Below are 258,480 nucleotides of genomic sequence, written 5' to 3' on the forward strand. Positions count from 1 at the left end.
AATTAAAAATAATCTATTCTCCACCAGATCTAAATTCCAGCTGCGGTGGTTCCAGGATCAGACTCTTGTCAGCAGGAAATGTTGCTGTCCCATAGACAATATTAGCAGTAGACTGTTCATGAATGTACATGTTAGGAGATTAAATTTTCTTGGCAAGCAAGGTAGCCCAGGGGTTAAAAACATCAGAACATCTGCATGCTGGTGTCCTTCAAGTTTTAGCATGCTATCTTCAGCATTATGCCACAGATTAAAGAGTTTTATTTTACCATCAAAGTTCTAAAACTAGAATCTCTTGGAACAGGAAACCTGATCTTTTCTGCTGACTGCTCTGGGGGGTTTCTTCGTCTTTTCAGGAGTTTGAAAACTAATGTTCTTTGACATTCACTTTAAATTGACGCTCGATATCCAGTAAATCAAAATAAAAATATAGATTTGATCTATGGAAATCGAGATTAGTTTAATGTTTACTATCCTCATGCAAATTACATTTCTCTTCCTGTCTGCAAGGGCCAGTTTTGGAGGCATTACTGAGGTGTGTGTTGACGTCCTACAAACTGGAACAAGATTTTGGCTAACAAGAGACTCTTTATTTAATGCTTGTCAGTTCATACATATAGCAAATCTTCTATGCATTATTAGTTTAATTTGCCTTCTGTTTTCACATGTGAAACCATAAGATTTATATTTTCATGGCAAAGCTTTTCCCTGCAGTGAGAAAAACACAATGTATGTTGATGTATCTGATACATTTCTTCAGTTAATGATTTCATAACTTTTTAAATTTTCAGCGTAGCCAGAAGCAAAATTTTAAGACTCTATGATATATATATATATGTGTGTGTATATATATATATATGTTTATATATATATATATTTGTTTTTTTAAATAAGCTTAAGTATCTAGATTGTGAATTGAAAAAGTGTCAGAAATTTCCACAAGCAAACTGTGGAGATCTTGGCAAACTGGTGCACCTCTTCTCTGTATCTTCAAATGCCACTCATCTCTCCTCCCTACCTGCAGTCCTCCCTCTGCAGCCTGACTGTCCAGCTTGCAGGCAGGTGGAATCACAGCTACTGAGCTGCTCCAACCAGCTCTGAACAAATCCTTCCCCAGAAGGGCCTGTTAGCTCAGGCTCTGTGTGATGTGCAGACACCCCGATCCTGCTGTCAGCTCAGATCTCTGCTCGTGGGAGGCTGCTCCCAAGCTAACAAACCTGCTCAGATATTATTTAGGTGTGCCTGTGCCGTGCATCTGGAACCAGGAGCTTTGGGGAGCTCACTGTAGATAAATCTGAGCTGTCTTTGTGCATTGATGTGGCTCTGTGCCCAAAATTGAAACCTTTCCTGGAAGCAGTCCTGTCAGGGAGCTGTGTACACCCAGGCTGGGCTCCTCAGAACTCACTGGCTCTGGAGGCAGCACTGTACTCATATTTCCAGTACCTGGAGTATCATAACCACTCATTGCTCTCAAAAGCTAAATTTTGTTTAGCTTGCAGACCTCTCTGAACTGAGACTTACTGTTTATTCTGGTGGTGCATAATAAAGTCGTAATACAGCAGGTCCCGAACATGCAGTGGGCCACTGTGCTGTTGTAAGAGAGCTGGTGTTCTAGAAAAGTGCTTTTCATATGTTTGCACTACAATTAAAATGATGAAAATAATGGTAAGAGCGGGATTCCTTGAGGGTGAACAAGTAAAATGGGATTTGCCTTGTTATTAAGTTAAATAAATAAAAAAAAAACACCCAAGTGAACTCAAACCAAAAGCAAAAACACACACACACACACAAAATAAAAAGAAACCCCAAAAAACCAACCCACCCAAAAACAAGAAAAGAAAGGAGAAAATACTGTGTGGTAAAAACTTCGGCATCTTGTTCTGCTATGAAAAAGCATGCTTGGAAATACGTTTGTTTAAAAGCAAGCATATAAATCTCACTTCTGTGATGCACAGAGATATGCGAGTTCGCACAGGACATTTTGACATATTGCTGTTTTCTGTGCTGGCACCGAAAAGACCATTTGCTGATCCAGATCTCTGACTATTTTAGAAAATGTGCAATTAAAAAGGGTGTGTGTGGAGGTAGAATTGCTGGAGTGGAATCACTCTTTTTCAGGTTGCTAACCTACTTTGTTTTGAAAGGTGCAGTAATTTGCTGCTGTACCACGGCCATCAGCTCATTAATGAAACTGGAAGAAAGAGCTATAAAGACTTAAAAAAAGATAACTTGGTAGAGTTCCTTCCCTGTTACCATGAACTGAGAAGGAACTCTTTACAGTGTATAAAGAGTAAATGTGCAGCCCTGTGAGTCCTGTGATATACATGAGATTCATCAGTACCTTGTCCCCAGTGAGGGCTGTTAGACACACACAGGATTGGCCTTATCTTCTTTGGACTATACACACCACAATATTCAGTTATTGCTGGGAGTTGTGCCCCAGTACACAGACCATTGTCTCATTTAAATATCTCAGTCCTTTCCTGAGAATTGCCTGTACTGTTATAAAGCACAGTAAGGAAGGTTTAATATGGTGAAATAATTTTGCCTTGGGTACCAGGTGCACGCTGTTAAGCAGAGGGCTCTGTGAATCAGGTGTAAGCAGTTTCTAGTTTATGAGCTGGACCTTCAGGGAGAGTGTTGAAGTCAGTGGAGTTGGGACAGTTTGTACCAGGTGAGGGTTTGGTTCTGGACATTAATAAGAGACACAGAAGTGATTCCTGATATATTCAAGCTACAAGAGGACTATCTGCTTGCCTAAGGGGTCTGTTTTATTGTAAAAGTCAGAGAGGAAAATTATCAAGTAGTACTGAATATTGACAACAGGAAATCTTTTGTGGTACAGGAATGCAGTGAACACAAAAGTGAGTACAACACCCACTGGTTGTTATGGATAAATTACTGTCTAACTGGAAAATCGTGTACCAGTCTGTTAGTGAAAATGGTAATTTAAGTGATACTTAAGAAAACTGAAAAGTAAATACATAGAAACTTCTGGTAGCTGAATTGGTTTAAGTGAATAGACCCACCTGAAAACATTCCCCGTCACTCCCTATTTCATTCATCAAATACAAGTTCTGTTGATAAAATTCTATACAGAACAATTTAGCACCAGAAAGACACACAAAATGATGTAAGAGCTCTTTCCCTGATTTATTTTTAACTTGAGCCAAAAGCAGAGGTTTGATTCTGTGTGTTGATATCAGGTGGGTGTGTGTTACCTTCAGGCAGGTCGAGTGACATTCGTAGAGGCTGCAAGTACAAATGGGGTGTCTGAGCCCAGCAAAGCCAGGGGTGCAACAGTCAGACATGTGGGGACATGCAGGATGCTCCACCTGACGAGCAAAGGTGCTTCTTGAAGCAAAACCAACACCCTGAGGACACCCAGCAGGGAGGGAACCCATAACAGAATGGGGACAGGTAGGGGTTCATCAATGCACCCCACTCCACCAACAGAGTAAGGGTAAATTAAAGCATGGACACTCAGGGGCAGAGGAAAGTATATGTTCAGAGATGGACAGGTACAATTTATTGGTTTATTTTTAAGTTGTTGTAGTACGAGTAATTTTGTGTTCCCAAGGATCTCTAAGATTTTAGAAGAGTGAGGATAAAAGTATCCATTATTATGCACTGCCAGAATATACAGTATTTTAGCACCTTTTAGCTTCTTACACTTTCCTTTGACTGTGATGTGACTTAAGGACAATAAATACACACAAATTTTTCTTCCGTTTACAAAAAAGCAAAAGACACAGAGAGATGCTAATTTTTTATATTGTGTGTGTGTGTTCTCATAGGCTTTATTTTCTAAAATGCAGCTTTCCAGGCACTGTTTGCTTTAAACCCTCAGTTTGTGGATGGGCAATTTTGGGGGTTATCACCTTTCCTTTTCTTGCTGTCCCCTAAGTGGGGCTTTCTTTGCTGTGGGCAGCACAACAGCTCAGCTCTGCTCTACTTGTCGTGTCCCATTTGCTGCCACCCAAATCAAAAGCGAGTGGTTTGGCACATCTCTGAGACAGCTTTTTTTTAAAAAAAACAACCTTCCAAGGACATAACTAGACACAGTGCCATTCCCAGGAACCGGGCTGCGTTTCTAAGCCCATTTGCTTTACTTTATGTGCTGCTTCCTGTTCTTTTCACATTCTCCTCTCTTTTGTCTTTTAAGCCCTGAACTGCAGAGATTCTCAGGGCCAGATTAGAGCTTTCCTTCCAGGTGAGATCAAAGAGGGTCTGTTAGAGGCCTGGTTGTCTCTTTTTTCAGTTAAAAGAAATATAAAAAAAGCAAACTTTCCAACATCTGCTGGAGCCAGCACAGATGTACATCCATCGTAGTATGTTAGAGGGTTTAAGGTAACTTTCTGAAGCTGTTTTCAACACCTTTCCCTGCCCTTGGTAGTTTATTTTAAAGGGTCTGAATGCTGAATCTGTTTGTGGATTGTGACAGAAGAATCAATGAAGTAGGCTCTTGAATTTCTTATTTCCAGCTGCTGTGTTCCTGTTGAGATACTGAAGTGTGCCAGCAAACTGAGATCTGATTCATTATAAAATAAGCACTGCAATGTAACTTCTAAAAACTGTTCACTGATTATGGAAATTCCACTGTTAAATTCAGAGTGATACCTCAGGATCTCATGCTGTTATCCAGGAAAAAACACCAGTTTATAATAGCTTTCCTGAAAGTGTTATCCCATTTTCCCCTTTCCATCACTTTATATTTCAAAATTTAAAGATTTTCAGTGTCAGGGTCAGCTCTTTTAGGAGTAGATAATGGATGTAGGATCTGCTCATTATCAGAACCTCCATACAAAATTGATCCATTTCTCCTATTTAGTATTTCTCACCATTTTCCCACTGCCATTTTCCTTTTTTTTTTTCTTTCCTTTCCTCTCAGCATTCTGGATTTGTGTGATTTATTTTGGTTCCATATGGGATAATTTCCTCCTCAGCAACCAGCTCTGAGCCACTGTTGCACAAATGTCACAGACCAGTGTGACTGAATTAGTGGTTTCTAGTTCCTGCTGTAGTAATCAGAACCAGGGAGTTGTTTGTGCTGAAATAGCTTTGTGTCACTGAAGACACAGATTATGACAACTCTGCCAGTAGTTAAAAGGAGGGGGAAATATGGTCACTGCATATGGAGATCACTGCAGAGTCTGTAGGTTGTTTTTGTACAGGAAAGAAGAACAGGAGATGGCCAAACTCTGACCTTACTGTCAATGTAAGAACTTAGCAGGAGAGAAGGCAGGGACACTGAGTTAAGGGAACCTTCAAGAGAGAGGTTGGAGAAGCAAAGAAAAAAGTGAAGTAAGGGATGTAATTCTGCCCTCACCTCCACAGAGCCTTGAACAAGTATTTGATTGTAGTGCAGACAAAAATGCAACTGAATGAAAGGATTGGAGAAGGTGGGAAAAGACACGGTCAGAACAGCAGGAGCTTATGAAAGCAAGAAAGTCTCCAGGTGGTTTGAGTTGAGGAGGGCAGAGGAGGTGGCTGAGGTGCTATATTTATTCCTTCCCTGTCATTAGAGGTCATGTGTGTGCATGTAATGTCATTTCTCTTCAAGCATTTTCAAGCCATCATCCTTGGCTGGTAGCATTTGTACAACTTCCACATAAGATCAATAACAAAACCAAGTTCCTGCTGGACTTCATAACATCTCAGGAATGTCTCCTTTGGAAGGGTCAAAACTCTGCTGGGAAAAGACAGGACAGGAGTTTGGTTTAGGAGGTTTTTTGTGGTCTCTTGTTGCTCTGTAGGAGTGCTGCAGCATGAAGGGTGTTAGTTTGGTGACTGAAATGCTGGAGTTCTTCCTCCTGTGTATGCCATTCATCTGATAAATTGGTAATTTTTATTAGCATTTCCTTGGTTGCCCACTTCCAGAAGGGCAAAGCAGAGACAGGGCCAGAAAAACTGACAGAAATTCTAAGGAAATTCTTCTAATTCTGGAGAAAATTGTTATAGCAGCTGACAGTACCACTGATGTGGTGGTCACTGGGGGGTGTACTGTGTTACCTAAAATGTTCTGCAAAACCCTTTTCATCATGCTGGAGGCTTTGTCCAGGGCAACAGGCTCCATCCACACTGACAGACACAATCAATGCAGCAAAACATGGCAGCTCTGATCCATCCTGAATACTGGTGGTTTTCCACTATATTACCAAAATGTTTATGACAAAACTGCAAACTGCAGCTGCAAGGCTTGCAAATGTACGTGATGCTTTGAAGGAAAATGTGCTGTGTGAATGCCCTGCCCCAATTTATACTCCCTCCTTTCCCCTTCAGGTACAGACTCCTGCAATGCTTCATTTGAGACTTCTTTAGCACATTGGGCCTCAGACTGCATAAAAAAGTTACTTCAAAGTTTTCTTTTGTGCACTGCACTAGATTTGTTTGTTTGTTTGTTCTGCAGCCAAATGCAAAACCTTCTCCAGCTGAGGCAAGTTCAGCTGAGGCTCATCCTTCTGAACCTGCTGCTGAGACTCTGAAATTGTACCCTTCTGTACAAGGGGATAAGAGGTGAGAGAGCAGGAGATGTTGTTATATACTGGGTTTGGCATCTGACAAAAATAGGGTATTATTTTATTCAATATTGAGTCACTTCATCAGTGTATCCTGTCAGTCTCAAATGGCAGAGGATTGTGCTGTGCAGGTCCCCCAAAGCTGCCCTGCACAATACTTGTGGTAACTACCTAAATATATTTCTGGGGACTCTGCCAGTCGGTTGGGCAGGAATCACCACTGTATAAATTCTGGGAGAGAATGCAGAAAAGCCAGTTTCACTTGTCTTCTGGATGAAGCTGACGGGATACAACTGAATTTTTCTCTGTTTCTGAATTTCTCTGAATTCTTACCCGAATAAGCAAGATTTACCCAGTGTGTGCCTGAGAATAGAATTTGGATTCATAACTTTTCAGACATACCTCTAGACCTCTTCCCTCAATATTAGCTTGTGGGATTGCTTGACCACCTCAGGCAGTTCTCCTCACATTAGGTCTCTGTATGGCTGGTTATTAGTGAGATGAGGGTTCACAAGGAAGATGTCCCCGGGGAGCCCGAGATTTCTGAGTGGGTGGTCTCACAAGTAGCCAGGAGAAACCAACTATTTATTACCTGTATGTCCTCCTGGTGTGTTTCTACTCCTGGGAACATCATCATTCAAGCCCAGAAAGACATTTCAGCACAGTTTCCTTGAGTTTGGGGCGCTGCCCTGGGACTGAGCATGTTTGCAGATCAGCTTCTGTAGCCAACAGCCAACGTGGGAATAGTGCAGCCACTGCTGCTATTTCCCTTTGGTCTCTTGGACCAGGAGAGCAGGTACTCCATTACAGCTGGAATGACTAGAAAGTAGCATTTGGCACAAGTCCAGGGTTGTTCGTGCTGCCCTGCAAAAGCATGTGTTGCTGCAGCATCTATTCGTAATAAAATGAAAATGTATATTTATGCAAAATGTTGGATGTTCGAGGCAGAATAAAAGAAATCTGGATGAGAATGTAAGTAAGGGAAAGGCACTTATCAAAAGAAGCTCAGTATGAAAGGAACTGTAATTTCAGTTGCCATTGATACTCATTACTAAAGTGGTGATAAACTCATCTGTTCAGGAAATAAATGTCAATGTACTTTTGTAATTTAAATGAGAACTTGTAATATGGAAAATATGCTTCCTGTTCAGATCCTTGAAGGTTTGCTTTGAAATGGGAGTCCCCTGTGATGCCTATTTCATTTTCTTTTATTGTTAAAGTGTTGTGTCACTGATGACATTTCTGCTGAATGCTGCCCAATTATAACATTGAACATCTGCACAGGGACATTATATCTTCCCAGGGGGATTATGGGAAACAAGCACATTGGTAAACAAAAGAGTAACTGAAATTATTTGTAGGAAATTTAGTCACTTTGTTGGCTGCCAAAGGTTGAGCCTTACTAACAAAAACATTTTTGCCTTTTATGGATAGATCAAACATTAAGGAAAAGAAAGCTTTTACAATAAATACAAGGAAAAAAGATGTGGTTTGTACCGTACTTTTAAAAATAATTTTCATGGGTGAGTGGGTGTTGGGGTGGGCAATTTGCTTTGATTTAAAATATGTGTTTGTAATATCCTTACTACCCACCATTTAGGGCAACTTTTAATTTATTCTTTCTGTGCAGTAAACAAAAATCTACTAAAACGCCCAGGATCACATACAATAATATATAGATGCAAATGTCATGTATTCAGCCCAAAGTTAAACCATATTATCTTGGTGCCAAGGTTCTGGATTTTTAAAAATTCACTTGATGTTTTAATTCCAATTATGGTTTTTGTGGTCAGACACTGAAATGATTATGCACAAAATTCCCATCCAAGTCGGTGGGAATCTCATGTGTGCAAGTTTTGCAGGCTTGGGGGCATAACCACAGGCAGGCTATTTCCAGTACAGCTTTCACCAGAATCCTTTACATTCAGACCTTTGCAAGGGGGGAAACGAGGAAGCAGGTGGAGCCTCTCTGTCTCCCACTGCTGTTTGTCCCTGGGGTGAGACAATGGAGAGAAGACAAGCAAATAATCCAGCCAGTCCATGCTGCAGGGACCTGGGAATATTCTGAAAGGCTTCTGCCATCCTGGCAGGGGTTTGTCTGTCTGGCAGTGACTGTCTGTCTGTCTGTCTGTTCTCTCCTCAGCTCTGCTCCTTCTCTGGTTTGTGACTTGAGCTTCAGTCACCTCCCACAACCTTCCTTCTGCTCTACCACTTTCCTCTGCTTTCCTTTGTCCTTCCTCCCAGTTTACTCCCCATAAATTGAGCACACCAGAAAACCTTGAAAATCTAACTTGCTGTCTGCTCCATCCCAGTGAAGTGCATTGAAATGTGTTTTCCTGATCCACGTGTGGTGTCTGTCTTGACTATAACACTGGAAGATCAGGAGCTGCTGACCACTGCTTATGGATCAGCTGTTTCCTTGAGAAACTCAAATCATACTTGCCTGTGGTAAAAGCATGATACTTCCAAGAATTAATGTGTCTCCATTCCTGGTTTGATTTTATCTTGATATCTTGGTTTAAACAATACCTTGTTCCAACCCTGGCAGTATTTTAAATTTTTAATTAATCTGATTTATTTCTTTGAATGGCAGCTGAAATGACCTGCAACAATTGTCTAAAATGCTACAATTGAAGTGTTACTGTAATGTTTAGGACAGTTGCTGCGGAGTGTTGTTCCTTAATCTTTACCTGCTAATTTTTATGAGGAATATAGCTGTCAAAAATGGGTGGGAGGGATTCTGTCACACAGGAAGTATTCTGTTTTTTCCTAAATGGATAAATATCAAATGTCTCTTTTATTTTGATTTATCTGAACAATATATCTGTCTGCAGTTCCCCCTCCCTTCCTGCCCCGGAATGAATAGTCCTGCTGTTGAAATGAGAGAGAGAGTATGTTTCTAGGTCTTCAAAATAGGACTAAAAATACCTGCTTGACCTGTGGGTTTTAAGGCAGCTTGCAGTTGTGGTTTAACACGAGCCCCCCTGCCGAGATCAAAGCCTGGCCCCATCCTGCTTGGAACACCGCTGTCAGTACCTTGTTGTTAGGCAAAAATTAAGAGTGTTCCCCTCTGCTGTGGAAAAGCAATGTTTATTTGATCTTGGCCCTCTTCTGAATAATTTTGCTAAATCTAATTGCTCTTGATGTCTTACCCAGTACATCGTGGGCTTTTTCAGAAGTAGCTCTTTATGCGATGGGTGAAGCTTCAGAATACAGTAAGGACCACTTCAAATATCTCTCATCAAGGCAAAGAACTCTAGATAGATTACTGCAGATCAATCTGTGTAAACCCTGCATAAACACTCAGGCTCTTTTAACTTAAAATGTACTTTACAAACCCCTCATGTTATGAAAGGTGAAATACTCTGCAACTATTAAGAGAGTTATCATGTGAAAAGAGGTAGAGAGGGCTTTTAATTCACTGGTTCCTTTCAATTTATGATGAAACAAAACATATTATTAAATCCTTTCTCGTATATTTATTACCATACATTAAGATTTTATGTTACCACAATGGGAACTTCCTGCATGTCAAATGCCAGCCCTGGTTCTAGTAGGAGTGATGCTGTTCCTGCCATGTGTTGCTTGAGTGACATCAAGAAACTTGACTTTTACTGACAGTCACTGTGGAGGCCTTTGCAGGGGGCTGTGACATTTTGTTACTGCTCACACTTCTGCTGGCATGTGAACGACTCCCAGACTTAGCTGCACATCTGTAAGGAGTTTCAGAGTGGACCCATAAATGAGAATGGCAACTGGCTGTTGTTTTTCAAGTAGAAGTCTCCTCTGAAAACAGAAAATGCATGTGAGCTTCCCTGATGGGTCTCATGTTGTGTGATCACACAGCAGGTGACAAGCGAGGGTGATGGGCAGTGCCTCCCTCAGCTGTGAGACTGGAGTGCTGGGGAAGTTCATTGCTGGTTTGATGGATGGCATAACCTCTGTATTTATTGTCATACAGTTATTTAGAAGCTCTCCTTCATAACACTTAAGACACCAGGCTGGTATCAAATATCCCTGAATCACAGTCTAAGTGGAGGAGGGTGCTTTAAGCAGATCCAGAACACAGAGTGGTGGCTGACAGATTATCTCCCTTGGGCAGTAGGACACCAGCTGCTCAAGCACCATTTGTTTCCTCCTTTCCATGACTTCTGCTGCAACCAAAAGCGCTGCTAAGTTAGATGGATGTAGAGGAGTTGGTATTGTTTGGGGAGCAGAGTGGTCAGGAGGCAATCTCTGCAGCATTAGCAGCAGTTGTCAGTCCCATTTTTAGCAGCTGCAGGAGTAAAACCACCACTAGGTAAGAGCTTTTGGTTCCACCTCACACAGCCTCCCTCCTTGAGACAGAAGTGGGCTCATCCCCTTCCTTTATTTTTGTTTCCCTGCAAGGTATTAGATGGAAGAAAGAGTGGAGGCTACTTTGAGGTCACGTTCAGTTCTCTCATCATTCACCTGCACAAAACCATTTGAAACACATTTGGCCCTTGAGCCTTCTTGCTTAACTTTTCCAAAATTCCACTTCCCACCTCTAGCTTTATTTTTTTACCCACTTTCTCTCATTTTACTTCATAGAGCTGCCTCCTTTGGCCCCTTTCTCCAGCTCTCAGCTGGTTTATTACCTGGTGAACCTTCCCATCTTCTCCTGAAGATATTTCTACTATAACTGTGGGTTGCTTCATTAATAATGGGATGTTCTTTACCTCTGGACCACAGATTTCTGGTTTGTTTGCTTAACAGATCTGCCTGGCTTGCAGATCAGCCTCTGTCTGTGCCTGCTGTTCCTGTGTCTGGGGAGAGGGAGTATTTAGTGAGTGGGGTCCTGGTGTAGCTGGGACTGAGCCCTGAACCAGTGCAGCTGCCTGGGCTTTGTGCTGCATTCAGAGGTCACAGCAGAAGTAGATCTGTTGCTGCTTTGTGAGCTGTGGGGAAAACTCTCCCCTACACTAAGCCTGTCTTCTTAATGAGTAAAGGAATTCTGATCAATAAAAGGAAGTAGCAGCAGATCTGGAGGGATTCCTGAGGGCCAGAGGCACCATCTCACAGTCCCTGTACAGTAACTTGCTTCTGTGCAGTCCAAGAAGAGCTTTTCCATTGGTACTGGAGACTGGACTAGGTTCTCACCTGGTTTGTTTGTTTTTTCAAAGGCTAATTTTAGCTTGGAAGATTTGGGTTCCTCCACTCCTTCCATAATCACTGGTGGAAAATAGTCTGCTCTCAGCTGGGAGTCAGAGCAGGAGCTTCTTAGGCTGAAGTTCACTGTCCATCTCCACTGCTCAGTGCACAAGCTCTGGACTTCCCCTCTCTACAGGATTGAATTTTGTCCTGAGGCAATGAAGTCATCCCTCCTGGTGCACTCCTGTGACTTTCCCTTTTGATTTGTTGGGAGTTGTATAAAGACAGAGCTCTTCTAGTCATCATCCTTGGCATTTATTTCAACATTAGATAGAATTTGTGACTAAAATCATGACTCTGACACATTAAACCAAAGTTCAATGTGGAAAAAAAAAAGCTTCATCTTATAAGTGTTATGATGAGTTCCTTTATTTCTTGTTTTTTTCAAAGCTCCTCCCCCCAAAAAACTTCTTAGTTTAAAGACTTTAAATTCAAAACATTTATTAATAATGTAGAGGGCTGCCTGTCACTCAAAAGCTATAAAGAAACTCTGAAATCAAAGTGAAATAGTTTCTTCATCAAAGCAAAAAAACCCCAACTATAACTCTGGTGGTGCCTTGCTGTGTTTACAAGTCCACTTAATAAATCCATCTCACAATCATTCCTCAACACACAAATTTGCAGTCTGTCCAAGCTGGTCACTACTAACCTGTAGTAAATTTTAAAATTTCTGGATTCTACTTCTAGTTATATTATTGATTTGTGTGTGATTTTCAAGAAATCAATTGTGTACGACTTTTTTTTTTTTAAAAGCCCGCAGGTGCTGATGCTTTAAAATACGAGTCATCCGGGGAGAAACATCTTCACTCACTGCAAACCTGCAGGGTTCTTAAAGACTGAAACACTTTGCCGGTTTTGAAACTGGATGCTTTTGAAAAAAACCCCATCACTTTTGATCCACACGCGGCCAAAAAAAAAGCAGTGAAATGTATCTAACTCGGTATTTATTGAGTCGTTGGAGGGTCTTGGAGCAAGGTGAGCACTGAAGGGCAGCGCATCAGTCAGTCTCGTTAGCACGCGTGCTGATCACTCCTTCCCCCGGGAGTCATTAGGGGAGTTACTGCCAGGGCTTGCGAGGATCAGGTTGCAAGAAAACAACGTCGAGGCAACCTCAAAAAAAAAAAAGAAAAAAAAAAAAAAGAAAAAAAAGGTGGCTGACAAAATGTTTTCCCTTGGTGGAAATGAGCATCAAATTACATTTCACTACTATTTGTTTGCTTTGGAAAGGGGGGCTAGGGATTTTCACCTTGTCCTTAGGGCAGCAATTTGCTCACCTGACACTTTCTAGTACTGAAAACATTTGTTCAGATTACCGTGTTCCCATTTGATTTGTTCTCTTGTTTATACAGAGGTTGCTTTCACGTAAAATCCAATATAATTATTGACGTGATTTGTTCTCTGTAGATTATGTCAAACCGGCTGGGACATACGGTAGAAAATTGGATTTCTTAGTTGCTTTATGTCCCTGAAGCCCTATCCAAAGTCAGGTAATCAGCAGACATACCAGGAGCACGAAATAGATGTCTCATGTGATGGCAGAAGCTCCAAACACAGTCTTTGGAGGTGGACCTGAGTGAATCTCACTGAGCTGAGTGCTGGGGAACTGCTCAAACCTCTGCTGCTGCTGCTCTGATATTGATGCTGATTCTCTTTTGCACCACTGTCTTCTAAGAGCCTGGAAATTTCACTAAACGTAGAAGAAAGCAAATAATAATAATGTTTATATGTATCTGAAGACCAATTTTCAAGCAATTCAATGCAGTACTGGACAGTGTATTGAAAAGATGTTAACTTTTTAGAGGGATTATTGAATTATAAGGTTCTTTTTTTTTTCTTGTAGTTAGTTCTGCAGTGACATCTTCCTTGCTGACATCAGTACGAGCTGCGTCCTTGTTCCCTTCCAAATGCCACAGAATGCACTGGGTGGAATCTGCAGCTTTAAATTTCTACCCTTCTGCTGTGGGTTTCAAATGTTTCTTGACCAAGTAGAAATGTTTGGTCTTAGATGATGTCATGGGAGTTTTCAGAAGGTTACTTTAAATAGTTTTGTTCCCAGGAACTTCTTGGGATAAACCAAAACAGCAAAGAAAGAAAGAAAGCCCCAAACCTGCAAGCACATAGCATTTTACAATACTGCGTATAGAGTCAGAATTCGAGATTTAGATTCTCCTATTTTTTTTTTTCCAGAATATCCTTATTATAGAAGGGTTTAGGGTGCATTCTTAGTCTGCTGCATAAACTGGGTAGTGGAGAGGAATCTTGTGGCAACATTTCAGTCCCACAATCACTTCACTCTGAAGTAATGAAAATATAGAACCAAGATTTTTATGCATATAGCCACATTCAAGGAAGTGCTGATGATTTTGAAGTATTTTTTTACTATTTATTTGTATTTGCACATTATGCCAGAAATATCACTGGGACTTTATTATGCAATAACTAAATTAAAATGCTGTGATGCTTTTCACGTAGTTCTGTTGCGAGCAGTGACATAAAATCTCTTTAAAAACTGCTAAAAACCTCTGTTCTTTCGGTCCAGCAATAGTTAAACTCCAAGCTGGCACTTTGCAAAGACATTTTTTAATTTGCCACTCTCTTTGTGACCTGGATCACTGAAACATTATCTGCAAGAACAGTGGAAATCATCAAAATGAATTTCCAGCAGCAGGCTTCCTGTTTACATTGTTCAGGGGTAGTTAGGGATTGTTAACATGCACTCGCTGTTCATGGTTAATGATACAATTGAGTCATCTCTGTGCAGTTCTCAGCCATTTAAAACTGTCGTAAAATAACCCAAATAATGGGATGATCAAAGCAATACAGCCGACTCTGCATGGTACTGTGACTGCAGCATTTGCAACCATTACTGTGGAGTACTATAAATATATTCAGAATAGTACAAAAGAGATATTCAGGTTACAAAAACCATAGTTCAGACCAGGATAGAATCATAAAATAAATATTCAGCTACGCTTGAGGCCCTTGAATGTTCCCATAAACATCTCTGGATGCCTACTATGATATGCCTAATTCCCAGTAAACAGGTACCCAGCACTTTTTTGGAGAATCAGGATTCATTAAAGCATTGCAAATCAAGCACACAAAAAGGGAGATACAAAGAATGATTAGAGGCCTTTGTTGGGTTTTGTTGGGGGTTTTTTGTGGGTTTTTTTGTTGTTTTTTTTTTTCCTCCTTCCAGTTGGATACTTAAAACAGGTGATTTCTGATTTCTTTGTGAGAGCCATGATACATATGCTTTGCTGGGGCTGGGTGATTTCAGAAAGTGTTTTATTGTCCATGGAAAGCTTTTAGTTGCCATTACCCCGAGTGTTGCATAAGTCAATGATAAATCAAACTAATATATTTTAAAAACTAAGCGTTAGGAGGTTTTGTAGTTTAAAAGAAATCACAACAAAGCACGAGTGCTGACTTTTTATCACCTCTCCTTTGAGACCCAGTTTATTTCATCCCTGATGTGAAGCATGTAGTACAAAACAAGATGACCTGTTTTCATCCTTGGTATAATTCCACTAAAGTAAAAAGCCTTATGCCAGGAATGAATTTGTCCCTATGTAAAAAAGGTCTTTTCTCCTCCCAAGAGGAGACTGAAACCGGGTTCTGTCTGTTTTCATCAACTCTCTTTATCTCACATCAAGGGTAGCTGATTGAACACAAGGAATTCCTAATATGAGTCACTTGTCATTCAGGCTCTTCTGGTTGAGGATACAGCGTTTCCAGCTTTGTTTGGCAAAGTGAAAATTACCTTGTTTAGCAAGCCCAGCAACTGAGGGGAAAGCTGGCAAATGATCCACGTGGGCTCAGTTTCTGTATGTGACAAATGATCCTGAAGCGCTTCTGAGATGTGAATATAAATAAATCTTAATTGTGGTGTTGTTTTCTAAATATATTCGAGGTATGGGGATGAATCTTCCATGTTTCATTCAGGAAGCACTCCAAACTTGACTGCAATAGCACACCAGGAGTAAAAGAAACGAGAGCACAGCTTTTGGATTTTAGTGATCATTTGGCTGGAGGAATTTTTGATTGGCATGTACTCCAGACCACTGTTCAATGCATAGATCTGTCACCAATTATAAATTATAGCTAATTATAGTTATAAATTATAAATTATAGCTATTTTCTAGACACTAAAGTGATGGGTACTAAAATGCTCCCTCACTGGCTCCCATGTGTATATATGTATTTTATAGCTATTTTACGTTACAGGAGAGTTTGCTTCTCAAGACAGGTGGAGTTCTTGTAGCTCTCTCTGGATCTTGTCACAGAGATTCTTTGAGTGTAACTTACAGGTAGACTTTTAGTTCCATTTCTAGCTGTCAGTAGTGGAAATATTCAGTAGAGGCAGAGAGTGCACTTTTTTTTTTTTTTAAATGATAATACAAGAGAACCAAGAGCCAGAAAATATCTAATATAATGGTTACAGTCATTTTCCTTGTCACTTTTCCATCATTTTCATTTCTTGGTGCAGTGAGGACTCTTCCAAAACCCTCTGAGAAAAGCTACCACTGCTGCTTGCTGGAATCAGTGAGAGTCTGAAAGGGACATTGCTTAAAGTTAGTGAGTAAGAAAAACTATCACAATGTTCAGTACTGTAATTTCAAGCCAAGTTCAGGAATTTGGGGGGGGGAAATATATTATATAAACCAACCTGGGGTGATAAACCCTGAAAGTTTGTAACAGATCTGAATAATTTTTATGTTTTCCTTGAGAACAAGGTTTGAAAGAGTAGATGTGAGGGTCGTTATCTTAATGACACTGCAGAAGTCTGGGCAGTCACAAAAGCTTTCTCACATAGTCAAACTGTCTTGGGAGAATCTAATTTGCTGTTGAGGTATAATACCAAACAAATGCTTTTCATTAAGGAGCTGCATGAAACAGTATCAGTCTAACAAGGGGACTGGGCCTTTGAAATGTAAACAAAGTGGCTCCTCAAGGTAACATCCATTGCCTTTAATTGAATCTGCCTTGAAAACAGCAGTTTCCTTGGCAGAAGAAAACAAACTTTTACTGGCACGCTGCTTCACCCCTCCAGCTCTTACCTCACCAGATTTGGTATCAGGGGAGTTTGTAAGAAAACGAATACTTTTTTTTCTAAGTGTTGTAAAGCTTTCTGCTGCTGTCACAACACTGGAGTTTAGCTGAAAGGAGACAAGGTGTTAATGTGAGGGGCTGAACTGCAGCAGTGTTACCACATCCACTGTGGGCCTCTGCACATCACCTGCTAGGGGAGAGAGAGGTGAGCACATCTTGGACCTTGCACAGCAGGCACTGGGAACCAACTCCAAACTTCTGCCATGTTTATTTTGGAAAATTATGGTTTTATAACCCATGCATGTACCTCCAGCACAGCCCTGAGGTTATTCCACCAAGAAAGACATTGCAGGACTGCTGTGATTTTTCTTCTCTGTGACGGTCTGAGGCTTGATTATCAACAGGTGTGTAACCCCTGATACAGGAACCCAGATTTAGGAGGATTTTTCTGTACAATCCCAGTTGTACAGATGTAAAAATAACCCAGCCCAAGTACCTGTACAACATTATTTTACAGGATCCTGTCAGTACGTTATGACACAGAAATACAGACGCTAAAAGAGAGGATGAATTCAATATCATTCTGAACTCATGGTTTCCCACATTGTTGTGCATATTTTGTGGGCAGTGTGTTTCCTTGGCTCTGAGACACGCAGAAACCAAGTCAGCTTCTAAAAACATGTAAATTGTCTCACTGACTGCCCTAACTTGTGCCTCAGCAAAACTGTTGCCTTTGTGTCTGTGGCCACCACTATCCATGATCTCGGGACTGCTTCTGAGAGGTCACACATGTCTGGATCTCCTCAGAAATACTCTTTTTGGGTCCTTATGGCACTGTGCTGCTTATGGAAAACCACAGCTAAGCCCACTGTTATAGGGCAACATGACATTAACTGTTTCTGCAAACTGGAATGTAATGGATGAGCCATAAAAGTAGACAGAAATAAGAACAAACACTCAAGCTCGACCAACTGAACAAGTGAATGGGCTCCCATTCAGGTAGAATAAAGCATCCAGCACAGGAAATAGCATGTGTTAACTTCAAATAACATAAATCCTAAAGGATGTGATACAGTGAGTGTGTTTATACTTTTATTTTTGTATATATGCAACTAATTGTGCAAAGGTGATACTGTTGCTCTTTGCAGAGGTAACATTAGTTCTGTATTTACCATCACCCTTGTATCACAGTTGACTTCTAGATATTCTCTCTTCTCTCTTGCTTTGGGTGTCTTGAATCATGAAGCGAAAATGCATCTGCTGCAATGAAATTAAACAACTTGGAAATTTACAGGAAAAGAAAAGGCATTTTTTTGGATCTGGGGACATGGTTGATGATTTTTGAAGTCTTATCTGTGTTGACGTTGTTAAACGGATGGAAAGAGGATTTTATTCAATTAAAGTCAATTAAAGAGGAGTTAATTACTCCACTTCTCTGCACTGTACAACAGGGTTGGTTGGGAGTCTCCACTCCTTTCCTTCCCAAGTTCTGCTGGCTTCTCATTTTTTGCCTCTTTCAAGCTTTGATTTTCTATTGCACATTTCCAGCATCATAACACAAGTTTCAGTGGAAATATAAACATCTGGCTTGGCAGACATGTTCCTTCACTAATGCAGTCATCAAAGAAACACACAGTTTTTTGCAGAAGGAATTAGAAACAACTGGAGGTAAAAGATCCCATAATGTTTGCATTAATTTCTCTTAGAAACGAAAGTCTGCTAAATTTACAAGTCATGAAATGCAAAGCTTTACACACTAGGAAAGCAGCTATAGTGTATAAAGGACACCACATGAGAGATTTAGCATCTCATAGCAAAATGTCCTTTATGGTTGGGATGTATTGGAGAGGGTGTTTTCCTAGACATTGGGAAGAAATGTTCAGCTAAGTGGAAGTGGCCCAGTATTAGTGAATGCTTTCACTACATATCCTAGTAAATGTATTTGTCAGCCCTGCTGTTTTAATGAGCAGCAACACCCTAAAAAACTCCCTTTTTTTTCCCCCTCTTTGTTCTGAATACTGTTATTTTCTGTGGGGTTTTTTTGTGGGGTAAAAGCTTGTTTACCTTTTAGAGAATAATTGCTGAAGTCAGCTAAGATCCTCCGAAGTGCATTAAATAAGATTTAAACCTGCAGTGGGGATATTTCAGGAATAAGATTTCTAAGTTTAGTCTCAGTGACTGGAGCTTCTTTTGTGGGGACTTTTATTCAGTGTGCAGTAAATGCAGCTCCAAGCCTCGGTGAAGACTGTGTTTTGACTAATTTTAGTTTTATGGGTGTCAGTTAAGAATCCCATGTGTCTCGATGGCAGAAGCTGCTTCTTTGCACTTTGTGGCCTTGTGGTTAGCAGCTTGTCAAACCAGGGGTGGTTTTCTCTGTTTGAGCTATGTCTAATGTTTATTGGAGATTTTACACCTGGCCCATGAAAGCTCCCTGACAAACGTGGGGCTCATTTCAAGTGCAGCATCCTCAGAATTTCTGTTTGATTCTTAAAGCTCCTGTGTAAGCCATGTAAGGGCACATGCCAAACCTGACAATGAATTCAAAATGCAAACTACCTAGAACTAAACCCAAATCCCCACACATGTAATGGAAAGGGATTTCCCCAGCATTTTCTTTCTGCTCACTGATATGGTTTACATCGTGTTATGTGTGTGAACGTGCTTTCACTTTCCTTTATGCAAAGTCCTGGTACCAATTTGCTACTTTTTGGTAGCCTCATACTAAAACCAAGAGCTATCCTGAACAGAATGGGAAAAGAGTTTAAGGGGTGTGATTTACAGTTGAAATTTAAACTCGGAGTGAAGAAAAATGCTTGCTGTGTGTGTCTTGGAGTTGGACTCAAAGGGACTTCCTTGGCCCACTGCCTGTGTTCTGATGTCCATCTTTGTTTGGGAATCTAAACAGTCAAAGTTTAGGTCCTTAGAGGAAAGAAAGAGATAAAATTACTGAACATTCACAGCACTGTGGGAAGTACCACCCAGGCATCTCTGCCCAGCTGGGAGAGCAAAAGCAGATCGAACCAGGATTCTGCGCTGAGAGCTGCAGTGTCTTGGAGGGCAAACTGAACTGCTGCAGGTCCACACCTTTTCTACACGAGCAGCTTAGATTGTCTCTGGTGAGGAAGTACTTGCATCATCTGTGTTTCCTCCTCATGCTTGCACTGCTTGTTGATGGCCTGTTTGCTGAGCAGGAAGGCAGCACAGGGCAGCTTCTGCTGCAGATGTGTGTGCTCAGCAAGTCCCAGGCCAGTGTTGGGCACTGGCAACGCCACAGCCAAAAGAATAATCCCACAGGAAAGGCTCATAATGTGGCAATCCCAGTGTACTTTCAAATACTGGGTGAATTTGGGTGTAGTATTCCTGGAAGTGCTCTGTGGAACTCCAGTGATGAACCCAGGATACCTCCATGGCACACTCTGCGTACGCGGTGGGGGAAGGGGGAGATGATCAAAGGAGAGGATGATCAAGGATCTTATTTCCCTGCCTTATCTAGTTCTTGTTGCTACATAAATAATGCAAATATAAGTGCAGTCACAAGGATCCCAGTCTTCCCTCAGCTGTGAATATATTCAAACAGATTTAGTCAATTATAACAAAGATACAAAAACGACAGAAGTCTTTATTTATTACAGCAGAGCTTCTACAACAATTAAACAACCCCAATAAACCTCAGTTCTTCTTTGAAAGGTTTTTTGTATGAATACTAAGCTTGTAGCATTGTGGGACCTGAATTAAAACCATCCGTTGGGCAGGAGCATTGCTGGATAGAAATGGGAAGGTGGGCAGCTTGAAAAGAAAGAACAAAGTCATAGTTCCAATGGCTTTAATTTGTTAAAGATCTTGTTAGGGCCATAAAACTTTACCAGGTACTGTAGTTGCTTAGTTTAAGGAGGGAGGTCTGGTCTGGTCATTCATACCAAGCTGTTGTTTCAGTTCCCAGCCCTGAGGTTTATAGGCTGTCGTGTATGGAGCTAGTCCTGAACCATGAGTTTATTGAATATTTTGAGAGTTTGAGGTTGTCTTTCCTCTCCTTCCTACCCTGGATTATTAGTAACTACTTGAACCTGAAACAGTTCCATCAAATCTGTAGCAGCATTTTGTGTATTCTCTTTGGAAGAGAGAAAAGGTTTTGTTTTCTTTTTCTACAGTGTAATAATTCAAAAGAACAAAGCAGTCAGGAAGCAGAGCATTTCTTCCTTCTTCTAAGCACCATCTCCTTCTAATAACACGCTTAATATCTCTGGCATTCATCAAAGGATTATTTAAAAGAAACAGAGCCTGTAGGTGTGATACTAATTACATATGTGAAGATGGATGTGATGCCAGGGCTAAGTGTCTGGCTTACTGGTGATGAATGTGAGAGGGAAAGGCAAAGCCAAGGCCACACCAGGAAAACTTCTCTTTTCCCTCTCAACTTGCTCTTTGGCAATTCCACTCCCAGGGTTCACAAAAACAGACATTTGTCATTTTCTGAAAGGGATATATATATATAGATATATATATATATAGATATATATATAGGGGCTGAATTATAGGCAGGTCAAGGAAATTAAGAGACCATCATTTCAGCACAATTTGGATAAAGCCCAGAAGCACAATTCATTGCAGAGACAGGTAAAGGTCTGAGCCAAAGGTGATCCTTCTAATTCATTAAAATACAGACATTTGCACAAGGACTGATGCAGAAAAACAGGCTGACAGGGCTACCTCCATAGCAATTTACCTTTTTTTGGATGAATGTCTCCATGAAATGTCTCAAAAAAAGCATTTTCCCAGGAGCAATGATCAAAAGTGTCAATGGTCTGACTTAGGTCTGCCCAGTGAAGCAGGTCTGTGTGTTGGGGTGCATGGACAAGGAGACCTGCAGTGAGAATGCAAAATACAGCAAGTGCATTTAGCCAGAATCAGTGTCCTTTGGTTGCAAAAATGAAAGAGCTTGCAAAATGCTTCTCACTCCTGAGGAAAAAAAAAAACAACATTTTTGGAGTTTTTCCAGGACCTCTTACAAGTTTTTTGAAATCAGTTCACAGTGAATCAGAGCAAATAGAAAGAAACATCTCAGAAAATCGATTAAAAAAAATTAGCAACTTCAGAGAAGTTCATATCTGGCCTTTGGAGAGCACTGACTGGATGAGTTTTCCTAAATGCATGCCTTCTGCAACTACATTGGCTTCAGAGAGTCTACAGGAAAAGTGAGTTTGAGCCATTGTTTAGTACATCTTGCACTGGCATCTTAAGCTGCCACTCTGGCTCCCTTATCACCTGTGTGTAAAGAATCTGGCAGTCTATTTAAAAGTATTATTAATAGGATTTTTAAATTACACTTGTGCTTGAATGAACCAAATGCTTCCACATGACAAATTGATATGAATGCTTTTAATAAACAGAAAAGGAGAAGTAGGTTCATCTGTCCCTGGGGGCTTAGCTGGCTCCATTCATCCTTCTTATTAAATCTTGTCTGTATGGCACTGTTGTTTGCATTGATGGATTGCTTGCCTTAGCCCATAAACTTGGGTTTCTCCTGTGCTCCCATCTCATATGGCAATGAGATCCCAGGCTCAAAGAAGTACCTCCACTAATAAGGAAGATTAATAGATGTTCCATGGACCAAAACTTTCCTTGGCTGCAGTAAACTCAAGGGGGACTGGACAGCAACAGATGAGTCAGAACTGGCTTAGACTATATTTTGTCAGTATAAAATGCTTCTAGCTAATTCATTTGGCAAGAGATTAGAAGTTAAACAAAATTAAGTCCACACTTTTTTCTTTCCCTCTTAAAAAAAAACAAAAACAAAAAAACCAACCCAAACACTGCAATATAACAGTAATAAAATCAAACTGAACTATAGAAACAAGGACAAGCATTCCTCTTCTTGTTCTCCTGTCCTGGATAACCCCCACTACACAATAGCAGGCTTTTGTTTGGAATAAATGCTAGAAAGTTTATGGACTATGTCAGCAAGTATTCATCGTAAGAGTGAAGAAGGGATGTGTCCATCCTCTGCTTTACCTTTGACAGAGTATTTTTATAAACATGTGTTCTAGAATGGGAAGAAAGATTCTGCAGGAATACCTGGGATGAGTAGAAATGGGGAGACTATGGTAACTGTTATTTCAGTGTTTTGACATGGCAGAGCAAAACTGAAAGTAAGTTACCAATCTGATGATAAAACTGTATTTACTCCAATAACATAAACTATCTTCTAATTGAATTTCAAGCTGAATTTTTAATAAAGCTGAAGCCAAGGACAGTGAAAACATTAAAAGCAAACTCTAGAGTGTGTAACCAAACAAAATTAAGAGTAGCTGGAGCAACTTCCCACTTATGTCATGGACTTTGAATCACTGCTGACTTTTTAATATATTCTCTTTTAGAGACAGAATACAAGAGGGCCCCCATTTCTTATGGTGAAATTCTCCACTGTGCATCACTTTGGCATTACTTAAAAAGCAGAAGATACACTGTAATGACCTCAGATTGTCTAAATATTGATCAGATTAACGCTCTGTGACTGCTGGTGACTAGAGTGCAACAAGGCATCTCTTTAGATTCTTTAAACCTTATCCATAGCTTAACGACACCACTCTTCCTACAGTTCATCAAAGATAATCATCCACCCTAAACCAGGTACCATAAACAGAAATTCTACTTTCTGTGTAACACAACTCCTCTGCAGCCTGTAAGGGCAGCTGAACGCTCTGCTTTTTTTGGGTCTGTCACTCACCCTTGAGGTGTGGTCTCCCTGTAGGCTCCAAAGTTGCATTTGAACGTGATCTCTCCAGCTACAGAAACCTGACTCCCTGTAAGCCAGCAGGAGTTTTGATGTTCATTTCCATGGCAGCAGATTGGGCCTTTTTCGTCTGAAAGGCATCCCAGTTTCTCAGAAGGCTCCTTCTCATGGAGCTTTACAGTCCTCAGCTAAACACTTCCCTTGGGTCTGCTCCTTTATTAGCCTTGGACAAAGAAAACATCAAATGCTAGGAAATCAGAAATTTAGTATTTTACACTCGTAACATACTCGTTACATTTGAGGACACTTAACTAAGCAAGGGGCAAAAAAATGACTATCAGGCAGACTGATAATAAGTAGCTTGAAATCATAATCATTAGGAGGGTGTACTTTGATATTTGAGTGGTAAATTGCCAACCCATGCAGTGGAATGGTAGGATGGAAAAGATGACAACATCAAGATTGTTGTGACAATGTCTGATTGTTATTTGTGTGTAATTTAAGGAGTAACCTAATCTTCTGTGCTAACACACATCAAAGAAACAAGAAATCAGTATTGCTAAAGAGAGGGCAGTTTTATAATTTCCAGACTGCCCTCCTTATAGCACAGTTCTCATACGAGCTATCATTAATTTTGTGTATAAAGTACATGTTTAATGTACATTTGCCTTCTCTTCATGACTTTTCTCCACTAGCCTTCTTTATATCCATTAGTTTCACGTTCTTTATCTTTGTATCACCTATAGTTGAAGGATGTCATGTGACATAATTGCATTAAACATGCGTAAAGAAATGTACTTCAGTTAATACATGGCAAGATAAACGAGACTGTACTTTAAGAGTTATGTCTGTGCAAGATAAGGCAGTGACCAACTATTTTCAAAACATTGTCCTGCCCTTTTAAAATTATATTTACCAGTTTAAAGCTGCAAACCACTTTAATAAGCACGACCTAATCAATCCCAGAACCAGCAGGAACTTACAAGTGTCTACAAGTAGTTCACCCTCACCAAAAGACCCCGTAGGCATTTCAGTGCCCAATCCATGTGCACATAGGTATTCATTTATAAAACACACATGCTTGTACATATGTTCTGTGCATCTACATTATAGTGTTTAGGTAAACAGTTAATTCAGTTAGCCTCTTTACTATGGATGTTATAAATAAATCTGTGTCTAGGAACAGGCTTTCCACGGATAAAGGCTGAGCAACTTGCTTACAGAGTTAAAAAAGGACTTACAGAACTGAAGAGGTCCAGCCTTGGTTTTAAAAGGATGTGTTGTATGAGTGTCTGCAGTAATGTGTATCTACACAGACACTGAAAAATATTGCTGTCTTACAAACACATACAAACAAGAGCACACATGTATACATGTATATCCATCCACACTGTGTCATGGATTCACACAGACCACCCATTTGAGAATGTGATGATTCCAGAAGCAACACCAACTTCTTGTTATGCCCTGTTTTGCTCTAAGAATCTGCAAGTAGTGTTAGGGCTGATCTTTCAGACGGCTCCATTTCCTGATCCAGTTCACAGCAGGACCCCAGGAACAGCTGTGGGAGCGAAACTGGTGGAACTGCTCCCAGCCCGGGAGCAGCAGCACAGCAAAGGCTCCTGTGGAGGGAAGGCAGGGACGTGTTAAGTCAGCCCTGCTACTGGAGACAGAGTTTCCTCAAACCACAGCCTTGGAGATACGCACAGATGCTTTAAAGTACAACCTTTCCTTTGCATATAATAAGGGAATTCTGACAGCCTGTTGGCACACCCACCAGGAACAAAGCTCCAACAGGCACTGTCAGCTGCCCCAGGGCATTACATAAGAATAAAAGATTGAAAGGTGTGCTGTGGGGATGATTCATATACCTGAGGCTTAGACCAGGTGCTCTGCAATTAACTGCATTAACCTGCAGCTGGAGTGAGTTCAGAGCGAAGGTTACCTGTTCTCAGTTCAATTGCTTTCAAACCTGTACTGGGGATTATATTCAGTTATTTATACGGCTGGGTTGGTTTTTTCTGTTGTTGTTTTTTTGGCTTCTTTTTCTGTCTGGTTCTGCTGAGAGGTTTAAAAAAAAAAACCCAGGGAGTGCTGTCTGTATGTTGAGCTCTAATAATATTTAATGCAGAGTATACAGCAATTCTCGTTCTAAAGTTAGAGGGAGGAACCACAAAAAGACGTTTCAAGTTAGGATGACATTTATTTGGAATATCCACTGACTTGGGGTAGGTGGAGGGAGAGAGATGGCTTTGAAAAGCAGAATGCTTACAGGGATAACCCTTTTTCAGTTTTACAGAACATGGCAGGGCTTAAAAAATGTGCCTGCCTTAGCACATGGACAGACTACATGATCTCTTTTGAAATCTGCACAGGATCTTTTTACCCGCTGGGTTTAATTTCAGAATCCAGTACAGTCATTAAAGAAAATAAAATTATGTTTGTTCTTTCATCTGGAGCACAGAGCAGTATCAATTTTTCATTCCCTCCTCCTTTGCATTCCCCCTTCCAAAAAAAAAAAAATAAAAAAAAATGTATAGATGGAGGAATTCACCCTATAGCTCCCCTAAAATTTCTGATCTTCAACAGCTGCTTTGAATTGATTCTGTATACATGGTTGCCTAATGTGTGCAGCATGTAACACTGTTTCTGGGCTCTTGAACATGAGCTTGCCAAAACTCTAATATTTTATGTACTGAACTTGCAATTGATCTAGAAGGGTCTGTCTCTATCTTCCTAAATGTCTGAATTTTCTGATCACTCTCCAATGGAATAATGGAATATTCCAACACCAAGTCTGAGCACTTCCCATTCACTAACATGAAGTAGAATAGTCTTCATTTAAAGACAGGGGAAACACAAAGTCAGACAATGGGCTGGAGTACCCAGGGACATTTCCCAGCAATGCTATCTCATTATACTTGAGCCATGCTGTTGTCTGTGCTCTTCCCCATGCAGATACAAGTATTCCTCCCACTGTGTTATAATCATTTCCAAGTAATAATAATAACAACAATAATAATAATTCAATAATAATAATAATTCAGTAGGGAAAAAAAAATCTGGGCATCTGAGAGTGATCTAAATGTAACATTTCCTCACCATATTTCACCCTGGGGTAACTCCACTGTGCAGGGAAGTTTTATGTGTCTTACCCTGTACCACGCTGGCAGCTTGTGGGTTTGAGCCAGGTTGATTCCCAGTGCTTTAACATTTCTATCAAATTCCTGCTTTGGCATGGGAAATGCAGCCTTGTCAGGTTATGTACGATGAGGATAAAAGAAGAGATTGGATTTTGTAACATTAGGATGGATTGTGGTTTAGGCTCAAATAGCCAGCAGACACCCTGGCCCAAAACACAGCCTAAGTCTGTCTCATCCTGCAGCCTGACAGCCTAGATCAGACATCCTGCCAACCAACTAGAGATAGATTTTAGTGTCATCAGATGTCATCAGATGAGGGAAAGAATGTACTAGAAACACACCAGTCGTGACTTTTAGACAGAATCAACTTTCATACGTGACCTTTATGCTCCTTTTGTTAAATCTGACATGCCTGCCTTAACTACTGGATCAGTCTCTCCCGTGCCACTTGCATGCAAGACACACAAAGCATCTCTTCTTTGTGATCTGGAAATAATAAATAGCATTCCAAACAGTGGGATTTAAATTTCTCACTTTTCATGCTTCCTTCACAGAACGTGTGATGGCCATCCCACTCTTAAAATTCAAATGCCAGATGGAGAATGTCCAAGAGCAACTTCCAGCAGTGATTAAACCCATATCATACAATTCTGGCACCTAGGAATGTAAAATGGATAAGCAGGTCATGCCAAAAGTCCATCTAGCATGATACCTTGTCTCTGCCAGAGCCTTTAGCAGATGCCCAGTGTAAGAATGGGTAAAAGAGAAAGCTCTGGTGGAATTGGTACTTCCTCAGAAAATCATTATATATACTGGGGGAGTAACATGTACCTGTGGGGAATATCATGTGTGTATGGGAATGTTTGAATTATTGGATTTTAGGTCAGATCTGAACTGGGTCAAGGATTGCTAAAGGTTAAAATTGATATTATTATTAAATCATGCAAATAAAAATTACTTTAAGACAACAGTGTAAGTTAGAGTGAGTGAGAAGACATGCATGTTCACATAGAGAGGTGTGGAATTTTAGCTTACATCCCAAACTAGCAAATCATCTTAAACCCATTGGGAGAACGTGATGAACTCAGAGGTCTTTTCCAACCTTAACAATTCCACAATTCTAATAGATTATAATGCATGTTAGTTTTCCCTGCATGACAGCTTAGAGTTACTGATAACACTCTAAAATTGTTCTTTTCTTCTTGCAGGGGACAAAACTACAGGCTTTATGAAGGGGGGCACTGTAAAGGTATAAACCAGTTTTCTGAAGTGAGAAACACCATAGAAATAAGACCAAAATAATGAATGAATTTGGAAGATATAAGATAGGGAGAACTGACTGGTCTGTTGCATCCCAGCTCTCAGGTGCTGAACAGTTGATGAAAGACAATGCCATCTTCTTATGGAATAGGGATATTACAAAAAGCATATGAGAGAATTAAAGACTGCAGCTGTCACTGATTTTCAGTGAGGGAGATTTTTCAAGTTTTGTAGGTCAAATCTTCTTTTTTTTTTAAATTATTATACCAAGCCTGAGAAGTTTAGGAGTCTGAGAATGTGCTGATTTACAGGTTCTTTTGTTTGTTTCTCAACAACTGCATTATCCTCACGGTTTTTTGAATCTGGCCAGTTATGGAAGTACCAAAAAATATGTAATCTTATTTATTGCCTTCAATAGAACATGAGTGGTAGACCCAGAACAACACTTTATGGCAACTTTGAGGGTCTGCAGCTGGAAGCTGCAGGCACTGAGGATACCTTTCAGCATCTTCCAGAAGAACAAAACCAAGTTTTATAGTTCTCTGCAAGCTAGATGCTTCAAATATTTGTACCAGAATTTTATTGGAAAGATGCTTTACAAAATAACATAGAATCATAAAATCACTTAGGTTGGGAAAGACCTTTAAGATCAAGTCCAACTGTTCCTCCACCGCTAAACCACGTCCCCAAGCACCACATCTACAAGTCTTTAAAATACCTCCAGGGGCAGTGACTGCACCACTGCCCTGGGCAGCCTCTTCCAGTGCTTGACAGCACTTTCCAGGAAAAAATTTTTCCTAATATCCAATCTAAACCTCTGCTGGTGCAATTGGAGACCGTTTCCTCTCCTTCTGCCCCTTGTTCCCTGGGAGCAGAGCCCGACCCCACCTGGCTCCCCCCTCCTGTCAGGGAGTTGCAGAGAGCAAGAAGGTCTCCCCTGAGCCCCTTTTTCTCCAGGCTGAGCTCCCCCAGCTCCCTCAGCTGCTCCTGCTGCTCCAGCCCCTTCCCAGCTCCGTTCCTTTCCCTGGACACGCCCCAACACTTCAATGCCTTTCTTGTCGTCAGGGCCCCAAAACTGACCCCAGGCTTTGGGGTGGGACCTCACCAGTGCCCAGTACAGAGGCCCAGTCACTGCCCTGGTCCTCCTGCCCACACTATTCCCAACCCAAACCAGGTGCCATTGGCCTTCTTGCCCACCTGGGCACTCACAAACACAAGGAGCAGAGATCCTCCTGCACCAGAGTTCATTTCTTCTTAAACCAGAGAACGTTAAGGGCCAGATATCACTTTTCTCCTTTTGCACCATCCAGGTGGTACACAAGTGCTGTAGGTTATATAAACTGGTGCCCAGGAGTGGGAGTTCCTGGGAAGTGGTTCCTGTGCCTGCAATACCTGCCCCCTGTGAGTGCAGTGAGAGCCACGAGGAGCCCCAGAAGACAGTTTGCTTGGGGTCTTACTGCTCCTGTCCATTGTCACCTGCTTTCATTTGTATTTGTGAAGAGGTGCAGACTCATACCTGAATGAGAGAGAGATTCTAAAAGGCTGCTTTCACCTTGAAAAGTAAGAGAGGACAAGTTATGGTTGGAAATGAGGGAGGCAATGACAAGAAAACTAATTAATCCTCACTATCATATGCAGTTTTCATGATGTTTATGCCTTTATAAGCCTAGATTTTGCTGCAAGATGTGTAAAGAGTGCATGCAAAAAGACTGATGAATAAAGTTTATTGAGTGGTGTATATAAGAAAAGAAAATGTGCGTGCATTTTCTTTTTTCTTTTTTTTTTTTACTGGACCTGTCCTTGATTTTAGTGTAGGTAGAACTTTCTGCTGTGACCTGTGCTTTAAAATTATAACATCCTTGTAATATTAGAGTACAAACAAAAAGGATATTCTCCTACCCTTATGTAATTTTAGAATTATCAGGTTTATTTCTGACCAGAAATCTTTTTTTTTTCCTTTTTCTTGTCTTTTTTTTTTTTTCCCTCTGCTTTGCCTTTAGTTTTGTTTGTTGTTTTCGTTCCTGAGAGGAGAAAAATACTGCATCTTTAAATTAGGAGTAGCTGAATAATGAATCTTGGGCAGTGAAAAGGCTAATGTGCTGTGGAAGAGAAGGAGTTTAATCTAATTTAGTTGGAGGGTGTCTGTCTGTGGTGTTGTTTTCTGGACTGTGGGAATAGAGGAGGGAAGCTGCCCCAGTGAATGGTTCCTCCTGAGCCAGAATCAGTGGGGAGTCCCTTAGATGCCACTGATCCGAAGCCAGGCCATGAAAAGGGGATTAAAGAAATGTTCTGATTTGCAATTCACACTAATGCACCCCGTGGAACCTTTGGTAATATTTCAAACCACATTTCAAGGGAAGTGCCCTTAAAATAGCCAGCTAAATTGTATTAGAGCAATACTATACGACCCACTCATCCATTTATGATTTGGTTTTGTTTTTAATTCTTTTAACTCTTGGTGGTGGTGGCTTTCTAAGGCAATTAAAACTTTTGTGCATTGTGAATATTCGCACTTGCATGGGAATATTTCTCAGTGTGCCTGTCCTATTAGGCAGGCATGTTTACTTCAATTTTGGAGGAAAACTGCTACAAAGATACTGGGACTAGGAAAAAATAAGCCCATTTGGTTTAAAAAGGAATCATTTCTCTGCATGCCATTTAATTTTATTAATATCTAGTGGAAATTCAGTCAGAAATACGGGCTTACAAAGTTGCTAAAATAGTTATCAGCTTTCTTTTTGTGTGTGTGATCTTTTTACTTTACAGTTGTTATCTTCCGCCTGGCTAACATTTTATTTTTTAATATATATGTTAGAATTTGTTACTAGAATGGAATGTGTAGCAGATGTAAGGAGTTAAAAAGTATCTGAATAAATGCATACAAATATAAATGAGGGTAGGGTTATTGAATGGAAATAACATAAATCTGATCTCTATTTTTTTGTGTAATAAACAGCTGGCCAGAAATATTAAACCTGAATAACAGTTAAAGCTACAGACCTCTTAAACATAGGATTGCCAACATCAGTTCACGTTCTGCCATAACACACTATTGTTAATCATAAGTAATTTAGACTATTGAACTGAAAATCTTTAATGTACTAATTAACTCTTCAACTCCCCAAGCTGATCGTTTCATTTCTCTTTACTGCTGAAGTGTCAGAACATTTTATCTCAAATGGGTTATTTGGCTCTTCTTTAATCCCATTTCAGAAAACCTGGCCTGGCACTGTAATTTCCATTGACTCCAACACGGGTAGAATAGATGCAACTTTGATTTTCACCCTTCCCCATATCAAAGTATTTTATTACACTGGCACTGTAATAGATTATACAGCATTAAACTTTGCCACTGCAGGGATGAGGGGTGGTGGTGTGTCTTTTTTCTTGGCTTGTTTATGGTTTGCTTTACCTACAAAATATTTAGTCATGGTTTGAATTATCACATGCCTTATTAAATATTCGGGTTTTTTAATCTTTTCCTTACGGGACAGAAGAAGAGCTGGACTTTAAGATACAGATTATTCCTCTGCACATTTTTGGGAGGTGGGGAGATGGATAGCTTGAGGGAGAAATGCATCCTTCCTGTGAGTTGGCACATTATTTGAAATCATGTTTAATTATAAAGTTTCATTAAAAATCTTTTGCTTAAAATTTTAGAAGCCTAATAAGATTTCCATTAATTTAAACATATCACTATTCCCACAACGGCCCAAATGCTTTCTTTTTCCTCTTTCATCCATGGTTAAATATGTAAATAAAATGTCTAAAGTCATTCTTCAAAGAAGACAAAAGAAAAAAGAGCTGAGGGAAAAGACAGCCATAAAATTCCTCCCAATTCTCCATAACATTTGCCAGAGGGGGGCCAACTCCTAGCCAGGGCCTAGCAGCAGGGGTGCCTGGCTGCTCCATAGAATCACACATCTCAAATCCCACACACAGGAGAAAAAAAAATAAAATAAAATATCTTTTCAGCTGGAGCCATCAAAAGGCTCTTTTCATTTATTAGTTACAGAGGTATCTTCCAGTTGCTGATTTCTCAGCGCTCTCATTTTTTCTGTAATAATGTTCTATTTGTTACTTTCACTGACTCAGGCTCAGTTGAATGGCTGATACTCCCAGATAGCTCTTTAAAAATATAGAAAGTAAAATAAAACGATCTAAAGAGGGATGCACTGGCTAAAATAATGGCTAGAAAAACAAGGCTGATTTAAATTGGCACATGAAAGATCAATTAAGAGAGACACAACTACAAAGGTTGGAGGTTTCCCCCTGCTTTTTTTTTTTTTCTCACTTTCATTTATGTTTCTTTTTGCCTCTTAAGAGAAAAAGGTTGTTATCAGTGTTGTAGAAGAAACAGGCCATGTTTTATTTCATGTATTTTTTTCTAGATTACTTTAATAGCAATGGCGATAGAATATCTTTACAAAAATACTTGTTGAAAAAAAGAAATAAAAACAAGCTCCCAAACAATCAAGTTGAGCAAAGCAAACATTGAGTATGTTCGTTCTACGCATTATTTAAGTTCTACTCTTTATTATTATTTAAATTATACTTTTTAAAGTATTCTACTTTCTGAAGTAGAATTTACTTATCCCTTGTAAAAGCTTTCCCCACACTTCCCTACTACCCCCAACTGAGCTCTCTAGAAGAGGAATCAGGATGAATACAAATACTAAGAAAACAGGCTTAGATTAATGAAGAATGGAAATGCCCCAACACACACTCTCTCACACACATACACACACACAGAGACACACTAAAATAAATAAAGCTCTTTTTTTTTTTTGCACGTAACACTGCCTGCTTTTGTAACATTCCCTAAGGAATCTAAAAGTGCCCAAGGAAAGGTCAGTCCCTAAGTCCAGGACTTTATAAATATAAATCCACTGAAAAACCACAAAAAGGACTACTGTTTTAAAACCTTTTTATAGTGGCTTTTACTCCTAGGCAAAAACTAGCCACATCTTCAGGGGTTTCGGAGGCAAACATCAGCCCTGGTTTGTTGTCCTTGCTTGGATCCATTTCACCCTTATCACAATTGAGGAAGCCAACAGTTTCCTTTCTAGAGCCTGGTGGGGTATTAACTCTGACCCTGCGGGATTTGGGAGTTTCCAGGAGAATCCGTGTTCTTTTCGATAAGAAACAGGCCCTAATGGAGAGGAGCCCGGGTTTGTGTGGGTGAGCATGAATGAAGAGAAAGAGAGATTTGCCTTCTTCATTAATATGTTCGCTAAAACTAGGCTCGAAGGAGGGGGGAAAGGGGGGCTGAGTAGAGCTAATCTTTGACTTCTGATCACAAAGTGCTCCTTTTCCCTCTGTACAATTGCGAATTATAGTTTGGCTTAGGATTTAACTTCCTCCTTCTGGCTCTCATAGACCAATAAGCAAAATAAATCTCAAAGCCTAACTTTGAAAGCGAACGCAACTCACTTTAGAAGGATTCCCATCTCCCAAATCTGTAAGTGTCTTTTCTATAGTGGATGAACCAACTTCCCCAGGGGTACGTCTCTAGTTAGGGTTTCTTATTTAAGGAAGAGGAAAAAAAAAAAAAAAAAGGCAAGCTACTTTTCGAGTGATGCCATACCTTGATTAAAACCATAATCAGGTACTTTTTCAGCAACCCTGCCTGTCCTGTTCGTTTAGGAATTCGAGACAAAGCACGACATTTGAAAACAGCTGAGATTCCAGGCTGAAAGCAACCATATTTTATGACCCTGGCAGCGGAGAGTTTATAGCACTCGTCATAAAATGCATCCTCCTACCCACATCCTCCCTGCTAAAGCTTTGCCCCCCCTCCAATAAAGGCAGTCAAGGAGGCACCACCTTCAACCCTCTTATTAGGAGACACGAAGTCTGAAGCCTTCGCTCTCCCTGGCTTCCTACCTGAGCGAGGGAGGGCAGGCTGACGCCTTCTACAGAAAAAATCTTGTTAAACTTTCAAGGGAGGGCAACGGGAGGTAAAGGAGAAAGGAAGGAAAAGACAGAAGGAGAGAGAAACAAATGGGGCTTTTTCTAATCTGTGCCGATCAAGGAGAACCTGTAGGGGTCCTTAAGGAGGTTTCAAGGCGTTCCGAGTGATTGGAAAGTAATCACCGTGTCAGCTTCACCTTTCTCATGCAAAGTGGATGTCGTATGCGAGGCGGATCCTGCACAGGTCTTTTTTTTTTTTTTTCCCTTGGTGCCTTTTTTTTTTTTTTTTTTTTTTTTACTTTATTTTATCCTCGGACTCAGCCACCCCCCAAAAGCCCCAGCTGCTCCGGCCCCGGGAGTTCCTGCCAGGCGGGAGGAGCGGAGCCGGCACAGACAACACGCACACGCCAAGCCCAGCTCGGCAAAGCGCAGCCGAGCCGACCTATTGCAAACCCAGACCAGAGGGCGGCGAGGAGGGAGCGGGGGGGATTTTTCAGGCCCCCCTCTTCAATGGCTTAGATATTTCCTCCTCCTCCTTTATTCTGCACTCGGATAAACCAATCCCCACCTCTCGGCGCGAAAGTGCGGAGCCGTGACCCGTTCTAGGGAAAGGAAAAAAAAAATCCCTGGAGAGCCCCGCTGCACCAAAAAGCCTCCCGGGACATGTGCGAATGGAAGCGGTGATCGCTCGGATCTGATCTGCCCGGACCCAAAACTATCCCGGCATCGCTCTGCCGGGAAGGAGGAAGAGCAGGAGGAGGAGGAGGAGGAAGGGTGGTCGGGAAGACGCATCGCGAAAGTGGAAGCCCGGGGACAAGAAAGTTGCCGGGCTGCCCGCAGTAAGTTCCGCGCATCCGTGGGCTGGGGGGACCGTCCCTTCTTCCCCCGCTCCCCGCGGGGCCCGGGCGATGCTGCCCCGCACCGCCGCCCCCCGCCCCGCGCCCTCGCCCGGCTCGGGGGCGATGCTGTGCCGGGCAGGGGCCGGGAGGCCGCTGCTGTGACCCCCGAGCAGCCCCCAGCGCCGCTCTCGGGCCCCACGGGAACCGCCGCGATGGGGCCGGCGGCCGGGAGCGCCGGCAGGACCGTCCTGCTGCTCTGCTGCCTCAGCCGCTTCTGCGCCGGCATCAGCTCCATGGACATCGACCGCCCCGGCGACGGGAGGTGCCAGCCCATAGAGATCCCCATGTGCAAGGATATCGGGTACAACATGACGAGGATGCCGAACCTGATGGGGCACGAAAACCAGAGGGAAGCTGCCATCCAGCTGCACGAGTTTGCCCCCTTGGTGGAGTACGGCTGCCACAGCCATCTGAAATTTTTCCTCTGCTCCCTCTACGCCCCGATGTGCACGGAGCAGGTTTCTACCCCGATCCCAGCCTGCAGGGTGATGTGCGAGCAGGCGAGGCTGAAGTGCTCCCCTATTATGGAGCAGTTCAATTTTAAGTGGCCGGACTCCCTGGACTGCAGCAAACTGCCCAACAAGAACGACCCCAATTACCTGTGCATGGAAGCCCCCAACAACGGGTCCGACGAGCCACCCAGAGGGTCCAGCATGCTGCCACCCATGTTTCGTCCCCAGCGGCCCAGCAGTGGCCACGATCTGCAGCAGCACAAGGACAGCCTCAGCAGAACCTCCTGCGAAAACCCCGGCAAGTTCCACCATGTGGAAAAGAGCGCTTCCTGCGCGCCGCTCTGCACTCCGGGGGTCGATGTTTACTGGAGCAGGGATGACAAACAGTTCGCTGTCATTTGGATTGCCATCTGGTCCATTCTGTGCTTCTTCTCCAGCGCTTTCACTGTACTCACTTTTCTGATAGATCCTCAGCGTTTCAAGTACCCCGAGAGGCCCATTATCTTCCTCTCCATGTGCTACTGTGTCTACTCGGTGGGGTACATCATTCGCCTCTTTTCAGGTGCTGAAAGCATCGCCTGTGACAGGGACAGTGGCCAGCTCTATGTCATCCAGGAAGGGCTGGAGAGCACTGGCTGCACCATTGTCTTCCTGGTGCTGTATTACTTTGGTATGGCGAGTTCCTTGTGGTGGGTGATCTTGACTTTAACCTGGTTTCTAGCAGCTGGGAAAAAGTGGGGGCACGAAGCAATCGAAGCAAACAGTAGCTACTTTCATTTGGCAGCCTGGGCCATCCCGGCCGTGAAGACCATAATGATCCTAGTTATGAGAAGGGTGGCTGGTGACGAGCTGACAGGGTTGTGCTATGTTGGCAGCATGGATGTGAATGCCCTGACAGGGTTTGTACTCATTCCTTTGGCTTGTTACCTGATCATTGGCACTTCTTTTATTCTTTCTGGCTTTGTGGCCCTTTTTCATATCAGGAGGGTGATGAAAACAGGTGGAGAAAACACCGACAAGCTGGAGAAACTTATGGTCAGGATTGGTGTCTTCTCAGTCTTGTATACAGTGCCTGCAACCTGTGTGATAGCTTGCTATTTTTATGAAAGACTGAACATGGATTATTGGAAAATTGTGGCAACTCAACAGAAATGCAAGATGAACAATCAGACTAAAAATTTAGACTGCACGATGAATAACTCTATCCCAGCAGTAGAAATCTTTATGGTCAAAATTTTTATGTTATTAGTTGTGGGCATTACTAGTGGCATGTGGATCTGGACTTCCAAGACTCTTCAATCCTGGCAAAATGTCTGTAGTCGGAGATTAAAGAAGCGAAGTAGGAGAAAACCTGCGAGTGTCATTACGAGTAGTGGAATCTACAAAAAACCTCAGCATCCACAGAAAACTCACCCTGCAAAATACGAGTCGACATTACAACCACCCACTTGTGTGTGAGCAGGTTTTAGAGAAGACTGTATCTCACCTTACAGACTTACACACGTCCACAGTAGCAGTCAGAATTTAAAAAAAAAAAAAAGAATGGTGCTTATTTTGTCAGAGCAGCTTGATATCTCAAGGCACAAAAAGTGTATCATGCTTAATTCAGGACCTGTTGAAAAACTGAAGGGAAACGTACTTATGGAAAGGTTTTCAGTGAAAGAAATATTGTGAATTAAAACAGTCTGTTCTGTTACTAATTTGTAGTTAAGTATTGCATCCAGCCCTCAGATTAAAAAAAAAATGGAATTTAAAAAATAAAAAACAACATAAAAGCAAAACCAAACACAACAACAAACAATTAACTTTTCTGTGCAGCTGAGCTGGATTTCCTACAGGTTTCTGAGTAACAAGGTGTAACCAAGATTTGTGGAGCAACGATCTGGTTTTAAAAGTGCCCGAGTGAGCATTGTCTCTTCAGGGACTCTAAGGTCCCAAGGAGGCCTATCCTCAGAAAGGATTCTATCCAGGAAAGCAACTTCCGTGCTAACTTTAAAGTCCTTTACAACCCAGCCTTGTGGGTTTGGAGTGCCTAAAAATAGGTTCAATCTATAATGCTCACCAATATTCTTTCACCGAAAGAGAAACTTCCTGCACCAGACACAAACTTTGTGAATAAGAATAATGTGCAATACATTTTTTTTTTTCTTACCAGGACATGAAAAGAGAAACAAGTATTTTGCTGTACATAAAGACAACAAAAGAAATCTCTTAACAAAAGAACTAAGAGGTCTAGTCCTCAGAAACCCTTTAGTGTTACATTTTGTGGCTTTTTAATGGAAATCAAGCCAATGTTATACACGTTTGGACTGATTTGTGCAAAAAAAAAAGGGGGGGATCAATTCAAAGAGACCCAAAGGGCTTATTGACTCTTTCTATTGTTAAACAAATTCTCACTATGAATAGATCAAGAAGCACTAGATTCTGCAAAGGGAAGCTTTGTATAGAGTGATGCTCTTTACTGTGCTGGGGGTGCACAGTTTTGTGCTGTATATATTTGTAATATACAATTATTTTTCATGCTCCACTATTTTATTAAAAATAAAATATGTTCTTTAGTTTGATAATTTTGTGTGTTCTAAACTTTCTCTGATGTGCTTTGCGGTTAATAAACTTTTTTTTCCCTCGATTATTTGATAAAAGCACACTTCGAATACAATAGTTAAGCAGAGAGAACACTCGTTTGCTCGAAATCGCAAGTTGGAATTAAATAAACGGATTTTGAAGTTGCATCTTTCCGTGAGCCTCTACAGCTGAGAAAACAGAATGGGAAGAAGCTTTAGTGATGTAAAAAGCTGCAGTGCTGTAGAGTAGTACCATGTTTACAAAGCACTGAGATTACAACAATGATCCTCGGTTAACACCCCTTTAAAATTTGCATAGGGTATGTTCAGCATGTTAAAGATAGCTGGCTCGCTTCACACAGCTTGAATACAATTCAGCCCGGGGAATTTTTTCCCCCCCTCCTTCCAACACTACTGAAAGTATCACTGTTATTTGTGAAAAGACTCGGGGAAGATCGGGAAATAACAAACGCAGGATTCGAACACCACTTTAGGAAAGTTATCTGATAAGGTTGAAATCGTAAATACAGTTTCAAGAAGTTTTTAGTGGAGCATGATTCTGTGTGAACCTGAAATTGTCCCTGCAGGTGACTGACCGGGCTGTGTGCTCACCTGGTGAGACAGGAATAGAACCTCACTTTCTCACAGTGGCTCTTCTAGAAAACCCTTGGTCAGGTTTTTGGGCAGAAGAGAGGTCTTGATGGACTTGGGGAGAGTGAGGATCCCTGTGACAGTCATCTCGTGGCTGGAAACTCTACAACAAAAGGTTCTGCGTTAGTGGTCTCTTTTTTCAACTTACCTGTGTAGTGTGACAGATAATTTTTTTGCCTTCTTGTAGTCTTTTCAAATATTTCCAGCAATGACTAGAAACTCAAATGACCAAAATTGTATTGGAAGTATTATTGATCAACTTTACTAAAAATGCACATATGCAAAGCAGCTTTCAATCTAAAATTTATCTTTTGGGGGAAGAGAAAATATATTTTTGCCACAGTTTAATACACAGCTTTTAGGTGCCCTGGAAGTTAATCCTGTCAGAGGACACCCTGCAGGAGCCAAAGTAGGACACTGCACTAAACAAATCCACTTCTGAAGCTACTGAATTAATGCCTGGGCATCTGTGTGTGTTCTGATGAAGATCAATTGCATTAGATCCTAAGAAATACAAAGATTTAAAATAACCTGTGTGTTGCAAATTGCTACAGGAACCCTTCAAACCTGTGTTTTGTGGTGCGTGTCACCTTGCCAGGAACGTGTTTAATCTCCCATGTAAAGGTTAGTGCTGGTTTTAATAGTGACAGGTTTGTTCAGAGAATGGTTCCAGGCTTCACTCTAGAATACGTCAGTCACTGAACTAAACATCTCGCTGCTTTTGTAGCCTATAGAAAATTATTTGCTTTCATTGCTGATGGTGAATTCTTACAGCCTGCCACTGGGATCCTGGAGGAGGGAAAACTGCAGAAGGATGGTCAGCAGTGGCTGGATTCCTGCTGCCTTCCTGAGTTTAATCAGTTGTCAGCTGAGGCCCTTCATTGTCACCAGAGCAGAACTGCAGGTTCCATGAAAATGCCAAATATGAAAGCTCAGCTCGGTGCATTGTGTTACAAATAGATCCTTGCTAAGCTGTAAGCTAAATATTCAGGTTTTATTTCATGTTTGCAGTTATCCAGGAGTTGTTATTTGGGGAGGAGTTACTGGTAAGCAAATGAGATTCTTCAAGTGTATAATGGTGGTAATTTCTTTCCATCAGGACTAGTACACTGTAAATGCAGCTGAGTGTAATGGTTGTCTTTAAGGACCTCTTAAGAACTAGTTGTTTCAGAAATTGTACTTCTCACTGTCCCCATAACTCCTAACAGTATTAACAGTTTAATACTGAAGTTGCTACTTAAGGAATTGGAAGCTCATGACTGTTAATGGAAAGTGATATACTTATTTTCACAACATTTCATTAATTTAACATAGCATTATTAGTAATTAACAAAGAATTTATTCTTGTCTTAGAAGGCTGCATATTAGTTAAATGATAATAACAAAACAAAAAATTAAGACAATATCTCAAAAAATATTCTTTATTGAAACTTCTTTAGTTTTCACAGTGATTTTAAATCGTAGTGAAATCGTGTCAGTGTTTTTATTCGTTGAGTTTTATAGGATGTTTCTTCAGGTGCTGTCAAGGCATTTATCAGATAAAAATTCTAAAAGAAATGCATTCTGTTAGTGTTTACATACACTGGAAATCAAGAATCAGGTGTCTGCCACAGGCCTGTGTGCAGGTGCTCTGTTCTCTCCTGTGTGAGCAGTACATTACTCTCAAGGGGTAGAAATTGTCCCAAACTGTGTTGTCGTGTCTCAGCATTCAGGGGGAGATTTGTATCTTAGGGCCAGGTAGAAGAAAGGCAAAAAGTTCCTTTTTCTGGCAAGGGTAGCTTGGTAGAATAGTTTTGTTTACTGAAGAGAGATTGATGAGGTAGGAGTGTGAGATCAGCAGGGAAAAATGGGATTCAGGGAAAAAACCCCCACAAAATTCTAATTACAATAGTAAAAGTCTTGTGTCTCTGTGAAATACTGATGCTTCTTATAAACAGAAATATAATTAGACTCAGTAGTTTCAGGGTTTAGGTTGAGATGTGACATGTTAGCACACTTTGAACAGTACAGTGCAAGCACCATGGTTGAAAGGATGTGAGGAGCTCGGTCAAGGAATGTTCAGATCTCTTATCAGATTTTTCCCAAAGTAACATTTCATATGTATGTTATTATACAGCCATTATTCACATATGGCTGTCATCCCGTGGCTTCAAACTCCGTGAACAGCCCAGTAACAACAGGGTCTGTAACACACCCTCTTCTTCTTCTAACCCTTAAAATCCATGGCTTCAAGGGGATAGTTCTGTAATGATGGGATATTATGTGCTCAGGTGGTCGTTTGATGACAGGTGGTCTCCAACAACAGATGGCCTCAAAGGATGAACTTCAGTGCATTTTAGTTTGAAACATTTACACATTTCTTAAAAAAAAAAAAAAAGAAATTTTTGAAATGTTATCCTTGTGTAATGTCCTTAAGTATTTTAGACAGAGTAGCTAAGTTATTAACAGTGACAGATGATAAATCAGGGCATCCTTTAAAAGGTGGGTGATGGTGATTATGTGGTCTTGGAGCTTGCTTTGATCAGAAGTGACAGGCCTGTAAGGTCTGTGCCACTCAATCCCCCCTGAAGGGAGATCAGCACCTGTTTGCACTTTGAGGCTCCTCTACCTCCCACTGCCTTCCAGCACTATTTCATCTTTTTTAACACACTTGATGTTGATTAGCTTTAAGCAAAGTCATTATTCATTTACAAAACACTCCTTGATGGAGCTTACTCCAAACTGTGTTTCAGTAGCAGTGTTTGTGCTGTTACAGTTAAGGTTGTAACAACATCCCCATTACAAAAGCTTTGTTTTCAGTGAGCCACAAGTTAAAATCAGCTTGGGTGCTCATATTAACCCGATTTCAGTTTTTTTTTGGTCCAAACAATAGTACATATTGCCCATGAGTCTGTTCAGCTTCAGCTTTCTGTGTCTTTACATGTTTATCCAGAAGAGAACATGATCAGATTTGTGAAACAAACAGGTCCTGGTTTGGCAGGTCTAATTTTAGCTCAATAAAGACTGTCCCAAATAGCTTTAAATTTTACTTATGAAATGTAATGGATATTTCTGGAAAACAGCACCAACAAGGCTTTGACTTCACCCAGGGCTGTAGGACAAGTCACAGAAATGAGGGCCCATAATTATTTCATGTTGTATTTGCAGGAGTTTGGTGCAGACTTGCCAGTCCAGATGCAAACACCCAGCATCAGTATCTCATTAGTTAATTCCAGTGTGTCTGAGAACAGATGTGGTTCGTGCCTGTCTGGTTTGGGAGCCCAATTCTGCTTTTCCTGTAGTAGCAAAGTTAAAGCTTTGGGGAGCTGTACATCAAAGGCAGGACCGAGGGATCATTGTGTACATTTGTAAGGCATTGTTTAAAGAGGAATTCCTTCGATTTGTTGTCACTAATTTCTTCCTTCTATTCTTCAAGATCTCCTCATAGATCTGCTCCACTGAAGTCCAACTAATTTCAGGGTATGCTTTGAATCAAACTTCCTATCTCAGGGAAAGCATGTGCTACAGGAAAAGTCATTATTTTGACTCTTTTTTTCCCCACATCAGAGCATTTTTTAAATGTCCTGATGTGACATAAATTCATGATACAGGAAAAAAATATCAGCGAATGAAAATATTTCAATCATATTTTCAAAACCTGCTGCTGTGTTAAAGTGAACAAAGCACAGTATGTTGCAAAAAAACAAAGCGCCGTTTCAAAATGAAATTCAAAAATTCTGGATGTTGATAAGGTTGGAATGGAGATTTATTTTTGTTTGGTTGGGTTTTTTTAGTATACTTCGAGAACTACACTTGTACTTATTGCAAAACGCTCAGCAGCAATAAATCTGCATTTCCTGCTGGCGAGACAGCTCGTCAAAAATCCTTCAGCCATTCCCATGTTTTGCTCGTGACTCTGCCTTTTCCGAGGGGCTCAGACCTCCAGCAGCCAGGGGAGCTAACGATGAGCGGCAACATTTTGAGCGGAGCCCACAACGTGCCCCTTGTTTCCTCCTTTTCTTCCCTGATCAGCACCTCTGCTCCCCTTCCCCTCTCTTCCACTGCTCATCAGTCTTTCATCATCTGCATGTGACTGGCTCCTCTTACCCTCCTCTCAAGTGATCCCATCCTTTCAGTCTCTAATCTGCCCACACACAGCTTTCTGTGGTACTGGTCGGGTACCTGGGACTGCTTTGAGCTTTTTTTTTTTTTTTTTTTTTTTTTTCTGTTCCACATAAACGAAAAAGATATTTCAAAACTTGTGTTTTATCTTTTCTTTTTTGGATAAAGACCGTGGTAAGAAACGGGAGGTTCAAAGTTCCGAGCTACCAAAGGTGCTGATGAACACAGGAGACTGTCAAGAAGAGACTGCCAGTTCTGAGCAGGTGCCTTCAACTTAAAAATACTCCTTTGTCGAAGGCAAGCATTGTTTGGTTCTGTCTTATATGTTTGTTATTTTATATTTCTTTTATCTGAGGCTAATGCCTGTCCGTGTGAAGTAATAAACAGGAAAGGGAGAAAGAGCATTTGATCAGTTGATAAAACAGGGGGGAAAAAAAGCCCCCACCTTTCCCTCAAAAGCTTTTAGCCTGAGGAGAGGTTTGTATGCCTCAAAGCTTGCAAGTTTTTTCCCAGTTATACCCAGCTGGTCTAATAGAAACGTTCTACCTGCCCTCAGCCTGTCTTTCTCATATCCTGAGTTGCTCCCAGCTACAGCAATGCTGCACTGACAACTACCTTACAAACAGCAGTGATGAGACTCCTTTTGACCTTCGTGGTTCTATAAACAAATTTTAAAACTGGACTATGATCACTACAGTAACTTGATAACATCTGGTTCATGGTATTGAAATCTGGACCTGTGATATTCTTTCAGTTACACCATTTTTCTTCTTTTTAAGATTTTAGTGAATCTGGTCAAAATATTTTTATTTTGTTTTGTAAATGGATTTTTAAAGGCCAGAATTCTATTGAGGTTTTATACTTTTAGTTACTGTAGGTGTTGAGGCTTTTTTTAATCATGTCATCTTTTTTCTTCTTTAAATTACATAAAAGAACCACTTTTGTTCTTTAGGATCCTGATTTTGGTAATAAGATATGACAGTTTCCTTAGACATCTCATACTTTTGCAACAACCTCAATGCAGCCTTTTAGTTTCTTCAATGAGCCTTTCTTGTTTGACATAAGACATGGAAGTAACATTTTCATAAGTTATTCACTGACAATTAGTAGGGAATAAAAACCAAGCTACATATCTACATAGGATTTTTATGCTAAATTAACTTGATCAACTTGAAACCAGATAAAAAAAGCTATTTAATTAAGTTGATGCAGTTCCCAGTGTAGGTATGGTGATAACTATAAAGGTAATTTTAAGGACAGGGCACTGGACCGAGTAAATCTGAATTGTGGCATTTGGAAGATCAAGTCTCACTTTAGATTGTTTTGGGCTTGCAAATCCCTTTAGGTGTTTTTAGTAATTTCCCTGTTAGAAATTTTTGCAGTTGAATTGAAGCACAATATGAGGCCCATAAGCAGAGGGCAACAGTACCATTCTCCTGTATCTTCATGACAATTTAAGGCCAGAGCTGCTGCCCATTTATGGAACAGCACTTCTGCTGAGTTTGGATGTTCATTCCCAAACTCAGCTTCCAGATCCTCTCAGTTTTATGCCTTTTTTATGGTGGTGGTAAAGTTACTCGGCACACGAGTGGCTCTTACAAACACTGCCATGGTTAAGAAAGGACTGCCAGAACCTTTTCCTACAACTCTAAATTAACTCCAGTCAGGAGATTTTGAGGGGTTATACAAAACTTAGATTGTTCTTTCCCCTGTCCTCTGACATATCCTTATATAAAGATATTCAGAGCAGAGCTCTGCATTCCAGGTGGCATGGAACAGACAGCAGATATATTTTGTTATTTCTAGGCCTGTCATAACCAAAGAATCATCCAGAAAATATAGTAAGGAAGGGTGAGCCTGTGTTTCAGCTGACAGAAAGATGGAAATCTTAGCTAGTCTGAAGCACTTGAAGTGCTTGAAATCTCAGCTGAATCACATTTCCAAACTTTTAAAGTGTTCTGACTGGCACTTGTAACACCATCCACAGACAGTGCCAACTCTACTGCTACCCAGCATTTGGGAAGTGTCTTACAAGGAAGCAGCTGTAGTATTTTAGGGGAGGATGTAGTATTTTAGGGTAGGATTTTTTGGCTTTATTTAGGTCTTGGTGCTGAAAGAGTGGACCAAATTCTATGTTTCTTTTCACACTCTGTAATAGCTCTTCAAGGACCTCCTTTGCATATCTAACAAGGAAAACTTGTGTGAAAGAGTCTTCTAGTGCTGTAGGGTTGTCTTTGATAGCAAATTTCACGAGAAAGTAAACACTCCCTGAGTGTTTCTGTATGGAGTGAGCTGGAATTTTGCAAATTGTGAGCTCCTCCAGAAAAAGACAGGAGAAAGAAAACTGAGCATAGGTAGTAAGTAGGCTAAAGATACTGAAAACAGAACTGTAGGAGGAGAGGAAGGGGAAAACTGCCTGAAGGGAGTTGTCCTAGTGTAAGTCCTAAAGGCAGAGATACACAAACTCAACTCCTTGGTTTTGGCACATTAATGTAATCTGGTTCCCAGGAGCTTTGGTTTCTGCTGTGCTGCTCTGACCCACTACTCTTCTCACAGGTACTGAAAGACATTCACAGGTTTTGATTCCGTGCCTCCCTGGGTGTTGTGCACAAGTGTATCCATATTTACAGGGGAATCAGATTATTTAATTTTATGCACAGTCTCCTACACAATTAGAAGAGAAGAGTATTACAGGGTTACAGCTTTTGATAAAGTGAAGTTGCCAATGTAAGGTTTTTACAACAAATTATAACACAGTGGCAAGAGAAGGTTAGAAGAACAATGGAATTCAGAACTCCAGCCATTACTGGTTTTGTTAATTAACTTATCTGGGGCAACAGGTTCTTCTGCATGTTTCTTTGAAAATTCCACCCTTGGAGCCCACATAGTTTGGACTGTGAAGGGATGTATTACACAGCTCTTTGATCAGATTTGAAAATTTCTCAAAGCCCTTCATTTGCAGGATATGATAAAACCATATTTAAGGCAGAAGGTGGCTTGTCCTTTACTCCTTTCTTTAACATCCCAATTTGGCTTCATGAAGACTGCTGATGGTTAGTGACCTCTGAACAAGGCACTTAATGAACCAGATTCTACATTTATTAAGTGCTACAGGAGACACCAGTGAGACTGGGGGATTGCCACATTTAAAGAATAAAGTGGAGAACAGCCCAGGGCTGGGCTGGGTCCCGGTGGTTGTTTATCTGAGCCTCTGATAACCAGAAGCCGCCCTCTCCTGTGTGGGCACAGATTGGAAACATGATGAAATGGAACAATGGTGAGGTTGTGTTCCCCTCCCCAGGCTGCTGCTGTCCCCAGGGTTTCAGGTGTGACACATAACACCAAAGAAGAATCACAGCCAGAGTGAATGAATACTCGGTGGATCATATACCCTCTGATAAAAAAAAGAGATTTAATTTATCTATAAATATTAGGTGTTTCCTAGAAAATCAAAATTCTGAAAATAATAATTCAACAGTGATTTTGAGAACTCAAGCTGCTGTTTCTATTTGAAAAATTCTGCACTCCAGTCTCCACCTGCTGAAACTTCCACGTGTCTCTGGAGCCCAGAAAGCACACTAATGATTTTCTTTTTAACTTGGAAACAATAGGGCTGAAAAAGTCTTAGTGACCCTTTAGTGAAACTCGTGCAGTGTTGTGCCATGGCTTTGCACTTCCAGCTCTGCACTGTGACTGCACAGGTTGCCTGTCCCACCATCCAGGAGCACAGCTCAGATCCCGTGATTTCCCATCCTTGGTGAAGCCACAGTCCACATCCACGGAAGAATTCCTTTCCCCCGTTGTAGGGAACCAGAACTGTATTTTCCCGTTTACCACTCACAGTAACAATGAAGGTTTTAAATATCAACACTGGCAGTGACAGTTTTTGCTTTTGCCTGTGCTTTTTTACTGAAGTAATTTTGAGGTAGAAGCTATTTCAGTTTGGCAACCCCTGTTAATGTCCCTCTCCTGCCAGTAATCTCCATTTGACTCCGTGTTCCCACCTTCTTGTGTTAATGGTGACTGTTCAGCCAGGCATTTAAAGCATCAAAGAGCTGCTGTTTGAAATGCAACCTTAAGCAAACTATCCATGTCCACAGCAGAACTCAGAATGCAGGAGGCCGCTGTCCTGGTTCCTTGTTTGATGTGTTTAACACAACACGCATATCTACAACTTGGCATTTAAAAACATCAACAAAAAACAAACAAGCGAGTTGCATTTACATAACAAAAAGTTCCTTGGCCTTGCAGGGGAGGTGCCTTTGAAATGTGCGACTGTTTCTGTCACTGATGGGAGGGGGTAGTCTGGAGCTCAGACTCTTGTTTCATACGCACGACAAAAGGCAAAGTTTCAGTAAATGAGACCTGTTCCTTCCACGTGCATTTAGAAAACCAAACCAAACCACAGCCCACACTGCAGGGGCTCTATCGTTATCTGTTTTCCCTAGAGTGATCTTTCTGAAGCACTAGTGCCAGCTTTGCAACTGATTTTAACAAGTACAGAATCTGCTTGTGACTGATGGAGAAGTGTAGAATTCACAATACAGTTTCAATAATAACCCTGGGTCACTGCAATGAGTGATGCATGGCTTGTTTTTTCCATTTTATCTCTTCAAAACCACACACTACCCAAATAGTTGCAGTCTCTGTGTAGTTTAGTAAATGTAAATGACAAAATATCCTTTTCTGTCATCACAATCTGGCAATACATAAAACTCTCACCATGCAAATATTGAGCACGTTCATATTTCAAGCCAGTAAATCGTATTTCAAGACAGATTTAATCTTTTGGATTTGTACTTCAAATCTATAAGCTCGCTATGTAGTGAGGCTTTTTCTTTTCCTTTTTTTTTTTTTTACAAAGAAGGTGTCTCTGAATTCTCTCCTTTTCGTTCAGATTATTTGCAGAAGTAGTTTTGGAAAACAACAGAAACAACCAGCAAAACAAATTCTCATGCTAATGAGAGCTGCCCATGTTAGGAAAGGAATGGTTGGTTTCCATTTGTTTCCTGAGTTACCTGGGATGAGTGACACGTGATTAATGTGTTACTGGTATATCTCAGACCTCTGATGAAAAATAAATCTGGTCCAGTAAAAGTGACAGTAGAGCAATCCCTTCAAATATATCATGGCACTGTATAGTGAAGAACACACCAAGCTGGGCCCTTGAGTAGGGCCCAGAACCATGAAGCAGTGAGTAAAATAGATGATCTGAGTCTGCTCTCTTAGGTCTTTATACGGCTGCAGTTCGTGTAATATCTGATCACCTCAAAATATAACGTTTGTTAACACAAATACTGGTATCAAAGCTGTATCTACCTGTTACAGACAGTGAACTGAAAGGCACTGGGATCATTCCCAGCTGGTGAGGCACCAATGTGCTGGAGGAAGGCTCAGCTGAGCCTCACCCCGGGCTGGAGGGCAAATCACCCCCAGCCAGCTGAGCTGGGAGCCGCAGTTTTTGGATACATTGCCAAGAACATCTTCCATGGGCACCAAGCAGTGGTTCCCACAGGTGCTTTGGGAGCCCAGCAGGAGCAGTGTCACTGTCTTTCAGGAACAAGTTGGAGCTGACTGATGATATCTGGCCGGTTCCAGAAGATTCCTGAAGCTGTGAGACTTGTTGTCTCTCGTGGGGCGAGCTGATGTCTTGGCTGGGCTCCTATATCCTCCTGGATTCCTGTGGGGAATGAGGAACCAGCTCTTTTTGTATGAGGGTAAGACTGATACCTTGCCTCTGTGCTGGCTCTTTCATCTTCATAATTTTGGTGGGAGCAAACCCTTGAATTACCAGTCTAAAACACAGGAGTAAAGCTAAGGCAGAGCAAGAGAAGGGATATGGCTTTGGAAGGGGAGGTTGAATGGTGGGAACTTGGAAGAGGTTGGAGCTCGGGATATTGAAGATATGTGAATGCCTGGTGACTTACTGAGTTCTCATGTTTTACAAAACAGAGCATGTCACTGGGTGACTAAAATTTTTTTTTCTTATTTTATAATCATTCATAAAATTGTGCCTATGAGAGGTTTGTGAGCAATCAAAATTTCATGTCATGGGTATTGTGGGCAATAAAGATAACATAGTTCTGTCTGTGACAATATGATTGCAATTACTGCACTACATCCCCAGTTTAGCACTTCGTGGAGTAATTACTGCACCTCAGCTTTAGATGTTACAGTACAACTTTTTTTATCAATCATTTATTCTGCTAGTGTATGGTTACTCTGTAATCAAGAGAATCTGCATTACAGTCACACCTTTTTGCTAGAGAAGTTTGATTCATCTGCCAAAATCTAACATTTTCCATAGATTTTCTAAGAAATCTCCCTCAGGAATTAAAGGCTATGCTCTGCCCAGCTCCTAAAAATCAGATAACTATAAAAAGAGATTTGAGGCAGCTGATACCATGAGCACAGTAAATCATTGTTGTGAAGAAAAGAATAAATTATAAGACAACTTTCCAATTTTTATTCTAGCTCTTGTTTCCCAAATAGGAATCTTTAAAACATGTTGAAAGGGAGGTGACCACACAGTTTATTTTATTGCAGTGCCTGTAAAAATGCTGTGTGTTATTTGAGGTTTTCCTAAAAAACTGAGTTCTTTTTGTTCAAATCCTGGCACAGTCAGTGATTGGTCACTGAGCTTTGGAAGTGCCTGTGCCAGCCAGAAACAGGGCTGATGCCATTACTGGAAAACCATCTTTTCCTGTCAGTTAGGAATTTTGTCAGTGAGAAAAAAGAAGGGAAATGGGCCCATGTTTCTATTTTTCCTTTTAACTGCTCCACCTCTTAATTAGGCCACACACCCCCAGTGAGCATGGTATGGACAAGAAAGACTGGCCTCAGTGAGCTCAATAACTGCAAAAACCAGTATGTCTGTCATGCTTTGGCTTCAGCAGATGAATAACATTCATGGACACAGGAAGTGTTGAACACCTCGAGAAAGCTCAAATCAAATTTAGGAGGGATTAATAAGTCAAAGGGCCTTATCTCCAGGGATTTACCAGTTATTACTGTGGTTGGAATTGCACAAGGGTAGGAGGAGAACGGTGCCCCTTTCCACCCATCAGCCTCCACCCATGGCAGCCTGGTGCTAAAGGAATGTCAGGCATGAGGGATAATTAATAACTTGTAATAACTGTGCAGGATGTGTCACCCTTGCCTGCAGCTTCACCACCATCCCAATTCACACCCTGCCCCTTTCTTTTTGCTCCACCCAAGCTTTGGTTTCCTTCACCCACTCATGACTTTTGTGCTGTCTTTCCAGCCTCCCACTTCATGTTGCCTTTCCTCTGGAATAATAACTGACTGGTCTGTTCATCCTTGCAGTGCTGGATACATCATGGCTCAATTCATGGAGTTACCAAACACCAATTAAATCAGGTTCAGCTGTAATCAATATTCTGCTCTATCAACAATGACCATGCACAGGTGGGATAAAAGGCAGGCCACAAGTACACCCTACAAGATGAGCAAACCCAAAAGAAATGGGCATGTTTTTAATGAGGGAACGTGGGTCCAGCTGCTCTGTCTCCTGTGCTGAGTTCATGCTGATGTTGTTACAGAGGACAGGAGGGATGTGACTGGTTTGTGACATCAGATGTGACTTGAAGCCACTGAAATCAATTCCCGTGGCACCACCATTTGCTCAGTGACACCCCACTCCTCTGCCTGACTAACAAATGAACAGCTTAAAAACCCCAGAGTGCCACAGAAGACACAAGGCTGGATTTTTAGGAACTCAGCTGCCGAAGGGGCCTCTGGTGAGGCTTTAAGAGAGCACTTCCACCTTCAGGTGAACCACGTTACTGATCAGAAACCAGTGAAGGGTTGTACTTGGGACACCCAGTTTTTGAGATGATGTGCATCAGCTGGAGTAAATCAAGACCCATCAGCTCTTGGCAAAGCTTCACTCAGTAGGGGGCCACACAGAATATTTTTACATTTTCAAGCTGCCAGGACAGATTCCCTTCTTTCTGAGAGCAGTGTCACTGGGAAGTAATCCCATCAGCTTCAACGAGGCTAATGGATGTCCTCTGATAGCTGAGAGTGGCCCTGCAAAGCATTCTCACAAACTATGTGGGTGCCTTTCCCTGGAACTGCTTTTCCCAGGGAGATGCTGTTATAAGCTGGAAGTGTTTTCCATCGTGAGGCTCCGAAGCTGAAGAAGAGGTAAAATGAAACGAGCTCAGTGAGTGAACAGCAGAGATCACAGATCAGGAGGGAAGCTCGAGGTAGGTGTTTCACCTGGTGTTTTAAGTCATGAGTGTTTGATTCACAGCTATCCCCGATGGGTTTGAAAAGCTGCTTGAGCTCTGCTTCGTTTCATGTTTATTTTTTACAAACACCACGGTGTGTGGATTCTCACGAGGTAACTGTACCAGACAAAAGGATGCTTTCCATTTTGATGTGTATTTGGAGTACTTTTTTTTTTCCTCAGGGGTAATCAAAACTCACTGAAAAACATACTATTTGGTTATTATTACTTTTAAATTTGGGCTGTACTGACTATTTTAAACCCATGAGTATTAATTTTTTTTTTGTCTTGCTGATTTGGGTGGGTTTTTTAGCTCTTACAAAAGACATTCCCTTCCTATCCAAACTAGAATCTCATCACATTTCTCTGCAGTTTGCCTAAAAGCTCTGGTCCTTTCTTTTTTCTGAAAAGAGAATGGAGTGCAAATATTGTTGTCCTCAGGGTGTACAATGTGAACTGGATTTTTTACTTTTTTTATCTGTCTAGTTCATCACAACTGAGCCCTCTGGAAAGCCCAAAATTTCTTTTTGCATCTTTCTAAACCCTCTTTTCTATCGTTTTCTGAAGCACTGGAGGTTGGCCACAGCTTGAGGGTGGATTTGGCAAGTGGTATTAAACTCTCACACATGCCTGGCTGATGAGTCTTGCTCCCACACCCAGACTTAGGCTGATTGCCTGATTTGGGGTCAGGAAAGAAGGAATTTTCTCTCTGGTTGGACTGGCAGAGATCATTGGGGCTTTTAATTTTTTTCCCTCCTCTATGTGCAACACACTCTTGCTGGAGTCATTTAACAAACATATTTGTTCTCAGCAGAGGAGCAGAGCATTGTAACACACTTCACCTTTTCTATCCCCTTTCTAATGGCAATTATTGTGTCCCTTGGGCTTTTACTTGAGGCCTAAACTTCTCTGTGTGAGGGTGGGAAGTGTCTGTGAAATGTAGGGAGTAGCAATTTTGTGGACTTTTCTGGAGCAGCATCTATTGCAAGGTTGTCTCTGCTCCTGAACTCGATGATTCCAACGCTTTTCTAGTAATTTTCTCCTGTGGGAAAGAACTGTTGGAAACAAATGCTGGAATGAGACTAAACAATTGATCTGATTCTCTTTGGATTAAAAAGAGGCATTTTGCAGCTATGTTGGTTTTAAACTCGATGCAGAATTTAACAGAGCAGGGTGCAGGTTCTGAAAAACCTTCAGAAGCTCATCCTTTCTGCTGCCTGGAAACGTGGCAATATCTGTTCCTGCAGTCATTCCCACGTGGCAATGACTAATTCTGTGACACAACAGACTCAACAGGTGACTCAGCTACATCAGGACCCAGGAACCTCTGGGCCCTCAGTCCTTTGATCTCCCGGGTGGATCGCAGTGAAAGTCGGGGACACCGCCAGCAAGGCTGTCCTACCACAGAAATGCAAGTTCAACTACAAGATTGCCCAATTCCATATGCAGGCAGGTAATTTAGTTGGTAACTGCCCCAATTACAAATTCAGATTCGAGCTTCTGTAGGTGCAGGAAGAAGGTTTATATTTCTTTTCTTTGAAAATACTGAACTCTGGGTACAACCCCCACAGACACCCCAAGAGCTGCCGAGACCTTGGCACGTGTTCTGTCTTCTGTGAGAGGTTGTTTTTTTTCCTGCTTCTGCAATTTTATAGAACATTTCCCACACTTAATTATGTGCTTCAAAGTGAGTTTTCTGGATCTCCAGGAATGAACATTGACCTCGTTCTAGGGAATATAACTTGGGTTTTTCTATTCCCTTTCTCTAGGACATAAATTCCTTTTGGGCTTTGATGGATTAAGAGAGCGATGTCTCTTCTTTTCATCATTCTTAATAATGAATAATAAAAAATTCTCAACATCCTCTGTGTTCTGAGGAGCTGAGCACTTCACCCAAGTATTTGTTAAACAAGATTTTTCTAGCAGTTAATTTTGTGTTGGTTTTATCCACATTAACTGAGAAATCACAGATGAAATAATAATGTGGCATTATGGAGTCTACAAAAATAATACTGGTTTTCAACTATATTAAGAAAAAAAAGACACAGGTGCAGAGGTGACCAAAGCATATTCAACTGATGCAAACTTAATTGATTTTGTAGGAGATTTCCCAATATTCATCACCTGAACATTTCACTCCAAAATATTTAAATGAAATTTTCATGTGGTTTACTTTGAAAGCAGACACTTACAAATTCCATAGAATCTTCTGGTTTGTTTTTTTTTTTTCCCCTTGGCTTATTGATTTCCATAGTAAATGCCCCAGTGGCACAGTTAAACAATGCTTTTTTAACTTTTAATGCCAGTCCTCCCCATGCAGCTTGGACTGGGAGAAGTAAGCAGGATTCTCTCCATGTCATGCATCATCACTGTAATTAAAGCCTCACATGCAAGGTTATACTTTCAGTAATAGCCCTGTGTTACATCGATCTCATCAGCACTTGAAAGGTTCTTTTGCAATTAATGATTTTGCACAAGTGTAAACAATTGTTCTGTGATGGAGAGAAAGATGGCAACTGGCATTGCTAAGGCTGAGTGGCCAAACCAGAAATGATCACCATGATCCCCCAACCGATTCCATTTTCTTTTTCTTTTAAAAACTGATGTATTGCTTTGGGGTTTTTTTAAACAGAATGCTAATTTTTGGCCTTGTTTTTCTTTTTAGCTTTTACAAAGGAAACTCCCCTCCTATCCAAGTAGAAATCTCCACAGTGATTTCTGATGATAGATTGCCTGGAAACTTTTTTCTTCTTTTTTTTTTTCTTCATCCTAACCAACCTTTGGGTAAACAACCTGAACTCTATTTTTACCTTTTTTTTTTTTTCTCTGTAGATCACCACATCCAAGCTGTAGGTAAAGGCTTAAATCTTCTGCTTGCAAAGCACATGTGACCCCCTTTTTTTCTCCCCTATATACGAGTGAAATGCAGATTTCTCATACTGTATCTTACAAGGTAGAACCTCCTTCTGCCAACACCAAGGAATTCCATCTTATCTCCACTTTACCATCAACACGTTGCTGCAGAGATTATCTTCTCAGTTTCTTGGCTGGATTATGTTGTGGCATGATCTACCTGTGTCTTGCTTTTACAAGGTGCCCCTTCTCCACCACCTCAAATACTCACAAGGCTCTTTGTGGCTTTTGTTGCCCAACCTCTCTCACGCACTGGCTGGGTGTCATATCCACAACTGCTCCCTTTGATGTCACCCCTATCACTTAATTATTATTTTTTCAGTTAAGCCCCTTTGCTTTGTTTGTGTTGCCTCTGTGTACAGGTGGAGCATCTCTGAAACATCTCCTAAGTATTTGCACTGTAATCCCTGTAATACCCTTTAAAATGCCTCCTCTGCTGTGATGTCTATACAAGAGTAGCAGTGGTTAAACACCTGGTGTGATAGGATTGTTTCTTGTTGTGCTGACCAGTATCAGTGGTCAGGTTGTGTGTGTTTTTCCTGCCCATTATCTTCCATAAACTCTCTGGGGAAAGAACCCCTGAGTTTTTTGTACGTGCTGAGTCACTGCAAAGTGGATTCTGATTCATCATCAAGGCTCTTGACCATAACTGCAATGAAAATAATACGTTATTATAATGATTTAGGGTAATTGTGTGACAAGTGGCATTGTGTTTTCTAAGCTGGGCAATCAAATCTTCTGGTTCAGGATATCAGCTGATTGCCACTTTGGTTGTGAAAGAATTATTGTATCACTTGTAACCAGCCTTTACAAAACCAGTCAGGTGCATCCTTTTCTTTTTGCCTCCCTCTAAAGCATTCAGTGTGTTTCTGAGTCATATTCACACTCCATCACACTAAATGTTTTTTCAGAATTGACAGCCTGTAATAGCTCTTCCCCCTCTATTGCCCCAACCTGGGCCCCATTTATGTCTATGACAGTTTTAAAAATGCTTTGAAAATCCCACCCTTTTCCACCTGACTTTAATCCTGTTCATCTGTATGGTGACAAACCCTTAGATAGGATTCAAATATAAACTATGAAAATTTGTAAGAAACGCTCACAGCTGCATGAGTCCTAAGGTTTTGTTCCCTCTTGATTAAATATTTGGGGGTTTTACTTAACATTCATTAATGCCAAAAAAGCCTTTGATCTTTCTTCCACTAGGGCGTGGAATCTGCCTTTTGTTAGCCAGCACCAAGGCTAAACAGGTACTGAATTACTTTTGATTACACAGCTAAACCTCTTGAACAGAAGAAAGATATTTTGTTTACTTACCTATATCTGTAATAACAGTCAGGTGCATTTTGTTTATCAAGGTATAAACTTTTTTTCAAAGAATGGTCAATCCAGCCTCAAAGGTGGCAGGCCAGGAAGTCTGAATAAAGAGCTCCATAGGCAAGGGAGAGCCACTGATTTACTATGAGCATAAAACAGCTCAAGAAAACAATTCCTGGGAAGTTTTTCCTGCCTTTGTGGAGCCACAGATGTGAGCAGGAAGGTTCTGAGTCAAGCTCTGTTAAAACAAGCTCTTTCTCAAGTGCCACAGATAAGAAATGCCTCTTTTTACTGCCTGGTTTAATAAGAGAAGGGTAAAAATAGAGGAAAAGAGCAGAAAAATATAGAAATGGGACAGGGGAAAAAAAGGAGAAGGAGGAGGGGAGCAAGAAACCAAACCCAGGAGCTGATCTGGTTACCTTTACAGTTTTGCTCTTCAGCATGAATTTGGCACAGCAGACAGGGCTGCTCTCTGGGAGATGGTGGCTGCAGCACAAGGTTTTACCTTAAAAACACGAGCTTTAAGCTTTTAAAGCACAAGGTTTTAAGATTTTACAGGTAGTGAAGTGCTACAGTGCTGTGTGTTGCAATGCAGATGCCCCTTTGCTTAGACCTTCCTTTCTACACTAAGGACTTAGTCTGTCTCTGGCCCAATTCCTGCATTTAAAATTGGGCTGACAGTTCATCTTCACTGGAGGGAGACGGGGGAATCACATCCCTAAAAGGATGCGAGGATGCTCCTGTGATGGTAATGGAGACCATGTAAATACAGAGGAGAAACAGAACAGATATTATATGGGAAGAAGTTAGCCATTCTAACTGTAAGCCTTAAAGGGTTGGCAAAACTGTACATGAGGCTTCAGACCCATTTTTAACTTGTTAGGAAATAAATCTTAGATGTTCACAGTGCTAATCTGTTCCCTCCTTATACTTCTGCTCGCCCTATCAGCTCATTTCCACTGAACTTAAAAGAGGGGTGAAGATCTGAAGAACTTATATTCTGACATGTCTGAGGAGTTCAGCAGCCAGGGAGGGAAGGCAGGGCAGGCTCTGCTCTCACACGCTCAGCCTGGTAGCACAGGCATAGCTCACGGCCTGGCAGCACATACCTGTTGGTAACCAGTGCCAATTCAAGCCTGTCAAAGCTTTTCCTATTCCTTGCTCATCCAGGAGGGCAAGCCAAAGTAGCTGGGGAAAGTGGGAGAAAGCTGTTGGGAGGAATCATAAAGCTAATGAGAGAAAATAAGGTGTATTATGGAAAAGGATTTAAGGTGTGGCTTGGTTTGGTAGTGGGAGGTACTGCAAGGGTTGGAGTTGGTTTTACCTCGAGGTGTTGATGCTGGTGATGAGGGAGGCAATATGGAGACAGGGACAGGGCTTGGTTTTTGCTCATTCTGGGAAAAAAGGGGAAAACACAAGGCAGAAAACTGGAAGTTTCAAGGTTTTGGTTCTGGGTTTTTTTCCCTGAGAATATTAGTACCAGAAAAAAATATCAAGAAAGATAACCAAAAAACCTGTGAGAGACAAATACTGTAGATCTCTACAGTGATTTGATAATTCATCTGTACTTTTCAGCATTCAGCAATTTCCGAGCTCTTATTAACTCTGAATTCAGCATAGTTACCAAAGAGCAGCTGTTGCAATGTAAACACACCTGCTCCTGTGTTAGCCCCTCCATAGTATAAATTAAAAAATTAGAAGGAATCCCACAAAAATGGGAACGTGGCCATCTCTTACTGAGAGCTACACATGAACTTCAAAATCTAATTAAAACAATTTAAATACGAACCTGATGAACACAAGTGATTTCACTTCATTTTTTTCCCCTTTAGTTAAAACGAGGTTATTAATGCAAAAGTATTTCATTAGTTCATCCTTTGAGTTAAAATCAGAAGAAGTTAGCAAATCCTTATTGTAGTTTAAGCTGTGAACTCTAGCTTTGCTTTTTGGGATATCTCTCTTCTTGTGCAATTCTGCTGGAGACGGGGTAGTTCCAGCTGTTTACAGGCAAAATATGTTTCTGTTTGTGGAAGAAATTGTATTATTAACCACCACTGTCTCTGCTCAGCTGTGCATCTGGAGAGACAAGTGCAAGCAAGTACAGTGAGACACCACTGCAGGCAAATGTATTTGAGCCCTACCTCCTCCTGCTGCCCAGGAAGAGAAGCTGCACATCTGGGCTATGCCTGGGAGGAGGGGGATTAAGTTTCTGGAGTGTTTGGAGAGAAGTGGAAATCGGATGGAGTCAGACAGTGAATGGCAGAGGCTCAAAGTGGCTGTTCTTATGGGTGGTTTAACAGGCTTCTGATCCTTATTGGCAAACATCACTTTAAATTGCTTTGATTAATCTGTTTCCTAAATCATTCTAATAATAGTCAGCAAGGTACACGTTATGGTAGGTGTGATATATCTGCCAAAAAGTCCTTGCTGTCATGCACAAGCCTGTATTTCACACATGCAGCCTGGGTGAAAGAATAAGTGAACGGACCATTCTGAGAGCAGAGGTTCAAAAGGTTTTCTCCATATAACACTGCAAAGTACTTGGAAAGTAATTAATGACTTACCCACTCTGGCACAGACAGTCTGAGTCCCCAGGGGGATTAATCTGAGGTTTTCTGATCACACCCTGAAATGGGGACAGATCTATTCTCTCCTTGCAAATATTCTGAAAGTGCTGAGTGCCTGTCCTGTCCACCCCATTTCAGACATGAATCAGATGTTTTTCAGATATATGAGCCCTAAGGATTAAATGTTCCTTTGTCCAAAATAATTTAGCACAGAGAAGTGATGCCAATGGAGACAAATGTCTCTTTCCAACCCTCCCTGCATTGCTTGTCAGCATTTTCACATTGGTCCCCTGCAACACTCAACAGTTACGATGCCAGGAATGATTAATATTTGTGTTTATTTATTCTTGCATTGTTTGTGCTACATAGAGGCTCCGACAGAATAAATGAAATCAGCCTGTAAGGGATGATTAGCCCATACAATTAAAGCCACTCAAGAAGCTGAGATCATCCATTCTGACACAGTCACTCAGGCTCACACACACACACACTCAAACAGAGAAAAGGGTCTTTAGCTTACCAGGGAACAAAGCTCAGTGTCACATCCAGCAGGCCCCACTGAGAATCCAAAAAGAGGATGCTATCTAAATTTCTGAGACTTTCAAACTAGTTTGTTGGATGCTATGGATGCAAAAAGCCCTTTGATGATACAGTCACTCGACTGAGGGGAACCACAGCTCTTTAGTTACTTGAAAGTTCTTCGGACAAGGCTTCCTTTTTTTTGCCTCCACATTCTGTTAGCCTGTGGTTCTGTATTCTGTTAGATTGCAGAAATTCTCATTCCTGCTTATTCTTGGCCCCTTTATTATTTTCTTCTGAATCACTGCTTTATTTTGGTTGTGTCCCGAAGCAGAACCGTGACATTTTCTGGTTTAAAAATAGAAACCGAGGAAAAAGTAGATGCAAGGTTTGTTTTTCGTTGGTTTTGCTTTCAAAGTTGATACAAGGTCTGGTATAGAGCACAACCATCCAAACACTGAATCAGCAAAAGGGAACAGATGGTAATTTATGACAAACACTCAGAAATTAGTGGCTTTTTGGAAGGGAAACCAGGAATCTCTTCTGCTGGATTTGTGGCCGGGGGAACAGAAAAACAGACTCATGCATGGCCTCACGCTGCCATGTTTGGGAATTGTCCTCTTTAGGCTGCTTTGGAACACTTGAATTTTCAGGTAACAATTTTAAGAGTTTTTTCAATGGATCATTACCATTGTTACCTTCTGCCACGGTGAGTAGCTGTGAACAATACACCAATAACTCAGGAGCAAAAATATCAAGGGTATAAAAAGGTTGAGGACAGGGGTTATAGAAGTGCAAGTAAGGAAGTAGGTGACCTCTGAAAAAATAAAGGGGAGTAGGGTCATTATGGATCAGAAATAAAGTGAATAAACAGAGAGCTTCCATTCACATTCTAGATGCATTTACCTTCCCCTCTCTCTATCCATTACAGAGGTGTGGATATAGGTATTTTGGCTCTCCTGCTAAACTTCACATTGTGGAAGTACCTCTGAGTTTCAGTTCTGTCTCAAGACGTCTGTGTGCTAACATTGACCAAACAGACTGTCCTTGCCCTAAATATTTTTTTTTCTGACTAGTACAATGTGATATTAGCAGGGCTTTGCAGCTGCAAGAATCAGCTGTAAAAGGATGTTAAATCTAGGCCACTGCAAAAGAATCTAGTGAAATAAGGGAAGGGATGGAAAAGGAAGGAAAGAAAAGTGAAACAGTGAAGATTAGCACTAGGAAAATATGTCACACTTTTCAGGGTTTTTTTTCCTTGCACTCCATTCAGAAAAGGGCACAGGTGAAGATGAAAGGGAAAAATCACATCACAAAAAATGGCAACATGACAACATGAAAAGACCCAGCCAAATGGTTTGTGAAACAATCACTGTGGCAATACTGGGAGACATCAGCACTCCAGACATAAATGTTCACTGAGATTAGGGTATGATTAAAGGCAGAATTTGTCCTACCTGACAGAGGGAATAAAGGAAGTGTTCCAAAACCTGCTGTCCTACACTCCGATGGAAGGACGAAACAAAATTTGGCACCAACAGTCTCTGATGTTTGAAAACTACTCAAAGTGTGATGATATGAACAAATGTTAATGCTAAACAGTTTGACTGAGGGGTGTGATATATCTCATTATGAAATGGTAGATAATGACTTAATCCAAGCACTCTTTGCAATCAGTTATGGATCTGTTACTTGGACTTGAGCACTGAGAGGTTTCATGGAAAAGCCCAAGTGCAGATTTCAGAGAGGTGTAAGAGTTTTGCTTGCACAGCTCAGCCAGGTAGAGCAATGTATTAGCTGCAGTAATTTTGTCTAGGCTAGAACACATTCAAGGAGATAGTGTAATATACCATGGTAATGATATAATTTGTCTAAGGGATTAGAAAGATAATTAGGACAAGGTTGAAACCCTCACTGCCAGGTGGCATGCCTGCCCAGGACCCAGCCCTGCACAGTCAGGACGGTGTGACACAGGTCTCCAGATGTTGGATCACTGCCTGGTACAGCCACACCACAGTACTGGTGCCACCACAGGGCCTGGACTGGAGTGTCCCCTGTCCCTGATGGGAGCTGCCGAATTCCCGCACTGCAGAAGAGGCAATCATCCAGATCAGTCATTGCACGTGGCTGGGAAATAAAAATATTCATTACTTTTCTAGCTCAGATCCAGCTCCTGTCTGCTGGGAAAACTCAGTGCAGCTTAATTAAGTGAGTGGGGTGGTATCAGTAAGGACTGAAGGTTTGATAACTTAGTTGAAACAGAACACTTTTATCCACCAGATTTTTCACCACTGCAGCAGTGTGACGTGGAGTTTTCAGGTGACCTAAAGAAGAGCTGATTGGTTTAAGAGCATATCCTTGTTTTCCCTTCAGCTGTCCTGAAGGCTCCAACAGTATGAGATCATATCTCTTCCCACAGACCAGGTCTCTCCACACCAAGGGCCCTGCAGAGCTCTGTTGCACCGAGGGTGAGCAGATGCTGCTGTAAGTTATTAACTGTGACTTTCAATTCAGCCTGACAAGAAGGAGTTAATGGAGGAGCCCCATTACAATGGTAGACAGGAAAATAAAAGCCACACTGAATCTACTTTTCTTGTCTCCCTTGTTTTCAAAGACAGTGCTACTGGCATAACACAGAATGCCCTGTTCATTCATTTGCTGATAATGCTGCTCCCTTTGGGGGTGAGACACAGCTACTTCGTGGGTATAGAGTAACTTATTCAACCACAAAGAGAAACCTCTTCCTTCCTTTAAACTGTTCTCAGACTACCAAAGCAGCTACTGATGATGACCTACATATTGCTGGCTACTTTTCTCACTAGTAGCAATCGAAAGCCGGAGATAACAATCTTGTTTTTTCAAGTGCTTAAGATCTTACTGCTTTTATTCTTGTTTCTGTTACATTTGCCAACTAAAACTAAGGGTTATATTGTACCGTGTGAGTCTACACCAGAGAATTTTAGAAAATGCTTAACCTGGGGTATGATCTCTATATTTATAGTTATAAGTAGAGATTAACAGGTTTAATAAGCCAGACAGAGAGCATCAGACAAAGCTGGTCTCCAGTTTCATCAATGGAAATGTAGAAATCTTGCATTCAGAGCAAGAAGTTCACTACAAAATGGAATAACTAAGAGTAGGCTTTTGTCTACTAGTTAAGCTTGAATGAAATTGTAGGGTTTTTCTTCTGCTACCATGGGGTTTTGCGTGTTAAAGTGAGAGTTTAGTCAACATTTCTACAGATACTTAGATTTTACTATAATTGCAGTATGACAAATGGCACAGCAATATAATGCAGGAACGAGTATGTCTTGTTGTGGAAGTTTTCTTCATACCTCTTCCTCCAAGTGTTTCTTTTGAAAGACCATTTCTTTGATGGCTTCTACTTCCACAAAACTGCTAGTAAAGGGTTGGGAATGCACAGTTGGGCACTAAACAGGATCAGACACAACATGTTTCCACATCTTCATGCTCTCTGTCCTGTATGTTGTAAGAACAGTTGCTGATCCCAAATCTTCCTCCGTTGCTACAACACTGGAGCACTTTGACACCAGCTTTTCTTCCCTGATATTTAACAGATCAAGCAAAACCCTTGGAAGATCTCCATCCTCTTTGACATTTCCCTGATAATGTCTTGTACTTTTAGCTGACATCCATAAATAGTGTATTTATGTCTTTGAACCTTTCTGAAGAAGTTACACCCATGCACATCTGCTGAGCCATTGAGTCAGCATCATGCATAGTGTTACAAGTACCACCTACACCAGTTGCTGCAGGTGGTTCTTAAATTTCAAAGACTGTCTGACAGGACTTCTTAACAACTGCCCTTCAGTTTTCCAGTTAAAACTCGTTTTCTTCTCGCAGTTAATTTTGAGGTTCAACCCAGTGGAGTTTTTTTACTGGGATGATGTGCATTGAAAAGCCTGAAAAGGTGTGAATTCTTTTGAAAGCAGCAACACCCCTCATCCCCTTTAGCAGTAAGTACATATAGATCCAAAGCCATGTGCTTTTAAAACTCCCTTTAGTCCCGTTTTTTTCCTTCCGAGTTGCCCTTGATTTTGCCTCTTTGCTGCCGGTTCCTCCCCTCTCCCTTTAGCAGCGTCCCTGATTTATATGTCAGTGCTGAGTGCATCTGATCAAAACATGGCAAAGTTGCTGGTTCAGCACTCGCAGCAGGGGATGGGAGAAATGGGCTATGTCTAATCCTACTTTGTAATTGCTGTCACAACGCTGTGGCGCTGCCAGTTGGCAAGAGGAGCAACAGCGGAATTTGGAGGAGATAATGACAGGTGCTCACAGCACATCTAGGGCAGCACGTGCTGGAAAACAAGGGGTTTGGGGTGTTTTTTTTTTAACCAGCCTGCTTAGACTTTAAAATAAAAAGCACATTGGTTTCAGAAACAACAACCTACATTAAAGAGTGTGCGAGGTGCTGCAGGAAAACCGAGCAGGCTCCAGAGCAACGTCTGGCTATGTGATTGTACTAAATTATATCTATATTCAGCTCTGCTTAGAATGAAGTAGCTCTAAGAAGCTCAGCTAGGTAGGGTGGTGGTTTTTTTTTTTTTTTAACTTCAGCCCAAGAAAATTTTGTGGGAGGAGTCACTTTGGAAAGGTGGGAAAGCCTTTACCCTCAGGTTGCCTCAGTAAGAAGCTCCTGCTGTGATACTTGAAAGCCCAATAGACATGTCTGAATTTATAATACACTCTTGAAGTATTCATTCATAATCCTGTAGGGATTTTCAAAGCCACAAAGAGGATGTATTTCTTTTAACTGGCTACAGGGAAAATATTAGTTCCTGCTGTAATAAACAAATAGTCTATTTTGGTGCAAGAGGAGAAATTTGAAGAGTCAGAGCAAAGAAAGGGGAACAGTTCTGACACCCTTGGAAGTGTCTGTGTTTCTAAAATATGTGATACACCATGAACTACTTCTATTTTCTCCTCTTTCTTTACTCCTTGAAACTTCCCTGTTGTAACCTGGTGCTCCATCAGTGTGAACCAAAATCACTGCATTCATACCAGGTGAACTCTTCATCCAGATGACTGTACAATTAAAAGAAAGGGAATACTAAGATACATTAAAAAGAATGAAACAGAAGGACTATTTTTCCCTTGTATCATTTGCCCACCAATCTCTGGGCATAGCACAAAGGAGGATAAGTGGCATTGCACCTCTGCTTCATGCAGCCACTTGTGTCTGCCTCCACAGCTTGTATGGGCTTGTGCAGACAAACAATTATGGTCAGCAAACACAGGCCTTCAAGAATATGGGCCAGAATGGTGAGGAGTAGAGGCTGGGAACAGCAGGTCCCTTATACAACGGGATTCTGTCGCCCTCAGGTTAAAACTGAGTTTGTGTCGCTAAAAAAATAAATAAAAAATTAGCCATTTCTAATCAGTCATTGAACTCCTAACCCCTCTCTGCAAAATACTCCTGCAGACATTTACCTCTTTTGCAGCAGGTTGGGACAAGCCCTTAATGTACATCATGGAATTTAAGCAGCATGTATCCTTTGTGCCTCATGTGCACATAAGGTGAATTCCACAACTAAGCACAGTCCCTTGCCAGCAGGTGAGGTGGTTGCACACACCTTCACCCCCAACTCACACCATCATTCTGAAAGAAGGGGTCTATCCCATTCTTTTTGTTGTTGTTGTTGTGAGAGATGTGATTTGCTTTTAGAAACAGAGGAGACAAATTTCAATTTGTTCTTATACTTCTCTTAGTTGTCTATTCTAGACCATCTCATATACTTCTTAATCTCTACTTTAGATGAGGCACAATGGCTGCATAAATTTAGCAGCCCAGGATAGGAAATGGGAAAGAACAGTTAATATAAGGGAAGCTACAAAGAAGCTTAAAGCAGGCACAGTGTAACTTCATCCATTTTGACGAAGAGGATCCAAAAAGATCCACTCAGAAGAGAGTGTGTGGCACCCTGTTCCTACTGAAAGTACCAAGGAATTCTCTGATGCCTGGATGTGATCAGGACCAAGTTGAACCTGTTATGTCACCCACCACATTTCCTGTAGCACAAGTTGTTTTTGCTAGAAGTCTGTTAATTCAGTATGGAGTGAATCCAGCTTTGTTAAGCTTGTGAAATCAGAGCCTGAGGTGGAATAGATGCAGATCATACTATGTGCCCACATCAGAGATCCTTCCCAAGATACCTATCTAAGAGAAGATACTGGAGAGAGAATTAACCTACTTGAATAACTAGTGGTTTTAACTGCTCTGAATTACAAAAGGTTTCCCTGAAGAGGGGAACTCAAGTTTCCCTGGATGACCATGCTTTAATTATACATCAGTACAGGGACTACATTCTTACTGTTGTGTTGTAATTTTACATTCTGTCAGGCTTCAGGAATTAACAGGCACTGCTGCCCAGCATGAGGGCTTACAAACAAATATATTGTAGCCTGCCAAAATAAATGTGACATTATAAAAGCCAAGGGAAATGGGTGGACTAAGCTGAGCACTAAAACTCCTTATCAACAGAGGACAAGGTTTGTTAAATTTCCAGTAAATAAGAAAGCCCCAGAAACCAGGTGAACGGCTGAACTGCAAGGTAAGCACTCGGAATTCTCCACGGCAAATTCCCTTCGCCATCTGAACCCCCATGGCCCAATCTCCTCTTCCCTTATTTAGAAGCTGAGTAACAGCAGGGTCTTATCTTGGGAAGTCACTCTCAGCTCAGCTGGGGAACAGTGTACTGGAAGCAGCATTTTCCTCTATAAACACATTAATTGGAGCCCATTTCCCCCCTCTACATGTGCATAACTTGCACTATTAATGGGAGCTCTGCAGGCTTGTCAGCCTGCTGGAAACATCCTTTCTTGGGGTCACTGCAAGCTCAGCTGTCTTTCATTACCTCCACATTCGTCACCTTTTTTTTTTTTTTCCTCCTTGAAAATAATTTTCTTACTTCTCCCATATTACTACAGGGATTGAAATGAAACCTGGTGTGTGAGGTCTGGATTCAAAATGTCACGTAAATTCAAAATGTTGTAAATGGCTGTTACAAAAGGCAGAACAGGGCACTTGGCTGTTGAGAGAGTCGTGTTTGCAGCACTGAACTTTAGGAATGAGAGTGGTCAATGAGGAAAATAAGATTTCTGTTAGAAGACATTAGAGGTCAGGACATATTTCTTGTACTGCAGAAATCAGTCCATTTGTATCGACTTTCTAAACTAATGTACTGTTTAGTACATCATTCTGGATTTTACAGTATATTTGGACTACTAGCAGGTTGAAAGGGTTCACAAAAATACAGATACAGGAAATCTACAGCAAAATATGCTGGCAATTATTCTGCTGCAGATTTTGCTTCCAAATCCCACTGAAAGAGAAGCTGGTTATTATGTAGAGTCCAAGCCAAGACTGCAAATGCCAACCTAGCTTTATTTTAGGAGATTCATAGACATTCTACTGCTGTGAAGTTCATCCTGAGAACAGAACTTGGCCTGTTTCTCTGGTCTTTGTAAACTGGCTCCTTTCCTGATACCCAGACATTTAAACTCTTTCTTAACTGCTGAGATTTGAAAAGTTACCAGTAAACTGTCCTTGTTTGTGAGCAACTTCAATTTTCTTTCATATTTCATGCAATGATTTTCCATCTTGGTGAACTTAAGTCCACACTGAAATCCCTTAATGTGCTATTAAGTCTTCATTAGGGAGTCTTTTTTTCTCTCCCCTTTAAACCACTTTGGATTAAAATAATTACTTTTGTTTAATATGGGATCAGAGGCTCACCTGACCTGTCTCTGCAAGAGATTTGACAACGCCCAGGTCAGTATTTTCCCCCGGTGAGAAAGCTCTTTTTGTGCAGCTCACCCTGGGAAGCTGCTGCAAAGCCTGTGCTTCAGCTAATAACCAGATTAGTTGTCCCATTTGTCACTTCCAACTTCCGTGGTGCTTGAATGGTGCAGGAAATTACTGCCAGCGGAAAAAGGAGCAAAGCAGAAAGGATGGACACTTCAAAAGACAAAGATTCTCTCTGTCACAGCTGCCATGAGCTAATCAGACCTCATTGATAAAGCGGGGAAATATCACTCGGGGATGTTAGAGCCAGATTGCAAAGTTAAGTGAAAGCAAAGTGCAATCCTGACTTCAATTTGAAAGGGAGAAAAAAAAAAACCCAAAAGTCTTTAGATGCATAGATGTGGCAGGCACAGATGTAGATAAAAGCTGCAGATTTGCTTCCAGGAACACAACTTACATGGAATTGAGGGCTTGCATCATAGGCAGGGCAAGAATTGCAACCCATTATTAAAGGTGATCAACATCAGCCCTGATATGATCCCGTGCTGAGAAATCTGAGAATGTTTACTTTGAAACGCTCCAGAGACTTTGGACTTCGGAGAGAGGACTTGAAATGTGGCAGGAGGATGTTCTTTGCATCGTGCAGGGGCTTTTTGCAGTGCCTTTGAAAACTCGGCAGCCAATTACCCAAGACAAAGGCACCGGGGCTACTGCAGTTCACACGCAGGTGGGGCAGAAACTTGCTAGAGTTTGTCATCCAAAACCTCCAAAGATTTAGGAGCAGTGGGAATATCTGAATCTCTCACCAAGTTTGGATTTGATTAAACTGTCCTTTCACCCACTGCATCTCTGAGGCTGACTGGACAAAGAGAATACTGCAAACTGGAGGAGAGAAAAGAACTGAGTGTCAGGAGAAAGCAGAAGTGTCAATGAGAGAGGGAGACATGAAGAGCCTGGATCCTGGACATAAAGATCTTGATAAGACTGGAATTATCAGGATAAGGGGACCAGCACTTGCAGTGAGCGGGACAAAGAATTCATGAAGAATTCAAAGTGGCTTTTAATCATAAGATTGCAGAAAGAGGGAAGATGGTTTCTTGGTTAAGGAAGCTGTCCTGGGAACATGAATTCAGCTGCAGAATATAATGCAAAGGCAAACATTTAAACCATATTTTTCAGAAAAGGTAATTAATTTATGTTGTGCCTGGTCCACATCTAACTGGAGACACTAAAGTCTGATTCGCACAAGTGCAGAGCAATTTACTCTTTAGAATAAAAACTACTCTGAAAAAAATCAGGCCTTCCATGTCTAAAAGCTTAACTTAATTAATACTTCTAGACTTAGTATCTCTGTGCAATTCTGCATCTATTAAAAGGGATAATATTCTCTCCTCTCAAAAACATATTGTAAAAAGAATTCATCCTATGTACTGACTGACAAAGATCACAGAAAAAATAAGATATGCAAGGAAAAATAGGCCTCACCTTGCAACAACTGCTATTAATGGTGCAGTGAGGGCTCTGTCAAAGTCCCTTTTGGTTCCCCAGGGATGATCCTGTTGCAATAGGAGAGCACACACCTGCAGACACACCCCAGTGCAGTGCTGGTGGCAGCATGGCTGGGCTAATCTTCCATCTCCTGAGCACTATTGCTCAAGGCTGGACTCACCATTGCTATAGCAATGGTCCACAATACTGTGTCATCACTTCAGAGAGACTGCAGGACTGGATCCAAATGTGCTGATAATGAGACTGCATTGTTAGTTGAGAAATTAATGACTTAAAGACTTGACAAGTCCTCCTGGGTTTCCTTCTTCGTTCCTCAGCCAGAGAGATTCTCCTCAGTTCACCCATCTCTGGGGATGCTGTAACACCTCCTCGAGTGGCTCCATTTCTTCACGCCTTGAGAAGCACGACAGTCACAGACCCAATCTCCCTGTCCTCCTCCAACCCCAAAAGATTTGAAAATCAGGAAGCAGAACTTTAAACCAGAAAAATGTGAAATTCATTGGGACAGACATTGGAAATGTGAGAGCCATGGCCTAAGGGTGAGGGCTCAGAGTTATGAGCAGCCTGCCATACCCACCCTCACAGGGGAGAAGGCTGTGTGGTCATAGTGGAAAAAAAGGCTTTAGAGCCACAGCAGTGCGAGAAGCTAACCAACCAGTAAACCAGACATTAGATGGGTAAAACAAGAGCACTAACCTGTTTGTAACGTATTTGTCTAGTCCTTTTGTTCTTCTATTTTGCATTATCAGCTCTTACAACTTTTGCTTGCCTTTTCTAAAACCTCTGTAAAAACCAGCCAGCACATCCTGGCTGTGTACCCTTGGAAAGAGTTTTGCTTCAGGATTATGAGATCCCATCTTACCCTCATTGAAAGAACAGCCTGGAACATGTGCATGTCCAAGTTAGCAAACGGGATTGTGTGTGTGAGTCATCGTGGCAGTGCCCCAGCACAAGGGGAAACTACCTCAAGTGATAAAACCAACCAAAGGGTGCCTGTCAGGGATTGCTGACACTTCATGCACAGATTGCTTTATGCTCCTTGTGGCTGGAATCCCCCATTAATGCAGGGCATGAATCAAGGGTGACTGTGGAGGGCCAGATGGTGCTGAATCTGACTGCGATTTAAATGAGACATCCATGGTACATGAGTCTTTTTGCTGTTTCTTTATAACCAGGGTAAATTACAGTCTCCCAGGCATAACGTGGAAATTGCATTTTGGACTAACTGCTCCTGTCCTTTTCTGATTTCCAGGTGTTCACTGTCAGATTAGTGTCAGAGGTAGGCTGCAGGTTAGGTCTTGTATACGTGTGATTTTGTATCACAGTATGGGAGTTTGAAACTATGATGAAGTAGTTTTACAGATTAAGGTATCCATATCACATCTATGACTCCTGGAAGTTTAGTGATAAGTGCAAGGTACTTTTATGCTGAGATAACTGTGCTATGCTAAGAAGGCTGACATACCAGTAAGCAGAAAGAAACCCCAAAATCACAGATAAAGCGACTCCCCAGTAGATGCAAACCAGTATTTACCATAGGCTTATGCTTACCCTGCAGAGATGTTCCATAAAATGTTAATGTTTCATTTGATAAAAGAACAGGAGTGTAAGTGCTGACTCGTTCTGAGTTTTGGCTTCTGTTATCCTTTCTGTCTTGCCCCTAATGAACATTTAATTGGCTAAAGCAATGTTTATCCCTACAGTGAGCTGGCAAGCCCAGATAACTGTCTAGATTCTTAATGATATAAATGGGCACAGTTCCAGTGAGTTTAAGGCAGAAATGCTGATTAACCCAGCTGAAAGGTTGGCCTGTTACATTTAATGTTTTTATGTTTTATTCTTCTTTCCACATGGAATTGTGTCTACCAACTGTGTGCAGATGCTTCCTAACCATGAGCTTTAGGATGGCAGGCTGCACCTAGCTCATGTATCTCCTTCCATCCTGCAGCACTATAGAAGACAAAAGGGAAGAGGATTTCTTCTAGTCAGATATTTTCTAATAATCTCGTGTCAATGGGAAATCCCTATAGCTGGAAGTGTGATCTCCATGTATATAAACTTCTAGGGAACAGATGAGAGAGCAGCAAATGCTATTCAAAAATAAATACTCTAATTCCTGGGGATTGAATATCAGTAGAACTAGTTGTACACTGGAAGCAGCTTTTCCTGATAGCACTCAAACACCCAGGTAATCACATGCTTCCTGCCAAAGACAGAGTCTTTGGTGAAAGATTTTTCAGGGGTACCAACTTATATCCAAAAGTCTCTGCATGCATTGACTAGTATTAGAAATTACTGACTGGGCTGTGAATACACGTGGATGCATGTAAGAAGAATTTGACTCTCTTGATTTTTTGCCTCCAAACTTTTCAGTTGAAAAAAAATATGTCCATATCAAAGAGACAAAACCCAGTGTCTGTTACTCTTGTTTTTCCTTGCACAGGGCTGTGTAATAACAACATCATGCCTGCCTGAGCAGATGAGCTGCAGGGAGACAGTAATAGAGTAGGAAAAAACCAAGATGCTTTAACTTCATTGGAGAAAATAAATCCAAGGAGAGGATTCTTGGTGATGGGAACCCAAAGCTTTTTGGGGGGGCCATAAGCAGTTCAGTGTTATTACTGTGCATGAAGGAGGATTTTAGCTACTACACCAGGATGGAGCCTGAAATACTTGGAGGTGTTTGGGGAAAGGTACAGAAAGGCTGCCCCATGCTGAGCAGGGACCTTTTGTACTCTGTGCCTGTCAGATCTGAGGGAATGGAAGGCACTGAACAGCTCTGTCCCAGCTGAGGTAATGATTCTTGTTGACTGTTTCCCTGTTGCTGCAAAGATAGGAAGAGTCACACTGTGCCCGACATCTGAGGAGATTCCAGGAGCAATCCTCCTGAGTCAGCAGGCCCTGTGCTGCTGCCTGCAGACAGAAAGCATGAGCCAGGGCTGGGCTGTCTCCAGCAAGTGATGGAGGCTCTGCATCTGCCTAGAAAAGGGACCAGCTTTCATTAGCCAGCTTAAATACCGAATAAATTTGGGTAGCACAGTGTAGTTGTTTTCAGTCCTGATCAGCTTTCAGAATCCCACTTTTTCCTAACTGCAGCCTGTCACTTCCTTGACTAATCCCCTCCTTAGCTGCCTTAAGTTAACACCTCTTTATTTCAGAAATTGCCTTTTTTAGATTTATACTCCACTAATTGGCTTTTTCACCCTCTGAACCTTTTCTGCTTCCTCCCGCATGCACCCCAGCCCCTTTCACCACCTAATCCCCTCTTTCCACACTTGGATTCCACCATTCTCTTTTCCCTTCTTTTTTATTTCCTCCCAAAATGAGCTCGTACTCTTTTGCTACAATCCCCCGAGGCTCTTGTGTTAAAAATCTCTGACTTATGTCGTGGTGTTAAAAATTTCTGACTTTCCCTGACTTTCGTTATCTGACACTTGTAAAATAGGCTCTGATCCTACAGACACGCATGGACATGCCAAGCTTAGGTTTGAGTGCAGTGAGACTGGTGCCTGTGTTGCCAGTTTTTATGGTTTTATCACAAGTTGCAGGATATTTATGTTTCTGTTTCTGAAAAATCCAGATTTAAGGAGTCCATGATAGAAAGGGTCTCCTTCGTGGAGGAAGAAAACAAGAGAAGAAATAACTTCTAGTCCTCCTAGTTGTACAAGCAGATAGGAAGTGTAAATCATATAAACCTGAGAGTTGGAGGGAAAATAAAAATAACTCAATTGCCTCTCTCTATATTTCAAATCTCTTCGCTGTAATCTCATAATCTTATTGAGGCTGATCCAAATTTTGAATACCTGCAGTTGGCAACGCTGAGCATGCAGTGTAAACATATTTGCAATTATTTGCACTCACTCATTAAGTTATCACTGGCTTTTTTCTAAACAGAAACCAAATAAGTCAGAAAGATGGATTGCCTATACAGTAACAGAACAATGCTGCTCCCAATGCAGACAAAAGATTCAAAGAAAGGAAAACAGAGAACCAAAGCTGTGCTGTTCCAAAGGGATATTTTAGGAACATCTGGTCTCTACTGGAAGAAACATTTCTCCAAAAATGGGGGGGGAAAAAAAAAAATCAAACAAAAAAGTAAAATCTTTACATGTATTCAAAAGCAAAACTTTAACGAACAGGCTTTGATCTGCAAATGTAATTAGCATTAGAATTAGAGATGGAATGGAGATTTGTCTAAAAGCATTAATTCAAATCCCACGCCTGATATTTTCTTATCACTGCTGTAATTCTAACAGTGCCTGTGGCAGATTCAGAAATCAGAAGAAAGGGACAAGGGCAGTAGGTCTCCCACTAGCAAAAAAAAAAAAAAGGAGGGGGCGGTGGGAGTGAGGAAAAAGAGTGTGAGATGGAATTAATCCATAATATCCCCAACCCAACTCTATTTTCAATGTATGAATTATTTATCTTCCAATCTCCAAACGCCAATATATCTGTATGCACCATTACTTTGATCTCACGTCGCTACCCAGCACTGCAACGCCTAAAATGAGATGGCTCTGGAAACCTATAGGCTTCAGGTATATTTAATTTTAATGGTAGACCCAAACATCAACTACGGGTTGCCTTTGAAAAGTCTGGAATAACCTATTTTCTTGAAGCTGTTCTTCCTTTCATCCTTCTGGGACTGTGTGCCCGGGGCTGCTGTGTGCTCACAGCCACACCTGGGCCCCCCTCAGGTGCAGTGCCAGTAACAGGGATCAGACTGGCCTGGTTGTTTTGGGGAGACCATCAACTTAGGAAGGTTAAAATGGCCCCCTTTGTGATGTGTGGTCCTTTGTACAAAGATAGCTAATCGGTGTTTGGAGGGATGTTTGAGTTTAGGATTAACCTCTTTCCTGAGTCCCCGTGAGCATCAGAGCATACACTGGGTCAGACAAAGCTTTTTGTTTGGCCAACAGTAATACCTTCTGTGCCCTTTCAGTGGGGAAGGCAGGGCAGAGATGTGCTTTGATTCCGATATCATCGGGCCCCCCACTTTATTCACACTTGTTTCTAAATAAACTGGTTTCTCAATACTCTCCAACACGGCTGCAAAGACTTTTAAACCTCTGCCATCCACTAAATATTGCAGATTGTATTCACTCTACACCAGGTGGCCAGGCCACTGCTTTCAGACAGGAGTCAGAGATCATATTCAGACACCTCTCAAACTCCTTTCTGGCCAATTCTTTTTGTAAATTGTGCTCTCTCTCAAACTAGAAGTAGACACAGGATGATTATGCACATACCAGAGGGATTTGAACCAAGCATTTATAGTTTTCAAGTCAATATTTTAATTGTTATAACTATTATTAAAATTGCAGTTTTGCTTGATCTTGTTACAGTTTTTTACCTTTTTTTTTTTTTCATTCCCTAAGAAAGAAAACAACTTCAGCAGGAACAAAGGCTGAGAGGCTGAGCAAAAGGCAGCCATAAGAGTCTTATCAAAGCCCCAACAGAGTGGGAATAATTATTCACACTCTGTTGGGGGTTCTAGAAAGACCATCTGAGGAAAAGGATCACTCAGTCTTTTCAACATGTGAAATTAAAGAAAACCACTAGAAATTCAGTACAGGGTTGGGAGGGGAAAGTTAAAACAGGGGCAGCTGAGAAAAAGATGTGGCTGCTCCTCTCACACTCGATTCACACCATTAGCTGACCACTGGCCGAGCAGGCTGTGCTGGGCAGTGTCACAACAGCAGTTTCATAACAAATCTCTGTTAATAACTTTAATGAAAGGGTAATAGCAGAGCTGAACACGTGGCTGTTGTTCTGTTTGCTGTCTCCCACTGGTGTGCTTGTTGTTTATTCTGCAGACCTCTGGAAAAGTATCTAAGCTTTACCTAATCGACTTAATTGTTCCATTCCAAACACCTTAGTGTTTGTCTCCCACACTGGCCCTTCATGCTTGAAAGGGGTATCTCTTAAATATTCATGGTACAGCCTTACATTGCACTGCTGAAAACTTTCACTTTTAACTATTTGGCTGCTGGTTTTTGAACGTTAAAACCTGCCACAATTATTAATATTGTTTCATTATTATCTGGACCCTCCCATCTGTCTGTATCCATTTCTGATTTCAAATGGATGTTCTCTGAGATGAAGTCCCTCATTTTCCTACGTTTTGTGTAAAACTTCCCCCTGGGCAATCCTGACAACACATCTTCATAGACTTGGCATATACAGTCACAGACATAGATTTAGAGTTAGGAAACTAATTTTATCTCCATTACACAAATGGGAAACTGAGGCAGAGAGGTGTGAAATGACTTTCCCAGGGACACACAAGAGGTCTGGGCAGAGTAGAATTGGAGTATAGCTTTTAGGAGTCCAGAGCTAATATATTGACCACTATGTCAACTTTGGTTTTATTTTTTAAAAAAGTTAATTTATATCTATAAAAATAATGAAACAAATTCAAACCCTGCAATTAGGGTTGAAATTTATAATTATAACATTCATTGAATCAGCTCTGCTCTCTTGAAAAGTAGAGTCTACCTATCTAAATGGAGATAGCCCTTGGCATATCAGAGCCCTACTCAAACAGCTGGGGAGTATTTCTCCTCCTAAATTACCTCTCTGAAGTTCACCTCAGGCTAAAGTAACAAAATGCCACATTGGGCAAAGCCTGTGATTTTTCTGTGAGCTCTCCCACAGTGTTTCATGCTGAAGAGCCACCCCTGCCTGTAGCTCCCTTCCATTCTGTCAGAGCCCCTGCAAAGAGAGATGTGATTGCAGCAATATATCAAAATGATCATTGAAATGATTAGGTTTTATGATCTTCTGAAGAAAACTGCTCATACAGGCTGGGCTGAATGCTCCACACCAGCCATTCCAGCAGCTCACAGTTTGCTAGCTCAGCATTTTAGTTCACTCAGTGTTATGTTTAGGAATTATTAATGAGGGGCTTGTAAGGCACAATTCAAGTCAACACTGGCAGGACTAAAATCTCCATTTCGAATGAAAACCTGTAATTGGTTCTTAGTTGCTTGGGAGTAGTTTTTACAGTAGCTTTGCAGCTGGCTTTGCCTTAGAGATCAGGTTGGTCCGTGCTCAGTGGCACCTCACCTGCAACTACAACCACACTGAATGCTGCTCCTACTGAAAAACCTTTCCTTCTGACTGAAGAGGCCTTTAAATAAGCAGATGTAAAATTAAAGGTGATCCCTCTGTCCTTTGGGTCTCCACTATGAAGCTGCTTCTTGAGTGTGTTAAACCAAAGACACTGCACAGTTTTCTGGCCTGGAGTTTTCAAAGATTTGCTGAGAAACAAGTTAATAAAGTGCAGGCTGAGTTCATAGGTAAAGTAGCAACCAGGTCTCTGAGTCACTGCTTTGTCTCTGACCAGCTCCTGGAGATAAAGGATATTAGTTATTCTTAAGAAGTAACAGGACTTCATCTCCCCAGTGAGCCCTGGGAGCTCTGCTCAGAGCTAAAAGGGTTTTCCAAAACGTTGCCATCTTGTTGCCAAGTGAAAAGCCCTTTTTCATCTTCTTTTCAAAAATCCCGGGGCATGAGTATAATTTGCATTCACCAGACCATTTCTTACAGCACTGTAAGGGCTGCTGTCTGTCTGCCCTTTGATAAAATGGCAGGGAATTTGACTGCCACACTTGGGATCCCTGGCCAGGAACAACAGAGCACTCCAGCCTCTGAGGAGAGAGTGGTCCAGACAGCCCACTGATCTTAGCCCTGGGATTCCGTGGGCTGGCAGCTGTGGAGAAGGGTTTGTTAGCTAAGGTAGAACGCTAAGCTCAAGACTTATTTTATATGGGGCTGGGGGGGAAAGTTTCCAGTCTGAATTCATACAAAGGAAACCAGACCAGAGCCTGAAAACAGTCCTACACTGGCCAAAAAAATGATCTGGGTGATGTAATCAAGTTACCTGCCTGGCTGAATGTTGCAATCCTAAGAACAAACAGTTTAAACTGTTCACTGATTTGTGCCTCGTGTTACATAATATTTTACTATTTCACTGGGTGCATTTTGCTGGTGTCTGGCTGCTATGCCATGCTGTGCCAAGGCAGTGACAAATGGCAGGAGACAAAGCAAAACCAGGGATCTGGGAGGTGTTTGCTAGAGGTGGAGGCTGGAGGCAGAGCCCAGCGTGCCTCACTGGCTAAATGTCAACTGGCTGGTGCCTTTTCCACTGTATGGACTAAATCTCGTTGGGTTTGTGTCAGTAAAATTGCACATGCCCAGCACAAAATTTTACCCGCAGGGCTAGCTGAGCTGTGTTATAAATGTGCTGTATACCAAGGGAAAAAGTATTCTCTGGTGTCAAAAAATTGTTGGTGTTGCTTTGATTATTTTCTTTTAGAAAAAATACTTTCAAAGCGCAAAAGAGGATTTCTTTTTTTTTTTTTTTTTTATCTTAAAGGGATAAAAAGCAGCAGGGAGTTGCTTTCCTTAGTCTATACGCCCTTTAAAATCCAGCACAGAATACCCTATTAATTTATTTTCCCCCTTTCCCAGCATCACGAGTCGAAAAATGCCCGTCCCATTGCGGGTCTGGGGCTGACTTATTATTAGACCCAAAGAAATGATGGAGGAATTAGGAACAGGGTTTTTTTTCCCCCCTGCAGCAGCCACGGGTGACCACATGGCAAAAGCCCTGCTGGTTTTTCCTCCGGAGCGAACCAAAGCAGCTCAGGTCTGTCTCCCTCCACTGACACACAATGTGGGGATGTGCCGCTGTTATAACCCCTGTGCCACAGCCATTGTGAGCAGGTCAAAGCACTGAATATCAATAGACTAATTCCTTCACCCCTTCCAACCCGTTCTCTGACTGGAATGTACACTTCTATTGCACGGCTTTCACCTTTGGCCCTTCACCATCTTCATGGCTCCGCACTTCAAAAGGATTCTGCTCGTGTAGAAAATGCCTGATTGAAGGAACGGTCAGAGCCGCACAATTATTTCGAAAAAACTCCACATTGTGTTTTCAGCTGAGGACAGGAGAACTGGCGAAAGTCTGAACCACTTTCAAGATTCAGATCTAAATCCCGAGGTTTAGAAATATGAAAGTCAAAACTACAATGGTCCAAACACACAGAGCCTATTCTTTGCGCCTTGAAATGTGGGAAATTAAAGAGCTGCTCTCAGTTTGACTACTCACCTTTCCATTTTCTGAGGCACCCAACAAAGTTCCCTCTGCTAATGAATACAGGTTTTGATTGTTGGATTACACAGATTATTTTCTGTCATCTTCGAGTCCTTTAAACAATTGCTTCCTTTGAAATCCCTTATGCAAGAAGCATATGACCTTACAACACTCCTATTTCTCTTTTGTGTTTAACATCACAGCCCTCTCTGTGGTTATATACAATGTGGGGAAAGCTATAGGTCAGGGCTGTGAGGTGGTAGCTAAAAACGCAGGGCGCCCAACTATTGAAGCTCACACAAAATACACAGAAGAAAAGAGGCTACATGGAAGATGATTTAAAGGTAAACATTATTTTTTTATATCACATTTTGTTACAGCTCCAAAAAACCAAGGAGCAGGTGGTTGTACACGGGGCAGGATATAAATCAAGGGACAACAGAAAATTAAATGGGATGTAAACTCAAGTGCTGAAACAATCTCAAATTAAAACTTGTTTGAAGTGTGGTCAAGAATATCCATACTGGTTGGAATTTATCCTGGAAGACCATTCCTGCCCCCACAATCTTTCTTTTTCCCTCTCTTTCTCTCTTTTCTCTGTTCCCTGCCATGTTCTCCTGCGAGTGCACTGATACCAATCTCTCATGAATTTTCCATAAGCATCTTCCCTTAACCTGCCTTTCTCCCCCAGCATCCTTCTCTCTTCCACACAGGTATCCAGCTGCCCCTCCAACTCTGACACTTTTGCTCTGGGTGGACAAGGGGGACCAGATCACCCAAGCCAGAACAGCAGAGACACACCTGAGTCTAACAGACAAAATTCTCCCAGAATCTACTGCTCAAAATGCTTCACATATCCACAGTCTCTTCCATTTTAGCACAGTACTGAACTTCACAAATAGAATTATCTGATTTTGGATGTCTTTAGGGAGCAACTAGGTAACATTTAGAGAAACTGAGGCATTACTGTTACCCACCAAGGAATGTTAAGTGCCAGTGAAGAGCTGAGGAGTATTTTCAATTCCCTGTGAAGCCACAGACATGGTTTAAACACAGGGAAACTTTCACATATATTGGTGGATGGTGAATCTTTTCTTTGCAAATGCTTATTGTGAGATTTGTTGTGCAGCACAACTCCTAGATTGGAATTTGAATGCAGGAGAATGCTGTGGGCACAACAGGCTTGAAACAATAAATTGAACCTAACTTTGTCTAACTCAGCATTTAGAAATTTTATTGGCAGAGACTTGCAGAAAGAAACGAGAAATCATAATTCAGCAAATTCCTTCTATCACTGCTCAACTTTCTGTCCTCATAGTAAATTATTCACCTCAGCAATGACTCAGTTAGCAAAAGATTAAAGGCTGCATTCTGGCACCCTTGCTGTTATTGGGGAGCATTATGGAGCATCCTGTTGAATGCTACAAAGACGTTGCTGAGGGTAGTACAGCTCTGTGTGAAGAAAGGTGTCAGTGCTTGTGTTCACAGTCACAACACAAAAACTCCCCAAAAACTCATTTGTCAGTCAGCTCCCGGGTTTGTGTCCCAGTGAGAGCTGTGGAGCATCACCCACTCTGCAGAGCATCCCACAGCCACATTCCAGGCACTGCAAAACCACACCTGGCCCTTGAATTTCTCAACCCAATACCCTGGGATTGCTGCTCCTTATAAGGAGCAATCTCAACCACCACGCTCTGTCTTCCCATTTTCAGTTTCTGCACAGGTAAATATAAATACCTGTCATTTTACAGTAGTGTCTGTGGATTCCACACTATTGGAACCTTTGTCTTCTGAGGTGGTTTGGGTTGGGATGACTTAGGAAATGTATTTGTGCCCTGTCGTGACAGCAGTTTTTGGGTTTGTTTCCTGAGTCTTATAAGCAAAACCTCTTTAGTGAACAGCATTATTTTGCCCTGTTACTCACAGGATCAAAGTGGTCTGACCCTTCCCATGTCAATACAAGGGTAACAAAAAATGAAATTTCACTATAATCAGCCATGTGCAAGTCTCCTAAATAAATAAACCTCGTGAAACTACAGTTATTAAACTAAGTGTATTTGACTCCACAAGCCTTTCGTGAACCTGATCCAAATTTAAACTGATCACTCTCTGCATGGAAAATTGCAGGAATAAATACCTTTTTTTTTTTCTCTCTGTAACAAGTCCTAAAAAAATAGCATGAAACTAACATTCTGTGACTGTATCTGAATCTGCAAAATTCAACAGGTGAAAATTTTTATTTGGGTTTTTTATTTGCTTTGTGTTCATTCCCCAGCTGTCCTCTAGAGCTTTGTAAAAGGTACAGAACCTTCTCAAACGGCTCAAAAAATCCACGTAGTGCAGAAGTATTTTATCCTAAGGCCTTCTAGTAAAATTTTAGACGAAAATAGTTGCTTAGGTAGCATTTGGCTACTTGTAGCATCACAGGTGATTGTCCTTTGCTTTGTGCCCTGTGTAATCACTGTGGAGCAAACTAGTTGTTAGATACTTCCATCCTGATCATTGTAAGCATTTTGTATGAACTGTGTCCTGCTGGGCAGAAAGGAAGAAGCAATGAGGGGGTCACATGTCAGATGTTCAAGGTGAGCAACCAGATTCAATAAATTTAAGGTCCACCACCTTCCTTCATAAGAGAAGTGAAAGCACAGCAGGGGTAACTCACAGGTACTCCCAGGATACTGCACTGGGAGTATTTTTGGCTGGCAGTAATCCCTAAGAAACGCCAGTGTTTCCATTTCTTTGTTGAAAGTTAAAGTGATAAAATTCCCAGAGCGGATTTTGGAATTCAGAACTGTTTGGCAACTCACAGGAAACAACCCATACGCTGTGTAGGCACCGGTGTTTCATCTCTCACTGCTCTCAGCTATCCTGAGCTCAGAGTTATCATTTCAGCTTACTGGAAAGCACTTGATGCAGCCAGTTCCTTCAAAAATATATTTTGTTGGAAGCTGTTAGAAAATTCAATAAAGAGACTTTGATCGTGATCCATTCATTGACTTTCTTGGACTAACTTTTATATGGGATTTAAAGTGGATTTGAAGCTTCTGTTTCAAAAGCAAAGCATATTTTCCAAATTCCTGCAGTGCCTCGTGGCATCAGCTTTGCTTTTGAAATAGAGAATGAGGATGCAGAGATATTAAAGCTAAGCTCAGAGAAACATGATTTTTCACCCCCTCTAGAAAAACAGGAACATCCTTACTCTTCCTTTGAATACATAATTAGTGCTAATTGAAGCCACATGTCAGAAATTTATGCAGCAGGACAGGATATAGAATGCAAAAGTGTTTTTCCTATCAATGCTAGGGACAAGCAAACGAAGACCTGAAGTTTTTCCTCTCTTTGTGGATCCTCCTGTCAAATGCAAGACCTACAAGTCATAAGTGGTCCTGTAGCCATACACAGTCCTCATAAATAGTTCCCTGATACAACTGTATTGGTCCAAATCATCTTTTCTCCCCTGTCCTGCTACATGGAATTCAGGCAGGCTTCTCAAGGTTACAGAAAATATTGTTTCCATGTTGATTCCTAGTTCCTGCCACCACAGTGCTCCTACTAACTAGGAGAGCTTAGTCCCAAAAAATTCTCCCCACTTTCTCTGATAATGTAATGTAGGTATCTCATAAGCTCTAGAGAGATTTAAATTTCCAAGTTAAATATATGCACATACAGGCTTTTTGGACAGTTACCACTCAGCAAAATTTCCATGGAATTGTCCAATTTGTGTTCTTAAAGAAGAAGGATGTCCTGTCTACGAAAATCATAATCCTTTCTTCAAAGTTTTATCATCAACCTGAAGTAACACGAGCTTCTCAGAGAAAAAAAAAAGACAAAACAAAAAAAAACTAGCTCAGTTTTTAGTTTTTTCTTTTGAGCAAAACATCTTTTTTCCTTAAGTGCATCCTTATAAAAGACTAAAACATCTCATCTCCCATAATGGCCATAATGAGATCCCAGCAATGACAACTTAGCTCAAACAACAGTTAGCAGAAGAGGCAGTTAAAGCAGCTTTGTTAAGTGTTGCTACCCGAATTGACTGCAATAAACAGCTTCTGCTTAATCCTGCTGATGACTACATTAAATGTGGGTTTAAAAATCCCAGACTGTGTGATGTGACTTCATGCCAGCACTGCACTCCTTAGTGCTCTTTGTGGCATCCCCAGAGACAACAGGCTCAGGCCAGCACACAGCAAGGGCTGGAGGGTGTTCTCCTTCCCACACACACCAGTACAAGAGTGACTCCCACCAGTGCTAACCCAAGTCACATATCTGACTCCCCCATTCAGCAAGAGGAGAAAAATAGTTTGCACAAAATTCCCATTCAATCTTTAAAGTTTTCCAGCTGTTAAGCAATTCCCTGGACCCAAATCAAAGCCTGCAGATGCTCTGGGGGTAAAATCTCTGCTGAACGAAGAGAACGAATTCCATCCAGTCTGGATGGAATTGGGTTATTAAGAACATTCATGATGGCTCCATGAATTTGCCTGGATGTGGATCAGCTGCTCCTGATTCAATCACATGCTACATAGTTATGCCCTTATGTGCTTGCTGTCACTGTTTTTTTCTGATATATTGTGTTCTTACTGCTTGCTTCAAAATTCTTACATGTCCTTCCCTCCCCCACAATCTGGCAGTAAAAAATAACCCCACTGAAGAGGGTTATCCTGTCCAGACTAATGAGACATGGAAATGGAACCCAATGCTATTGCCAGCTTTGGGAATATATATCTACAGGGCAGCCCTACATTTGTTAAACTAACAAAAACCCCAACAACTTCCCAGTTCTCTGGCTTTTCCATTTATAGATGTTTGCTGTAGGTCCAAATGAGTATATCCTTTACTCTGGAACTGGAATAGTAAAGCACTGCATTTGTACAATGAGACTGAATGGAAAAGAGGTTTAGAATGTGATCTACCCTTACTCATTTGGGGCCCAATTCAGCAAAGTGCAAATCAAATGCCTAATTTTCAAATAAAATCAAATGTTTTTAACTGCATTGCACGTGCTGGGTGAAATTCATCCTAACAGTGAGTCAGCCCATAAAGGCATCACACAGCAGCACTGGTGGGTATTTCATTCACAGAATAACTACAGCTACTAGAAAATCTTCCAATTCCAGGCAGACACTGGCTCAGGCTTTATGGAAATCATTTAACTTCTCTGCCTCTGTTTGCCCATCTGTAAAATGGGGATATCAATGCTGAAAGGGCATTAACCCTTTGCAAAGAAATAAACCTTTGCATTAACCAGGCAACTTTTGTTACTGGTTTTAACTGGTTTAAACTACCCATGACTTCACACAGGGCACTAAGGACAAAAAAAAACCACTGCAGAAAGAAACTGCAGAGTTAAATGTCATCTCTGATAGAAGGAGACCAAAAACTAGGGAGGGGTTGTGGCCTGAAGGGGCAGGAGGGCCAGCAGAAGTGGCTCCTCCTTGCAGCCTCCAGGCAGCTTTTATGAGCTGTGTCATGGATTAAAGCTGGGCCCAGGCTTTCAGCAGGAAAATCTGGTAAATCACTTGCACCTCAGTGTGCCAACTGAATGTCTGAAAACCATTTTAAGCTCGGGAAATTTGGTGTGAGTCTTGCTTACTATTCCGATTAGTATTTTTACATTTAGGTTTTATAGAATCAATTATCGAAAACTGAACGCAACCTTAAATTCCGGCTGGCATGGGGAAAGTGGTGTTACAGTCCTTGCAGAGGTGTTTGTGAAGGACATTGAGGTCCTGGAGCAGGTCCAGAGGAGAGTAACAAGGCTGGGGAAGGGACCAGAGCACAAGTCCTATGAGGAGAGGCTGAGGGAGCTGGGGCTGTTCAGCCTGGAGAAGAGAAGGCTCAGGGGAGACCTCCTCACTCTCTACAACTCCCTGACAGGAGGAGGGAGCCAGGTGGGGCTTGGTCTCTTTTTCCAGGCAACCATCAGCAAGACAAGAAGGCTGGGTCTTCAGCTGTGCCAGAGGAGGTTTAGGTTAGATATTAGAAAGAATTTCTTTACAGGGAGAGTGATCAGACATTGGAATGTGTCTGAACACGACAAAAACTGGAACCAGCATTCAATTAATTCTCAATTGCAGGAGATCCTTAACAGGAAGGCTTCCTTGAACATCTGGGTCTTCCTGAGGGTTTTCTATGGAGCCTTTCACTCAAGTCACTCAGAAATCATTGGACACTGAAATTTATGGTAGAAAGATCCAAGAAATTTCGAAAAATTTGCCTGGGAACTGGAAGCCGACTGGCTCTGGCAGCACTGGGCTCCACCTGGGTTAATTTGTCCTGCTGCAAAGCAGTGAAAATTCACTTGCCCTCAGTTTTTTTGTGAGGGTTTTTTTGATACATTTTAAACTTAGAACTGAAATGGAAAATTGGTGAAATTTGGTGTAATGAAGTGTGATGAGCTTTATGACGGGTTTTGCTTCATGCACGTGCACACGTAAATTCTACAATAAAAAAATACCTCTTCTACATCAGTTCGACCATTTAAAATGGTTGTTCTGAAATCGAATCACTTCATTTTTCTGTACAAAACCTGCTCAATATAAAGATTTTTGTTCAGAAGCAGATAAAGAAAATCCAAGAAACAAGCAAAGTAAAACCTTCAATAAAGTCACATGCCAAGAAAGACTCGAGGAGAAACTGTTCAGCTGTTCAAAAGTAATCACGTTACGTAGTGGCAGCAGTTTGGTGCAAAGCAGTGCTGAAAAGTTGAATTAATAGGAGGTTTTGGACAGAGGCTGCAAATGAAACTACAGAAATATTTCTGAGATTCGGAGTTTCATTCTCTGGCAAATTGTTCCTTTTTCAAAGATAAATCTTTTCAAAGGGTAAAAATGGACATAAATGAGTCTTTTTATTTTTTTTTTTATGATTATGAAGACTTTAGTGCTAGGTTTTCACTCCTTAAAATATTTTAATTCATTTTTGGGGCATAATATAACGTACAAATATTAGATTTGCATTACATGGTTTGGTGAGGGCAAAACAGAATTTCTACTGTATTGGACAGAGAAGGAAACACTTTGCTATAGTGCAAGAACTATACATTAATGACACTAAAAACTTTGAGGGAAGAGAGCAAAAATCTCTAATGTTCTGCTTAATAGGTTGAAATAAAAAGTCCTAAAAAGTGTTTGTTTCATGATACATGCATGAAGTTGGAAATATTCTATCAGCAGCTAACACTGTGGTTTTTTTTCAACATATGATTTCTTGTATTTTCCAGGAAACATCTGCCCTTGGCTTCAGCCAGAAGCAGAAACATCACAGATGATCCTTCTGTAAGGTGAGTCCCATTGACTTCAATATGTTCTAAGTAAAATTCTGGAGCCTTTATAGAATCCCTGTTTATATAGACATATATAGATATGTAGATACAGATATAGATATACAACCCCTGTACCCCTTTCTAGGTTCCTTCAAAAGCCCAACAAGAAAGTGTGAAATATAAACTCAAATATTTATTCCCATTTACGTATGTTTAACCCCAGCTTTGCCTTGTATGTTTAATCTGATTAATTTAGTAATGACTCCTGTCATTTAAAAAATACACCACTATAATAATTATGCCACGCTGTCGGAAGATGTCAGGAATAAAGCATGGATGAAAAAATCCCAGTGGATTTTGCTGGGGTTGGTGTTTCGTTTTGGGAATGGTCTCCCTTGGAACTGCTCCTGCTGGAGTCAGTACTTGCAGGGGTTGTTCTGCTTCCCAGGCAGAACTGGGGGCTCTGCAAATCCCTGCAACTCCAACGGCTGTGCAGTGTTGGTAATGAGAGGAGTTATGTCCTATATATTGCAATGCCCAAGAGTCTTTCGAGTTTTTCAGTGTGTTTTATAACTGTTTGTGCTGCCCAGCTTAAAAAAATAATAACAAAACCAAACAAAAAGCTGGTAAAAGAGACAATTAAATGACTTAGGTTGAAATGTTCCATAATTTATTGCAGATCTATGAGAGAACACTTGTAGAACCCATTTAATTCATTTAATAGTAATGCAAACATTGATATAAATTAAAACTCCAGAACGCTCTCTCTCACATCTTTTCTCTCCCCATGAGAGGTGAATGAAAATGATTTATTACCCATAGATTATAATTGCTTAAAATAGGTTATGATGTAAGGAAAAAAAAATTCTAATCCCTTCTACGAGGCAGGAGCAAAATTCTACAGACAGAGAAATTACATCTAACGCCAGCGTGTTAAGGAAGAAACATTCTTCTTCTCCCTTTGGGGAAACTCTAAGAACATCTTTTTAGAACTGTCAAAATTCACAAGCTGTAATAAATTATTCTTTTTCATTACCCATTTATTAAGCAGGCTGTTTGGTATAATAGCAGAAAAATTCTGTCTAATTTTTACAGTATTACACGACTGTGATTTCTCATTTGAAGCAGACAAGTTATCAAGAGCAGCGATGTGTTTTATTTTGTACGTTGGGACCATCTTTCCTCTGAATTCTGATGAAGACAACTTTTGAAGCATGTAACACTCTGCCTGTCAGGGGGGTTATGTGGCAGGGAGCTGGGCTGGCTCCTGGATCTGCCAACCTTGGGGCTCAGCCACGGGAAGGACTTGGGTTGCAAACTGAGCTGGGTTGTGCTCGATACCCACGAGTGCACCTCTGCAATCCCACACTGCTCAGTGCTTCTCCCCATCCCTTTTCTCTTTAGGGACACTTCACGATGAAAGGAGTTCACCCACTACTTCTAGTAGTTATATTAATGTATTTGACTTTCTTTTTTTTTTTTTTTGGCGTTTACCTGAAGAATTAAAGTGGATGTCAGATGCGAAATTTAGTAGGAGGTTAAACAGAAAATCTGAAGAAAAACAGACCACCAAAAGATGATGACAAAATTTAGGAACGTTGTAAATATTGGCTATAAGACGCTGCAGGGATCTCATTAACTGTGAGGCTAATGTGAAATTCTGAATGAAACTTTATGCTGGATAAACGGATAAAACCCGGGTTTAAGAGATGAGAAATCTGGAATAAGGTCCTGGCTCCATCACAAAGCTCTGTATGATTCTGAGAGAGTAATTTATTGACTATGGTAATTTAATATATCATAAACATTCATTATACTTATATGACTATAATTTATGTTGTATTACATACATATTCCAGTAAAGATGTACTCAGGGTAAATGTGCTTCAGCCTCGGTGGTAAAAGGGAAACACCAGTGACTTTGCTTTCATAAAATGAAAGTCAAAATACATATTCTTCTTTTTGCTTGAGCTCTAGTGAAAGTGCACGCTCTACCCAAGTTTATTATTTGTAAAGGGATCCAAAGTTATAAACCACATTGTGAGCAGTGATTACCATGGCTTTATTCAGAGCACTATTGGGGGTCTCCCTCACTTGTCATGGGCCACATTGTGTTTGTCCCACCCCAGCTTAAAATCAAATCTCTGAGCTATAATATTAAAAATTGCAACTCCACTTCCACATTCCATTGCTGTGCAGGCTCAGGGGAGGTTTCTGCCCAGATCCTCAGCTGGCAAAATGAAACCCTTGCAGGTCCCTTGCAGGATACCTCACCGAGCTTCTCCTGAGCTCACCATGTGTTTTACACGGGGCTGCACACATGGTAACACACAACTGCACCATGTAGCCCAAAAATATGAATATAGAAGCCACAGTGGCTGCAATAACATTTTTAGGAGATATTTGTGAGCCCACCAGTCCCCCTCCACCCCTCAAAAGGGACATGCAATGAAAACAGAGAGAGAAAATAAAAGCTACCTATCTCCTGCCCCGAATGGCAACGACAAGGCAGAAATGTTGCCTTGTTGGCTTTGGTTGAAAATATATAAATAAATGGTGGTTATAAAACCCACATTGTATCTTCACAGCCAGCAGCGACATAAAGCTGCTTTCTTCAGCTAGGAAGTGGATTACATTTTTATAACTAATCCCCAGCTCTTTGACTGAAAAGATTTGCTAAGCCCCCCCTCACTACTTTTTCTTTTAGGTCTGTGCACTCCAAAAGCTTCCTCCCACCTTCTTCCTCCTGCTTCCCAAAAGTAAATGCACGGCTATTTTTTTGAACTTACAGTACGTAACTTTGTTTGTGCCTTGCATTGTTAAGCAGGATTCACAGACAGGGGAAAAAAAAAAACCCAACACCCAAACAACTCTTTGCTTCACTGATCCATAAAATCATTATAGGCAACATTTCAGTTTCAACAAGTGCCAAAAATTCTCCCCCCCTCCCCGATTACAAAAAATAAAGCAGAAACAAAAATAACAAGGCTATTAATCTTTCATTAAGTTAAAGGGATGAAAAGGAATCGCTTAAAGTATCATTCTTTACTTGCACCACAAGATTGGATGCCCCCTGCTAACTTCAAAGGCTCTAAAAGAAGCTGGTTAATATTGTTGGCACAGAACCAGATTGTGGTTTATTTTAGTTTTTCTGACTTTTTTTTTTTTTTCAACAAAAGAAAACATTAAGGGTTGGACACTGATTGCTGAGGAACAGCTATTGAAAGAGGGGGCCTTTTGTGCTTGCTACCAGTAATACGTCAATTTTCAGACATGTAAGAGCCGCTCCAAAAATCGTGTCAGTCACTGCACGAGGGCAGAAGTCTGTAAGGCTGCTCCTGTTTGTTCTGTGGTTTCAGAGCAGATACAAATCACTAGTTTTCCCTGGATGCCAGAGCGCTTGGACTCGCAACAGCTTCGCTGAAATATGGACTTTAAGCATCCCAAGAGAAGTAACAGATCCCCCATAAAGCCACAAAGTCACTCACCTGCTTCCCTGCTCCATTTCCATCCCTCCCCAGCCCCAAAGTTGGTGTGCACGGAAAACAAAGCTAATTGCTGCTGAGTGACATAATTTTGTGGTTATGTCTCTTTGTGCAGGGGTTTCTTTGCAGTGTAGTGCAAGCTGTTAAGCTGCAGACTGTGGTTGCCGCTGCCTTGGCGAAGGGTAAATAACAAGGAGCAGGGAGAGGCGGGCAGGAAGTGTTTGTGATGGTTTGATGATGTGCTGATAGCTTAATGTGCTTGGCTGGGCTGTGCCGGGCAGGCTCGTGGAAATCCCTGTTGCTTGGTGTGCGTGTGTGGCAGAGGGGGGAAAGCATTCCATGTGTTTTCCTCTCTTTTTCAGATAAAGAAGTGGCTCAGTCCCCATTGCACAGTCAGCTTCGGGCTCTTCCCCTGAGCGGATAGTGAGGAAATACAGGCAAAGTGAGGGCTCCTGGGGGTTTGAGCACCTTAATTCCTTGGGTTTGAGCACCTTAATTCCTTGAGTTTGAGCACCCTAATTCCTTGGGTTTGAGCATCCTTGGGTTTGGGCACCCTAATTCCCTGGGTCTCAGCACCCTAATTCCTTGGATCTCAGTACCTTAATTCTTTGGGTTTGAGCACCTTAATTCCTTGGGTCTCAGCACCTTAATTCCTTGGGTCTCAGCACCCTAATTCCTTGGGTCTCAGCACCTTAATTCCTTGAGTTTGAGCACCCTAATTCCTTGGGTTTGAGCATCCTTGGGTTTGGGCACCCTAATTCCTTGGGTCTCAGCACCCTAATTCCTTGGATCTCAGTACCTAAATTCCTTGGGTTTGAGTACCTTAATTCCTTGGGTCTCAGTACCTTAATTCCTTGGGTCTCAGCACCCTAATTCCTTGGGTTTGAGCACCCTAATTCCTTGGGTCTCAGCACCCTAATTCCTTGTGTTTGAGCACCCTAAATCCTTGTATCTCAGCACCTTAATTCCTTGGGTTTGAGCACCCTAAATCCTTGGGTTTGAGCACCCTAAATCCTTGGGTTTGAGCACCCTAATTCCTTGGGTCTCAGTGCAACTCATTTTAGGCAGAGTAATTGCAGGCCCAAGGAACCTTCCCACGCCCACAAAAATTGCTGTGCCCCACACTGAGTGTGTGAATTGTGATGTTGGGCTGCTGAGCCAGAAGCAGGCGAGACCCTCCCGGTGTGGGGCACGGGAACTGGAGAACCTTGGCTTGCCCACCAGTGATCCACCAGGCTAAGGGCTGTGCACCCCTGGGAAGACAAAAAACCCACATATGCTTCTCCCCAGACCAAGTGGAACATCAGACCTCAGAGTTAAAACTGCAAATGCCAGTCCTTTAGTAGCTGAAGGTGTTTTATTCCTGTAAAGGCAAAGCACTTTCAGCCCCAGGTCTTTGTAGCAGTGATGCAAACTTCTAACATGGGCACAGGACTCCAGGCTTCTGCCTACCTGCGGTACCTGTCCTGGCTATAAAATGGGATGAGAAAGTACCAGCTGAGCAGTTTGGTGCAGTTTAGGGAAATATTCTGCATAAAAAGGGAATGTTTTTTTTTTTTTTTAAATACAAACTATATAAACATAGGGTAATTGGAAGCATCTATTTTATTGGGTCTGTTGTCTCTCAGTCCCCTAAGGCAGCACTACTGGATCTGCCCTTTTGAATCTGTATTACCAACTAAAGAAGTATATCCCATTTGTCCCTGTGAAGTTCTTTTTCTACTTACATCAGGCTATTAAATGCATAACAACTGCAAATAAATTTGGCTACATTCCCCAAAGTGTATCTCACCCAACACCTCCCTGTCATACTCCTATCCATTATCTCTCCCAAATAATTCCCTCTGGGCCAGATTCAACATTCATCATAAAATTTACATGTAATCCACCAGTGTTTGCATAAGATGTATATACATTCTTGCATATGCCAAATGTGACAGATATCTTAAATTCCTTCTTTAAAACCCTTTTCAGGAAAGGTCTATTACACTGTTGCTATGATGGATAATGTCTCCCTGACTTCTAATAAACTATTTATTTTATTTGTCTGAGTTAGTCCATAAATTTTTGGGGCAGGAGGAAAGGGCATGACCATTATCCCTTTGGGTTTTTTTCCAAGAGGAAGCACACATTTCCTGACAAAATAGCAAATGGAGCCAGTTGCACTGTTTGGGAGGCAGGTTGCCCAATGCTTCCTATTATGAGACACCTTTCAGTTGCTCATAGTTCTACAAAAGTGTATCTGTTTGTCCTGAAATGTGTGATCTCAGCTGACTACCTCAGTCATTTCTGGGAGTAAGATGAAAGATTTAAAAAATTCTGGCAAGCAAAGAGGCAATAACGCTGTTATTTGTCTTCACAGAGCCTGAAAGCATGAGTTATGTTTTCAGAACACTTATACTTCAGTGATAAGTGCTACAGAGAGGTCCATTAGGGAATGAATAATCCTGTCAGTGTGCTGCCCATGAGGAGGGAGGAACACACCAAACACTGGAGATACAGGGAAGCACTGAACAGCACTGCTCTGTCTCTGTGGCTTCTCTGCAAAAAAAATGCAATTATGTAATTAAGAACTCTACCATAATGTATGAACAGCAGGAGGCTATTGCTGCTCCACCAGCATCTCAATTCCTGGCATTTTCTTATTTTTAAGTGCCCGAGTTTGACCTGAATAATTTTCTTTTAACTTGTTTCTCTGTGTGGTGTAATAAATAATAGTGGCTTATGCAAACAATCCAGAATGCAATTATTTCATTAGAGCAGCTGTACGAACTGCATCTCTCTCAGGTGGAATGGCTCCTACACGACAAAAGGATTTCCTTCCCTGATAAATTAATTTTCTCCATCTCTCCAAGTTTCTGATGGGGTTCTCAGTTGGACAGGACAGGGAAAAAAAATCTACAGAAGTGTCTCTGCCAGAAGCTGAGGAGCGCTGCAGAAACCAAAACATCACCTGGGTGTCCTTCCTGGCCGTGGGATTTGTGCAATCCCATCAGCAGGGACCTTCCTCTGATTTTTGTCAGCAAACTCCCCTCTTGCACAGGGACAGCTGGAGCACTCGGGTGACTTCAGTGGACCTCGGATCAGGGAATGTTATACTTTAACTCCCCACACAGCCTGGCTGCATCTTTGTGCCTTTCACTGAATTTATGCTTCACTTTGTGCAGTGTTTATCTTGAAAAGAAGGGGTTTAAGCCTGGCTAAGCAAAAAGACTTTTCAAGAGGAGGAATGGCTGGTTCAGGCTCGAGCCTGGCTGTCTGTTAAATGTTACATTAATGATAAGATCCTGAAAGAGCCGGTCGGGGCTGAGCAATCTCACTTTCCTTTTTTACACTATCTTTGCTGAAGTTTCTTTTCCGCTTATAGAGAAGGGGAACAGTTTTCTTTTACTTTCTTTTTTCTTTTTTTTTTCTTTTTTTTTTTTTTTTCTTTTTTTTATCACCAACTTCAGCCACAGGGTCAGCTTTGATTCGGGTGAGTCAGAAACATATTTATCTCTGAAATTCTCCTTCTGTGCCTGGGAATGAAGTGTTTCTCCTCATCTCAGAAGAAAGAGATATGTTTTAAATAATAGCACTGCCAAAAAAAAAAAAAAAAAAGAAGAGGCATTAATAGCTGTTTGTTTTACCTGCTATATAGTAGGCCTGATTTATATGTTGCTGGTACGTATATGATTTTAAGAGACTTCTTTAGTTTCTCCGTGACAACGTTTATAGTTTCTTTATAGAAAGAGATCTGTAGTCCAGATTTTGTTCTAAACTCTGCTCAGCTCAGGCAGTTGTAACAGCAGATAGACTTGACCTAGCACTCACCCTGTTTAAGATGTGTTTTATTTTTGCAGGCATTCCATGGTTGCAGGAAGCACTCAAGCCTTAATCTGGACCACTTGTCGGGTAGTGAAAGGGAAAAAAACAACTTAGGGAGCAATCCTCTTGGAAAACCATACATGGGTTTTAGGGAGAGCTCAGCAGGCCTGCAAATGCTGTAGGCAGCTTTGAAATCCCCAGTCAAGGAGGCTTTGTTGTTGATGCCCCAAGGGAAAAGCCAAATGCAGTGCTCATCACAATGTGAATGCGGATCAAGAATAAACTGAGATTTTGCATGGTTTGATCTGCACATCCTTCCCCTGCCTCCTTCTGCAGTTTTGGTGGAAACAAAACTGCTTAGAAGCCTGAAAACCCTGGAAACACGTGGGTCCTCAGACTCTAACAGGTCTTCAAGAGTCTGAATTCTTTTGTCCCCAAAGCTCGTGCCCTTGGGCAGGAGCAGATGCCATCGGGGCAGCTGCCTGTCTGCTCAGGGGAGAGTCAGGGGCAGGCATGTGCTACCCCTGGCTGGAGTTCTTCGTGAGGATCAGACACCCTGACAAGGGTCCTTGTCATATTCTTGGCTTCTGTGCCCTTCCACAGTAACTGGGCTGTGAGCATACCCAGCTCCCCCATGGCAGGCTCTCCAGTGTGGGATCTCACGAGGTCTGCAGGGCAGTCTGGTAAGAAACTTGTTACATTCTGATCTCAGAGCGAGCAGCATCTGCCTCATCTTTCTTTAGCAGCTGAACCACCAAGTCTTTTCTAGACTATAGTATGGCCAAACTAAAAAGAACGAATTTCAAGTGAAGTACACTTTAGAAACACTGCTGTGAGCTTGAATTTACTTATTTTAACCAAATGCACAATCTAAAGGAAGAGGGTCTTGGAGCAGATTGAAAATATAAGCAGTGGTCTGTAACATCCATGTGCAGCCTCATACCAATAAAATAGCAATGTAGAAGACTACCTGGGAAGAATCCATCATTCAGAATAGAAATAACATTTTCCTATTCCCTTACTCAGCTACAGGTCAGAAGATGCCATCACTATAAGCAGGCTGGAGTATATTTAGCAGTAATGAGATTGTACTTATGCAACACAATTGGATGGGTCCTTCCAATTTTCATTTTCTCTGTATTTACTTTTTTAAGACCCTTGAGATCTTTGATACCTTAATTTTGTTCAGAACAAATGATAACGTGATTAATGACAAACTTTTCTGCACTCTGAATTTTTTGTCTAATTCACTGAGAAATCAAACTCTGAGGCTGCAAATAGTTGCAAAGTCAACTGCAGCTGAGAGTTAGCCACAGAGAAAATCCCATATGTCTATAGCCCTATATCCTAAAAAAATCTTATTAAAATGGTGGTTATATTGCATTTTGATTTGTAATAGAAATATTACTGTTGGAAGTTTTTTCAAATTATACCAGTACAGACATTACTGGTCAATACAAAAGGCCAGATATTCAGCTGTCATTCATTTCCATTGCACTGTTGCAATTTACAGCAATTCAGAGAAAACCACTTCAATGGTTTCTCCTGCCTTCACATGGAATGTTGCCTGAACAAACAATTAGTTTTACTAATTTAATGGAAACTCTTTGCATGTTTTCCCACGTGCACTAACCTCAGTCTCAAGATAAGAAAAGCACACAGTGGAGATCAGTGCTGGCACAGAGAACATTATCCAGGCTGAAGTCAAAGGGTGACAGCAGTAGCTGCTGCTTGCAAAGTCCCCAACTCTCCCTGGATGGGAAATTCGGGCAGAGGGAGGGGAAATTCCACAGTACTGCTAAAAAAAATTAAAATAAAAGAGCAGAATGCTGAGAAGTGTAGCTTCACCTTGTAGCAGCACTGCTTTTTACTGTCTGTGCTGAGAGTGGTTCCACTTCTGACCTGTCAGGTGTAGAAAGGATGCCGATCCAGTTGCCACTACCTCGTGCTCCAGAATCTTCACAAAACATTGGAGACTTAATTCTTTTATCCCTCTCTTAAATTTTTGTTCTGTCTTCACAAATAAGCTCTGGACTATTTAGCTGATGTCTCTTCTTTTCTGTGCTCTCCTTCCATCTGCCCACCCTGTGTTCAGATTTACTTACAGAGGGACATAGCCCTGAGCACAGAACACATGCACAGAAAATAAGACTTTTCTTCATAGCTGTCTTTGGATAATGCTTAATGGATTAATGGGTTAAAGAAAGGAATGGGAGAGGCAGAAATAGTATATCTTTTAATATTTTTTTAAGAAAACCTTAGTTAACCTGGGTTAACTTGCTCTGAGGTATCTATGTTCACAGTCTGAGGACTTGAAGTGACTTAGTAGAAGACTCTGATTCACTTTTTTTCACTCTGCTATTTCTCTTTAATCTGAAAATCAAGAGTACCAAAATGTAATATTAGAATTCAGATCATTAGGAGTATTATGAATAATAATTCATACCTTAACACTGAGGAGTTTTTCAATGTATGTAGATACAAAATAAAATCTTTTCGGTTTGGGAGCTTTTATAGCGTGAGAACACTGCAATTTGTATTTCACTAGGAATAATGTTAAACTGTGCTAAGAAAAAATCACACAGATTTCAGATTTGCTATAGGAAAATATCTGTCCCCAGATCTTTAAGACTTTACAAAGATTATTTTGATTTCAGCTTTTGTGATGGAAGCCTCAGGTCTGTATTATTTATCCAACTCTCAAGGCTCATTGTCTTCAAGCTTTTAACATATGTTCGTAACTGTGTTTGCAGGAATCAGTGTAAATATCTTTTGTGTGTGTGTGTGTGTGTGTGGTAATATGTTTCCTCTTATTCCTTTGTCCATTTGGGAGCTACATAATTCTGATTAAACATCCCTGCAGAGAAAGAATATCCCACTGCTCAAAAATTTTTGACTTTGCCGAGTTCTGTTTTCATTTAGACACATAGTCAAAATTCCATACTTGATCAGACTAGTGGTGTAGTAGCCCAGTATCCTGTCTTTTAGAAAAGCTGGGAACAGATGCTGCATAGGAAGGGAAAGGAATGCTGCAGTTACTAACCCAGGGGTAACCTGCCTGCGGGGGAAGATTTCTCCCCAAGCCACAACACTTTGAGCCTGAGTTATGCCCTGAAGTACAAAGTTTTACATCCCTTCAAAAACTGCAATCCAAAAAAAAAGAGCTGTCATAATTTCCCCAAAACTTTTTTGTGAAGTATCTATTTCTTCAGAGTCCCATTAAGTTCCTGCCTCCACAGTGACAATGACTTCAATAAGCCAATTATGCTCAGTTCTGAAATAGATTTCCTTTCTGTCACTTTTTCTGTTTGATCCATTTCAATTTAATTAAATGGTCAACATTTAAAGTATATTTTTTCCATCTTGAAAAAGTAAATCTTCATTGTAACTTTTCAGAAAATTGCCTATCCAGTTCTTTATTTTCCGTTTGGAATAAGCCTGAGTTTTTATGCTGATGAGAGATTGTTTAAGCAACCATCTCACTCATCTGCTGTAAAAACAATATTTTAAAGATGCAATTTTCTGTGAAAGAATCTGGTTCAACATGTAATTCTCTTCTGTCTTTGATGGATCATTTTCTCACACATAATGAATTCTGTTGAATCTGATAATTTTATTTCTCAAAAAGTAATCACAGCGAAATAATGAGGAACCGTATCATCATTTTTACTTTGTTTCTCATTGCCTGCCTTTTACACTTGAAAAAAGTCCTTGAGTTCTTGATGAGTCTTCTTGGCTTAAAGGACCTGTCTTTTGCCAGGTTGAAAGAAAAAAAAATTATTCAGATTCTTTACTTTTGATTCACCATTGCTCTGAAATAATGAGTGCTATCCTTCCCTATAATGACCCAAAACATCAAGGGTGGCTTCCTACTAGCCATGAAAAGACACAGGTCCAGCTTTTTCATTGGGATGAAAAACTTGTTAATAAAATCAGCACAGTGGTTCAGATACTTCAGCCTGTTAGACCTCCGACAGCAGAGTCACAGATCTTAAGAAGAGGAAGAAGAAAGGGAAGGGGAAACAGAGATTCATGGGAGGAAAAAAAAGGGGGGGAAAAAAAGTGTTTTCAGATGGTATCAAACAAAAGAAAAGAATGTTACCGTCAGTCCTCTCCCACCAAATTTGCCTCTGCCCAGTTCAGTGCTGGTACCACTGCTCAGGTCAGGGATTTATTAAAATGCAATAAAGTGACAATATTTCTGGAAACCTGGAGCCATCCTGGAACTGCTCGAAGAATTCTTCTGAACGGGACTGATTCAAACCCCACGAAAAGTAAATAGGATCTTCTGCACTGGTTTCAAGAGGCTTTCAATTACCCCAGAACCCTGCAGGGTTGAAACAAATGCTGCACGGGTTGTTGGCAAGGTGTGTGAGGGGAAGCCACCAGTGCTGTTACTAACAGAGTTTATCATTAACAGAAACACTACACCACACTGTATTCACTGACATGGTTACGACACCCCTCTGTCCCATAACTGTGCAATGAAAACTGTCACGGACTCGAGCTTTTTGAAATGTTTGAAGAGTTAAAATTCATCAAAAGTTCGAAACTCGTTGCATTCAAACTATCAGAAAGGGCTTGTATTTGCTTTTCCCCCAGTACACTTTAAAAGTACGTGCACTTTTCAAATGCTCTTTCACATCCTATTCCCAGTGATGACCTCTACTATTTGTGCTGGACTTGGGTATTATTTTTTACTGAGAGGAGATCTCTTTAATCAGCTTTAAAAACATTGTGAACCGAAACCGCTCTTATTTAAAAGTTTAACTTTACTTTCATCAATTTATAATCAGAGTTCCTCTGGTATGTTTGATTCCTGACAAACAAGGATAAAAGTCTTGTGCCCCCATTGCTAATGAGATGATAAAACAGCAGGGATCAAGTTTTTAATTACTACAGGCTATGCACTGGAGAGGTACCAATGATATTTTTCTATTGCATGTCTAAGTTGTAACTTCAGGCTTATGACAGTCATGCTGTGTTCCTCTGCCTTTGATGATCACTCATCTTTGTCTCCTGAGAACATACAAAAATTTCTGAGCTTGGATCCTGGGGGGCTTGCAATTATTGCTGTAACCTGGCACAGGTTCCAGGGTAGCACCGTCGCTGCTCAGTGAGGATCCGATGTCTGAGCGGAGCAGAGGACACGCAAAACATTAGGAACTTCTCAGACAATCTGGGTTCTCAATCTAGTTGCCCCTTTAATAATTATGCTCTTAATTAAGCTGGAGAATAGTTTAATATTGTTCCCTTTTTTCCTGCTAGAAGCACAATCTAATACCTCCTCACACATAAAGAGTGACGGCCACAGACACACAGCAATACACATTTCTGGCACTAGGGGACTCAGGTCTTGGAAAATTGACAATACAGGCACGTTTTTGAAGATGATCATCATTCCTACCCACGTTTATAAGCTTGTTGAGCAAGTTTTGTTTCTTTGAATAAAATTAATACTAATGCAAGAGATTAAAATGTATCTCTAGTAATAAACAGTTTCTTTATTAGAAAGAGAGCTGAGGCTGATAATGTTACAGACCTACCCTTCCCTTCCCCAGTTTTGCAGACCTCCGTCACACTGATCAGCCTGCAAACATTTGGCCATTATTCTGGTTATTCAAATGCTTTTTTTCCTTTGGCTCCATAGCACTGTCTTACATAAGAGTGAATATTTCCTTTGGCTGCAGTGCAAGGCAAACAAGAGAAGAGCCACCAGTTGTGCTAACACAGGCAAAGCACAGCTGAGACAAGAATGAGGATGTTTGGAGGTGACATGGAAAGTCACCTCCCTGTTGCCTCAGGACCAGACCACTGCTTAGATCACCAGAAATTTGTGGGGAGGAAAATATCAGAGGAAAAACACTGGAAGCATCTTTCTCACTGAGCCTCTGTGAGTTTTGTGCTCTAAATGCAAGGTTTATCTTCTCATGAAAGAGTTTGTGAAATCTGAACGTGAGCCCACCAGGTTTTTCAAATGAAGAAGAGGCTGTCTCCATACAGGTCAGGTACCCACCAAAATTTGCTCTGAAACCACCACTGCTTTTTTTCTGCCACAGTTGCTCTGCCACTGTTCCATGGCATCCTACAGACATAATTTCCCTTAAATTCCTCTATGCTGAGAGAACACTCTGTGAAAAAATTACTTCATCCCTATTTTGTGTTGCCTTTTCTGTTTAATCTCTGCTTGATGTGAAAGAGAGGTGTGTCTCAGCCTTTTATCCAACTAAAATGAAGCTGCTATTCCTTCCTTAGTTCCTTCAGTTTATAATTCCTCTCTGCAGCTAAATCTTAACCCAGGAGGGAGTTTTCCATCTGGGGAAGGACTGAAGACCACAGAAATCATGACATCTCCAGCACGAAGTGGAGTCAGCAAGGCAGAAAAGATGAGTGTGGAATCAGGAGCAGGAGGTCCTTCTTGAGTGCTGAAATACAAAAAGTAAGAAACTACGTTTTCTTTGCCCAAACTCGAAGATTTTACAGTGGCATCATTTGTGTGAGGGTAAAAATACCAAAGGACACGGTTGTGTGCAGAGATATTGCAAAATACTGTATGTAAGCAAACTTGAACTAATATATTCATTTCAGCAAGAATTGTGAGTTCTGATCTGACTCGGATTCTCCAGGGACTGCACGTCAGACAAATGCTACAGAAATCAAGAGACCAGATGACCCACTTCTCTCTAGCTCCAGGATAAAACCCCACTGCTTTGGTAGCCCCATCCAAAGCAGGCTGTAAATAATCATTCTTATGAAAAACAGGGGGGGTAACACTCACTTCAAAAAGTACTTCACAAATCTGAAAACTTCTATTAAATAACCAACCACGATTAATGCGCTTGGCTGTAGAAATCAATTATATTTTAAAAGCAAATCATGAAGGAGACTTCATAGTTGTTTTCTTTTACAACTGATATGACAGATCAAAAATGCAAACGCTACAAATGCTGAACTGACTAGAACCCAAATATAGCTTAAATGCACAGACTTATTTTACAAATGTAGGACATCCAAGGAATAAACTATTGTTCTGCAGAGGCAATCAATGGCACTTCAGAACTTTGCAGCTTATATCAACTCAAACCAACACATAAACAGAATCAAGAGGCATTTAATATGCTGCATAAGAGAACTTGAAATGAAGTTGATCATAAAATGTGTGTAATCTAAACTGCAGAAATCACTCCACTTTAACGATCTGTTCCCTAAAAAGAAAATGTAAAAGTGTTTAAAAGATTTAGCAAAATGCGTGCATAGATTGAGTAAATCATCATGGGTATCAATTATATCTTGAAAATGGTGTACAGCTCTTATAACATCAAGGACTGCTTTTAATTACAGCTGCAGTGTAACTAATATTTTCTTAATTTTAATGAGTGTTGTCCTATTATAGGATTAACTTGTGCTGAAGCTGGAGAAGCCAAAAGAATTTTCAATTAAAAGAATTGCAAAGACATTTGAGAGGTACACAGAGAACAGCAGATAGTTTTGAAATGTATTGGATTTTGGCCCAAGTGCTGTTCCACTTTCTCACTCCATGAGTCATCTCATGGGACTACAGCAAACAAGATTTGGGTTTTTTTCCCAGAATTGTAAAAAGTAAATATTGCCATGCTCTGCAAGTACAAAGCTGTAGTAAATTCCTGTCTGTACAAGAGAAATTTGCACAACTAAAATGATCACAATACATCACTATAATCCAGAATAGGGAGGTACATCAGCAACATCAACTCTTTTAAGTTCCTGTGTTTAGTTGTAACTCCTGCTCCATTGACAAGCTGTATTTATATTCAGCGTGTACCATTGTAACACTGATACAGCAGCTAAACTTCATCAGCTGGGCAAGGTGTTAAGTGAAATATTGTGTAAAGGTCAAAGAGCCACTTAGAAAGCTCCTGAATCAAAAGCAAACCCAAAATACTGACTTTGCAATTATCATTACAATTTCAAAGCATTTTAACATTTTATTATTTAAAAAGCGATACAATTTAGGTAACTGCAGACCAGGGCAGAGAACCAGTGGTCTGAGAGCTGACAACAGCCCATTTTGTGGGTGCTCTGCTGTCCCCCTCTTTGCCTGGCTTTCCTAAAGGGTGGAAATTGCTATTTATGTTCAGGATATTTTTTGGGGGGCCATTCTTATGCTACTGGTCATCAACGAGGTCTAAGATGGAGTTTATGATCCACAATTTATGGGAAGCAGCTGGGTTTGTGTAAACACATGAAGTGTTAGTGCAGAGATTAGAAGTCATCATTCAGCCTTGAAAGTGGGCTTTGAATGCAGGAGGACAAGGAACTTCATATTTCTGTCAGACTTAGACTATGCTACTATTAAATTAAAGTAGGAATTCCAAACTGGAATATTCATGTTCTACTGCCACACCTCGAATCTATGATTTCTATGTGCTGAGGACAGAAATATTTGCATTTGGCATCTCATTTTTCTTCATTTTTCATTAAAAGAGCTGGAGTGTGTATTGAGAACGTTATTTTGCTTATACAAAAGGAAAACTAGATAATAGGTGCTTCTTAAGTCTCCTACTGCTGGACAGCCATAATATTGAAGTCAGAAATGGGCAAATGTCAAAGCAGATCTCCTGCTGTGCCTGACTCCCTCTAATAATTTGGTGCTGTTTTATTGTTCTGGGACTTAGCTGGGAGTCCAGCTGTCAGCTGACAGGACTGGTAATGGAAGGGCCACATTCCTTATAGCAAGACAACTCCCTTCCAAATTCATGGCATGTTTACAGCAGTTGGATTTGCAGTATCAGGTTTCAAACTATAGCTGTGCACAGTAAAATAATACCTGAACATATGGGACTGCACTGCTAAATGCTTGTATTTGACTTCAAAAAATTATGTTCATACGAAATAAGGATGATCAGACCTTCCATCCAGCTATGAGTGGGCCTTGCACTGTTAGAGGAGAACTGGTTGGGAGCTCTCCCATCCATGGAATCAGAAAGAAGCCCCATGGAAAGGGTACCTCTGTGGTCCTCAGCCACCACAGCAGATATTTGGAGCAGCAAGCCAATAATGTAACTTAGCAGCTTGCTAAAAAGCAAGTAAACATGGAAAAAAGTCAACTTCAAGAGTTGTTGGGAGCATATCCACGTGCAGACAGACAGCTCTGATTTGTATTTGCTGAAGGAAAAATGCAATAGCCATTTATGCCTCACCTGTCTTGTTCCTGTTTGAAAAGTTTTACCACCCTACCATCCTTTTTCAGACTCTCTCTCTGGACTCCTGTGACACTGCAAAGGGCAAAACCCTCCTGTTGGGTCTGATTACAAATAAGGCAGAACCTTCCCATCCTGACCTACCTGTTCTTTGAAGGTTCCAGTTCAGTACCTGCTAGAGAAGCTCTTGTGCCAGAGCTTCTGTGAAGGGCCCTCGTGGGAATGAGGGCTCAGTGACTCAGTGGGGCTGTTGTGGGGCTGCACCAGGAGCTGACTGGCTCAAGGGGACTCTTCACAGGTGCACTGCAAGGACACAGGTCTGTGTTCCCCCATCCAAGCAGGGCAGCACGTGGGGATGATCATTCTGGACACCTCTCGTGGCCTGAGCCAATTTGGATGGCAACAAGAAGAAAGCACAGGTAGGGGAGCTGCTGGTCCCTCTGACACTAGTGGGAGTTCTCCATGCTGTGAAAGCCCTGGGTGAAAGGTGGGAAGGGGGAATGCTCAGGAATAGCCTCTTCAAGAGGTGTTCTTGAAAAGGAAGAAGTTACAAGTACTACAACTACTTGCTGCTCCAGCCCAAAGGTGCTCCAGTTTAATGCTGGGGGATTATTAGCTCTTTGTATACTTAACAAAACATGTCAGTAATGTGCTGTACAAAACCTTTCCCGTGGCAGCTGTCAGACTTGTTATAAGCTGCAGTTGAGCAACCAGTCAGGACATGTGGTTTTCTTGGGGAGAGGATTGTTGTGAGGATTGCTGTGTTGCTTTATTCCAGAAAATCAAATTAGCTCCTTGCTATTTCCATATTCTAGCAAAAACTCCCTACTGAAAAGGCATCCTCCTTCAGCATGGACTTAGGAAAACAAGGCAAAAACAGTTCAAAGTGTTCAGGAAGAACACTCAGAAAACACTGAATTCTCAACATCTCTGTCCCTAACCTTTAGTCTATGAAACCTTCTCTGGTACAAGTGGCACCTTTTTTCCTGGGCAGAATCTACATCTCCCATATTGTCAGAAGAAAGGTAAGAAAACAGAGTTTGGGTAGAGAATTTATTTGCCACAGCAACCTACTGGACACAGAAATTATAAAGAAAAGTTAACTGAAAAGAAAGGCAACCACTAATATATCAGTAAATAGTAGGAATTTACCAACAGCCACATACTGACCCTGGTGAAGATGTTAATTCACTTTAGTGGTTCTTTGAAGAGGGAAAAGGCAGAGTGAAAAAAAAGCACAAACAACATGAAATATTTTTCTGCTTTCTAAACACCAGCTAATCATTCATCCGACTTTTTGCTAGATAAGAAAGTTCTAGTGGTGGCTATTTGTGAGATACTTAATGCAGTGAGACTTTTTCTTTTTTTTAATTATTTTTGCCCAGGAGACAAATGTGTAACCATATGATTTGTCCCCCTGCTATGTTAAAAATGCATTTATATTTTTTCAAGCACACCCCGATTAAAGAGGGCACATCTGTTTTAAGTCCTTCTTTATGAAAATTACTGAGCTTCCTCTGAAAGCTTATCTTTTAATTTCAAAATTCTTTGTAGCAATAACTTAGATAATAACCAACCATATTTCTGTCTTCTTTAGAGGAAAAAAAAAAAGAGAGAGAGAGAGAGAGAAAGAAAGAAAGAACCATTTTGAGCTTTGAACTCCCCCTCCCTCCCCTCTCTGGGTCTCCTTTGAAAAGGCCCCCCTCATTTGCGTTTAAAATGGATGTTTCATACTGGTTGATTAGTGTTCGTGTGGGATACCAGCCGCTCCGAGCCCAGGGCTCAGCTTGAGCCCTGCGGATTATTCATCAACTTCCCCGGCAGGGGGGACTCTGCCTCTCTCCCTGCTCAGCACCAAAGTGTTCAGCTTTGCTTTTCAACATTTTTTTTTCCCCCTCTTTTCACAAAGTTGGGGTTTTTTTTTGGGGTGGGGGGATTTCCCCCCCCCCTTCTTCCCCATGAAGGGGTTATTTGAGTGTACATAACACCAGAGCACTTTTAACAGCAAACCACCCCCTCCCTGAGCAGCTTTCCTGGGGTGAACAGCACAGAATGGATCAGGACATATTTACCATATGTCTGTCTGGCTCCAACCATTGTTTAAGGCAAAGATCATTTAAATACCTAAATTGGGACTTGGAGAGGCACTTGGCTTTATCACTACATTATGTCCATATTATAGCATCCTCTTTATTTCTTTTCCCCTAGGTCTGACTGATGTTTTGTTTATCATATATTAAGCTAGAAAAGATGCAGAGGACATATGTAAGGATGTGTCTGTATTATTTCAATAACATTTATCATGGTTGCTTTCAGCATTTTGAATATCAAGTCTAATCCAGCTCTGAGCAGGCTTTTACAGAACTGTTATTTGACATTAGCTACCTGTGTATGTTTGTAATATTTACCTGTTATTATTAATCATCCCTACTGAGATAATGCCTCAGAACCAATGAAAAGGAGTTGTCTTTGTGCAGAACAAAAATAAATAGCAGGCAATTTTGTGTGCCTGAAATGTAGCCCACTTTTGTATCATCTGAGCTCACAGAAGATGAGTTCCCTGAAAACCTGGGGTCTCTCAGTCCCATAAGCCATTATGGATACAGGAATACAATTGCAACATGAAGAGTTTTTCCAGATATTAGTGAGCATATATATATTTTCCTTTGCTCCTTTGTCTCCAGCTGCCTAAAGGCATCCATCCTTCCTTGAACATAGTGACTTACACACAAAATTATCATGTCTACAAAAAGGCAGAATTGCTTTCTTTTAACTTTATGCATCTAAACCAGGCATGAACTTTGATGATTAGTTTTGAAGAATCTATTGCTGATGGAAAGAAACCAGCACCTGCAGAATGTGACCATCCCATCAATACTTATGCTGGAAAAGAATATCCTCTAGATATGGTGTATCCCATTCCCACTGATGGAATCCAGATAACTAGTTTGGATCAAACTCCTAAGTTTTAGACAGCAGAGACTGTGTGAGTTTATTCACACTTATTGAAACATGGGATTATCTGCTGCAATGCTCACTACCATTAATTCTTCTCAAAATTAACAGCTACCAGGAGCTGAATTTTATCTTTTTTTTCCAACTGTCATCCCTGAAAGTTCTGAAAAAAAAAAGATTTATCTTCTTTGGTACTTCTAGTGAACTACATTTCTCCTTTGGGACATCTTCAATCTGCTTACAAGGAAGTTAGTAGGAGTAAGAGAGACAGCACAGCACTCTCCTTGAAAAGAAAAACTTCTTTACACCCACACAGGCACCCACAGCTCCCTCTTCCCAGTGAATACAAACTAATGATACATTTTCTCTCCGTGCTACCTTATTTTTTTTATTTTGAACCTCTGTCTCCTGGCTGAGCTGTCTCACCATGAAACCACTGCATGTGAAAGTCAGACGTGTTATTTTAAAAGCTGGACTACGCTCAGGGCTCATGATGGAATCCAGCATGATCCTCTGGGAATGGGTGCTTTGGTGCTCCCTCCAGGTCCTGCATTCCAGGAGGGCTCAGACAGTTGTACCCACCTCTGTCCAGAAGTCAGACTCGTGAGGATCTGGAAATCAAGTAGTCAAAGAATAATTTTAGGCCTATCTGGTTGTAGATATATTCTAAAAAAATTACGCAGACTGAACTTGAGTATTTAGATGCCTAAATCTCTCAAAAAGTTGTCTGGAGCACAGGAGTGTTTCTTTTGACAGCCCTTAATGCTTCCTTACTCCTCTCTGGTATAGCAGACCACAGCAGCATCTGAGTGTCATTCAGAATTGCCTCATGTGAATTCTGCCTCTTTCTTCTTTTCCCCAGGAGGAATCCATGTAATAACTACAAAAATTTAAATACATACATAGATAGATATATATATACATACATGCATATGTATATGGACCAGTGGAACTAGTAACTGAGCTGTTTGACTCCTGCAGCCAGGAGAGGGGTGTTTTCATCACAGACATCAAAAGGAACGTATGAAGGAGGTGGGGATGACAATGAAGCTGATAAGTCAAAGGATATTGCAAAAGATGTTTCAAGAGATGGAAAGACATATTTTCCACAGTGTGCTGCATTCCAAGTGCTGCAGTCCACGTGAGATACTCCAGAGAGGACTCTGGGAATATCCTCTGTGCTGAGATTTCTTAGGGCCACTTCAGCAGGAAAGTGGAAATTGGCACAGCTCCACTGGCTCAAATTGATTTGAGCAAATAAATTGTAACAAAAGAGAACCAAAAGAAAACCTAATGAGCCCTCAGTCATTTTACTCAGTTGTGTCCAGAGGCACGGGGATGCTTCAGAAGTGTTGCTCACAAAGCATTAGTGACAGTGGGAAAGCCATTGGTACCAGACTCATTTAACATGTATCTGCCCCACTCAATTCATGTTGAATTTACATCATCTGTTTGATGGGATAAATATATTACAATATTAAATATCTTTGATAGTACATCTATATTTGATATGTGAGGGCAGCAACATGGATCAGAATTCAGCCCAGAAGAGATTTTAAATACAGTGGAGTTATTACATCTTCAAATTACTGTGACTGGCACCAGGATCTTTACTATCATATTGATGACCACCCTTTCTCACAGAAGTCCCTGTGAAAATCCATTCAGCAGGATCATTTCCAACATGGGCCATCAGGCATTTGACATTTTAAAAGTTCAACAAACCAGAATTTTTAAAAGTCATTATCTGCAAATATTCCAAGGGAATGGAGTGAAAAGGTGACAGATGTTTTGCATGTAGGTAAATACAAACTTTACCACAACGTCAAATGGGTGAGAATGATTTAAACCCAATTGCAAAATTAATTATTGGAAGTTTAAAATTGTAAAGCACCATTTGGGCTTTAAAGAATGTTCAAAATAAAGAAAATAACTCAGGTATTTATTGTTTTGCTTCAATTTACATTGATGCTATAAATAGCTGACAAGAAATGATGACAAATAAGCTATTGTAACCCTTTGGGAGTTTATTAGGTCATTTGTGAGAGGGCTGAATAGAGTCATTTGTTGCCCTCAGGTGTTTGAGAGTCTCTTTACCCTTGGGAAAGGAATTTAACAAAGGAGTGTATTTCAAAGAAGGCACTCTGTGTTTTCCACCCTTTTTCTGAAGTGTTTTCAAACACACTCCAAGCTAAAAATTCTCAGAAGTGAGAAAAGGAGATTTATATCAGATGACCCCTGAAGCAGCTGACAATCCCAGGGAGCAGAAGATAGGGTCAGATTTTAGATGCTTGAATCCCAAATACATTTTCACTATAGGAGGCCCTGATTTATTTTTGCCCCACCCACTGGGTGCCAACTTTGAAATGCACAACACAAAAGCATTGGACTAATGCCCTACTTGCATTTTTTTTTTTATTTGGCTGAAATGTGACATGTCTTATTTTTTGTCTGCTTCCAAAAACACTGGGCAGGTCCTTTGTTATCAAAAGGCATTGCATCTGCCTTAATCTATATATCTTCTTAATTAAATAGAGCATTAGCATTTGTTTAGGCTATAATAAAACACGTTGTCAGGCAATATCAATATAGCCATCATAATGAATCTGCTGAAACAGCTTTAAGGAAAAAGTAAACTACAGTTTTGAATTGCCTAGGTAGCACCCAGGTATCCATCTATTCCAAAAGTTACAGCCCATACAGTCCCTTCAGTGGAATGAAGGGTAGAAAGGAAGAAAAGGGGAAAGGAAGAATGGAAGCGAATCTGTGGATGTATTTTTTTCCCCATGAAATTTAGCTCATGGTTCTACCTAAAATACATCCCTCTTGGATTTAGTTCAAAAGCTGCTATCAAGTGAAGTCACTAGATCATTATTCCTGCTTTATTTAAGATATTTAGAGATGAAAAATCTGTGGAAATTAAAAGGTTAGTAATGACAATGATGAAATAACAACACAGTCTAACCAAGTAGAGCAAATCTACAGTATGGAAGTTGTGAATGCAACAACAGCAGTTGGTGGAGATCAGGTAATAAACAAGATTGTTTTTTTTATTTTTCTTTGAAGGATGTTGCTGATGGATCCAAGGCAATGTTGATAATTTTTGTTTCAGGAAAAGCATCCTTCCTGTACAAACTTGGCTTAAAAAAACTTTCATTTGTAGTGTTCATCAGAGAAGTGAGTCAGACAGAAATAAGGAAACCATAAGCTAATAAATAGTGCAAAACCCCCCTGATTTTCATTAGGGAGCTGTCACAAGGACAGTACTAAAGATTAATGTCACAGGTGTCTCTGGCTGAAATAGGGGCAAATGGACTCATCAGATTCGTTGATTGGGACAGGGACATACAAAATGATAGGAAGTGAATTTGGCATGAATTTTTCTTCATTATCATTGTTTTGTCATCGATTTCAAAGTAAAATCTGCCACCATCACTGCTCTGTCCTTCATCCTGTTTGTCACTGGTAGTACAGGAAAACTGCAAATGGCTCAGAGGTTTTCACATTTTGGTGTCAGGACTGATGTGTAAATACATCAGTCCAGTTTTCACTATAAGACCATAAACCTGGTTTTGGTGGGAGCCATTAAAAACTCTTGAAATTTGGGAAAAAATTGCGTCCTTCTGAAAAATGACTTTTAAAAAATGTGCTTAATGACTTCTAAGGGCTGGAAGCTGGTGGTTTTTTTCTTACTGGGAGGCTGGAAGATCTCACTGTGTGTTTCTAGTTCCTGCCAGTCTCCTTTCTGAAGCCCAGCATCAGGCAGAAGTTAAGTGCACGTTTGAGAATGAGGAAAACAGAACAAAGCAAAGTGAGCAGAACCTGTTTTCAAAACATCTCTCAGTTTTCTGGATGGGGTTTTGTTTCCCTTGACAGAAGCCTGAATGTCGTGGGCATTTCTGACCTACATTTTTGGGAGCTGAGTGTTGTCTGTGTGTACATAACACATAGCAAACACTGTTTGTGTTCTCAGTGCCTGCTGGCAGGCAGGGATTTGTGCATTCCCAACACCCTCCAGAGCTGGTCACGGAGGTTCCCAGGTCATCTCAGAGATGGTCCTGCAGAATTGGTTGCTGTGTAGTTCTTCTGTCACTGAAAAAGCCACTACAAGCAGTTCATAGCTAGAAGACAAACTAACAAAGCATTACAAACTTTGCACCCGAGTTGAGCAGCTGGGCTCTGAATGCAACAAAGATGGCCTGGCTACTGGACTGAGTTCCCCAGTACAGTAAACAAGACTCAGGAGAGTCCCAAATAAGTCAGCCTAATATCTGCTTGCTGGACTTGAATCCCTTTGTCCCCTTCTCCATGTTTCTAGATGGATGCAGGCTTGACACAGGAAGGAAAGCTCTGCAGAGTAACAGCAGTTGCCTGAAGTGCACCCACTACACATGCCATGTGCCGGGAGGAGGCTCCACTCCTGTTTTCCACCACTCTCAAAAACGATTCCCTGGCCCTATTCAGGGCTTCAAGAGTGTACTGTCATCCACTTAGACTCCACTTGAACCCTCTCTCAAGTGAATGCCCTCCAGCTCTTGTCTTCAAACAGTGGTGTCCATCCTTTTTGATCATACAAGTCACGCAGATTTTTCAAAGGCAGAGCTGGTGCTTTCGGCCCCTCTTCTCTCTCGCTTTCTGATTCCTTGACTGGACTCACTGTGCATTCAGCTGGCAGGTAATTCATGCAAATAAGGCACTGCATGCTCAAAAGATGTCCAAGATGAGGAATGGCTGAGATTAGGTTGCCTCCATGGGAATAATTCATGTAGCCCGTGTATCTTTTGCTGAGGGTAAATTTGAGAGCACACAAAAACTCGCTTGTCAGTAGGTGAATATTTTACCTATGACTGCAGCTTATTCCTGGCTGCCACTCATTCCTGGTTACTCTCTCTCTTCATGGGTTTCTCTGCATCTTGTCATGGATGTAATCCACAGACTGCCTGCATCTGACTCGGAGAGACTTGTTTTCTCCTAGGCTGCCCCTCTGGTGCAAAGAACCTGCTCAGTTTTGTCAAGACAGTTTTGTGCTGGGAAAGTACAAAAGAATAACTTGGAGTGCCTGAGGAAATCTATAACCAAAAAGTGCAGTGCATTTGAAATTAGGCACCTTCATGAATAGACATCATCTGAGCAGGAGATCATCATCTCTGAGAGCATCAGCCTGGTATTTGAGTTCTAAATTGTACACTATGAGCACAGAGTCTCTTCCATCATGTATCTCCATGGAAAGTTTGTCACATAAACAATTTAGGTCATTAAAACTCATCTATTTATTTCTCAAGTCCTTAGAATAAATTAGGAGCTCTGCAGAAACCTGCCAGTGTCCCTGTAGATGAAGCCCTGCCTGCTATTGCTCACCAAAATGATCCAGTTGTGAAGGGAGGGCAATTCAAAATCAGTTGCTCATACAATTCTACAGCAGAATTAGTTTGGTTTTGAGAGTTGATTTCCACCAGAGTCCAGAAAATAACTCCTGCTAATTCCCCTGTTAGTAATTCCAGCACACAGATGTAAGGCTGAACTAAGAGGGACACCAAACTAATGATACAGTGAGGAGAAAGAAATGTATTCAGATCCTGAACTGAAAGGCCTCTGTGATATCTGAGGTTACAACCATACTGACAAATGTGCTTCCTTTAAATATGTAGCAATAGAGATTGAGCCCTATTAATTTTAATTTACTGTGTTATATATCAGACTATTGTGATTAATTCTAAACGACAGATACTAAAATAAGATTTAAGGAAAAGGTTTAACATTGAAATTAAGCCTTAATTATTTTGCTGCTCAGTAATTTAAAATGGCAGTGCATTTTCTAGACAGCATCTGAAGTGCTAAGACACTACTGAAACACATTGTCAAAGAGAGGGTGCAATACAAGATTATAAAAGTGACTTCAGGTCTTGACAAACAAATATAGGAGAAAGAGACAAGAAACTTATAAATGTCTTTGACACAATCAGACTCACTGAACTGTGAAAACAGATATGTGTCTGTTTATGTAGAGTGCAGGTAACACCACCTCTGCCCATGGTTCCTATCTGTGCAAGAGCTATATGAAGTATAACTTCTGTACCTGCTGTTTGAAGTGCCCAAGGAGGCCAAGGTTTTAAAAATGCAGCAGTCCATCTTAAGAATAGTATTTTATCTGGCTCACTTACATGAATGAAGCAGTAGGACATCAGTAAATACTGCCATGTGTAGAAGAACACATTTAAATGCAACATCCCTTGAAAAAGGTCAGGGAGCAGCAAGTGTTCAGGTTTTATTTTCCTCATAAATGCAAATAAAGACAGTTGCCTTCATGCAATAAAACGTTCAGATTAAATAAACTGCTCTGGAAGCAGAGTGCAGGGTGTGTGGTTTGGTTGATGCAGCAACCAGGTGTAGAAAGCATGTAGAGACGTGTCTGATGCTTCGCTGTGCTTTCCACTCCTTCCAGCCCTGCACACCAGACTCGTAGGGAGCCAGCAGCAAAGTGCTTTTTCTAATACATTACTGCTATCCTGAGGAATTTACTCTGCCCTTTGTGACCAAGGGTATCACCTGTGTGTTTGTCAGATGACCAAGAACTCGACCTCGTCTCTCAGAAGCAATTCTTGGAATAGCATATATGGAAATCCTTAATTCACTTGCTTGGTGTTCTAGGTGGTGGCTGTGGAGCTGATATTGTGCACACAGGAGTGGCCACCCTGGCCTTGGTCCCTGTGTCAGGGACAGCAGCACTCAGACTCAGAGCTGTGGTCCTGCACAATTGCTGTGTGACGAGGCCACTCATTCTCATGCACAGCACTGACAGAGGTTTCAATGAAAACATTTCAAAAATGATTTTGCAACTTAAGAAAACATACTTCAGCAATTACCATTTCCTTTACCATGAAACCAAATTCACTGTACATTACAGCTTTAAAGCTGAGATCTAAGGTTCAGATCAACTCTTTAATCCTGACTGTGGCTTCGGGTACTTCCTGATATTTATGAGAAATGCTCCAGGCCTGCAGCTGGGCTTTGAACAAAAAAATAATGAACTTCGTTGACTGTGAACAAAGTTCTACACTATTTTAAAGAAAGTTAAGCTGTGACATTTTTTTAATCCAACACTAAATCACATAACCCAAATTCTCTGCATAATTCAGGAATGTTCAAAGCAATAAAAAGACAATTAGATCAAACCGAGTTGCTAAATGAGCTGAAATAAATTTATCTAAACATGAGAATTCTTGCTGGTCTCTCTCCTGAAATACTCCTATTGCTTTTTGAAACAATCCAATATTTTACTATATAATATCTGAATAAAAATACTGTTTCAGCTCTATTCTAATATACTCTATACACTAACTCTCCATCTCCCCTTACTACTTAAAAACATAGGTAATAAAGGACATCTTCCAAAATACACATATTACAGAATTTCATATTTATAGAATATGTTTTACAAATCTAATTACAGTATAAATTTCTGGAGGTCTTGTGTCTCTCTGGTTAATGTGACCTCTCCATTTAATACAGCTATTTATTGAGAACTTACGTCTAATCACTTCTTGCTCACTTCACTCAGGACTTGGACACAAAATAAACATCAGCTAGGGCCAATCTGAATTTGTAATGGGCAGAAATGAACAGAGAATCGTGTTAAGTTGGCAGAGTACAGGAAATTTTGGCAGGGATATGATGGTGGGTAAATAAGAGGCAGCTTTTTTTTCAGGAAAGGAGGGCTCAGGGCACAGTCTGACAAAACAGGGCTTGGAGTGAGCAGTGATGGTGACACCCTGGTAAACAAGGAGCACACAAAACCCAAACCCAGTTTGCTTCTGTTTAAACAAAACCCATTGTTGTCAAGGGGAACAGGAGAAAGTCCTACACAGGTTCCAGGAACAGAGCGAGTGATGTTTTAAGAGATGAGTTACAAAGAATAGGGGCTCAGATGGAAGAAGAAAGGATCTGAAGGAAAAAAACCCAGAAATTAGGGATTAAAAAAATAGACTAGAAAACAGCAGGGGAAATAGGAAGTTGAAAATTTATTCTCCCTGTTCCTGAGAGAAAATACTTTCATGATATTTATTATGCAGTGAGTTGGGTATTATCTCCTTAGTAGCAATTTTTTTTCTATAACATGCCTTTTGCTTTCTGTTTTGGTATGTAAATACTATTTCCCTGTGCCCCATACTCTACCCAAGGCAGTAAGTAAATCAGGCTCCGCTGTTTAGGCACATCAGTTCCTCTATTCCAACTATCATTACAGTAAATTAAATGGGACATTAAAAACTTGCATTGGGAAGAAGCAAGACTGTTAACTCATGAGATATTATTTCAGATACTAACTCAGTCTTTAAAACTTTGCCTCTCTCCTTTTAGGAAAAAACTAATTAAGAAGTAAAAACACTGCGGTCCAGACTCACAAATACTCAATACCTACCAGAGGAACTCGAATTTCAACGCTTATTTTTGAGACATTCCCATTTGAAAATTTCTTAACAAATAACTCAATAAGATTCAGGAGCAACATGTTGGGCTTTAAAAAGTCTAGCTGCACACGTGAGTTGCTGGGTTCTGTTCTGAAGGGTTCCTTATTTTCTCTTGCTTCATCACAGCAAATATTGCTTTTTATTCCGCTGTCTTGAGGTAATTCCTTTTCTGGGGCTAGAACCAAAAGAGCTACTGATACCTGGACGTGGTGTTAGGAGAAATACATGAAGGTAAGAGTTCAACTTACTTTGTGAGGAGTTTGCAACACACTTAAACATTACACTAAAGGTAGTGAAGTGAGTATTTTCTTCATTATGTGCATTGGGTCACTTCTTTATTTACCATTCAGAATCCCAAAGTGCTGCTAACTACACGAGTTAACAGCTGTCTGCTGGTACAGTTCCTGGCTCCTACCTCCTCAGGCATCTTTTTCCTGTTTATACTTGTACATCAAATGGGCCTTTGGAAAAATCCCTGATTTTCTTTTGTTCTGTTTTCTTTGTTCTGTTTCCATGCGGTCTTTTCCCCTTTGGAGATGACATGTATGGGAAATGGCTTATTGTAGCAACAGGAGACAGAAGGCAAAAACAATTGCATCACGGGTAAAGCAAACATCAAAGCAGAGTCCAAGCCAAGTAGCTGTGAAAAAAAATATTTCATATGTGATATTTCGGCGTGTTGGAGTCCAGCTCTGGGAGGGTTTTTTGGCAGCACAAAAATGAAAAGGCAAGCAGTTGCCATTTTCAAAATCTTGTTTTTCTCAGTGTTTCTGCGAACCAGCCTGGGCTAAGGACATGATGTACCTGTTGCAATCAGTGTGTTGCCTTTTCCACGTTTCCTCTGACTGTGAAAATCCATTAAAGATACCTGCACAGCCAGTTTTAACCGGATTGAATTGCTAAAAGAAAGGCAAGTCTGAAAGACTGCAAAAACCAAATTGGAACTTATCTTTTGCTAAGTACTAATTAACTGTCTGACAACCCACGTATAAAAATTAGGGTGCTTATTGTTGATGTTTATTTTCATTTTATAAGGAATTGCTGTAGGTAGCCAGCCTGATTAAGTACTTTTAACTCCCATCTAAAGATAATTAAGTTCTGCAGTGAAATGTAAGGAATTTGGCATAAAAAAAATAAACACTAAGCACAACAGATATTTTAAATGAATAAACAAACATAACTCTTTCCAACACACACATTCTGCTTTCTCATGATTTACATAACATAAATGACTTTGACAACATCTTTATATTCTGTTTATCTTTAAATACTGCTGAGCCAAGAAAATCTGCATATTATGTTTCTGCAGCTTTAACCCTCTGACCTACTGGAGAGTTCTGCAGGCTACAGAGCAATAAAAGTTGGCACTGTGGGTGAAGAGCCCATGGCAAGGAGTAATCACTGCTCTTAAAAGCACTGAACATGCCCCATCTAAGTGTATGTATTGAGCGTGTTAAATATTTATCTGGATTTATATGTGAATAGTAAAAATTGCATGCTAAAAGTACTTCAGCTATCTTTAAGCAGCAACATCCACACTTTCACAGTTCGAAAACTCTTCTTTTACACTTGAAAAAGAGAATCTGGTTTCCTAAGTGGGCTGCTGCACTGACATAGCAAGCACAGCAAAGCTGGCTTTGTGGACAAACTGACAATATGAATCAAATAAAAAGAGATATTCGTATTATTTTAGTACTGATATTAACAGTGTTAACCACTTCTACCTGGAATGACAGAGAAGGAGGAAAAGGAACCTTGTGCACTGCAGATCTAATTGCTGTGATTGCTACAGGAAATCATAACTCGTATTTGGGACTTCCCAACAGAACTAGAAAATCTTACGGCTTGGAAGTCAGTGGCCTGAAGTGGGAATTCACTCTCTAGCAAATTGTAAATGACCCCATAGGATCAGAGTGGTCTTTCATAATGGTGAGTATTTAATTAGGTAATGTTATCTCTTGTCCCTTGAAGTCTCCAAACACGTCACAGACACTTAAACTTTGAGCAAAGGCACACTAAAACCAACAGAAATGGTGAATTTGAGCCTTGGTGCCGTCTAGACATCCTGCCTTTCCACAGGAGCTTGGAAAAGCTGGCTAGAGACTGAATTCCCACTTCAGGCCACTGACTTCCAAGTCGTAAGATTTGCTAGTTTTAAATCCTGGCTTAAACACGTACAGAAGTACAACCGTGGCTGTAGCGGTGCTGAGCGATGCAGCCCTTCACTAGAAACAACATCAAGAGTTTTATTTCTTGCTTTATTGCTCCACCTCCTGGTTGACTGCAGCTTATTTTTCAAGCAACGAGCAGGACGAGGAGGAAATCGCCTTTTAGCGGGAACGTTCTCCTCTCGCACGGGCGACACCGAGCAGGAGGGAGTGGGGGGGACACCCCGAGCCCCACCCGAGCAGAACTCGGCCATGAGGAGCAGCGCCATGGCCGCTCCCCGCCCGCAGGGGCAGCGCTGGGGGGGGCGCCGCGAGAGCGGGAAGAGCATTGCCCTTCGGTTCCTTTCGGCTTCTTTCGGCTCCTTTCGGCTTCCTTCGTCTCATTTCGGCTCTCTTCGTCTTCTTTCGACTTCCTTCGGCTCTCTTCGGCCGCGCTCTTCGGCCGCGCTCGGACCTCGGCAGCCAATCAGCGCCGAGCGCGTGTTCCTTCCTCGCCCCGGCGGCTCGTGCCGAGGGCGGTGAGGGAGCGTTGCGGGGGCCGTGCGGGCGGTGACCCCGGGGTGTGGCCTTCGGAAGGTACTAAATCGTGCGGCGACGGCCCCTTCTTTGCCGCTGCCTAGGAGCACAGTTCTCTTGCAGCTGGAGGGCAGGACAAGGTAACGCCAAGGACCGGTGGGCCTGGGAGGCTGTGGGTGCGCATTGTGGCCCTAAGGACGGCTCGAGGCGGGCAGGGGTGGTGGGGCCGGGAAGGGCGGCTGTGAGGGGAGAAGATGGGCAGGTCGGGGTTGGGGGCGGCAGTGACCAGGAGGTAACGCTGGCACGTGCTCTGGGTGAAGCTGCTCCTGGTGTAACAAATCAGGCTGAACTGAGGCTCCAGTGAGACTCGAAAGTAACGTTAGAAGGCTTTGAGTTACGCTTGGCTGAGGCTGCAGGCCCTGCCGTGCTCTCCGTTCTAATTGACTTACCAGCCTCAGGATTCGTGATGGCCTGTGCCAGTCAGTGCAAACCTGCCTGTAAAGCTTCCCCGCACTCCCCGTCATGGCTCTGTTAGTGCGGAGATCCAAAAATGTTTCCAAGAGGGGGGCGTTTTACTGAGTTAACTGAAATTAAAGCGTTGCAAATGCAGTGGGGTGCTGCTTGTAATATTTGTCGGGATAAGGATGGGGAAGGAGGCAATGGAGCACTAACGGTGAAAGTTGTTTGTTTTAGAAGATGACGGGAAGAGCCCGAGCGAGAGCCAGGGGAAGACCTCCCAGACTGGAGGCTGCTGCACCTATGGCAGGAGATCCAGCTGTGAGTTGGTTTTCTTTTAAGTGAATGCAGTGGGGATTGTCATACCTCAGCTATTTACCAGGCATATGTGTTAGGTATTGTATGTGTGTATGTATATATTATGTTAGATGTATAGTTAATATAACTCCATTTTATTAAGGATATTCTGGTGTCCTTACAAACTATTTAATATATTGTTAAATATATATATATATATATATATATATATATATATATAATAGAGCTGGGGAAAATAGATATTTTCACAGCCTGCTTTGTCCTCTGTGCTACCCCGCAGAGTAACAGCATATATTAGGCTGCTGCTGCTATTAATTCATATTTGGGCAGAACCTGGGTCTGGTAGGTATTCTGACCTATTCTTCTTGGTTTTAATTTCAATATTGAGGAGTTTATGCATTGGAGCTAGTATTTAGGGCTTGTCTTGCACTTACAGGCACTGATCGAACTGTAACTTGGAAATGGCTGATACTTCTGTGTTTGCAGCCATGGCCACATACCTGGAGATTTTTTAAAGCAGCTCCTTAAATTTATCAGTTATCAGTGATCATCTTTCATTTGAGCACATGGGCAGACTGGAGGAGTGCTCCTAGTAATTTTCTTGCCTGTGTCAGATGAGATTAAATAGTGATAGAAGGTAATTAACAGTTCTGTTTCTCAAACAGTGAAATCTGTTGTGCATTAGCAGTAGCACTGATGCACCTCTTGGCCCTGGAACAGAATTTATAAACCTAAGAGACCTGACTGCTTCAAATTTGGCCTCTTTGACTTGCACAGAATTGTTAACAGAAGTCAGGGAGTGGTATCAGTGTCCTGCTCTGAGTGAAGAGGAAAGTAATAGAAAAGGTAGGGGTTAGATACTTTATATGGACTTTGAATACTGATGAATTCTGAGTGGAGAAAAGTCTGTTTTGGCTTTCTATTTCTATACAGGCTGCCACTCTTCTGTCATGTAGACTGTGTGTATCTGTCTCCCAAGAGGGTTAGTTCCAGAAGTGTTTCCAAAGATATGTTGAAAAGGGGTTGTGGAATGAATAAGAGGGTTTATATTAAATGTTTGGAAAGTGAGGGCTTAGGCATGCACCGTATCTCAGCCTAAGAGAGAACATACTCTGGATGACAGAGAAAGACGGGAGGAAGAAGTGAACAATAGCATTTGATTTTTACACTGGTCTGATACAGAGACATCATAATACACCAGACATGGAGCTCTGCTCAGGTCCTTTTGTGGATGGGAAAGGAATACAGTCAGCTCAGGGGCTCAGTGTTCAGCTGTTGGGCTAGAGAATCCGTGTAGATGGCATTGCCCCTTCCTTCAGGGGCAAGGATGGAGTATAGGTGAGAGAAGCAAAGTAGAGAACTTTGCTGAACTACTTTTATGAATACCATATATAGGGAGCACAGAACTTTGTAATATGCTGTTACTGTGGTAGCACTGGGCTCTGATAACTTTCAGGTATGCTTTGCAGGGTTGTTGCACATTGGATCTTTGCAGTAGTGCTTATAGGTATTTACAGACTTCTTAGAAGGTGTACATTTGACAGATCTTACAAGGTGGAGAGTGTAAGAGCAAGGAGACCTGCTTAGCTACTGATCTGAAATGAGAAGTCCATGAATTTTAGTTAGAGCTTGGAAAGATTTGTATTGGCTGTTAGTTAAATGAATATTAACTTAGGAAAAAAATCCTGAACTTCAGTATTTTTGAGTTTAAAGTGTAGAGTAATAACTGCTACTTATACAGGAAAAAAAGATTTAATCTTCTGGAACTCTTCCACTTGGGTATTTGAGTATTCTCTACTTGATGAATGTTCTGCTGTACTCTTGGCAGTATGGTGTTTCTTCAGTTGCAGTAGAAAAAGTTGTTCCCAACCATGGCAGGTGGCGCTGGATCTGCCCGGTCAGCTGGGGGAGGCTCGGCAGCCCCGGCGGGTCGATGTTCATGCACAGCCGTCGGGAGAACCCGGAGGCCACGGACGTCTGAGGGGCTTTGAGAGCGTTCAGCAGGAGAGAAGGCCAGAAGGTCAGACAGGGAGAAAAAGTTCACTGCCCACAAGAGCTTGTGTTTTGAAGAGAATGCAATTAAGATATTCTCTAGACTGTTTCTTTTTCTTTTCAAAATGAGATTTATTACTGAGATTTGGAGAAGTTTGCGATACATCCCTTGTGATGATGGTATTGTCATTCTAACTGAACGAGGAATTTTGAGAAGTACCTCACGTGTACCATGTCCTCTGTCAAAATAGTTGACACAATTAACTACATGGGTACCAACAGTAAATTTTATTTTGATACTTCCATACTTTCTTGAATCTTAATAAGGAAATTAAACTTTCTTGCCTGTTTCACATCACAGTGTATTTACATTTGGTGGCAGCTGGAGATAAAAGGAAAGAGTCCTGTCCTCCCTGTATTTGCAGAAGAGGTTATTGATTTGGAGGATTGACATCTGGAGTTTTTTTGTCACCCTGTTGTGAGCTGTTCTATTTGCTTACTAGTTACCTGTCCATAAATTTTCAGAAGTTACTATGTGTTCCTTGAATTCTGTTTTAAGATGTTTGCTACATAGCAAAAGCTGAAAACTAACACTTCATGATTTCTCTTAAATTTATACGTGTGCCTTTCAAAATTGAATTGTATTTAATTCTAATTTGTGTAATATATAATAATATCTATAATATATCTATTACTTGATTCTGATTCTTCCTCAAATTTCAAACCATTAGGATTACGGGTTTCCTCGGGACTCCAGGATTTGTGTTTACGAGAGAGGGGTGGACGTCGGAGGGATTACCATGACCTGGGGGTCAATACTCGACAAGCCATGGTGCATGTTCAAGAATCAAAAACTGGTATGTTTAGACTATAGACACAGAAGCAAGTAGAAATGAGAAATAGTTTTCTTCTGCTTTTAGTTTCCACTAGAGAGCTGAGTTAAAAAAAAACCAGCAAAACAACAAAAACCTTTACTATGTACTAGAAAAAGATAAAAGTTGCTCTTGTAACCCGTTCACTAACCAACTTGATAAAGATCTCTAAATAAATGTGGAATTTGAAATCTCTTCTCGAGGAAACTTTTTAGTTTAAAGAAAAGGTGACATGCTTCTTTTGTGGAGTTGAACTCATGCTTATGACAAGTACAGCAGACTGTCATGATGGTCCTGTATGCCTGCTAGAATGCAATCCCTTCATCCTTTTAATGTCCACAGTGCAGGTTCTATGCTGATGATGGTTTTATATTGTAAGAATGAGACATCACACCATATAGCAATGACTGTAGTCCACTTCTGCTTAATTGAGTGATGACTGGAGCATGGCGCAGGCCCAGGAATGACAGGGCTTAGTTCTGCTCAAGTCACTTTGGGCCAGGAGCAGTGTAGTTGTTCTCATTCTGAGTTATTCTGTCTAGAGCTATGCTGCTAGTCGATGGATCTCTGTCCTTTGGAGGCAGCTGTAGTGCTGGCCTTCTGTTTTCCCTTTACATCTGTGTGCAGGTTGCTGATCTAAATGCTTACCTCATGTGATGTGAGAGTGTTCCTGCCAGCTGAAGGAGTTACAGAAAGCTCTGATGAGCAGATGACTGTCTCATAGCACTACCACAGCTCACCGAGCTTGAACAGATGCACAACACAACCCACCTCTGACCTTTGTCTGAACGCCATAGTTTTTAAAAACCTCTGAGAGCTGTTGTACGAATATAAACTGGTAACATTTTGCGACTGTTAAGGTATTTGCCTCTCATTTCAGGTACGTCGGGTCGAATGATAAAATTAACTTCAAACCACTATCGCTTGACGTCTCGGCCCCAGTGGGCTCTGTACCAGTACCACGTTGGCTACTGCCCCGAGATGGAGTCGCGCCGCCTTCGATCCGCTCTGCTCTTCCAGCACGAGGAGCACATTGGCAGGACCCACGCCTTCGATGGGTCAATATTGTTCTTGCCACAAAAACTGCGGAATAAGGTATGATACGAGAATGCTGGTTTAGTTTTTGTTTCAACTCGCATTTTGTGATGATGCTTGTTCCTTACTAGCCGGGGTGAAGTCAGGGAATTGATGTCCCACAAGTAATGTTTAGTTGGATTGATAGTATAAGCTAACTTGCTCACGTAGAGAAATTTGGTAATAAATTTCTGGTTCTGCTGCTTAGGTTCTGCAGGTTAGAATAACCCTCTGCACAGAAGTGGGTAGTACAGACAGTATTTCTCCTGTAGTTGTCTTTCTACTTAATTCTTTTCATAACTTCTGTAAACTAACATTCAACATAATCCAAAGGGTGGATGAATTGGGGGTGTGTGGCAGGGTTTTGGTAGCAAGGGGGTCTGGGGTGGCTCCTGTGGGAAGGGGTCAGGCTGCCCTGTGTTGTACACAGTCATTTTCAGCCAGCTTCACAATGGACCCATCACAGACCAAAGCTGAGCCCACCAGCAAAGCTGGTGGCACCTCTGTGTATTTAAAAAGAAGGGAAGAATATCAAAGCAGAAGAAAAATCTAAGAAGAAAGGAGCAGCAAAGGGAAAACACTATATACTGCTGCTGACCCCTGCCCCTTGTGCCACTCACTGCCTCACTGGAGGGACTGAGTGTAGCCAGTGGTGGTCAGAGGGAACACAGGAATCCAGAGTGAAGCTGAGTTTGGAAAAGGGAGAGGAGGAACATGTTTTGACTGTGTGTTCTAATCTTTTGTCTTTTTGCCTCCCAGTACCTGAATCAGTAATTAAATGTATGTTAGTTGGCAATACATTAAGTTTATTTCCTCAAGTTGAGTCTTTTTCCTGTCATGATAATTGGTAAGTGATCTCCTTATCTTCATCTGGAATTCAGCTGCTCTGGGGATAGTCTCCATTCTACTGTTAGTCACCTTCACCCAAATCAGGTTGTAATTTACAGTCCTAGTGGAAAATCAAATTCCTTTTTCAATTAGTCTTGAATTATTGGATAGAATCTCAGTGTACAAGTCCAGTTTGATATTACTGGAGCAAAGTCCAGATACAGCCCTGTTTGCCTCTAGCTTTATTAACCTCATTTCACTTTCTCAGGTTACTGAACTGTTTAGTAGGACTCGAAATGGGGAGGATGTGAAGATAACAGTCACTTTGACTAATGAGTTGCCACCTACTTCACCTACCTGTCTGCATTTTTACAACATCATTTTTAGAAGGTTTGTTGTACCAATTACATTCTCATAAGTCTTTCTGAAAATACATGCCTTAAGGTTTTCCATTCCAAAGAATAGATTTTAGTAAATAAGTATTGCAAATGTAAGTTTTTAAGCCCTTCTGGCTATTGTTACTTTGTGGCCAACCACATCTGGCAATATTTTAACGTGCATTATGTGTGTATTTCTGGCTCATGTTAGTGTGAAATGAGTTTCTACCTTTTTCCTGAGCAAGCAGATTCACACTGGAATGCTGACTGTCGTAGGCAGATACTCCTATCCCTACTCTCTTCTTGTGTCTGTGGGTTTGCCTCTTAAAGCAAATAATAGAGCAGGCAAATTACTTTTTTTGGCTGTAGTATTTCCACTTTACTGTGGTACTTGGACTGTCTGGTTCATCTGAGATGTAGCTTGTTTGGACTGTTACCTTCAACTGGTTGGAGAAGGGTTGGGTTGTATTTGAATTTACCTCACCTGATTGTCATTAATAAGTGTCCATGACCTTTTCATTAAACTCAATTTAAAAAGTTCATGTTTTATCTAGTCAGATGAATAAAAAAATGAGGTCGTGCAGAGGAATGGAATCATGCATGGTGTGATAAACTGAATAATAATAATGCTAAGTGACATCCATATTTCAACTTTTCTAGGCTTTTGAAGATGCTCAATTTGCAGCAGATTGGCCGTAATTATTACAACCCTGGGGATCCAGTCAGCATCCCTAATCACAGGTGTGGCAAAAATACTTGGGTTTAGGAGGGGTGCTGGGAGAAGGGTTGATATTTGGTGATTTATCTTGTAATAAAACCATGCACATAAAAACAGGTATTCCTGGGAAGCATAAAATCTCATTCTCCTGACTTAGTTACGTGTATGTGTAAGATCCCAGTTGGTGGAAGAAACTGGGCAGTGTTCTACTACATAAACTGCTGGTCTTTTTCTCTTAAAAGTGTCTTAAATACCTACACACTTTGTCTGTGAGATATTTAATAGCATGAATTAAATTTCTTAGCTTTTGAGGCATCCTTGCTTTCACTTCAGTTATAGCTGCATCATTCAATTAATCTTATTTTGGGGTGATTAAAGATAGCTACGTGTAAAATATTTTTCATTTTGTTAATTTTTAAGAGCTTGTTTATATTTGATAGTGGTTTCTTAGTGTCTTCACTGCTTTCTGATGTCCATGAAAGTGGACAGAAATAAGGGGTGGGAATGAAGATGCTCTAAAGCACGTTAAGATTGTGTGTGTTCTCCTTTGACAGGTTGATGGTGTGGCCAGGCTTCTCAAGTTCCATCCTCCAGTATGAGGAGAACATCATGCTGTGTGCAGATGTGAGCCATAAGGTCCTTCGTGGTGAGACAGTGTTGGATGTTATGCACAGTGTTCATTCCCAGGTTGGAGAGGAAGGATTTAGAGACGCCTGTGCTAAAGAGCTGATTGGTTTAATTGTTCTCACAAGGTAAGTCTCTGTGGGCTCTTGTTGTCTTAAATCTCTCTATGCTCCGCGTCCTGAAGTACACAATGAAGCATCAGAAAGCATGCAAATGGTGTCACTGTCAAACTGGCAAATTAATCAAGGTGACAGCATTTAAAAAAGCAGAAAGTACATACTGGGCTAGTTATGTTTTCTTTTGGTTTTATTACAGTTCAGTTTTCCGTAGAATTGAGAGCCTATTACAATTGAAAACTTGAAGTTACTGCTTCTGATAGGAGAAAAACTTTCAACTTGAGTATTGTGATTAACTTTTTGTCTCACAGTTGTATTTCTTTCCTATTTGAGATTTAAACAAAACCTGATTAAATGTTTATGTAGGTACAATAACAGAACATACAGAATCGATGACATCAACTGGGATAGCAATCCAATGGCCACCTTTAGAAAATCAGATGGTGCTGAGATCACTTTCCTGGAGTACTACAAAAAGGTATGGAAGCTTAACTGTGTGTGTTGTGCTGTAACTTGGAAGGTTGGAGCATTTACGGGTTTGCTTATGATGCATGGATTTGTAATTAATATTTCTAATAGAATGTTATGTTTAATGGATACTGTGTAACTTTAGATCAGTAAATAACCTCCACAGTATGGTTTGGTGGGAGTACTCCATCCCAGGGAGTAGTTGGTCAGGCAAAAATGTCAGAAGGGTTGCATGGATGAGCAAGGAGCTCTTGGGAAAACTCAAAAAGGAAGCATATGGAAGGTGGCAGCAGGGAGAGGTAATATGGGAGGAATACAGATGCATTGTCACAGCATGCAGAGGTTAGGAAAGCCAAAGCTTTGTTATGAGTAAACTGACATGGAATATATATTTCTAACACAGCAATATAATATAGACATTGGTGATCCAAAGCAGCCTGTCTTGATCAGTCAGCTGAAGAAGAGTAGAAACGTGGAAGGAACTGTGGTTCTAATTCCAGAGCTGTGCTCTCTAACAGGTACTGTAGTTTTTTTCATATTAAAGCATTTGTCAAACCATAATGCCTACTGAAATGGGATTTTGACAGCAGCCTTTTGTTCAGTAGAAATGTTTTGGTTTTTATAAATGTGAGTTTAGAAACAAGTTTCGTAGGTAAAAGATTTTAAACAAGGCTGAAAAGTTGGAGGGGTTTTGCTGTTGCATAGTCTGCAGGTACAGTGTTCAACATTGGCACACGGATGACTTGTGGAGACTTTTGGTGGTAGAATTTCTGTTGAAAAAGAGAAATTTACTAGAAATTGATAATTTTGTAAGATCTATAAGTACGAATATTGCTCTGAGATACTCACTTTGCACTAGCAGTACCTGTCCATCTCAGCACTGTTTTGATTTGATTTGGAAATGGAAATGAAGGCCTTGTTTGGTGTTCATTTTGCATTCCTCGTGTGGTTTCCTCTCAAGCACAAAAATCCAGAATCTTTTTTCTGTGACACTGAAAACCTTGACTACTACTGCCACCACTTTCTGTGCCTGCAGTACATGCATCATCAATCTGTATGGCTTGGAATTTGAATTTCCATAGTCCTTAGCCTTAACTTTTACTCAGAAGAAGCTTTTGCCCTTGCCAGGATTAACGGAGAGGATGCGAACTGACTTCAACATGATGAAGGACTTGGCGATTCACACCCGGCTGCCTCCTGAGCAAAGGCAACGGGAAGTTGGGAGACTTCTTAACTACATCCAAAAGTATGCCACCTCAACATCTTCTGTACTTCTGTGTCATGAAAAATGTGTATAATTAACTTATTTCTTGCAGCAAAACTTTAGTAGTCTTACTAGTTTTTAAAGAAAAAGTGAGCAAGAACAAATTTCTTATGTTTTTCATTTAAATCTTGTTTTTAAACAGAGATGACAACGTTCAGAAGGAACTTGGAAACTGGGGGTTAAGTTTTGATTATAAATCAGTGGCCTTTACGGGAAGAGTTGTTCAAGGAGAAAAGATCTTTCAATCAGGAAACATGGTAAATAATAAATCAGCTTCCAAAATCTTCTGGATCTCTCACTGATGAAACAAGTTCTTAAGGAAGGAAATCGTACTTTTTGATTTTATAAATGAGGGATAATGAGTAAAAACATTACACACAAATCTTTGTCCAAGCAGAAGACTTCCAAACTTCTTAAACTGTTTACAAGTTCTATTTAGAGACTCTTGAAAGCACTACATTAGAATAGTGTCTTCCTTGCAAAACAGTCCCTCTGTCCAAAAAAAGTCTTTTCAGGTACACAAACTAGGAGACTAGAGATGTTTCTAACTAGTTTCCGTTTATTAAAAAAGTATCAAGGCTTTCAGATGAAAAGCCACTAATTATTTCAGTTCAGTAGATAGAACACTTAAAGGTGGGGTGAGCAGTATGAATAATCTAAATTTGAATTAAACCATAGATTGTCATAAAACATTAGAGATTTGCTCTGTACTAGAGATTTTTGTTTTGAATGGCTGCTGGATGGAAAAGGGCACTTAGCACAGCTGTGCAGATCCAGATACTGTATTTGTAAAGCTCTTTTAATTCTTGCTATTTAAAAGATGTGTTGTTTCCTTTATAATAATACTTTTCTTTTTCTCGAGCAGTTACCCTATTAAAAAGAAAAATGGGAGAAAAAGAAGTCTACATCAAAAGCTATGTCTTTATACCAGAGTCTGTGCAGCAAATAGTAACAACTTACTTCTGGTTTTTTAGCCCAGATTATGTTTGCATAATTAGGAATGAATTACTTCAAGAGTGTGATTTCTTTATAGGGCTGGATAAAGCTTATGTTAAATTACTGACAATGGCAGTAAAGGGACAGGTAAAAAGGAGGTCCTGTTCTAGGCAGAGGTGTTACAGTCTGTTCTTGAAGTGTATCAGGAAGTAGTTCTGGTATAGTTTACCTGGTAGGGTGTTGATTTTCTTTCTTTCCCATCTTTTCACAGGTTGATTACAACCCTCAGTTTGCTGACTGGACAAAGGAGACCAGGGGAGTTCCCTTAATCCGCGCTGTGCCCATGGACAACTGGCTGTTGATCCACACACGGCGCAACCACGACGTTGCCAACACCTTAATTCAGAACCTGTACAAGGTCACCCCCTCCATGGGGATCAGGATGAGCAGGCCCATCACGTAAGTGTCTTTAGAAAGCTGGTGGGAAAACCATTTTATACTTAAAATGGGTCTGTTCCCATGCTTAGGCTTTTAAATGAGATGGTGCAGTATGTCACACTACTGACTTCTGTGAGAATTTTCGTAAAACAAAGTTGTTTTCAGGATGCAGACTGTGCAGTTTTCTCTTGTGACTGACTTCCCTACTCATTTATTACTGCATTTATATCTGAGAACTTTTCACATGACAAAACCAAGAAATATTAGACAGTCTTTGAGCAAAACCTTCTCGAGTAGAGCCATATTTAACAAAAGGAGGAATACGTATTTTCTTGCTGACTTAAATTGTATTCTAATTCTGATATATTGTTACAAATATCCTCCTTTGAGTACCTGTGCTTGCCTTTAACTTTGAGTTTCATTGTGTTTGGAAACCTAAACTTGAGGTGATTCCTCTTCATCTTCAAAATGTGTGAATATTATATGGTTATTAATAGCTGTAAATGTGACAATACAGTACTGATGTACAGTGGGCTTTTATGCTTATGCATAAGTAGTTTCAACAGCTGTTGGGGTTTTTTTCTGAAGTTTCAGTAGGTGTTACATTTTTTTTTTGGTTTTTTTTTGTTGTTTTTTCTGTAAGCATTTTTTCTCTTTCTTTTCAGGATTGAAGTAGATGACAGAACAGAAGCTTACTTAAGGGTTTTACAGCAAAGGGTTACCCCTGACACAAACATAGTACGTAACTGAATCCATAATTTCAAATCATGTTAATCTCTGTAATTGGTGTTTTAAGACTAGTGGGATTTGTCTTCAGAAATACTACTCTAGGCTCCTGAGAATCCACTAGATGCCTGATCATACTCCTGTTCAAATCTAAGGCTAACTATGAGTACCCTTCTGGATAAGAGGCTTTGTACTTAGCTCTGATGCACAGACACTGAAACTTTACACTTACTTCTCTCACTGTGAACACTTGGGTATTTCTCTTGAGGGTAAGAAACTTTTCCTAAAGAACTGCAAAGTGCTCTGTAAATCTTAAATGCTTTGTAAGAAGCTGCATTCTTTTTTTTTTCTTTAAAGGTGGTTTGTATTTTGTCCAGTTCCCGAAAAGATAAATATGATGCCATCAAGAAATACTTATGTACAGATTGCCCCATTCCAAGTCAGTGTGTGCTTGCTCGCACTCTAAGCAAATCTCAGACAATTATGACTGTTGCAACAAAAATTGCCCTGCAAATGAACTGCAAAATGGGTGGAGAACTTTGGAGTGTTGAGATCCCAGTAAGTGATTTGTTTATTTATTTATTTTTAAATTGGTAACTCTTTTTCTGAGCTTCACTTAAAAAGCAAGCCTTTTCCCCCAAGAAATAAAATTGAGTGTTCTTTGAGTAGTTTCTATGCCTGTGAGAAGAGGCATGAATTTAAATCTAACATAGGGAGATGCTTACTCCAAGAATTCAGTACCCATGGATTACTTAAGTGTCCTGAAACCATACAGCTTGTGTCATGATCTTGTTGCCTTACAGCACATCTTCATGTACTAATACATGTTCTGTATTGACTTCTTTTAAGCTGAAGCAGGTGATGATTGTGGGAATTGATTGTTACCATGACACTGTGACTGGAAGGCAGTCAGTGGCAGGATTTGTCTCTAGCCTGAATCAAACAATGACAAGGTAAGATTTGCCAAAGGCAGAAAAAAAGAAAAAAAATGAAAGAAGGACCTTTCCCTTAACTGAAAAGTGCCTTGAATGTGGTGGTCCACCAGGAAAATATCCAAATTGGTTTGCTGTACACTGTTAATAAGAAATATATTGTGAGTTGGTTTTTCCACTGCATTCTCTTAAAGGAGTAGCCTTGTCCTTCTTCCACAGTGCATGGAATAGAGGGCATCAGCATGTGACAGGCTTTCTCCTTTTCAGTTGACTTGTGTGAATGTTATTTTTGATTGAGAGGAATTTCAAGTGGTGCTAAGGCACTTTTACCATGGGGGAAATATTCTCATATAAATCTTCCTTGGCTGCACTGACCAACAACACCCATAAAGACTTAACTGCTTATAGGCATTTTAAAAATAACTTCATTGAATGAAGCCTAGGAAATGCTTTGAAGGTCTTTTATTTTGTTCTTCACAGGTGGTTCTCCCGCTGCGTTGTTCAGAGTCGTGGGCAAGAACTTGTGGATGGAATCAAAGCCTGCTTGCAAAGTAAGGGAAGGAGTTCTGCTCTTGTGCAGTCAGATCCTCAAAACACACCTCCCCTGCTGCCTCGAGGGGAGGTGTGACCAACTTGCATAGAAACAGATTAAAAATACAGTTGTAAATATCGCTGAGAACTAATAAGAGCATTTTGTGTACAGTCTTTCATTGATTCCAATATTTCTTTGCAATAATTACAAATTACTTCTCAGTGAACGTCAAAGAATGTTTTGACAGAGTTGGATGTAAAGGAGGACAGCTCCCTGCTGTGAGGGAGGCCAGTGGAGCAGAGAGTCTCCTTAGGTTCTATCGTTTTTTGTCAGTACACAGAGTTCTTTTTTGCAGGTAATATTTGTGTAACATGATGCTCACCTGTTTCAGGTGACTGAAAGATTGAGGACCTTACTTTTCAAACTTGCTGCTGTTTATCCAGTAATAAAAATCCATTTTTTGCTTTGGAATAAATTTTCATTACAGCTAACAGCTTTTACTCTTGGGTTTTTTTTGTTGTTTGTTTGTTTTTAAGCTGCTCTAAGAAACTGGTTCAAGTGGAATAAGTGTTTGCCCTCTCGTATCTTTGTGTACCGTGATGGTGTTGGAGATGGCCAGCTAAATACTCTGGTTAATTATGAAGTGCCTCAATTCCTGGATTGCTTGAAGAGCATCGGTTCTTTCTACAGGTAAATCTGTTCCCACCACCCCTCTTGTTTATACTGCAAGAGAAATCAGCCCTGGGATACAAAACGAGGTTATGGATGAAGACTGTGTTGTCTTTCTGTCCGTGCTTATTTTTACTTGAGCTCAAATAACTGCCTTTCTGATGATTGTTTACATGATTTCAGACACCTGACATGCATGTACTAAGAATTTTCCTATTACATTACACCACATGACTGCAATACACATGTATGCACATAACACTCCTTAGGCATTCTTGATGGAAGTGGTAATTAATGCTTTTTTTCCAACTGGTTGATCATAGCCTGATGACTCTTACGTGGTAAGTCCATTTTTTTTTCTTTCCCCTTCTGAAAGGACTATGTTGTCCAGTCATTTATATTCTGCACAGTTTTCAACATTCTGCTTTTAACCTTAACAGCAGTGACTTAACCTGCTCTGAAAAATGAACATGTTTCCTTACACTGCAGGCAAGTAGACCCCCAAAGAAGCTGCAGCTCGGAGGAATTGAGGTGCTTATTTCTTCTCTTTAGTTTCTGTTAACAGCATTTTTGATAAAGAGCAAGCCATATTAAGACAGTGTTTTCTGTATGAAACGGTGGGGTAGAGAATAGAAATCTGATCTGTGTTTAGATTATCTCTTTTTGGTCTGTTTTTTTGGCTCCCTATGAAGTTAAATGTATGTTGGATTAGTGAGAAATAATATCAGAGTTGCATCTAAACTAAAAATCCAAATTTATGAAAACTGTCATTTAATCTAAATCAGTGAATTAATGAGGACTTATTTGTGGAATTAATGCCCTGGGGTCTAGAGAATCTATTCCTAAAGTACTCATAGTGCAGTTTTTCATGATAGCTGTTGAGTTTTTTCCTTTATTTCAGTCCAAGACTTACTGTGATCGTTGTGAAGAAACGAGTGGGTGCCAGGTTCTTTGCAGAGGTTGGTGGAGGACTTAAAAACCCACCCCCTGGCACTGTTGTTGATACAGTGATTACCAGACCAGAGTGGTAAGTTACTGTAGAAGTAACACTTAGTCCTTTTGCTGGCAGCTTTATCGTAAAGGAAATATATTAATATCCATTAAATGGACTGTGGGATCAAGTAGAAAATGACTTTGCACGGTTCTGTCCTTTAGGAAAGAGATCATAGTGAATTTGTAGATGAAAGAAATGGATAAGCTTACATTTTAGAAATGTATTATGCAGTATTTCATGGGTTTCAGTGTGCACTATTTGTATATATCAGAGTATTGCATACATTTCAAGTGTGTGTTTCACTTTTTAGTGTTCCTTGTTTTGATTGTTAAAGGTTTATTTCCAAATGAGTGTGTATTGACAGGATTGCCCAACTGTCCTTACAGAAATGCAGCCCTTTCTGTAACAGACTGTGCTTTTCCTGTTACAGGTATGATTTCTTTGTTGTGAGCCATACAGTGAAAAATGGTTGTGTCTCACCCACTCATTACAATGTCATTTATGATGGCAGCCAGCTGAAACCAGATCACTTGCAGAGGTTGACCTACAAACTCTGCCACATGTACTATAACTGGTCGGTAAGTGTTTCCTCTGGAAAATGATAATATTTTTCTTCAAAGATCGTGCATCTCTGTGCAGTTACAACCCACAAGAAGGTGGAAACAAGTATCCTTAAAACACCCATGCAGATCCAAAAAGCCTGCCAGGTGTGCCTTGGGACCTAGAGTGGTTGTTTGAGAACTAGATGCTTGATAATTCACCTGATCTCTCTGAAGATTAATCTTTTTATTCTCACTAGAAAATACTTGCTATTTTGAGTATTACTCCCAAATTCTGTGTCAAAAGCAAACTTGAAGTGACTATTTCTTACCTGCAGAAATACTTCCTGCTTTATGTGGGGGTGGAATTCTGTTCCTCCACTTCCCTTGAGGTTTCTGTTGCACACACCAGCACACAGTCAGCTTGTACCTGAGGTGTGCTTCAGATTTGTCACTTTAACAATCCTAACTATTAGGCCTGACTTAACCCATGTCCCACCTTCTGCAAGACCCAATATTGAATGAAAAAGGATTTTTTTTTTTTTTTTTGGAGTGAGGAGAGGAATGGAGTTGGGAAGTTTGGGTTTTCTTGCATCTGTTCTTCTGTTATGTGTTCAACGTATGTAATGTTATTTTCAGAAACCAGCAGAAACAACAGGGAATATAAACTTTACATGTATGCACATACTTTGGAATTCCAGGGGTGTCTGTTAGAGTGTGTTACAGTGAATGCATGCTTATTTAAATTACTTGAAAATAATTGCCTTTTTTTTTTTCCCCCTTCTGCAGGGTGTTATCAGAGTACCTGCTCCTTGCCAGTATGCTCATAAACTGGCTTTCCTTGTCGGTCAGAGCATTCACAGAGAACCAAATCTGATGCTTTCAGACAGACTTTACTATCTTTGAAGCTGAGTTATCAGCCTTCTTCTCCAAGGAACACAGAATTGTCTAAGGTTTTGGTTTTTTAGTTTTGTTTTTTCTTAAAAGGCGTGAACATAGGATAATACGTGCAGTTATGGAACTTATTTTTGGTTTTGTTTTTTTTTTTGGGAAGTCTTACCCAAAATTACTTCTAGCAAGTAAGAGAGAGAGTTACACAGAACAAAATCCAAACTTTTTCAGCTAGTATGTTACACTTCTAATTTTCAAAATGCTTCAAAACTGTTGATTCCTTGTTTTTCTTGCCTGTTCAAATGAGGGCAAAATTTTGTTTCCTAAACTGTTTTATACTTTACAAAGAGGCTGTAAGCTGTTCTTGGTTTAAGGCTGCCATTTGGGGAAGGATTGGCAAACCAACTAGAAACTGTCTGGAGTCTCCCTGGGAGCAGAGGGGAGTGAAGTGGGGCTTTTTCACACTGGCTCAGCTGAGGAGGAAGTGTTGTGGATGCCAGAGTTACACGACTGACTGACAAAGGCAAAATGATCTCTGGCCCTTACCACAGCTGTTGGAGCACCTTTATTATCCAAGACTTCACTGTTCTCTCCACAAAAAGGGATGGTTTGGATGCTGTTGGAGCAGCTGTGAGACTTAGAATGGACTATCCTGTCAAAGTCCTTAGTCTTGTAACTTTGTGTTCACTGTGCCCTTGTCTACAGCAACTTCCTCCCACTGGCATCACTGAAAGGAATTAAATTTCTGGACTGATGCTATTTAACCACATGCTTGTTAAATGTGAATAATAACTTCCATCTGAGTGTCAGTGCACTGACCAGGTTCAGGGGTTTTTTGTTTTTGTAGTTTCAAGCACTGGGCAGTGGCCTTGGTTTGTTTTGCATGTCTGAGGTTTTCCTTGGTAACTGTTGAGCAGCAGCAGCTCAGTTTGTAAAGCAAGAAGCAGTTGTGTGGATGGAAGTAGATTTCAGAGTTTATACCAGAGTCAAAATAGCACACATGGAAAAATGTGGATTAGTGCTGATTTTCCTAACCAAGTTGTTGTGAAGCTTGTTCCTGTTCTTTGTGAGATTTAAATAAACTTGTTGCTGTAATTCCTTGCTTGTTTGATTCTGTTTTATGTGTTTGCTTACGTACTTCAACAGTGGGCTTTGGGCATAGATGGGACAATTGCCACAAAAAACTTTGCAAGCAGAGGTTTTTTTGGGCAAATAGTTTTGTGTTTCTGATGTCATACAGTGGTAGCCTACCCTATCCACTGCTTAGTATTTTGTATTCCTTGCTGGTTACATACCACTTATTTACTCATCACAGATGTTCATTCTGATCTGTTTTTTTTTTTTTCTTTCATTTGAGGTCACTCGAGAAGGATCTTGTGCAGCTGCAGAAAGGTAGGAGATGGTCACTGGGGGCTGTTCTTTCTCCTCTTTGGTGCAGTGTTTGAAGGGGTGACTTGCACCATGGCCATGGCTTGGGCACCTGGGGTCTGACCAGGGGTGCCAGGGCCAGGAGGGAGGGAGAAAAGGCTGGCACAGCAGTCAGGCAGCTGCTACAGTAGATTTATGAAACATACTGCACTCTACAAAATATCAAATTATTTATTTATATAAAATATAATACACAACAATTGTACACATGCACACACCCACACAGTACTTTACCACAACTTTAGGCCAGTTATTTTCTTTAATTAAATGTTATAATCTAGCACATGGTATCTTACAGTAATTTACATTATTATCTGAAGACACAATGGGGAAGCTTTGATCATTCATTTATAAACCTTCCATAAATTACAAAAAGAAAGGCAGTCTGAAAAGTATGTATAAACAGTAAAAACAATTTACAAATGGACAAGAATTACAAAATAGTAACAGCCAATGACTGCCATCAGTGTGTAAGATTGTTTGTCTTGATATGCCAATATCACAATTAAGATTTGATTAGAGCCTCTTGCAGCCTCGTTACTGGCTGTGGCCTGTGACTGCAACACAGTTTGTCCTTTTTACTTTAAACATGTACTTTATCCTGAATCTGACATCAGCAATATGAAAATGCCTTTTAACTTAGAACTGTACCTCCACAGAAAAAAAAAAAATATGAGGGAGTAAAGGGGAGTTGGTGTGGAGTTGGTTTTTTGTTTTGTTTTGTTTTTTTAATTTTTTGATTTTCCCAGTAGTTCAGAACAGTAAACCAGGAACCCCCCTAAACTGGAGGTTGAATGGTTGAAACTGGGTGAGGTTCTGAATAATTTACACTGTATCTGATTTCAGTGGAGTGAAAATAAGTTGACAGAATAAATCAGTACAAGGGGTTTTGGAGGTGGGGGGAAATAAAGAAGCAAAAACTAAAAAAAAAATTAAAAAAAAAAAAAGCATTTAGCACAGCACTTTCAAACTCTCAGGAGTTACAACAGACAGTGAATGGAGTCAGTAACATAGTACTTGATCTTAAATTACCATGTTTTAGGGAAGATGAAGACAGTTGAATACACAGTACATACAAAGTATACGCTGTATATTTATTAGACAGTACAAATCATTGTGCATTAATAAGGCAAAACATCAAGGCTGATTAAACTAGGAGTTTCAAGACCATTTTTGTTAGTGATTAGTTACAGTGGGGTGATCTCTCTGAACTAGGAATCAAGGAACAGAGTTTTCTCCCCACCACTGGTGGTTAAAGGAGGCTAAAAAGGCTGAGATTTTTCCAGTGGAGTTGCAGGTGTTGAGTTGACTTCAAATAAAACCACGTTCTTCTGCTCTTAAGCCCACAAAATTTTTTATTTTTTAAAAAAAGGTTTTTGCAACAACAAATCCACTTCCTTTTTTTTTTTTTTTTTTCCCTTGCTGTTTTGATTAAGCAATTCACATGATTCTATTGATGTCAGAGTTAAAAATGCAGAGAGGTTTGGTAAAGTTGTACTGCATAGTCATGAAAGCCCTAGTTTTGACTTTAGAAGAAAAAAAAAAAATTAAAGAAAAAAAAAAATTAAAATACACAGACTGGAAGCTTTTACAAGTTGTCCAGGAGCAGCACATGAATCATTTCACTGCACCAAGCTTTTTCAGCAGTTTCTTGCCTTTGGAAAGCAGCCCCTTTTTCTTTTTCGAGGACATATCCCTGCCTCTCCCGGGACTACCAGAACCCATAGGTGACGTAGGTGACCCGGAATGGAGATGAACTGTGGGGGATGGTGCTCTCCGGGATGTACCTGTATTCTCAGGAGGAACCTATTAGGTACATTGTTATAATTTATTGAATGTTTGAAAGCTTCAGAGCTGTCAGCATCAAGAAAGTTTGGTAACATCACTTCTTGTCCCATTACCCACTTTTAAGCAAAAGGGCTGGTTCCTTTCTTCTCTCTGGCTTAAAATACTGCTCGGGCTTATGGCAAATGCATAAAATTTAGAAGGGGGGGGGGGGAAATTGTAGAACAATAGAAAACCCGCCAATAGAGCCCTGGTTTGGTTGTACTTTTTTAAAGGAAAAGTTGGATACACTTGTTTTGCCAGAATTCTGGCCACAAAAGCCACAAAACTGGCTTGGGTTTTGCATTTCAGTACTCTGATAGTACTAAAATGGAGAGGGGTACTTTTAGCTATAGATTTAAGAAAAATAAATGTGTTAATTACTACAGATTAGCAATCTATATAAGCCAAACTCTTTTCAGAAGAAATTACTTAAAATGCTACATGTTCACTTACTTTTTAATGTCCTTTAAATGCCTTTTCTTTAAAATTGGCTAGCAAACTTTATGTACAGATTAGAGAAGATGGCACACTGGCTTAAAAAAAAAAAAAGAAAAAAAAAAAGGAAAAAGAAAAAGCTAAAATGAACCTTAATTGCAATCAAAGAAAGCTTAAAGACCCTGACTGCTTGATGTATATGCTGCAGCTATGAGGTTGTTAGATGACAGCATTCCTAAATATTTTGAACAGCTAATTTTTTTTTTTCAATCATCAAAAGCACTTGGATGAAAATGCTAAAATTGCTTTATACTCAGCCTATCCTAACTACAGTGCCCAGCTGGCAAGATGGGTTACTATCAATTAAGATGATATTTTCATAGTAGAATCCATGCTGGAGGGAGTCCTGTTAGCTTGGAGTTAAAACATCAGCAATTTACTGGCTTGTTGTGCAACAGTGAGTTAAGCAAAGGGGCTTCAAGCCGACTTTGATTTTAAATCAAGGTCTAATTCTAATGAAAAAAAAAAAGAAACCAAAACAACTTGGTAAAGCACCCCAACGTACACCTGAAGATACCAGATATTGAGTCTAATGCATTCATTCAGTGAGCTGCATGTTTCAGGTCGAGACTTTTATTGCATTGGTAAACCAAACAGTTGCTAACATTTCAAATGTCCACTTTCTAGGACAAAAATCCCAGTCAATTGTACCGTGGGAAGGGGTTGTTTTCAGGAGCGTTGAATGGTTGGTCTGAGGCAGGCTGGGGTATAATCGATTATGGAAAACACATCTTAAGGCAGACAATTTAAGTAGCTCAGTTTGAGTGTAATGAGTTTCAAAACCAACTATACCCTTGTAAACTACCGTGTGCATCAGCTTAGGCTGCACTTGGATGTTCTGTAAGGGTTGGAGCTGTTGTGCTTTTCTCTTGTCACAGGAGCTTGGAATTTTTACCTCCCAGGTTGGCTAACAATGCAATATGCAGCTTTGTTTGTAGGGTAGTTAGACATCAAACTCTCCTTTCTATGTAAACATAAACATTGAGCTCGTGAAGAAATATGTTCCAAACGCTGACCTTCATAAAGTGAGGTCTAATTGACTTCCAAGGATTCCTTTTTAAAGGATTTGTCTCCTAAAAAAACCTCAATTGACTCGACTAGGTTCAGCAGAAGCATACAAGCCTGCTCTTCTGTGGCCAAGGGTTTTGGAGACATATTTCTTTCCTTTTCCCCCACAATTAAGTTTCAAGACTTGCATTAGATAGCCAGGTAGCTTTAATTGAAATCTCTATTGGTATCTTCAGTTGCTCACTTACGTGAAGGCTACATTGCCTTATTAAGGTGTGAAATGAACACTCTTCTTCTGTTTCCAAGCAGATGAGCAAAGAAATAAAAATATATATAAAATATATAATATATAAAAGTATTGCAGTGATGAAACAAAACCAAAAATGAGATACTCTAAACATGGTTAATCTTTCATAAAAGAGAAGTCTCTGAGCAATTAACTAATGCCAGTTGGAACAGGAAGTCATAAGGATTAAAAGACGAGCACTGTCAGTCAATCAGCTGCAGTTACAGTTTGTATTTAGAGGAACACTGGTACCAATCTTTTGTCCACGAGAGCTTTTGTAGTAAGAGCAGTTTGGAAACCTTAGGAAATAACTATCACCAGAGAAGAACTGCTTAAATTCGAATTATCATGGAAGGTACTGCAATGACTGCAATCAAACAGTCAGTTTAGTTTCTCCATTTACAAATGTAACGAGCCAGCGAAGGCTAAAGTCGCTTTTCCTTACGTTTTATTCTATATATTTGAGAGAGTTAATTTTAAATGGGCAGATGAATTTAAGGTGTTAAAAGTGACGTCTAAATTACGTATGAGACGGGATGGAATGGGAAATAAAAGGATTTAAGTTTTTCTTATTCGGTTGCTTACCCTTTTTGCTTTTGAACGCGTCGGTGTGTCGTGAACGTAGCGCGAGGGTGCATCGGATAGAAAGACTTCAACATCATCAGGCACTTCTTCAAGAAAGTTGGAAGGAACCAGCCCCTTTTGTCCGTTAAGTTCACCCTGCAACGCCATGAAACGTTTTAATTAAAGCAAGTGTAGGTTCCCAAGAAGGGAAGGAAATACTTTTGCCCGTCGCAAAGCGGGTGAGGAAGAGGAAATGCCCATCTAAGGTCAGTGGGACGTGACCTGAACCCCCCTCCCCTGGGCTGTCGTTTAGTGCTTGGTGCTGGTGAAGGTGCTCTAGCAGGTTGGAGCAGTTTGAAGTGACCAAGCAGGAGCCAACTTACATAGTAAAATCCATCTTCATCAATCTCACCAAAGACGGTGATAATGTCCCCAGTGCAGAACGTCAGCTCGGCCTGCAGGGAAGGGACAGGGTGTTAGGCAAAGATTACCTTTTATCAACAGTAAATCCACTGATATTCCCCCCTCTCCTTCATGTTGACACTGTTGGTGAAACCAAATTGATCTTTGAGAGCAAAGCCTTTTTTCTTTTTTTTTTTTTCTTCTTTTCTTTTTTATTTATTTTTTAATGTATTGGATTTTTTCCCTTAGCTTGCTAAGCCTGGCACCTCTCCCACTGGGCTCTGAACACCCCCAGGACTCCCTGTGGCCAACAAGCCAAGACACTCAGGCCTTGAACAACCTGAGCAAACTGTGAAGCTTTGAACTACACGGCTTCAAAGGTCCCTTCCATCAATCCTTGTGGGAGGAGGGAACAAGACACCGGGGTGGGACGTGGCTCAGGTCCCTGCTCTGTGCTGAGCTGAGCACCAGGACTAACAGGTACAGGAGCAGCTGAGGGAGCTGCTTTTCACAGAATCACAGGATCAGGGTTGGAAGGGAGCTCTGGAGACCATCCAGTCCAACCCCCTGAAGCACAACATTCCTGCAGTGGAGCTGAACTGGATTCTCTTCAATAAAGGCTTTGTAGTGGGCAGCTCCACTCTCTGATCAGCAGAGAGTGCACTGGGCTCTTTTTAGTTGCCTGTGGCTTAAATGCAATGTTGCAAGCAGGTGGGGGGGTTAATTAATTTCCTGTGGTCATGGGAGAGAGAACAAAAAAAAATGTTTGCAATATATCAGCACAATTTCTTTGATTTGTTGGCCAAATTACTTTGAAACACCATAATTTAGAAACAGATTTGGTTCAGCAGGAAACAGAAAACAACCCTGGCTGTGTTTTAAAGCACCAAGACCCACGTATTTCAAAATTCACCTTCTGCTTAAAAAAATTCCAAATAATTCACCAACTAAAAAAAACCCTAAACAACATTTTAAAGGATAATTGAGGAAGCTCCCAGATATGCAGTGTCTTTTAGAGCTTTCAGTGTGCACCACAGTGCACACAGAAATGGAACCTGCACCAAACCTGGGCTAAGGGACTTGCCATGTAACACCAAAGACGTGAAAAGTGACTCTTGTTGCTGGTCACAGTTATGGAGAAATGGGAGACTGCAAGTGGGTACATGGAAGATAAACCTGTAATGAAGATGTAATTGATGCTCAGCTGGTTTTAAATGAAGATGTGCTCAGCTGTTTAAGATATCCTTAAATTATTAGAACAAAAAAAGAGATAGTCAAGACATACATTCATGAAAGCTCAGATGCATCAATTAAGAGAAAAATGCAGTATACTATGAATGCTGTTCCCATGGGCTGTATCCTTCTGGCTTAGGTTGTGAGGGAGGGTGGATTTTTGGAGGTTACAGAGATTTGAAAGCACTCAGGACTATCAGCTTGTTAGAGTGAGCTAGGGTACTTCTCAAAAATAATCATGGTCTTGGGTGCAAACATACAGAGGAAATCAGAAAATAAAAATTCCCTACAATTTATAACTGCTTTTTTCCTTATAGACTTTTGTTATATTTGCAGGTCACACACACATATGACATAACATCCATATTCATAGCTGACTTTAGAATGTACTGAGCTGTATTAAATCAAACCTACAGAGGATATTCCTTGGTTTTTTGTTTGGACAAGAACCGTAAATCTACTTGTACAGGAGCCATGAGCTTTGCCATACACATCTGCTCCAAACCACTTGACCTGTGTTTGTAATCCTGAACTATTCCTTTGCACACCCACCCCAAATGGAGAGCAGTGCCCACCAGTCCTGACCGTGTTGGGTCCCCACAGCACCCGGTTCCGGCCGTACCTCTACGTCCACATTAGGAGAACTTTCTCTTGGATCATAATCATACAGTGCCACCATCCTTCTTGTAGTCACTGGCTGTTGTCTGCCACTCCTTCTGCTTCTCTCTGCAGGGGGAGGAAGGTGAGGAAAAGCTATTAAAGTTATTTTGAAAATAAAACCACGATGCACCTTTCCCTCCTGGCCTTTTCCCAGCAGTGCAGCAGCAACGTGGGTGTTTCTCCAACACAGTGATAAAAAGTCACAGATTACCAAACCTATTAGCACATGTGCTTCATAAATAATATTTAACACTCATCTGGCCCTCTATTCTAAGCCACTGAATCCTCTGAACAGTTTTAGTTGCAAAACTAAAGCTCTGCAATTTTCATCCGTTCTTGGTTGTAAGAATCAGAGGTTACCAGGGTGTGCAAAGCCAAACAGGCAAAATTCAGGTTTGTTGCATTTTATTCAAACTTTTACTGTCTTTTCCCTTCCCCTCTCCTAATCACAAGGAATGCTGTGCCTGGGATTATTCTTCAGCTTTCTGCTGGGAGGAAAGAAATGCATACGAATAAAAGAAGATATAAAGCCATTCAAAATTCTGGTTTTAAGATTTTAATATGCTTTTTGGCAACCACTTCTACAGTTCACTTTTAAACAGGACTGAACCAATTCCAGCCCTCTGTACTCTCTGAATCACGCTGGAAATTTTAAAACATATTGAGAGAGTTGTATGATATTTATTTTGAGAAAGAAGTCTTAAGTTACTTGCATTGTGTATCTGTGTGCAACATTGAACCAAGTGATTTGTAGCACAGAATTGTTTGGCCAAACTCTGCTTTTTAAAGGGTTTGTCACTGCAATATCCATAAAAATCTCTTAATATGTAATGCTATCCCAAATGGGACCACACATAACCCTTTGCCATCATCCCTTTAAATTGTTGCTAAAGTAGGAATATGCAGAAGAATAAAAATAATAAATGATTCTTTTTATACTTTGCAGGAGTGAGTGTATCATGAAGCACCACAGCTCAGCACACTCCAAAGCTCAGGGATCGTGTTCTGAGTCCAGAAATCTTTTAAGTGACAAAACCCACTTTTTTTTTTTTTTTTAAATAAGAAAAGAAAGTAATAAGTTGAGTGATGAAGTTACAAATCCCCATTTGCAGCCAAAGATATCAGCAAGATTAAGTATCAGGTACATAAAATCATCCAGATACCAACACAGAATATATTCTATGGGGTAGCAAATGGCTGGAAAATTTAGATGCATCTGCATACAGTGAAAACAACAGGTACAGCAGATCCAGCCAAGTTAAGAGCACCCAAAAGTTAGGAAAAGTGAAATCTTTATATTTTCCCTTACCAATTTTCTCAATTGGCGTGTTCAAAGGAAGAAAACCTTGTTTAAGAAGCTGATCCATCATCTCTTCATCGTCTGCTTGGATCTCAGAGACCATATTACACGGGATAAGGCCAATTCTTGCACAGGTTTCTCCCCGATAAAATCCATCGGCATCTTTGTCCCCATAAACCTGTTATTCAGAGAGTGACAATATTGGTCAGCAAAGGGTTTAGCATTTAGGAATTTTAATGCAGGCTAAGTGGTTACCAAAGCATAGACGATGACTGCAGTTTGCATGGGGAACTATATTATTTTTTGACTACGCTGACGTAGGTTATAAAACTGGAATTGTGACATTTATTTGAATTGGAACTCCAGACACATAACTTGCAGAATTTGGACTTTTTTTTTGTCAGCAGTGAAATGCACAAAAAGTGCCTTAAAAGTCATCTGTGCTGAGCCAGAAGTTTACTTGATGGTTTACATTGGTGTTTATGGAATTATTCTGGAATTATATTCAAAATGAAACGTTTGCAAAAATTGTGCCAAAATGTTGTTTTGATTCAAACAACTTTTATATGATCAAAAATGCCCATCTAATACATAATGTACTTGATATATGTACTTAAGCTTTGCTTTGTCTTTAGAGAAAACATGATATAAAAATAGCATGGATGTCCTCAGTGAGAAAATATAAATCCAAAATTTCTCTGCAGTGCTAAAAATGCAGTCAAGTCATAAAGGCTGCTAATGATGCAAAGGCCTAGATCTAGGACTGTGCTAAACAAAAATTATGTTCCTAAAGTCAAACTGATGACTGAGTTCCACTCGAATCTGAGCTCACTGACTGATTGCCTCAACTTTCTAGCACAGGATTATTTTTCAGCTTTAATCCCTCCCTGTCCCTGAGTCACCTGGCCCCACTCCTGCACACAGGACAGAAGATGAGACTGTAACACGTGTACAGGTTTCCTACAGCTCGTGGAACTGACCCTCCACCACCCCACTGCTCAGGGAATGTACCAGAAACGTCTTGGAAATGGAAACTAATCCATCCTCACAACAGTTTGATAAGAATTTCAAAGCAGCAGTTCACAGAGCAGTCACCATGGTCACCAAATAGAAAATAAACAACACTGACAGTAAATATCTGACGTGGGGTCTCACTAGACTTTTCAGTGCCAAACAGGTAAATATTTGTGAAGAAATGATTACAATATCTCAGTGAAATGCACAGTCTTGCAAAGGAAAATAAGCTCTTAACAAGATCAATTTTTTTGGCACAAAAACTTAGATCACAGGGAGAGGTAAGCAAAATACAGAACAAAATATTCAATGTTACAAAAATTGTGATTTAGAGCACAGGCATTGGTGTTGAGACTGAACACAGTGGAAGGCAGCCAGGATTTTAATGGCTTAAGATATAATTTAATCTCTGAAATGGGTAATATTCAAATGAGTCTATTTTTTTCAGGCTCTGTTTCAGATCACACTTAAACCTCAACCACCCTTGGACTACCAGCAGCTGCTCCTTCTGCCTCTCTCATTTCTGCCTGTTTTGCTGCAGATCAAATGGATGCAAGGCTGCAGGAGGAAACACTTACTTCTGCTGATTCCACAGAAATATCTGCTGGCTTTTTAAAACTAGAGCAGCAAGCTGAACAAATTTGCCTTGCAGCTGCACTGTCAGAAGATGAGACAAGCTGGGATGGAGGGCTGGGAAAAAACACTTCCAGAGCCCAACCCCTGTCAGAGCCAATTTGTCCTCCCTGCCCTGTTTAAAGGCAGTGTGTGTATTTTACACCAAACTGACAGAAAAGGGAACAGAAATACATGACTTCTGGACTTGGAATCAATCTAAATTGTTTATTATCTGGGAGTGTTCAGCATTTAAAAAATACAGCAGCTCTGGTTTGTAAGAAGGCACAACACTCAATGCTTTGCAGCTCCTCTCTGGAGCAGTTTCTCCTGCAGAGTTTGTGGCAATGGACACAGGGAGCTTCAGTCACAATTATAGTCTTCACACTAAATCTCTAATTAAGTCTGGCCCTAACTATCTACAGAAACTTTGAGATTTTTGTCCACCTTGTAATTATTTTCAAGCCATTAGTACTAGATTCAAGATCCAGTGAGATTTACAGCCTGAACCTCTGGAGGAAAAAAAAACCCTTGGATTCCAGTCACACAAGGGACAAAGGAGACCTTGTTTGCAAAACTGGGTCCTTCATTTCCCTTGTTTTCAGATCTCACCTTTATGATCTGTCCTTCTTTAAAGGGCAGCTCCTCCTCTGCGGCGTCAGGATTTGGGGACATCGTCAGTGGGTCGTAGTCAAAGAGCGCAACAAAGATTCGAGTAGAAATATCTTCTGTGCCAGGATCTGTTTCGGATTCTTCATAAAGGTCTGGAGAAAGATGGTCATGACCACCATAGCCATCTGGGAAATTAAATTCAGAAAAGAACAATTCAGTAATGCAAGTTGGCCCCACCTCGACTATTCCAGTTACTATTTGAAACACATTTGGCATTTCAGTGAAAAAAAAAATCCCCAAACCTCAATGCATGTCCTATAAAGCTTGGTGGGTTGGTCTTTTTTTTTTTTTTTTTTTTAATTAGCAAGCTGGTACTTTTTTAAAAAGCATATAAAATCTGCATGCACTGAAAGTGGTGTTATCTCCTACCCCACACTGACATTTACACTTGTGTATACAGCTCAGGTGGGAAAGCCATTTTTGTCAGATTTACTAGAGTTTGCCATAAATTAATGGAGCGTGTTAGGAGTGACATAACAATGAGTCTGACAGGCTTTTTCATTCTTGAAAAAATAACCATGCTTTGGATCCACTTGTTTTCCAGCACAGCTGTCTCTGCTCTTCATGGACACAAGAAAGCACATCCCAGCTGTGTTGACAAACCATGTTTTAGATACCAGGTTAAAAATAAAACATGGTTATAACCTCTCCAGACAGGGAAGAAAGGAAGGTATTTTAGCAGTGTTAGTCCTGCCAGGGTTGAAACTACACTCTCTATGATTTTGTTGTAACACTGTCAATAGTTAACATAGTGCCCAAACCAAACCAAACCACTAACAAATGTGTTAAAATCCAGCAGAAATGATGATTCCATTTAATTATAATCTCATTAGGAAAGACTATCCTTGAATATCCCAACACTTGACACTGAATTCTGTCCACTGCAGGGTAACAGATCAATTAGGACATTAAAAATGAGAATGAACATTTTGTCTCATATATCTTTCAAACTTTTCCAATGACCTGGAGAATGTGTTTAGTCCATGATTCACCAACATTCTTAAGGATGGACTTCAGAAAACCAAATTGGAAGATTAGGTCAAAGTGGCTAACAGTGACTGTTCTGACTGATGGGTTTAAAAGGCTTTTCATTTTGGTTTGAAAGAGAATGTGGTAGCACTTTCCTAAATAGTCTCTTTCAAGACACATGAATTTGAAGTCCCAAAAATTAAAGTCCTCAAAATCACAAGCCACTTGTGAATATTTTGGCTTATTGAAAAGTCCCTCTGGCTTCACTGGGAGTCACATACTTTTGTTCTTTTCTGAATCAACATTTATCATCAAGTTTACAAGATCTTTCACAATGAATAAATTGAGAAAGTGATGTCATGAATTATGATGAAAATGTAGTTCACTGTATCAATTTTTTTCCAATTTTCATGTTAATACAATTTTTACTGTAATCACCTCTTACAAATTAAAGACTCACAGTTTTTTTTAACAGTTTGAGCATTCAATATGAAACATTTTAGATAAATGCTTTTTACCTTTTTCCCTCTTTTGCCTCTACATCATGCATTTTATTCAACATTTGATAATTGTAAACTACCAGAAAAAACGTTCAGAGGGTCACAGCTTTCAGGGAACATCTCCTAACTCGTGGGTCCAGAGCTCAAAAAAGAATGTAAGGATAAAATGCAGAAAAGCAAAAGGGCAGGGAAAAATTCCAGCCAAGAAGCTTTAGGCAGGCACAAAGCACAGAAAGGAAGTGTGGGAAAAGGGCACATGTGGGACAGAAAGCAATGAGACACAAAGGGTGGGATCCTTCTCTGTCCTATTCTCCTCCCCCTGCCAGGTTGCAGCCATTCTGAGGCTGATAGCCAGGTCCACCAGGTGATGTGAACCAGGTGGGCTAAGGGGTGTTCTCTTTTGGTTTTTAAATTAAAAAAATACCAATTTTTGCATCCAACTCCAACTGCACTTAATGAAGGTAAGGTGGAATCATGAATCACAGCCAAATGTATCTCTGTTAAAAGCACTGGCCTGTGCAGAATATCAGAATACTCACATTTGCTTCAGTGAAGCAGAAAGCAAATCATCTCTTGATTAGCTCATTAGCTCTTATACTTTCAAGAGGTACAAATGCATGTCACACACACACACACATATCACTGTGCATGTACAATCCTGTCTCTGGATGCACCCAGCCAAATTCCTGACTGGTGCACAGTGGCAACCACAGCTGCCCTGAATTCACTCAATCTGCTCTGATACACCCGAGCTGCTGTTCTGGCTGTGTCAGTCAGACAGGTCTGCTCGGAAACTCAGCATTTAATTACAATTTGCCTTAACTTTCAGGGCCTCTTCTGTTTCATTTCAGGTATCAGCAAAACCTGAGTGTGTTTCTTAGCCCTCTACATGGCCTGGGCTGATCTTGTGGGTTCAGTGTCACACACTTCGATTCCCTGTCTAATGAACTGTGAGAACTGGGTTGTTGATCAGGTAATGATTTCTATGTTGATGAAGCAACAAATACTATCAGTAGTGGGTAAAACTGCCTTACTTATGCAATGCAGTGGAACACAAAGAATAATCTTTGTCTTCATCAAGTGACACAGCCAAGTCCTGGGTGGCCACTGAAAAGACCCCGAGTCTTCGTTCAGCCTGCCAACAATGTCTGGTAATTGCAGAACACTGGGCTGTGACACACCAGCGCTGTTTGTCCCTGTCCATCTGCCTGGATCCAGCGGGGATGTTTGGATGGATGGTGGTTCAGGTGTGTACAGTAACTGACTGGCATTGGGAGCAGCAGAGCTTCACAGAGTTCATGCAATGCTTGGACTCGGTCGAGTATGGAGAGGGGGCTGTGCAGCGGGACAGAGCCCTCGGGGCCGTTTGCCCCTTGCAGCTGAGCTGGAGGAACTTACCTGAGGGCACCCAGGACTCAGAGCCAGTCCCCCTGGCATCCTGCATTGCATGCAAGGGTGTCACACATGGTTAACACGCAGCTCTAAACCGTGCCTGGCACAAAGGAGGAAGAATGGTGGGCGTACCGTGTCCATGGTGAGGGGCCATGGGACGCCGCGGGGGCCACTGCTTGTGTCCAAGGCTGCCATAATAAGCTTCTTCTTTTACAGGTGAAATATTTCCCTCACTACCTGACCGAGACCGAGCGCCTTCACTGTTACTGTCCATTGTAATTTCTATGGAGAAAAAGGGAATGATCTATTAAAACAGATTGTAGAGTTGCCTCAGTGGAGGCTCCTGCTGCCAGGCTGGGCCTGCCTTGTTTTCTCGCTTCCTAAACACTGCACAAGCTTTGCCAGATGTCTCAGCCTCTAGAAATCCTCTTCAGTGTGTGGGGGGGTGTCACATATGAATCTGGATTTTGGGCTTTTTAAAATGCATACAGTGTAAATATTGTTTGTTAGGTCTTTGGAGAGGAATCGTCTTTTATTATGAGGTTTAAACAACAATCCTAAATACAATCCTACCTGCCAGATCTGCAAGGTCAAGAGCACTGTAAACTCTGTTTCACCTTCTAAAGTATCAACCTAAAAACAAAAATTAATTAATTCACTTAAATCCTACCTGCAAGAAGATACTAGTCTAAAGAATTTATAGCTTTATGGAGAAAACACCTCAAAGAACTGAAATTATGGTACATTTTGGAGAGAGATTTTGCTATTGGAATTCTAAGAATATTACAATCTTGAAAGTCTTTCCTACTTCTCTCAGAACTGCCTCAAGAACTCTCCATCACATAAGTGATCCTTTAGCTAAATAACTCAGTAAAAACCCCAGACAAATTTGGAATCCATATTTTTGAGCTGTACCTGCGGCCAACAAGTTTCAGGTATTTAAGAAGCCTAAACTTTGACTCAATCATATTTACTTTCTTCTTTTATTTTACTCTGTTTTTCATTTTATGGTACTCCATATTATAACTACACAGCCTTAACAACTTCCTTCTTCAAAACCACCCTTGCAGCCCTTACTCTTGGGAAATGTTCCCTGTCACTGGGAGATCTGAACAGTGGGTTCAATTTATACAGTGATTTACTATATGCTTTTGGATGCCCTACTTTTACTACATTTTATTTATCTGAGCTCTCAATATTTTTCATATCTTCTAGATTTTTTTTTTTTTCCTAGCAGGTTTACAGGAAGGAACTTTCATGCAGTTTTATCAAGTGTTGAAACTTGCTTCAGTTCTCCTCCAAGTGGTATTTTCCAGTATGATGCTGAAAGGGAGAAATATTGCATGCTTACCTTTCAGCAACTTTAATCATTAGTCTTCTAGTCACAAATTAGGACTCCTGAACTCTAAACCACATAAGGCCTTCCAATAGTTTCACAGCAAATAATAATTTTTTTATATATTGTACATAATACTCAATAGTTTCTTGTTACCAGCAAGAGACAATATTGTCATTTATTCCTAATGGAACTTTCCCAAATGGCATTTGTGGGTTGTAAATAATACAAACCACAATAATTAATGCTTTAAGTTACCCTGAATGAAACAAAATCTGAGTTATTATTTTCTATTTAATGATATCCTTGAGCACAGACTATCAGAAATTAATTTCTTTATCAGATTCCTAAGCTGTTGCTATTAAACTGCTAAACAGCAAAGTCATTGCTTAGTGGTTTCTGTGTCCTAACCTTGTTTACAGAAAGTGAGCTCTGATAAATTTAATCACTTCCCTCATTTTTTAATTAAAATGAAAATTAAAAGGAAACCCAAAGGATTCAGTCACACAAACTTCTCTACTGTCTTGCTATTAAAAATGGGGGGTTTTAGCAGATAATAGAAAAGAAAGACCTTCTATACAAAACTTGCTTTAAGTAGTTCAAAGGTAAACCAGGAATCTTTACTCCTGTGAAATCAAGGCTGCTTTCAGAGGGAAACAAAGAGGACATGAAAGTCTGACATTCATCACAGCACCATCCAAAAGCTGTTTGGTTCAGCTCACAGTAACCTGGCAAGAGCCTCCCTGGACCTGATTCTCCTCCATGCCATTTTTATTCCAGTGTAATTCCATCTGTGAAGCTAATGCTGGTTTACACCAGGAATTGGGATGAGAATCAGCCTCTGACCAGCCACACAACACTGAGGAGACTGAGCAAGTTTTGTGCATTTTGCAGCTGTGTCTGTTTTCTGATCTATGGTTTCCATAACAGTAGTTACCATCCACTAGATATCCAAAGAAATATGACCACTAGGAGGACTTTGCTTTTAATTTACAGTACAGGCATTTTAGTGTGATTTTATGACAAGGGAAAAATATTTAATACTTAAAAATAAAAGCATCCCTTAATGATCAGTCTCTTTCCTTCTGACAATCCCCGTTTGTTACATCAGTTATTCTCATACAAGTCAGTGAGAATTGCCTGACACTGCTTCCTTCTCCTCATCATGGTGCCTACAGTATTCACAAATTAAAATCCAGATTAGGGGCAGGAAACAGATAAATTTTCCATCTTCATGGAGTAAAGTTCTGTGAATAACTCACAGAACTCTTCCTGCATTTGTTTTGCATGTGTATCCTGATTTTCAGTGTGAATGTTTCTCGTTTTTCAGTTTAGAGTGCAAGTTTTAACAGATACATATTTGTCCACAGTGTCTTGATTCCATTATCTTTTCCCCACTACTTTTTGGATTTTCTGGTATTCACCAGCATATAGATTAAGTCACAATTAAACCAGAATAGAGATGACTCTGTAAGAAACACCAAATCCAGTAAATATATACAAGTTCTACAAATTTGTTGCATTTAACAGCTTCCAATTTCCCTGCTAAATTCCAAAAAGTAGTCAAGACAATGGAAAGTGAATGCAAAATGATGGTTGATGAATGGAAGGATGGATGGGTGAATGGATGGCTGAATGGCTGCATTTATTTTACTGATCATATAATAATCTGCAAGCAAATTTCTTCTTAGGTAAGATCTAACATTATCTAAGCTTAACCAAGCTTAAAAAAAGCTCCAGTACCCACTAAATTTAATGAAAAGACTCCCAGAGATGTCAATGACTACTAACTCAGCCCCCTGTGAGACCCCAGTACACTCATTTACGTGGAGATGTTTTCAGTCCCACTTCACCCCATTTAAACTGGGAGTAGCCTGGTTCAAGGCAAATATCCACTGTTTCATTTTTTTAAGGACTGCCTTCCCAACTCTGAGGCTTCAAAGAACAGAAATGCACCAATCTGTCCAACTAACCAATGGAAGGGACCAACATTGGCCGAGACCTTTGTGGCACTGCACTGCCATGAGAGGACCTTCGTCCTGCATGCTCCACCCTTTCAGGCCGTCCTGCAGATGCTGGATTACCTAAAAGCTGAAAACAAAAACAAAACAAAACAAAAAAAAAAAAAAAAACAAACAAAAAACAACAACAGAAAAAACAGGTTTGTAAGTTCCATGCATGGTAACATCGTGGTCATATGGCTGGACATTAATCAGAGGTCAATCACATTTGGAAGCATAAGCTCTAAAGGCAACTAAACTTAGTTTTTAACTGAAAGGTTAGCTGAAAAGTAAATACTGTTGCCTGGCAAACCTGCGAAAGAAAAAAAAATGGCAGAGTTCTGTAACCAGCAGTCGCACATCAGAACAAAAAGAAAAGAAAAGAATAATTTTTGAAATATTCTTTTGCCTTTGTCGTTGCCGCTAAGGTGACGTTTTAACCTCCTGCAGAGTAGTAGGAGCAGTTGTGAGCTGTGGAGATTGGACTGCACTGCAAAAGCCTCGCTTGTGTCCAGCTCTAGAGCTTCCTCCAGTTTGCAGCATGGGAACCAGGGTAGGTCCTTCTGGCTTTGAGCACACTGTGTTTCTAGAGTGGCCTTCGGCTGCCAAAGCCTTTTAAAGCTCAGTGAAACCTGTAGACAGCAATGCAGACACACTTCCTCTCACTTCACAGCTGGCTCTGGTCACTACCCTCGCAGGAAACACTGCTACTTATTTAACCAAATGCTACTATTTTAATGCTCTCCAGAGTTTATCGTGCAGCCATCGAGATTAACACAGCTTGGTCACCAATTTTGGTGGGAGGAATTTGTAAGGATGGTTTCAGCATGAACTGCTGAGGCTGGAAGAGCAGGCAGCTGATCTCTACTCTTACGTGAGGTGCATTAGAATGGAGGTTTCCACTCTGGACTGTTGCAGGCTGAGGGAGGGTAAAGAACTTGCTTTGGTCTTTAGGGAGCAGGGAAGCCTATGGATGCATCTATCACCCGTGGAGACTCTTCTACACATTAATGGCCAGAAATGCAAATAGGCAAGATCCCGCAGAGGCATCCTTGAAAGATATGGGATGGCCCTGGCCTCTCCCTCTGGAAGAAGCTGCATCCTCACGCAGAGATGCAGTCTGCAACTTCAAAGGCAAGAAGAGATGGTCTAAAAAGGACGGCAAAGTGGTGACAGTGCAGAGATATAAGGCAGCAAATGAAAATATGATGAAGCTGTGACTCCATAAATCTGGGTCACTGTCACACTGGGGGAGAATCTTGGTTCTTGTCCAGAGATGTTCCATGATAAAGAGCATATCCTGAAAATTCTGGGAATGGGATGAATAAAAACAACACAATGAAATGAATTCCTTGACAGTAATAATAACAAAAAAAAGTAAAAAAAAATTACTGATGAAATATTTTTCCAGTTAGAATGCAGCTTTTTTTTTTTTTTTTTTAAGCAACATTCAGATGGGCAAAGTAAAGAAAAACAATCTTTTGGGAAAAATTATAGTTCAGCTAACCCTTAATTAAAATTTAGATTCAGTTGTCCTTTAATAAAAGCAGCCATTATTGTAATTTGGTTTGTGGGAAAATCATTGTAAAGCAAATTAATCTGATTTCAGCATGGCACAAAAGAGGACTTTAAAGGAAAATGCAGAATAATAAACAAAAATGAGTGGGGAGGAAAGAAAAAAAAGGGGAAAATGTAGCAGATGGGTCCAAAGGATGGACTCTAAAAATTAATTCAGGGAAAAAAGAGAAAGAACAAAAAAGAACAAAAATTAGTAAACTAAAGAAAACAGACTGATTTGGCAAGCAGATGTTAGAAGGAAGATTTACTTCACACACCAGAGAGTCTTCTGCATCTCTGTGGGATGGCTTTGCAAGTGGCCCAGCTGCCCTAGAGTCAGCCAGCTTAAAGTCGGTCCTCCAGCCTCCCTGAACATCTTCGTTAGAGAAATTATCTGTTCTATTACACTTCTGAACTTCATACTTCCTCTCGTAACTGGGCTTGGCCTGTTCGCCCCTGGGCTCTACAAAGGAAGGCCCCAGGTCCCCGAAATCTTCTTCGATGCTGCTTTGCCTGGTCAAGGTTTTCCTGCGCGCCAGCAACGGCCTCGTGCTCTTCCTGCAGGAGCAGTGAGCGGCCTCTGCGCAGCAGCGAGGGGCCACGTGGGCAGAAACTGCATCACAAGTGTGTCTGAAACTGAAACGAGACTCCTCCTCTTCACTGCCACAGTCCAGGCCACTGTCGGGGCTCCTCGAGAGGGACCGGCTGTACTTGCATCCTTTGTCGTCCGCGCCAAAATCCTCCCCGCCTGAAATCCTGTGCTTGGCCGGGTACCAGAAGTTGTGCTGCTGGTCTTGACTGTAGGGCCTAGGTGCTCTAGAGTCTCTAGCTATTTTGGGGTTCTTTTTATAGGGCAGACCTAAACCCTGCTTGTACAGCAGTTCAGAGTATTCCCCATCCTCTTCAGCTACTTCTGGAATACTGAAAAGCTTTTTACTGTGGTGTATCTGCTGTGAAAAGTCAGGCTGTTCCAAAAAAGTGGCTTCAGTGGTCTTATCGCACTCCTTAAAGAGTATGTAATGTTAAAAAACCAGACAGGGAACAAATAGTGTGTGACAAAAATAAAATGGGAGGGAAAAGGGAGAAGAAAAGAAAAATAAAGACAGAATTAGTTTTAGAGCAATGGCAAACATAAGACATGCAGCTTATTTAGTGAAAAGGGTGTCATGCTTTGAATGAGAATCTGTGAAAAATAAAGACATGGTTAAGAAGTTGCTGGGTGTCAGATACAACATGAGAGGTCGGTACAAACAACTGAGTGATGCTCTTAACAAGAATAAACTCATGCATTTGAAACAAAGCAGTAAAAGCCATACAGGTTCCAGCATGGTGAATGAGAATGGCATTAAAACACGTTCCTTGCACCATGCCAAATTGCTATTTCATTTTTCTTTGGAACCAGAACCCATATCTGAGAAGGACAAGTCTGCTCTAGCAAGCTTTCTTGCTTTGCACCTGTTAAAGCATCCTATGTAAGCAGCAAATATCTTAAATCTCCTGACAGAGGAGAGCAACTCTGCAGACATCATTAGAGGAGTTCTAGTTTCCTTTCTAAAATTCTAAAAAACCTGCACCATTTTTAAAGCTTGGCTTGCACAGAAAGACCCCTGAGAAGCAGGAAGCTTTCTGATGTCACTTGGTCTGCACTGTCATCAAACCTGTCATCATAATCTTGCACCTGCTTGATAAAACCAATATTTGAAAATCAACCAATTAGCAGAAGTAAGTAAGAGTCTCTGTTTACATTAGAAGTAGGTAAGAACTATCCCAGCCTGGGAAAAAGAAGCATTCTGAACACGACAGACATATTTTTGTAATTTTTCCAGTTCCATTTACACAAAACACAGCTTGGTCTGACAGATGAATCCTGTGAGTGTCTTTGCTGGACTCTGAGGAGAGACAAGAGAAGACAATGTGTCACCTCTGACAAGGTGTTGGTTTTGACTGACAGGGTTTGTTGATTCTGCCCCACAGAGATCACCTCTCCTCGTACTTAATGCCCAGATCAGGGAGATCTCTGGACACAACAGCACCCATAAATGACAGGATCATCCTGGAGATTTCAGCAGTTCTCTCTCTCTCTGAGCGTGTTAAACTTAACTGGGTCTTGGATGTTGTCCCCTTTCAGGCATTGGGAACTTTCTTATGACTATTTCACCTGGTTTCATTCCTTTTTGAAATGTGTATCACACTTGTGAAACAAGACAAACTGCCATAAAAGTGGAAAAAAAATCAGAATGAGCAATGATAGTTTTGATACACTGCTGCATCAAGGGAAGCACACCTGTAAACCTTAACAGTCCAAAATTATTTACTGCCCCAGTTAATGCTCTGGCCCTTTCTTTCTAAATATCAACACTGGCAATACTAATTTAAAATCAAGAAGTAAATATACTTTCTGATGCATAAAGAACAAGAACAGTCCAGGGATAATTCTCTTTTTCCCAGTGGAAAGGGACAGAAGCAGCATGCAGAAGGATTTCACTTTCAACCTTTATGTTAGCAGAACAATAGAAACACTGATTATTTCTTCTTTTGAAAAAGTACCTGTCTCATTGCAGATAGCATCAGAATAAAAACAATGAATTTATAGCACATGAAAGCAGTTACAAGAATGGTCAAAATGCTTGTATGCATGAGAAAATAGCATTGATTTTAGTTAAATAACTGTGTCTTGAAAAAAAAGTTGACCTGTGTGTTTGTGCTAAGAAAACACAATTTGTGTAATTACTACAGATATAAAAAAAAAAAATAAAATTTACATGTACAAATATAATATGGTAACTATATATTTGGCATTGGGTAAGTTCAATGTCCTACTTATGCTTTAATTGTTATAATAAAGTTGTCTTTCATGATGAATAGTCCTGTGTAGTGCTAAGGCAATATTTCTGATGGGTATTTCCTGCTGTCTCTGATGATTTTTTATATCCCTCTGGTGATTCCTTAATAATCACCAGAGCACAAGGATTTCTGATAATGCATTGATCAAACAAAGCTGCTCCAACTCCCTTTCTTACAAGAATGCTTTGGAGCCTGGGAAGAAATGGGACTAGCACTGGAAACAGGGACAAATCACTCAAACATGAAAAACATACATTGTCTTTTTGGTATGTACATAATTTTGTGTACATCTCCTTGCTCAGAAACAACTCATTTTCTGGGTAGCACATGCATCAAATCTTCATATAGACATGGGAGAGGTCCCCAGATGTAGAACTGAAATTGCAACTGCAACAGTTACAAGCAGGAAAACAGTCAATTAGTTAAAAGATTAGCTATCCAAAAATGAAGAAAAAAGAAAGGAATTAAAGGCATTAAAGCAGCCCAGTTCTAGGTCTATACGACAGCGTGAGTTTTAATGGTCTGAGAAATCCACAACTGACTACAAGAAATGCTTTGAAGGAAGAATCAAAACCCGAGGGTGCTCCTGAGGGTTCCCTGCAGCCACACTTACCTTGAGGGCGTTGTGGGAGCTCACACTGACTCGCCGCCTCCCTCCATCCTCCAGCTGCATTTCGGAGTAGAGCTCTTCCTCATCTTCCTCCATGATGTCAGACAAGTCCGAGCCTCTGCTGCTCTCTGTGTGATACTCCTCCCCGTGGCAATAGTGAGGCTGATTCACAAGGTGAGAGAGAAAGATCTTTACTGCCTGTAGAGCTGAAAATCCTTGGATAACCCACTGAGGACCAGAGCATTTCCTAGGTTTGAATGTCATGCTGATAACCACGTATAAATTACACCCTGTGGCTTGCTGCTCTGTTCTACTGGAGAGATCCTGCAGGAAGTTTGTTTTGGCCATTTATGGTCCTAATTCAAGAAATCCAGTCTTAATCCCAGGTGATGCATAAAAGGATATCTCCATTCACAGCACCAAGTCTAGTTTTAGTCTTGATTAAATTCCCTTGATTTAAAGAGGTCCTTCATGCATCAGTGGACTTGCTGACCAAATTGTAAAAGCCCTAGGATAATTCACATATCATCTGTTCTTCACAGCTGTTTCTTACATCACATTATAATTTAAAAGTGATCAGCATTTAATTCTTGCAGGATGTTACCACTATTCTATGATATAAGTAGCTGATGACATTTGAAGCTTTAATTTTTTTAAACACTGTAGGAATAGACTGACTAAAACATTGGAAATTTGGGGCATTGTTCATACATTTGTAGTTGTTTGAACATCTATAATAAACAGAACCAAAATTCCAGAACGTCTCAGAACTGGCACAAGAAGGAATGGTGTTGCTTGCACCCTTCCACATGGGAGGTCAGATATTTGGCTAAAAAGCTTATTTGACTATGCCAAGACATAAGAAGATATCTCTTCTCTAGAATTTACATTTCTCTTGACAGTAATGTAATAAATTATTTTATATTTGTTTTCAGTGGGATCGAACTAAAAGCTGTGCAGTCGTGCAAAATTCTTCTGGCAACATCTTTCTATTCCTTACATCATGCCAAGCATAGAGGATTTTGGCTTTCTATAATTAGGTTATTAGCTTGCAGGTTGTGGCTTTTATGGAACACAGAAACTCTTCCCACTTCCCCTTTTCCCACAGCATGTTTATATGTGCAGTAGTGACACCACACTGAAAGGCCCAGAACCCAAACATGACAGTCCTGTCACATTTTCTATTTCAGCTTTTCCATCTTCATTTTTTCAGTTTGCACTGCTCAAACCTGCTGCTTGGGCTGATGGGCTGGAGGTGCCTGGTGCATTCAGCTCCCATCAGGCAGTGTCATGCTGCAGGAACAGGACACACATCTCCCTCCCCACGAATTCCTGCTTGTCTGTACAGTTTACCAACACAGCCACAATAATCAGGAGGTGACCTGGACAGCCTGCTGAGCTTCAGAAAATGCTTGTTTTATGTCAAACACCTGACACAATGACAAAACCAGGCTACTTACTTGCTTTCCAAGTTCTGACCCTTTTAGGAAATCATCCACTGAAGCTCCCCTTCTTTTGACATTGGGAGAATCATAACCATCCTCCTCCTCATCAGAGTTGGCATACTGGGCACTGCTCCTGTCGCTGAACACACTCCTCCTCTCCATCTAGCAAGGCAACAAAAAATGGAAAATTGTGAAGCAGACTCCCTCCTGCCACCAGGGGAAGAAATGGCAAATATAAGAACTCAAGCACACACCATTTAAATGTACTCATGGTTAGAGCAATGCTGGTTTCTCCAACTGGAACCTTTAAGAAGTGTTCAAGAATTTTCTTCTTATCATATTCCTCTGGCTCATAAACAACTACATGATTCTCTGTGATCATCAACTCATCTGCTTTCTTCCCTGTACCACTTATGTCAAAATTCTCAGTATTCTACAGTCAGAGGCTGCTAATGAAGACACTAATTTCCCCTTGGCAGAGAGTCAGTGGATGAACTCAGCACAAAAAAAGCTTTAGAATGAGGCTCTGGGCTCTTCCTCTGCTCTGAGGTGACTCCTGGCCTCAGTTACTAATTCCTGCTGCTTACTCTTCTGACAATAACCCTCAGTCATCCAACAGGCTGGATGAGGGCAGGGAGAAGGCACACAGCTTCTGCAGCAGCTTACCACAGGGGAAGAATTTCTACTACAGGGGACTAAACATGACAAATATCACTGGCAGAATTTGATTTAATTTAGAATGAATTCATCTGTAAACTTCTGTCCACATTCCTGAATTAAACATTTCAAGCATCACTTATATTAATGTAATTAAACATGGTTCAAAGTATTTGTTATGTCAGCATTTTCCAAACTAGAAAAAGTATTTCTGTTATCTTTCTCTATATAATTCTTAAATCAACTTTCACCCAAGAAACAAATTTTTTCCCTCTACTACATTTCTTCCAGTTTTCTTTCTTTATAAACAAAAGGAAGATAATACACATGCATACTTATGTATTTATCAGACCTTATTGATCCAGATTTATTCAGGTTCTCAAAACCTGGTTCAATTCACCCCCTGGCTCAAAACAGGGACAGTCAATAAGCTGGGGCTGTTAAGATATGTGTGAACTGTCAAAATTAATGGAGTTATTTTGGAGATACAATGGGAGACCTAGAACTGGACATAAGTGATGACTGCCAGATGAAGGACCACGAGGGTGTATGAAATAAGTGACTCCACAGCTTGCAAAAAGTAACAGACAGTTGTGAGCAGCTTGTGATGAGAAAGTAACTGCCCAGGGCACTGGGAGTGTTTAAATATTGCACACTTGTGTAGAAAAACCAGAGCATGTTGTCAGGATGCATAGACATCAGCTGTACTGACCCTTGAGCCTCAAATACGGGATTTAAATTAACTAGCAAACATCTGAGTCACTGCAGCAGCCATGGGTCCAAACCAGGCAGGGTCCTTTGGGCAGTGATGCTGTTGGCAGCTACAGGAGGAGCTGCAGTGAAAAGCAGCTGTGAACATCTGTGAAAACGTGGCACTGAGAAGGGCAAATACATAAAACTGCCTGTGGGATCCACGACAGCAGACACAACAGTGCTTTACATGCCCAGAATTTCAGCACACTGCTTCATCTCCAACTACGGACCCTCAGAGCTTAGGAATGAATTATCTGCCCCCTAAAACACGTGACAAAAAAAACCTTTAGGTGGGAAGCGGCACAAGGAATAAAACCAGCCCGAAAAAAGCCCTGAGAGGAAAAGTTTGCCTTTACCCTGTTGCTCTCTGCAACCCTTTGTGCAGCTTCTCTGGCCATGGCTTTCGCGACGGTGTTTGGGATGGGTGTGCCTTGGGGCTGGGGGAGGATCCTGTTGGGGGATGGAGACCTCCTCCCATGGCTGTGGAAGTTGGGGGGCTCAAGTGTGTGTCCGTGAACGGGGGACGCCGAGCGAGTCTGCTCCCACGACTCATCCCTTTTTAAATGGGGACCTAAATGTTCTTCTTTGGTTTCTGGGGCTCCGGCACTTGCTAATGGCTTAGATTTGGGAGCAGTTCTGGGGTGAGGGGTTGGAGGCACCAGGAGGTCGGGTGGAATGGCAGCAACAGAAGAGTCCACTGATTCCCCTTGTGCAGAGAGCGTTCGAACAGTAACTTCCCTCGCTTCCAAACTCCTCAGTCTCAGCAGCTCCACCAGTGTGTTCTCTGCTGTTGGGAAGATCACCTCTGCCACCTGAGAGCACAGACAAACAACTCATGAGCATGAAAACATCTGCCTCCCTCCCCTCAGCCCCACTAAAGGACAACCTTCAAAGTGTTAACATGGAGTGAATTATTGCCAACCCCAGCACCCCAGTTGTCTTTAATCCTTTCAACCCCTTTGTCCAAAAGCTGAGGTTTTTGGGTTTTTTTGACCAAAAGCTGAAGTGTCTCTAGAAAGGAAGCTCATGAACGAGTTGTGTACAAACAAAAGAACGGGGTCTCCTGAAAACTGAGTGAGAAGCCCCTGCAGGCATCCAAGGGCTGTCATATCTTTCTTGCTGCCTTTACCTGTTGGAATTCCCCCAGAGCAGATGGTCTCTAATGCTGGAAGGAGAACTCACCCGTTGCCCTCTCGCATAAACACCGTAACCTGTGACGTTGGCGCCGTGGGAGGTCCCCGTGGCCGTCAGAGTCGGGGGCTTCCAGGACACCTGGATGGTCCCTGGGGTGGACCCAGCCCGGACAGCAACATCTTGAGGTGGAGCTGGAGGACCTGAGGAAGATGGGACAGGTCACTGTGGCTGGAAACTACAGATCTCAAAGCACTTTTTCTTTTTTCTTTTCTTTTTTTTTAATTTTTTAGAAGACAAACTATCCTTGGTGTGGTTGTTTTGTAAGAGAGAAGCACGGGCTCAGCAGGTCATGGAGCAGGAGCTGACCCTCACTTTACAACCATTAACTAAACTGTACTCCTTTGCAAGATGGTCTGTACTTGCACCTTGCTCTGGATCTGTTTTTAACCCTCCAGGCTGCATAACTGATACTCTGAATGCAGGATATGCTAACAGAAAAATAGAGTGAGAAAAAGGCCCAGGACTGGCACTGTTAGTGGAAAACTGCTGCATGTGACAGCAAATTACATTTTGAGATATATATCTGCACTGAATGCACACTACATACTCTGAAATCACTTTCAAATTCTGTCTCTCTGGACCATCAGTGGCTCCAAGTCCCAATTTAAGGGTCAGAAGCACATTGAACTAGGGTGCAATGTGAACTGCAAGCTGAAAATTCAACATTTTCCACCAGCAGCACACTGGTTAAAGGACAACTGATCTCACAGTCTTTCCTCTGCACTGAAGGAAAAAATGCATCCACTAACCTCTTAAGGCATTTACAGTATGTTAGTGTAATAGCACACCAAATACATCCTTAATTAAAAGACATTACCCTACTATAAATAGTTCTACTGCGGCCAGAAAGCCAAAGTAAAAATACCATAGAGATTATTAGTTCATAAATTTTTCAAGCATCCTGTTGTGCTAATTTAACAGCCAAACCCTGAGAAATGTCTCGTGTTAAAACATCTCAGAAGGAGGGTTCAGCAAGCTCTGCAGAACAGCCAGGAGAATACAAACCTTGAGTCTGCTTTTCCCAGTGAACTAAGCACAACCAGTTCCTGTTCATCTACCAAAAGGGCCACAAATATTTCAGCTGCGTGCCTGATACACGTGTAAAATACCACACAGGTCTCAGCCAGTTTGCTGGCAAACTGCCAGTGCATTTTACTAGATTGCTGTCACTGAATTTCATTCTCTAGAGGGCATGGAAATAAAATTATGGTCGTGTTCAGGACAGTACAGGCACAACAGGAAATTTTTGCTTATACCATCCCCTGCATCTAAAATGTATTTTTAACTTGCAAGTCCGAAGTATGCAAATTGACCTAACACTATTTTTGGCCAAGACAGATTTTGGTTTAGGATTGAATTTCAGCTTTCCTAACCATCCTATTTTATTGACAGCCAGCATTCCCAATCCAGCAAGGCTGCTGAGCTTACAAGAAAGAATTCATCTGATCTAACCCACTATCTTGTCAGTGACAATGACATTAATCTGCTCCTGCAGGAGAAGTCACCTTCCTTCCATTCTCCCACAACTAAACAATCCCCAGGGAGTGTGTCTCGACCTTCAGAGGCTCTTGCAGGGACAGGTTTAATAAAGTGTGATGCCCAAGGCTTAGCATGGTTTCTATTTTCCCCCATCATTAAAAGGGAAATTATTCTTGATGACTTGTGATGGTCTTGGCCATCAACATAAATGTTTGTTTTGGAATTCTGCCCTACTTTGGTCCTCATGGGGTTTTTCACATAAATTAGCTCAAAACCAATAACAGTCCCATGGGTCCTGATCCTGTACTTATTTCTATTTTTGGATCTGAGCATCCAAGAGAGAACTACTTCTATTTTAATTTAAGCAATTCCAATGCTTTGATGAATCAAGAAAATCAAATTTCAATGCTTTGATGAATCAATTGGTCAGCTGTTACTCGGCTTTGGTCTCACAGGAAGCATTGTGTTTTCAGTATAAATCATGCAAAACACGATATATTTATGCAAAGAGAAAAAATGAAAAGTTGACCCTTAATTATCCTGCACTTTTCATGTAACTGCTCTCTCTGGGTTTGAAATGTGAGCAGTTCCCTCAAGGTCATTTTTGCTTATTGTACTCCCCAAAAAACCCTGAGTTTGATACAGTGTGAAAATATTAAAATATTCCCTGATACACATTCCTTTTTTGGGATAAGTGGCTGATGACATCCTTTTCTGTAAGGATATCACCCAATCCACTAGTAAAGGCCAGAGCTTCTCAGCTTCGGATAAAATGAGCACTGGAGGCATTTAAAAAGGAAAAAATAATCCAGTCTGAGAAAAAGAACCAGCATTAGTCACTTAATTTCTTTCTTTTAACTGTGGTTTGAAAGAAGAAAGATGTGATTACTCGAAGCCAGCAGTATTTGCAAGACAAAACCATGACACACTGTGATGGTTAACTCCCATCATTGACTTATTTCATGGGCATCCTTTCCCTTTCTTCCAATAACTTCTAAAATACAGGCATAGGCCTCTAATAACTTCAACTGTTGCTATTTTATTTTGCTATAAAACAGTGAAAAGTTGATATGCTTCCATAAGAATGCTCTCTGTGCAATGAAGGGGTGGGGAAGACTCTGGGTTTAAAAGATGAGGCTTCACTGCAGTTCAGCTCCCCAGCAGAGAACAGCTCAGGCACTGCTTAGCACACTCCAGCAACTAGGGGGAGATACAGCACGTTCAGTGTTTGAAAAATACCTCACTCCAAAGGCCTTTCTCAATCAGTAAAGGAGTTGACAAATGTAATAAGTTCAAGCCAGCGTCCAGGCAGTGCCTCCCAGCTGCCCCAGAACACATTCCAGGTTGGAAATGCCCCCCTCCCACAGGTTCTACAACAGCACCACCACTCACCTCACTGGCATGATTCCAGACAAAAGAGTAAATGTGTGAGCTGAGGACGTTTTTACTGAAATTATAAACCAACAGCATCAAAAAGTGGAGACATATGAGCTTAACTCTCTCTCTACTCAGCCAGCACGGCTGTCCTGCCTGTCTCCTCACACAAATAAAAGTCACACAAGCCAAGGAAGAGACCAGAATTAATTCCTGCCCCTTTGCTGGAATCAAATCTCAGCAGGGAGTGAAGGAACCACAGCTCAGTACATGCTACTGACATTCCACTCTCCAGGAGCCACTTGTGCTTGTCTGTCCCTGCTCCAGAGGCATTCAGGGATCTGAAAGACTGAATGCAGAAGGAGTCTCCTACTTGTCCTTGGTTAGATGACCTTGGGTAGGTGAATATATAAGGACACGTTCAATTTTTTTCAGGGATATTGCCATATACCCCCAAAATCGTGAGATTATCCTGTAATTCACTTCATTCTTTCTGCTCCAGTTTTCAACACCACTTCAGTGTTCTTAAATAGTGGGAAATGACTGACAAGACTTGCCACCATTCCTAATGTAAAAGCCAGGTGGGGAAAAAAACCCTCAGACTATCCGAAACAAAATGGATTTGTTGACTTTACAGATTCAAATTGTACAATGTGATTACAACTTCCCAACCAAAATGCATTTACGTCCCCTAAATGACCCTGTGGTCCTCTAAGAGGTTTGTGTTGTTTTTCATTAGAGAAAATATCTGTAAGAAGTGCTTTAAGACACACACATAACAAAAAAATGACATGTCAGAAGTAAAAACTGTTTTTTCTCCCAGCGTTGTTCACACCAATGAGAATAAATTACTACCAGAAATATTATAACTGGACAAACCAAATACAAATGGAGATTAATCTGATAAACACTTAGCGTGTTATCTGAGATGATGATCTGGAGTTCATCTCCCCCAAAAATATATCTGTCCTTACCCAGGAGCAAGGAAGACAATAATGCAGGACAGGAATGAATTTTAAACAGCATAAAGCAATCTAATAATCCCCACTCTGCTCACAAAAGTGACAGGGGTTAGAGCAGGAAGCCAAAGGTTAAGTTATTTTATCTAGTATTTTCAGAGAAACTTAACTGGAGAGTTTTGGGCTAGGGAGAAAAATATCAAACCTGCTGGCAATGTAGAAAATTCCACAAAGGCTTCCTTTTTTTCTCGTTGTTCCAAGGGAAGCTGCCAGGGCATCTGATGGGGCTTTGCCATGACCTTCACCTTGTAGGCCATATTGGGCTTCAAATTAAAAAAGTGGTACTTGTAGCTAGCAGCCTTGACAATGTCAAACTCTTCTTCATTAAGGAAGATGACGTGACTGTAATTGCTATTGGTAGGGAGCCAGGACAGCTCAGCAGAAATCTGGGTTATATTGTCCACTTTCAGATTGGAGGGGGCTACTATGACATCCTTCCCCACTAACAGGGTGCACTGCAGCTCGTCGGAGTTGCCCTTGTTGGTGATGCTCTGGATGGATATTCTGTATGTGCAGGCAGAAATGTTGAGCTTCTCTATGAGAGCTTTCGTTCTGCTCCCCAAGGCGACGTTCATCCGGATTTCCTTGTCGACCAGGACGTTGTAGCTGCTGATGGTTCCCCAGCCGGGTGGCACTACTGGTGGCTCCCAGCCCACAATGACACTTTTGGCTAGTTGTTTGATAAGGGTGATTTTTCTAGGATAAGGCACAATGTCTTCTCCAATTTCATCAATGTTCACATCCAGAGTCCCCGCGCCGTTGCTGATGACGCTGGAGTCTATGTGACTTGGTGGACTTATCTCCAAGAGATCTCCTTCCAAAGCAGGACCCGAGTGGTTGATAAAGTTCTGATCTTGTTCGCTGCTTAATGTGCTTGATAACCGGGTCTCGTTGTCTTGAACAAAATCCACAAAGTTTGAAGGGACTAGTCCTCTTTGTCCATCCAGAAGTTCTCCTGGTGAGAAAGAGCAACGCCATTAAAATCCTTGGAGGAGAACACCTCTTTCATGTCCGTGCCTTGAGAGCAGACAGGACAAGGGAATGCCATTAAAATCCTTGGAGGAGGACACCTCTTTCATGTCCGTGCCTTGAGAGCAGACAGGACAAGGAAGGAGGACGGAGTGCAAACCCTACATAAACAACATTCACAGCTTGAGAACGCGAAGGGGAACACCAGAACTGCCAGTAAGCTTTCCTGTCAACTTCAATCCTGCCAGCAGGAAGAGCTGACACTATAAAATATCTTATAATTAGCTTTGCCTGCAAGGAGCGGCTTTGCCGGTGCAGAAACTCTGTTAATTAACAGAGCGATGATAAGGGTAATTTTAGCAACTGATTTAGTGGTAGACTAAGAAGGAAAGAATTTGGAGTGCGTTTGACAGACGGACTGATTTCGATCTGCATGAATTAGCATGAATTCACAGACGGGAAAAGGAAAAAAATACCTTCGTAGAAGCCATCTTCATCCATGTCTCCGTACACGTAAAGGTACTTTCCTGCCGTAAGAGGGAGCTCTGCCTCTGGATTTTCGTTTGGTCCATCGAAAGGGTTGTAACTGCAGGGAGCACAGGAGCAACGTTGATCAGGGGGAGGTGGACAGCTCTAAGGCTTATTTTTTTAAAATGAATTAAAAGAAACTCAGTTGTGGGGGGGTCTTTTCCAGCCCCCACATTCCATTTTTTAAATATCTTTTATGTGTCTCTTACACAGGTTTATCAACTTCCACGAGGACAAGATAAAAAAAGACAAAAGCAGTGAGTTACAGGACTTTATATCTGAAATTTTAAAGTGCAAAGCAAAGATGCGATGGACTTTTAAATATTTTCTTGCTTGATAAAGTAATTTATAAGAACAGATTGAGACATCCTCTGCAAAGTAGGAGGTACCAATTTCATGTCATTTAGGCACTGAAGGCTGGAAATACAGTGGTGGGTGAGAGAGACATGTCATGTTCAGCTTCCTCTGACAATTAAAGCACATGGACAAGGCACTATTTTGCAGCCAGTAAAGGGGTCTGTTATCCATAACACTGATTCCATGTAATAATTCAGTGTGTGAATAAAGTGAAGGAAAACCTAATGTTGAATACTACAACTGTGTCTTATATATGGAATGAGATGGGGGGTTTTACCTATAACGGGCAATGCAAAGATGGACTTTCCCAGAATATCTCTGCTTTGAGGTATTGGAATTCTGATCATTATCCATCTGTAGGGGGGCAAAAAAAGAAAAAAAAGATAATACTATTTCAAAAAGCTGCATGAACAGTTTTCCTGACAGGTAATATAAATCAGACAGCGAACATGCAACACTGAGAAAAAACAGAAATTAAATTCCAACATGGAACACAACTGGTTAATTTTACTTAGAAGGGCTGACAGCAGTGACTAAGCACTTAAGACAAATGATGAATTTAGAGCTGGTGCAAGTGTCAGCTTCCAAACACTTGGAAACAATGAGTTTTACACAGAATATACCCCCTTACCAATCCCATCCAATCCAATCCACAGCACCAGCATCTGTTGAATCCCACCCTTTCCACTAACAGAAAGAAACATATTTCCTCGGAATTTACCATCATATTTAACTCAAATCTGCAAAGCCACACATTTATTCCATTACAAATCTGGTCTACAAACCCCAGAGATTAAATTGTGGTGCTGAATCAACACAGACTGTGCCTATTTTAGCTCTGCACCAGGTATCTCACGGCTAAAACAGTAATTCTTTCTGTTATGCTTTGAGCCTAGTAGAGTTTTTAAAGGGAGAGTCAAACTTCCTGCCATTTATTTTACAGAATGCTGTGAGCCATTTTCATCAAAAAATGCCTGTGCTTGAGAGAACTTTAATCAAAATAGAAATGCCAGGTAAACAGTGGGATCAAATAACATGAATTGTCCAAAAATTGACTGCAATTTTACCATCTAAACAGAGTGAATATTGAACTGCAACTTTCAGCTCTAAACTGGTCCCTGTCAAAAGTACACCAGGAAAATACTGAGTTAATACACTTTTCCTCTGAATTAACTCCCAAGAGGTGGAATTTGGGGATGTATGCACATTTCCAAGGATTATCACCCTGACACCTTTATGTGGTGCATAACTCAACCAAGAATGGTTATTCTAGAAGACTTTGGCACCAGTGACGACCAGGGCAGTTGCAAATATATTTTTTGCAGAGTGTCACTTTTTTTTTTTCTTATTTATTTCAGACTTCCCAGTGTTATGCTCCATTTTTAGATTTTATTCATACACTGTCCCTTAGGTCTGGATATCTCTGAAAAGGAATGGAGCTTAATTTCTGTGAGCTTGCATAACGTAAGTATGTATCACATAATTACACTCTAGAAGGCACAAAACGTACAATTCTCCAAAAGAGGGCTTGACATTCTCAGTGAGAGATAACTCAAAAAAATAATAGAAAAAGGGAATTAAATTTGACGTGTGCTTTTTCTGTTCCTCGCTGTTAGTTCTGCTTCCCTAAGTCTCCTTGCTAAGCTGCTTTTTCTGCTTTGACTACTTTTTCCTGTGGCCTCTTCTAAAAGCAGTGAATGTTTCCACTTTTCAGTAATGCTGCTACACAAATATACACAAATATTTCTTGTGGATAATCCTTAGATATGCCCATGGAATTCCTACTATACAAGAATCTTATATTTTGTTGAGTGTCCTACACAACACTCAGGCTTGTGATCTACTTAGAAACATTTGTTTCTGTCAATTTTCACAGGTTCAATAGCAATGAACTTATATAATATAGAAAGAAAATATGCACACAGTTGCAATTTATTTACTCCTGTAAAGAAAGATAAGAAAGGGACTCCAGACTACAAAGTGAGGGATAAAATCTAAAGATCATTTCCTCATAGGTATCTGCCCATACAAAACAGACCTTTTAGTGTTTAATAGAAAATTATACCCTTCTAAAAGGTTCTCCAAAATTTGTCCCATGCCTATTTTTATATACAACATTTCTCCTAAATATTAACAAACAACTTGTTATGGCAGCTTTGAAAAGCTCTTCTGAGCCTCCCGCTGGATTTCTACCAAAATCCTACTGAAAAGCAGAAAACCTTTCTAAGAAAGGAGGAACAGAACCTTTCAAAAGTACAATTAAACACCAGATGTAACAGCTGGATGGTGGAGGACTTTGGTGACAACATCCTGCAACTTCCACTTCCATTTTACAGGCTCAGTACCAGTTTAAGAGGGTGCTGGAAAGGCTGGAAAGGCTGTTAGCAGGTGGTGTCTTCCTTGAAAATATCAGTTACATTCCCACTGATGGTGTTCTTGAGCTGTCTCAGAAAATGAGAACATTCATGTCTTGGCTTTTTAAAAGCAGGTGGATCAACCTGCATCAGCCCCCCGGAGCAGAGGAGTCTTGGCCCCTATAACACACATTTTCAGTAAGAAATTTAAAAAGACTCACGTCTGAATCAAATCTGCATCTTGGGGTACCAGATCTTGACTTGGACAGGAATGTAGGTTTGACAGACAGTTGTTCTGGTTTGTCTCCAGATATTTGAAGGGGTCGTATAAACTCTGAGATCACACAGCGACTTCCAGAAGGACTTTCGTGAACTGGCAGTGAACAAAACACACATGAGAATAAGGAATTGCTCTCAAGCAGAAACACTGCCAACTGATAAGCAGCAGTGAGTTATTTTCTTCTCCTGTTAAAAATCCTTCCAGAAAAAGACTACAGTAGGTAGACTGCAGAACATAAAAGGCTCTGCCTACTCGTTCCCAGTCTCTTGGTAAATCACATAAATCAACAATATGTAACAAAACATAATGTAGAAAGTGAAGGTACTTTAACTCAAAAAACTCAAAGTTCAATTTTTCCTTATTGAAAAAAATCCACCTTCATTCTGAGCACCTTAATATGTACAGAGAAGTTACCTGACATGCTGTTTAACACACCCAGCACTAACCAGCTGCTGTTAGAACCTTTATTTCTTCTGGGGACTCTGTCATATACTGGAAAGTAGAACCAAGTCATACATTTGTCTTCTGAGGAAGTGACTGAAATGCTAATGATTTAGCTGGCAGGATGTTCATTTGCAAATGAAGTGGTTTGACTTTTGTAAGGCAGCAAGTGCCAAGAGCACCTGCTTCATACTTCCTGAGAGTTCCTCTTTAACACCAGCACTAAAACACGTAATTTGGTCACAGTTCCTTCTCTCCAGTTTCTAAAAAAAATGGAAGACTTGGGCTATGAAAAAGGAAAAATCTTCAGAAATCCTTTTTGAATGTTTCTGTTGCGCTTTTAAAAACAGTTTTAAGAAAATAAAAAGGCAGCATATACTGTACATTGAATAACCCAAGGAGGCTGATCCCTCTTATCTCCCACTGACTCCAGTGAAAATCAGGCCCAGAGGTGAGGGGAGACAATTAAAAATAACCATGTCATCAAGGTTGCAAGACAGACTAATAAAGTGTTATATAAAATACTTCTACATTTTTTCCCTTTTACTGTTAGTTTAGTCCCCAAACCACAGGACAGCAGGAGATTGTAAACTGAGCTTAGTTATACCTGCAGCGTGAGCAGAAGTTACAGCAAAGCACAGCCCTTGCTGACACATCCAGATATGCAGAGTGCATTCTCCTTTTCATTAACATAATGAGCCTATGCTCTAATTTTTCTGAATATGTGTAGGTTCAGCATTTCCTCTCCTGTTGTGCCAGAAGTCTGGACAGCAATGTTTTGCTACTGAATTGCAGCTTCCCAGACCACGTCACCAGGAATTATCAGTGGAACCTCTTTATTCATACTGCAGAGGAGAATAAGCTCCAAGAATATCATCAGAGGGTTTTTCTGGTGTTCTCATTAGTCCATTATGATTAATTTTCTCTGCATCACTGTAATTTACAGCAGGACAGCTTAAGCCCATTGACAGCAGGGTAATATACAACTCACCACACAAAAGATTAATTACAGCCAGCCCCGCTTACAGCAATCCCCAGGCTGGAAAAGGGCACATTTTTTATTCTTGGAACCTTTCTCACATATATAACAAAAAAGTCATCCCTGTTCAGAAACCTTCAGCCAATTTAGCTCCTTCTGTTTGCTGTTAATGTGCTTGCCATATCAGCCTGTCAGCGCCAAGCCTATAAATAATTGGGCCAACTGTGATTATTCATTCAAAGGAAACTGCTGTTTGCTCTCATACCTCCTGGATTCTTCAGGCTTTGTTTTTAAATTAGTTGCACAACATGGCAAATGTGGAGAAAGATTCTAGGACAATCTAGCCCTTGCTTTGCATACATATAGGATAACTAGGAACATGCATTATCAAGAACTCCAGGAGCATCAGGACACTGGAAGATATTGATCTGCCTTATTATTTTCACTTGTGAAACAGGGTACATAGAATTTGCCCTGAATCTTTGACATGTAGAAGAGAAAACTATGTGGTAGCTGTGTTTGCATTAGTGACTGGACACATGTATGCCCACATAGATACCTCATCTCCCATCAGTGACTGGAATATCCATCAGTGTATGTGGAAGTGCAGCTTCTGCCCCAAGTCTAGCTCTGCAAAATGGATCTGTCTTCCTAACTGGACTAATTGCTGTCTTCAGTGTCCTCTGTTTCTCCATTTATTTGGCTACTTGTGCAATGGAGCATCTCCCTTGTCAATAAGATCCACACAGGGTGCCATCTACTCCTGTCTCCTTAGGAAAGAGTGTGTGAAACAACAGAAGCTGATCCTCTAAGGCTCTTTCCATGCTGTGGGACTGCTTTTCTCTAGGGCCACAGTGTGAGCTATTTCTTAAAGCAGTTTAAAAATTACTGCATTTTCAAGGTCTTCTAATATCTGTAGTAAACTGGAAAGAACTGATTTTCATGTGGGCCTTACCATGCAACTTTAGCAGTGAGTTCCTGTGTGTTCTGGAGAGGAGCCCTTTTAAAAGGTCATGAGATACTTAAATAATATATATAAATTCATGTTGATTCTATGTATGTAGAGCCACAGTTGGATTTAAAAAAAAAATAAATAAACACAGGCATCATCAAGTAATGCCTTTGTAAAAAAAAAACAAACCAAAAAACCAACAAAATTGGGACTCAGTGCACGAAGCACATTCCTCCTGAAACCTCCTGAACCTCTGTCATCTCCTGATCATTTCTGCAAAGGAGGGCTACTCCTGCAGATTGTGACAGGATACAGACAAAAAAGGCTGCATGATGTCCCTGGGCTTGAGCTACAGACTGTGGAGGAATGAGACCTACAGACTGTTTTAAAGCTTGTTAACTGCAAACCAAGCAAAAAAACCCAAACGAAACACCTTCCCTTTTATATCTGCCCTCTGGAAAAACCACATTTTAAAATGAAGAGTACAAGAGGTCAGCTCTTAAGAAAATGCAGCAGCATCTAGAAATGTCTCTTTTTTTTTTTTCTCTAAATGCTAGAAAAGAACCCTATAAAGCCACGGGGTTTTTATCCATAAAGTCTTTGTGAAATCAATATACGCTCAAAATGGCCATTATTTTCCCATGCCTGGCAAATACCTGTTAAAGTCTGAAGAACATCCTTTCAAGAGAAAAGGAAGATCACCAGGCCTAATTGAAATGTTTCAGGAGAATTAAAGCTGCCCATACTTGCATTACAATTAGACTCTCCATTTTATTTATTGCAATTGCTGATTCCATATGGACTACCTAAATTACCCAGAAAGACCATTCAAACGAGCCTCTTATCTGATGAATAATAAATCTTAAGGTTTCTCTATCTGATTGTGACATTATTATATGCTTAAAGTGAACTTTTTAAGCTCTAATCCATTCTGGCTGGGTTTATTTCATTTCCTGATACATTCAAACATCACCAATTAAGGCAAAGCAGCTGGTCATAAACTGATCTCATTTCCGTCATTTGCTTTGCTTTGAAAGCTGTCCCTGTGTTCCCTCTTGTGTTCTTTCTTCCTCACACATAATAAAAATAATTACACTTCTGGTTTGAAGAACTTGCTGTACATTGCCATCATTATTGTGGAAGGGCTGATTTCAATAATTAGAAATCCTGCCCACTTGCTCAAACATCACTTTATTGTTATCAGTGCATTCATACTGAGAATGAATGTTGTCCAAGGATTTCTGATGTTTATTCACTGAATTCTTAGTCACATAAAAAAATCAAAAGGTTATGGGGAAAGATTTACAGCTTTTAAATGCCTTCAGTACAGACCTGGCTGCGTTTGCTGTGCCTTTACTCAAGGATTACATGGAATATTTCTGTTTGGCGTGTTTTGAAGGTTTCTAAAAAGGTTTTTCCATTGGTATTTTATTGGTTTGGAGAGTTTGACTGAGTACCTTAAAAAGTTTAGGTGATTTTCATCTGGGCATGGTGGCCTGCTTAAATCAATTGCAGTGATACAGGCTGGACCTCCCCCAGCTGCCTGAAGGACATTTCAATACCTAACTACCTTTTCTTTAAAATTAATTTGAACTAATTTGAAAATCCTGTCCTTAGAAGACATGAAGAGCTAATGCTGCCGGTATTAAGGAAATTTCTACTAAATTCTTATGGCTATCAGGTAATGCCTTCAGAATTCTCCATTTACTGCACTTTGACATCCAGTTAAGTAAAACCTGCAGCTCTAGAAAAGTCTATGAATTAACATGCATCACAGTGGGCAAGACTGCCAACAGCTCCAATTTTGTGCTCAAGAACCCAAAGCACACAAAATACAGAGTTACTGAACTGGAAAGAAAGAAGGATGTCACCTTGCTTCCCTTTGACTTGGTTTCACATTGGGTTTAGCACCCTTCACTGAAAATCACTGCTCGTCTGCAGCAGCGGGGAAATGATTTGTGATTCCCAGGACCTGTTACTCAGAGTTTTTCTAGAAGCTTAGGGAAAAAAGTCGAGATTATTTCATATTTCCAGTTCCTTTTCACACTTATTTTAAAACAATCTTTGGCGAATTTGTAAGTAAAGGAAATTAACTGACAGCTGTTTTTTTGCAGAACAAGTGAAGTGATTCCTCACTGAGCTGGTGAGGACACTCCTCAGCCTCGAGAATAACATCCTGATAATACACAATCCAACATGATTTACATGGAAGTGATTTCCAAGTGGGCTCAGGTAACCTCTTGCCTTGACCTTTGCAATTTTCTTATGAATAATGGATGGTTTACAAAGCTCTGTACTTAGGAGAGCCCGTTGCCTCTGGCAACAGGAGATAACCTGGTGAAAGTTCAACACAGATCTTGGATAACCACACACTGTGGACTACCCTGAGCACTGGAAGTGCAAGAACAACAATACACATGTAAATCAGTTTTTCTTTTTTTTTTAAACTTCACATTCTCCACTTGTTTTCAAACTCAAATCAACAATGTGTTTGTTGAGACTCTTCTGTTTCTAGAACAACTGGGAGTTACATATTTAAATACTATTTGAAACATGGTTAAAAATTTAAACATACCTTTGCACAGTTTAGCAAGCAACTCTAGGCATTATCCTCACTCAGTTCTGTTAAAATATATCCCCATGAAACTAATTTTCAACCAAAATCACTTTATACAAGAATCTGTGTTTTGTAGACTGGGTTTGCTTCAATTTTAATTTTTGTAATGTTTTACTTTCAAATTTTTTTTAAGGAGAAGTGCATGATTTCTGTTGAACAAATGAAATTAAGCCAAAACCATTTTCATGTCTGTCAAAATACCCCATTCAGTTCCCCCATTTTCTACCCATCTCTATTTACACTCCTCTTCTATGTAATGGCCAGTACAGTGTGTGTGGGTCTCTGTGCTTTCTTTCTCCATAGCAGACCTACCCCTGTGTCCCTGAAACAGGGAAGGTTTGACAACAAAGCCTGTATATGCAGACAGTCCTTCTTCTTACAATGGAAGTATATTTTTACATAAGGAACACACAATTTAACACTAAACTGGTTTCTTATCACTACTCCCAACAACAATTAGAGAGAACTGTGCTCCCAGCAGTGCCCAAATAAAACTGGAACAAGTTCAGTGGAGGCTTAAGAGATACTTTGAAATTTAAACAAGTCACAAAACGGGAACAGGAGTGGATTCCACCCTCCATTTGTACAGCAAACTGTGTTTACATCAGAGAGTTGCATCGTAAAACCTACAGGGCAGAACCGACACCCACAAACAAAAGGCTGGTCCTTACCTTTGCCTATAGAGGTGGCTATTCCATTCATTAACTGGGATAGGGATTTACCAGGAGAACCAGAGATATCCGAGGGTGCCAACGTGTTGCTGCTCAGGAGATCAATCTTCCCTGCCTGCTGCCGAAACTTCTCCAGCTCTCTGGACAGGAGGTTAAATTGCTCGCTCTGCGTCCGGCATTTCTCCTCCAGCTCCCGGACCTTGGCCTGCACAACCAAGACACAGCACCGAGATCAGAGCTCTGACTCCATCAGATTTTTCTGAAGGACCAGAAAGCCAGGAGAGGCAAACTATTTGGGATAAACAGGCCCATGATCACCCTCAGCCTGGTGATAAACCCTGTAATACTGAGATGATTTCTCCTTTCGTCCTCAGTTTCCAAAGGGGAAATTCCTGATCAGATATTTTGGCAGTGCTCAAAAAACCACTGGCAAGAACACCTGCAAACAGATCCTACGGCTTTGTGACTTCTACACACATCTGAATGTCAGTCTTGTGTTCTCCTTCAACTTTTTCTAAAACTCAGGTGTTTTTCTGAGATTTGCCCATCCTCTTCTGTTAAGTTGAAACCTCCTGAATGGCTGGATTAACATTTATGTATCAAAACCCAACAAGAACAAAAAAAACCACAGTGGCTCATGCAGAATATGGGCCCAGGTACTGGTTGAATTCCTTTCCAAAACCAATGCTCCTCTCTTTAAAGCCAAACCACAAAAAGTACTCTAGACTCCAGCAACAGGAGGTTGGTTGAAAGGCTGTGAGAAGCACCAAAATGTCATTGTTGGTAAACATTTTTGTTTCAATTTTGAGGCATCGGGCTTTAACAAAAGAGAACTTAAAAAAGAACTTAAAAGAGAACTTCTGTGCTGATCTGGGAAATTTGCCTACATGCAGCTTATGAATTCCTGATGTGAGAAAATGGATAAGGTGATGTGAAAGAAAGATTCCCTGACTGAAATAAATTACAAAGGGCCTGGGAATTCAAGATTTTTTTCTACAACTTTTACTCAGAACATATAAAGAGTAGTAAAGACACTAGAGCATGAAAAAGTCTTTTATCCACATTCTGCACATTCATTGTACCAGCTAAATTAAGGGTATAATAATGTTTTCAGTACAATGAATTTAAATTTCAATCTGTATTTTATTCAATCTCCATAGAAGACAAAACTCACAAATCTGGAGTGCCCAGAGAGTTAGGAGAGAACTTATTAACACCTCTTGCAAAGACTGAAGAATCAGAGAAGCTCCTGAGAGTTTTCCTTTGTGAGGTTTGATTTTCACATGGGGGCAACCAGTTGGTCTGTGCTCTGATTATGTGGCAGAGGAAAGGTCACTGAAGACCCAGGGAGAACCCAGGTCTATGTGCTGTGACCCAAAGCAGCAGAAGTAGCTCAGCAGAGGCACTAATGGGCTCCTTGTATGAAAAGGTGATGTATTGTATCCTGAACTGGTGCTTTGTGATGAACAAACATCACTTTCCTTCATTAAACCCCCCTTTTATAGTATATGCCTTGTTAAACAACTGTTCTAACAAAGGAGGTCTGGATATCAAATTCATTCAACTGAACTAAGAGTTTGGGCTTTCTCAAAGACAAAAACATTCTCAGTTCATGTAAGAAAAACTGCACATTTTACGTATCAAGAAAATAACATATATTACATACCACCTCTAAAAAGATCCTAGCTCAGCTAAAGACAAGGAAAACATTTATAGCACCCAGAAGAACCCAGAAATCCAAATTTTCTACTACAGAAGGTGGTACTGTTTGTTCCTTTCCTTGTAACGAATACTTTTTTAAAGCTGGAGTGAGCTTAAAAGATAAAATTTCTCTGTATTCATAACACCAATTAATTTATTTCTGCTAAAGATGTCTCAGGGTATCCATCTGATCTGTTATAAAACAAAACCCAATAAGAATCAGAGACATTGTGGGCGCTTTACACAAACATTAAATGCTTGGGGTTTTTTTAGTCTTTCATCTCTTTGCTGTGGTTTTGAGGGACTGAAATGTGAGCCTTTGCTGCTTGTTCATTTGCTGCTAGAATATGACATCTATGTACAATTTTAAAAGGACATTAAGCACACAAAGAAGTAAACTGGTCTGGGTTTTTTGGTCCCCTCTTTTAAGGATGAGCTATTTGACCCTCTAAGAATATACACTGACTTTTCTACATGCAGTTATGGAAACTCTAGCAGGAAATGGAAAATAAAAACATCACAATCCAAATCTCAAAGAGATGCTAAGCCCATCTTAAAATTATTTTTGAAAAAACAGTAATGTGTTATTATTTATTAATTTTAGAAGTATATGCATTTCAGTATATGCCTTCTTTATCTTTTCTTCTGAGTATGTAGAAATTTCAAGTTGTTCTGTCATGACAGTGGGAAGCCTGGAAGAGAAACGCTTTTACTGCTTGAGGATGTGAGTTAGAATTGAGCACAAAGCTGGTACTGCATAAAGAAAAAAGGGCCTTAAATCCTCAGTGGAGCTACCAGGAAGCATTCCCTGTGCTCATCCTCGTTTCTTGGCTTCAGGCATGTGCTTGGTTTGCTGTCAGCCAGCCAGACTCACCTCGCTGGAGAAAACCTACGCGTCCATGTACGTCAGTGCAGGGCGAGGCGTGTGCTCACAGCCCCAGAAATCTGGGGTTTTATTCTCTGCCGTGGTTCCTCCCGTATGATCTGCCCTGCTAACGATGGCACAGAGGTGCCAAGTCTGCCAGACCTCCCTAAAAGTGGCTCTGCCTACAGCAGTGGTTGGATGAGGAGACATTCCCTGCTGCAGACAGATTGAATGTCTGTCACTTGGCACCCGCCAAGTTTCTCATACAACCCATGGTGCTGCTTCTAAAGTTCAAGTGGCTTCTTAAACAGAAAATGAAGCAGAGACTTCATCCATTACAAGACAGATACTGTTCACACGAGACAGGGAAGATGATGAGCAACTTTCCAAGTGGACAGGTTTGAATTCAGACTGGTAATTAACTCACATGTTCTGCTGGGGAGATATTATTTCATAGTTTAGCTGTTCTTAGCAGCAAAAGCTTTCACTGGGTGGTTCAAATCAACCTCAGGTGAAAATATCACATAAAATAGTCTCTGCATTAACAACGAAACAATCTGAATTCAGACAAAATCCACACAGTCAGAAAGTTTACAGTGGTGAATAAACTACCAAACCATTCCTAATGGGCATGCTCTTAAGAAATTTGACTTCCAAAATCAGGATCTGAGTTCTCATCAAATCATGCCAAGATTAATTTCTCATGGAATAAAAGTCTAATTTTGATGATTTGGTATTTGGCCAAAAAAAACCCAAAAAAATGCAAAGCATGCTTGCATAACAATGGTTCTAGCACGCATCCCATGCAAGGTTAGGCAGGGCTATCGTACTCATTTTAGAGGGAAAGGTGCAGGACTCAGGACAGGGAAAGGAGAATTTATGCCCTAAAATACCTGCATGCTGTCCAAGGTGTTCTGGATGAAGTGCAAAGCAATAAATCCCAAACAGGACACAGTAAACAAAGAGATGTGAAATAACCAAAGAAATAAAAACAGTTTTGAATACTTTTGTTTTGTTTTGTTTTTACATTTCAAAGCAAAGTGTATTAAAACAGTTCCACGTGTAAAAACATGCATTAACACAAACCACGCTACAGAGCGCTTCAGAAATCAATATTGCTGCTGATCTCAAACTGCAAAAGGCACATTAAATAAAATGCTGAACCAATAATGCACTTGTGGCAATAAAAAGCAAAAGCTTTGGCAACCTTGGTGGGGTTGTGCAGATCGCAGGTTGCAGACAAATCAGCTACACAGCAATTGTGCTCAGCTTGAGGGGGGTAAATAATCTCTTGTGTACCTTGTTTTTAATTATGTTTTCCTGCATTATATACTTTCCACCAGGCATTAAATAATAATTTAATCTTGTGTTCTGAAAGCTAAAACAAACTTAATATATATGGTGAATATGAAAGGTTATGAGCAAAACATGTGCTGTGGGAATATTGATTTTATGAACGAATTCTTTAATTATTTTTTCTTTACAGTTGATCGATGCACCTGAAAAAACACTTTTCATCAAGGCATGACCAGCAAGTGGACATATAGAAATACTGTGGGAAGCTAAACAGACTAGAAATCAGCTTTTGCTAAAAACAGATTTTTAAATGAAATATTTACAATGCACTTGCTATGATCAATCCATGGTATTGCCTGTTCTTTAGGGTACATTAACCCTTAACAACCATTTAATGCCTTTTCTTTTCATCAGGCAGAAAAATGAAGTGTTCTCCCTCTACCACAGCCTTTTAAGGTTATTTGAAGTATTTAAATTCTTTCATTAGGTTTAAAATTTTTGGTTCTTTAACATGTTGCCTTATGTTTATTAGCCAGTATTTAATTAGGAACGTTAGGTAACAGATTGGTATTTGCAGCTATATTTCCAGCCTAATAAATAGTATTTCTCATAATTAATCACTTTCTATTTTAATAGTATTTTACAAAAAAAAAAAGTCCCAAATGAGAAACTGAGGTACACAAATCACTTCCAACAGCTCAGCTTAATGCACTCCTAACTGAATTATAAACCTTAGAGGATGCAATTATATTAGAAGGTAAAAAAAAAATAAATCTATCTGGCTACATATTCCTTGGAACTTTCAGAAGTGATGACCCTGTAAAGTTATCACATTCAGAAGGGAACCTGAATAGGCAAAGGTAACACAGAGTATCTTACCTCTAGCAACTGAACTGCTCCCTCATGTTCCTTCTTAGCTTCAACCTGAGCCTTGTGTTTATGGAAAAGGAAAAAAGAAAAAGGAAAAAAAAAAAAAGAGAAAAAAAGGAGGAAAAGGGAAAATCATTAGTCATGCCACATATAATATGCTCTAAGCACATAAAGTAGCATACTGTATACACAAATCCAGAGCCAATTACAGTCTGGAAGGGGTGGCTCTGCCAGTATTACTCCAGCACTTGGGCTCCAAGCCTCTGAAATAACTGCTTATTTTTAGGAAATCGAATCTCAGTGAAGCTTAATAGCATTGGTATTTTGCTGGGCCAACACAAGCAGGCTCAACACACTGCAAAATCACATCTCTGAAACCCTCCAAATTAAAACTGAGGTGGAGTTTGGTATTGAGGAAGTTCACGGTGTAGAAACCTCCCACATCAGGTAGGAGAAAGCAACACAAAAATTAAGCTCATTCTTTTAATGAAGCATCAGTATTTATCATTGAAAAAATAGCTCAAAAAACACCTCAAGGCAAGCACAAGACAGGTTCTCTGAAAACAGTAGTGCAACATTTAGGGTCCAATCAACTGGGTCAAAGACGAAAAGAGAGAATAAATAAGAGCAGAAAAGTATTTTATATAACTCAGAAATTCACTTATCAAATCGTGGTCGGGAAAAGTCTAAACCTTAAAACCAAAAAATAGCACTCAGTAACTTTGGGTTACCCTCCCTTTATTTCCATTTAAGGTTTCAGTATCTCCTTCATTGAAGCTTGCCCAAGATAAGCACAAATTTTGTTAACCATTGTATCATTCTGCACATTCCTCACCAGAGAAAAATCTTAAAACCCTCCTGTTTGGCAGAGAACAGCACCCCACAGACTCTCCAATTTAATGGCCCAGAGAGTCCCATGATGGACACAAATAACAGCAATTTTCACTTCATTCCCCTCTCCTCTAAGGGCCACTCTACTCCTTTATTGGTTTCAGTGGAAGCTGGGTCAGGCCATAAAGTCACAACCAGAACATCCACCCAAACTATCCTTCACTGTCATGCAGGATAATAAAGCCTCCTTCAATCCTGCCAGCACAGTCATATTTCTTCCTGGACTACAGTAATAAGTCTTAGTGCTACCACTCGATAAATATTGGCTCCACGAGCATTAGCAAACATGTGATAACAGGTAATAGAAAGCCTCGAGTCATCCATCAGTACAAGTTTAATAAAATCTACCCAGCATATGAGTTCTGGATAAATGATTAGAAAACCTGCCTCAATAGCTATCTCTCTTTCACATCCAACTGCCTCGTGTATTAAGGTTTTCTTAAAAGAAAAAGACCATCTGATTCCCCCTCAGCACAAAATCGTGATGAGCAATATTGTACTCTTACTCTTAGGCTGAAAAATCTGAGCTGAAAAGCCTGTATTTATATTAAAAAAGACAATGAATCTTTATTTATATTCAAAATGGGGCCGTACCAGCAACTTGCTTTGCTTTGAAGTGCCCATTTTGGGGGTTCCTCAGCGCCTTTACCACAGTAAGAAGATGTGCTGTGAAATGCCATCCTGTTACTGCCCAGAGTTACCACTTTCATTTCACAGGACTCTCTCAAATAATTATATGACTCCAATAAAAAAGAAGGGAAGAAATAATTTAACCCACACACGTACCAGGTACGTTGGGAGATCTTGTTCCTTCAGGTCCACTGAACAAGAATTTGAGGGCTGGCTGCAGATGCTGAGCCAGTTGCACTGAGCAAAATACCAAATACAATACAACCTCCTTTGTGCTTGGCACCTGTCAAGCTGCAGCTTAGCAAAAGTGACTGGAGAAAAGACTAGCACAGAGATTTGCCTCCTGTGGCCAAACCAAACGCATTTTTATTAGAGGAATGTAACAAAAATTAGCAAGAAACGCTGTACCTTCCTTTGATTCCTTTGCATTGCCGGGACTTAAATTTCAAGTCCAAAATTTATGAGGACGTTCTAATAATAACAGCTGAATATAACTAGAAATGGCATTTTGAAATGTGCCTAAGTACATTAATTGAGAAAGACTAAAAGAAAATTAACAGAAAGATTTCATTTGGTCAAATGCAGCTTTCTATTTCAAGCAAACTCCATTAGAAATATCTTTTATTCTGCTGAGAATGTCCCCCCCTGCCAATTCTCTATCAAATTATCATTAGCACTATTATTTCTGTGTTTTAATCTAGTCCAGCAATTGGAAAAATCAACACTAGCACTGACACAATTGCAGCTTTAAGTGACTTTGGTATGATTGAAACTCAATATCACGTATTTTGTATTAGAATGAATACTGAGAAATTGCAGCACGGAAAGAAAAAAAGTCTTAAAGTGCTTTGTGAATTAGAGAATGACCTTGGAAATGAGGTACTTAAAAACTGTTTAGTTTATTGTGGTGGGCTGACCCTGGTTGGACACCAGGTGCCCACTAAAGCTGCTCCATCACTCCCCTCCTCAGCTGGGCAGGGGAGAGAAAACACAGCAAAAGTGTCATGGGAGGCCAGGGAGAGATCCCTCAGGAATCACTGTCATGGGCAAAACAGACTTGGGGAAATTAGTTTAGTTTATTAGCAGTCAAATCAGAGTAGGATAATGAGAAATGAAATCAAATCTTAAAAACACCTTCCCTAACCCCTCCCTTCTTCCCAGGTACTCCTGAACTCTCTCCCAGACGGAGAATGGAGACAGAGAATGAGGGTTGTGTTCAGTCCACTACACGTTGTGTCTGCTGCACTTTCCTTCTGACAGGGAGGACTCCTCACACTCTGCCCCTGCTCCAGTGTGGGTCCTCTCCATGGGATGCAGTTCTTCACAAACTTCTCCAACGTGAGTCTTTCCCATAGGCTGTGGTTCTTCACGAACTGCTCCAGCCTGGGTCCCTCCCGTGGGGTGCAGCTCTTCAGGAACAGGCTGCTCCAGTGGGAATCCCCCACAGGGTCACAAGTGCCCCTAGCAAACCTGCTCCAGTGTGGGGGTCCTCTCTCCACAGGTCCACAACTCTGCCAGAATCCTGCAGCAGCGATCACACAGAACAATCCAGAGCAGGACCCAGTTTGGCAGCTGGGGTTCAAGTTCTTCAGACCAGCAGCTCCACCCCATTCACTCTGTCACTGTGCTTTCCCTGGCTCCCCTTACCTTCTGCAGGAGCTCGATTTCCTGCTGTTTGGCGTTGAGGACAGCCAAGGCTTGCTCATGCTCCAACTCCAGCTGTTGCCGCCGTTCAGCAGCCTCTCGCATATGCTGTTTCAAGGGAACAGGGAAAACTATCAGGACACTTTAACCTGTTCCACCTGCAGCCAAACATAGAATCATAGAGTCATAGAATCACAGAATCAGCTGGGTTGGAAGGGGCCTCCGAGATCATCAACCCAACCCTTGATCCACTACCACTGTGGTTCCCAGACCACGGCACTGATGCCACATCCAGTCTCATCTTAAAAACCTCCAGGGACAGAGAATCCACCACTTCCCTGGGCAGCCCATTCCAATGGCTGAGCACCCTCTCTGTAATGAAATTATTTCTAATATCTAACCTAAACGTCCCCTGGCACAGCTTAAGACCACGTCCTCTTGTCTTGCTGATGGTCGCCTGGGAAAAGAGACCAACCCCTACAGCCTCCTTTCAGGGAGTTGCAGAGAGTGAGGAGGTCTCCCCTGAGCCTCCTCCAGGCTGAACAGCTCCAGCTCCCTCAGCCTCTCCTCACAGGACTTGTGCTCCAGTCCCTTCCCCAGCCTTGTTGCTCTTCTCTGGACCTGCTCCAGGACCTCAATGTCCTTCCTGAGCTGAGGGCCCAGAACTGGACACAGCACTCCAGGGGTGGCCTCACCAGTGCTGAGTCCAGGGGAAGAGTCACTTCCCTGGACCTGTTGGCCACACTGTTCCTGAGCCAGGCCAGGATCCATTGGCCTTCTTGTCCCCCTGGGCACACTCTGGCTCATGTTCAGCTTCCTGTCAATCCAAACTCCCAGCTCCCTTCCTGCCTGGCTGCTCTCCAGCCCCTCTGTCCCCAGCCTGCAGCTGCAGGGAGTTATTGTGGCCAAAGTGCAGGACCCGGCCCTTGGCCTGGTTGAACCTCATCCCATTGGAATCCGCCCAACTCTCCAACCTATCCAGGTCCCTCTGCAGAGCCCTCCTGCCTTCCAGCTGCCATCCCCAGGGATGCAGATGTTCCCTCTCAGCATAAAAACTCCCTGGGATAACCGACAGGAGAGCGGGAAACCGGACGGGGTTTTAATTCGGTCGGTACTTAGAGGTGTGTTGCCAAAGCTGAACTCAGGCATGGTGACAGCACTCTCTTTTAGGATATGTCACTGTGACATTGCCAGCACAGTGGCCTTGGTGCTGCACAAGTGAACAGGGCTCATTTCACCCACCAGGCACACGTTTTTATGTGGCACTATTGCTAAAAAGTCAAAGTGAGGAAAAAAAATTACCGTGACAATTCCCTAAACACCTCTTTATCTAGGATATGCTTTTGTGATTTGTTTTGCAAATGATGACCCAAAAGAAAGAGCTTACCTTTGCTGATTTCTGCCTATTATCTACAGCTAATTAGAAGGAACAAAACTAACACAGGTGGATTTGGACAAAAGGGACCATACAGTACTCATAAACAACTTTTAAAGTACATTTGCTGCTAATGATTCAAAGCAATATAAGAAAGGTTCTTGGGAAGAGCACAAGCTGAACAATGTCAAGATACCCTTTGCAGATAGAAATCTTTTTCATTACAGGTTAATATTATTCTCCCAACATCACTGTCACTTTCAAACACCCTCTTAATAAATGGGAGTTAAGAAAGATCTCTTTCTAGATTCTGATCTCTTCTCTGGTGAGACTGGTATTGAAGATTTTTATTTTCCAAATCACATATTATTCCCATATTACTCTCAGAGCAGAGGCACAATGTCTTATCTGCAGCACCATGAGTTATTGCACACCAACCTATTAGAAATCAGCACTTGGGAACACAAATACACGGCTAAAATCGACAAGAACAGCCCCAAAGATCTCCTATTGTGTACAAAAGAAAATTTTATCCAGCATATTTCGAACCTTTCATGAGCTGTTATCGTCTGCCACATGTTACTCACAACAAAGAGGGACAGCCCAGGGGGGCTGATGTCTCTCGATCTGGATATGTTTGCAAAGGAAGCAGAAATGTCTCCAAAGCTCCATTTGGCCTCTGCTTGGGATTTATTTATTTTCATTTGATTAAAAACAACAACAACAAACCAAAAAGGTTTTCCAATTCATCAGTTTTGACCCTCGACTATGGTTCGTTTTCTAGGAGCTTTGTGAGGATTCAGTATTTTGACTGTAAACATTTCTGAACTGTGCATACTATACAGAAGTTAAATGGATCTGTTCCTGGGTAATATCTATTATCAGGATTTTATAATGACCAAAAATAATGACTCTGATTCTCGTTTTATCTGAATGAACACAATCTATTTTGCTAACTGGTCTTACTCATGATTTAAATTAGCATGAAGCTACATTTATTGAGCTCAGCAGCTTCCATCAGGTCTTATGCAAAACTTGACACCGATGGAGCATCAGCACATTTCTTAAATTCAAGGAATGGTGAGGCAATCAAGTCATTCTCACACCTCTAATTAAAACCTTTAATTATCATAAAAAAGGTCTCACTTCACTCTCTCAAGATTCAGCACCAGATTTGGTACAGCATATTTTGATACTGTTAAGTTCTTGCTATTTCTACAAAAGCTACTACAGAACATTTCTAGTCCTTTGCAAAGATCAATAAATAATTAATACTGTGACCATACAGTGAATCTATAAAATGCAATAAACAGATTGTTAGCTGTGATCTGTGATTCTCCACAGCTTTTAATTTCTCCGTTTCCTAAAATATGTATTTAATGATCTGGAGTTCACAGATTTTAAGGTCAGAAAAGACCATTTGGTCACCTGTGTTAACCTAGAAGTGTCTCTCAGTCATTTTAGTATTGTCATGATCTACTTAGTATTTAAAGCAGCAAGGATCTCTTCACCCCAGCATCTGTCCCTCCCCTGGCACAGAAAATAAATCTCTCCCAAACCAGAAGCAACTCCTCTCCTCACACACTGGTGTCAAATTGGTTCTCTCCACAGATCTGTTTTGTGCTTCCTCCCTGCACATCAGCTGCTGACATTTCTTCTTCCAAGCCCCAGGTTTGGGCAGTGGAGCAGGACTGCAGAGAGCAGCAGAAGGGCAGCAGGGAGAAAGCTCTGAGCTGCTGAACTCTTTGTGCATCTTCCTGCAGGCCTGGCTTGCACGATGATCACACTGCCAAGGCTTGGGTGGGTGGTGGCCATCACCTGTCTGTGCTGGCACTGCCCTCTAATGTGAGGCAGGTCAGAACTTTCCAACGTGTAAATCTGCACTTCCCTTTTGCACCTTCTAATAATGCTACTCTAACACCAGAAGGCAAATCCACATTTAAAAGAGCACAGAAAAAGTACAGTAGGGACTTCCTATTTCAACACAGTTGTCAAACAAGACTCTGCCCTTCCGAGGAAGTGTGAAGAAGGAACCTCTCCAGTGTATCTTTCAGATCAAAGGCAAGAAACCTGCAGCACAGGGACACCGTGCATTTATCAGTTTTATTTCAAACTACAGAGCCAGACAGCTGTATAGTATAACCTGTTTCTGAAATAGCACTTAAGGGACCTGCTTAAACACTTCTTGTTTTTCCTGCTCCCTCCAGGGCAGCAGGGGGATTTGACAATGAATAGCCCATCCTGGCTCCAGCTGCTGCAGCATGTACCTGCAGCTGCAAAGACAACAAAGGACCCCGTTCTTTTCCTACAGAAGTGACTTTGCAGTTCTGAAACGTGCAACTGGTTGATGCAAGAACAAACTCTGAACGGCTTTCAAGTCTTGTTTACCAAACAGAACTCACACATGGGGCTGAATGGGGAGCAAATTTAATTCTCCCCCAAGGAGTCTTATCAAAAGACTTCTCATCTGCGCTGGCAGATGGGTATGAGCACCATTACAGTGGGATGAATGGGAAAAGCTGGCTGTACACATCAGAAAATCAGGACTCCTCCACGTGAGAGGCAATTTTCAGAAGTTGGCTAATTCAGCAGTTCTCCGTCTTTTCCTCTCTGTTGATACATCCTGAGTTTCTCAAAAGAGAAACTGAATTTCTTTTCAGACAGGGAAACTAGGCTAAACATTCCTCAAAACTTTTTTTTCCAGTGGCTGGAAAGCTGCAACCCGTGTTTTCAAACCAGTGATTTCCCGAACATACGAGGACACACATGAAATACATGATTAACTGCATCTGCTTGGGCACAGTTTAGTGCTAAAAAGGAGCTGTAGGGTTTCAGGTTTGCTCAAGGTAAAGGGAGAAAAGTACTGAACTTGGAAAACCAGGATCTCTGTAACCAGCAGAGAACTTTTGCTTCAGTGAAGGAAAATTTTTGAAGAAGTTCTTAAGCAGAACAGTGAGATTTACAAAATATAAAGGCCACAATAACATTTTGTAGCCAGACTGGCAGACACAGCTCTCTCTAAAGTAAAATATCTTGGCAGTTGTTCATATTCTCATCTTCTTTTTCTCATTTTGACTTAAATCACTGCATAGTGAAAACCTACATCCAATTACTTACAAAGTATCAGATAAAGGCCTTTAAAGATGTCTCTCCTCTGATAGTTTGAGATCCCTTGTCTACTGCATTCCATATATGTTATCATAACTAATAGGGGCATTCAGTCCCTGAGTTATGTGTCTTATGTTTCTGTGACTCCCCAGAGGAGCATCAGGAATAATATAAACAAGAAATAGAAGTACTGGGCTGTTGGACTCGATGTCATCACACGTACCTTTAGGACCTGCTCTAAGTTCTCCAGCTTGGCTTGGAGCTGGTGTTTTCCCTTTACAGCCAAATCTCGTTCTTTGGTCACTCTGAGAAGGGTTTCTCGAAGATGGTCATAGTCTGATTTTACCTAGGAAAAAAATCAAACATGATTACTGCCCAAAAATCTAATAAATAAAGGGAAAACTCTGACACAAATATTTCTCCACGTTAAAATGAAGAAAGGAAAAAGAGTTCAAAGAGAATAGGAAAGAAGCACAAAAAAACCCAAAAGGGAATGTTCATATACATGTATGCATGGAACATTTTCTTTCAACAGGGACTACAATCTGGCAACCAAAGTGTACTTATGCATAAGTCATGTAAATTTAAATAAATATACTACACAAGGCCCAAAATGAATGACAATCAAAACATTTCTACATTCTCTGGATCTCAGAGGCATCAGAGATGGGTGTGCTATAAAAAGAGACAGAGATCTAACACATATATATAAATATAACTCACATGTACCTTTTTTTTTGGACTCTTTTTTAGTGTGAACTGATTTCAGAATAAACTCAAATACACATGATCAGCCTGTGTTAACACTTGAAATCAATATCTCCACGATTCAAAAACAGGTGTTCTTCTGCAACAAACCCACTGCTCTCCCTTAAAATATTTCCATACCAAAGGTATGTAAAGGATCAGATACTCATAAAGTAGGATTTGTTTTATGATTTAAATTACTTGGTGCTATCCTAACCATTTTAGTATGATCCAGCCTTTTTATACAGGATTTTGTGAATCATCAGTGATGGTGACCACTTCATAAACGCACACAGAAAACAAGAAAATATATTGAATTACTTTATCCTGCCACGGAAAAGCTCTCTCTTCAAACTAGCTGAAAATTTGATTTCTTATCCTTGATCATTTTATGACTTTGAGACATGTATTGATGTATAACAACAGAATTCTTACAGCTTGTGTTTTATCAGAAATCACAATTTTTACATTCAGGATGAAAACCCAGCAGAAATAAACACGTGGGTGAAAAAAAATACCTTATATTCCTGTACTATTTCCACTTCCCTGCAATGCTGATAGGAGGTAAGAAAGCAAAAGACAGAGCACTAATATTTTCAGCGAGCAGCGTTGCCAGAATCATCTGTTCTCCTTTGTTGCTGCAACACTGCACTGAAGCAGAAACAAGGCTGGCAGAGTCACTGGCCAAAGCAAGGCAAACCAGCACAATGGGCTGGCTCAGGCTCTAGCCTAAACTCCAGTTTAGGAAGTGACAAGTTCCTCTCAGTTTTATTTTTTTTTTTTCAGTCTAACAATTGTAATTTTTTTATTATTATTTTTAAGGAATGAGTGGCATTAAGCAATCTCTGCCGTGGATATCTGCTGGACATTTTCTAAAGCGATGTTTTGGAAGCTGATTCAGCCTTTTTTATTTGCCTTCTGGCACTCTCCACTTTGTTAACTTGTAAATTTTGCCATGGACCAAACAATCTAAATGGTTGCAGCCAGCCCTCGTATTCAGCTTTGCAGCAGGGCTCTTTGGAGTGCAGTGGACTAGAAAAAAAGAGAGGAAAATGGAACAAATCATGTTTTCCACAAGAACTGATGCAATTATTGTCAACCTCAGGATTTTTTTTTTTGTGTGTGCACAGATTTTTCTTTTGCTCTCCCCTCGCCTCTTTCTAACTAAGGAAACTATTAAACAATGGATTTTCAGGATCTTATTAACTTCCTGCATCCTTTTTATTGTATTCCTTTGTTCAGATCAGTCAGTGTATATTGTTGAAGAATAATGGAGTGAAAAAAAGGAAACAATGAGGTATCAGTATTAATGATGCAATTTTGTTACTGTTTGTGATTCTCAGTTAATTTACTGAGGATTAATGAAGTACAATATTTTGAACAAGTTTCAAGAAAAGGTTGTTTTCCTCAGGCTTCAGTTTTCCCTGTCTCCAAAACAATTCATACAACTGACCACCTTTGAAAAGAATTTTATAAAACTTACTAGTCATCATATTGTGAATAATTTTGGGGAGCTGGTGAGCAGGGTACCTTTCTGCTCTGTGCTTTTCCCTGCTGGCAGGGAAGGGGCCATCAGAACAAACAGCACTTATCAGGCTGTTGATGGAATTTGGGAAAGAGATGGATTGGAGACAGGAAGAACTGCAGATATTTTACACATCTCAGGATCTTTCATTTAGGATCCCAAAGTGCCTACCTGGATTAGTCAAAGTTTAGCAACACACAAATGGTTCTGATACCTTCTTTCTCTTTTGGCAGCTCAGCTTTTGAACAAAGTTCTGTGTCTGTTTTAATTTTGTGGATTGGAAAGAACAGAATCAAATCTACCAAACACCTTCTGATAATTACTCTTGTTACTTCCAGAAACTCTGATATCTTTTAATGTTTCTACGGGACAGTCCTGCCAGGACTTTCTCATCTGAAAATCGTATATCACGTAGAATGCTTGATATACACATTTATATAATCCATAAGGCATCACAAAACTTGATAAGACTATAATTTTTTCCTTTTTTTTTCAGACAACATTTGTTCTAGAATGTGAATTTAATGCTCTCTCCATGCAGGTTGTTTAAGAACATATGGGATATACATGAACTTGAATTACTCACAGAGCGTATCAAAACATCAATGTTCCCAGTGGCAAAAACAGTTGACCTAAATAGAGTGCCATCAGAAACAGCTCTAATTTCATGACAGAAACAGGGAACATTTTGATCTGTGATGTTTCTCTGTTCAATGCATCAACCAATTTAATTTGCATCCCGGCTCTTCACACTTACTAAATGTGCCCTCGTTGGAGTCAGTGGTGAAGGCCAGGACATTGCACTCCCTGAACACTCAAACAGACACTAGTTATTGAAAACCAGAACATTTCCATGAACCAGCAGTTCATTTTGTTGGTGGAAAGCTCCATCAGCCTTCTAACCCACCATGTGCCTTTATTCTGGGCATTAGAGACCTGCCAGTTCCTCAGACCACTGGCACTGTTCAGAAAATATTCCTGAGAGATAACCACGAGAAGGGGATGATTTCAGGTATGGTGGAAATAAATTCTGAATGTATGATGCCTATTCTATTTTTCCATCAAAACACTAACCCACCTATATTCTGATGAACAGAACAAGTCAGAGCCCAGTGCCACAGCACTCCTAAGGACACAAAACCTTTTCACAGGTCCTCCACCATGGAGTGGAGGAGTACCAGGGTGGAATACCATTTTGTTTCACTTAGCAGAGTACCAAAACCAAACCATGTAAATTAGGCACAATTTTAGCTTTGTTTTATAGGTAACCAGCCTAATACTTACTCCTTTCTACAGTCAAATTCCAGCAAGTACATTGTGCAAAAATGAGCAGTAGCTTTGTCTGTGCTGCATAACAGAATGTATAAACACTCCTCCAACCCCATTTGCTTGGATAAAGTTGGCCTGTTTTTCAGGCCAGCTCTCAAGGGTGAAAAAGAATAAATTAATTTAGGCAGGTTTTCCCCTTCAGGGCTAAGCCCTAACTCTGTTAGAATTCTGCTCCAACCTCCACATCCAGAGCTGTATAGTTTCACATATTCTGAATGGTAAAATGTAATCTAAACTGCACAGTCTATCCTTAACCTCATTGTTTGTGGTAAAAATACCCTCAGAAAAGCTGTTATGCAAGAAGGAAAACAAAAGGTTTGTTAATGCTCAGTGTACACTACTAAGATTACATGTTGTTATAATTGTTCAAAGTGAGATTGTCCTCCTAAAACAAGTTTTTGATTGCATTGAGGTGACATTAGGTTAGCAGTGCAGGTATCCAGAATTGTTGCACTGTGCCTTTCACAGTGTTTAACACATGTGAAGAAACCAACACCCACAGTATAATAAATCCTGACATGACAAAAGATAATTCTATTACTTAGTGGCTAATGTGTTGACATTTTACCTTTATATTTTAAATGGTTTTCATTAGATTTTTTCCATGTACCTCAAGCTTTTCACTATAGTTAAAGACAAGTATTACCCATAATAAAGCATTATCAACTATGTAGTTCTGCACTTGCTGATAATAAGAGGACTAACATTTTGAGTGTCATCAAGGCACTGAGCCTTCATTGCACTAATGCTGTGCATTATTCTGTCTCAGTTAGGTTATAAAATTGCCCAAGTGAGACTTTATCTCATGTGCCTCGTGAAGTAAAGAGCAAAGGTAATGTATAAACAACAATAAAGAGAAGAGAAACACATCAGGAGAGGGGGGAAATTGTAGACAGATGGATGAATAAAATTAAGTGATGCTATGATACACATGGCTTCCTTCTACCATAAAGTGCTATAACTCTGCCTTTTTATATAAAAACAATTCAAATTCGTCAGCAATAGGAAACGTCAGGTTGTGTTCCAGACCAGGGGCTACACGTAAAATGTGGCCTAAATGCACATTTTAAATGGGCTAAATGCACAGCCGTCCCTAAATTTGGGTGATTTGCACGGCCTCAGGGACCTCACCAGACCTCCTCTGGCTTGGAAATCCAGCAGTGGGCTGCTCAGAAACCAAAGAGTGCAGCGACCACTGGTTTGCCAGCTCCGAGGATGGGCTTTCATCAGAGCCCCTGTGAGTAACAGCTCTGGTGATATGAATGAGGTTGCCCAGCAACTCACTTAAGCCCTGTAGAAATCCCAGATTGGAGTTTTATTTTTAGCTAAATGTGGCCCTGTAAAGTGGCTGGTTCGTGGTGTTTCTTCCCCTGAATGCGTGTGAGGGGAGCTGAGGCACGTCGGCCTCCCCTCCCTCCCGTGCAGAATTGGCCATAAATACAACCACACTGCAGTCACAAAGAGGTTTTTCAGTCCATAATAGGCACAAATATTAAAACAGTTTTTCTGTCAGGGTCTGGAATAGCTGAGGCTGTGCCATGTCCATGCCACAGAGGAAATGCTGCCAAACATTGGGTGTTTGCTGCCGGACAAGAGCTTTTCAGCATTTTACTGAGAAATTATAAACTGCAAATTTAAAATGCAGAAGGGTAAGTGAAAAAAGAACACCAACTAACAGACAGAAATTTTTTAGGAAAAGCAGAGAATTTTTCACCAAGTCTCACCAGACTCCCCAGACAAGTCTTTTATCAAAGCCTGATCCCAATTTACAATACTAAGAAAACATGACTCAGAGGAACGATGTACCTCTCTAAAGTCTATCAGTGCCTCGAATGTTCACTTGAAAATCGCATTTGTTCACGAAGTAATTTTTTTGTAATGTATTTTTAATCAAATTTTTTTTCACGTTGCCGTGCAGAAGCAAGGAAATCAGGAAAAAAAAATTACTTGTATCCTCTCTGCAGCCTGATTTCTGTGACAAAGGACTGTCTGAGCCCTGTGCTCGTGGGGTTACCTGGTCATATTGCAGTGCTTTGTGGGACACACTTGCATACTGAAGGCTCAGGCGATCCTTTTCTTGCACAGCATCTTTCAGTTTATTTTCCTAAAACAGAAGCAAAGAGTGTTACAGACCATTTGTCTCCATTACAGTACATCCTATTAAGTGCTTAAGGAAGCAGTGTTTTTGCATTATTTGGTATTAACAAACTATTAAGAGCAATGTGAGGCACAGAGCCAAAGGCACTGAAGGTGCAGAAGCAGCAGATTAACTTGCAGTTCCAGTCAGCTCTACCATAAACCCACATGTTTTTAGGAGATGATCTGATTAAAGATGTGCAAGCAAAGAGAGATGACCTGGCTTCACAGGCCTGGTGCCTACCAAAATAACAATAAAAAAAAAAATATCTCCCTGTGGATGTAACAGAGAGCTCAGACCTGGCTGTCTCACCTCACTCACACCTGGGAAGGGAAAGAGCCTTGACCCCCAGAAAGAAAGAAATGCAGTCAAATTTCAGTGTTCAGAAGGCATTTTTGAGGGCAAAACCCAACAACTGGAATGTATGCTCGTGTACACATTATTATATTCACATATTTCACTTTACTTTTAATATACATCTATTTATAATACGTGTATTTACAGATTCTAAAACAAATGCTCAGAATCAGGGTGGAGCATCTCTGTACTACAGTGACAGGCAAACCACAAGTGTAGATGGAAGTCAAAAAGTCACTTATGCTTAAAGAACAAGGTATTAACTACAGCCTCAGGAATGGACTTTTATGTATTTAGACAGCAATATAAGCAGGAGAAGAGGAACAGTAAATAAAACTCAAACATAAAGTTAAAAGGTCAAACTAGAAGGGTGGAAGTGCTTACCAGGTCACACAAAGCAAAACAGATGCAGCTCAGGAAAAACCAGCAGCATCCTCTGATATTTGTGACTATTTCATTGCTGCACAAGTTCACAGAGGTGGTTGTCAGAGATTCAATCTTAAATTCCTTATGAAAGTTGCAATGAGTCATGGGCAATCTCTAATCTTTCCATTCTGCAGTGGGCATTATATTTTGTCCTCTGAAAACATTGGTTATATTTCCCAAAAAATTACATTAAGGTGGGCAAAAGTTGGCCCATTTCTGAGTGATTTGAAATAATGTATGATTTTGTATCACTAAAATCCACACTGTCAGCAGATCTCTCTGCTAATTCTGTTGAGGTCTTAAGAAAATCTATTCAAGCAATGCTTTATCACAGTTTGTCTTTAAAGTCCTCAATATGAAAAAAAAAAAATAAATTGACAACCAATGTAAGCACTAAAAATAGGAATTTCGAGATTCTGCTATTAAATGTTTTTCATGCTACCTGAAACCAAAAACTTGCTATTTTAAGTATATCTTTCTTAAACCAATTTCAAAACTCTCTGCAGGCAAGATACACATCTGGAACGGAAAATAGCCTTTTCAAGGAACAAAAGTTGTTAAACTGTTTACCTAAATTGTTTCCTAAGCATCAGAACTAGTGAAGCTTACAGATTTCTGCCTAATGGCTACTTGACTAATATCTGAGCGGGTGTGACACTCAAATCTGACTGAAGTTGAGCACTGGGTTCAAAATTTATAGAGTCAGCTAAACAGGGAGCTACGATCGTGTGAATAATTTTTTTTCTATAGGAAAATGACATCACATGTCAGGTTTATAAAACATTCCCAGCGAAAAGGCCATCCTGAGTAACACCGATTTTAACACATCACTTAATTCCACAGAAGCTACTGCAGGTCTGCCCACACCTGGAATGCCAGTCTTATCCTTAATTTGAGCATAAATGAAGCATAGTGAAAATTAGTGCAGCTCAAGTAATGACACGGTACAGCAGCATCGTGGTACAGCACCAGAACATCTCAGCAGCTGGGGGAAGCTGTTCTCCTGACTAAATGGTGCTGCTGCACTAAAGATGACAAATTGCAGAATATTCAGCCTCCTGATGCAGATACACCTCTCATCTCGCCCAGGAGGAGCTCAGCAATTATCATTTCTCGAGACTGTTTGTTCAGGGTGCAATTAAAAGTGGCCATCAGGCTCTGTGAGATGCCAGACACTCCTGAGGGCCACAAGCAGGAGAATTCCTTAGCTCACGTGTTGGATTTGCAGAGGTGGGAATCAAATCAGTAAAGGTTTTTATAATATCAACAAGCTGCACAGAACAGTTCCTTGGATATGCAAATAAATCCTTGTGTCCTGTGGATGGCTAAAAGTCACTTGTATGTCTTGTGTGCCTGTTCTGCACTTCACAAGGTGAAAACAAGCTTCACCACCTGCTCTGAAACCCTTAAAACTGCAGGCTTTTGTCAAGCCACATTGGAATTTGACTCTAATGGATCAATTTGCAATTGCTGCAAATCAATCCTGCTCAGCTGACTTTAATGGGGGACAAGCAGTAATGAGGTACCAGGTTTTAACAACGTTATTAGAAGGAATTTCAGCCGAAATGGAGGGGTGAGGAGTTGAAAGGAGAGGAGGAGTAATTGATGGCAAACCAGGCCAGCATTTTTCACACCCTACTTAAATTCTCCAGCATGGAAAACAGTTTATGAGAGATAACACAGCAACTGGGCTGGCTGTTAGTCTCACCTGAAGAAAACACATTTTATCGTGTTATTTGCCAGAATGAATACAACTAGGGCAATAACTATCCCAGTTTCATTGCTCCCTAGTTATAAGCCTATTTCTTTTCACTTATATCTCCGTTCATCACAGTGGCAATTTCTCTCAGCATCCTTTTGCATTTACCAGGATAAAGCCCACCCATATTCCCCACTCCAACTAAATCCTCAGAGATGAAGAATCACCTGAAACAGGAGCAAGAATTACTGGAACACTTCTAGCCCAAGAAATACAAGACAGGAAGCCAGCAACTAAAACCTGGGTGCAAGATTTCCACTTGCAGTCCTTGCAATAAGGATTTGTAACAAGTATTTGTATTTATCATCAGTGTGTTTGGAAGTGACCAGTATATCTAAAAATATTTAGATTGCTTGCTCTCAGGAAAAAAACCAACTCAAAACATTAAGGAACAAAGAATAAATGACTCAGATTTTGGAACAATAACAGGTGGCAAAAGCCAGAAACTGAGCCAAAGTCTCGCAGATTTTAGCCAAGTTCCTTCACCGGGCCATGTCTTCTGGAAACAATCCAGGTCACAATTATTGGCAGCTCAGAAATATTAGTTTTAATCAGCTGAGTCGAGTCATCTCTGAGCAGCAGTGAAGCCCTGCAGCTGGGACTGTGAGAAGAGAGTCCTGGGAGATGCAGCTGTGGCAGTTCAGCTCCTGCACAGAGGAGGTACCAGCCGTGTGTCCCGGGCAGAACCCGCGGGGTGGGGAACTGGAGGGGTTTCTGTGCCCTGCACGTGAACAGCACTTCAGCAAACACTTGTGTTCTCTCTCAAAACTCCTCATCACCAGTTTCCCCGGGGTTGAATGTTTCCAGGTGCTGGAATCACTTTTCAAGCACGTTTTTATTACATGTACTTTTATTATACATCTCCTCCCTCACCATCTCCCCTTCTTCCTGTGAAACACCACCTGATTTCTGCAGAGGAGGCATCACTGTAGTTCATGATTTTCTGTCTGATCCATTGACTTCAGTGATTTGGTCCCTTAACAATAACTGCCTCAATATTGTCCAGATTAGTTAAATATAAAACTTCAATAAAAAAAGACCAAAGTTAATCCCAGCTACCCCAGAACTAAACTCCACTCAACAAGCAGTTCATATATTAAAGAAAGAGAATAGAAGTCGTGTAGAGGAGTATCCTGGGATGGAGTTTTCTTCTTGGTAGGTGGTACAGTGCTGTGTTGTGGATTAAGATTGAGAATAATGTTGAAGACACACTGATGTTTTAGTTATTGATAAGTATTGCTTAATTAAATCAAGGACTTTTCAGTTCCTCATGCTCTGCCAGCGAGGAGGTGCACAAGAAGCTGGGAGGGAGCATGGCCAGGACAGCTGACCCAAAATGTCACAAACAGCATATAAACTCAGGGGAGTCGGCCAGGTTGGATCCCAAAGGAGTTTTGAAACTTCAAACACATTTTAAGGGATACAGAAGCCTATTGAAGATCCCATCTTCCTGCACACGAAGGTTACACTTCCTCAAGATGAAATAAATAAGAGTATTTTTCCATTCTCTCCCCTTTGCTTGGCAGCAAGCACTGAATGCATTAACAACAGGGCAACACTTCTCACTTGAGCTCTTCCAACTGCCAATTCCAAACAGAACCTCCAAGTGAACAGGGAGAAGAGGTCAGTAAATACATGGGGCAGCCCTCACCCCCACAGACGTGCTGCCGATAGCCTGGGAACGTGCTGCTTCCTCCAGCATACCCAGGAATGCCAGGGATCCTCTGCTACAGATTCCCCACTCTCACTTTAATGACTCCACCAGATTCCAAAGGGAACGTGTAAAGAGGCACCAATCGAATGTTGCCCGGACCTGAGAGGAAATTTTGTGGGATTTCACAATTTGTTTTGGAACTTGCCGTGATGGAGGTTGTCAAACATCCTGACAATAAACCAGCACCAGTCCAAAAAGCAAACCTGTGGAAAGCATTACCGTGCACTCTTCCCCCATCCTTTCTATTTTTTATACAAATAGCTTTTGACTTCCTAATGCAAATTTAATGAGAGTTTTGTCCTTTTTTCTCCCTGCTGCCCTCTCTCCTCAGTTCTTCATTTATTCACTGCGTGTAACAATTGTGCCTAAGAAGCAACATTTCACTGGAGTCAAATGAGGTCTACCATTTAACCTGTGTAAATCAATCCACTGCAGCTGTTAATAAAGACAAGTAGGGTGGAGATTAAGACTCATCCAGCCAGTTAGTCCAAGACACAGTAGAAAGGCAAATGCTGACCAAATGTTAGCAGACTACAGTGCAAGTGGAAAGGAAAGAGCATTTCATCCTTCCAAAAAGGCTTCTTGCCAGTCTCCAGAGGCTTGACACTGGGTTTCAATGACAGTCTGTCATCCTCTTTTCCATAATGTTGCTACACAATGCTCATTAAAAGAAAAAAAAAAAAAAAGGAAAATAAAGGACTTGAAGCAGTTTAATAATCAGCCTTGAATGCATCCCAAGGTCTTACAGAGAAATGAATGTGGAAAATTAACTATAAGACAATAAGCAGTAGAAGATGCACGGAGAACACTCTGCCCCATACAAAAAATGAAGGTATTGTCACAGATTAGCATCAACAAGCTACAGAACAAACCAAACCCAAACTTTTTCTGATGTACAGAGGCAGAAGTTGCACAGAGCTCAGACTGCTCCTGCTTAAGCTTTTCAGTCAAATACAAGAAGCATAAAGGGTACTTACATATATTACATATGTGGTGCCATCAATCACGCTGCATTCATGTCAGGACCACAAGCAGCATAATTTGCAAAAGGAATCTGAAATGTCTTGAGCGTGTCAGACAAAACTCCACACAGCAAGGATGTTTCCCGCTGGATGTAAGGAATGCTTCAGGCATTCTCAGCTCAGACAGGCATTTTGATTTAAGAAAACAACACTAAGGCTGATCTTTTCAGAATCTGCAAAGTAAACTGAATCAGAAAATTGACAGCCCTCCCAAATGTGTATCAACACCAGCAGCCCTGCAGTGGGCTTAAAAAACACCCAAACAACCTGGTTTTTAAGGGGTGCCCAGAGCACTGCACGGACTTAAAGGCTCACACACCAGTACATATTTCACAGAACATGAGACTATTAATAAAGAGACAGCCATGAAAAATTAAGCATTATTAAAAATAAATCGTGTTACCTTATATATAAGTTGCATCTTTTTAAGTGCAGAAATGAAGGCAAAAATGTGTGTTCCTAACAGAACAAAAGTAAAAAATTCTCCTACGGATATGAGGACTGACTGAAAAAATTCAGGGGAGGAGGATGAGTTTGGTAGATTTAATACAATCTGACACCACTGTCTGGGTAACAAGGTTCTATATTGCCTGGAGAAAGGCATCTGTTGCCCTGTGTGCTAGTTTGCTCATCCATCAATTATTTTTGTTTAAAAAAAAATGTTATACACTATTCATTTATTTGCAGCTCCTTTTCTCTGAGATTTATTTCTGCCAGTAACCCGGAATGGCTGCACTGGAACACTCTGATTATACCCCCCTGTGATAGTTTTCTGTTTTGATGGCACATGAATAGAATTAATCCAAGAGCAAAGTGAAAACCTGTAGTCCACAGGTACTTAAAAAGACAAAAAAAATGAAGAATCTTCTGATCTTTTCTCGTGTATTTTTTTTGCCCCATCAATGACTCACTTCGAAGGTCGGGTTCATCACACCAATTCACTTTTTCTCTTCTTCTAAGAGTTGCATTTAAAAGGCAAAGCTGACTCATCCTCAATAGTACACAGCACAACTGCTGCAGGACCTCACCCTGGCCAAGCCAACAGAGCTGGGCTGAGGCACAGCCTGTACAACAAAGCACCAGTAAAACCTGATTTTATCTTTGCAATTAGCGTGTGGATAATGCAAGGGAAACACAGGCTGCCCTGCAGAATTCCAACCACTACACAATATAGTCCTGGGCAAAGTGGAACCTGAAGCAGACAGAGGAAAATGACTTCCCAAGAGAGATGCTGCTGTTTTGTTACTGTTAGTTAAGGTTGTGACAGCACTTCTGTCATACCTGACAGCTCTGCATGTGTAGCAGGGAGATAAAAGAGGGATCAAAGCAAGCTCTGAAAGATGCTGAATGTCCCTCCCTGGCCCATGAAGGGGACAGTTCTACCCACTACTGCCTGCCACAGTTACCAGCCTTGACAATTATAAAGTTGCACTCTTTTAATAAATTAACACTTTATAAGTCAGTGGAAAAATATTAAATGCGACAGAAAATAAACAAACTAGATACTCTTATTTTTTTTAGGTGCTTTACTATTTCCATTTGATTCTTTCTCTCAGTTGTCATGATGAAGTACACATTAGCAAGTAGTACAGGAAAGTAGTTGGATATTTTCTGATGCTAACATTTCAAAACTGAGGAATTCCTACAGAGAATCCTAACAGGCATATATATGTGTTTTCCATCACCACCTTAAAGATAAAGGAAGAACTACTCAGAAATGCTTGCATTATAAATAAAAGCACTTCACAATTGGATTTCCTTCATTTTAAAAATAGGAACTTTTCCATGCAAATTATACTTTGTTCTAACAAAGGAAAACAAATGCAGCTTTACCCCTCTAATCAGTAGGCTGAATTTAGCATAAGAAACACTATATAAAAATAGCACTTCTTAAAAAGCACTGCTAAGTAAGGAACACAGGAACTGTAGCAGTTTATTGGACTTGGAAATCACCAGTGTCTTGGCACTATAGCAACCAGGACCAGATGTTATGGAGGAAGCACAAACAATTAATCCATGCTATCATTTTTCACTTCAATAAAACCCTGAAGACAGCAAGTGTTGCACCACCAAGTCACTTCATTCACACTCTTATTGTCTGTTCCTCTGGATATTATCTCCATCACAGGACAGATGAAACATCAGATTCACCAGAACTTCTGGAAGATTTCCCTGTCTTAGAATTGAATGTGACTGTCTCTGATTTGCTGCTGCTCAGACCATGCCCATCACTCAAAGCTGTTTGCCACAGTCTCCACCTTATTTTCTTCACCTCTGGCACACAATGTAAGCATGACAGGACCCCCTCAACTCTTTTAACAGCAAAAATGGAAAGGGATAACTTTAGATCTAAGTGCAGAGGTTTTAGGATGGCATCCATACCTGTGAATAAGTAACACAGCAGACATTCTACCTACAGCTCTTTATAATGAATGACCAGATAATGCAATTTCTCCTGAAGACATTCCTTTTGGACTTCATGCCTACCACTGCTGAAGGAGGTAATCATGAAGAGAATAAAAAGGTAGATATTACCCATTATAACATTATCAAATATTTATTATTATGCTCATATATTATGATGCCTTGCTTCTGCCTTGAGGTATGTGAGATGCATCAGCTAAGCCCTATATTCAAAAGCAAAACCCAAATGTCTTTGCACACTCCCAGTTCACAACACAGGCAGTAACTGGCAGTGGTGCCATTGCTTTTGTTCTTGTTAACTCCTGCAGAAAGTACCAAACACCATCCCAACAAGCAAAGACAGCAATTGTGTAACTTATATTTTCAGTATCATCTTTTAAAACCTCAGAATTTGCAATAAAAGGTTATTATTGGACAGCTGCTTAATTCCCTAGCGAAAAAAATCATACGTAATCTTGTTGTGGAAAAGTAGGATTCAAATGTAGAGCTGATAACTGAAGAATCAATTCAAGGTAATTTTAGGCCTATCGACTTCAGAGGAAAGTGAGGGGTAAGGGAGAGGTCAAGCCTCATCAATAATGAGTTATTTATGTATATTAACAATACTTTCACTCTAGGCTGTTCCAACAACTCAAATGATGCAATATTGAGAATGCTTTCATCAGTGACCCTATAGAGGTTATTTTGATAGGCATGAGTTTTAATGCAAGCTTCACACCAAAATAATTCTGTCATGGACAATGCCCTGCTCCTAATTTAGCCACCCAGAGCATCTCTGCAATGTGCTTTTGATCTGTTCAGGTTACCCTCCTGAAGATACCCCTTGCCTCAAATCAGCCAAACTACTGCTTAGTATTTCTTTTAAAAACAAGCCCATTTATGTTCCACCTTTCAAATAACATTAAGGTGCTTGGAACATAAACAAAGCCAAAGATACAATAGAAACACATTTCTGCAGCATTTAATAGTGAATTAATCTTAAATGTAATATTACAGCAGTGTTTCCCCTCAGTCAGAATTAGAAAGTTAATCAATTTGATTTGTGGGTTGAAGCAAAATCAATATTTCTTCAGGGTTTTTTTCTTTCAATTCTTTTTATGCTCACTTCTAAACACATTAAAATAACCTGTGTTATCTGAAAGACAGAGGGTCTAATTCTCATTTACCATAGCACAGTTCTAGTTCCTTCAGGGACAACTTATATCCAAGGGAAAGAAAAATTATCCACTGCTAGGGGAGAAAGGAATGAACAATGTCCCTGCTCTTGCATAAAGGCACAAAGGAAACACAGTGTGGCTTGAACATTAACCTCATCTGAAAGCTGGTATCAAGCTGGCACTATCTGAAGGGGATATTCTCTACTGTCCCCTGAAAAAGTTTTTTCTTTTTATCTTATCATCATATTAATGTGTTTTGTTTCACAGCTCCAAGTGGTAGCAAATTGTTCTTTTGCCTTGAGACCAGTGGATGTGCCAAAGATCTAACTTAGCTTTGCAGGTCAACCCAAATATCACCAAATATTTAAAAATATTTTAAAACCACAGCGTGGTTTTGGTGGCTCCTGCACGTGCATGAATTTCCACTCACTTCACAAGGAGCTTGCTACCCACGTTTTCCACTCACTCCAATTACACCAGAGGCAGAACAAACAAAAATCATCAGCTAAAACAGACCAACAAAGTTGTTGTGATCACCTCTGGAGCTCCCAAGGGATGAGACTGCAACAGAAGCACCAAATCAATTATCTGCTAAAAGCATTAAGGTTTCCATTTGCTGATCAACTGAACACAAGATTGATGACCAGCAATGGGAACTGGGAGATCTCTCTGCAGAACACCTTATAGGAGCTTCTGAACACCATATACATTCTGCTAACACACCATTTGCAGACACTTTTCTGGAGGAACAGTTAATGGGGAGATCCTGTCAGCTGTGATTAAATTATCAAGTTCATCGTGCTGCTTCTTATAATAGAAATTTATTGTTCTTACTGAAATAGAGCAAGCCAGTTCTTCATCTATTTTACTGATAACTAAAATGCAATTAGTTGGACCAGCTTTTGTAAATATTTCTCAAAAATCTTTCCTTTTTGTCATGCACAAAGAGCAGAGAACAGCAAACAAGATCAACTGTTGTCATGGTAACATCATGCCCCAGCAGGTGAAAGATTCAGTCCTGTGGCACTAAAAAAGGATGCAATGTACTGAACCTAAGCATAACAGCAACTACAGCTCAAAAAGCTCAGTGTTTTTTCATAGACTGGCATATTTTTAAGCAACAAATTTAGAGATGCAAACGTTAAAAAAAACCCTCCGTGTGTCTGGTGACACCAGCAATGATTCAACTCTCTCAGAGTAATTTTATTAGGCAGAAATTTATATTGATGCTTTGCATAATTTTGGAAATCTCTACGAAAAGTTAAAGCACAATTTCAAAAACATTGTGAGTGACTCGAAAATAGAAGATAAATTTTCATTTCAAGACAGACACGAGAAAAATATGCTGAATAATTTTAAGGGTAAGGTGCCAGAAGCATCATTCAAAACCAGCTCTTCATGCTCCAAAAATTCTGTTTTCGGAACAGATAATATTTCAGCCTTCAATTAAGAACATACAATCAATTTTTCATCTTCTGTTAAGCTGAGATGGTATATAGAAACACTAAAAAAAATTTATGACTTAAGCAAAATATTATGGGCCACTGCTTTCCCTGCATGATATTTTAATAAAAGCTGTACAGAACTGTATGTTGGTCCTTCTGTGGTCCAACCAAAACTTAACTAAAAATATCTATAAATAAGAACCCATCTCAAAACACTTCATTGCCGTTTAAGAGGGAGGCTGCTGATTTTGGATTCTGGTTGCAGACATCCCTGTAAAGCTGGGACAGTCACCAGCAAAAAACCCTCTGGAAATGTGGTCTTAGATGATGTGACTGGCCCTGAACAACAACATGAAAGCAGAGTCAGAGAAAGACACACCAAAATCCTGCTGTTATCACACTTCACACACACATACAAGTCTCTCAGAACCACCACAGCCTCTTATTTTGCAGGTGCAGACCTGCTCTGCACCTCTGTAGCCTGTAAGGACAATTTTCCAGGCATTTTTGAGGAGAGCAGAACACAGACAATAAACTTGGTGTTAAAGCATCATAAGAAACAACACAAAATTTAAACAATATATTGGCCACGCTACTTATTTTTTATCTTCTCTGTCATAAATCTCAATAATGCTGCCAGGTAGATATTTATGTACTGTTCTGCTCAGTACAAAAAACAGAAGAGAAGTAAATTAAGGCCCCAGTTCAGGGAAGGAACTAACTGCTTAAGATCACTGCTTAAGATCAGTGGAATAGTGAAGCAATTTATCCAAACCCTTTAGTATTTTCCTCTTCATTAAACTCTGACACAAATCCAAACAGAGTCCTGACTGCTTTCAACAGGGTAGAAAATCATCAGCCAGACATCTGCATTAAAGTCACAATCAGACTTATTTCTTTACTATTCCCGAGCCTTAGCAAACACGTTAGTTGGCAACACAAATTAATCTTAAATTCGCTTCAGCGTGACTAATTAGGTGCATATTACCCTCAGTATTAAATCATTAATTGTTTCCTTAGTTGGAGTCACGAGCTGCGTCTCAGCCCCACTTACTCCCGCATCAGTCCCGCGTCCATCGTCCCTGCTCAGTGACACGGGCAGCCAGAGCCAGCCACAGCTTCCCTCTGCTCCAGCTGTGCCACATCATACCCCTAAATTCAGATTAATCCTCCTCGGTGGCTGGGGCTGACCTTTGAGCCGCTGCCTGGGAAGGGAGCAGCGCTCCCCGGGGGCTGTTCCAGGGGAGGCTCCAGCGCCCGACACCTGCAGCCCCCACGCTGGACGAGGCAAAGGGCTGGATTTGGGGAGGGATGATTGATGTTATTTACACAGGGGAGGCTGGTTGGACACGCTCAGCTTCCTGCTGCCTCCAGCACCTGAGCCAGGGAAGCTTTTTGCGATCTGTGGCATCAGTAAATATTTGCGTTTTGGTTCATTCTTCCCCAGCCGATAATGAACTGCTGGAGGCTGAGCTGAAAGATTCCGTGGGCTCTCCCCCATCACCTGTACCCAGCCTGCTGTCACTGCATCCCTGAGCTCCACCAGCACACTCTGGCTATTTGTGGGCATTTAAATAACTGAAGTTTAGCCATAGTTGTCTCCAAACTTGTCACATTGGGAAGCACAGAGTTCACGTTTTTGCTACTTGCTCATTTATTAAATGGAAAATTTATTAAATGGAAAATTTATTAAATGGAAAATTTATTAAATGGAAAATTTATTAAATGAAAAATAGGCAGAGAGTCTGCAAAAGGATTTTACCTTCTATCACTCAAAAACAACCTGAGCACTGGGAAATTCAATTTCTCTCTGCCCATAAATATAAGCGTGCGTCGCACATATCCTGAATACAGCTCTCAAAATCTTTCTCTGGCTCTCACATTGTATAAAATGCACATTATTTTATGTCCTCCTTAAAAACGTACGCAGTCTTTTGTCGCTATTTTTACATTTCCTAATATTTCATCCAAGTTTTATGTTTAAAATCTAAACAAACTGAGAACAACTCATAAGTCTGAAGCCCATTAGGGCAACCAAGCAGGGAGAGTCTAATCAGAGCACAGAATCCATCTTCTGTATAAAATACCAGCTGATTAGCAAATCATTTTACTTAAGGAGAGAAATGGAAAGGGGAGGAATAATGATGCAAAACATTCCTGATTTGTGAGCTGACTGAAAAATAATCTTGATTCAAGTGATGTATAAAGGGGAAATAAAACCAAACCAACCAATAACTTTGGACAGTGAAAATAATATTTCAAGTTCTAAGCAAGTACAAGGCCAGTCTGAGAAACAGATTAATGAAACCATTGCTCTGTTTAATAAGGGATATGGTTTGGTAGAAATATTTAGGATTGCAATCAATTCCAGGAATTGTAAGACAAATGCATTGTATTGTTTATTTCACCAGTTTTCTTCTTTTTCCATTCACAGATATACACATATTATACCCCAAAACCTGAAAGAGGAGGAATTAAATTTAAATTCTGAGAGGATGTAGATCCAATTTAATTTCGCCTGAACTTATTTTCTTCTCAGAGTGTCTGATCCTCACATGCTGTGCATTATCAGTGAGGAAAACAATGAACTAATTTACCTTTATGTATTAAAGATAAAATTTGTTTGCTGTGTGTTTCTTAAAACCTCCTAAATTATGTTTTCTCATGAATGATCGACTGAAAAAGAAAAGATTATATTTGATTAAAATAAGCCTCATGTGTCATCTTTCTATAGCAACCTCCTGAACCATGCACAGACAACATCAGCATAATTTCTGAACTCCCCCAACTCATCAATTAAACCCAAACCTAGAGTGGAAAATCTATTCATGAAGAAAGAAATGGATCTCTCACCAGGTAATTATAATTCTCTATGCAAAACAAGACCTTGGAGAACACTGAAAAGCTACAGAAAAATTTCCAGCACTTTAGAACACTTGAGACCAGATACTATCAACTGTATTTCTACCTATCTATTATGAATTTCATTAACATATATTTTTTTATTCATATTGAAGTAATTTTCAATTATTGCTTATTTCTCTCCTGATGTATTTATTTGTACAAGGAATGCTGGGAGATCTTCAGTCCTCAAGCAAACTAATTAGTTCTAATAATGCCAGAAGATATTAGTTTGGGTTAAAAATTAACACAAAACAAATTTAAGTGATGCTTCTGAATTGCAGTGGGCTGAAGGTTAATCAAAGGGGAGGATCAATTCATCTCCCATTACGAATAAAGATTTTGAAATTAGGCAGCATTTCTAGGCACACAAAGAACAGAAAATGCCAGGGAGAACGTATGTGTGAGGAAAAACAAAAGCAGACCCTAAGGTAGCAGGGAATATTCAAAAGAACACAGCTGAGCTGCCCTGCTGAACTTATTAGCTCAGAAATATCAATAATATCAGCTGAAGGTCAGCTCTGCCCCCGTGTCTCTGAATGGGGTCTCATCTGTCACTTCAACACAGCAGCCAGGTACCCTCTGCACCTTTCCAACAGACTGTGAGAACAGCTCTGGGTGCACTGGGAATGTTGGAGAGCAGGGATGTCAAACAAAATGATGCCAAGTTTTTGCCTGGCTCCAGATCCAGATGAAATCTCCTCGGGCTGACGCTGGGTTTAAATGAAGCTGGGTCTCTCTGACACAGCCATATCAGCAAAGTGAGGAATGAAACTGGAAATTAAAGATAACCTCAGATGGCTGCACGTTTCTGAAGTTTTCTGAGACGTAAATTTCGTATCGTTGGTTCTTTTTTTTTTCCCAGCTGTCTGCTGAAAAATGACACCTGCCTGCAAAAAAAAGTGATTGCCAGGCATCACTGAGGTACCAGAGATCAGATGCCTTGACAGATCCCCTGTTCCAGTGACAAAATGTCTGTCATTCCAGTAGGCAAAATAGCACATAAAAGATTAATATTTCTCCTAAATTTTCCAAATGTAGAATATTTCGTTCCAGAAGTACTATTTAAAGCCTTTCCATTGCCTGTAGCAGTAAGCTAACTTCTATCTTCACAAAAACATTTTGACAGGATGAGAACCATTTCTTAGCACCTCAGAGCAAAGGATATCTCTGGCTGGGAGGAGGCTCCTGTTGGTGAACTGTCATTTCTGCATTAATGTGCATTTAGAAATGGACGAACCATGACTGTGGAAAATCTGCTGTAAATATGTGAAAACCACGGGCTTATGGTCATAATCTATTGAAGGAAAAGCAGTGGCTAAACATGCTGCTTTTGATTAAATGTTTTACATCTCATCATATATATTCAGTTTTGATTTCACACTCCAACCCTTCGTAGGTAAACTACTGATTTCAGCTCCACTCTCTCGAACAGAGGCTCTCACAAACATGTTATTTATTTCCCTCAAGGCATGGGCCTTGAGAATTTCTGAACTTAAACTATTATACATGCAAGCCAACAGGAAGGAAGTTTCCTCTGTTTGGTTCACTTGCATGTAAGAAAAATTAATAGCATTTTCAGTTGGTAAAAGAAAAGTTCTTCCACAACATCGATGTGATTTTTTATCTATACATAAAAGAAAGAACCCAGGACAGAAGGCAGTTTCAACACACAAACCCCACATCTGCACTGCTTTACTCTTCTGTATAATCTACACTTATTCAGACTCCAATCCAGGCACAGTTTGTCCCCCCACAGCACAGCTCAGGTGTGGTAACAGAAAGATTCGTTTACAACCTGAACACACTGCTTTGTTATGTTCTGCTTACCAATCCCTTCTCCCAAAAAAAGGGAGTTATGGAGAGAAAGGAGCATGTACATTGCACATGTGTGCCAAACTATATCCACACACACGGGTGCTCCACTCAGAAAACCAAAAATCAGACACTTGTAATTCCAGAGATTTATAGATTAGACTGAACGATTGCTGCTGGGCCAATCAAAAAGAAAAGCAGACAAAGAATTGTTATGTGTTTTGCATTTTGGCTGCTAAAACCTAGCCCAGACAGCTGATGAGCTCTGAAATCACCCATCCTTCTTTCCCAAAGGAAAACACACTTTTGCTGTTTCTTTAGAAGTCTGGTACTCTGACAGCCAGTCTACCTTTCACCTCATTAAAGGGCTACTTGGGACATCCTGGCCAACTCCTTCCCTCCTCTATTGCTGGTTTGGGGTGAAGTCTATTGGGGATAAAATCTGCTTTAGGGCTGCAAACTCAATATTCATAATTAATGACTGTTTTCCTGCTTGCAAAGACTAGTGCCATTAAGGTGAGTGTAAAAATCCTGTGTAAGCATTTCATGAGTCAGTCATGCAATTCATTTTTTGCAGACACTAGAAATAGATAAATTGCCTTTTTTGTGAATTTTCTCCTGGCTTTCCTTAAATGAATTAAGGAAGACGAGAAAAACACGACTAGAGATGGCAGATCTCTCAGGGTTATACCAAACCAAGCTTTTTATCAGTTTGAAGCTCTACCCTTGAGTATATGATCACAAGACAGTGAACCTCACCCAAATAAACCTGTGGGTCTTTAAAAGACCCAACACAACCAGTAGCAAAATTTCTCTGCTAAAAGGATCCCCTCATGGCAGAAGGAGAGAAACAGCAAGGGATAAACAAAGGGAAAAAAAAGATGTTGTGTATCCTAGCAGGTTAAAGCACACTGTGTAATTCGCAATTAAAGCAATTTTGTGGAAAACCAACAACAATTATGCTGTAAAATACGTCACAGGTAAAGTGCAAACACCTGTCCCTACCTGCAAGATGAAGCCCATACATTTTCTCCCTCCCTCCATGAGAGACTCTGTGACGCCTTCTAGAGTGCAGGACGTGAACACATTTAATTTATCCTTTACCTCAGCAGCAAAAACAGTGTTTTGATTTTCTCCTAAATCTGCATATCCCCTCATTAGCAACCCTCTCCCTCCATTAGTGGTTTACTGTTGTTCTATTTGGTGAGCTTCCAGCAAATTAACACTAAATTGAATTCCATAGAAAAAGTTGTTAACGGGTTTTTTTCCCCACCCCCTCCGGGCCTGATTTAATCGCATTTTCTTCTTCAATTTACGCTACATTTAATGGTGAAAATTATTTTTAAGATTGATTTCTGATGATGATACTTATCACAGCTCAGAGAATTATTCTTCCTCTCTGTCTCAGGCTAATTCTCAAAGAAAATATTTGATCTGGAACATCTTGTGAAGGGCAAAAGTGATATTTACATAAAAGATGATTTCTTTACCCTTCTACTCCCCCTTTCATAGCACTACACCCAGCCTGTGGCAGAAGGCACAAAGTCCCCACATATTTCCTCCTTTCACAAATAAAACTAGCAAATGGTGGAGAATAGACAGAAGAACTAGAAATAAATCAGTATTATTCATTTGAATTAGATGTAGGATAAATTCTTCTCATTATGGCCAAGCAACCTACTTATGGCCAAGCCACATTCCTCTACAGTTTTAAAGTGCTCTGAAATTGTTTTAAGAAAAGAGAATTGTTATTTATTGGTGGTATGTCATTAATATAACCATCCATTTAAAAAAAAAATATTCTCCCTGTAAAATTATTGCTTTTTAAACCCCTATGCTTCAAATTGTTTGAAGTATGATAAGAGATTATCTGCTTAATCCATTTCTTTCACTTGGGCATTTCAGATTTCATGCAGCTATGCTGAGTTTAGTTCTGCTTAACAGTCCTGTGAAGCTCTTCACGAGGTAGAAAATGAGTCAGGAGGAAAAAAAAAATACAACCTTAAGGTGGTTTAAAAACAGAGAAAGTGTAGCAGAATTGAAGTACCAGGGAGAAATTTTGAGTTACATCTCTTCCTGACACTGTAACCAGCCGGAGAATCCGTGTTACCTTTCTCCTTTTATTTTCTGCTGAGGAGGCAGCAGCTGAAGGGAGCTTGTTAACTCCATTTCTTCAGATTTAGGATTCTGTTTCAATCCTTGGAAACTGCCACTTGAGGAGGAGCCTCACCAAATGCAAACTACTGCAGCCCTCAAACACTCAGATGATGCTTTATTTACCCAGAGGAAATGAAACTCTCACTGCCAGCGTGTTTTGTATTCAGTTTTCATGCCTCATTCAGAGGATCAGAATCTGGGCCTTTCCTTTACTGTTCTCAGCATAACTCCAGCATGATTCAGTCTTGGTGCTGCCAAGGCTGTATCACCTTAAATGGGCTTCAGCTACATAATTAACCAAATCAGTTAACATCACTTCAGTCTTTCTTTGAGAATGGCTGGATTTGAGTTAATGCTGTCCCCTTGACTTACACTCTTAACCATTGCTGGCTGAACCACATGTAGAAAATTAAAGAGCAGTTCTCCCTGAGGGTCCCAAATTGCCCACGGTGAAGTGAGGGTAGGAAACTCAATGTTATGGCAATCTGCATCTCTGCCACTGGAAAGCTGAAAATCCCTGTCCTGTTCCCTGGACAGGTTGGAAAGCAGAATCCAAATTCTGAACCCTTTTCTTCTGCCAGACTGTCAAACAGCATTATTTCTTCTTATGTGCAAAGTGTGTGTTGAAAGTTGCTCAAATGCCAAAACGTGTCTAATCCTGCTGTAACGTGGCAGAGAATAATTTCTAAATTTAGGAAGTAATTGCTCTGCTGTCCAGTGAAATGTACACTAAAAAAGTAATCTCCTCTAGGCAAGTCCTCATTTTAAACACCAGCTCAGACTGCTGTGAACACGAGCACTAAACCTTTGGGAAAAAACGAGGCTGTACAATTCCATTGTTGCAGTTTAGTGTTTCCATCGGTGCTTGCTCTGTTTCACAACACAATCAAAATAACAACAGTCGGTGCTTAGATGTCATCCAATACACACAAACGTGCTTGGCAAAGAAAACCACACGGTTCTCTTGGGTAATGCTCCTTTTTGTGCAGGATTTTGACTTTCCCAGTTGTGGTTTTATTAGAACTCTGAACAAAAACCTGACATTTCAAACATCTTCTGTGCAAATGAAAAGAGGGGAAGATTCTTGTTTCAAATACAGTCTGCCTGACACTGCTGCCCTAGAGCAGTTCCTTGCCAACCTGGGTCTTGGGAGCGCTAAGTCTTTGATTCCAGGAATTTCAGAGGACTGAATTCCCAGCTTCTAAAATCTGAACGAGAGCAGGGTGAACAACCAAGCAGACAAGTTGGCAACAGAATAGTTTGCTGCCAATTTAAATTACTCTTTCCATAGCCCTACAACTTGGGTTTCAAATACACTGCCAAATCCCCAACCAGCTAATTAGCATCATTCCTGATTTTAGGGAAGTACCAGCAATAGTCTACATGCATTCATCACATACAGGTTTTATCTTCACATAGGCTTGATATTCTGTGAATTAATACAGAATAAAAGAGCCAGCACTAGACATGTCCCCCATTTAAACTGTGATTTCACAGTTCTTCAAACCAGGCACCAATCCTGCTGGGGGAAAGAGGGGCAAACCCGAAATCTCCAAGACCAAATCTCCAATAAATCTTTGTAAGTATTCAAAAAGAACCAAGGTTAAAACTGGAATGCAACCACACAGACCAGCCTGTGAATGGAAATCATACATAAATTAAAGGGAGAAAGGAGGCTGTCCCACCAGGCAGTGGTAAGCACTGCAAACTCCCAAAGCACTTTGTCATCTTTGACTCCTTCCTGCCTCTTTATGGGACAGGGAGGACATTTAGTGCCACATAACAGTGGCCATACACACCCCAGCTCCTGTCTCCTACAGAAAACCCCTCAGCAGACTCAATCCCCTTGCCTGCCAAGTGTCAATGCTTTCTCATTGAACTTGGGAAAACTGGCAACAAATGCATGGAGCAAAACCTGCAAGTCTCCATTCACTGCTGTTTACAAGGATGATCATCTTCAGTGGCAGTAAAATGTCACCACAGATTAGAGCACTGCTGGATTTCTGGAGTTTGGGGGTTTGGTTGGTTGGTTTTGTTTTGAGCTTCTGAGTTTCTTTTAACTGTACTAAAAAGTTCTTATATTAGGATCTACCTAAGGACCATTTGAGCGTCATTCATCTGGATTAACTCCAGTCCACTACAAATAGTAAATCCTGAAAAGTTAAGGTCTTTAATTGGGTCTTTAGTATGTGCCTAAAACTTCCTACCAGGTTAATGCAACCACTTCTTTTCTCCCTCACTTTTGGGGGGTGACTCGAATTTCATGTGACTGCAATTCATTCTAAAACAGAGAAAAAGAGAGAAGGGGAAAGAGTAATAGAGTAACAACCATTGCTTTGCTCAGGATAAATAGTCACACAAGCAGGAGGGTGGGAAAGCTCTTACTCCACACAAAATGTTTGAGGGGCAACACACAAAGGATTAAGATGCCAAAACCATTTGCAGATTTGGTCATTCTGAGAGCGGAGGTCAGTCCTGTCACCACAGGGAACCCACTGCACATTTGTCAGCCAGGAGACAACCTTTCTCTGAAAGCAGATTTCTCTTGTGGATTGGCTGTGGCACTGAGACAGATTCTCAGCCAAATTTAGTACAACTTCCTGGCTTGCCAGCAAGACAGGGTGCATCACAACACTTCCAGGAGGCTTAATCTGAAGCCTGAAGTCTCACTCTTGCTCTCAGTGATCTCTGGTAGCCTGGGAGCCAATAACTAATTTCTGTGGCATTAGAACTCAGTTTTTCTGCTGTACTGCAGTGTTGTGGCACTGCAGAGCAGTGCACAAGGGAAACTGCACAGGAGCTCAGGACTGAAAGAAAAAGTGAAACATCCACCTTTTTTCTCGGAATTTTTCAATGGAACTTCATCTGCACCCTCAGAAACGAGAATCCCTCCTGTATTCTAAAAGTCTAAAGTCTAAAAGTCGAAAGAGGATGGTGATGGATTTTTGAAGACTATGCAAAAGGAAAGTTAGATTTTAAATGTGGCCCAAACTTCCAAATTAAGTGATAGAAAATCTCTCACTTTTTCAGAAACATGAACAGAGAAATAGATGCTGCTGTAGCACAGAAGTGACCATTTCTAAGCCTGTGAAGAAAGGTAAGTTAATGTGACCTAAATTTTGCTGCTCTTTAATCAATGACTCTTCAGAAGAACAGACAGTTAAAGAGTAATAGAGGGATTTTCCTCCTCCTCTGAAAAAGCTTCATTACACAAACTCACACTACACAGTGACAGGCAGATGCACAGGCACAGAACAGCTCCTCTTTTCAACTGGGTGAGCTAAGAGAACAGGCTTCTAAAAATAATTTGTTTTGTTCAGCATAGCTTTTGCCATTATTCTTCTTTTTGCTATTCTTGTAGTCTCTGAGGAAGGCTAATTTTCCTTCCCAGATCTCTGCATGTCTTCTAAGAGCTCAACCCAGGCTCTGATTTTTCAGCCTGCTTAGGAATCAGAAGGGGCATTCACAGGGTGGAAGACATTAATGTCACTTGAATCAAACCTACTTGAGACACTTATTGCCATGTTCCAAATTCAAAACAGGAATTGTGGGGGAAGAAAACGGGAAAGAAAAATATTAAAGCTGTTGTTCACTAGCAGAAATAATCACCTCACTTTTATTCTGTAACTTAATATTTACAACTGGGGGAAAAAAAAAAAACCAAACCAAACCAAAAAGAATGAACACACACTGTTTCTTCCAAGGCACCACTTAGATTGCAATCCAGTCACACAAAGGAGTAATTCCTGTTTGTCTCATTCCATCAGTAGGATGAGACCATGGGCAAGCAACACTTTCCCATGGGGTGAACCCCTGTTCTCCTGCAGGACCCCACTCACTCATTGCCTGTTTTGGGGAACATCCCACTCCTCCCCCTGGATCCGTGAGCACCCAATTCCCAGCTGGATCAGAACCCTGCAACTGCTGAGTGGGACACAAACTCCCTTCTCCTTCCTTGACAGATGCTCTCAGAACTCTGAAGTTTGGGGAAGGACACGACTGATGGAAACCAGATGGAAAAATCAGCAACAAGCCCAGAGGACTCCTAATGAGTCACAGATCACAGTTGGCAACTTGGCCTTGGAAAATGATCATAAACACATTATTACAGGGCTTCTGTAGCTTCTTATTTCGTCAGTGTTTTGGATCTGTGGAGCTTTTTTTTAATATGTAAATTTACTTTTTTCACCATATATCTATTTACACAGGGCTCCCAAAACATCACGTTTACTAGTTGCAGTATACAAGCAAAATTAAGCACTTTAGATACATTTTCTGATAACTCAGAATATTTTTTAGATTATTACTCGAGTTGAAACAGTTATTTCGAATTTGCCCAAAATAAAAACTTGAAAAAATTCTGATTTCCTTCACAGTCATCGTCACACTTTTCTTCAGTACTGACCATTGTACATCTCTTACTTTAAATAAATCAGAAGTGTGTAAATCTGAACCTGCAGGTGAAATCTGGCACTGAACTCAAGCATCATCAAATTTCACTAAACAATTTGAGTAACTAAGCACTTTTTTGGACTTCAGTCCAAAAATACTAAAGCACAGACAACTTTCTTATGCACCACCTAAGACAGGCAAGATGAAAATCCTGAGTGGCTTCAGAGGGTTAATACTGACCCAGAAGAAAAAGGGCTTCCCTTCCTATTATAGTAGGTAAAATATCACACCCATCCAACCTCCCATGGGATTAATCTACTCAAATATGGTTTAACAGAAATTTTACACTGCCTTCCTGACTATTCTTCTCAGCTCACTAAATACAGTGTTACCTTTTCCCAAAGGTAGAGATTTCCCACTCACACTCAAGGGGTTGTCTTGGTTTTAAAATTAATTATATGGTAATGTGCTAAAAATGCTGTTACATGGGAGGACTGCAGACTTATTCATTTTATAGATAAGGACACAGTCCTATTTCAGGCAAATGATTTTCCAGAATCTGAATAGTTGAGATCATGTAAAGGGTACGTCCCAGCTCATCTGTCAATCTAAATTGGTTCATGTGACAAAAAAAATGCACTCACAAGGCTAGAATCCAAGAAATAGAACTGAAAATTAAAACACCAAATTGAAGTTAAAAAAGCCTGCACGAGATATGAGAAATCCCTGCTGGTACAGCAGCAAAGTGGGGAAAACTCACAGCAATTTTCTGTAGTGGGGATGTTTTGCAAAATGAGGTTTTCCCCCTCTCTTTTACCTGCCAAGGAGAAACACACACACTGCAGCTCACAGCAAATAACTGGCAAAGTCAAGCATTTGATTCCCCAAATTTCCTGTATCATCATCTACAAGCCCCTGGCTCTGGGGCCAGCAATGGTTTCACTGCAGACACAAAAGCAGACATTGCAAGGACATGAGGGAAGCCAGGCAGATGGCTCAGCTCATTCCCAGCATCCCTCCCTGGTAAGTGAAGAGCTGAAAGGCTCTTCCTTTCTTTCAAGGTAATGCTCAGCTGCATCCCAAATTATAAACTCTCCTCCTGATGAATGAGATGAGGCTGCTGAGCTCAGTGTGGGCAGCATTTTGCTGCCTGCTGTCCTGTGCACTTCTTTGGAACAAGCAGCTGTGCTAAATATGCAGCTCCGTGAGACACAAAGGTTTTAGGGAATAACCTGTTGTGAGGTCCAGGAGCTTCTCTTTGGAACAATGCCCAGTGTTCCTTGGTCACAGACCCACTGTAAGGGCCAGCAGTGCCAGCCAGTGATGGAACAGACAAGCAGCCAACAACAGAAGCATTTATATCTTATATTTTGCCCCTCCCACAGTGATTTCAAGCAAAAGTGAAAAGGTTACATACCTAAGGTTATGCTTAAACTGCACACCAAAAGGCTTAGCTGTATAAAACCCTGTTCTAGTCAAGAAATACTGACTTTAAACTCCTGCTTGCCCTGCTGACTGCTACAACTAGCTTGACCCCTGCAATAATTCTGTTATTTGTGTGTCAAATTCTCTTGCCCCAAACATGCAACTATGGCTTTTTTATTTGCTCATTCATTTCTAGAAAAAGAGAAAGGAGGAGGCATTTTTTTTTCTTAGCTCCTTCATCATTCTCTCAGAAAAAGAGATGAGAATTTCCCCTTTGCTATAAATGCAGTTTTTACTTCTGGGCACTGAGCCCTGTAAAATGTAGGCTTTAGGGTCATTACAGAACACATATAACTTAACATATTTAGGATGGTTTTCTAAATGTATTCTTTTCGTTTGATCTGATGCTTGGAATCCTATACATCTGGATTCATGGAAAGGAAATGCTCTGCTTCAGAGTAGTCCCCAGTATGGTGATTATGGGACTCACCAGGGATCATCATTGAAAATTTCACTGGACTCCCAGATTATCAAAATAGATTATTTAATTTCTAGGGGACTTCTAGGATGTAAGGTTTTGCTTAATAATAATTTGGCACTAGAGAAAATCCAGGAGGCATCCATTATTCAGTCAGTCAGCCTATAAAAATTACATGACTTTTAACACACTTTTTAATTGCTTTTAATTATTAACATTTACGTTGCTCTCAAAATGATGAAGTGTCTCAGCTGGAGACGTGGTTAAATTTTCAATAGAATTGGAAAGCAAAGCAACAAATCTCAGACCGTGGATTTTAAACGCACACAATATTACCTGGGTCTGCATTTAGAAATATTATCTATACAAATATGCACAAAATTCTATCTATCCATAAAATAGATGAGCATAAAACCAGAGATGTGTGTTTTCGTTCATGTATCCTTAATGAGGTTTCGTGATGAGGCAGTTTAGAAGGTAAAAAAGGGGTGAATCTCAGAATGTTTCTGGGCTCCACAAGCTTGAACAGAAATGATTGCACAGATCCCTAAGAATCCTCTCTTCTCATATCTTTAATTTGTGGGATTTTGTCAGTTAGGGGAATGGTGAGGCTACCAGAGATCATGGTGCAACAGGCTTGCTCACTGCATATTTCATCTTTCTAAAGGAAAACACTCATTACAGAAAAAAACTTCACATGAAGTGAATCCTTTTATTCGTCTGCAAAGCCATGTCAAACACTTCGAAATTGTACCATTTTAGAATTGCCACTGGAGGCCATTAAATACAACATTTATTGCCCCAAAGAGATAAGCTGCACCTGTGTTCCCTCCTTGTCTCTCTGTGTCTCTCTCTTAAGGAACTTTTCCCCAACTTTATATGCTAGGTCTTCAAATTAATTCTACTCTTGTTCTGGGTTTATGAACAAGAGGTAGGTTTTATTGAACTTTTTTTTTTTTAATTGAACCATGGTTCTTTCTTTTATGATTTTTGACACAAAGCTGAAATTTTCCTGCTGCTGTCACTCTTGGGTGTCTTCTATTTTACATGACCTGTATTTCAGGTAAAGTTCCTAGACACCTTTGCCAGTAAGCAAACCTTTTAGCATCTGAAGCTTCCAAACATCTGTTTTCCAAAACCTCAGCTCTTCCTTCAGTGTTAACCACACAAGAGTAAATGAGTCACTAATGTCATTAGGGTGCCAAGAGATACCTTGAATATAATTCAGGTTGACTCACAGCCAAAGACAGCCAGCCTGTAATGCTGTTATAACATCCCCACAGGCTTCCTGTTCCTTCTTCTCTAGAAAATCACTCACACAACTAAAATAGAGTTGAAACAATTTCCATTTGAGCCCTGGATGGGTCTCAATCCTCTGATAGGAATCTTGGGAGTATGTAAGTGAAAGTCAGACTCCCCATGAAAGGCTTGAACCAGTTTGGAGAGCTGGAAGTCCCTCTGAATGCTTGAGACATCAGAAACTATTTATCAGAGGGAAATAAAGAGAGAAACTTGCTTCTCTCTTTAAGGAGAATTAGGAGGTATCTATACTTAACAAAGGTGTGAGACTCATAATCATCAAACTTTCTGGCTTTTAAGGAAATGCAAAAAACACGGAGGAAAAGCGGGAAAACTGAGTTTGGTTCAGAGGAATGACAGAGAACAGCTTTAAAACAGTACCAGCAACCAAGGTTCTGGTTTCCTTCTGGCACTTCTGAAGCAAACCTGCAAACAACACTTCTTGTGTCAAATCCAAGCAATGAGAAACCCTGTGTGACAACCAATGTACAGCTCCTTGTACACAGGAGATGATCAATCCACTAAAATTAACTCCTGAAGCTGCGAAGTTCTGTCCTGAGATATTCATTACATAAATGAGAAGCATCCAGAATCATGCCACTATTGGTACTTTTCTTATATTTAGGGGTTTTTTTTCAACTTTTCTACACTGAGTTCAGAGCAAACTGTCACCAAATTTGCAAACCACCCAACATTTTTTACAGAGAAAAATAAGAACAGGTTCTCTCCTGAATAGGTTTTTGTCAGTTTTCTGCATCTTTTACTTACTCCCCACTTCATAACCTTGGTTTACATTTCAGAATCTGACAGGAGCAGGGCTTATTCCACTAAACCAAATTACAGGTATTAATTAATGGCTCTTGCTTGTTTGCCAGCTCCTGCAAGCAGAAGGGTAGATAAAAATGTATTTACAGCAGAATTCAATTACCCATTTTCAAGCCACTGGCCTCCTGGCAAAAGTCTCCCAGTCTAGTGCAGAATAGGACTTGGATTAAGAATTAATTTACTGTCAGCAATGATCTGCAATTTAATGGCTTAATCAAGTTTGCCATGAAATTGGTAGGGAGCTCTGGAGCCTAATATTGCCCCAGAGCCTGCTGCATCTAAAGACAGGTTTCAGAGATCCATAACAAAATCATCATCATCCAGCAAACCCAAGAGCTGTCTCACATAATCAGGAACTGCCTCTAGCAAGTTTTCTACTCCCATTACACAGTTACAGCCCACGGGTTTGGAGTTCAGCACATCCATTGGACTCCTTCCTCCTCTCCCAGCTAAACCTCCCAAAGAATCTTTACTTGCATGAATACCAAGATTAGCATGTAAGTACAGGCCAGCCTGTGTCAAACACATCCTCTCCTGTCTTTTCAAACTATAATGTAAATATAGAAAGCTGTTAACAAAAAGAGACAAAGGGTTTTAACACATAAATGCTTCTTTTAGCTGCATTCAGAATTGCCCCTACAGTGGGCAGTGTGATTATAGAGTTCCCTCTACAGGAGCACAGCTGAAGATGGAGATAGAGATTAAGAGTTTGAAATCACAGTTGAGATAAAATTAGCTACAAACTGAGCCTTTTTGCTTGTTAAAATTTTTAAGTTTAAAAGACCTTGATTGTTTTTAAAATAAAATCGACCCACATTTTTCTACTCGAAGCCAACTGATAGAATAATAAAAGCCTTCCTGCTGAAATAGAAAATGCCATGCTAGAAATAGGGGTATAAAAACTGTTCTCTTGAACTTCCAAAGCCAGATTTTTAATGAGCTCAGAGGCTCCAGCCTTTCAAAAAATATGAATAAGCTTCTCATATGGGGTGTTTAGTTGGGCTGAAATACTCCAAACTCTCTGCAAGTTATCACTGGTTGTCAAAATATCCTGGGGGGAACTCCTAGGAGTGCTTTGAACACCACACCACCTCAGCAGCTTACCTATTCTACCACTTTTTCCCTGCTAAAGTGATGAATCACCCTCATGTCTCCCATTCTGTCACCCATCAATATTTACACCATATCTGGCACAATGTTACCAGCACATCCAAAGGCTTCTTTTTGCAGCACTGAGGACAGCTTCTTTTTTTCTCCTCCTTTTGTAATTTTCTTTTTTCTTTTTTTTATTCCTCCTCCTTTTTTAAAAATAACCTCCAAGCTTTCCCACTCATTTATTCTCAAAACAGAGCAATAAGTCTAAAGAAACACTACATCACTACGTGTAAGGGTACTTTATACACTGAGTTTAGGAATACTCAGAGAATTTCGGGTTCTGAATGCCTAAGAATGAAAATGCTTCATGGATACACTCAGAATTGTACAGGCAGGACCATTTTGCATTCCTGCACCCTCACCAAAAGCTGATATGGAGGTGGAAGAGTCCACTCCTCATTTATGGTTAAATGAAATGGGTTAAAAAGGATGACATTTATGTACAGGTGAAGATCTAGTACAAGTGTAAAACTCACCAAGCTTAAGTTCACTCAATCACTTGTATCAAGAGAAATATTAGCTAATAGCAAAGTCTTGCAGGAGTATTTAGGTTAATGAATATGCTGCTGTCAGGACTGAATTATGCACCACAGGTAAAACAATCCCAACTCTGAAACACCAAACAAACCACACCCCTCAATAAAAAACCTAAAATGCACAGATAATTTAAATGTAACACCGTGGATGGATGTTTGAGTAGTGATCACTTGTATAATGTAATTGTTTAAATACAGGAGCTAAGCTGAAGAGATGAAGAATGCAACTCCACAAAGAAAAAAAAAAAAGCCAGTTTTAAATCATAGGCTGCCATTCCTAATAAGTCCCTCCTGTAGCATTTCTCAGCTGAGTTTACAGACAAAATACAAATTGACAGTAAGTCCTTTAATGAGCGTGTTGAGAGCACAGCAACGTGGAGTCAGACATCCAGAAAAGTCTCATTAAACCTCTGACCACATCCATTCTAAAAGGGGAAAGTTATGAGAAAATTACTGTAGATGCCTGTACCTTAATTCAAAAGGCTAATTGGGTTTTATTTGTGAGATGATCTTCAGTCCTCTAATCTCACATCCACTCAGCCACCATCGAATAATCATTTTCTCAACATCTGTATAGATCCCTGATTCTTCTGATGCATCATTGTCAAAACAATGCATTGTTTCCATGTATTCTACAACACTGCTTTGTTTAGTTATCTGCAGTGTCATGTTTCTCATGTCATGAAACTTCTTCAGAAGCAACAAAACTCTGCTGTTTTATTCTAGTTTTAGAGTGTTGCTGCATATTCTGTATTAAATTCCTTAGGTCGTGTATTACCAGGATATGTTTTGATACATTATGGCATTTATTCCTGTGAAACATTATGACATTAATTCTCTGACATTTCAGCATGGGCTTGCCTCCAAAAATGGCTGAGAATACAGTTTTTAAACTCTTCAGCATGCTAAAAAATCAGTGTACACCTCATAAGAAAAGCAGAACGATCGTTCAAAAATATACTGAAAAAATCTGTTTTACAGCATTATCCCTTCCATCTGTTGACACAATGCTGGGATGGTGATGCTCATCCAGGAGCTACCAATGAGCAGAGCAGGTCTGAGGGCACCCAGCAACGATGGCAGTGACAAACCAGTGGGTTCCAGTTGCTGCAGCTGTTCTAAATAATCATCTCACTGCCCATCACGGTTCCATTTACAATTACAGCAACGAATTAAAAACAGCACTTCCTACTTTTTAAGCTCCTCTCTCTCGTGCCAGACAGCACTAAATGGAACTAGGAGGCCTAAAAACTCACTCCACACATGACAACTGCAGTGTGTGTGAACTCTGTTTTCCCCACTCCCACAGCCTGCTTTGTTTCTCCTCTCTCCCCCAGGGTGTGCCCAGCACTCCACGTGTGCTGCATTGCCACGGGGGATTTTTTGGCTCCCATCACAGCAGGAAAAGCAGATGCTTCCAGACCTAAAATTTTTCTGGACCTTGATCTAAATTTTTAAGCTGTCAAGTATTTAAACACGAGTGACTCTCTCTCAAATAGACGCATCTCCTTTCAGCATCAGACAGCACCGGGCTTAACGCTTCGCTTTGTAAATTCAGAACAGAATTTTCTTCCCCCGTTTAAATTTTCACCCTGGATTCCTTCCTAACCAGCTGCAGAGGGAGCAGGCACCAGCAAAGCCCGCCCCCATCTCAAGTGGGAAGCCAGGCTGCAAACGTCAAAAATGCCAAGGCACAAAATAGCATTCTCGTCCCAATTTCTTCATGTTATTTTGGTATACTTTAAAAAAAAAAAAAATAACAACACATAACTCATTAATTATAACCTTTCAAAAGTGTTTTCCTTTCCCCCAAACTGTTAAAATTTAGCAGAGCTGCAGCCAAAGTTCTAATAAAATTATTTTTAGCTTTTGTCATGCAGAGAACAGCATGAAGAGTCTCATCATTCTATTAATGTAAATGTCTTTAAGCAGTCAGTGCAGGGAACTTTAAAATATGCTAATCACTGTTTCTTTGGACTCCAGTCTGTAATGTCTTTGCTGATATGTACATATCACAGACAGGATAAGTAAAGGGAATACCATCATTTAAAGTGTCAATTTATTGACAACTCCATAAAGTGACAGCCACATGCATATTTTATTGCCACGTTTATATATTTCATTAATTTCCACGTTTGACATCCTTTTAATACACACTGTTCTTATTTTCTGCTGTCTGAGCTGAGTTGCCCCAGTGTGTTATAAATGGAAATGCTTTTGATAATCACATGCACTGGTTTTCTTTTTAAAGTGGTTCAGTGCTGATGAAAGGGGCCGGATTGACGGCCTTGCAGATTGGAGTTCCCTGTTAATCCACAAGGAAAACAAGGCACAGTCAGGGCAGTAGCTCAGCCAGTTTCCCTCCAGTGCATCTCCATTTAAATCCTTAAGAGAAAAACTAAAAAAACCAACACACACATCGCATCTCTAAGTCACAGCCTGACTCTGCCTGCTCATATCCTCGGCCTTGCTTCTTATTCTTAGTAGCAGGGAAAGTAATCAGAGAAAGCAATGCCTTTCTGGGATTGGGCTGCTGCCCATGAGCTGCTTTCCAGCACACACTCAATCCCACAGCACACATCACTCTCAGGCCAGCACACACGTGTGGAGCTAAAAGACCACAGGAATTTAATCTAATAAAGCCTTGAGGTGAAGTTGCTGGGTCTCCCTTAGATGCTTCTCATCTACTGGGAGTTCCATCAGGAATGACAGATACTTTCTTCAGCACCCAAGGCAGATGTGCATCACTCCCAGTTTTGTCACTACTACCCATGAAAAATCAATATTTTTAATTAGAAATGTGATCAAAGCATTAGAAAATGTTATTTTTAATTTTACTCATCTGCCACACAGTGTACAGCAGACAGTGTCACATCTGAAAGGCAAGGCCTGCACAGTTGTTCAACCCCCCTGTTAGCACCCAATCTACAAAACTAGAGTAGAAATGTGAAGAACAAAGACCATTTTTTAATGACACACAAATAGGTCAGCAATTGGACGAGAATATGCTATCATAGACATAAAAAAACCAAATAAAACCACAGGAGTTTAAAATAACAAAAGAAGCTCAGCCAGAATACTTTAAATGACATATGGCTCAGTCATATGGCCCCATGAACACAACAAAACCAGGAGGGTTTTTATTGTGCAGTGATATCTGCGAGTCTACAACTTCCTCAGACACCTCCCTGAAATATTCAAGAAAAGTCCTACCTGCCCTAGGGAACTAGGAATGTGTTAATAAAGAGATAATGGCTCATTCCCACCTTACTAGATATCCAGTTACACAGCTCTTTTCTTATCTCAATAGAATTTCACAAAGAATATTAGCCTGAGATTTCTGCAGAAGATCAAATCACATTGAAATGAATCTGTCAGGCTTCTCTGGAGATATTGGTTATGTACAGAATTGCATTTTATATTCTGTTAACTGAAACAGTACAGCTGTTGGAGTGTATTTCAAATGTTTGCATTCATTTGTTCTCCAGGGGAAGACAGCTATGCCATTTCATTTCTGGAATTCCACCTCTTAGAAATAATCTGCAAATCTTCATGGCAACTACACAGAACATGTCATCTACTGCTAAAGAAGGAACCAGGGGGGTTCTAAATACGTTCATGAGTGGCCCTAATGTGTGTCACCTTCTGTTCCCTTATGACTACATTTCACATTTCCTGAATTCTAAAAGACCACGCAGAGAAGAAAGGGTTAAATTATATTTGCCTGCCGAAATGAATAGTCTCAACCACGCCTTTGAGACCATGAACTCGAGCTAAGATACTTTTGGCTCTCTATAAGCATATTTTTAAAGTGTGTTGCTAATTATTTTTATAGCTCATTATCTCCTCGCTATGGCGAGCACGACTCATTTCCCTCGTCCACCCACTGCCTCTCAGGTAACTATGAGCTAATGGTTTGAATGTGTCTGAAGCTATTAATGTGTTGTTTGTTTTTTTTTTTTCTTTTAGGAAGGAAAACTTAACCAGTGCAGAAAGTTTGGGGGAAATTTCAGTGAAATCGGGAAATGAGATCTCACCATCATTATTAGATTTGGGAAGCAGGGTGTTTATGCTACAACTTTCCTGCAAATGCAGAGAGTGACTTATCAAGGCTTCTTCAAGAGCAGTAAAGTCCTTCATGGACAGGTCTGTGCACCAGGAAAGAGGAAGAGACAACATCCCAAGTGATGGCGGCTTCAGAACTGTTTTAACCAATGTAGGTCATTTCTGGCCCTCCAAAAGAAAATAAGCCATACCAATGCCCCAGATGATGTACCAATACTGGCACATGTTCCCCAAGGAGAGAAAAAGTGGCATTTTATATAAAACATGCTGTCAAGCATCACTGAGCCTGCAGCCCACAATCCAGGGGGTGGTTGCCAACGTGACAGAGGGTGATGGGTCTGATGGGCACCTTCCACACTCAATAGCACATCTTTACAGAGAACAGGGACTGTTAGAATGAATTTACACAGGTTAGTGACAACTACACACACCACAGAATCACGGAATATCCTGCCCTGGAAGGGATCCACAGGGGTCATCACAGCCCAGCTCCCTGCCCTGCACAGGGCAGCCCATGGGATCCCTGAACCCTGTTCTGCTCAATCTTATGCTTCTCAAAGCACCTTCAACACAGCATCAGTGGAATCACCTGCACCAGCTATTCACAGGGCTAAATAACTGAAGTATTGCACATATTTTCCCCACCTCCCCGTTTAAAAGCACTCCTGAACGCTGCCAGCGCTCACCGAATATTTCCAGGTGTCTGAAGGCACTCAGAGCTCCATACACCCAATTTTAATCAATTAACAGCAGAACTGGCATGCTTTTTTTGGAGGGCAGAATCACAACTGCTGCTCCAAATCAAAGATGCAGCCTCCAAACTATTTAAACAGAGAAGTAGAAGTTTCATTGCCTGTTGTCCAACTCCCAGACTCATTCTATCCTCATCACAGTGCAACTTCCTCAGTGTCAAGCACCATTTCCTGATAAAAAGCAAATGCTCCAAGTTGCAAGAATGTTGCTGAAGGACAGTGGTACAGTAATTTTAATTTCAATATCACCTTAATTTCCCATAAGAATTACAAATTCTGAGACAGTAGTTACTCTGTAGTTAGTTCTGATCTAAACACAACCATTCTGTGTGGTTTACCTTGTCAGTTTTAAACTCTTGACAGGACTTCTATTTTTTTTTTTTTTTTTAAAAAGCACTTGCCAGTAAAGCACCTTTTCCATTTGGGATCCATCCTAAGATCCCCAGACACAGATGCAAACAGAGAATCTGTGCATATAAAACACGCATGAGTGGTAAGCACAGGTTGAGACAGGGATTTGTGAACTTCAACACACACTAATACATTCCTGTTCACACATCTCAGGTTTTCTGGTTACGTTTGATGAAAGGGGACAGCTCAGAAATACAGTTTTATACATCTTTTTGACACTCAATATGCTTTTCCCCAGCACACTGTTTATATCTGATGTTCACCACCAAGCCACGGGCTCATCACGGGCTCGAATATCCATATTCAGGAAGGGATTTCATTTAAAATATCTTTCTCCCAGCTGTGTTGACTTTGCAAAGTGCTTGTACACTTTGTACAGCATTTCTGTGAGCTGGATTTTTGATCCAACACTTCTGGGTGTTTTTTAGCCAGTGAAAAGCAAGCCTGGTAGCTTTGAGCAGCCTTATTGCTACAGATCTGATCATTAGGACTTCTCCAGGAAACAGAGGGAAATGTTTGTCCAAATAATGATTGTCTACATTTGTGTGCTGTCAGAGAACAATTTGATTATTCATATAGATAAGGCTGTTTCTTGCCTGCACTACTCATATTACCAGCCTTGCTCACTTCAGTGGTGCTACTGGAAAAAAAATGAACACCAACACCAGGAAAAAGCCTTGCAGATGTTTAGAAAAATTAAATCTCAAGCCAAAATCAGAGACCCAGCACCTAATACACCTCTGAATTCTGCAGCAACACCACTGAGCTTAAAGATTTTTGTATAGGGTTTAGGTTTAAGGCTTGTATTTTGCAGTAAGGTCTGAATATTTCGCCTCCCACCAATTTACTGGACAAGAAGCCTTGCAAACAAGGCTACTACAAGATTCTGCAGCCTGATTCATTAGGACTAAAGTTAATTAAATCATGTTCCCTCCTCAGACATACTATTTTGTCTTAAAGATGATTAAACAAGAGGCAGATGTAATTAGGACAGGAAAAAGTATAAGTCAAAAAATTAATCTTATAATTTGTTTCAGAAAAATAAAGTGATAAATCACCTTGCCTTTTGTTTTGCTGCAGCTGAGATTCTTCAGCTTTCTTGTCTGATATGAGTATTACACTTGATGAGGCAATTTAGAGGGAAACTGGGACTGTGACAATAGACATTGCATTTAGAAGAAGGATCATATATATACAGCCAGGCTTATGCAGATGGTGCCCTTTCAGAGAGCAATCAACACAACACCGGGTGGTGAGGTTTATGAAAATATAGACTGCATCCGTAAACACACAAGCCAGATTTGAAAATATATATCTAAACTATCTCTTAAACAAAACCCCAAGTCACATCCCACCTGATAATAATTGGTTGAAGGGAAGGTTTGTGTCACTGGATGCTTGTTGGCTGGAGGGATCCAAATGAGAGGGTACAAAACACAAAAAGGAAAACCATGTGCTGCAAGCACTGCCCAGGCATGAGAAAATCTGCATTTGGTTCTTGAGCCTATCTTTGACTCTCTTGAGGTATTAATTGGCTCATTTGTTCTGTTCCTTACGGAGGAATAGAGATAAAAATGCGTCATTGCTCTTGTCTGTTTAGATCAGATTCTCTGCTCAGCTATACTGAAGTCATTTGGGGATGTCTCATAAATCTGCAGCCACAAAAGCCAAAAGCCCAAGTTTTAATATGAGAATCTGCAGAGTTTGAATATATCATATACCATAAAGGTTATCAGAAGGCCTTACATCTGAATTTCATAATGCAGCAGGATTAAGAAGAGAAATCACAACCACAGAGCTATAACACTTGAAAAATATGTATTTTTTTCCAGAAACATAAGAAGGCAGCAGTGCATCCAACACAGGCAAAAGGCCCTGACTCTGCTCAAGGCCTGACTCACCTGTGCTCTTTTGAACACCTGAGCACTCACTATGGCTCTAACTAGTCCTCCAAAAAGAAAAACAATGGAATATACATGACAAGAGTGTCTTTATTAAAAGGTCATGTTCGAGTCAACAACCTCTTGAAACTGTGGGAGTAAAAATATTGTGTTCCAGGGAGGAAAGGAAAAAGTTCAGCCTGCTTTCATGGCTGCTAATTTAATCCAGCCTTACACTGAGCACATCTCATTGTTTGAGACTTCAAATATCTTTCACTGCTTCTACTCATTCAGGAATGTAACGACCTGCTTGAACTCCGAGGAGAAAAAATGCTTTTTAAACCACATTAAGATCTATTTTTGATGGAAGTTTATTTCTCAGCCTGCAGCTAAAAAAGGCTTTTATGATGCTGGCACTGTATCAATAAATTCAAACCAGAATTCTACATTTTTCACAGGCAACAGCTAATCTAGAAACTACCATTAGAAATGGACAGCTATATAAGTCATTGCATCTGTATAGAGAGAAAATTGATGATGGAATGGTAAAGCTCATTGGGACACAGTGCCATATATTTTAAAATGCTTAAAAAAGAAAGACACAAAATGGTAAAAATTCAAATACATTATAATCAACTGCAGCATTTTTCAAAATCCAGATACTGGGTTGGCCATGGATATTGTTGGTTTCATTGCTAAAAGTCTCACACGGGTACAGGACACTGGAAAAACAGGTAACCATGAAAGGTTCCTTTTGCAGAGCCAGCTGCCTGGGCTGAACACTAATTATGATAATCAGAAGCATTCATATTTTTTATTATTACACTAAAACCCAGCCTCATCATTCTGCCATCATTAAGAGATTGCAAACCACCTCTGAACAGCAAGAAATTCAAAAATATGTTTTTCTCACAGTTTTTGCCTGTTATTATAAACACCCAATGCCCTGACCTCAGCGAACGACGACTCCAAGGGAACATTTGGGAAGCACGACAGATTCCTGCTTTGCACAGAGGCAAAAAGGCTTAAATGGAGGACAGTGTGCATTTTAGAGGAACCTGCTTATCACAGAAGACTGAAGCAACTCCAATTTCTCCACCGTGCCCGTGTGATAAGGGGCTGTCTCTCAGTGAACCGCTGTCGTTATAGAAACTCTGCTGACACGTTGCTCCTACGGTGCAAGTGGCATGATATGAGCACTAATGCCCCTTTTATCAGCCTCAGTTCCAAATTCAGAGCACTTTAATGCACAATCAGGGAGCTGCACGTCATCCCCCACAGCTGCAGGCAGTGTCAGATGCTGCTGTTGCGTGGTAACCACCAGGTAACCGGTGGGAGCCTCTTATGTTTGTGTGCATGGAGAGGCAAGGACAGGAGGCAAAGGGAGCACTGGGCTGTGGGTTAAAAATCTGGTCCCTGTTTACTAAAACACAGCCCTTTCCTCTTGCAGTGAAAGCACTGCTGAAACATTACAGTGCCAGAAAGAAAAATTGCACCTATTTTCTTCCGATCTTCAGTGGAAATGACTGAAAGTTGCTGTTATTGCTATAGCTGTGGCAATTCATTAAAAATTAAACAGGAGAGAACTGCAGGTTAAAACTGAGCCCTGAAGTACTGGGAGTACAGTACCAAAGAAACATTATTTACTATTTTGTTAGGAAATTTCAGTCCTGGCATCAGAGGATGAAGCTCTCTCGCTGCCCATACTACACCACTATATAAACAACAGTATTTTAAATAGAGTCTGATTTGGGTGTCCAAAGTTCACCCTTTATCCAGCAGGTTGCTACTGCCCAGCAACCATTTAGATTTCATGTGTTCCCCTTAAATACTGGCAGAGTGAGCAGTGAGACTCTGCCCAAAAGGTACCCAAAGGTACAGTCTGTGCTGGACAGGAATGAGCTGCTGCAAATAATCTGTTCTCAAGACCCAAATCCAAACCACTGCTGTTTGTTTTACAACACTTTACGCTTCTCCAAAGCACGAATTATTTGTGTAAAGGAAATTAACAGCAAAATCCCCACTAATTCCAATGGCATCCCAGTTTTGCCTCTTTTGTAAGTTTGCTGGGTTTGGGTCTACAAACAGCAGCCTCACCTCTCAAATGACTCCTGTTAAAGGAACTTTGACACAACATTAGAAGGTTGACTTCACTTTTTTTGCCAGAAACGTCTTTCACCAGCCCTTAACATTCAGTTCACATCACAGCTATGTAATTATTCTTTTCAGAAGCAGAGATGCAAAGAAGGCATTAACAGCCGTTCAAAATATCACATTTATGCACTTTTCTCTTGTCATATTAAAGATAATTACTTCTGATGCAATCAAACTCGTATCCTTCAAATGGATAAATCCAGCACCAAATTTAGAACCTCAAGCTTCAAGTCTCAAGCTCTCAAAGCAAAGCTTTAAGCCTTCACTTTCAGTTCAGTGAGGTACAAAGAAGAATTGGGAGAACATAAGGTTTAAAAGTGGTATGGTTTTATGAATTTTCTCCACATTATTCTGTTGGTTACTTTAGTTAGTGCTTTGAAGCACTAGTTGGTTAGTGCTTTGAAGATCAAGGGTGATATATGAGCTACATCTTACAACTCAGTCACCAAGAGATGGGGATCAACTGACTGCCAACCCTTCTAAAAGTCTCTTCTCTGAACTCAAAAGGTGCCTGAAAGCCAGAATTTGTGCAAACACGTAGAAATCCAACTGGAAAAAAATCTGCTGATGCTTAGAACTTAGGATGTACACACCAAAGCAGGTTGGAATGTGCTGATCATGACCATTAAGCACAGGATCCTGCACTTTCACTTATACATCCAGAACGAAGTATTGGAATTTCTGCTTATGCCATATTTTTGTTTACTAAATTCTCATTTCATGCTTAAGCTATGTCACAAGTACATATGTATTTCATAGAAGTATTGCTGCCATTCTACAAGATTTTAAGACATCAATACAAAATGTATTGCTTTGAAGGTGGTGGAGGTAAATCCTCCTTCTCTCAAACACTCCCCCTCAGAAATCCCCATCCCTCTGATATTGGTGCACATGCAAACAAAAAAAAAAACCCACCAACCAACCAAAGGCAGAAACATGGATTGCAAAATGAGACTTGTCTTCAAATTCATCAGCTGCCATAAAATTGCAACAACAAAGACAGGACTTACTAGAAACTGCCAGTGATGATGCTTTTGATTTAAGGTGGCGACATGAGACTGGGAAATCTGTGTCTGTTCTATAAACCGGGTCTCATCAAATATTTTCTGTGACGTTGCAGGCTGCAGACATGATGGATCATTTCCAAACTGTGCAGAATAAAAGAAAAACAAGTGACTGGTTTGTTCAAACCACATTTGTTCTGGCTGAAGAGCACTCGCTCTTCCTACCACGCAGGGGGTTCCATTAATGTTTTGCATTCGTGTGCCCCCAAAAGCTGCATGAAAGGGGTGGTTAATTATATATTACATACAACAGAAACCAATCTAAACTAATAAATTCAGCCTTGCTAAATAAACATTGTTGTCAGGGCAGGCACTGACTGAAGTCCAACATAAAACTCCAAAATATGGGTGTGGTCATTGGTCCCTTGCAGGAAATTAATTGCAGAGGGTAAACGAAAAAACTCAGTTTCTGTATTTCCTCTAAGAAATGTAGGGACATAGAACCAAGCAAGTTTGTTAGAATACCTCTGTGTTAACAACAAGTGTCCGACAAAGATTGTACAAAGCATCAATAGAAACAGAAATCCTGGAGGTTTTTTGCTGTCTCACCCACACAACTCACACAAATCCCTGGCTTAAGTGGGATCATTAGATTTGATATTTCAAGTCTTTCTGGATGGAGTCAGTCATGTCAACATTCCCAAATTCCTTTTCGAAGAAGGTTTGGGAAAAGCCACTCAAATACACTAATTTTCAGGTAAACATAATTTAATGTCAACATATTTCTGAGAAACCTGGAAAGAGCCTGAATTTGAGTTAGTTCAGAACTTCTTAATTCTCTGCTAAGCATTTTTTGTTCTGGCCAGCAATCATTCACCCTTTGCAAAATGACTCCACAGAGACCATGAATTATCAAGGTAGGCACAATACAAAGTCACTGAAACCAAAGGAATATCTCCCACTGATCTTTGGGTAAGATCCTAATTGTTTACAGCTTTGCTCCATAACCCAAGAAAAGATCCAATAAAGCAGTTCTCCCCTCAGGCAAAATTAGCTTCCCTTCCTTACACCACGAGTCAACCCATTTTAATGCCACCTGCAACAAGTAAGAATCGTGTGCATTTTAAAGCTGCTTCTTCAAGAAACATAAACACTAATGAATTAAAAATAAAAACTAAAAAAAAAAGGATTTAAAAATATTATAGCATAGCATCAGCATTGTGACAGTCTTAAAAGAATCCAAGTTTGATGTAAAGTCCAGCATGGAATGCAATTAATTTGTTCTTCCTAGTCTCAGAAGAAGATTAGTGAATTGCTAAGGTGATTACATATAAAGATACTCATGGGACTGTCCACTTCATGGACAGTAGTGAATCCTGATCCACTGCATAAGAATGCAAAAGGTCTGTCCAAAAAAAGCTTACCATTTTGAAGATTTCATTTACAGGGCTATAACTCAAGTGAGAGAAAGAATTGAGGGGAAGAACAACAGGGAAATAAAGGCAAGAAAGAAACTCCTGCTGGCGTGGTTGAATTTTAAAACTTCCAAAGGGTGCCCAAGATCAGGGTGCATTTGAGCAGTGCATGGGGCAGGAGGTTTATGTGCCTGCTCACAAGCCATCCCTTGCACAAAAACCTGTGCAGTGCAGTACTTGTCACACACATGCATTGGAGAGGCTGAGTATTCAAGAGGAGAGGTGCTTTGATTAAAAAAACAGAAGGAATACACGTGTAAAGATGTTTGGTGGGGTTTTTTTCAGAATTTCTCACTTTTAAGACCAAAATAATATTATAAATATAAATAATATACATATAAATATATAAATATAAATATATATTAAAATATAAATATAAATGTAAATATAAATATAAATAAGATAAATATAAAGTATGGGAGAATTTATGGAGGACTGTCCCCCAGGGAAGGGACCCCATGTTGGAGCAGGGGAAGAGTGTGAATTCCCCCACTGAGGAGGAAGGAGCAGCAGAGACAAAGTGTGATGGACAGAATGCAGTCCCTGTTCCCCATAGGTGGAGAATTCAGAAGTTAAACTGAGCCCTGGGGAAGGTGTTTTAAGTTTAGTTTCTATTTCTCTGGTTTGTTTGGCAATAAATTGAGTTACTTTCCCCAAGTAGAGTCTGTTTTACCCACAACAGCAATTCCTGAGTCATCTCTCCTTGTCCTTATCTCGACCCAAGAGCCTTTCATTATGTTTTCTGTCTCCTGCCCAGCTGAGGAGGGGAGGGATGGAGGGGCTTGGTGGGCACCAGGTGTCCAGCCAGGGTCTGCCCACCTCACAGACATACTCTTGGAGAAAACAGAGGGTGTTCTGCAGTTAATTTCTGTGAGAACTTTGTGTCCTCCCTTTTGCACAAACTCTTCACAACCCTCTTTTTGCAGGATTGAGGTCAACATAAGTGCAAAGATGTTAGAGCTCTTGGAAGAGCAGTTTTAGAAATAAATTTTGTTGCAAATAGGGTTGTGAAGCAATGAGGCACCTTCCAATAATATTTGATTCGGGTTGCATTTCACTGACTAGAAAATGAAAAGATTGAGTAGAGAGGTTTGCTGATTAAATTAAACCCTGATGAGCCCCAATCTTTGCAGAGGTGGTTTCGTTTCAGCAACACTGCAAGGGAAAGAAATTCAGAAATGCTCAAAGACAGCCCACACAGGGCAGTGTCCTCAGGATCCAACCCCCCACACTGTGCAGTCAGCAGGAAAACACGACAACAGCCTCCTTCCACCCAGCAAACAACACTTGGATCTCGTCCTCCCTTCATCCTGTTAAAAACTACCGAGGTATCAGTTCCCACCTCTGTTCACACAACAGCTCTGCCCCCTCAATAGCCACATTTTCACATAAGCATCTCTTCCTTATGGCCAAGAAAAACTTTCCTGTGAGAGTTTGCCAAAGGTATCCAACTGTCCTTAAAATCCTCAGTTGCTCTGGCACCTTGGAAAACTAAGAACTAATCAGCCAGTGACACCCCAAGGTTACACTCATCTCCAGCAGCATTGTTGCATAACTTTCTCCCACACTGTTTTTCTGTTTTATTGCTCTTATATCACCTGCTAAACTGCAAAAATTCTCAGAGAAATCACTCTTGATCTTCCATGTGTGGAGCACAACACCCTCTGGAGCCTGAATTCGTGCTGAAAACCATCATGTAACAGCAGAGCAGAGCTGACATATTTATTGGCCTCAGCAGATGATAAGCATGAATAAGTTCTTCCAAAGACTTATTTTTCCCCTAAAATGGAATTCTAAAAATGCCTTTGAATAGTGTCCCTCCACACACAGAATGGCAAGGCATAGGAATTGCTTCCTATAGGCACAAGCTAAATATCAGAGGTTACAGTCTAACAGATTGTTCAGAGTTAATGATAGATACTTCCACTCATACCCCCACATTTCCATCTATTTTTAAATGCCTTTACTTACATAATATTTGATGTCTTCACAAATCTAATTCTGGTGGCAACATCAAGGCTGTGCTTGTAGGACATGGGAAATCACCCAGAAAAGGATGCACCCTCACAGTTCTGTTGGGTTTGGGCCTGGAAGCACAGGATCTTTTACTTATTCATGAGTTTCCTGAGAAGAACCAGTGGTTGCTTTGTGTCAGCTGAACAGGATCGTAATTCAATCTTCCCTGGAACCTGTTTATCTGAATGACTCATTAAGGTGCAAGCTGACTGCTGAAGAACCCTGTTTCACAATGACAAAGCCTTTTGCTGGGGAAGATACCTTTGGAGAAGTCACTTGGTGCAGTGCAAGTTTATCAACGTTTGGTTTTTGAGAGAGAGAATTATTTCTTAAAAACATAAATGAAGCAAAGCACGTTCACACCCCTAATGGTGACGTTTTGCTGCAAGGATTGTGTCCGTGGGCAGCAGGAGGATTTAGGGGCACAGGTCTTAAAAATACAAGTTCACAGCTGCAGCTCGATGTTCATCCATGGGATTTGCAATCAAAGAGTGTCTTTTAATAAGAGTTATTACCATTCTTCTGAAATCCCAGCCTTACCAAAGGGCTCTCTGAGTAAAAACAACAAGGAGTCAACTGGAGACAGATAAATCTACAGCTCTAATATCTGCAGTATTGCTGCAAAAGCAGGTAAGAAACCTGTCAGAGCCACAAACTTATGATAACACTCTATATAGAGTTTTCATTCAGGAAAGTTTCAAGGAACAGAAACAGCAGGAAGATTTGACCCTTTTCCAGACATCCCTGCTGTAGCATACACAGGTTATGAAAGTTTGCTGAAAAGCTGGAAAGGTCTTTCTAGGAAAATCCTCACCACGAGGTCAAGAGCCAGACTCTCATCACTGCTGGGCAGCTCTGCACAACTGCACAGCAAGGGGTGACAAAGGAAGCACAGCACTGAGGGGTTATGCTCATAATGGCAAAGAAGTTTTGGGTTGAAATCCTTTTTCACATCACCTCCAGCATAATTAAGAAGCAAATATAAAAACCAGTCGTTTAGCTGAGGTTTGTGCATTCCCACAGGGTGCTCTGAACCCTGGGGAAAGGCTGCTTTAAAGCTTCATCCTCTAATTTGAGGCTTTGGTGTTTTGGTATCTTCGTTCTAATTTAAAACCAAGACTTATCTCTGTCATAGGAAAGATGAGAAAAGACATTTCAGCTCTTCCTCTGTCCCACTGGCATGAAGCCCTGCACTTTATAACATGATCCTGGACTGGATAGGCAGTTATCTGGTTTACTGTTCTGTTTGCACTGGACAGCAGTTCAAAACACGAATTATTTCACAAATAATGATTCCAGTTTCCCCCCAGGCCCGTGGGAAGTATCACTTTTTGAGGACAGACATCAGTTCACAAGAAAGTGTGCTAGGCATGATCTTGCACAATATATTACAGATAAAACACCAGGAAATCCTCACTAAATAAACAGGGAACCTCTGGAGACCATTGGAAGTGACAACATGAAAACAGATGGTTAAAAAAGATGAGTGAGGAGGTGAAAATACATTTACTCTAATTAAATAAATCTGAATAGACTCACTCCTTGTGTTCAGCTGACTGGTCACTGACACTTTCCTGACAAACATCTCCTTAGGGATTTTTCCTCCCAACATTTCCTGTCCTTTAATACATTCATTCAAAAACCTTTCCTGGTGTTGCTTTTATAGCTGATCTTCCTGCAAGTATTGCAGTGATCTTAAATAGTTTAATCTCCTTCCTTGCACCATCCCTGTGCAAAAGATTTTGTTTATATTTTTTCAGGACATAATCTAAAAGGGATTAAATACATATGGCTCATTATTGGCTATTCACTGAAAGCAGATGTTATCATAAGGAACAGTTCTGAAACTTTAATATATTGGGGTGACTGACCTTCAGAAAGGAGTAAGAGAAGAAAGCAGTGTGTGAGTCCCAAAAACTGCATTGGGACATCTTAAACTTGAATTATTTTGCTATTTCATATTCCAGGGATACAAAGTATAGATACAGAAAAGTGTCTATGATGTTTTGTCATGGTGATATTTTATCATGGTCCATCAGGGATCCAAGTTTATCAGTTTACATATTTCGTTTTCAAGCTGAGATCAGCAAGACACAAATGTCAACGAAAGGTAAAGGTCTAAACCTGAACACAGACGTTCTCAGGAGAACTTATAAAGTGACACCTTCATTAAAGTTTCCTTAAAACTGGAAATCCCAGTGGAGTCTGACTGTTGTGATCTGCATAAGTACTGTTTCAACGTGTTTTATGTCAACTGATCTCTTTCTTATTGGGGAGGTAGAAATACTTTACCAACTTCTAAAATGAAAAAAAACCCCATAATTACAAACCCAAATGACACCAATACTCCTGACTTGACTCTGCTGTGAAACAGTTTTTGGAATTAATTTGAAAGATACTGTCACTGTGTCATATCTTTTATCATCTCTATACGTTAAAAATAATTCAGCAATTGACTTTGGTCTTAAATTGCAGATGACAAATGAATTGTGACCCAAGAACCAGTAGCCAAGTTATACAAAGGACAATAACATTGAACATGGAAGGTAAAATGTCAACAATTATATGTTACCAGTCTACTAAAGCAGTTCTTAAATGTTCAGCTTGTAATGTAAGATACTTCAATAAATCCTTCACACAACATGTTTCAGTCTTTCCTCTTAAATTGAAAGGATTAATCTGACCTGCCTCTGCTTTTAACACATCCTTTTTCTTCTGCCTCTATCAGAGAAATACTCAGTCTTAGTGAAATAATCAGCAGTAATGTGTAATAATTCTGCAGCTCCACACTCTGTGTGTGGGTGTGTGCAGAGAAAGACATATTTAATACAGATGCTAAGTAAAACAATATATTTTTTTACAGTCTATAACTAATTTATTACAATTTATTACTGTCCTATTAAATCTAAGTAGGTAACAATAAGGCAAACCTTGGATTAGCAGCACTGTGGAGATGCCTCTTAATTTTTAGGTTGAAAAAAAAAAAAACCCTTACAAAAAACCAATGCAACAAATAAAACAAATAATGCAATGCAGCATGGCAGAGTTTCAGTCAAGGGATATGACACAGTCTGCTACTCACAGCACAGAAAAATATTTCATGCCTCAACAAGCTTACAAGGTGTATTTGCCCATAGTAGTTCACATACAGCCTTTTAAAAAAAATTAAGAACTATGAAATTTTACATCTGCCTGCGTATTTCACCAGCAAGAAAAACTGAAACCATTGTGGCATTGAAATGCTTTTTCAATGTGCAAAAGCTTTATGAGCATAAAAACTGCATCTTACCTAAAATACAGCACCATCACTCCTTCCAGAACCCCACCACAGCTCCTCCTTGATATGTCACAAAGAACTGACCCAAAAGTCAAACCCCAAAGAAACATAAAATGCTTTTTTTAATTTTTTTTTTTCAGCACAACTGCCTGAAGCTTCCAGGGATGGTTCCTTAGTTTCCTCCTATGTCCCTGGCCCATGCCTGACCTTGTGGAGTTGATAACATCTGACAGGGTCAGAGTGCAGTGATTTGGCTGCAGGCAACCACCTTTACAAATGATACACATAAACACACCCTTTATTCTTTATACAGCCTTGCCAGCAGAAAAAAAACACTTCATTGTGCTTTGCAATCTGACTTCATGTTTTGCTTTTTCACTGAAAAAGAATAATATATTTATCACCAAATCTTATCCAAAACAGCAGATCTACACAGCCACTGACACAGAAATATGGGTGAGGTTAACTGTAAATTATATATACAGGAACAGGGGAGAGATTTAAGAAGAGGTAACAAGCTTTCTACAACACCAAAAAGCTTTTAAGAGAGTGATACAGCCTAAGAAGTGAGCCTTGAGGAATTGTGAAAATTACTGTGAGAGAAAGAAAAAAACCCTTACAACACTTGCAAAATTATTACTCCCTGCTGTTAACAAAAGGACTCAACCAGTAAAACAACAGGGCAGAAAATTTTTGATAGTCCCTGCACTAATGTTCCTAGAAATGGTCCACACACCAGGTTTGGTGCTGATAAGGGTTAGTATGAAGTCCTCACAAAACAGCTCAGATGCCACCTGGAGAAGACATCCCTTGGTATCCCTCCATCAGCAAGGCCATACCATGTAATGTTCGTTTTATTTCTCCAATATTGAGCCAAATATCATCCACCAGCCATATCACAACTGAGAACATGAAGAAGCTTTGATGATATTTGTCTCACGATCTGAGAGCTTTCTGGTGCATTGAACAACCCCCCAGTTTTGTAGCATCACATCATATTTCGAAGTCACAAAACAAATTAATTAGCAAGATCGTGCCACCTCGTCCTTAATCTCATTAGGAAAGACTAATGGCTACAGAATCAATTATTTCATAGAGATTACTGCCTTAACACCATTAGCCTTTACATCACACGGGCTCATTCTGAATTTTCAATTCCTTTGTAATTTCCTCCCCTGGTTTAATTACAACCCTTAATTAAGTCCCTTCCTTAATCAACTTTATAGCTGTGTCCACTCATTTACGGCTGCACGTAAAAGAAGAAACAAAGAGCAACCTGGAAAACTCTGAAGCCAACACAAGAGCTGTCACAGTATTTGGCTGGCCCCAACCTCTGCTCCAAGAACTGCAAGCATTCCTTCTTTTTAAATATCCCCAAGCTCACAACAAATACAAAGAACCCCAAATCTTTAGCCAGTGTTTACAAAAACATGACTGACACAGTTTTGATGTTGCAGTTTCCGAAAATCCAACGAATTAGTGATTATAGCTGCATATTCCATTGATTAGCTTTCTGGTAATTTGAAGAGTCTGTAGCTTGGTCATGGTTTTCTAGTTACTCCAAAAGCAATTTATGTCCCTTCCTTAGTGCAGTGTCACAGCCAGCACAGCCACATCCTCCTGATCATCAGGTCCTGCAACCTGGGAGCTGGTTTTGCCATTTCTTTCTACTTTATATCTTCCACACTTATATCTCTCACACTGAGTGATTTCTCTTTTTAACCTGCCTCCTGTCCCTTCAAATCTCTGTGATTATCAAAACTTAGTCTCTCCCCAGGCTCCTCCTTGACTGGGGTAAAATCCTTGCTATGCCAAGTACAAAATTTGCCCTTCTCCAGCAGTAAGTCAACAGCTATTGCTGTTCCACTCTCTGTAAACTCATTTTGAGTTTTCTGATGCTCTGAGCAGGAATCAATCCCTCAGGAAGGGCTACAAAACACCAAACAGCCCCTCTGCAACACCAAATGAATTTGGAGTAGCAAACTTCTCCATTGGTCCAGACACATTTCCACTTGCTTTGTTTGCTGAATATTTTTCCCATCATGATAAAAAAGTATTTCTTGTCATTTCTTGATAAAGAGCCTGAATGTTTTTTTTCCTTAAATTCTATCTTTCATATTCTCAGCATTAACTGATAAAACTGTCTAGTGACTTTTTTCTTTATGGTCTATTAGAACAAAAGTACCAAAAGTAAATCAGCAACAAAAATGAGAAAAACCAACGCCCTCTCTGTATGCAAATTTCTTCTCTTAAATACTAAAAATGAGACCAAGGGAATCCTATTTCACTGAGCAAATTAACAAAAGGTCAGAAAGCTTGATCTTTGTCACTGGTGTACTCTGTCTGAAAGCTGAGCTGCCATTTAAATATTTATAAGGGAGAGCTGTAATTGCAGGTTGAGAGCTGTGAGAGAGCTCTGTATGCACAAAACAGGAAACTGAAAATGTTCTTGACATGGGAGATATTCCACCAAAGGAAAATCTGGGTGAAGGGAAGGAGTATTAACCAAGCATTTTAATAATTTCTGGACCCAAATACATAAGAAGGTGCCTTAAAACTTGTTATTTTTTGGGATCCATTATGGGACGCAGACACAGAAGAAAAATTTAGACTCTTACCAGCCACTGGAAACTGGAAAACTGGAGAAAAAATAGTTTCAAATGGTGACAGCACCAAAAGTGGGTGGAACCACAATTCATTTTTGTGTATATTTTTTGACTAAGTAAAAACAAAATGGGAGAAGCAGCTGCATGCATGACAAAGTGAAGGGAGCAAACAAAAATATACCAGACCCTGCTGCATCTATTAACTGGGCTTGCTACTAAAAACAGAGTCCTCTCCCAGCAGATTAAGGGTTCTTGCTAGATAATCTCCCTTCCTGCCTGATTTTAGTGTCTTTAATTAAACTAAATATACACTTGTCCCTCTGGTTTGATATCCATCTTATTGAAGCAAATTATTCTATGTGGCACCACAGGAAAACCAAGAAAGCTCAAAGAATTCACAGTCACTCCTTCCTACACAAACCCCCTGATAATGGGAGTGGTCCCCTCTGCCACCCTTTACCTGTGCTCTTTTCCTCTTCACAAACCCAAATATGCTTCACACACTCGATGGAGAATGTTTCCACTGTGGCCATTTAGCAAATTATCTCTCAGCCACATGAAGACCCAGCCCAGAACTGCTTTAAAAAGAGGCTTTTCTGAGCACAGCAACCAACAGGCAGCAGAGGGAATGCTTGTACAGGTGAGAGCACACTTTGAGATAAAGACACTTAAAGAACTATCTTGCAATAAACTGCATGTTTGAAAGGGATGTCATTGCAAGATAAATTAAATACAAACTCCATCAAAAATACATACAGTGAGCTTGGTAGTATTACTTCTTAGCCATCTGAAGAGAATGAGTATTTCTGAGCTTAGGCTTCAGAAACAAGTAGTCTCATGAGCAGCAGGCTGAGATCAGCCACCACTCTGCTGGTGGTTCTGCTCATCTCACCAGTTTTCAGGAAGGATAATTACCTTGCACAGTCCCTACCTAATTACGTCCATCATATTGCAAGCTTTGAAACCAAGCTGTCATTGGAAAACATAAAATGGAATTCAAAAGAAAGAATCACAACTTCTTCTTGAATAACTTTTTGGAAGCATAGAATAAAATATGCTCATTTGTTAGACTAGGCACCATCCCAAAATATTCCACTGATGACACCTGGTGGAGTTGCATAGAGATTTCTACCAGCTTTCTGAATACATCAGACTTCAGGCAACCAGGGTATCAATCTTTAAGACAACAGGTCATGTGAGGATCTCCCCTGCACATTGAATTCAGTGGGAAATCTTTCATTCCATTTTGGACTCGTGGCACTTCAAAGGAAAATGTTTATGTGTCATAGAATTCAGATATGCAAGTGTCACTTCTTGGTATAGTGGCAAAAGAGAAAATAATAAATCATTTTTAATGGTATCATTACCAAGGAAAATCTTTGATCCAGAGTAAACAATCTTAAAGTACAATCCATGAGAAAGGTCATCAAAAAATGTGAAGATCTCTCATTTCACTAATATTTGGAGCATCAATCAGGATGAAAATGGGGGTATTTATTAATGAGTTCACATCTGTTTGTATAGGGTGGTGTGGGGTTTTTGTTTGGTTTTGTTTGTTTGTTTTGAAAAGGTTGTATAAGAAAAAAGATTGCTGTGCAAAGCTACTTAGCACATGCTGTGTAAAACGTCCACTAAGAGCTACTCTGGACACCACCTCTTGTCCAGAAAGTCTCCTCAGCAGCAAATTGTTGAAGACTAAAGAATATGCACACAAATAATAACTGTGCACTTTCCTGGCTCTTCCTTGTGTCCAGACAGACTGTTGGTCACAGACTGAACCAAGTGGACCTTTATCCTGAAGTAATTTTATGTTCTTAGAATTATGTTATATCACATTCCTTATACTCCTACACCCATCACTGCCACTTGTACCCTTTGTTTAAACCTCAAGATTTCTTGAACCTTCATTATTTTATTCAGTGTTTCTGTTTCTAGTTTGGGACTTCTGAAGCCTGAGAGTATTTCAAGATTGGCATTTCAGCATTCCCAGCTGGAACACCCATTCAAAGCATGTTCATGTAAAGACATATTAAACCTTCAGTCACAAAATACATCCCAGAATTGGGAATTTCAGACAAGTCTTCCACAAGGTCTACCATCTTGAAGGAAACCCTGGTGCATTGTTGGGAATAATAGGAAATGAGTGCTGTATTTCCACTGCCCTCTTCTGGGTGAGATAGAACGGGACAGACATCCTTTTGAAATCAAGCTGTGGTCATATGTAGAAATCAATAGATTAAAATGCAAACACAAACTCACTTTCTGGCTCAGTTGTGGCAAGGTTGTGACCTCTAATGATCTTGCTTCCTCCACGAGTTTGTGCTGCTAATGAACACTGCTCTGGGGATTGCCAACTCTTTCACAGGATCAAGAATAAATGAGTAAGATATGTTTGTCATCAGACAAAACAATTCCTTATATCTCTGTTCAAATATCCTTCCAATATTAGCCAGATTGAACAATTCCCATTATGGCAGGAAATGGGAAACACAACTGAAAATGCTAAGTTTAGCTTGAGGCTAATTATACAGATCTAGCTTTGGGTGAATGGTGATCTTGATTGTGAATGGGAAGATTGTTGATTAGAGTTTTTAATAAGTAAATTTAAAAATTAGAGCTCACTTGTCACTTGCAACTCAAAGTAAGAAGGAACAATAGGCAGTACTGGAGGCTGTCCAGGCATGCAATCCCAGCACTGGAACAGAAACATCCCACAGTCTGCATCACCAGAATGACAAAATGAAAACAGACAGTTGACAAGAGAAAAACACTTGATAAGCAATAGAATGTTCCCCCCAACCAATGGGAAAAAATTGAAGAAAAATTCTATTACACTATAAACTATTAAATTCCCAGACTATTTTTCCACACTTTTTTCCATCAAAGATCACCATCACTTTGTGCTCCTTCTTCACTTTTTGAAGCAGACATTCTGCAACCTTCTCAGTACACAAACACTTCCTCCACCAAACTGAAACTCTTCACAAAATCTAGCACTGACAGAAGCTCCAAATAGCAAATTCATATTTGCAAAAGCCTCTTGCCACTTCCCGTATCCTTGCTTTAATTTTGCCCTTCTCTATGCATCCAGTATCACATTGGTTTGCCCTCGCAGCTTAAAAAATTCTCAATCACTCTAATTTTCATAATGGTTCTTGCTTCAGCTGACACCAATTCTCCAAAGCACTGCAGTCTTGAGGGTTCCCATATTTTTAGCTACTGTGCCAAATTGCTCTGAATTTAATTAGTTAAACACCTAGCTGCAGAAACCCATCCTAAATTCAATGAGAGGAATCTGCTGTCAAAGTTGTCATGATAAATTCAAAGCCACTTTCCTTTGGTACCTTCCGGGCAGGAAGTTCTGATGCAAACCACTCATGTTGGTGTGTTACATTTAAAAACCACTTCTGACTGTATGTGTCAGAAAACAGGGTATCACAGAGCATGTCAATAAATACTGCAGTAAGAGCTAGAAATGTGATTCTTGGGAAAAATACAAATCTGTCCATCTAGATGGAATAATTGCTTTATTTTTTTTTAACACTCTGAGATAAAAACTATAAGATAAAGGGGCAAATGACATGTCTATATTACTGAGTATTTCTTTAATGAAGCATGAATATCTAGTTTACAAATTAGAAAAAGCTTATTTAGCATAAGGCAGGGTGATTTCTCCATTTTATTCACGCTGCAATTACGTATAGGAAAACTGGTACAAGAAATCACTCTTATGCTAAATGTGCACATAGCCATTTTTTCACAGACTAAAAGGAAGCTCTGCATTAACTGTCAACTCAAACCTCTGTAAATCTCCTGACTAAGAAGAAAAAAAAGTCTTTATGAGCACCAGATATCCATTAGTGCTGAAGCTTCTAGAATATTCATTTTCATCACAAAATTCACACCACCACATATATTAATGCATACTTTACGTTCTGGTTTTCTGAAAGTACAAGGGACTCCATGGTCCACGTGGCACGAGATGAACAAAGCTGTCACAGCTACATTCCCATTCCCATTTATACCTCAATTTTTAGCAGGCATGTATGAACAAGCCACTGCATCATTCTGCAGGAACTGCACACAAAAGAATATAATACCTATATTTTCCATGGGGCTGTTGATTTTTATTTAAATGAATTATGTATCAGCCAGACCAATTTTGCTTTCGTTTCACACATGTAACTAATATCTTTCTTACTGGCATTATCCCTGAGTGATACTACCACAAGTCTGAGGAGAATCAGGCCTTTAAGCCCTAAGTATTATCAACATAAAATGTAAATCCTTTAAAAAGGATTTGAGGTGGCTTTTTATGAGAAAATGACAGTCAGGGAAACGTCTGACTTCCTCTGACATAAACAACAGGACAAGAACTAAAGATTCATCCCTGCAGAGAAACCTGAAACCCAAACCAAAAAAGCCAGAAGGCATTTGGTAGCAGCTGGGATCTTTCAATAGCCAAACCATCCGAGTTTGACATCCCTATTTTGGCAGCGGCAAAAGCACCATTTTTGGCAAAAACAGAATCTCCCAGCACTAGACAAACAGGCCTCTTGAACCTGCCTTGCACAGCCCATGATTTTCCTGTCCTCTCCCACGGGCAGTAATTCCAAAGCCTCGCGTGTCCAGCGTTAATTCTGTGATCGGCCGCTCTCAGGGCTCTGCTGATAATTATAAGTGATGTCATGACCAAGCTTAAATGTATCTGCCAAAACAGAAATTGAACCTGCAGAGAGAAAGCCTTTTTTTCCCCCCCCAGTGCAAGCCTTTGACATAAGCCTGGCTGGACCTGTGCCTACATATGCAGCCAAAAACATTAGCAAACAGACCAGCCCTACAGCACAGCCACCTGAGCACTGCAGGCTTCCCCCTGCCTTCCAAAAACACTGCAGTCCACAGCTTTAGCTCTACAGGTGAGTAATCTGTCAGCCTGGCCATGCACTAATGGGCTAATCAAGAGATTTTTCAGCCTGTGGAGTATAAAATCAGAGAGAGATGTGTCCACACTGGACTCGAGTCTTCAGGTCCAAGACACCATTTAGTGTAAGAAGCACAGTTGTTCCTCCAGGTCCTAAGAATTTTGGACTATCTAGATGGAAATTATGAATGATGCATCAACACTTACTAGAAAACGTTTTTCAAAATGTATTGCAGTTATAGAGATTAATGTTGTTTATTATTAAAAATTAATCACATTTATTATACAAGATTGAAAATGTAAATCGTCATGAGATTAATTTTATTTATCATTAGAGGTATATAAACACCTCCCCTTGGTCTAGTTGACTGGGTCCTCTTACACTGAATGGAGAAATGGGCATTCTAAGATGTAATTTATATCCACTCCGAGACAGATACTAAAACCAGAAAGCTTTCTTTCTCCATCTGATTTTTATAACTTATTACTAAATTCCCATACTGCCTGAGCATTAGTCATTCATCATGGTCTCTCTGTGCTGGTGCTATAACTGGGCCTTTCTCTGGCTAGACTTACAGCAAATTTACCTTGACTTCCCACTTGCTTTTCCTGTGAGTCATTTAACAGACCACCTGAACCCCACATACATCTGTGCTTCCACCTTCATTTCATATGGAACTGTGCCTGTAATAGCTGCTGACACTTGCCCTTTTCCAGGGGAGCTCTTTGAATAGAGGCAAGTTAAATAACTAAATTATCACAGGTCCAGAATTAAGCCCAGGAAGTGAGAATCAATTTACTTTGACTTTCCTATTAAGTTATATGAAGATTAGTTAAAGGATTTTCTTTTTCTCCAGCCTCCATCTGCATCCTGAATAAGCAGAAGGACAGAATTGATGATATGCAAGTCACATCTATCTTCTACTTTGATCCAGTTAATGAAATTGAGATTCATTGCAATTTTCTACTTTCCATCATTTAAGAAATGTGGTTACTTTGAAGATTCCTTGAAGCTTGCAGTATTTTTCATATAACTAAATTCTATTTCTCCTGGATATCTTGTTTCTTTATCACTGCCAGTCAAAGTTTTTAATATAAATCTTCTGTCTAAAGCAATCTAGACTGACTGAGCTCCACAAACTTAAATTCCATCTTGAGCTGGTATAAAAACTTTTGTAGAAAAAGTTTTTTGCTTTTTCTCTCTCTCACACACACAAAAATCATGTATTTCTAGCTGCTGGTGCAAGTACTGGAGTAGCATTTAAGTGATTACTTCAACTATGTCCAAATGGATGAAAAGGAGTCTTCATCAAGGTAATGGTTCAATTGGAAGGTCAGAACTGAAGTGGTTCAGGACAATACCCTTTCTCTACCAGAATATGGAATCCACAATCATGATAGGACTGTATTTGTTTGTATAGTAATAAATGTATATACTTGCCTTGCCCCCCCATAGAGGTGTCTGCCTGAAAGTTTCTCTTCGGTGTTGAGATAAAATTGTGGGAAGGGGGAGGGGAAGCCTGGAAATTGGATTTTGGATTTTTGTGGTGGCTCAAACCACCACAACTGTACATGTGTGTGAGGAGAAAAATGCTTCTCCTCTCTGAGACTGAGAAGAACAAGATAACCAGAGCACAGAACAGCAGAGGCCAAAGTCCAGGGCTGATGTACAGTCTGTGCAATTCCTCTGCTAAGGCCTCGCTGGCCAGCACATTCCCAGTTGCCTTTTTGCCCCTGGAGCCTCCTCTGCTCCGTGGTCCCATCCTAAGACACTGGTGAAAGCAGGAGGGAGGAAGCAGGTGAGGCTGGAAAGATGCATTTGGGATGTGACATCAGTGAGACACCACAGTGAAAGAGCCACAGGGGAGAGGAAAGGACAGGGTTGACTCAGCTTGTGAAAGTCCCACTCCCATGGTGATGGATCTGGAGAGTCTGTAAAGAGGGTGTGAACAGATATAGGTTATTTGGGCAGAGTTCTGCCACCTTAAAGGGAGCACCACAACACCTCAAAGGGATTTGCTGCCCAACCTTGTACTGCCACTCCCTTCCTGGAGAAGGAGAACAACATCCCCAGGGGTGGTGATCGGTCAAAGGCTGCACTCAATGGTCTTGGAGGTCTTTTCCAACCCAAATGGTTCTATGATTCTATGACTCTATGAACCAGGGTACCATTTTCACACTGACCTTCCACTTCCTACCTTCCCCGGAGCAAATCAGAACACGTTCTATTTTAATTCTGCAGGAAAGCCATTAGTGCAAATATTGGAACACACAAATCCAATTAAAGATAAACAAAAAAAAAAAACAAACCCACACCACCACATCTCCTGTAAGTCTTTACCTTGCATATTCTGCTGGCAAGCTTAGATAAGCACACTAGAGGGAAACTAAGAAAGCTCCAGACGGGAAAGGTTAATATTGCTGTGGTATGGCTTGGTTTTGCACGGTGATTAGGCTCACTGCCAGCCTGATTCCTTCAATGTTTTAACTATCTGCAGCTTGAGTGATTACATTAATAAACTTCCAGTGCAGACAGCACGCTAAATTCGAGCCACTGTTCATGTAGGAAGAGAATGGATGTCTTTAAATATACTTTCTCTTCTAAATTCTAGATAAAAAAGGCAAATCCTGGCCTGATTTTCTCAGAAAGAACCATTCCTTAGAAACCTCCAGCAATGCTTTGATTCTCAGCGGGATTTTTAGGACCAGGAGAATTCCCTCTCAGTCAAAGAAAGAATTTTTTTTCTTTATTTTTAAGGTTGTAGCAGATCTGACATTCCTCTCCATCACCCTTCATAGGTCTGCATGATTCAGATTCCAGTCATAACATCCCCAGAAATTCCAGCTGGAAGACTTTAAGGTCAAAAGCATACACCTGTGCTATTCAAGCTAAGAGAAGAAGTCATCAATGGTTCATAATCAGAGATTAATTTAAGTCATCACAGGTGAGTCCAGAAATCTTTAGGTCGAGTCCAACATAAACACAACCCCAGGTGATCAGACTGAGTCCCACACAATCCCAAGACTATCTTACAGACAAGTACATTATCAAATAAGGATGGGAAGCAGGTGAATCCTGTTATGTAACAAACAAACAAGAATATCTTCACATCTGGATAACAGCAACACAAAGGGAGAAGGCTAAGGAAGGTATTACAAGCCACATTGCTTCACCAATCCTTCTGAGCCAACAACAGTGAATACCTCTTTCAGCAACTGGAATAAATGCAGTTTGTTCTTCTGCAAAAGGAACAACTCCCTGCTAGCTCTAAATCTTGACTTCTGCCTCCACTGTGTCCAGAAAGGAGATAAAAAGAGTATTTGCAAAGTGAGCCAGACATACTTGCTGCCTTCCTGCAGGCAACTACACCACCTGTTAAAGCAGTCAATAAAACTGTTTGTGTCCTTTTCACTAAGTGTTGTTTCATCACTTCACTCCCCAGTACACAACTGCTGTTTTTATTTTTGGTTATTCATTTGTTTTTAATTTCTGCAGCAGGAAATGACTGGAAACCTTTCAGATGCACTGTACAGAAACCTACACGTTCACTGGTGAGTTACTCGGGGGAGCAGAGCTACGGTGTGGGCAGAACATCCACTTTGGATTCTCAGCTCTGTCACTGACTCATTAAAGAAACTTGGGAAAATCATGTGCCCTCCTAAACAAAATGGGGATACTAATTGTTCTCACCAAAGAGACGTGCAGGAAGAGTTTGTTAATTAACGTCTGTGAGTTCTTTGAAATCCCAGGATGAAAGACAAAGTGCATCATATGAATCCCTGAAACGTGAAATAATGTATCTATGGAATAACACCTTTAAAACGTCTTAACCATTAATCCTGTGCCTGTAAAAGGCAAACTCCTACTGCTCTATTCTAAACAGACTTGTACATACAGAGCCAGGAGACAATAAAAGTTGGAGACTCCCCAAACCTTCAGACTCTGGGACCCCAAACCTTCAGATTCTGGGACCCCAAACCTTCAGACTCTGGGACCCCAAACCTTCAGACTCTGGGACCCCAAACCTTCAGATTCTGTGCCCCCAAACCTTCAGACTCTGTGCCCCCAAACCTTCAGACTCTGTGCCTCCAAACCTTCAGATTCTGGGACCCCAAACCTTCAGACTCTGGGACCCCAAACCTTCAGACTCTGTGCCCCTAAACCTTCAGACTCTGTGCCCCTAAACCTTCAGACTCTGTGCCCCCAAACCTTCAGACTCTGTGCCCCCAAACCTTCAGACTCTGTGCCTCCAAACCTTCAGATTTCGTGCCTCCAAACCTCGCTGGGGATGAATTGCTTAAACATCCCCAGTATCAAACAAAATTGCCTGGAGACAAACATGCAGGTTGTGTACAAAAACAGCCCGGTGACTAAGAAAACAAAATAAGCCTGTTTGCTGTGGGCTTAATCGTTTGCAACCTGATCTTTGGGGTGGGCTCCAGCGGAGCTGCTCTGCAATCCTCCTGGAGACTGAAGAGATGGAAAGGGCAGCAGTAATCCATGATGAGCAGTCCGGGTAACAGAGATAAATCGAAAAGAATACAAAGTAATGGCAAAAAGTAGATCATCTTTAACAGGGAAAACTTACCATAAATGTAGCCACTTATTAGCATGACCTTCTTTTGTACCTTTATTGAGAAAAATTGAATATCTGTTAATAGCTTATTGCTTGAAGCAGATGCATGAGGGACTGTCACTCTTTGGTTGTCTTTAGTTTTGTCCCTGCTCTCTTTTCTCCCTTCACATGGTATGAATGGTTTTTTGAGGCACATGTTGTTTATTATTTTAACTTTTAATGAAGTTTTGCTGCTAAGTATACAGATGTAACCTCAATTTTCTCTTCATAGTTGAATCAAACAAACACACACCGTGCTTTAAATTATCCTTACATGGCTGTTAGTGAGTTCTACCAATTGTTATGTTCTTTAAATCACTTCCCCATCTCTTCAATTTAATAACACACATTCCCCTTTGGGTTTGCTATTAAAGTGTTAAATTTCCCTGGATGATTCTCCCCCATTTTCATGATTGTCTTTTATTTGGCATAAACCTGCCCAGGTATTCTTGAGACAGCACAAATAATAACCCAATGTATTTGGCCCCACAGTAATAACAATTTGAAATAAGATTCTACTTTTCCCAAGAAGACCTTTGGGAAAAACCTAAAAATGAACAGCAGAACTATTCACAATACACCAAATATTGTGACAGTGAGAGATCAGGAGAAACCTTGGGCTTCCAGAGCAGCTATATCTTTTAGTTAGGAACTCTGCACTTAAAAATATTCAGTCCCCCACACTGAGAAAAATACCACAGGCACCATGTAAAGACTGAAAAGAAAAAGGTGTTTTCTTACATAAATGGCATTCATGCAGCACTTGGAAAGGGTTCATTGAAAATTACTGAATTCAGCCATGAAGCACTTCCATAAGGTAAGAACTGAAGCCAGGTTAAACCTTGGCCAGACAGATGCTGTGGAAAAGTTACACTAAAAATGAACAGCTTTATAACATTTCTAAACCCTTCTAGCATCCTGACAATCTCCTGGTGTTTGAACTGGAGCACTAAGTACATGCTTAACTTTAAAAACTCTAAGAATTAGTGATGAAATCAGACTTACCTTGTCATTTTGTCACTATTAGACAACAAATAATAAGCTCTTTTAATGTTTCGTAACATAAGCTCCCCAAACTCCTGCTTTATTCATGTGGCCCTTGCTTTTTTCCTGTTCCAGTTCCAATTCATCTTTGTTCACATGCTCTTCCTCGAGCATAAATCCCACACTGACACAAAAAGGTAGAGCTTTAAGATGCATTTTAAGCATTTCTCACTATACGTAAACGGTTGCAATTATTCATGGGGGAAATAATCTGGTTTGTTCCTTACATTTCTCTCCTGCCCTTTCAAATGTGTGTGTGGCAATTCTAAGAGAGGTGCAACACAGAGTAGGATGTTGTGAGAACTCCCCCGAAGTATTTACTTGATGTTTTTATTGCTTATGTAACAGTAGCCCATTATCAACCCAGTAATGATGGATAGTGGTAGGGGAACATTCCTGTGGGATTTCACAGGCCTTCTTCCATAAAGTAGGCTTGATGGGACTATAAAAATCCAAATGGATTTTTTTTCCCCATGCACACTTGTACTGGATTGCAAGAGTGGGATTTATGCACGTGAGAAAAGATTTATCACCTATCTGAATTTAGATATAGTGCACTGACCCATCAGGAAAGAAAACCTTTCCAGCCCTGAAGTTATTCCAATAAATTGAGAAATTCTGACAATAGGAAAAACACAGACATCTAAAAGCACTGCAGCTCATGGACACGTATTATTCTTCCTAGTTAATGCCAGCAATTATACTTTTAATGAATGTTGCAGAGAATAAAAAGACAACAAACAGTGCTACGTGCCTCAAATCTGTATTTTTCTAAGAGCCATGATTGCTATGAAAATTCTGTTCTCCTGCCAACTATTACACACCACAAACAAAATATTTTTGCCCTCAAGGCAGAGTTGATGTCAAAGACAGTCCCTTTTTGCTTACTTGTAAATTTTAGTTTGGAAGGGGCAGTAGTCCACGAATTACAAGCTTGTGAAAAGCTAAATTGTAATATATTGCTGAGGACAAAGACAGGACCAAAGACAAGGAATTAAGGATGCTGTCATTCATCAGCATTTAACAAAGAGAATTTCTAAACTCAGTATTGCATCAACCAAGCTGTCATGTACACCAAACAATTATGATATGCAAGCCTGGACAGACAATAGTAGAATCCCTTTTACTTATGGATAAATGGATGCTACCTCTTAATTCTGTAGGTTTATCATCAAGGTTTCTGATTTACCTCACTCCTTTTGTTTTCCACTCCACCTTCTCACTGTGTTGGGTTTTTTTTAAGCCTCTCCACTTCTTCCTCCCTCGTTCAGATGCCTGAGAAATCCTACAGCCTCTGATCTGACTTCTACAAAAAACTGCACAGAGCTACAAAGTAGGCAAACCAGGCTGGGAAAAACCCAAAAAACACCAACACAAGTGAATGCTTTGCTCCAGACACCTTCCCTGGTGCACAAAAGACCTTCTTTCAGAAAATAATTTCATGTAGGTGAGGGGACTGAAAACTACCCATGGTATTATAACCTCTCCAGAAACACTATCCAAATCCACTAATTGAAGAAATACTCTCTGATTTTGGTTTTCCTCTTTTTGTGGCTAAATAATTGCTCCCATTTAAGATGAGAGAAAAAAAAAATCCACAAACCCAATTCAAACGTAAATGTACATAAAGACTCTTTTCTAACATTCATTGTAAGGAAAAGGGATAGAAATGGCCATGCTAGATCAGATTCCAGACCCATGCAGTCCAGGCAAAATGGGCTATCAGATGCTTAAAAAAAAGGCACAAAACCCCCACAATAAATTCCTGCAGTATAATCTATAAGTCTCCTACAGGGCCTGGAGTAAGATCTCATAAATACTAACAAAACACCAAAGCACACAGGGCTTGACATGCCCTCCAACTCAACTAGAGCCCAGTTCCATGCACACATTACAGTGTTAGAGAAAATTTCCTGTTACTTGGTTACAGAAGTCAGAGCTGAGAAAACGTAATTTCCAACAGCAGCATGGTCTCTTAAATGCTATTAAATAAAATATTAAAAATCAACAACGCTGGCTAAATGTTCTGGTAACTTTTTATGTAACAGACTGAATTTTAGTTCCACAAATCACAATATGGGGAGAGGAGGAGAGACATCACCTCTGGAAGTGGCTAAAAAGTGGGGTGAGGAAGAAAGAGAAGGAGGCTTCTCCTTTGTGCTGCCTCAAATGCTGCATCACTCTGCTGTGTCCAGTTGGATGTTTGGCCTGGCAGCTGTTTGGGAATTGTTCAGTGACTGGTGCTCAGGACCTGGCTGGCAGCTCTTCCTGCAGATCAGAATCAGGCAATGCTCCAGTTGTTTGGTGTCACTTCCAGTGCCACACACTTGTTGCACCAACACTGCCAGTCATGTGTAATGGAACGTGGGTATTTGTTTATTTACAGTACACAAATATTATGTTTTCAGCATTGTTTCCTGCTTTCTGCTCAGAGCAATTTTTCCACGAAGGGTCAGTGGAACCACCTGAGCCCCACAGACACAAGTGTGTCACTCCAGTGGTGTCAGCAGCACAATGACCTCATTCACTGTTTGATTCTTTGAGCTCTCATCATCACAGACAGCTTGTTTTCCTGCCTTGTTCTGCTTTCTAAATTGTTCTGTCTTATTTTAAGATAATTTCCATAATCCGTATATCAAGAAAAAATGATGTATTTATAAAACGTCTGGCATTAGATTATGAAAATATCAGCAGCTTGGAGCTCTCTATCTGCTTTATTTCCTTTTAACAGTATTTACAGAAATTAAACAGAATTTTTTTCAGATTAGAAAGGTTGTAACCTATGCAGAAGGTTTGTGGTTTGTGATAATTAGCAACTATCGATATCAAAGCTGGCAAAAATCTCATTTGCATCTAAGAGCTGGGATCAATATCTACCAAGAAGTCACTGAATAGGGCTGCTGTACCCTGGCTGCCTAAGAAACTTCACCTTTTGGAACTATGAGAGAAAGGTGTGACTTCCCCCCACTGCAGGAAATAAACTGCAGTTCCATTTGAGGCATCAGAGCTATGATGGATCTGACACGAAGGATCAACCCTTCCTTCCAGCTCCCCTCTCCCTTAGCAGCACTGTTTGTACAGGATGTTACTCTAAGGTTTATAAAATCCCTGCTTGTATTTCCTCCCTGGGAGGAATCCTCAAGCCCACAGAGCAGAGGCAGTTCAGGTGAGGCAGACATCGGATTATTGCTGATGGGCAAGAAAAGATATTCTACTGTAAATTATTCAAAGGTTTCATTCCTTCATTTGTTTGGGTCAGCCACTTATTGCATCCTCAAACAATCCAGGATGTAGCTTGCCAGGGTGACAGCTCTCTTGTCCCTCTGTGACTGTACAGCACATCAACTGGAAGATGTTCACATCCCAAAAAGCTCATCTGGGCACATTATTAACAGGAACTGCTGCCTCCAGGACAGCTTCCCTTTAAAACACAAAAGCTGTACCCAGCTGCCCTACAAAAAAACCCCATAAAACTGCTTTACTGTTGTTTCTTTGTTCTGATTTTAATTCATCCAGCATGATAACACAGCAGTGTTAACTCTACCCACTTAATCTTCAAATAAGCCAAATTTACCAAATCACAGGGAGTAGTGTATGGTACATACATTTATATAAAAGGTTTAAGACTGTTGAGCAAGAGACCCTTTCCAGCAGGGAGACATTTGCAGTTCCAGTACACCCAGCAGGTGAACAGACAGCCATTAGAACAGACAAACTCACTCCAGCCACCACGATTTATGTCAGTAGTAATTTTCTCAAAAATTAATACATTCACAGATTCATTACTATGAGTAGCACATAGGCAGTTAATTTAAAATGAAGCAAAAAAAAAAAGTCTGGGTTTAGGAGATCAATACTTCCCCCTCCTCCTTTCTTATACAACATTTAATTAAGAGAAGCAATCCAGTGGATAAATGTTAGGCTGGACTCTGCAAACAATATCCATATCCCAATTCCATCGACCCTGCTGAATGATCTTGGGCAAATAAACCTAAAACACATTGAAAATTTCTGATCTGCAAAATGGACAGAATGTTATCAACCATCATTCTTCAGTCCTTAGTAAAGAGCTTTTACTGGAAAGTGCTATTACAGACTAAAGGCTACTCTAGAACAAAGTGCAGCTTCACACAATCACAAATTTCAATAAGAAATTATAAACTGGAAAATCTGACATCCTTTTAAAGAAGCAAACCAACACCCAAAATTTCATCCAGGTCTTCCTAGTTTCTGACTGCAACTTTTGTTGCAAGGCCACAGAGGCTTATTCCCACTGAGCCTTCCCAGCAGATAAAGAAACGGAGGCAGGAGGATCTGTGGCTTCTTGGAAAACACAAGTCAGAGCCACAAACAGGACCCAGCTCCAACAACCACATCCCAGCCAGGAAACTAAAATGAGACTTACTTTTTTCAGGGCACAGAGCTGGTCCATCAGCAGGGGAGTGCTGGAGCTGCATTGGATGGTGTACAAATAAGTTTTACACAACAAAAATGTAAAACTACCTATGAAGTAGGACCAAAAGTTGGTGCTGGTTCAGAGAAAGTGAGAGGAGCTGCTATTCTGTGAGTGGATCCAATGCTGTCACTGCTAAAAGTACTTCTTTAGCAAAACAGCAACCTAATGAATTACCAAGCATTAAAAATTGATCGTCCCTCCATAGCATGTTTTTAAACTTCTCTATTGATTCATGTTTTCATTTTGCATAATGCACCAGAGCCCAGTTAAGGTCCAGAGGAGGTGAAGGGGTGGGAGGGAGAGACTGAGAGGTTTTCTCTGTTTGTTCTGTTCTCCGGTCACTTCAAAATCAAGACGAGCAAAGCTCTCAGGAGAACAGAAGGGATCCTAGAATCCTGCATTTAATATTCATTTGATCATTACCTGGCATGCCAGAGTGTTTAAATCTAACCCCTCCCCTCCTCTGCCCTGCAGGAAAGGCAGACACAGCCGACTGCAAAGCGTCTCAGGGAAGTAAGACAATTGACCTGACAACCGAGGGCACAAATCTTGTGCCAGAACAAACCATCCACAAGATTTCTACAGTCACTGTACATAAAAAAACCTGATCAGACTGTTGGCTTCAGACAGAGCCTTATGTCAGGCCCAGTATGACACAAGCACATTTTCCCAAACTACTTAAAGGTTATGTAATAGAGATCTGCAGAGCATTAGCAGTCACATGACACGTCCCACTAAGATTTCAAACTGCCACCTACAAAATTTAATTAGCAAGCGGTAAACAAGAGAGAAAGGAAGGAATGTACTCCTGGAACTGACAGGGAATATTCTTCATGTGCTAAACTTCATTCAGAATTAGGGGCAGGGAAGTGGGGAGAAGGGAAAGGAGGTTTTAACAAATAGGTAAAACTCGGAATGTCACAGGAGAGGGAAAATTCAGTGAACAGGGGACAGATTCAACCACATATTGCTCGTTATAGTGACAACTGGGAGCTTCATCCAGCTGAATCCTAAGCACCATCAATTCTATCTGTCTCCAGTAAGGTGTTTAGCCCATTAGCACACTCCCAGGGATGCTGTGCTGTGCTATCCCTCGGGATGTAAGCTGGCACAGATCTACGAAAGTCCCTGCTGATTAATATCAGAGAATATCTTTAAGTGAGCTGGACAATGTACTCGTTAAAGATGCACTGTCCATACCAGTGAAAAGGCACCATGATATTCCATACAAGAGTAACAAATAGCATTTTTCAACTGTATGAGAAGGAGGTACAGAAATATCCAGCAGGAGCTGAAGTAGTAAAACCTCAGAATAAATTCCCAATTCTGCAGGAATTTACTCTCACTTTAGTATTTTTCTCAGCCAACCCTAAACAAGTTAACCTTATTTTCCTTTCAAAGTTGGTGAGAAGGGTATTATTGTTATTTTCCCCCCCACATGTGCAGTGTAAAAACTTAATGAAGCTGTCTATAAATTGATTTATGCTCCTCAATAAAAGAAAATAAATCAGTCTAGTCTCAGAGGAGGTGGAGCATGGAAGGAAAGGGGTCCATAAGCTGGCTGCCCATCAGCTCAGATCAGGCCCTAAGGAAGGTGTCACACTCAAGAGCTTGTTGTAGGATGATCTTTAATAAAAAAAAAAAGGAAGATGGTTTCTAATTGTCACCAGACGAGGACAGAGAAGAGAGGCTGTGCCATCCTGTTATATCTGCACTGTCTTCCTCCTGATTCTTCACAGTAACACCCTGCACTGCTGCTGCTTCCTAATCAGCATCAAATACTGGGCACAGTAACACTTATGGCCTTAGAAATCAAGTGCTACACTGTCTGTAAGAGAAAATATTAAACCTTATGACAATTCAAAAAAAAAAAAAAAAAAAAAAAAGCCAAGCTACAGGCCCATTTCCTCTGTCCTGACATTTGCTCTGTAAATGTTCCTGCCAAACCACTGCCACCAGCAGGGAGAGAAGGCTCTTCACTCCGAACTGAACATACCCCACAGGCACAACAGAAAGTTTAGCTAATAAAGTGTTATTCCAGGAAGCTCAGAATCAATTCAGATTCTTCTGGCACTCGGCAATATCCTTCTAGAGAGCAACGAGGCACAGTGCAGACTGTCAAGTGATTTATAAGTAGCATCTCGAAGCCTCTGTTGGGATTCAGCATCCTGATGGAGAAAACAGTATTTGGTGTGAAATTCTCATTTCCTAAGCAGATAAAATAAACAGAACGTAGTGGAAAGGGTTCATTATTATTCCCATTTGCAGAAAGAGAGCAGAGCCCACGAGATCCTAAATGCTTTGCTCAGGGCCATTCACAGAATCTGTGGCAGAGCTGGAAGTCACACTCCGGGTTCCTTATCAAGCACCACGTCACAAGCACAAGCCAAAGTGTTGAGCCACGAGCCTTTAAGCCACTCTCAATTTCCTCACCAAAATCCCAACCACAGCTGGCTTTACAATCATAATTTACAGGATGAACATGCCTCCAACATGTGGTTTAACAGGATGGTCAGAGTTAGCAAAGAAACCCTCAGTGACCTCAGTGTCAACCAGCTGCTCCAGATGTTCTCCCTGTTCTCCCAGGGAAATGGTGTCACTGCCACTTCCCAAGAGCCCACTCTGGGCAAATAAGGCTGACAAAAGCCCTCTTTTCCACCAGTGAACAGAAAAGTGGTTTCATGACACGTTGCTTTGAAGGAGCTGCATTTCTCCAGCACTGTGGCTACACTCCACTTCTATTTTTAATCATGATATTGGTATAATTTTTTTCTCAATTCTAACAGCCATGAGAAAACGCTGCTGTCAGCAATGCTTCACCACAATTCTCATCTGTGGTGGACAGGCAGCTTAGGAGGAACATCAAGAACCAGAAGAGAGAGAATCATCGGTGGCAAAAGGTGTTTTCCAGAAAATCTTAAATAGATTTCAGTCACTTAGTGCTGTGCACACAAAGATTTTCAAAATGATAGTGAGGAATTGTTTTCTCTTCAGCTTTGCCATTCTATCAGAGGGCTCACTGGACATGCAAGCTGATGCTATGAATGGGGGAAACAAAGGATTTATACAAAATTCCACTTCAGTCAGGAGCTTTTGCTGAATAATAACCCAAAAATAAGTCCCAGGCAAAAAAGTCGTGACTAACAAATATTTCAGCTACTGTGACACATTTTGTAGCAGTGACAAAGGCCTGTAACAATTTCAATGAAATGACAAACAGCCTTGACTCTCAAACACTCAACATACACCGTGAAAGGGCAGGACAGCGATGCATCACCAACCAGTTACTTTTTACAGAGTGAAGTCAGAGTGATTTTGGATATTTAATTTCGATATGTGGTGGGGCATTTGACACACAAAAAGGAAAACCCATAACACCAGAGGATACTAATTATCCAGCGATCCCAGGCACCTTATTTCTCCTGTGGCAATCCAGGAAGGCTCAGACTTTTGTAATCAGCCAGAGTGAACACTGTTGTGCTTCTACATTCATTTCATGCTCAATATTCCACACCTGTCTAAGCTACAGTGTGTATGCACATCTGACACATCCAAAATAGAATAAGCTGACATTCAAAGAGACACATATTTTGTATGTATGCAAAAGTACATACCTAGCTTGCATAAATATGAGATTGGCCACATAGAGAGAGAGATGCATAAGATTTCTGAGCTTGTAATAGCCAGTTACCTAAAGTAGCAGGGATCAGCTATTCTGACCATTTTCATGTAGAAATCTGTGGCACTGCACTGTCCCATATTCTGTTCCATCTCGCTTCTCCTACCCCTAAAAACCATGTGCTGTTTTAAAGCCGTAATTTGGTCATAATTCTAGAAAATTCAGCTCATTGCGTTTCTCAAAAGGGTGTTCCAGGTACACACAAATATATAAAGTTGTATGTAATAACACTGCTCCTCTGTTATGCCTCCAGCATACAGTCATGCTGTATTTTAGCAGCCTGAAATATAGTTTCAGGTATGGAATTATGAAAAATCAGGATTGCTGTCCAGTCTGCAGGCAGCTTGACCACCTCACTAATTTCATTTAGAGTAGGTCTTTTCCTTATCAAAAAGGAAAATAGTCTGCACAGAGCCACTGATCAGGACCATCAGACCAAGACAAAAAAATAACCAAGAGGCACCTAAAAAAGACCCCCAACACCCTCCTTTGGGGTCCTAGAAGTACCACATGTACTTCAAAGGATGTCTACAGTGGTGAGTCCTGGCTGTTATCTCTAAGATTTGATTTGAATTGCCTTCCTCATTTGTCAACTGGGTAGACTTGAAAGCCCTCCTCTAATAAAAATGTAACACCTGATCAAAAAAGCCAAAATACAAAGTGACTACAGTAACTTTCGTATCAGTTCATGTGCACTGCTATTTTTTATCTATCAAATTTATGGAGATGTTATAATTTCCTCTCTACTGCTTGGTCTGTGTTTAAATATTTCATGCTGTTTTCTCAAGGCAGCTCTTCTACCTTGCTAAGCAATAGTCCTTACTTGTATTTTGATGTTGGCATCACAGTATTCTTTTTCTGTCTCAGCATAATTGGTGCAATTCTTAATGTTAAAATCAATGGCTTTGAATTTAGGCATTTCTTCAAAATATATCCAATCCCTTAAGGAGCAGACACTGTATTTACTAGATGCACTGTCAAGGCTCATTAATAAGTTATTCTGCTGAGTTATTTTATATATAAACTCTGCATCACTACCTGCACTGGACGAAAAAAGCCCAGTCAGTGTTTTACCACTAAAATAACAGACAGCAGCAGCATAAAAAGGGAAACCAAAGGCTTCACATGCTTTCAGATTTTGCTCAGTTAAAATTGTACTAAGACCATGTACAGCTGTAATGTCGACCATCACATCACTCCGGGAAGGACACACCTCCCCTGCCCAGTGCTTTAAGCAATAGCCAATTTTGAAAAGAGGTTAATAAAAAAACCTGCAGTATCCCCTACAATACTGAGCACAGCATACTGGTACATGCTAATTAACTGGTATTTATATGCATATGCTGTAATAAAATGTTATTATTGTGTCATACATGCTCATAAACATAAAACACTTCCCCTAAATACTGCTATGTATAGTGTGCCCATATGGATATGTATCCATCTGTATCTATCTGCAGATGTCTCTACCAAAAAAAGATGAGGTATTTACTTGCAGTTGGTCTAATTTAGCATTAGATGCCAGACAAATAGCACACATCGTTTCATTAGCAGTATCTCTGTGGAGGAGCAGTCACATCGATGACTTTGCCATGACATGACAATATACATTTGCAAAGCAAACACATACTGTGCATATGCACCAGGCTTGGGGCTGGGGGGGCAGGGGAGAGCTGCCAGCCAGTATCATCACTAACTTTGCCCACAGACACTAATACAGACCAGAAACACAGCCCCATAGAGCCTGGCAATATAGTGTTTATTCTACTGGAAACCTTAAAAGTGACTGGAAAATGACATCAGATTAAACATCAATCGGAGGGAGGATGGAATAATCTAGCAAGAGTTTAATCCCTTTACCTAGTGCTCATGCACGGTGGTAACACATTTTATTATTCTAAGCAGCACCTAGAAAAAAAGATTCAGTGAAGGGCATCATCGAATTGCTGCAGAATAATAAAGTTTGCCTGCCCGTGACAAGAGTTCCTGATGCATCACCGCCAACTAAAAAGAGGATTCTCCCCCCCGCACACAAACCTTCAGCCCTCCCACCCTCATTTGGCCCGTAAAAATAAAAAAAGCATTTAAAAAATAAAAACCTCCGCGTACCTTCAAAGCGAGCGAAGCTGAGCGAGATCATCGCCGGGAGCGGAGCCGCAGTGGCCGTGTGAGCTCAGAGCCGGGCAGAGGACGGCGGCGGCGGCAGCATCGGCGTGTTGGCACCGCCAGCGCTGGGCTAGGAATGATTCATTAGCCGGCTGCAGGCAGGCAGGGGGAGACGGGGCGGGCGAGCATCATCGGCCATGCAGCAGCTGCCGGAGCCTATGAGACAGCGGCGCTCGCTCGCAGACGCGCACCAAGATGGCTTTCCCTGCCTGTGCCGGCTGTCCCTGCCCGTGCCGGCTGTCCCTGCCCGTGCCGGCTGTCCCTGCCCGTGCCGGCTGTCCCTGCCCGTGCCGGCTGTCCCTGCCCGTGCCGGCTGTCCCCGAGTGCCAGCGCCCCTCTCACACCGCCCCAACCCCGGCGCGGCGGCGGGCGGGCGGCATCGCGGCGGGGACGCGTCTCGCACGGGGGAGGAGGGGGAAGGCGGGTGCCGGGAGATTTTGTTTTACCTCCCGAGTAATGCTATCACAGGATCTTCTCAGTAGGTCATCCGTGGCCTGCTGGCACGAACCAATGAACTGTAAATGCGAGCGGCAATTTTTTTTTTTTTTTTTTTTTTTTAACGCTGCCCGGCCCGCCCAATGGAAGGCGCAGAACGCCCGATGCAGAAGGGGCATTAAGGCAGATTACCTGGAGCATCCCGACCCTTCTGCCTTTGCTCCTTAAAACTGCGCGCGGTGAATTAACGTAAAACTTCCGAGGTGCAACACCATCTCCCCAGCAGCTAGAGGGAGACGCTGGAAGGGGATACAGGGAAAGATTTTAGAGGGAGACTCTGGAAGGGGATGCAGGGAAAGATTTTAGAGGGAGATGCTCTAAGGGGATGCAGGGAAAGATTTTAGAGGGAGACACTCTAAGGGGATACAGGGAAACATTTTGGAGGGAAATGCTGGAAGGGGGTACAGGGAAGGATTTTAGAAGGAGACGCTGGAAGGGGGTACAGGGTACAGGGGGTACCTCTAAAATCTAAAGATTTTAGAGGGAGACTCTCTAAGGGGACACAGGGAAAAATTTTAAATAAATCAATTTTTAGAAGCCTAGCTTTAATCTTTTTCCCATCCTTTTTTTTTTTTTTTTTCCTCTCTCCTCAGCAGAGATGATCTGACTGACAGGACCTGACCACTTTGGGAGTATATTCACTATAATATAACTGAAGTCTCCAGGCTGATGAAGGTTAAACTATCAAAGAAACATCTGAAGTCATGTTCAGTTGAACTTCTGCATTTTCCTTTTGGTATTTAACAGGGGAAGGAAATATTGCACTCTCAAGGCACTATGATATTGAATTCTGTTAAAGTATCTGCAGAAATGCATCTCTCCATTCATTAATGCCTCTCCTACAGTCCCCTTTCAGGTACCAGTCTTCCTCCCACAGTTTTACTAACAGGCACAATGAGGAAGAGGAGGAGAATTTTCAGAGAAGTTTGGCCTTAACAAAAGGAGTCAGATTTCCCCTAAAGCCTAGTGGTTCTTTATGAAGTTGAAGTGCATGGGGAATACCCTGCTCTCCAAGAACTATCAGCATCAGGTGCTTCACTGGAAGGAATTAAGAGCCATGGAAGAGGGATTTGTCAAATGATCTTTCTCAAGTTTTGTCTTATCTGGATTTCTAGTTCATGATCAATGTGAAACAGGAACTAGGATGTTTACTAAACAGCTAAGGCATTGCTTATATTTGTGGATATTCCAGTTCTCAGCCATCAATCCATTTGAGCCCCTTGCTAAGGGTGTTACCCCCAAAGCTTCCAGCAGAAGAGAACCACCACTCCCACTTGG

General features: G+C 40.7%; 3 protein-coding genes and 1 long non-coding RNA gene across 19 annotated transcripts; 3 read left to right on the top strand and 1 right to left on the bottom strand.

Annotated features, from left to right (window-relative positions):
- Positions 1-34,758: 34,758 nt before the first annotated feature.
- FZD10 (frizzled class receptor 10) lies at positions 34,759-37,781 on the top strand. Its single transcript, XM_032706219.1, has one exon. It carries the CDS (start codon positions 34,837-34,839, stop codon positions 36,592-36,594), a length of 1,758 nt encoding a protein of 585 aa, XP_032562110.1. The 5' UTR covers positions 34,759-34,836; the 3' UTR covers positions 36,595-37,781.
- A 12,329-nt stretch (positions 37,782-50,110) lies between these two features.
- LOC116796021 lies at positions 50,111-52,126 on the top strand. The gene is made up of 3 exons (XR_004360228.1): positions 50,111-50,244; positions 50,562-50,683; positions 51,994-52,126. It is a non-coding gene; the product is annotated as an uncharacterized LOC116796021 (long non-coding RNA).
- Positions 52,127-97,373: 45,247 nt separating this feature from the next.
- Positions 97,374-131,100, top strand: PIWIL1 (piwi like RNA-mediated gene silencing 1). 3 transcript variants are annotated; one of them, XM_032706217.1, is made up of 22 exons: positions 97,374-97,394; positions 114,932-115,015; positions 116,891-117,032; positions 117,736-117,861; positions 118,757-118,971; positions 120,047-120,168; positions 120,816-120,896; positions 121,428-121,625; positions 121,980-122,091; positions 122,485-122,599; positions 123,210-123,327; positions 123,488-123,602; positions 124,553-124,740; positions 125,385-125,457; positions 125,803-126,003; positions 126,295-126,398; positions 126,858-126,928; positions 127,446-127,599; positions 128,068-128,109; positions 128,480-128,605; positions 129,003-129,150; positions 129,901-131,100. In XM_032706217.1, the coding sequence occupies exons 2-22, from the start codon at positions 114,935-114,937 to the stop codon at positions 130,015-130,017; spliced, it is 2,649 nt and encodes an 882-aa protein (XP_032562108.1). In that variant the 5' UTR covers positions 97,374-97,394; positions 114,932-114,934; the 3' UTR covers positions 130,018-131,100. The 3 variants fall into 3 exon arrangements, with proteins under 3 accessions (XP_032562108.1, XP_032562107.1, XP_032562109.1); XM_032706216.1 differs by lacking the exon at positions 97,374-97,394 and adding an exon at positions 114,231-114,378; XM_032706218.1 differs by lacking the exons at positions 97,374-97,394; positions 128,068-128,109 and adding an exon at positions 114,231-114,378.
- A 483-nt stretch (positions 131,101-131,583) lies between these two features.
- RIMBP2 (RIMS binding protein 2) lies at positions 131,584-226,595 on the bottom strand. 14 transcript variants are annotated; one of them, XM_032706215.1, is made up of 23 exons: positions 226,458-226,595; positions 188,776-188,865; positions 183,384-183,506; positions 178,681-178,785; positions 175,522-175,572; positions 170,781-170,985; positions 165,062-165,213; positions 162,764-162,840; positions 162,078-162,187; positions 160,778-161,587; positions 156,749-156,900; positions 155,923-156,378; positions 154,172-154,318; positions 152,715-152,873; positions 149,536-150,261; positions 147,674-147,791; positions 144,497-144,646; positions 141,444-141,628; positions 139,215-139,383; positions 137,868-137,974; positions 135,994-136,065; positions 135,632-135,766; positions 131,584-133,236 (listed from the first exon to the last, which is right to left on the bottom strand). In XM_032706215.1, the coding sequence occupies exons 4-23, from the start codon at positions 178,780-178,782 to the stop codon at positions 133,048-133,050; spliced, it is 4,272 nt and encodes a 1,423-aa protein (XP_032562106.1). In that variant the 5' UTR covers positions 178,783-178,785; positions 183,384-183,506; positions 188,776-188,865; positions 226,458-226,595; the 3' UTR covers positions 131,584-133,047. The 14 variants fall into 14 exon arrangements, with proteins under 14 accessions (XP_032562106.1, XP_032562091.1, XP_032562101.1 ...); XM_032706202.1 differs by lacking the exons at positions 188,776-188,865; positions 226,458-226,595 and adding an exon at positions 133,711-133,786 and having other exon boundaries at positions 133,120-133,236; positions 183,384-183,486; XM_032706200.1 differs by lacking the exons at positions 188,776-188,865; positions 226,458-226,595 and having other exon boundaries at positions 137,868-137,971; positions 183,384-183,486.
- Between the last annotated feature and the right edge of the window lie 31,885 nt (positions 226,596-258,480).

This window comes from Chiroxiphia lanceolata, chromosome 18 (assembly GCF_009829145.1).
Source record: "Chiroxiphia lanceolata isolate bChiLan1 chromosome 18, bChiLan1.pri, whole genome shotgun sequence".
NCBI classification, from domain to species: Eukaryota; Metazoa; Chordata; class Aves; order Passeriformes; family Pipridae; genus Chiroxiphia; species Chiroxiphia lanceolata.

Excerpts from the sequence above, each read along its gene's own strand:
- FZD10 (XM_032706219.1), top strand. The coding sequence starts at position 34,837 with ATGGGGCCGGCGGCCGGGAGCGCCGGCAGGACCGTCCTGCTGCTCTGC.
- RIMBP2 (XM_032706215.1), bottom strand. The coding sequence starts at position 178,782 with ATGCGAGAGGCTGCTGAACGGCGGCAACAGCTGGAGTTGGAGCATGAG. Across the intron at positions 162,841-165,061 it reads GATGCAGATTTGATTCAGAC|ATGGATAATGATCAGAATTC; the intron begins GTGAGTCTTTTT and ends GCCCCCCTACAG. Across the intron at positions 137,975-139,214 it reads CACGCCAATTGAGAAAATTG|CAGAGAGAAGCAGAAGGAGT; the intron begins GTAAGGGAAAAT and ends TTCCTCCCCCTG.
- PIWIL1 (XM_032706217.1), top strand. The coding sequence starts at position 114,935 with ATGACGGGAAGAGCCCGAGCGAGAGCCAGGGGAAGACCTCCCAGACTG. Across the intron at positions 120,169-120,815 it reads TACAACATCATTTTTAGAAG|GCTTTTGAAGATGCTCAATT; the intron begins GTTTGTTGTACC and ends CAACTTTTCTAG. Across the intron at positions 129,151-129,900 it reads ACATGTACTATAACTGGTCG|GGTGTTATCAGAGTACCTGC; the intron begins GTAAGTGTTTCC and ends CCCCTTCTGCAG.